Source organism: Bos indicus x Bos taurus, chromosome 5, assembly GCF_003369695.1.
Source record: "Bos indicus x Bos taurus breed Angus x Brahman F1 hybrid chromosome 5, Bos_hybrid_MaternalHap_v2.0, whole genome shotgun sequence".
Lineage (NCBI taxonomy): Eukaryota > Metazoa > Chordata > Mammalia > Artiodactyla > Bovidae > Bos > Bos indicus x Bos taurus.
In genome coordinates this window covers 76,931,522-77,152,408 of record NC_040080.1, presented here as the reverse complement: position 1 = coordinate 77,152,408, position 220,887 = coordinate 76,931,522, and the positions used below count along the sequence as shown (strand labels likewise).

The 220,887-nt window shown below is 36.9% G+C and overlaps 1 protein-coding gene and 1 pseudogene across 7 annotated transcripts; both read right to left on the bottom strand.

The window, feature by feature from the left end:
- Positions 1-11,607: 11,607 nt before the first annotated feature.
- Positions 11,608-143,688, bottom strand: CNOT2 (CCR4-NOT transcription complex subunit 2). Of its 7 annotated transcripts, XM_027542545.1 has the most exons (17): positions 143,580-143,661; positions 95,817-95,959; positions 69,369-69,426; positions 53,606-53,728; positions 42,608-42,674; positions 33,057-33,204; positions 32,124-32,306; positions 29,803-29,882; positions 26,942-27,067; positions 25,032-25,156; positions 23,945-24,065; positions 23,692-23,848; positions 22,486-22,547; positions 22,347-22,396; positions 20,452-20,552; positions 18,592-18,736; positions 11,608-12,756 (listed from the first exon to the last, which is right to left on the bottom strand). In XM_027542545.1, the coding sequence occupies exons 3-17, from the start codon at positions 69,387-69,389 to the stop codon at positions 12,670-12,672; spliced, it is 1,596 nt and encodes a 531-aa protein (XP_027398346.1). In that variant the 5' UTR covers positions 69,390-69,426; positions 95,817-95,959; positions 143,580-143,661; the 3' UTR covers positions 11,608-12,669. The 7 variants fall into 7 exon arrangements, with proteins under 7 accessions (XP_027398346.1, XP_027398345.1, XP_027398343.1 ...); XM_027542544.1 differs by lacking the exon at positions 69,369-69,426; XM_027542542.1 differs by lacking the exon at positions 69,369-69,426 and having other exon boundaries at positions 95,817-95,889; positions 143,580-143,656.
- Positions 143,689-219,282: 75,594 nt separating this feature from the next.
- Positions 219,283-220,629, bottom strand: LOC113893750 (annotated as a pseudogene).
- Between the last annotated feature and the right edge of the window lie 258 nt (positions 220,630-220,887).

The following is a 220,887-nucleotide window of genomic DNA, read 5'->3' as shown; positions in this document are numbered from 1 at the left end:
AACCTAAATTCGTAAAGGCTTTTAAATTCATTTTTTTCAAGTTTTGCATTTAGTCACTTTCCTTCTTTATGATTATTCTAAAAGTATTTGAAGAAGCTGTTGCCATCTAGCCTTCTGCTCTTTACTCTTTTTTCATGCTTTTTTGCCTTTTCATACTGTTCATGGGATTCTCAAGGCAAGAATACTGAAGGGGGTTGGCATTCCTTTCTCCAGTGAACCACTTGTCAGAACTTTTGGCCATGACCCGTCCATCTTGGGTGGCCCCACACGGCATCTACATTTCATGCAGAGATGAGCACAATAAAGGACAGAAACGGTATGGACCTAACAGAAGCAGAAGATATTAAGAAGAGGTGGCAAGAATACACAGAACTATACAGAAAAGATCTTCATGACCCAAATAACCACAATGGTGTGATCAAGCACCTAGAGCCAGACATCCTGGAATGCAAAGTCAAGTGGGCCTTAGGAAGCATCACTATGAACAAAGCTAGTAGAAGTGATGGAATGCCAGCTGAGCTATTTCAAATCCAAAAAGATGATGCTGTGAAAGTGCTGCACTCAATATGCCAGCAAATCTGGAAAACTCAGCAGTGGCCACAGGACTGGAAAAGGTCAGTTTTCAATCCCAAAAGTTCCAATCCCAAAGAAAGGCAATGCCAAAGAATGCTCAAAATACCACACAATTGCAGTCATCTCATACGCTAGTAAAGTAATGCTCAAAATTCTCCAAGCCAGGCTTCAACAGTGAATGAACTGTGACCTTCCAGATGTTCAAGCTAAGTTTCAAAAAGGCAGAGGAACCAGAGATCAAATTGCCAACATCTGCTGGATCATCGAAAAAGCAAGAGAGTTCCAGAAAAACATCTACTTTTGCTTTATTGACCATGCCAAAGCCTTTGACTGTGTGGATCACAACAAATGGTGGAAAATTTTTCAAGAGATAGAAATACCAGACCACCTGACCTGCCTCATGAGAAACCTATATGCAGGTCAGGAAGCAACAGTTAGAACTGGACATGGAACAACAGACTGATTCCAAATTGGGAAAGGAGTACGTCAAGGCTGTATATTGTCACACTGCTTATTTAACTTACATGCAGAGTACATCATGTGAAATGCCAGGCTAGATGAAGCACAAGCTGGAATCAAGATTTTCCAGAGAAATATCAATAACCTCAGATATTCAGATGACACGACCCTTATGGCAGAAAGCGAAGAACTGAAGAGCCTCTTGATGACAGTGAAAGAGGAGAGTGAAAAAGCTGGCTTAAAACTCAACATTGAAAAAACTAAAATCATGGTATCTGGTCCCATCACTTCATGGCAAATAAATGGGGAAATAATGGAAACAGTGAGAGATTTTATTTTCTAGGGCTCCAAAATCACTGGAGATGGTGACTGCAGCCATGAAAAAGACTCTTGCTCCTTGGAAGAAAAGCTATGACCAAACTAGCTGCGGCTACTAAGTTGCTTCAGTCGTGTCCGACTCTGTACGACCCCATAGATGGCAGCCCACCAGGCTCCCCCATTCCTGGGATTCTCTAGGCAAGAATACTGAAGTGGGTTGCCATTTCCTTCTCCAATGCATGAAAGTGAAAAGTGAAAGGGAAGTCGCTCAGTCGTGTCCGACTCTTAGCAAACCCATGGACTGCAGCCTACCAGGCTCCTCCGTACATGGGATTTTCCAGGCAAGAGTACTGGAGTGACCAAACTAGACAGCATATTAAAAAGCAGAGACATTACTTTACCAACAAAGGTCCATCTAGTCAAAGCTATGGTTTTTCCAGTAGTCATTATGGATGTGAGAGTTGGACTCTAATGAAAGCTGAGCGCTGAAGAATTGATGCTTTTTAACTGTGGTGTTTGAGAAGACTCTTGAGAGTCCCTTGGACTGCAAGGAGATCCAACCAGTCCATCCTAAAGGAAATCAGTCCTGAATATTCATTAGAAGGACTGATGCTGAAGCTGAAACTTCAAAACTTTGGCCACCTGATGTGAAGAACTGACTCACTGGAAAAGACCCTGATGCTGGGAAAGATTAAAGGCAGGAGGAGAAGGGGATGACAGAAGATGAGATGGTCGGATGGCATCACGGATGCAATGGACATGAGTTTGAGTAAGCTCCAGGAGTTGGTAATGGACAGGGAAGCCTGGGGTGCTGCAGTCCATGGGGTCGCAAAGAGTTGGACACGACTGAGCGACTGAGCTGAACTTACTCCTCTTAATTCTTATTTAAATTAGCTTGCTTCTCTTCTGAACCTTTCATTATTTCATGTGTTTCTTACTAAAAGTCAAACATATCAAAAAGACTTTCCATACTTCTATTTTATCCTTAATGGAATGCTGTGTGTTACCAGTTTCATTTATTTGAACTGGGGCTGCCTTTTCACATTTCCAAGAAAGGTTGGATATGTCAGCCCCTCAGTTTCTGAAAACAGGTCACCATCAACTCTCTTAAGTTAGGATAGTAGTAAGAACACTTAGGACGTCAGAGATTCTGAGCTCTGAGGCCACTGAGCATCTTGTTTCCTGTGGAGGGCAGAGGCAACACAGGAAAAGGAAAAACTAGTCTTTTCTTTGCATAGTTGTCCACCAATTAAAATTGAGATTAAGACTGTAGTACTCAAGACCAGACTAACTTACTTGATGTACTTCTTTGTTTACAGCAATGTTTTCAGGAGAATCATGGTCAAGCCTTGATGAAGTTCTTTTTAAAAGAAAAAATAAAACATATCTAAACAAGGACATTAAAACCATTGTTATTTATAGTTTGTTCTCAAGATCAATATTCCTCAAGAAGTCCTGTGACTGATGTTAAAGTTGCAATATACAATTTCATATGTATATATACCTTTATTAAAATGTAAAAAGAATGATCATAAGTAGGGCTAGGAATAGTGAATTTGGAATATGTTGGGAAAATGTTTATATGTGATTTTCAAAATTTGCACATTGTGAAGTTTTTCACACTGAAACTACACACTTGGATAGCTAAAATATAGGGGAGAAAATTAATATTGTGTCATCACCTTTTCTCATTAAAATTCACATGCTGCATAGGTTTTAGACATTTGCAATTCGAGAAGAGTAAATATGAATGAAAGCACAAGTGATCCAAAAACAAAAAATATATAGAAAAAATTTATCAAACTTTTTCCTTTAGTTATGTAAATTTAGATTTTGTTATTGTCACAGAAAATTAAGTTTTCTTTCTGTTTGGTCCTAACTTTAAAAATGCTTAAAGCTGTAATAAATCGTTTCCAGCTTGCTAATATTAACTTTCTTGCTGTGCTTCATTGTGAAAGTAAAATATTTGCTATTAGCGTCAGAATTTTACATTCTAAATAAATTTCCTGTGGCCACTGTCTTTTCTAATTGCTTTTATTTTTTCCTGTCTATAAACTTTACCTATGATATTGCACATAATTATTATTGAGAACATGACTTACTATTTTTAGATAGTTATAATCATGCTAGAACAGGAAGGGATCTTAAATATTACCTAGTTAAATATTAAGTAGGAAAAAAAGCTCCCAAAGACTTTGCATTTTGTTTTAAATAGTAAATAATTATTAAAAATATTTTTTCAAAGTTCAAATTTATTTGTATACAGCCTCTATCTTTGCAACTGAAAAAGAAAAGCAAAAAGCACAGATAATCACTTCATATTAGTAAATTCATAATACTGTACTGGAAGTGCTGGTTGGATTTCCTAAATTCTTGCCACCTGTCAGTCTTTCATGTTAATGGAAGTGAACATCTATGTATATAAATACAAATGTAGTAAAAGGGAAATCAGCTTTGAAATTAGAAAGCAAGAAGCTAAGAAGTTTTGGTCTTAACATTAAGAATAAATAGTTTGACGTAACTGATGTTTCAGACTGGAGCATTTCATGACTTTTATTCCAAGTTGATTTTGTTATTCCCATGTTCTTCGAAAACTTAGGTATTACTCTCTTAACAGTTCCCAGTTCTGTTAAAAAGTCATTTAATAATTCCAAAATATGGAAAGTGCCTCCTAGTACCATGACTAACAGGGGGAGTGTCTGTCTTTGGAGAAATGGACCAACATCTACTGAACACCAACTATAAGCAAATGCTCTAATTTAATCTTACCATGAGATGAAGAGGAACAAAATTAAATACCTTTTCCAAAATTGTGCATGTGTTTATTATGGCATATTACATGGCCCATTCTTTTTTTCCTCTACTGGTGGTGGTTTAGTCAGTAAGTCACATGCAACTCTTGTGACCCTATGGACTGTAGCCCGCCAGGCTCCTCTGTCTGTGGGATTATCCAGGCAAGAATACTGGAGTGGGTTGCCATTTCTTTCTCCAGGGGATCTTTCCCACCCAGGGATCGAACGTGGGTCTCCTGTGTAGCAGGCAGATTCTTTACCAGCTGAGCTACAAGGGAAATCCCTTCTACTGTACTACACCATTGCTAAGGAATTATTGTATTCAATACAAAAGAAGTGTAGGTGATACAAGTGGATTTAAAATGTGCTTATATACTTATATTCAAGTATGGTTAGCCTTGATCAAAACCCATATTGTGAAACCTGACTATGAAGCGGTGGTGGCGGGAAGGCAGTGGGTAGAGAATGCAGGAGTTGATGACTTAATCTGGTCCTCCTGTTTAATTTTACTCTGAAACACTTGTGTTGGAAACAGCTCATTTTTAGATGCATAGCAAATATCAGTAGTACTGTGTTATGCAGGAGAGGGAGATTAAGTGTAGTATTCAGGTTTCAGAGAGACTTGTCAGAACTAAATTCAAGCTATTCAAAGCTTCTATTACTGTAGAAGTAAACACAGGGAACGAGATGTTAACACAAATCATTAAATCATTTTAGGGTAGAAGAAAAGCCCGAGTGAATGAAAGGTCCTCAGTCGTGTCCGACTCTTTGCCATCCCACGGACTATACAGTCTGTGGAATTCTCCAGGCCAGAATACTGGAGTGGGTAGCTGTTCCCTTCTCCAGTGGATCTTCCCAGCCCAGGGTTCGAACCCAGGTTTCCTGTATTGTAGGCGGATTCTTTACCAGCTGAGCCATCAGGGAAGCCCAAGAATACTGGAGTGGGTAGCCTATCCCTCCTGCAGAGGATCTTCCTGACCCAGGAATCAAATTTTGGTCACCTGCATAGCAGGCAGATTCTTTACCAACTGAGCTATCAGAGAAGCCCCAGAAGAAAAGTCTATCTTCCTCTTAATGCAGGGAATCACCCAATACTTCTAATAGCAGCTTCCTTGCTTTTGCTTGGACACTTCCAGTGATGAAAAAGTCATTAACTCCTAGTGCTATTCATTTGATTTTTGGACATTTAAAACATTTATGGTGTAGTATTTTCTTCTAAGTTGAAATCTGCCTTGCCATAACATCCATGTAAATATCCTTATTCTGCCCTCTGGTGTTACACAGGTTAGACAGTCTGTCTCACCAATGATAATCTGCCTTACAAATTTAAGATATGGGAAGACAACTGTCATGTCCTTAGGCCCTTTTTTCTTAGGCTATTCTTAAATTTCTTCAGTATTCTCTTTTGATATGGTTTAGAAAACTAAACCATAATGCTAAGAAAAATAGATAACTGGAGGTTGGAAACAAAAGTCTAAACCTTTCTTTTCCCTGTTTTCCTGCTGACAAACACTTCTGGGACAGAGGACATTGCTGTTCATTAATGAACACTATCACTGCAAAAAGATTTTGGCTCTATTCATTAGACAGAATTAGGATTCCAAAAAGTGATATGCAAGTCAACTCATTTAACATTCAAATATTAAATTGTTTAGAGTGAGCTGAAAAAAATTATTTTAAAAAACAGGTATGATTTTCCACTCAATAAAGGGACATAACTTGTTTTATATTTGAAGACTATTAACCATTTGAAGATTATAACCTAAAACATTAAAAATAAAAATGTCTGACTCCTAAGAGGAAAAATATTTAACAGCTCAAATTTTCTTTTAAAACAGACCATTTCTTCATGCAACTGTTACATATGGTAATTATATCTTAAAATAAATGTTCAGTATGTAACAGATTTAAAGGTAGCTTCAAAACATTCTGGCTGCCCTAAATCTTTATTTTTATACAAAGGATAAAACTATTTATATCATTCCTGCATGTAATTTTTTCTCATTGAGCTGTATATTTTTGAATAATCATCAATTTCGAAGTTCAACTTAGAAGTCTTTTCATTATAAATGAGTAACCATAGAGCTGGTCCTAAAAATAATTCCGTACACCCGGCCATTTGTTGACATCATAACACTCTTTGAAATTTGATGCATTTCTCCCAAAATGTTTAAAGAACCCTCAAGTGTTATTTCTAAAATTTTCTTCAGTATATACTAGAGAATAGATTGATCTGGAAGAAAAACATCACCTGTTAAAAGTTTTAAAAATTAAATTATGTGATCAAAATGTTACTTAGGCTAAATACAAATGCATGTTAGCAGAACATTATGTTTCAGGGTATGCTTATGAAAATCGAGACTAGCTCTGATTCATAATAAAAATTTGTTTTCCTCAGCTAGTATCCTCAGTTGTTGCTTAAAGGAACTACCATGTGGGGCACAGGCTATTTTATCTCACCTTCTGTAACAAAAATGTCAAAATATATTTGTGGTGTGGTGGATGCCTTCTTGGAGAAGACAATGGCACCCCACTCCAGTACTCTTGCCTGGAATTTCCCATGGACGGAGGAGCCTGGTAGGCTGCAGTCCATGGGGTCGCTGAGAGTTGGACACAACTGAGCGATTTCACTTTGACTTTTCACTTTCATGCATTGGAGAAGGAAATGGCAACCCACTCCAGTGTTCTTGCCTGGAGAATCCCAGGGATGGGGAAGCCTGGTGGGCTGCTGTCTATGGGGTCACACAGAGTCGGACACGACTGAAGTGACTTAGCAGCAGCAGATGCCTTCTCAGGCCTTAGAAATGAAAACTTAGTTTTGCTATAGAGAAGATAAGTAGTTTATTAGCTAAAGTATTAAATATTTTGGCAAATGCCAAGTGGTGGCCATAAGCTGTTAAGACTATGCAATAATTTGGGTTTTCGACAGATAGGAAATTACGACAGTGAAAACTACCATTGACTTCTTGGCATTTTCAAGTTATTTAAATGACTGGATTAAAAAAAACTTTTCAGCTGATGGACATAGAGTTGATAGTGCACCCAACTGCCCTTAGCAGTTTTTACACATGTAAGTTGAAGTGGCAATCTAATGTCTAGCAAAAATATCCCAAGGAAATTGCTAAGGTTAAAAAAAAAGAGAAAAAGCATCTTTGCTGTGTTGTACTTGGAAATGGATTTAACTCCCTTCGTATTCTGCTCTAGTAAATACTATTGTTAACAATGCAGTGTCTGTACTAGAACACTGGTTGATGCCCTCGATACACAGTAATGCATTATCCCAAGATCAACTTGGTTTGAGTTTCATCAGGATCTGAGGATTTTATTCTAGTTAATACTTATACAGTAGGCATAGAATAGTATAAGTGGTAGTTCACTAACTTCAGAAATGACTTGTGGTACTTAACTAAATTTTGTATTCTTGGCCTCTCCATAGATCCTCAGAGTATGTAAACATGAGACCTAAAATATATTTTTAGTATGTTCCCCAGTTGATTCTTGTGCACAGCCAGTTTGAGAATTACCTAACTAGAGGATAACTGGTGAGTTCCTGCAGCTGTCTCAATCCAAATTAAGCTTTCTATAATCAAATTTAATGATCAGTTTTCTTTATGAATAAAAAATAGGATTATTGCTTCATCAAATTTTTATGATCACCAATGTGACAGAAAACAGATTGTACACTAATACAGTGTATGATTACAGGCTGAAATTCACCTCAAAATTTTAAAACTCTTTTCTCCTTTGAATGTAGAACTAAATACAAACATAAATAAGTCTGGGGAATATACACATACACATGATTTACTAGTGCTTTACCGTTTGATGTTCCTACTCCAAAATTAAAAATGCAAGTTGCCTTTTTTGATTAAACCTTTCCAAAGATATTGCAGTAATTTAAAGTAAACCTTACTTATGACTAAGAGAAGAGCACATTTTAGACTAATCAGTGTTTTCAGTATGTAATTTTTAGCCCTGATGACATCATGTTCTTTGACTTCAGATCAGGAAGAGTATCAACATATGAAAAGAGCTGAAGTTACCAAATCCAACGTTTTACTCAAAAAGATAGTTGCCTCAACATCAATTCTGACAAGTCATCTAGTTTCAACGTTTCTGTTGATGGAAATCTCACTTCATGAAGCATTTAATACTGTGGGATAGGCACCTTAATATAGAGAACAAAAATTTGTCTCAACTTCCACCCGCTGGTTTGAGACTTGCCCTCTTCATTTAAATCCTTCTTGTATTTGAAGACAGCTACTATGTCTCCCCATAGTTGTCTGCTGTCTCTCTTCCGAGGGCTGCATCTGATCAACTCAATTCTTCCCATATGTGACACCTTTGAAACTGCTAGGCATTTTGAAATTTGTGATTTCTCTAACTGAACTACTTTTGTCCCTTTGTGAATACAAAATAATGGTACCTTAAAATTGTTGGCAATTAGGTTTGCTTAAATACAGTAATTATCCCACTTAAACATGTTTTCAATCAATGACAGAAACTCAGTCATCCAGTTCAATTCCTTACCTTGTACACAGAACACTGTCCAGCCAGTCTCTCCTTGGTTACATCATGTGAAGTTGAATTTAATGCCTTACAAATCAACTCTTTTCAAAATCTTATCTCAGTTACATTTTAATAGTGCCGAAATCTTATGGGTTGTAGTTCTGCCCTTCAGTTACACAAATGAAATTTGCCTTTCACTGACAGCTCAAGTTTGATACCTGAAGACAGATTATTGGTTCCTAAATTTATTCTCTAATGCTACACATTCCTTCTTCCTGGTGGGTTTTTTTTTTAATACTTTAACATATAATGAGGATATTCAAAAACCTTACCTCTGATGCTATGCTTAAGACAACATATTAATCCATGTGAAACACTTAGTGTGTTGCTTGGTAGCTAGAATGCACGTCACACTTTCTCCTGCCTTCCCTAGTCATGGTAGCTCTAAAAATACATCAAACTTTCCTATCTTGTTCTGAGCACTGTACTTGTGTTAACGTAGTTGAAGATTACATTAATTGTTTTTGGCAATAAAATAACAATTTGACCTACATATGAACAACTTTTAAGCCATGGTATATCCCACCAGCCTTTATTCTTTTAATAGCAACCAAAGTGCAAAACTAAGTAATTTTTCTGGTGCAATGTATCCTATTTGATGTAATTTTAAAAGATTACTGGGTTAGATTGAGATTTCCAATTTTGACTTTTAATGTGTTTATTTGCTCATCTCCTAGATTTGTCATTTATTCATGGTATGATCTAATTCATTAGTGATGCTGTAAAACTAGCAGCAAAGAGAGAAACTTGACATGCCATTATGATCTATGTTTTAAAGACACTGAGATATATCTGGCTTATGTCATTTTCCAGAGACTGTTTTAGAACCAGTTACCAGGTATTCCTGTATCTTCTTTGTTAACTCACAGACAAACCGTGGTTAAGAGAACATTAAACATGGACATCCCCTTTCTTTACACATATACACATTTAATTTCTCAGCAATTTTTTTGCAAGATTGATGCTATTAAGCAAATTTAAGTTAAAATAAGTGAGTCCTCCTTTGCAGCCATGCTCAGATGCAAAAGAATGGAAGATCTATGGTTTTGGAATGAAGGAAGATTCAAAAGGATTAGCCAGAGTGGGAAAAATTTTAAAGTTTTGAGAACTGAAAATACCTAAAAAGATTCTTTTAAAAATGGAACTACGGCAGAAAAGTTATTTCAAAGCCCACTGCTTTATTTTCAAATTGGAATTATCCATTTATACCAATCAACATGTATTTATCAAGCACCTACTGTGTCCCAGGTTCAGTGGCAAAAAGGAAAAGACCAATGAAACTGGAAAAATTTATATACTGTGAGAATTTAAAATTTCATTTCTTAATTAAAATGTTGTATCCAGTGAAACTATCTGTGCAGTGAAAAATTCCTAAAGGTGAAATTTATCATATTACAGTATCACAAGCAGCACAGAATATATCTGAAACTAAACAGCTGAAAGGACTTTCTTTCGCAACTAAGTAGCTTTTGTTTCAGAAAGCCAATTACAGTATAATCACAAAACTTATTTAGCAAATGTATGTGTCACTAGTTATAGAGGGAAAAGTTAACAGAATTAAATCTAAGGCAACTGGAAATATTAGTTTAGGTCAACTTCTGTCCATATGTAACCACAAATTATAAAACCAAGGAATATAACAGTGTGCTAAACAGTTTAGTATTTTAAAGATTTCAGATAGAATTTTTAAACTTGGATTTGAAGTCAAGAACATGGCAATTTCTGCTATCAACAAATTATAAAAAGTTTGTTTACATGTAAGAATTTTCTCATTTTGATGATTCAGAGTAAAAAGGAACTCAGAAAACTGGAAAAATATGCACTTAAAACTTTGCATATAGCAGTTAAAACAAACAAGTAGAAAGCCAAACCACTTGATGAGCTATCTTGTTTTTGTGAGTTATTCACACAGTCCCAATCGTGATAGTGGTATGTTTATACTTGTAAGAATAAAGAGCCCCTTCCATTTTTTTCTTTCTGTTTCTTTTGATTATGTAGGAAAAGTTACATTTTACATAGTATATTATTATGAAAAAATGTGATCTGCTTTTAAGAAATTTATTTCTGGATTAAATTCTTATTTATGCCAAGTTAGGTATGTGTTCTGTGAAGTTTTTATCTGCACAAAAGTTAAATTACGTAAGTACCATCTTCCTACAGAAGAGATGCTTTGGTTTAAATGTAAAGATTATAAAATCTTGATATTTTGATGTCAGTTTCTCATATCTCAAAATACATAGAAAAAGGTAAGTCTTGAGTCATTTTATATTCGATATACAAATAAGTTTATGTTTCATTTTCAAACATGATTTAGTAAATGTCAATTAACTTTCATTCTTCATAGAAAAAAATAGCTTAAAATGAAAATTTTAAAGAATAAAAACTCATTGCTTTAAAAAAAATTCCCATCTCTAGTTCTACTTTCATAACTTCAATATTTATCTTTAAATGGAAAAGAATCCATCAGCGTGTATGTGAAATAACCAGGCAAGCAAACTGAAGGGAAAGATGATTCCACTCCTCTTTGGCTTAATTTGTACATTATTTCTTTAAGATATATCTCAAAGGTCTATTAAATTTCTTATACACTTCTCACAAAAGCAAAGTGTTTTGATTGGGTGTCTGGAGTGTTCAGAAGTTTTATTTCTAATGCTGTTATTATTCACTTAAAAAATAGTTTTCTTTGTTTAGACTTGGTTAACACTAAGAATGTCTACATTTTTAACCTGCAAATGAAATGGTATATGGTTCCATTAAATGAGCTGTCAAAAGCAAAAAAAAAAAGACTGCATTTTAAATTGTTCAGTCATACCATTCAGTTGTAAAAGTTTTTCTTCTCTGTTTTTTCATGTTGAAGAAATAAGTTCACAATTTCAAATCAAAGTCAACACTGCAGTGAGGAGAGCTTTTCTACTTTATTACAAAGAGAAGAAGCCTTTATGTGGTCAGAAAATACAAGATTGATCTTTTTTTCTCTTCCTATGAAACGCTGCTGTTCAAACAGCCAGAGTGAATTGTCTCAGTTCACGTCTTTAAGTCCCATCACATTCACTTGGGTATGGATGTCCTTGGCTGCTGAATATCTGGCCCTTTAGTGCACAGGGCGACAAAGTCCCCTGACCAGCAGTTCCAGAATGTCCCATTTTCATATATTGCATCCATGCACACCTCCTAAAAATGAGGTACAGCAGGGCAAACATTTTCCAAAATAGATGTCATATATATAATATATACACATTCGTACATACATACCTTTATTCATGTGATGTCCAAAAATTTAAAAAAAATGTACACATTTATTACAAAATCGTAACAAAGACTGGACAGTGTTTTGCTCATTCTGGAAAGATGAAGCTCAGTAATAACACAACCCTGGAAACCATCCAGAGATTGTGGCAATATCTTTCTTCTAAACAGTCAGATATTCTTGCGTTAAGCTTGGCGAAACTGCCTTTCAGAAACAGAAGGGGAAGTAAAATGAAGGAAGCAGACCTTGCTCATCTTTCCAAATGAAATACGAGAAGGATCTTCACATAAAAATGCACAAACATTTGTTATTTTATTACCAATAGTGCTACAATGAACAATGCAAATTTTGTGGTCTAATTCTGTTGAGTCTCTTGTGGGTTTTCTTTTTTTACATTTTAGAAACTAAATGGTAAACTTCTGTCAGTGTACTTGCTTGTCTTTACAGACCCAAGTCTGTCTGCTGGCAAAAAAAAAAAAATAAATGAAAAAAAATTCAGACCCTGCTCGAACTAGAGAAAAACAAATTACAAATTTAGTTGTTGGGCAGCACATAATTAGTAAGGCAGGACCTCAAATGGTGACCCTTTGCGTAAGCCAATTGCCAGATCCTCAAGGAATTAAAACCAGGGTGCCTGAGCCACATCAGTTCTGCAGTTATGTTGAGTATTGTGCTGAGACAGCCATACCCCAAGAAAAGGGAAGTCTTTTTTTAGAAGGCTTGCTGAGCAGGGTTGTAGTTGAAGGTGGATGGCAGGTGAGGCCGTTCTTCTAATTTGTCATATTCCAGATGGAACTCCTATAAAACCAAATTTAAAAATTTAGATGATTTCCTCTCTCTCTGATCTCAGATTTTTGTCAAAATATATTTACTATATGAACAAATAAAATACCTACAAGAAATACGAATGAAGAGATATACCAACTCTTTTTTTCCCCAGTAAGTAAAATATAGCTTGAAGAAAAATAATGTGCTGTAGTTTCTATCTGATAAATACAAAAATGTAGACTTTCTGCATAAAAGTCAGAGACTAGTCATGAGCATCTATTTTATGACACAGAAATTTTATGCATTTTTTTTTTGCTCAAAAATAAAAGTTTGAAGGGAGCAATTACTGTATTGCTAATAAAAAGTATTAAAAATTATAATTTAAAGTAAAGCTACCTTCAATGAAGTATAAAACTTAAAAATCTTTTTTCCATGAAAAAAGTTTGGAAATAAAGGATTTCTCTATTTGTCTTATCACATGTTTTTTAAAAAACAAACATTAAAGTTATTTTAAGGTCATTATCTGGGGAAAACTCACACCTCTCCAGACTTTTCATTTCACAATCCTCAAATCCTGAAAAGATGTAACTGCCACCCCAAAACTGACAGTGCTTTTGCTACAGGCACATCTGAAGATGAACTATATATAGCTCATTTTAATTAAACTTTCAAAACACTACATGAGCTTTAAAATTTAAGAATGATAAAGCAAATTCTTCATACTTCACCAAGATCAAGAAGAGAGATGAAGAATATAACTTTGTATATTTAAAAAAAAAAACCACCTTTTTAAACCAAAAGGCCAGAGGTTCTAAAATTATTAATTCTACAACCTGTATTCAGGTAGCACAAACCATCTCAGTTAATCCCATTTAAAACATTATGAACCATTATATGCACTGCATACTAAAGAAAGCCAAGTAATGTCAGTACCATGGCTTAATATATTTTACCTGTTTTATTTCAAATTAATTCATGATAGATATTTTCATTATTAAATTAAGTGAAAATTTCATTATTACAATGAAAACCTAGGTTATGAGTTATAAAACCAAATATTTAAAATTTTAGGATATTACAATAAGAATTATAGAAATAGCAGGTATCAGAAGCCTAGTATGTGTCAAAACTAGAGACAGAACTAGTTTTGTTCTCATCTTCATAACTGAAAAGTAGACATCATTATCTTCATATTTGCATTGGAGGAAAATGAAGCTCACAAGTAACCTGCCCAAGTCATACAATAACTGGCAGATCAAGGAGTAGGATCTAGACCTGTAGGACACCAAAGCCCATGATTTTTCCAGTATAACACACTATTTTTAGCCCGAGATCCAAAACTACTTAATTACACTTCTATCCAGAAATAATGTTGAAAAAATTCAGTCCAGTGATTGTAAGGCAGGCACACTGTGATGACTTTTAAGAAGTTCACTTTAGCGTTAACTAAGGCACAGAGCTTATTTGCTTATCAGTAAAACTTTAGCAAACACCAGCATCATCATCGTACTCAAAATAGCCTTCCTAAAGCTTTGTGTAGGCACCTCTCCCTCTCTAGATACCCTGTCTAGGTTTTAAAAGAATTTATTGCCTGGCTAAAGATAAGTATCTAAATTAGTGGAGAAAGTATCTTCCTGTTGTATCATTCTTTAGAAATTAAAATTGGCTAACTTTAGATTCAAAATATGTGTAGTTATTGGGTATAAAGTGTGTTTGTAGCTGACAAATCATATATTCCACTATCTGAGATATAGAAATTAAAATTTTGTTCCATTGTCCTGTCCTCATCATTGTACACTGGTGAATTACACTGTATATTATCAGAATTTAAACTAGAGTAACTTCATCATATTAGAAGATCAATCTAAACCTAGGGAGTAAATATGATAATTAAAATCTCAAAGACTTTATATATCAGAGATTCAGAAATTAAAGAGATCAAATTTGGTCTCATTTTAAAAATCTTTTTGTCTTCTATGTCTTTTTATTTTTCTCAAAAGACATAAAGACTTAAAAGACTTTTTCTTTGTTCCCTAACTTTACTGATATCTTTTTTACATATTTATCTTACATGTACACACGTACCACACATCACATACACACTTTTGTATAATCTGTAGGGGCAAGAAGTGTGTCTGTTTTGTGTATCACTATCTACTGCCCAGAATACTGAGAATACTACTGAGTTGCCAGACTCCCAGCAGGGGTATAATTAATGGCTAATGAATAAATAAACATAAATTTTCATTTGTTTTAGGAACAGAACACTTAAAATTTTTAAATATTCTAAGATTAGGTATTCGAAGGTCTATGCATATAATTGCTTTAATGGAAAAAAAGATTTGTAGATGACAGTTAAATGGTTTAAAGACTAGAAAGAGTTCTAGGCACTAAAAATCACATTTATAGTAGGTTATGATATGATAAAGGATCCTAAACATTAAAAATCCTACTCAGTGTTGGACCCATAAGGTAAACTCAGCCTGAAAGAATTCTGACACTTTAAGTCTTTATAGTTTGAGAAAGCTATTTTCACCTAAAAATTCTCTGTGGATAAAATTATTTTAAAAATCTTACTCACTGAGACTATGTATAACAAATTTTTAAATTAATAGGATATTTAATAATTCCAACTTAATTACATAGGACAGATCACACAGTGTGACAACAAAATAGATTATCTAAAAAAGAATAAGCAAATATGATGTAAAATTTTTTTTGCATGTGTTTTTTTGGTTACAGTATCAAAATTTTTATGAAAATACATTATTGAGATATAGGAAATTCTTTATATAAATAATGGGGCTGTATCCTAGAAATCAACAGAAAATTTTAGGGGAGAAAGTATACTTCTGATTTAAATAATCTAATCCCTTACTTAAAGTATTAAGTAATTTGCAGAAGTGAAATACAAGTATGACTGAAAACATGATTACGGTCTCGATCAGGTCAATATTTTTCAATAATACCATGATAACATCAAGCTATTAACTTATAATACTAATTCATACAGAAGGCTTCTTATCAGTTGATGCTGTTAAATTCATGTTCTTTACCTGTGAATAATAAACCACAATCACTTTACAGATGGGGACTTTGACTTGGGACATGGCACATCAATGGAAGACAGTTTGCTGAAGTCTGTTAATAAATATACTATGGGATTCTTAATTCCTAATCCAATTTCTAGAAAAACAGTGAAAACATCCTTTAAAAAAACAAACCCCAGAAGCCTTTGTGAAAAGTTTATTCTGTGAATAAAACATAAAAGTTTTAAGTCCATGAATTTTTAAAATAGAATCAAAAGAAGAAAGCTGCATATTAATACTTGATAGAAACCAGTATTTCTGCTTATTTTCATTACTATGAAGATAATTTTGTTGAAGAATATCAGTGCAAGTGGCCAACAAATTACTTTAATAAAGATTTCTCAAAAATAGTTTAATAATGATATTTCTCAAATTTTATTTTTCACTTCACAGCTAAACATTTTAAAGGTAAAAGTTAGGCAAATGCTCAACTTAGGAGAGATCAGACAAAACTGGGTAAAATTATTACTTTACATACACACACAAACATATATAATTTTCTTTAACATGACATTTACCTGAGAAATTGCTTTCATGGGAAATTAGGGAACTTATTAATGTTCAAGTTGTTTCTGAATATTTCTCTTTCTGGAAAACTGGTTTTTTTTTTTCATGTAAGTTGATTTCCTCACAGATTTCAAACTAAAATTCAACTAAAATTACACATCTACTGATGCAAATATCTATTTCTTTTTGCATGTATTTGGAATAATTTATGATCTTGAGCAAAAAGCTTCAAATGAGTAGAACAAACTTCAGTTATTTACTATTAGAATTTTTCCCTTCCAAAGATACTCCTCCTATAGAATGAGGTTCCCTAACTATGGTGTCAAGGACCAGCACAATCACTGGCATCACTTGGGAATTGGTTAGCAAAGCAACTTCTCATGTCCCACCCACAGACCTACTTGAACCAGAAACAAAGCAGGTTGGCCCAGCAACCTGCCAGATGATAAAACAAGGCCTCCAGATAATTCTGAAGCAAGCTAGAACCGCTGACCTAACAACAATCAGAATTTCTCCATCTTGGAATTATAGTAATCTATAATAATAACACTGATAAAAACAACAACAAACTACCACAACTACTCTCCCATATCAAATACCTAACGTATGCCAAGCAGTGCACTCAGTGTCTATGTGTGTCTGTGTAATCTCAATTAATCTATATGATAATCAGAGGCAAAAATCATTCTGATTTAAAAGATAAGGAAGAGAGAGAGAGAGAGAAGTTGCTCAGTCATGTCTGACTCTTTGTGACCCCCATGGACTGTAGCCTACCAGGCTCCTCCGTCCATGGGGTTTTTCAGGCAAGAGTACTGAAGTGGGTTGCCATTTCCTTCTCCAGGGGATCTTCCTGACCCAGGCATCGAATCCAGGTCTCCCACACTGCAGGCAGACGCTTTACCGTCTGAGCCACCAGGGAGAGGAAGCAGGTATGGAAAGGAAACTAGTACAAGGTCAAAGTATAAACAGCGGAAACAGGAGTTAAATTCAAATCCTGATACGACAGTTATGGTTTTACTTCATTATATTTATTAAAGAACAGGTAATATACACAATGTCCTGTATACTATTGGTAAGTAATTATTTGTATTTAACTAAAGGTTAGGTCATGAATCTACCTTTTAAAGTCAAGAGGTGCATATTAGAATTGTTAAAATAACTCAAGTACAGTGTAGAGTGGTATCTAGACTTGGACTGAGAAACAATGACACTTACCATTAGAGAAATACCCCAAAATAATAATAATGAGAAAAGGTTTAACCTTTTGTATGTGTCGTCATCTTTTTTTTTTTAGCTCACCTTTTCAGTTTTTTTTTTCATGTTTTATATGAAGTCTTTTAGGGATGTAAAATTTTGTAATAATTATCTGGTAAGCATCTTATCTTTTAAAAATATTTTACTCTTCAGTTTAGTAAAGCTGATTAAAAAAAAACACTAAAAAATTATTCAATGAAAAGAAGTAGTTTTTTCTGTTTAAATTTAATAAAACCAACAAAACTAACTCTTTAGTTTTTAATTCTTAAGATCTGTCAGTGGAAAGAACATTCAGAGAAATCCTGAAGTTATGAAATCAGACACTGTGAACTATATTTTCTACTAGGCAGAGTTAAGTACCTACAAAAGGAACTAAACACAAATGTGTAATATGCCACAGCACTGATGAAAACTGCATGTGGGACAGTTAGAAAGGTGTTTTTGTGAGGAAAAGTTGCAAACCAAAACAATTTTCCATTGGCCTCTTCCCCCCAGTTATTTCACATACTAGTCAAAGGAACAATCATGATTAATGCTTACAATTTTCTTTCTTTATATTTACTTGCAAATAAAAACTCAACCAAATTTCCTACAATGAGTGCAAGTGTTTAAAAAGTCTATGTCTATTTATATACTGGTTTTAAGAAAAAATCTCATATTTGCTTACTTTAAAGTAATAATAATATAAGAATACATGACCGGGATTGAAAGAGGGTATCTTTATTTTACAACTGAGCAGACACAAAAATATTTCAAATGTCACCAAGGCTTGTGAAAAATTACAAAATTTCTTACCAAGTTCAATCATTTTCCTAAACTACAGGTAAAATGAACTACTTCCAGATACTCTCCCAGAATTTAAAACAAGCCAAGGAGGTGGAGACAAAGGACTCAGCAAATATCTGGCACATTATTAGAATGGATGTACTGGTACATATAAACAGATAAAAGAAGACACTTCTTATTAAAATCTAGATTTATACATTTACACAGTTGCACACGGAAAAAAATATACCTTAGCTACTTTCCTCCAGTTAAGACAGTCAAAGAAGTAATATGTTCCCCTCTCATATGTATTGGTTTTCATTGTTGGCTCCATGCCTGGTGCCCTGGTAATCCATACTCGTTCTTCTTTGTGGTATCTCCAATCACGGTTAAAACTTCAATTTTTAAGAGAAAAAGACAATTAATTTTTTCCTGTGGCTCATATCAAACATTTTCTACATCTTGTAAAACACTTTTCAGAAAATAATCAACACAATAACTATATGAATATTGATGCTTCTTTACCCTGATTTTTATTGTTATTAAATACAAACCTAGTAAAATAAATATAGGAAAAGACTTTTTAAATTTCTCCCAAAACCACACTCTTTAATTAATACACACATCTTTATTTTTATGCAAACAAAATGAGATCTTAAAAGCTCTACGAGCAATGTGATAAAAAATTTGGCAGACCAAATAAAGATCCAGTGTTCCAGAAACTTCACTCCTTTTTCATTCTTAATATTCAACAGAAATTGAGATATCTATTAAAACAAACAAAAATCTCAACTATTTGTGTTATTTTGTAAGAAACTAAATGCAAAGCCTATTTGAATTAACTAAATTCACATAAAATTTGTAACTAATTTCAAATTTTAAAATATTTAGAAAATTCTTAATGAGTGTATTACTTTTATTTTTTATTCAGATCTCATTGATCCTAAATTCTCAATAGCCCAAAGGATATCCATTAATATTCACATAAGAATTAATGACAGTTTACACCACCTGTAAACCAGGGAAGTAACATCCAAAGGAGGTAAATGTACCACAAAAAAATGTCTCTGGTAGAACAAACCTCCATGCAAACAAATTCCCTCCTATCAATACAATGAGGAGTTATTTTAGACATATATTTTATATATGTTTATATATTTTTAGACATAAATAAGATATGAGACAGAACTGCCAGTGATGGATGAATGAATGACTGATGAATTTATTTATGTATGGAGTAAATCAAAAGGAACAAGTAACAAATGCTCTTACAAAAAATGAGGGAAAACATGGAAAAAAACAAATTCTCAACTGAGAAATTAAAAACAATTTATTACCAACACAGTGAATTTTACATTTTAAAAGTATCTGATCCAATGCCATTTATAGGAATGTTAATAATGTTAAATAATATGTTAATAATATAAAATACTTAACTCTATAAAAAGGTCTCCCAATCATTACGTCTTAAGTTTTTGCTAACAATTCACTTTATAGTAAACACGATTAATAGAATGTCTATTGCTAACAAAATGCTACCAACTGGACATATAAAAAATGACACAGAATTTTTATTCTTAGAGCATCAGGTAAAAACAGAAATGCTCAGAAAAACAATATATTTAATGGACCCATTTCTTAATACTAGTTTATTTAAGTTGGCCAACAGGCTTCTGATAATAACTATGGAGTTCATTTTATCAATACTTCAAAATATACAAGAAATATGCATAGTGCCTTGCCCTTGTAATGCTCAATATATATAATAAATGATGAAATTCACTGTCATTAGCATTAAGTGGTTCCACAAGGAGAAAGATGACCCACAGTTATGGACCGTATCTTATACTTCATTTATTTATAAAAATCAGATTTACCAAATGCACAAATCAAGCTGATCCTGACCTCTTACAAATTTAGGGTTATTTAAGTTTGAAAATGCTTTTTATGTATACAGCTAAAAGCAAAACAACTTTAATTTCTTGATGAATATTTCCATTCTAAAAACAAAGACAAAGACAAAAACTACAGCCATTGTCATTAAAAAGAAAATATTTTAGAACAAGCTCTACCATAATAACAAAAGTTTTTAAAAATACTTTGAACATACAGCTCTACTGCAGCTAAAAGTTGTAATACGTCTCCTCCGTTCATGTAATAGAGATAGAAAAGAAGGTCTTCTCCGTATCGGCCAAGTTTTATTGCAGCCAGCTGGAAAAGATACATTATTCTGAAATGTAAAATGAGTTTGAAAATCCTAACATATAACTGATTCCAGTAAAGTAAAAATGTAAAGATAAAACAGAAACTCCTCTCTGCAGCAGATAACTGCCATTACATGATTACAGAGGTAAGTTATATAATTTTAAAGGGGAGTTTCATCATTTGAATGACTAAAGTCACTGAACAATTATTTCTGATATATCTATTTTATGTATTAACAGGAGGAAAAAGCTAAATAAAACTTCTGAGCAAGCTCTAATGCTGTCTTACTTGAGGGTCTATTAATAATCAACGTGGCAATAATAGTGGAACACTGTGTTCAGCAAAAAAGGACTTACATTCAAGTCCTAGTTTCATTACTTACTAATATGACCATATCCAAGTTCTGTAATGTGTCTGACCTTTCAATTATAAAACGTAGTCAACAATACCAACAAGAATTACTAAAAATGTAACTGAAATTAAGTGATAATGTGAATGCACTTTGTAGAGTGCTTGATACATACAAGCCTTAAATATTAACTGAATTTACAACTGAAAGTGATTCACAAAATGGTTATGTACTTTTAGCAAAACACAGATAAGTATAAAAATCATAAAGGGATACATTCTTTATTTTGTTTAAATGGATGACTAAAAGATGGCTACTCTATATGTCATTCCACAGAGGAGAAACAACCGCCTAACAAACTATCAAACACAAGTTCAATAGTCTCAAATTCTGACATTAAAAATAAATATTTTTTTATCTCTTTATTTACACTTGTATTTAAATGTTTATTTAGTTATTGTTACACATTCTTGGAATGTCATTTTTCTCTCCTCTCATATTATCCCCATTCAAGCAACAGTCTTCAATGTGACAAATTATCCTAAGGCATTATTTCTTAAATTATTACAAGAAAAGGTTCTGGAACGCTCAGGTAATTGGAGCAATAAATGAGTGCTATCATGGAAGTGGCAGCAAATCACATAATCCATAAACAGAAAAAACTAGCTCTACCTCATACTTCTTGTCTTCCATCTACTCAAGACATACTGACAAATACATGTTTCTCTTTACTTGCCTATGTGCAACGTCAATATCCATTTGACTGCACAAACTGCGTGGTACAGATGCAGGACACTATTTATATATATTTATATTATACATATTTATACACGTAACACAAATATATAATTTTTAACAAATTATACGTATCCTTTCACATGACCAAAATCTAGTCCCCTAAAGCAGAAGTGTTTTCTTTCTTAGAATAATAATAAAAAGATTAAAGCTGTAAACTCTTAATAGTTATCTATTACTAGAAATTTAGGTAATTAAAAATAGAAAATGAGCCAAAAAAGTCAAAGATAATAGCTTTAAAATGTAATGTATTTTTTTCATTAAAAACATTGTAGTATTCATAAAGAAAAATCTTTCTTATTGATAGATACATAAAATGAAAATGTCAGGAGGAAATTTTCAAATTTTCCATGTTACTTTGTTCCCATCAACTGTGGTTATGGTTACACCCTGTTATTAACAACGATAAAAAAGATTTTACTGGTCCTAACATTCTTTTTAAAATATTTAAAAAATATAACCCAGACCTCATCAAAACACAAGATTATAAACAAAAACAGAAATTAAATTGTTACATATAACAAAATGGACATACAAAAACATACCCCTGAGACCACTGCTAATTATTTCAAAAAACTATGCTGTCAGAATTGAAAAACAGTACCTAAAAACAGATAAATTCATGCTGACTGAGTAGAATAATAAACTACACTCACCTTATCCCTAATGTGAATGTTCGTTAAGTACTCAGATGGAACATGGAAGTCTGGATAATAAAATGAAAAAAGCCTTATTAACTGATTCTCAGTTACAAACACATTTTTTAAAAGTCTAAACAAAAATAGATTATCCTACCTATGTCTTGAGGTCGACAAGGTGAAGATGCCCAGGGTGATGCAAATTTGGGGTAGAGATTTCTGAATAAGGGGAAAAAAAACCATTCTGAAGTCCAAAGCAGAAAAAGAGATTTCTAATTTTATTTTAGGAAATCAGGAAAAACAATGACTTAATACATTAAGATGAGCATCCTCAAACTTTCAATTTCTTTTCTTGATTTTACTATGACTTACACAGCAGGAAACTGAAACAAGGTTAAAAAATATACTTCCATATGTGCACATTTGTATATATAAAAACTACTTCAACTCAGAATGCTTTAAATTCATTAATACTATGTCTTCAAGTAAAATTACTTTCCCATTTTTATAGCCAGAAAAAAAGTAATTATTACAAACAAAAGTTCAAATTCAGTAAACATTTACAAAGTATCTATTATTATATACCTGGCACTAGGTGCTTATACATTAGCAAGCCTAACAAAGATCATCAACAACATGAAACTTACTTTCTGATTGAGGATGGTGGTTTGGGAGGGAGACAGACAAAAACAACTGAGAAATGAAAAACATGAAGCAGCATGGCAGCACAGACAATCTTACAGACAAACTGAGGTTACCAAAAACGACAAAGTCAAAGGGATGACTAGAGGTGAGCAGCTGAGGTATCGTGAAGAGTAAAATTTCTGGAGGAGAGAAATTCAAAAAGCTGCGATTTCAGGGTTTAGGAAAGACTGCTGCTGCTGCTGCTGCTGCTAAGTCGCTTCAGTCATGTCCGACTCTGTGCGACCCCATAGACGGCAGCCCACCAGGCTCCCCCGTCCCTGGGATTCTCCAGGCAAGAACACTGGAGTGGGTTGCCATTTCCTTCTGTAATGCATGAAAGTGAAAAGTGAAAGGGAAGTCGCTCTGTCCTGCCCGACTCTCAGCGACCCCATGGACTGCAGCCTACCAGGCTCCTCCGTCCATGGGATTTTCCAGGCAAGAGTACTGCAGTGGGGTGCCATTGCCTTCTACTATATATGTGTATATAGAAACTGCCAAATTATAAGAGGAATATTACTATAAAGTGAGAGTGATACAGCAACTAACATAAGAGGGGATGACCCAGAGTCAGCAGATATCAGCAACTATGAGTGGTAGAAGATGATACAATTCGAACACGTACATTAAAAACTGTAGGGAGGTATTATACACAAATATAGAAGAAAAGAAAAAAACTTACTCGGGAGAGTTCAGATTGAGGCCTAATGTTGTTAAGTCACTTCCTAATGCAAGATGTACCATTCCTGGGTCTGTCTCTGCTGCCCTGATAAATGTTAACAGGCCAATCATTCCAAATTGGTCCGTCACCATCCCTTGGGGAATGTTAGTAACCCGACCTGGATAAGAAAAACATAGTCGTTTCTATCTTTTAGGAAAAAGGAAATAAATAAATAAATTCTATAGTATCTTTGATATATTCTATAGAGTCTCACCATCAGGTAACACCTGGATCCCTTTTTTCTGCTGGTTATTATTTTGTGTCGTTGAACTTTTATCTCCAGGGAATTTGGGTCCATCTGTACTTGAAGTTGTCTTGCCAGATGTATTCAAATTCTAACAGGATAAAAAAAATTAAATGTGACGTTAAAATCTGTTAAGTGTAAAAATTTCAAGTTCATATAGTAATACTTTTTTACTCATTTTTATTATATTTAAGTTGGCCGTAAATTATTGTCTATTCTTCAAGTTCTACATGAAATTTTTTGTCTCCACAATTGTTCCATGGTATACAAATAAACCCTGTATTATACACCTTTGAGCATTTAAAGGACAAGAAATATATGGAAAATATTATTTATCTCGGATCTTCAGTCACAGACCAAAAAATCCATCTCTCTATCTTAGAACTATTTGCTATAGGATATACTTGAAGTTATATTTCTCAATACCTTTATTTAGAAGACAAACTAAACATAGTATATTACCTAAAATAGCACCAAAAAAACCTCCAAGGTAAATCAGAATATATGAATCTTTAAAATTCATATCTATTTTAATTCTTACCCAATAATCTTCTTTATCAATTATTTTAACAATATACACCTTCCATCACACACACACACACAAAAGCACTATTTTTATTGAAATGTGGAAGAAATAAACACAATCGTTAAGTCAGAAACAGGAAGCTGAGTTGGTTGAATCAACACAGGAATAAAAATGTGTATAAAGATTCTTCAAGGAGAAAACTTACTCAAGAAAAACACAGCTCCTTAGAAGGCTATAATATCAAACTTCATGGGATCCAGCTGACAGGGACTATAATAAAAGTCTACATTAACTCTGAGAAGTTCAACAGAAATTTGCAAACCTATATGAAATAGGAGAAAAATAGGCTATCTTCTAAGTTACAAAGGTTTTCCACAGTTTTCAGAAGTTATATTACTACAGATATTCAAAATAAATAATTTTCTAATAGTATTTAATGTGTCCTTAATACAGACTATAAAACTATTAATATAAGAGAAATCTGAAGGGAAAAAACTATGTAACTCACATAGATAATTCTCAGTTACTTACAGATTTACTGTCATCGTTACTTGATGTTGGATCTTTATAACTGGAACCAGGTAATGCTGGAAAATCTTCATTGTGTATTGAGAAGTCTTGGGATTGCTCATTTGCTGGTTTTGTTACCATTCCAACTATATAATGAAAATAATCCAGAGAATTGCAATTGATATTTATGAAATTTTGCTACAAATTATAAAAAGTTAACTTCCCTCATGATAATATACCAAAAGGAATTTTTTTTATTATGCTATGAAAACACACTTCAAAAAATTAGTATTCTGGATAACAATGAATAACTAAATTTTATATAATTGATTAATAACTAAAATATACAAAATAATACAAGGGAAATAAGTGCTAATCCCATAATTCTAATCTAATGTCACACATAGATGCTGAAAAAACATAATCTGATATTGGTAACAATTATTAAAACTTTTTGTTTAAAAGCTTGCTTTAAATATTTGACTAGTTACTATAAATACCAGTTAATTGTCAAATAGCAAATGAACAGAATAAATTTTAAAGAAAATGTCAGTATTCTACTTGAAAGTGACTTACAGAGTGAGCAAATTGCAATCAATTATAAAACAACTCCATATTATTTCAGATTTTCTTGGACTCCATGTAATAGATGTAAAACATGCAAGAACTGGGAAGTAATCCTCCCACTATACTTGGCATTAGTCAGGCCCTTATTGGAGAACAATATCCAGTTTGGGGCTCCACAATTCAAGAACGATATGGAGAAACTAGAGATGGTCCAAGGAGAGCAACGGGAATGATTAAAGGGATGAAAAAATGGACCTATGAGGAAAGGTTAAAAACATTAGAGTCTGAACTGAGAATCAAGTAGCTAGGTACTCAACTTCCAGGGCAGATCATTTTTGCTTTTTTGGTGGGGAGGAAGGCTAATTAGGAAACATTTGAAAGTGAATAATAAAGTTTTCCCTTCTTCACATATTATTATTTGTATTCATATTCCGAAAGTAACATAAAACCATGTTGGTTGAAAATGGGAAAAGCAAGTATCTTAGAACTGATGAAATGATCCCTTTAAGTTCATTGTTTTTGCTATTAGTCTTTATCACATTCTACCAAAAGGAAACAATTATGTGCAAAGGATACAAAAAAATATGGTTACATTGCTGTTACATAATTTCCATGTCTAGCCAAATCTCTTTTATTAAAGATAGTGAAAAAGGGTATTAGTGGTGACCAAGAGTCTACACAAACTATATATACATGACCCATAAGCAGTTCTCAACAGGAGGCGATTTTTTGTTTGCATGAGACATGTGTCAACATCTGTGGTTGTCACAATGGCTGGGGAGGAGGGGGGCGGGGAGGGGGGCGTACACAAAGGGTGGGAGTAGGGGTTGGGGTGCTACTGGGCATTGAGTAGGCGAGGGCAGGAATGCTGATAAACATTCTGTATTGCACAGGACAGCCTCTCATTTACAAGGAACTATTCATATGTCAGTAGTGTGGAGGTTGAGAAACTGCCTTAGAAAAAATCATCAGTGTATGGTTAGTCATTATTAATTACTAGGAATGTGAGAATGTATTCTTAAAAAAAAAAAGTGTGATGAACTGAACAAAGGCAAACCATAGATTATTAAGGTGTACTAAGGCAGAAATGCCAGAAGAAAATAACTTCTGAATACCAATGAAGACTTCCTTTTGGGGTTTCTATACAAATTAAGTTTTCCCATTTAATTCTGCTATCATGGTATTCTGGGAAGAAAAAGCACTTTGCATTTATCGACTCTGACAAAACTACATTGCTCTGATTAGAAAACACATAAATCCATGCGTGTACACACACATGCATGCAAATATACACATATGTGTGTGTGTGTGTGTGTGTAACAGAAAATTTTCACTAGCCATCCATAAAAAGCTTAATTAATTACCATAAGGAGCTCTTCCAGCCAAGGGGTTTATTAATGGAGTTGGGTTACCACTTCCTTCCCTTCTGTTTCGGTCTGCTAATGCTGGAAAATCTGAAAGGTCCAATCCTGTCACATTTTCACTTCCATCTAAATAAGAAGAAACAAACTAGTTACTGCTCTACAAACATTTTAAAGAGATTATTACTAACTATAATAAAATTTGAAATGACAGTGTCTTCTTCCTAAACAATGTACAGCACTGTACTTGGTATATGTAAATGTACAATAAATATTTGTGGATTGACTTCACGTGAAAGAATTTATGAACAACTCAGCAAAGCAGTATGTATCTACTACATAATAACAATCCCAAATCCTAGAGACTTAAGATAGATAATAAGGAGTAAGGTGGTACATTATTTCCCCTGTGAAAGATGGTACTCAAGTTATATAAGTACTCAACCTATAACTTGATTAGTAAGAGGGGAGACTGTTGTGATAAAATTGCTCTTTTCACTATATTCAAAAACAGAGGTTGTATCTGGAATGCTTGGAGCTTCATTTCTAACACTGGTGAAATGTTATGACATTTGTAATGACAGTGCCTCCTGCAAATGGTCTGAATCATATTTGAGGCACAAGCAATGGGAACAGAATCCCTAAGGATATTTTTGGTCTCTTTGGCCTATTCCATATACAAATGTGTATACATGTGAGTATGTGAGTGTGTGTGTTTTGCAGTTGAGAGTGTAAGTAGGGTGGAGAACATAGGATACATGGAGAGCTCCCATGTCTGGTGAGTGAATTGTATGAGAATATGACACAAAGCCCAGAAGTTTATATTACCTATTACACAGTAGGCGCTCAATAAATTGAATAAATAAAATATCTTTTCATTCTGAATTTTAAAATATCAGTTTCTTTCCTTTAAAAACTAAAATTTAATCCAACATTTCTATTTTGCCTATTTTAATCATTACTTTGATCTCTTCTCAATGTGTTAATTATTCTAATATTCTAACAATATTATATTCTTAATTTTTGAAGAATTTATTTTCTATCTTACTGTTAGTATGCACTATAGTTTTTCTTTGATTTGTCTCATCTAGTGTATTATAACCATTTTCAATTTATTTGCCCCCTCTTTAAGTTTATTTTAATTTTTCTCTAATTTTCATAACTAGAAGGATCTCAGAAAGAAACAACTAAGATTACTCTGTTCATAGAAAACAGTTACATAGAAAACAGTTCATAGAAAACAGTTCCAAGTCAGGTGACAATTTAAAATTATGAAGGGTAAAAGATAAAATAATTCAAACCCACTGCTTTTAAAGAAACTGCAGCTTATGAATTCTGAATTCTAAACAGGCATTATATAAAAAGGCAACAATACATATCAATAGCTTATCTAGTACTTTAAAAAGTAATCTCTCTTGAATTACTTGATTATGAATTCTAACTATAAACTTACAGTAAGCATTAACTTTTAAGATGGAGTTTAAATTTGGCATATATTATTTAAAAATAACTAAAAACTATTAACTCACAAATTTTTATTTTTAGGGTAAGACTTGGAAACAACTTTCCTAGTGTAAAATATACTTAGTTAAAAATGACTTAAAAAAATAAACGTAAAAAAAAAATTACGTAAAATTTACGTAAGTGTATAAACCATATTTCAGAATATAAGATGGCACTGTGAGACACACTGTCACTTTACGGTTCATTTATGAGGGAAAAAACCTAGCTAATTAAATTATGATATGCATCCTAATTTCAGAGATACTTAAATAACCCACTCCAGTATTCTTGCCTGGAGAATCCCATGGATGGAGGAGCCTGGTAGGCTACAGTCCATGGGGTCGCAAAGAGTCGGAAACGACTGAGCGACTTCACTTTCACTTTAAACATGAAAAAAAGTGCTTCTGAGAAACAATGGAATATGGTACTTCATATCAAAACACAAAACTTTAAATGCAAAAAACTGAAATTCTGAAGTGTCACTTGGTCAATCCAGGTTGCTACTAAACATACAATAATGTTGAAAAATTAAAAGCCGATAGCCAGAACTATCATTTCAGATGCTAATCTTCTCATGCTTCCACACACACCCCGTTTCACTGATCGTTCTTTCACCTTCCACTTCCTTTACTGTATTCCTCTCTCAACAATCATACTCATTTTTGCTCCTATGACAACATCCTTTATTTGCTTTCTCAGGAAAGGGTCTGGAGGCAAGTGTGGAAGAAGATAAAACCTGAAGCAGAATAGTAACAAAGCCTCCTGTTCTCTTCTGTCTGAAGCCAGCTGATAAAAGAAACCAATAGACTGCAAAAATTCGTTACTGTCAAAATCAGAATTGGCTTTCTATGTACTTAAATTTTGAATTTTACACATAAAACCGGATTAAAAATTTATGAGTTAAATGTAAAAATTAGTATTATTAAAACTATTAGAAAAAACTGTAAGTGCTCCATATAGTTTTAAAGGTTTCTTCAACCTGAGTCTCTATAGCCAGAATGCCACAACGCTCAACCTAGTTTAGACTACAGTAAAAGGAATGAGGATAAGAAAAGCTCTTGAAGCAAAGATTCTGAGGCACAAATATAGACTAAGTTAACATTCATGCTTTCTCCAGGTGTTAAGGAAACAAATCTGAGGTTTTAACACTGCTATACCATGCCAAGTGAAAAAATATATTTAACTATCTTTTAACTACTGACTGAATTAAATCCTATTTCCTGTCAAATTCTCCCCTAAATTAAGTTCTATCATTTAAACACAAAAATTCCTTTAATTATTTTAAGACTAGTATGTTGAACTGCTTTATATTTCAAGATCTATCATATTTTTATAGGGTACTAGCTCCAGAATAAGCTTACCTGTTCCATTAAAAATGTTACTTGATAAGGAGTTATTCATTCCAAATGCCTGATTCCTGTTCATTCCAAATCCAGACATACTGGGTACATAGAAAATAATTTTAGATATACAGTAAGAACACTAACTTTCAGATGAAGAAAAACAAGTGTTTACTTTTGATCTCCTCATATAAAACAACATGTCTAAAAACAAACACTAATTTTATTTTTGAGTTGAATATTTTTATTTAAAGGTTCCCTAAAATCCTTCCATGAACAACTGAGAACCAAAACGATCAGTTAAAAAACAAAAAGCAAAGAATTTATATAAGGCTTGAGGAAAATAGATTAAGGGTATCATTCTGTGTACTTGGCGAGTCAACTTACTGAATATACTGAAAGAAGTAACTAAACTCAAAAACAGGTGATTTAGTTTAAGACTATTCTTGAATATTTGTTTTTCTTTCACTACTGGTAAAATGTGCTATTATTACTTTTCATAAAAGGTTTTCATTCATATAGTCTGTCTTTTCCCAACTAGAATGGATAGAGTTCATGTCAGACACACGTTTGCATCTCTTTGCCCTTAGTATTCAGGAGGATACAAAAGGCACTCAATAAATGTTTAGTTGACCTGAATTAAATGGTGCTTTTCTTTAACTGAATTCAGTGTTCTAAAACACATCATTCTTATCAAGTGTATCTTTTAGTTATTTTTAAAAAAAATCTCTCCATAGTACCCTTAATTCTAAATTAAGGTACTTGGTAATAAATAGTTAATCAAAGCCTCCCTTTTCTACACAAGCCTAAAGATGGGAAAACAAACAAAAAATAAGGTTGAATTTAAAGTGAGGTCAGAGTAATTAAACACATCAAAAAGAACTGTTAATGCAAGTTCTACAATGAAAGAATGCATTTTTAACATCAAACAGTCTGATAAAAAGACAGTTGTATTAGTGTTATGAGTAAGGTTAAATCAAAGATGACAGGGTTTGTTTTTTTTTTTTGCCTAGATTTGGAAAACTAACTATAGCCAAAGCTAAACAATATTTTCATAAAATAATGCAGCTGGTGAAACAATACTCTAGGAGAAGAGCAGAAAAGTCAACAGAAAGTTTTGTTTAATAGCATATTAGAACTGCTGACGATAGAGCTACCCTCAAACATTGAATAAGCAGTAAGAGATGAAAACATTCCATAATAATACATCTTATCAATAGTACTAAGCAGGGCTTCAGAGACCCACACTTCATTGACAATTTATAAGAAAATTTACAAGCAAAGTATTTACAACTAGAATGTGAAAAAACATGGGAAAGCAAAAATTTAAATATACATTCAATGACATACTACAAGAATGCAGAAAGATGTGTTAAAGCCCAAGAAGTATTACATGATTAGGAAACTGTCAAGAAGATGAGTCTTGAGAACCCTTTACAGAAATAACTTTGGTAAAAATTAAAAGAGCAGCCAAAATTATAAAAGAAATGCTCATATAAGTCTTAAAGTAAGAACTGGAGGTTATGGGATGAACATTAAATTGGAAATGTGCTAATAACCTATTTTTATTCAGAATTTACAAGTACTAAATAAGAGAAAGTGAATTAAATGAGTATCATGATAGCACCTACATCCTTTACCCACTATGCTGCCCATTAAAAAAAGATCAAACTAAAATATCACTTTCACAGTAAAGAAAGCCCTGTATTACAAGACATAATGCTCATAGAACTTATCTGAACAGCTTTAAAATCCTAACAAAATATGTAACTTTTTCATATTGTTAACTTTTATGCATAGCAGTATAACAGTGCAAAAAAAGGAGTGAAAAGCACAAATTCTTCTTTTTGTTTTAAATCCCAGGACATGACACTATTTCAAATACTACAGATGTAGTCTTCAAAAAGTCTTTGGTCAGTAAGTCTCCAAAGAACAAAACAGAAATTCGGTCGAAAAGGAACTTAACCAAAGGATAAATGAAGCAAGGCAATAATGATATTTCCAGTGCTATTCATAAATATGGAGCTCTTACCACACAGGTGACCAGCCTCATTTAATAGAGGAAGGACATTTCAACAAAAATTTTGCTGGTAGGCAACCTAACAACAATCCTTTTCTAACAACAGCAACAAAAAGCAAACTGATTCTCAGAAGAGTATGTCTTTAAGTTTGGGAGTTTAAGTTGCTATGTGTAACAAAAAGAGAAGCTTTGGTCAAAATATATGATGAAACATACTTATGAAACAGAAGCCAAGACTCAAGAACAGAACGCTGAATATGAAAAGGCAAATTTGAAAATACCCAGAAATAACAATTATACACAGTATCAATAAATATCTTACCTGTTCACAGTAAAAGGTTGTCGAGAAGGCTGCTGCTTTGGCATACATATTATGCTCGGCGAGCTTCTGTTGGGGCTACCTAACCCTGAACTGCTCATGCTATTTGTCCTGCTAGGAATTCCAATGCCCTGACCAACCTGGGAGTGGTTCATCATATTCCTAGGATTCATAGGCAAAATACCCCTGAAAAAGAAGTCCAGTATACTAAATAAGCTCTCTATAATCACTCATTAAAATTCTCTGTAAATAATCAGTTGACCTAACCCTAGAATTTCAGATATACGTTCAAATTGCATTGTAAATTTTTATTCATTTAATTCTTTTATCTGGTCATTTGAAAAGAAAAAAAGCTTTTTGAAAAGTCAAAGTAAACAAACCAATAAGAAAGGGCAAATTATAGAAGAATATATGGTGATAGCAAAGATGAGAGAACTATTGGTGTGACTATCACATAAAATACAAACATATTTCACATATATATTTTGAATAATTTCATTTCAAATGTATGTCATTCTATCTTAATACTAATATGCATCATTTTTGTGATCTGCTTTATTTTATTCTCACTAGAACAATGGATGTGTGGTGAGGGAGCAATAAATAGAATCATCTGAGGAGTGATTTGAAATTGCACATTCTCCTTTGAGAAAGAGAGTTGGCTTTTTTGAAAAAAACCTCCCCAGGTGGTGATTAATCCTTGATACCCATCCCAGCTGATAACCAGTATGCTAGCTGCAAGATAAAAGCATCCTACACTATACTTATCAATTTGCAATGAAATTAAATGAGCATAGGGTATCAACTTTCTTTTCCTCAGTGAAAGGCACTGAACCAGAAAATCAAATAAAGAGTTACTTTATTAAAAAATTAAAAAGCTCGCTTACTCTACAAAGATACATTTTGAGAAATATTCTGGTCCATCAATATAAATACCTGCTTGGAGATGGAGGCGTGTGAAGTGACATTGTTGGTACCCCTGTTGTTGGCGTGACGTGGCTCGGTAACTGAGTGCCTTGTGATAAGCTGCGATTTAACTGAGGGGTATTGTTGCTCATCCCCCTCATTGGAAGGCCTAGTGCACCTATTAAAAAAATTCAGAAGAAGGAAATTCATTGCCATCAGGAATGAAATTGCTATCCATCTTCTGGAGTTGGTAATATAAAACATTTAAAAATGACCTAACGTAAAATAATATGCAAATTTTAAATGGAAATATTCAATTCACTCCAAATGGACTCTAATCTGATTTTAACAAAAATGTTTGTCTGAAATTTAATATTATGAATTTTCATATTGCTTTCATTTTTCTATTTTTCCTTCTTTGCTTTCATCTATCTTCTTTTCATATTTCTATTTTACAATACACTATGTCTGCCAATAACAAATTAGATGACTTGTTTCAATAAAAACATTTTGTACAAATATGCCTTTAAGAAATTTGCAATCTTGTGTTTTTATGTTTTAAATCATAACTGAGTTACACAGACATTAATCCCCACTTTGCTGAAGTAGTTTAAATTTTTATTTGATCCTTTCTAAATGCATTTAAGAAATAGTTTATTTACTACTATTTACACATACATATTTTTCAACATTACAATTTTTATAAACACAATATGTCAGCAACTGTTAAAAACTCAACCTGATATAGCTATGAGAAAGGAATGCATAATATTTCAAAAGATTTCAAAGTACAGTGACCTTCTATTTATCTACCATTGATGGGGCCAGATGTGAGGTTAGATGTGTTCAAATATGTGTACTTTTAAAAAACTATTGAGTTTACCACTCAGAAACAAAACATTAAAATAAAAATCAACCAACTGGGATAAATCGTTTCCTGCCTTGTGTTAATATAAAATGATATCAATTATTATTTTCTGAATAATTCAGAGTAATTATCATAGATATTTAATGTCCTAGATGCTTTCCTCCCCTTTTATCCCTCAAAAGTAAGGATGTTCAGCTATCACTTATGTTGTCATCACACCTGCCTGTGAATGCCAATATGCCTCCTTTCTTCTATCCTCATACTTTTTGATGCCTTCTGTTTCTAGTCTGCTGTGGAATGGCCTATCAGTCAACCACACTTATTCTGAACTGGAGATTAAATAAAAATGGCAAGATAGAATGAAAGTTAATGAATAAGAGGATTTTAGCACAAAGCATCGGACTCCCTCCCCCTCTTTCTGGTCGAACCTGAATATTTTGAAACTATGACTTCCAAAAATTGGAATATATTGTATATGTTCTGAATATTTTCCTTCAAATATCTTTGCAAATTTATCTTCTGGCATAACAGTGTACCACTTTGTAATTTGGGGTACCAGTGAATCCCGAAGATTTAGCTGGAATCTGTCAGCTTCAGTACTCAGCTTGTAGCCTAACTGCTTCTCAGCTGAATGAAGCCAACAAATCCAATTTAATATAACTACTACATTCTATATATACTTATATTCCATGAAGACCTGAGCTTGATTCTGTTATTCTTTAAGTCACATACATAAAGGGAACTGAACTAGATTATTTGTTGGTTTAGTCATTATATGTATGTCTGGTCACTACAAGTTTTGTGACCTTGAGTATACCACTAGCTACAGCCACTTCCTCTGAATTTAGGATAAAATAAGGAGGAACAAGAGGTTAAAAACCAGCCTACACAAGATTTCTTCAGAAGTCATAAGTCTTTGCCTTTTCTCAAGCACATTAGCTTTCCTCTAAGCCCTCTAGATGCTTCTCCCATAATGAACCACCAACGTGACACTTTTCACATCACTTACTAAGCAACCATCTATTGAGGGCCTAACGTGTCAAGCACTACGTGAGCTGTTGGGGATACTGCAGTGAACAAGACAGAAAAAGTTCACATCCTTCTCCCTAAATATGCTGTCCTAAAGTCAGCTATAGCTGTAAATTTCCCACAGGAATGTGTTTCTCACAGTTACTGACCACCAAGAAACATGCAATTTTAGAACTTGAAGGGACCTTAGAGATCACCTAATCCAATGTTCACATTTTACAGATGAGGAACCTGAGCCTCTGGTAAGTTAACTGACTTCTCCAAGGTGACTCAAAGAACCAAGATTAGAATTTAGATTTCTTAGCTCCTGGTGTTCTTAATTGGAACCCTATGGGAAACCAATTAAACAGTAAATGAGCACCCTTGTGAGTACTTACTGACTTGTAACACCCTTTATCTAGTCTTTTTCTCTTGCTTTCTTTTCCTGAACATGTTTACTTCTCTTCAAACGTTTTCTAAACCAATGTATCTTATCTCTCCCCTCCATTTACTTTCTCATCTTCTCTATATCTGTCAAGTTTCTTTTTCCTCTAGATTCACTTTCCCTTCCCATTTCATTCTCTCTATACCTTCATCATTATAAATATACATACATGTTCAAAAGAACTGCACCCTTTTGGCTCTTCAGTAGGCTCTTCTAAAGACTCAAGAGATTTGTTTACTTCAACCCTTCATATACTATGCTGTACTATGAAAATATATAACTTGAGAAATATTGTCGAGACTGCAGATTATCTGACCATTATCAAAATAACTTCTGGAGAAGGAAACAAGAATGGGAAAGATAATTTATTTAATTAATTTTAGATAGGCACACTTGAATTAACCTACAGTGAGGAGAGCAGAGGAAGACAGTATGAAATCAAAGATTAGCATTTTATTTTTTCCTTTAACATTTTGATTTCATGAAAACAGCTAATAAATTCAAATGGTCTGAGCTGCATTTTATTGAGCCAGGTGGGTAGGGGAAGAAAATCAAAAGAAAAGAGAGAGGAATGCATCAATTTCAAACTGGATCAATAACCCCTGAATACTTAATAACCGAGTTACTTTAAATTCAACTGAATTCCTTTAAAACACATAGAATTAATACCACTGACTAGAAACAGAGATTTATTTTTAGGAACAAAACACATAGGCATTAAATTTGAGTTGCTTGAATCAAACTATTAATATTACAATGGGGTAGGGTCAAGGGAGGGAAAATTTTACTTTTACTAGTAAAATTAGAAACATCACGAAACATCATCTCTGCCCATGAATCTCCAGGCAAGAATACTGGAGTGGGTAGCCATTCCCTTCTCCAGGGGATCTTCCCAACCAGGGATAGAACCTGGGTCTCCAACATTGCAGGCAGATTCTTTATGAACTGAGCCACCAGGGAAGCCCAAAATATTATACCGGAAGACATATAAGCTGAAAGGGGAATAAAATATCCAGCTCATTAAAAAAAAACTTTATCTGACATGAAATAACTACAAGTAGAAAAGCTTAAATATGTACACTGAAACTTGTGTACTGGAAGGACAGCAGAATTAAATAAAATATATCAAGCACCTAAGAACTATGTGAAGCACTATGCTACTTCATCTCCTTATAAAGTATTATAGAGAAGGTATTTATCCCTTTTTTACAGACAAGAAATAAAAGAATGAACTCTCACCCCCTCCAAAAAAATACCAGTTAAAAAGCAGTTTAAAAGGTTATAGATTTGAAGCAAATTTTTCTTTAATCTGACAGAGATAATAAAGTATAATACTGTATTAGAAGAAATACATGAACATATTCTACTAAGTAGATTCCTGTTATTTGGCAGGGTGCTAAACAAAAAATGGATTGAATTCTTTATTGATCATTTTTCAGAAATCCAAGATATCACCTAAGAAATGTTTCCATGAACTACTTCCATTGCACAAACTGGTTAACAGCATATTCCTTAAACAGTTATGGCATGATATGTCACACTTTATTCAATATTTTGCTAAAAATTAACAACATTAATGACATAAGTAATAAGAAAAGAGGTAACAGCAACCAAATTCTTGAATACTCATACTTAAATAGAGTCTCCTGAATCTTTAAAGAGAAGGGAGAAAACTTAATCGATTCAAGAGTTCTTCAAGTATCCCCTTTCGATTCCCAAAGCAACTGGCTTCCTTAACTTACTGTCCTGCCCGCACAAAAAGGGCAACCATCTTCTTTCCTCCTACCTGTCCCCATATCCTCTTACCTCCAATTTGTCCTGCACTTACCTAGTTAATCTTCTCTGTATACTATTTCACTATGCCATTTCCTTCATTAAAATAAAAGAATTTTAGAGATAGAAAAGTCTCCAGAGATTATCCAATTAAGTTACAGATGAAGGTCATTCAACTTAATTTATAGATGAACTAACATTAGGTATTAAGTGACTTGCCCAAGATCACAATGAAGAATAAATACACTGATTCAATTTCTTGTCTCTAATTTCAACCAATCACACTTTCTGCTTCCTATAGTAGGCGCTAACCTTTGCATCATATGGAAAACTTTAACATCTGGGTCCCTGCCCAGAAACTGTAACTTAGTCTGGGTCCAGCAATTCATAGGCGGGGGGATTTTTTTAACTCTGTGGGTGTTTTTTTTTTTTTTTTGGCGGGGGGAGGGGGGTAAGGGTTGAGAAACACTGTTGTATAGTTAAATCCAATCTCAGTTTGCTTACTCTTTAAAGTGCTCTGTCAAGACCAAAAAACATTCTTCTAGTCTTTATTTTTCCCAGCTTTACTGAGATATAACTGACATAATACTTTTCCAATCAACTTAATATTTTACTCATCCAATACAAACTCTAGTTTCTAGACACCACATACTCAACTTACACTCTTCTTCATAATTTCCCTAGTCTTCTTCCCAAAATATACCCTCATATTTTTACTCATATTCTTCTCCCCACCTAGAATTCTTTCCTTCCTATTGTTCTACAGAGATAAAAGACTACTTAAATCAAAAAACCAAAACCCAAACTGCTATGATCAAGGTGTTTACATGCAATATACGTACAGTGTACTTGGGTGTATATGGAAGGTGCCTCTAACTCAAGACATGAAAGCAGAATGAATTTGGTATCAGAAAATGTTTGGTAGAGAATATTGTACATTAGCTGAATAAAGAAAGAGCCCTAGTCAGGCATTTGGTAGTGGTGCTAGGAGTTGGGGTTGGGTGAGGGGAAATTCCAGCACTTTGGCCACCTCATGCAAAGAGTTGACTCATTGGAAAAGACTCTGATGCTGGGAGGGATTGGGGGCAGGAGAAGGGGACGGCAGAGGATGAGATGGCTGGATGGCATCACTGACTCGATGGACGTGAGTCTCAGTGAACTCCAGGAGTTGGTGATGGACAGGGAGGCCTGGCGTGCTGCGATTCATGGGGTCGCAAAGAGTCGGACATGACTGAGCGACTGAACTGAACTGTACTGAATTGAGGGGTGATGTAAAAATGTCACAGCAGTTCAATCAGAGAAAACTGCAAGATGTGTCAAAGTGTGGACAAGAGATATATGCCTGGTGGAAGAGTGGGATTGCTTCTGAGCACTAAAGATATATGAGAGAAGCATGGATGAAGTTAACCTGGCTTCAACATCCTCAACTATGAGAAGCTGCTATGTTAGAACCCAGCCACAGTTCCCAAACAATATTTGTCTGGATCTCCACAGCAGGTGGCACTCTATCTGTGGAATAAACTGTGTCAATCTCCTACAGATACCTTACACTCCTCCTCAACCCAAATTTGCAAAACAGATTAGTGGCACATTTTCACAAAGTAATGCAGGTCTTAAACCTTAGAGATCACCCTTGATCCTTCTCTTCTGTTCATATTCCACATCCCCAAATCATATTAGCTGTATGTCCAAAATATCCCAAATCTAACCACCTCTCAACATCTCCATCGCTAATCCAAGCCACCCTATTTTCTTGCCTGGACTGCTGCAGTAATTGCCCTTTCTTTTTTCCTTATCACTTGGCCCACTTCCACTCAGTTCATTTTCTACATAAAAAGGTGATCTTTTAAAAAGGAAACTGTATCTTAAATTCCCTCCCACTAAACTTAGAATAAAATCCAAATCCTTTATCAAACCTTCACAAGACTCTATGATGTGCTACCCATTAACCTTCCACTTTCTTTGTTCATTATACTGGCCCTCTCATTCATCTTTTAACACATGAGGTTCATTCTTACATTGTCATGAATTAAGAATGTTTGCATTCACTGTTATCTGTACCTGAAAAATCTCTTACCCAGATCTTTCCAAGGACTTCCACTTCTCAACAGTCTGGTTTGCATTCAACTATTACCTTGTCAGAGATACTCTTTGCCTACTTGAAAACTGTTAATCCCATCCACTCATCCATTAATATGGTAATTTTTATAGTACTTATTACCAGAATATTATTTGTTTACTAAATGTCTGTATACTTATTCTATGTCTTCCTTCATTAAAATAAAAGCTCCATGAAAGCAGGAACTTTGTTATTTGCCACACTCTTCAATGCTGGAATAATTCTTCACTCATGGTATAACACAATAAATAAATAACTGCTATCATAATTCCTTAGTCAGTGGACTCTTGGAGTCTGTGGATTTAACATTTATAGTTTCTACTATGTGTAAATTGCCCTCCAGGGTCATGACATTCAGTAGTAATATATGGCACCCAGGTTTCAAAGAAACTCATGTTCGAAAAGTTAAACTTGTAAAGTACGGCAATCTTGGCTCTACTACTTACTATCTTAGGCAAGTCCCTTAACCTTTAATAGGGTTACTGAATATCTTAAAATAAGGAAATTAATTTCTGGTTCCCTGTTCATTCCAATCCAGTACACAGCTTCAGGGAGCCCAGGGGTCTTTAAACCTAGACAATGTACCTAAAATATTACACACCAGTAGAGAACATCATGTAACTTTAATACAAGATTCCATTCACCAGCTTGTGCAGTTACCACTTGATGCACAACAGTCACACAAACCCTTGGATGAAAAGTTAATTACATATTTTATACAATTATACTATACTAGAACCCATGATCTCACTAGCCCCAAGTCCAGCGTTTGCTGGGTACCGTTATGTACTACACAATCACTTCCACCCAAATCTAGAAAAATCCACCTTTAAGCAGCTCTGTATCCATTCCAGGAAACACTCCTTCCCTTGTTTAAACTCAGTGAGTCTAAGGTTTGGAGAGGGCACTCTACCTTCTGCACCTTTTCTACCTCTAATCTCTCTAATCACCAAGAACAAAAACAGACAACAGACCTTCATTTTAATGGCTCAAATTCCTACTGAACTTTGCCCATCTGAATAAAGAGTTAATAGTGGTACACAGTCCACTTGGGAGGCAAAAGAACTTTGTTGTATCAAGTCCAATGCACAATTAAAATTAGCTGCCATAAGAATAGCATCATCAATCAATTCCTACCTACTTATTCTATCTCCCCATCCTTTATTAAGGTCAGCCCCTTAAGTTTTCTCTTTCTGACTTGTACTACTGAAGCTGTGATCCTCAAGTCCTAAATGGTAGCTGGTGTTCTCTCTGACAAGGTGTATGTTCAAACTACTTTGGCCCTGCTAGGTCTATCTTAACAGAGCCCAGGAATTCAGGCTCTGCTTTATTTTACTTTACTAGATGTAGCTTCCCGGCCTGTGCAATAGAAAGAACTGTTTCCTGACTCAAGACATTTCAGTTCCAGGTAACCTATGGTTCACTTTTTTATAAGCTAATACCTACAATGTCAAATTGAAAACGCTGGTTCTTCATTGCTACAGTAATATAGCCATTTATTATTTTAAACTCCAACAGGAAATATTTGTCCTATACGACTTCTTTTTAAATTAATAAGTACCTTAAAATACTTTCCTAATGAAAATAACTTTCCACATTTATTAATCTTTGTAAAACTATCAGCACAATCATGTACACAAATTAAGAAGTCAATAAATGTTTATCATACCAATGAAATAACTATATTCCAAACCTAGTCCAGGCTCTAACTTAGCTCAATTACAATTTCACATTTGCTGGTAGGTCAGATTTTCAAAGTCCATACAGCTGATAATGCTGTAAAATAACTGATGCTCTCCTTCATTAAATAATCTTGGCTTCTCAAATTTAACTTGTTCCTTTCCCTTATTTACTTTCTGCTGTGATAAACTGTGGGCTTGAAAAGGAAAGCAACTTAAGAACTTTGTAGTGATTCTATAGAAATAAAAGTGAAAGTGAAGTCACTCAGTCATTTCCGACTCTTTGTGACCCGGTGGACTGTAGCCCACCAGGCTCCTCCGTCCATGGGATTCTCCAGGCAAGAATACTGGAGTGGGCTGCCATTTCCTTCTCCAGATAGAAATAAAGGGCAGCTTTAAAATAACTACGTATTTCCAATGTAAGGGTTACCAGAAAAGTGAAAGTAGTTGATTTCAAACAAAAACAGTCTAAACAAAACAAAACAGCTAGCTAATAATATTCCCATAATAATGAGAATGAATATTTGCTGATAAATAAGCAACATCTTTTTTGTGTAATAAAAGGCTTAAAAAAAATGTTTTCTACTTAACTAGAGGAAAACTGTTAATACCAGTAAGTGATTAATAATTTTCCTTACTAATTCTGCATTAACAAAAATAGGGCTATGAAACAAAAAGATGGAGAGAAAAAAATAAGATGGAAATTATGATGTATTTTTCTAACAAAATATGCTATTTCCCCCTAGTGAATTTCAATATAAAATTGAAGGGTAAAGTGGTATGACAAACTACTCTGATATCTATCAAAAATTTGCCTTTTATTGGGAAAGAGTTCAAAATGAAATATCTGAGTTTTATTTGAAGTTGGTTAAATTACTTGGTCATCATATTATCTGCTTCAGTTACTCTATTATTCTATAATTTTTCATGGGAATTTATATCCCTTTTAACACTCCCCTCCCACTAAAGACATGAGAAATCAGTAGTCTCTGACATTAAGAGAGATGATATACCTTATTAATAGATAAGTTTGGAAAATTAATTTGAAAAATTGGTGAAAATTTTTAATTTAGTTTTATAAAAATTTTATGTCATAATAATAGTTAACATTTATTGAGCGCTTACTATGCGCTAGGCACTGTGCTAAGCGCTATAAAAGTTATTACAACACAAAATAAGAAATAAAATCTTGTATATGGAAAAAGCATTGAACTATGAGTCAAAACATAGATTATATATACCCAGACTGAGCTACAGTAAAGAAGTATTTGCTAAACAAAGAGAGCATTTCACAAACTGCTAGGTATGGGCTTACATTAATAATTAGGCCAAAAAACGTAAGCAAAACAACTCACTTAACTGACCAATCAAAAATCCTTTAACTTCCTCTAATTGAAAACACAGAGGATGTCTACTTTTAATTTGTTTAGCAAATCTTCTCCAAAACTACTGCAAAGGAACATACAGATATGAAAGAGGCAGAAGTAAATTTTGATCTATCCTATATCCAAATAATTTTGAATTAGCAAGGTCTGAAATAATGAGGTTTTGCTGAGTAAAATAAGGAAAACTGAAAATTAAATATCCTTCCTTTTAAATCCTAGGATAAACCCACAAGGGCAGCATTATTTTTTGATAGTTACTTTTTTCTTTAAATAAAGTATCCCATAATAAATACAAAATTCTTACTTTGTTGCCCGTATAAACTTGCCCCAAACTGAGACAGCTGACCTGATGTAGATGGTGATGCCAGCATCTAGAAACAAATTAATTATATTAGAGCATAAAGAAAGTACACAGAACATTGCATTGACACTTTACATACAACATATCATAGTATGTGAGTCAAATCCACATTTCTTCTCAATCTTCAGAAAAACATAAACATTGCATAGTGAATTCCACATTAATTAAGAGCCTATCACACTGGATGACATCCAACTATGCAAATAAAATCAATTTTTGATCACTATAAAGTGTTTTTTCTCCAAATTACTCTAAATAAAACTATGACAGCATCACTACTTTACTTAAAAAAACAAAAGCAAACTAGGTTAATAAATACATGAAGGCAGTACCTCAAGTCAGTCTCTATAAATTTAACTAAAATTACTTGATTCTTAAATAATATATTAAGCTAAGTTCTAAATTCAGTTTATTATTTTATTTATTGAAAATGAAATTATCTAAATAGAAAGTTTTGTATTTTACAATAGCTACTGATTTTTATATAGAAATAATTGATGTGTATTAAGTGGGCAGAAAAATCTAACAGACATACACACACAACCATATACATGGAGACATGGTACAACACCAAAGGACAAACCCAAAATACTTACAAAAATATTTATATGTGGTATATAATGTACACTGTATGTACATGCATGGCATTTGTACACAATGCCCTTCAATCTACTGCATTATCTCCCCCTCCCCTGAATAAAATTCTTTGAAGGCATGTTATATTCATGGAACATGTCATTTTTATTTCCTCATAGAGACTAGCACTGCATGTAGCAGTGCTATAAAAAAGCTAGATGCTTAAACTGAGTAAATGAAAATGTGTATGCATAAGTGTATGTTTGTGTATTCCATGTCTTATATTAAGCAACCATCAAAACACCTTAATTAAATAACATATGAGTCATGTCATCAAAAGGGTTATAATCTAGTGGAAGAACAGAATGAATTATATTAATACAACTAATTATGTTCCAAGGCACAGTGCGGTAAATGCTCTAAAGGAAGTATAAAGCATCACTGGAGGCAAGTTATTTCTAAAAAAGGGTCGAATACTTTGTAGAGTGTTAACATCTGATGCGGGTACAGATGAGGGGTCTTCCAGGGAAAGAATATGAAGCAAGTGTGATAAAAGCTAGTGACATGATTAGAAAACAAAATACAAGAAACAACAGTGACTGAACAATAGAGTAATTAGGGAAAGGAGATAAGGCCCACCCTATGCACACTGGGGCACGGAAGAATGGGAAATAAAGAGTATGATGGGGCCAGATGTAAATGGTCTTCTTAAATGCTATGCAAAGATGGCTACCTACTATGGCAATAAAGAGAAAAAATAATTTTTAACACTTTCTTTGGGAGCCACATTGCGTGGCATGTAGGATCCTACTTCCTCGAGCAAGGATCAAACGCAGGCTCCTTGCTCTGGAAGCCCAGAGTCTTAACTACTGGCCTACCAGAGATATCCCAGAAAAAATAATTTTAAGCCAGGAAGTGACATAATCAAACTGTGTGCTTTGGAAAGATAATTCCAAGAGCATAACTGGGTGGAAATGGTAAGATACTAAGTTAGAACAGAAGTGGGACTAAAAAGGGGTCCTACTGAAATGGTTGAGGTAAAGGGGAAAGGAGGTGGATGGAGACTCATCAGACAGGGAACTATCAGGCCACTCTGGTTTCCAGTGAAGAACTGGGTCCACATGGACCACATTAAGAAAGCCAGGAGGAGAAATACTTTAACAGTAGAGTCTAATCCAATATACATTTCCTGCTATCTTCATGCTGAAATTCTAAATTGTTTTAATTATTCTGAAATTCAGGAAAGTTTTTATACACAGTAGTTTTACTAATGACACACAGCAGACTCTTTTGGGATATAGCTAAGTTCACACTAAACACCGTATTTAAATACAGCAACACATTTTCTAAAGAAGATCAAACCTTATAAATATTCCTTCTGAAATCTGAAGGATAAACAATATAAACAATTAAACTAAAAGAATATGCATTTTATGCCTGACCAAGTTCTTTTGTTAGGTACAATTATTGTTACTATTACCCACATAACGGCAAATATTTTAAGCACATTAAAACTTCGTTTCCAACTTGCAAGAAACAGATCAAAGAAAATGTATAATGAAGCTTTAGTTGGTGACAGAAGGCCTTAATAATCACGATTTTCTGTATCTTTATAATCTATGAACAAAAGTAAAAGAGAATAGTTTCTTCAGGTTTCACATATAAGATGCTGGCCAACATGAACCCATGACTTAGAATGATAAATAATGTAAATATCCTAAAATGGACCACTGAAATTTTACTTTTCCCAGAAATGTACATGCTTACTGTGTACATAACTCCAAAGAACAGACATTTTATCTACTTTCTCACAAAGGTTATACATTCACAAGTGAGTATCACTCCTCTCAGCACTGAGAGATAACACAGAGGAGGAGACACACCATTAAGGTAAAGGAAGAATGGGTCCCTGGGCCAAAAATACTTGAGTCAAAGAGCAGTACGGTGACCCAAATACCAGTGTGACACATAAAATATTATGATTTTCTCTATGTATGAGTATATGAGGAAGGTTAGTAAATGCTGTTTTACAGAAATATGAAAGTTTAATAGTTTATAACCTTACAACCATCCAAGTAAAATAAGCATTGATCAGCTAAACATATATTCAAATGACTTCAAAATGTGTCCAAAATGCAAATATGTAATTTCTTATGAAATCAATCCTATTGATCTGTGTTAGTTGCTTGGTTGTGTCTGACTCTTTGTGATCACATGGGCTGTGGCCCACCAGGCTCCTCTGTCCATGGAATTCTCTAGGCAAGAATACTGGAGAGGGCAGCCATTCCCTTCTCCAGGGGATCTTCCCAATCCAGGGATCAAACCCAGATCTCCTTCATTGCAGGCAGGTTCCTTACTGTCTGAGACACCAGGGAAGCCCAAGTGGTATGTATTTTTAAACTCTGAAAGCATGCTTCATGAAATATATTAGTGGTAAAAATAAATTTAAAAATAAATTAAAAAAAATAGATTTAACACACAATGAAGGAATATGGGGGAGAAATGGTATTTGTAAGAACAAAAAAATGTTCAAGAAATGTACACTGGCACAGAACTAACTATAACTAGCAGACAACAGAAAATTTACATAATTTTTTTAAATGGTGAAAGTTAACTATACATAGATAAATGTCTTAGAAAAATATAGAACTTTAGATCAAGAGACATACTTTGTTGTTGTTTAGTTGCTAAGTTGAGTCCGACTCTTGTGACCTCATAGACTGAAGCCTGCCAGGCCCTCTGTCCGATTTCCCAGGCAAGAATACTGGAGTGGGTTGCCATTTCCTTCTCCAGGGGATCCTTCTGACCCAGGAATTGAACCTGTGCCTCCTGCATTAGCAGGCAGATTTTTTCCCACTGAGCAATCACTAGTACCCTAGTTTTATATTCATTTTTGCCTAAGAAGAAAAGTTTATCAAACTAATTCTAGGTAAAATGTCACACAATCAACCAGTAAGTAGGTTACTGTGTTCCCAGTCTAAAACCATCATAACAATTATATTTTTCTTCATTTCTCAGTCTACAACACACATTTCAGTCAAAAAACAACACTAAAAGCCAGGAACAACCAGAGGAAATAGTAATGTAATTCAAGTAATTTCCCTCACTCAACAAAGAGCTCCTTTATCCTTTTGCTTAATATACAGAAAGCCAAGGAAATCAACAAGTAAGAAACTGTGTTTTTTAAGTCATTTCCACTGTTACTAGCTATAATTCTGAAAATCATGAACAAGTCTAAAATTATTTTGTTTTACAAAATGTGTACTTATAATAGGCAAATCTGGCTCCTTTGCCTAATAATAGGCAAAACTGCTCCAGCAATCCATAACAGCAAAGAAGTGTTAATTATTCTGTCCCCCTCATGCTTCCCAACAGTGACCACCTCTCACAAATATGCCCTCCAATAAATGTACCTTCAGTCACAAAACCTATTTTAAGAAACATTAAAATCAATTTGGTCAAGAAATAATTTTCTCCATAACAAATGACTTCAAAATACAACAAAGTTTTATTAAATAAAAACTCCATGACCATTAAATTTTTAAGTGTTCCTTAAAAATCCATTGTACAATAAACTTAAAGGTATGGTAACAATATAATTCTGAGCACTGTCATTTTTTTCTAGGACAAAAACAGCAAAGATATATGACTCTGACTATATAATATATACAAACAGAAAAAGAAACAAAGGTAAAGAAAGTTTTAAATCTACATAGAATCTGAAAAATATTTTAAAATTAAAAACAGTATGGTTAAAAAATAAGAAACCACTGAAGTCAGAATGAAATCTAGCAAATAAGAAAGAAGAAAGAAAACAAGTCTTTCTTTCAAAAAGAAAGACTATGAGAAAATAATACATTAAAAAGACAAACAGAAGAACGGGACAAAGGAGGGTGCAGGCAGAAAAACAAAACAGTCATTAAGTCATAGGGCCTCAGTAGTTTATAAATCACAAACCAATAACAAATTATGAGTTTACCAGGCATTTCAAGCAATTTTGATTAAAACATCAAGTTTTCAAGAATAACATTTTTTAGAAGTATAATATATGCTAAAATAGTCAATGTAATACATTCCAATTGAACATTTAACACTCAAAATCTTTACTAAAAAGAGTATGGCAATGAACATCTTTATATTGTCTAAATTTTAGGTCAGAGTCAAAGCACAAATTTATAGAGAGGCATGATAAAGGCTCTTAATATGCACTGCTAAACTGTTTTCTACAAAGTTTGTATTAATTACGCTCCCACAGCAAGTTACTTCAATGTTCCCTTTCAGACAATGACTACTCTTCCACTTAAAAGCAAACAAAGAAAAAAATCAAAAAACAACAAAAGACCCTCTTTACCACTATGATAGAATAAAACTGTATTTTCTGACTATGGATTTTTATGATTGTTATTAATGAATAAACATATTACAATTACTTTTGTAGATATATCAAAATTTGTTACACCTTTTAAGTGTATCATTTTAACTCCCTTTTATAAATAGAACTTTATCTTTAAAATACAGTCTGAAGATTATTTAAATGCCAATGAAATTGAGATTTTAGAACATTCCCTTCAAATGATTTGATATTTAATTCTAATTTCTTTAGAGTCTGATTTATTTACATTTAACTCTATTAGATTACTGCTGTCATATAAAATTTTGACATATTTATACACATTCAAATTTTCTATTAAAAGTTTTAAAGGTTATTTTGAAAGATTTTTAGGTAAACAATCATATCCATCTGCAAATAATGTTAGCTTTGTTATTTTCAGTATCAACTCATTTCCTTCCCTGTCTCTAACAAAGACTCAGTAAGAGCCTACTATCTCCTACACCTTATTGTAAGTTCTAAGAACACAGCAGTGAACTAGAGGCAAGGTCCTTGCCTTTGTTAAACGAATTCTACCGCAGTAGACAGGATAACAATTAATAAATATATACATCAGGTAAAGATTGGTGTTATAACTGTTAAAATGCAAGAAAGAAGTTAGAAGGTATAGCAAGAGTAGTACTGATATATACAAGACTACTTAGGAAAAGAGTGATCAGAGAGGCTTCTCTCTGAAATATTTCACGTGAGGCTTCTCACGTGAAATATTTCAGCAGGTACATGGATGGAGTGAGAAAAAAAACTATGTGAAAACTGCAAGCTCCTGTGACAGAAACAAACTCAAAGAGCTGGAGAGTCAGCCAGCATGACTCCATATGTAATGAAATACTAATTATGAATATGACAACAGTAATGGTGATAGACAGTATCCTTATTTTAGACTAGATTTTTATAAACTATCGATTATTAATTGGCCTGAGAGAAATCCTAGTTGCCATAATTGCTATAGGCTAACACAAGTATGAAAGGTAGAAGTTCAAAATGGTTGCTATTTGTCAAAATGGGAAGTAACTTACTCTAATAGGTTTTAAGAGTTACCTTTTTAAAAGTAAGGACAAATAGGCGCTACATTTTGTATGTCTTTACAGCACATATTAAAACAAGGAAAAAGGGGTTCCCACAAGTTTGTGCTTCCAAAATGCTTATGCTTAAATAAGTTATCAAATGAGTGCAACAAAGACTTAGATTAGAAAATGTGAGCAATTTTATTACATTAGATGTATTTTTAAAGAAAACCCTAAATTGCTTAGATTATATTGTCCCCAAAGAGTTGTCTATTATGTTATATGAATATTTTTTCATTTTCTGTAAGTTCCCCCCGCCAGAACTGCCCAAAGTCTCAGAGCTAATAAATGGCAGCACTAAGATTCAAAAAAGGGAAAGGGAAAAATCAAGCTCATATCTGCCTATGATTTACTTAATCTTGTGAAAACATTTAAGTAATGTGTCTCCAATATTTATAAAATTACTTTTATACCTTAAAACCAGGAAACTCAGCATTCTATAAAAGGACACATACACGTACAGGCATCTCTTGAAATAAAAGATCTTGGAAAATATGAAGTAGTTCTAAAGAAATATTTAGCAATTTAATCAGCACACAATCTTACAAAGAACACTTTCCCAAATACTTCTACAATCATGCATATGATGAAGAAACAAGTTTCATGCTCTACAGTTAGGGCAGATAGGAATTAGTTAGGTTTTGGGGATCTTTTTGCTTCTGAGATTTTTTTGGATAGTTGGATTAAAGAATCATTCAACTACTGGCCAGTTTTCCTTTATCATAAATTACATTTAAAAATTATTTCCTCACCAGGGAGGAAAAAAAAATTACAAAAATGTCCCAGTTATTCATTATGTTAAAATTTTTTCTTTTCAAAAGCCTTAAAAGCACAAAATAATCATTATCTGCAGATGATATATGCAACTACTGAAAAAAAACAAAAAGAATTAAATGGAATGTCATAATTATTCATATCAGCATCCACATTTAATATTTACTATTTGGTCTTTAAGTTTTGCATATAGCTATTCATTCAGTCCTTAAAACCACCCATGAGTCATGTATTATAGATGAGAAAACTCAGATACACAGACTGAGTAAACTGCCTAAGGACACAGCTAATAAACCATGTGACTGAGATATAAATTCATAATAAAGTAGAATTTCAAGAGTCCATAGTCTCAATCAAAAAATAATAAAAGAGTTTTGTCAGGTAGCTGGTTATAAAATATATATACATAACAACTATTCCATACATCAGTAAAAAGCAATTAGAAAATGAAAATGGCTACCATAAAACCCTACTTACTAAAGGGCATAAAGAACAGAAATAAAAGAAACACACATTTCTGAAACAAGGTAAATACCAGTATAAATGTGTAACAGTCAAAAACATTTTTGTGAAGGATGTGAAAGATCTTACCTAAAGATGTGAAAATTGCCTATAAAGCTACAGCAATTCAACTATATTGCAGTTCTTCCACAGAATCAGTATGATAAACAGAACAAGAGTTTAGGAACAGGCCAAACACATCAGATCTTAGTATATATTAAGGGAGAATTCCAATTAGCCTAAATGAATAGTCTAACTCAGGGGTGGCAATTTACTGAATGCAGGCCAAATCCAGTACAGTGCTTATATTTGTAGGATGCATAAATTAAGAACGGTTTTCCATGTTTTAAGTGGTTATATAAATACCTACATATTATCCTTTATTTAGCCTCTTGGAGAAGGAACTGGCAATCCACCCCAGTATTCTTGCCTGGAGAATCCCATGGACAGAGGAGCCTGGTGGGGTGCTGTCCATGGGATCGCAGAGTCGGGACAAGTGAAGTGACTTAGCATGCATGCATGCATGCATTGGAGAAGGAAACGGTAACCCACTCCAGTATTCTTGCTTGGAGAATTCCAGGGACATAGGAGGAGTCTGGTGGGCTGCCGTCTATGGGGTTGCACAAAGTCGGACACGACTGAAGCAACTTAGCAGCAGCAGCAGCAGCAGGCCCACAAAGCCTAAAATATTTACTATCTGGCTCTTTATGGAAAAGTCTTCTAATCTGTGACCTAAACTATAAAAAAATGTTTTGGGACAAATGAATACCAGATAGCCTTAGTGGGTATGGGCAGCAAGAAGGGTAATCCGGCACCACAAATTCATACCTCTATCCAAAATACATTTCTAATGAAGTTATATATGAAGAATTAAGCATAAAAGTGCTAAAAGAAAGTAGTTGGGAAAAGTCTTCCAGAGGTATGACCTCAAATACAGAAATCATTAAAACCATAAAGTCACACAAAATGTATGAGTCAAATGCAATAAAAATGATAAATATTCTTATATTAAAAAAAAAAACAGCCTGAAAGCAAAAAACTGAAAAAACAAAATTTGTAACAAATAACAGAAGGTTATAATCTTAATATATGGGAAACACTAACAAATAAATAAGACCTATCATTTCAATAGAGGAATAGAAAATGGCATAAAAGCAGTAATCCACAAAGGAAGAAATGAAAATGGCCAATTACACAGAAAAAGAATATCACTGGTGTGTAAGTGTGTGTGTGTGTGTGTGTAAATTCAGCAATATTTTAATGCACATTATATTAAAACAATGTTTCTTTTGTCTACTGGCAAAAATTTAAAGGTAATAGGTGGTATTCTTAGGGCGCTGATGACGGTAAAAATTGGCACAAATTTTCTAGTGAAAAATATGTCAATATGGCTCAGAGATTCAACTAAATATATTTTTAAATAAAAATATTTGAATTATAAAATCAAAAAGTTTAGCAGTAAATTACTCCCAACTTGCACCATTACAGGTAATTTTTCTTTTCCCTGCTCCATGCATATTTTCTAAAATTTGTGCAGTATCTCTGCACTGTTTTCTAATGAAAAAAGATTCAGCAATAGCAGAAATTCATAAGTAGCCTACAGTATTACTATTTCCATTTTCAGATGAGAAAACTGAGGCCTTGAAAAAGTTTTTGCTAATAGGCAAAGCCAAGATCCAAACCCATATCTGTACTGTGTTAGAGCCCCAATTCTTAATCTCTATGTCTTACTTTCTTCTTAATTAATTTTTAAAAGAAGTTTTTTTTGAAGCAAATCATTCTGTTATTTCTGCGACAAACAAGTAACCTGGAGTAGTAACAAGCATATGTATATGCATGTATATAATAATTCTGACTATAAAATTTTAACATACAGTATTTCTGTTCCTTAGAAGACAGACATCTCTGTCATTCATTCTCTGCAAATGCTTTAAGAATTTCAGTTAGACACCTTCTTATCTTCCTGATCAAAATGAATGCTTTTCATCAATAAGCAATAGTGCACCACCATTTTTGCATCAATCTTAACTTGTACTGTACAATCACAGTAACACACCACACAAATCAGTTTCTGCAATGATGCTACCAGAAAGACAGCCTAAAGTATTAACTGTAATATCAAAACTTAACCTTAGAAATTTATGTAAAAAAAATTCAATTATAATTTACATCAAATAGCAAATAGCTAGAAAGGCAGTAAAATAACAGAAAATTAATCAGATGACACTATTCTGTGAGCTACTCAATTGCACAAAGAAAACCACCATTATTAGGACTTTGAAGAGTCCTAATAATGCGTTTAATAGTTAGTTGCCAAAATGACACAACTGTCAACTAAAAAGGAATAACATTAAAATAGAAAAACAAAACCAAACCCCATCAAAATTCTAGCTTAAACCTTGAATAACCTATTTGTAAAATTCTAAAAGATAAAGGAAGTAATTTACTAATGATTAACTTTAATGAAAAATGAGGGCATTTGTTACATATCTTGCTGCTGCTACTGCTGCTGCTAAGTCGCTTCAGTCGTGTCCGACTCTGTGCGACCCCATGGACTGCAGCCTACCAGGCTTCTCCGTCCATGGGATTCTCCAGGCAAGAACACTGGAGTGGGTTGCCATTTCCTCCTCCAGTGCATGAAAGTGGAAAGTGAAAGTGAAGTCGCTCAGTCGTGTCTGACTCTTAGTGACCCCATGGACTGCAGCCTACCAGGCTCCTCCATCCATGGGATTTTCCGGACAACAGTACTGGAGTGGGGTGCCACTGCCTTCTCCCATCTTAAAATTTTATAAGTGTTTTAAAACATCAGTAAGAATCTCATTAGGTTGATACCTAGAGTAAATTGCTATACAGATAGAGAAATTAGGAATAACAAGTTTATAAAAGTTTGAAAGGGGAGGAAACAGTCTGGCAAGTACAAAACAAGAATGCAACTGGTTTGACTACAGTATACAGTGTATAATTTAAAGTAGCTTACCAGAATTTGAAAATAACAATGGAATTTATTTTAAAATACTTTATCAACTTGCTAATTATGGCTTGGCTGTGTTCTAAATCCTTTCATTTCAAATGAGATTACTGAACTGATAACCTTCCAAAGCATTTAATTCATATTTCTTTAATATACTATCTTCCATGTTGTGAATACAGTTCTTCAATATTTTCCTACTGCAGCATCCCTACAGCTAACAGAGAAGAGATGTCTTCCTATCTGAGGTCTAGGATTATAACCAGAATATTACAAAGCAAAGGAAGTTTCACTGAAGCCTGCCATTAAAGCTTTAAATCTGTACAAATCAGCTTTCTGCTCTTTATAAAAGTATTATTTTAATAGGAAAACTTATTTCGCAAATTTTTAAAATCAATGATCCAGAAGTAAATATCATGTTTACCTCATGTCTTGAATACTTCCTAGCACAGTATTACCATATCCCAATGGTATGAGAATCATATGACATTTTGTCTCCAATTAGAATGTTAGAAAGTTCATCATTTTGGTATCCCAAGGGCCTATCACTGTGCCTAAAACAGAGTCACTCAACCAAAGATGATATTCTGCAGTTCATATACTGCTTTCCAGGAATCAGAAAGAAACAGACATACACTATGTAAATACAGCTTAACCGGTTAACTTACATCTTTTTCTGACCGATGTGGAAACATAGAAGACTGGCTGTAGTACATGTTTTCGTCATGGTAGTCACTGTCGACCCCCTCTACAAACTTCTTTCTTGAAGCACCAAACATGCTGTTTGTCACCTAAACAAAAATATTACTTTTATCAAGAATGATGTTTTGGAAAACGTCAAGCTTTACCTTACTCCTATGTAAAAAACATAAAATGAAGGGAATGTTGCTAAGATAAAGAAACAGGTCAACTAAGGATTAAGGGGACAGGTGAGAAACTTGCAACAATATAGTATTAAATGTTTATTTGCAGGTCCTGAAAGTAAGAGGAGAAACTTAAAGCTCTGTTGTATGCAAAGATTCCAATTCCTTTAAAAGAAAAAACATCACTATTCTTGAAAAATGGCAAACCAAAATATTTTCCATACAAAGATTTTAAAAAACATGTTTGGGTTTAACTATTCAAAATCTTCACATGCATCCTCACTATTATTCAGTATGAATAATTATTATTCAGTATGAATAATCCTCAAGTATCTGAGGACTCATATCCAGGAGTGTCTCTGACATCACTATATCTACTTTCTAAACTAGCTGTTTTCCAAAGTATATCATCTTCACTGATAAGCTAAGTTTATTGAGGTAAAGCACTTTTGAGCCCATGAATAGCATACTGGGAATTTTATCTCAAGTCACAAGCTCTCATTCATGTTAACAGTAGGATAAACTTTTCATGCATCATCCTGGTGTAAATTTATGATCTTCACTAAATAATCTGCTTACTCTTGTGTTTTAAGTCTTTATCACATCCAACACTAGTCATTTTGAGCACTCATCATGGTAACTGCTAAATCTCTGCTAATTTTTTCCCCCAACATGACCTCTATGAAACTTCCAAAACTCACAGGTTATTTACTTAAGGTCAATGTGTCTATCCCTAATAGAACACTTTGTAATTCAAAGTCAACTGAAATGGCATGACAGGAGAGATCTGTAAAGACTTGAGAACATACAGTAACTACATGCTTTCACAAAAAAATTTGGGGAAAAATTCATCAAATTTGACATCCATCTGGTACACTATGAATAAGTATATTCTTTTGCCACTCTAAGTAAGAATAAACAATTTCTTCTCATTGCAAAATAAAGACTGTAGTTACTACCATTTACCAGTAGATATGATAAACTGATAAGACTGCAGGCTTCAAAAGCCAAATGTGATGTGCAAGTCTGTTGAAATCACCCAAACTATTTAATAATCACTTAATATCTCAAGTTCCTTGTTAAACTTGTAGGAAACTGAAATGCTACATATTTGTGTTTTCTCTCCCTCTGGCAAACACCCAGGGAGTTTGGGTAAATTTGGTATTGATGGAAGAGAAACATTTTAGTCTTCCTCTGTCTAGGCATTTTACATGTTTAGTTTTGCTTTCAAAAAAGTAAAACCTCTTTGCACAATATTCAGGTTAGGTTCAGTTCAGTCGCTCAGTCATGTCCGACTCTGTAACCCCATGGACTGCAGCAAGCCATCACCAACTCCCGGATCTTGCTCAAAATTATGTTCATCAACTCGGTGATGCCATCCAACCATCAACCATCTCATCCTCTGTCATACCCTTCTCCTCCCGCCTTCAATCTTTCCCAGCATCAGGGTCTTTTCCACTGAGTCAGATCTTCGTATAGGTGGCCAAAGTAGCAGAGCTTCACCTTCAGCATCAGTCCTTCCAATAAATATTCAGGACTGATTTCCTTTAGGATTGACTGGTCTGATCTCTTTGCACTCCAAGGGACTCTCAAGAGTCTTCTCCAACACCACAGTTCAAAAGCATCAATTCTTTAGCGCTCAGCCATGTTTATGGTCCAACTCTCACATCCATACATGACTACTGGAAAAACCATAGCCTTGACTGGACGGATCTCCGTTGGTAAAGTAACATCTCTGCTTTTTAATATGCTACCTATGTTGGTCAGAGCTTTTCTTTCAAGAAGCAAGCAACTTTTAATTTCTTGGCTGCAGTCACCATCTGCAGTGATTTTGGAACCCAAGAAAATTAAGTTGTTCGCTATTTCCATTGTTTCCCCATCTAGTTGCCATGAAGTGGTGGGACTTGATGCCATGATCTTTGTTTTCTGAATGCTGAGTTTTAAACCAGCTTTTTCATTCTCCTCTTTCACTTTCATCAAGAGGCTTTTTAGTTCCTCTTCACTTTCTGCCATAAGGGTGGTGTCATCTGCATATCTGAGGTTATTGATATTTCTCCCAGCAATCTTGATTGCAGCTTGTGCTTCATCCAGCCTGGCATTTCACATGATGTACTCTACATATAAGTTAAATAAGCAGGGTGACAATATACAGCCTTGACACACTCCTTTTACAATTTGGAACCAGTCTATTGTAGAATGAAGTTTTTTATTCTGTACAATTAATTTCAGAATTCTAAGAGTCTATTAGTTAGTTAAATGTTATATCAGAATCATCAAAAGAAGAGTTCACTTTGCTCCATTTGAATTAACTTATGTATGTAAAATTGATGAAAGATATCCTGGTACTCTCCTGAAATTTTTTTGAATTCTGTAAGTTCCATGCCATTTTCCTGTGTTTTTCCTTTTTTAGAATTAGAACTCAGCAGTAATTATGATTTAAAGGGAAATAAATGTATCCTTAAGTTTTTTAAAACAAACCTTTTAAATTTCATGTGTAAAGAGTCTTAATTTGCAGACTATAAAGTGTTTTTTTCCACTGTCACTTTGCTGAAACAAAACTCATTAAAAAAAAAAAATCTTTTTTCCTTTTAGGGACTACTTAGGCGGTTGGTGGATAGGTGTATGGGATTCTAGACCCTAAAATTACAGTCAGAGTTACAGAACAGCTTCAGGGAGTCTGCTGCCCAAAGAAGATTAAGTATGTTCTAACAAATTAGTCAGGCACTCTGTCTATCACGTCTAGTCCCTTAAATCCATTTCTCACGTCCACTGTATAATCATAAGGGATTTGATTTAGGTCATACCTGAATGGTCTAGTGGTTTTCCCTACTTTCTTGAATTTAAGTCTAAATTTGGCAATAAGGAGTTCATGAGCTAAGCCACAGTCAGCTCCCGGTCTTGTTTTTGCTGACTGTATAGAGCTTCTCCATCTTTGGCTGGAATAGAAGAAAATAATCAATATGATTTCGGTGTTGGACATCTGGTGATGTCCATGTGTAGAGTCTTCCCTTGTGTTGTTGGAAGAGGGTGTTTGCTATGACCAGTGCATTCTCTTGGCAAAACTCTATTAACCTTTGCCCTACTTCATTCCGTACTCCAAGGCCAAATTTGCCTGTTACTCCAGGTGTTTCTTGACTTCCTACTTTTGCATTCCAGTGCCCTATAATGAAAAGGACATCTTTTTTGGGTGTTAGTTCTAAAAGGTCTTGTAGGTCTTCATAGAACCGTTCAACTTCAGCTTCTTCAGCGTTACTGGTTGGGGCATAGTACTGGATAACCGTGATATTGAATAGTTTGCCTTGGAAACAAACAGAGATCATTCTATTGTTTTTGAGATCGCATCCAAGTACTGCATTTCGACTCTTTTGTTGACCATGATGGCTACTCTATTTCTTCTAAGGGATTCCTGCCCACAGTAGTAGATATAATGGTCATGTGAGTTAAATTCACCCATTCCAGTCCATTTTAGTTCACTGATTCCTAGAATGTCGACATTCACTCTTGCCATCTCCTGTTTGACCACTTCCAATTTGCCTTGATTCATGAACCAAACATTTCCGGTTCCTATGCAATACTGCTCTTTACAGCATCAGACCTTGCTTCTATTACCAGTGACATCCACAACCGGGTATTGTTTTTGCTTTGGCTCCATCCCTTCATTCTTTCTGGAGTTATTTCTCCACTGACCTCCAATAGCATATTGGGCACTTACCAACCTGGGGAGTTCCTCTTCCAGTGTCCTATCATTTTGGCTTTTTATACTGTTCATGGGGTTCTCAAGGCAAGAGTACTGAAGTGGTTTGCCATTCCCTTCTCCAATGGACCACATTCTGTCAGACCTCTCCACCCTGACCCATCCGTCTTGGGTGGCCCCACATGGCCTAGCTTAGTTTCATTGAGTTAGACAAGGCTGTGGTCCATGTGGTCAGATTATCTAGTTTTCTGTGATTATGGTTTCAGTGTGTCTGCCTTCTGACGCCCTCATGATCAGATCATGAACTCCTTATTGGCAAATTTAGACTTAAATTGAAGAAAGTGGGGAAAACCACTAGACCATTCAGGTATGACCTAAATCAAATCCCTTATGATTATACAGTGGAAGTGAGAAATAGATTTAAGGGTCTAGATCTCATAGACAGAGTGCCTGATGAACTATGGATGGAGGTTCATGACATTGTACAGGAGACAGGGATCAAGACCATCCCCAAGAAAAAGAAATGCAAAAAAGCAAAATGGCTGTCTGAGGAGGCCTTACAAATAGCTGTGAAAAGAAGACAAGCGAAAAGCAAAGGAGAAAAGGAAAGATATAAACATCTGAATGCAGAGTTCCAAAGAATAGCAAGAAGAGATAAGAAAGCCTTCTTCAGCGATCAATGCAAAGAAATAGAGGAAAACAACAGAATGGGAAAGACTAGAGATCTCTTCAAGAAAATTAGACATACCAAGGGAACATTTCATGCAAAGATGGGCTTGATAAAGGACAGAAATGGTATGGACCTAACAGAAGCAGAAGATATCAAGAAGAGGTGGCAAGAATATACAGAAGAACTATACAAAAAAGTTCTTCACGACCCAGATAATCACGATGGTGTGATCACTGACCTAGAGCCAGACATTCTGGAATGTGAAGTCAAGTGGGCCTTAGAAAGCATCACTACGAACAAAGCTAGTGGAGGTGATGGAATTCCAGTTGAGCTACTTCAAATCCTGAAAGATGATGCTGTGAAAGTGCTGCACTCTATATGCCAGCAAATTTGGAAAACTCAGAAGTGGCCGCAGGACTGGAAAAGGTCAGTTTTCATTCCAATCCCAAAGAAAGGCAATGCCAAAGAATGCTCAAACTACCACACAATTGCACTCATCTCACATGCTAGTAACGTAATGCTCAAAATTCTCCAAACTAGGCTTCAGCAATACGTGAACTGTGAACTTCCAGATGTTCAAGCTGGTTTTAGAAAAGGCAGAGGAACCAGAGATCAAATTGCCAATATCCACTGGATTATCAAAAAAGCAAGAGAGTTCCAGAAAACCATCTATTTCTGCTTTCTTGACTATGCCAAAGCCTTTGACTGTGTGGATCACAATAAAATGTGGAAAATTCTTCAAGAGATGGGAATACCAGACCACCTGACCTGCCTCTTGAGAAACCTGTATGCAGGTCAGGAAGCAACAGTTCGAACTGGACATGGGACAACACACTGGTTCCAAATAGGAAAAGGAGTACGTCAAGGCTGTATATTGTCACCCTGCTTATTTAACTTCTAAGCAGAGTACATCATGAGAAACGCTGGGCTGCAAGAAGCACAAGCTGGAATCAAGATTGCCGGGAGAAATATCAATAACCTCAGGTATGTAGATGACACCACCCTTATGGCGGAAAGTGAAGAGGAACTAGAGCCTCTTGATAAAAGTGAAAGAGGAGAGTGAAAAAGTTGGCTTAAAGCTCAACATTCAGAAAACTAAGATCATGGCATCTGGTCCCATCACTTCATGGCAAATAGATGGGGAAACAGTTGAAACAGTGGCTGATTTTATTTTTTTGGGCTCCAAAATCACTGCAGACGGTGACTGAATTTAAAAGATGCTTACTCCTTGGAAGCAAAGTTATGACCAACCTAGATAGCATATTCAAAAGCAGAGACATTACTTTGCCAACAAAGGTCCTTCTAGTCAAGGCTACATGGTTTTTCCAATGGTCATGTATGGATGTGAGAGTTGGACTGTGAAGAAAGCTGAACGCCGAAGAATTGATGCTTTTGAACTATGGTGTTGGAGAAGACTCTTGAGAGTCCCTTGCACTGCAAGGAGATCCAACCAGTCCATCCTAAAGGAGATCAGTCCTGGGTGTTCATTGCAAGGACTGATGCAGAAGCTGAAACTCCAATACTTTGGCCACCTCATGAGAATAGTTGACTCACTGGAAAAGACTCTGATGCTGGGAGGGACTAGGGGCAGGAGGAGAAGGGGACGACAGAGGATGAGATGGCTGGATGGCATCACCAACTCAATGGACATGAGTTTGAGTAAACTCTGGGAGTTGGTGATGGACAGGGAGGCCTGGTGTGCTGCGATTCATGGGGTCGCAAAGAGTCGGACCCGACTGAGCGACTGAACTGAACAAATCAATACTTTCTTTAAAAATATCTTTCTATATTTATACCTGAAGAGATTTATAGCCTAAAAATATACAACAAAGCAGAAGTTATCTTCAGACTGTAGTTCATATTCAGCTGAGTAGCTTTTGCTCAGACTTTAGCAGGAAGTAGTAAGGTCAGCTAACTAAGCTATCAGGCCTGTACCTCGAAAATGTCGGTTCATGTCCTTCCCGTAATAATAAACCCAATCATCTTTATCATTATTTTATCAACTATAATACTAGGAACTATCATTGTTATAATTAGCTCCTGTTGACTACTTATGTGAATTGGATTTGAAACCCAGGTTCAGTCCCTGGTCGGGGAACTAAAATCCTACAAGCTGCACAGTATGGCTTTAAAAAAAAAAAAAAAAAAAAAAGAAGAGGATTTGGGTGGCAGTTTAAGAGTGACATAATTTGGGATATTTTCTTTAAGTATACATTTAATATGACTGCAGCTAAGTTGTAAGGAATGGACAAAAGGGGATAAGAGTGGAAGCAGGGAAATAGGTCAGTGAGAGACGATGGTGGCTCAGAATACAGTGGTACGGTAGAAGTGATGAAGAAGTGTATAAATGGTATATTTTGAGAGAGTTCTGACATTAATGAGTATAAGAATGGATGGATATGAAAGGGTAAGATATTCACATTACCCCTGGAAGAGAATAGGTAAGAATCAAAGGAACCTAGAAATCTACTTTTTATCAAAGGGGATATGTCAACACTAGGCCAAAATATGTTAAAATTACTGGTTATATCATATATATTGAAGTCAACTCAGTAAACAGAAATTTTAAAAACTAATTTAAAAACAAAATCATGCTTCACTCTACATTACATATAAAATTTGTTCAAATATTTGGTACATGTAATTTTCAGCTTTTTTCAAGGAAACATACAGAGGGTTTACATCCATTTTAACTGACCACCTTCTTTCTCTACTCTCATACCAGATATTTTAACAAAGGAGAAGCTAAAGGTGAGATTTCACCGAGAAAAATACACAAAATACGTATCTACCAAAAACAATGTTTCTTAAGCCTTTTTGAACACAGATCTAAAACAGGTAACTAAGACATTTTTTATTTGCTTTGAATCCATAAGCACTAATCAGAATATATATATATATATATACCGGAGAAGGCAATGGCACCCCACTCCAGTACTCTTGCCTGGAAAATCCTATGCACGGAGGAGCCTGGTAGGCTGCAGTCCATGGGGTTGCTAAGAGTTGGATACGACTGACAGTCTGCACTTTCACTTTTCACTTTCATGCATTGGAGAAGGAAATGGCAACCCACTCCAGTGCTCTTGCCTGAAGAATCCCAGGAACGGGGGAGCCTGGTGGGCTGCCGTCCATGGGGTCACACAGAGTCGGACACGACTGAAGTGACTTAGCAGCAGCAGCACATATATACACACACACACATCAGTTCAGTTCAGTCGGACACATACATACATATATATATTACGTAGGTTAGCATACACTAGTTCTATCAGCCTGACACTCCCACTGCAAAAAAAAAAAAAAAGAGAGAGAGAGAGAGTTGCCCTCAAAATGTAGTAGAGAGGAATTAAACTGAGAAGCAGAATAGAAGCACTAAGTTGGCTGGATCTTCCCAGTAAACATCTTCATTACTTAATTAGGGCTAGCCATGAATTCCTAAGGTCTAACATTCCTAACATCTAAATATAATATTTCAAAGCCAAACTCAGTAAGTCAAAATAATCACAGAAGAATTCACAAAACCTCAAACGTGAGATAATCTTAACCAACAAACAACTTCAAAGACTGGTAAAGTGGCCCCTGATCCAGGTGCGATGAATGGTAATTACAAAAGGGAAGGAATAAGAGAAAAGGCCTGGAGCTTTTTAAACGGTCACAGAAACAACACTAGGACAAATACAAATGAAACTTTAAAAATAAAACTTAGATAGATACGAAACAGTAAAAACAGACCATATCCAAGGCAGGACAGATGATATTTAATCTTGCACAGTTTTCTTTCACCAAGACCTCTGGAAGGAACTTACTCTAAAATCATTTACTGTCTATGATGCTGGAAATGTTGGCTCAGGCATGTAATCCTATTCCCAGGGAATAGAAACATAATCCATGGCAGAGTAGTCCTTTTCCTGATAGCAAACAAATGTAGCTTGATTTTGAAATCTTGGAAATCTATTTCCCAAGGTTCCAGCAGCATATTTTAAAGTTGTGCTAGGACATTTCTATCTGAGGAGAAGCACATTTTAATCAACTTAATCAGTAATATTTAAAACTGACTTTCCAAGTTGTTCTCTCCTCCTTTGTTCTGCATATCATCACGTTCTATCCATTCTTCACATGGTTTTCATGTTTTTTGCCATTCTTCCTATCACCTTCTTAGTTTAAGATCTGGACTAGTTTTTTTAAGACCCCTGACTGATCTCTCTTTACATTTCAATGAACATGCTAACATATGAATTATGCCAAAAATTGTGCTAATGAACACAAAAACTGAGTAACAGCTCCAAGTCTTGAACAAGCTTACAGTCTAGCTAGGAAAAACACCTGTAAACAAAAAATTGTTCTATGAAAACCTGTATAGGTGCTCTGGGAACACAAATAAGGAAATATCTAACTTTAACTGAGGGAAAGAGACTTAAGATCTTATTATAAAGTAATATGTGAACATATATTTAAATTTGTTAATTTTTATTACAAAAAACACAAAGTGTGTGGGGTGAGTGATGCAGGAAACTGGCATCAGAGACAGCATGGATAAGTGCTCAGAAATGAGAGAAAGCCCAAGAAACAAAAAACTTTAAATACAGTCAACAAGGAAGATGCCTGGAAGGACAATGATAGGTGGTAAAGAAAAGTAGGTTAAATTTCATTGCCAGGTTAAGAGGGCATGTATACAGACAGGAAAATCAGGTATAAAAATCTAGGTGAAGACTTCCCTCAACCAATATGATGTCACATTCATAACCACTACACTGAATTTGTTACTTTCTTACTCTCATATCTCTTTTTCAGTTCAGTTCAGTCGCTCAGTCGTGTCTGACTCTTTGCGACCCCATGAATCGCAGCACGCCAGGCCTCCCTGTCCATCACCAACTCCCGGAGTTCACTCATATCTCTTTTTAATTTTACCTAAAGGATACAAACCAAGATTCCATAGATCATGACAGTAACACATAATTTTGCTGTAGTAATTATCTCAAAATTCAACACAAACCTTATGCCTCAGCTTAATTTGGTTCCTATTTGCTTTCTGCCATTAGAGTGGTATCATCCGCGTATCTGAGGTTGTTGATGTTTCTCCCACCTATCTTGATTTCAGCTTGTAATTCATCCAGCCCAGCATTTCTCATGATGCGCTCAGCATATAGGTTAAACAAACAGGGTGACAGCAGACAGCCCCGTTGTATTCCTTTCTCAATCTTAAACCAATCAGTTGTTCCATACAGGGTTCTAACTGTTGCTTCTTGACCTGCACACAGGTTTCTCAGGAGATAGGTAAGATGGTCTGGTATTCCCATCTCTCTAAGAGCTTCCCACAGTTTGTCAGGATCCACACAAGGGCTCTAGCATAATCAATGAAACAGAGATAGATGTTTTTCTGAAATTCCCTTGCTTTCTCCATAATCCAGTGAGTGTTGGCAAATCAATCTCTGGTTCCTCTTCCTTTTCTAAACCCAGCTTGGACATCTGAAGTTCTTGGTTCGCATAATGCTGAAGCTTACCATGAAAGATTTTAAGCATGGTTTTACTAGCATGGGAGACGAGTGCAACTGTCCAATGGTTAGCACATTCTTTGGTACTACTTTTCTAGGGGATTGGGATGAGGACTGACCTTTTCCAATCCTGTGGTCACTGCTGGGTCTTCCAGATTTGCTGACATAATGAAAGAAAAAACCTTGATGGCATCATCCTTTAGGGATCTGAACAGTTCTGCTGGAATTTCGTCATACCCACTAGTTTTACTAGTAGCAATGCTTCTTAAGGCCCTCCAGAAGGTCTGATTCTGGGTGACTAATCACTAAGATCTTTTATATACAGGTCTTCTGTGTATTCTTTCCATCTCTTCTTGATCACTTCAGGGTCTATTAGTTCTCTACCATTTTTATCCTTTACTGTGCCCATCTTTGGGCAGAATGATCCCTTATGTTTCTAATTTTCCTTAAGAGCTCTCCAGTCTTTCCTCTTTTGTTGCTTTCTTCTATTATTAAGCACTGTTCATCGACGAAGGCCTTCTTGTCTCTTCTGGCTATTTTTTGGAACTCTGCGTTTAATTGGATGTACCTTTTCCACTCTCACTTGCTTTTTGCTTCTCTTTGTTCTGCTATTTGTAAAGCCTCCTCAGATAACCACTTTGCCTTCTTGCTTTTCTTTTTCTTGGGGATGGTTCCACCTCTGTACCTCTGCATAAGATGATACCTCTGCTTAGAATGCTCTTTCTCCCATTCTTTGAAACTCTCACACCAAATCAGAACTCTTGGATTAGACAGTCACTGAAAATACTGTATCATAACTATAATTACATAACTTTTATTGACCACCTACTATATGCCAGGAAATATATTCTAAATGCTTTTAAATGTATTTATATAATCTTCATAGTTAAAACTAAGATCATGGCATCTGGTCCCATCACTTCATGGCAAATAGATGGGGAAACAGTGGAAACAGTGTCAGACTTTATTTTTGGGGGTTCCAAAATCACTGCAGATGGTGATTGTAACCATGAAATTAAAAGATGCTTACTCCTTGGAAGGAAAGTTATGACCAACCTAGACAGCATATTAAAAAGCAGAGATATTACTTTGCCAACAAAGGTCCATCTAGTCAAGGCTATGGTTTTTCCAGTGGTCATGTATGGACGTGAGAGTTGGACTGTGAAGAAAGCTGAGCGCCAAAGAATTGATGCTTTTGAACTGTGGTGTTGGAGAAGACTCTTTAGAGTCCCTTGGACTGCAAGGAGATCCAACCAGTTCATCCTAAAGGAGATCAGTCCTGGGTGTTCATTGGAAGGACTGATGCAGAAGTTGAAACTCTAATACTTTGGCCACCTCATGCGAAGAGTTGACTCACTGGAAAAAACCTTGATGCTGGGAGGGATTAGGGGCAGGAGGAGAAGGGGACGACAGAGGATGAGATGGTTGGATGGCATCACTGACTCGATGGACGTGAGTATGAGTGAACTCCAGGAGTTGGTGATGGACAAGGAGGCCTGGCGTGCTGTGATTCAAGAGTCGGACACGACTGAGCAACTGAACTGAGCTGAGCTATGTAACATGTATGTAATCCTCATGTGTTCACTTATTTAGTCTTTATTTTTAGATGAGAAAACTGAGAACTGCATCAGATATATGGTCATATATGACCCAAGGTCATATATCTGATGCGCCCAAGGTTTTATATCTGATAAGTGCCAAAGAAGGGCCATGAACCCATACAATTTGCTAGAGTTCCCGATTTTAACCATGATAGTACACTGACTCTCAGACATTCAGCTAATAATTTAATGTGTGTATTCTCCCAAAACAATAAGCTTCATTATGGGAGAAGCAGTAATGGGCAAAAGAGCTAAGTAGAGGGTGCCACATCAAATATGTGTGCAAGTCAAAAAGATCCTGTTAGCAGAAGAATGAGAATGAACTGACTAGAGGTATGCGAAACTAAAGCTAGTCTCTATCAGACTGATCTTATCTCTTTTAGAGAAAGAGACAATTTTAGAATAAAATTATGCTTAAGAGAACATTACTACACCAATTAAAAAGTAATTACTGTTTCATATTCCAAATTAATATTTTTACTAACTTTCAAAATATAATGAACCTAATTGAATCATTCAAGGAATTAAAATGGTTATTATAAAACTATATTTTTATTATAAGCTACTGAAATAGACACTGTAGCATTAAACAAGTAGAATACATTTATCAACTAGGTTAAAATAAGAACAAATACCTAATGGCAACATTTTCTTGGGGATTCCATTTCTAAAGTAGCTAGGAGTTTTTACTGTTAACATGCTGATACCTGTGACACATCACAAAATTAACTATTTAACAATATTAAAGTATGAAGACTTTTCTATAGCCAACAAATTTTCACCTTTAGCAACAGAGTCTGTAATCACCTTATATTATAAAGGATAAAGAGAGCCAAGTATAGGTAGTGGGTGTGAGTAACAAGACTGTTTTTTACTCCTGCTTCCCTAATGGAGACTTTACTAATTCATTCTGATTGCTGAACACAGAAATTGACTTCTAGCCTATTTTGCCCTCCCAATTTCATATTCACTATCAGAAAACATTTCATACACATGCATATACACGGAAGTTTTCTGTTATCTATAAAGTAGGCAGAAAATTAATTTAAAAAAACAAAGTCAATTGCAATTAACATTTATCTGCCTTTACCAAGATGTAGTAAACCAAACTGAAACCAATCACAAGAAGCTAAGATATCTGAAATCTACTTATCTTCAATACTGGCCTTTAGGAAAAGTTGATAGGTCAAATCCATTAAGACACTGCCCAGATTCTATGAAACAAGAATACTGTGCACCTATATCAAATATATACTACCACCTAGAAATATTTACAACCCAAGGAACTTCTGTTCTAGTGGTATTTTTTGGTAACAGGATTCTGAACTACCAATCCTACTTCACAACTGTAATAAATAATACTAATTTTCATTCCTAGAAAAAACTTAAAAAAAAAAATTGAAATGGGATTAAATAAAAGGAGAGAGAGGTACTAACATTGGGAAAAAAAATTAGCTTCTCAAAGAACAAAGAATTTAATATCTGGAAGTCTTTAGGGAAAAACAGGAGAAGGCAATGGCACCCCACTCCAGTACTCTTGCCTGGAAAATCCCATGGACGGAGGAGCCTGGTAGGCTGCAGTCCATGGGGTCGCTAACAGTTGGACACGACTGAGCGACTTCACTTTCACTTTTCACTTTCATGCATTGGAGAAGGAAATGGCAACCCACTCCAGTGTTCTTGCCTGGAGAATCCCAGGGACGGGGGAGCCTGATGGGCTTCCATCTACGGGGTCGCACAGAGTTGGACACGACTGAAGTGACTTAGCAGCAGCAGCAGCAGGGAAAAACAAATGATCTTTCCTTCTATTAAAAAAATAAACTACTCTCAAAGTCCGACTAGCTCTAGAATACTGTGGCTTGATACTAATAAATAAATGTATAATGAATAGTTTAATAATCTGCTTAGGATGGATCCAAGAAAAGTGAAGATTTAGATACATTTTAAATTGATCATTTCTAAAATCGTCAACTTAAATTGATAAGGAAATAAATAAAAGCAATTCACTTCACAGTTTTAGTAAATGCAAAAGGCCTGATAAATGAGCAATAAAAGCCTTAATGAATTCTGAAAAGGCAGCACAGGAAACTCTGGATGGAAACGTGATTCAGCAGAAAACCAGAGACTTATATGAACATACCCACAATTATCTTGGAGAGTAGTTAAATATTCTGGAACAAGATTTTTTACAGGAGTTACAGGAATACTTTGTAAGAGGTGCCACCCCCACAAAACAGGGTAGCTCACATTTCACAGAAAGACAGAGAGGGCATCAAGGGGAGATGAAAACACATCACTCTTTCTAATCCAACACCTGTTACTGCAATCTGGTATCTGAAGCTGCCTTACTAGATGATGTTCCCATGTCTGGTATGTACACCATACCTTAAGATGTGCCCCTCCCCAAAACCTACAAATTCTGTAGAGTATTACCAAAAAGTCTACAAATGCTCCTATCAGTCTGACTTTGATCTAGGGAGGATATGTTGTGCATGCTTCAATTTGAAGTAAAATAGATTTTGTGGTTTTCCCAAAATCTCAGTCGCTTGTATCAATATGCCTCATACAGATTCAAACTTTAACCATCAATATATAAGCTTTAAAAGATAACTGTATCATCCTAAAATCAAAATTCTTCAATTACTCAAAAAGTGCTAACAATCACATATTAACTAAAGAACCAACTATAACTGGTATGCCTTACCAGCAATAAGATTTGAGAACTTACACAATATGGACTAAAATTAAAATAAGCATTATTTTATCCTTGAATACAACTGGAAGAACATATAACAGTAAGCCTGTTAAGTTCAGAATATAAAACAAATATGAAAGAAAATTTTCAAATTAAGGTGGATATCTTAAACCAATGTTAAACATGGGGTCAGAGGTAGGGAGCTCTAAAAAAGGGGAGAGGAAGGGAATTCAAGATATTGGACATATGGTCTGCTTTGCTGGGAGATATGGATGTCTCTAAGCCTCCTAGTAGATTTAAGAAACCCTGGAACCTGAGATAAACTGTTGAGGATTCTGTATTTCAAGACCCTGCTCTGAGATGCGAAATGCCAAATACCTGGTGCCCCAACCTTTTTAAACCTGACATACTTTCTTTGAAGAAATGTTAGCAATCACAGGCCAAATTAATTTTTCCTGGGTATAATTTTGCACATCTTAGTATGTGCAAAAGAATTTAGAAATCAAGTGAATAAAAATCACGTGGTATAGATATGAGGGAACTAAAGAAAAATTTTTGAAGGCTTTCTGAGAAGCAAAAGCCTAAAATAATAATAAAGTGTAGACCCAGGTCTATACTGCCACAGAACTATTTCTAAAAAGTATGCATTAAGAAAAAAAGCTGCATTGTTAGATCATGATTTAAGATACAAGAAAGACAAGTAGAAAATGTCAAGTGTTGGCATTTTACACACACACACACACACACACACACAATTTGGTGAACTTGCTCACTCAAGTGTTGGCTAAACTTTGTACTAAGTATTGTGCTGCTTCTATACTTATTTTTACTAACCTCAAACCTAGAGAGGGGTAGAAAAGTTTCAGTCTTCCTGTCTAGATTTCGAGGAAAAAGATGTTTCAAGTTTCTATTCCTGCAAATTTTAAAAATATATAGCTACCTGACTAAAACTTTGAAAAAGGGAAGGACAGCATGTCTACAGCTACCAGAAGGAAACTAAAATTTGCCTCCTTCTGATACCAAGCTAAACATGGCAAAATTTTAACTCTATGGATGTATGCTTTCCCTGACTTCTCTTAGCTTCTGTTCTGAAAATCAGTTTTTTCGGTCCTTCAATACTTTGTGGAGAATATGAAGTTTAAAACAATCTAACACCCTTCCTTTGCATTATAATATTTATGATTTATTCAGTTTAAGGTTGTCCCTCTTTCACATCCAATAAGAAAAAATTATTTCTTAGAACACATTAGGATTTTATTTAATAATTTATGAGGTAATTTTATGAAAAATAATTCTAAGAAGCATTGTATTTTTAAACTAACAAAATGACTCACTGGTAAAATGGCCCAACATCCACCCTTAAAATACTGATGACAGTACCATCTTTTCCCCCAGCCTTTCCCACCACATACTTACCTGTGCAACTTCTTTCAACATTTGCTACTCTGGGGATTGGAAAGCTCAGAGCAGGAGGCTGAAGTGAAGAAGGAAAGGTTGGAGGGTGAGCCATGACACCAGCCCCACACTAGGAGCTTCCCTGAGATACTACAGCAGGGTTGACACCATAGCTCTGAAGTTCAAACTCCAGCAAACGATAAGAAAGGAGTCCAACCAGAACATGATAAACGATGGGATTCTTCTGCTCTTTGAAAAATAAGGAAATCATGCTATAAAGATCTGAATGTCCAGTTTCAACATTATGACTCCCTGTTCACATCTTCATTATCCCCAACCCCAGATTCACCTCTCACACCGATTCAAAGTGCTCTTCAAAACAGAGGGTGGGAGGCGAAGTCCTACAAACTTGTACACAGAAAATGAGGATAGGGCTTACCTGGCCAGCATAAAAACGTCCAGAACAATATGTTAAAATACTCTGCCTACCTGCCCCTTGAATATATTCTTGCTCTCCTAAGCGTTTAATATTTAAGGCTCTCAAACACATTAATATTAACACCATCAACCAGGAAAAATTTTTAAATGACAGCGGGGCTACTTAGATGTATTTAAATTCCTAAAAGTAGACTAGTGACCTTTTTAAAATCCAGGGATAACTTTTGGTATAAGGATATTCCTTGGAGGAATTTCCTGGCAGGCCAGTGTTTAAGGAGTTTGACCTCCACTGCTGGGGCCCCAGTTCTATCTCTAGTTGTTGAACTAAGATTTTACAAGTTGTACAGAATGGCAAAAAAAAATTTCTGGGAGGAAACTAAGTTCTTAAAAGTGTTCCATTCTGATAAAAGCAAATAAGGACCCCCCTTAACTAATATAACTCTAATCAAATTAGATGATAAAAAATTAGACTTTTAGAGAAATAAATCTAAATATAGGACTTAAATGTGACTTTTATGAGAATAAGAATCCTCATTTTATAATATAGAAAGTAAACTATCAATTCAAAGGAAACTAGATTCTGATTATTATGACTAATAAAGCTAATAAAAGAAAATGTTCATTTCGGTTATTTAAAGATAACATCTATTTAGTAACATAAATATTACTGAAGGTGGCAAATACTATAAAACCGTAAACTAGGAGAAGGAAATGGCAACACACTCCAGTATTTTTGCCTACAAAACCCCATGGACAAAAGAACCTGGGGGGTAAAAACAAAACAAAACAAAACAAAAAAACACCAAAATTGTAAACTAAATTCACTGAAGATAAAGAATACCAAATTATTTTATACGAAGCAATTAAAAAGGAAAAGTATCCCTCTAGCAAGGGAACACAAGACCTTTAAAATACTTTTAAACAGCTTGCCATATAAATTAATTCAGTAAACACCTACTATGTGCTAAATATTTACATTTATACCCTTAAATACTTTATCCATTAGATGCTCAGAACAGAGAACATCATAAATCAAAGCGAGTAAAGAAGAAAAACACATTTATAGTGCTCCTGTACTACTCTGGCCTCCAGGCCTTAGTGAATTTACCCTTCATTACCTCTAATCTCCCACCATTCCTGCAACACTGCCCTGCTCCCCTTGATATTTCCTAAACTCAAAGGTCATACTTCTGACTTCAGGCTTTTGTATTTGTATACTTCAGGAAAGCTTTCTTCTTAGGTAGCTACATGGCTTCGGCTCACTTTACTTCGGATACTGAGCCATCCTAGTGAGGACTTCATTGTCTATTCTATTTTAGATTATACTATCCTTTGTCCTAATCCCTTGGCACCCTTTACCCCTTTTCCTATATGTGTCAACATATAACACACAATGCATTTTATCTATTTTGTTTAATGTCTTCCTATGCTCTAAAACATCAGCTCCCTGAGAACAGAATTTATTTTTGTCTCTTTGTTCACTTATGTCTCTGCAGAATCTGGAACGGTGCCTGGCAATGAATAGGCCCATAACATGCATGTGTCCTCCTCTTACTCCACACATGCTATTACCTGTGGTATGTGACAGGAACCCATCAATGCAGTGCTTACAGCACATGTGAAAGTTTTATGAGGACAACAATTATTTTAAAAAGTAATGGAATTATTCAAAAATTAATTTTTAGATTTCTGAAACATATGAATAAAACTGTTTTAGGCCTTTTCCCACTGAAATTGACAACCACTTCCAAAATACCTAATAGACACCTTCAGTGGTTAGAATGCCATACCATGAGAAGTAAATAAAAACTTCAGGATTTAAAATTACTTTTCTATTTCTTAAACTTTTTCTCAAGTTAGATTGTCTTCTTAAAAAAAGTTGCTTCACAAGTATTTCAGATTTATCAGTTTAATACGATGAGACAATACATGTTTCTTTCCTAGCAAAAAAAAAAAAAAATCCCCCTAGAAGAATTATACTACTCAGAGCCACTGGGTTGCACTGTAGTCCATGGGAATATATACTCCTTAAAGTTAGCTGAACCATTTACTGCTAGAACAGGGTAACACAGTGTGGGCCTGGTACAAATACGCACTAACATGTACTGAGTGTTTACTAAATGGTAAGCACGGCTCAAAGCACTTTATACATATTACCTCACTTAATCATAACAAAATCTCTGTAAGATGTACTTTTACTTCAAATTGAGGCACAGAAGGGTAGGGTCTACATACTCTCATCAGACTGAAAATATTTCTCTTTCACAGTTATTATGAATACCCAGTTCTTACAATTCCAATAAGATATGAAAGGCTTATTTTCCAGAAAAACCCAAGTGGATAGACTTCAAATTTTAGAAGCTGGCCAAAGTATAGGTAAGGGTGAGGCACTGGCTTGAAAATTGAGAGATGAAGTAAAGATCCACATTCTGAACTGTGGGATCCTCAGCTTTCTTTCCTTAACTTGCTTACAAACACCGTCAGATGTAAGCATCACCCCGTCCATTGCACCTTGATACTACCTGTGGAAAAACTGAATTGCTGCAGAGAAATAAATGTCACACACTAACAAAGTGAGGTCCGTCCCAATGAAAAGGCTAACTCAACTACATGTTAACACACTGTCCACAAACCCAGTAATCACTTTACTTTTTTAAAAATAATTTGAGTCACAAAAGAGCTGTTTAAAAATAGGACAGCATTCCCATATACCCCATTTTCCTCCAGTGGTAATATCTTCTTAGACAAGTATCAAAACTAAGAAATTAGCTATTAACTAACAACTTCACCAGTTTCCCACTAACTTCCTTTTTCTGTACCAGGGTAGACATTATATTTAGTTTTATGCTTCCTTAGTCTTCTGCAACCATGGACTTTACGTCAGTCTTTCACAACACTGATGTCTTCAGTCATACCAGTGTGGCTAACACTACAGAATGTCCTGCAACTTGGGTAGGTCTGATGTTTTGTCATGACTAGATTGACGTCAAACATTTTTAAAGACACATTACCACAAATGTGACATGTCCTCAAGTGCACCATATGTGATGGATATATTCCAATATATGCATGCATGTGATGATAAAATGTCTTATTACAAGTGATACTAACCTTGATCTTGGTTAAAATGTGTATCTGCCAGTTTTCTCCATTGTAACTCACTATTTCCCTTTTGAAAACAGTAAACATTCTGAAAAAAATACTTTTAGAGCATGCAAATATCTGTCCTTAATTTTTGGCTCACTAATTTAGAGCATTCATCCATGGATACTGCCTACAGCACCTTTTACTGTGATGGTTTAAGGATGATTTTCTATTTTCTTCATTTCTTTTACATTGTATTTGTTCATCAAAATGTTTCTGTAACTAGACAAATCATCTTTTAAAGATCTTATTCTCAAACATGAATACAAGTGTCAAAGATGTAACCTAACTGACCCAAAGTGATATAGACAGAAAGTGAAAAATAGTGTCTTAAAACCAAGAGTCTTTTAATCTATAACAATACATTCTTTCAGTTTCATTACACTACTCTTATCCCAGTAGAAAAGAGCACTTATAAATTCATATGCCCCAAGCGGTCTTTTTCACTTTCATCAAGAGGCTTTTGAGTTCCTCTTCACTTTCTGCCATAAGGGTGGTGTCATCTGCCTATCTGAGGTTATTGATATTTCTCCCAGCAATCTTGATTTCAGCTTGTGTTTCTTCCAGTCCAGCATTTCTCCTGATGTACTCTGCATATAAGTTAAATAAGCAGGGTGACAATATACGGCCTTGACGAACTCCTTTTCCTATTTGGAACCAGTCTGTTGTTCCATGTCCAGTTCTAACTGTTGCTTCCTGACCTGCATACAGATTTCTCAAGAGGCAGATCAGGTGGTCTGGTATTCCCATCTCTTGAAGAACTGTCCACCGTTTCTTGTGATCCACACAGGCAAAGGCTTTGGCATAGTCAATAAAGCAGAAATAGATGTTTTTCTGGAACTCTCTTGCTTTTTCCATGATCCAGCAGATGTTGGCAATTTGATCTCTGGTTCCTCTGCCTTTTCTAAAACCAGCTTGAACATCAGGAAGTTCACGGTTCACGTATTGCTGAAGCCTGGCTTGGAGAATTTTGAACATTACTAGCGTGTGAGATGAGTGCAATTGTGCGGTAGTTTGAGCATTCATTGGCATTGCCTTTCTTTGGGACTGGAATGAAAACTGACCTTTTCCAGTACTGTGGCCACAGCTGAGTTTTCCAAATTTGCTGGCATATTGAGTACAGCACTTTCACAGCATCATCTTTCAGGATTTGGAATAGCTCAACCGGAATTCCATCACCTCCACTAGCTTTGTTCGTAGTGATGCCTTCTAAGGCCCACTTGACTTCACATTCCAGGATGTCTGGCTCTAGGTCAGTGATCACACCATCGTGATTATATGGGTCGTGAAGCTCTTTTTTGTACAGTTCTTCTGTGTATTCTTGCCATCTTTTAATATCTTCTGCTTCTGTTAGCCTCTTGATAAAAGTGAAAGTGGAGAGTGAAAAAGTTGGCTTAAAGCTCAACATTCAGAAAACAAAGATCATGGCATCCAGTCCCACCACTTCATGGGTAATAGATGGGCAAACAGTGGAAACAGTGTCAGACTTTATTTTTCTGAGCTCCAAAATCACTGCAGATGGTGATTGCACCCATGAAATTCAAAGATGCTTACTCCTTGGAAGCAAAGTTATGACCAACCTAGATAGCATATTCAAAAGCATAGACATTACTTTGCCAACAAAGGTCCGTCTAGTCAAGGCTATGGGTTTTCCTGTGGTCATGTATGGATGTGAAAGTTGGACTGTGAAGAAGGCTGAGCGCCAAAGAACTGACACTTTTGAACTGTGGTGTTGGAGAAGACTCTTGAGAGTCCCTTGGACTGCAGGGAGATCCAACCAGTCCATTCTGAAGGAGATCAGCCCTGGGATTTCTTTGGAAGGAATGATGCTAAAGCTGAAACTCCAGTACTCTGGCCACCTCATGCGAAGAGTTGATTCATCGGAAAAGACCCTGATGCTGGGAGGGATTGGGGGCAGGAGGAGAAGGGGACGACAGAGGATGAGATGGCTGGATGGCATCACTGACTCAATGGACGTGAGTCTCAGTGAACTCCAGGAGTTGGTAATGGACAGGGAGGCTTGGCGTGCTGCGATTCATGGGGTCGCAAAGAGTCGGACACGACTGAGCGACTGATCTGATCTGAAGCAGTCTCTATCAGTACTTCCAGCCCTAAATAAGAAAGATCTTTTCTTTTTCCTAAGAAAAAAAAATCTTCCTATTTTCATTACTATACATCATTATACACATTTACTATAATACCTTTAGTCTACTGAGGCAGGTTAAACAATGAAGATATAATATTCTACGTGACAGAATAAGGAATTCTAATTAGTAAAATTATGACCTCAGTTAAGAAGATAAATGGTCATTATATTTACAAGTCTACTGTGATTCCCTGGTGGTTCAGTGGTAAAGAATTCGCCTGCCAATGCAGGAAATGCAAGAGACTTGAGTTTGACTCCTGGGTCAGGAAGATCTCCTGGAATAGAAAATGGCAACCACTCCAGTATTCTTGCCTGGAAAATTCCATGGACAGAAGAGCCTGACGGGCTATGGTCCATGGGATTGCAAACAGTTGAACAAGACTTTGAGACTAAGCACAACAACAATATTTACAAGTCTACTAGATTCCAGGGAATCTTAAGGGAGGGAACTGACAGGGAAATTTCAATTTTTAGATTTAGGTAAAATAGAATCGCAGCTCTGATGACTCCATATATGAATTGGAATTTACTGACTTGTACTGTTTGATGTTTCTTCACAAATGATGCTAAGTGCTGAGAACAAGTCTGATATTTCATTGGATTGCATTTCACATAGTGTCTTACACAATAAAAACTATTCAAGCCTTGACTGAACACTAACTTAAAAGCTTATTTTCTCAGTCTCAAGAATGATTTTTCATCCATCTTCTCAACCAAAATAAAAATTTGTTTAAAGATGAAACCTTTTAAGATTTAGTAAGACTTCTACTTCCAACCAAGATGGAGGAGTAGGGCTCCCCTTTTTCCCATGTCATCTGAAACAACTTTTAAAATGGATTTTAAAAAATGGGTAAAATACATTTATCAATGGTTTTCAGACATAGGACATAAAGCAGTATAAAACAAGAACCCCTAAGAGAAGAGAAAGAACTGATATGAGCCTTACAACTGCCCCTGCTTATTGAATGGGGGAGTTTCCAAGTTATAATACCAAGTTGCAATACAAGGAGAGGGAGTCGTGGTGAAGGCCAGAAATTTCTGTGAATTGAGAAAGTGTAGCTGAGAAGGCAGCTAGAGCACCAAGTAAGAGAGAGCTGCAAAGAGAAAGCATTAGAGAAATCTGGAAAGGGTTCCTCTTTGGTCATCTGTGCATATGCATGTATGCAGAGGATGGGAACAGAGACAGCACAAATAATCTCTAGGCTCACACAACTGTTCCCTAAGCCAAAATAGAAAAACACAGTTCGCAGGGCATCAGATAGAGTACTCCGAAGAATACAGTCTCAGTATGTGGGAACAATTAGCCTAGACTAAAAGCTACTGTGGTCCTTTGTAACAAAACTTACCATTAAAAGGGGGAGTGGGGGGGAGGGAAGAAAGGAAGAATGTCTCAAAGGGCTCAAAAAGCTTCTACGTAACTAAAAAAGCTCAAGAACACTAACAAATACAAAAAAATAAAAATGTATAGCACTGAACAGATTAAAAATTCTAAGAACTGGCATCCAAGCAGAACAGAAGTTTCCTGGCCAGGCAAAACAATAATAAAATACATAATGGGGAACCAACAAGAGAACAGACCCAGAAATGGTACAGGTGACAGAATTAACAATGACATTATAGAGCTGTTATGGTTTGTATGTAAAGGGAAGAATAACTGGCATGATGAAGAAAAGACTGGTGAACTTTTAAAAACACAGATATAAAAAAACCATCCTAAATACATGGAAAAAAAAATATTTTAAAAACTGAACAGAGCAACAGTAAGCTGTGGGGCTTCATGTGATTTAATATATGTATAATTGGAGTCCCCAAGGTTGAATAGGTACAGAGTAAATATTCACAAAAATAGTAGAATAAAAATCTCAACTGATTCACTTTGCTATACATTGAAACTAACACAACACTGAAAGTCAATTATGCTCCATTAAAAATTCTTAATAAAAATCCCAAATTTGATTCAAGAGTAAATATTCACAAAAATAGTAGAATAAAAATCTCAACTGATTCACTTTGCTGTACACTTGAAACTAACACAACACTGAAAGTTAATTATACTCCATTAAAAATTCTTAATAAAAATCCCAAATTTGATTCAAAGACTAATAAATTCACAAATTTAAAAGGCTCAATGAATCTCAAGCATGAGACATGAAAACTATACCAAGATATATCATAGATAAATGTGCAAAACCAAGGCAAAGGAACCAGAGATTAAATTGCCAACATCCGCTGGATCATCAAAAAAGTGAGAGAGTTCCAGAAAAACATCTATTTCTGCTCTATTGACTATGCCAAAGCCTTTGACTGTGTGGATCATAATCAACTGTGGAAAATTCTGAAAGAGATGTGAATACCAGACCACCTGACCTGTCTCTTGAGAAGCTTGTATGCAGGTCAGGAAGCAACAGATAGAACTGGACATGGAACAACAGACTGGTTCCAAATAGGAAAAGGAGTACGTCAAGGCTGTATATTGTCACCCTGCTTATTTAACTTCTATGCAGAGTACATCATAAGAAACGCTGGGCTGGAAGAAGCACAAGCTGGAATCAAGATTGCCGGGAGAAATATCAATAACCTAAGATATGGAGATGACACCACCCTTATGGCAGAAAGTGAAGAGGAACTCAAAAGCCTCTTGATGAAAGTGAAAGAGGAGAGTGAAAAAGTTGGCTTAAAGCTCAACATTCAGAAAACTAAGATCATGGCATCTGGTCCCATCACTTCATGGCAAATGAAACCGTGTCAGACTTTATTTTTTTTGGCTCCATATCACTGCAGATGGTGACTGCAGCTATGAAACGAAAAGACGCTTACTCCTTGGAAGGAAAGTTATAACCAACCTAGACAGCATATTCAAAAGCAGAGACATTACTTTGCCAACAAAGGTCCGTCTAGTCAAGGCTATGGGTTTTCAGTGGTCATGTATGGGTGTGAGAGTTGGACATAGGATGACATGGCTGGATGGCATCACCGATTTGATGGACATTAGTCTGGGTAAACTCCAGGAGTTGGTGATGGACAGGGAGGCCTGGCATGCTGCGATTCATGGGGTTGCAGAATAGTAACACACGACTGAGAGACTGATGAGCAACTGAACTGAACTGAATAACCAAAAAAATGTTAATAGTAGCCAGAGAAAAAGTTACAGTATTCAAAGAGGGCCAAAGATAAAACAGCAGGTCTTTTGCATAAATGGTCTAAATTAGAAAACAGTGGAGCAAAATCTTCAAAGCATTTAAACAAAAATCTGTCAACTTTGAATTCCAGATCCAGCAATAACTTTATCAAAAATACAAGTGAAATAAAAACTTTTTCAGATAAACGAAACCTAAATGAATTCATCACCATCAGAAATGTATCACAGTCTATCCATCGGGATAGACTGACTTTTTTAGGTCAAAGTCTATCCCAATGGAGCTTTTTCTATAGATTAACATTGCTGGAAAATCCTCATGGTATAAATATGTGTTTTGTTTTACTGTTTGTAGGAAAGAATTATATGACGAGATGCTACTAAAAGTATGAAAGATCTAATAGTCAAATTTTCTTATCTTAAGATACTGGAATATCCCAAAGGTCTACCCTATGATAGGATGTGATTAGGGTGAATATGACTTGCATTAATACTTAGAGGGCATGTGAAATTAAGAACCAGGTAGATCCATTAATTCTGACCCTAAAAGTTGCCCTAACGTAAACTGCTTCAGAGTCCCCTGAACAGCAAGGAGATCAAATCAGTCAATCCTAAAGGAAATCAATCCTGAATATTCGCTGGAAGGACTGAAGCTGAAGCTCCAATACTTTGGCCACTTGATGCAAAGAGCTGGCTCACTGGAAAAGACCCTGATTCTGAGAAAGACTGAGGGCAGGAGGAGATGGGGGCAACAGAGGATGAGATGGTTGGATGGTCATCACTGACTCAATGGACATAAGTGTGAGCAAACTGTAGGAGACAGTGAAGGACAGGAAAGCCTGGCATGTTCATGGGGTCACAAACAGGACACAAGCAGGACACAACTTAGCCACCGAACAATAACAAACTGTTTGAAGAAACTGGATCCTAAAGATTATAGGTAGGGAATTTTTGAAGTCATCAGTATGTTAATATTCAAGTGGAGATCAAAGAAGGTCAACTGAAAGAACTGTGAACTGACATGACAACTGTGGGTTAGGTGAGCGTTCTTTTAAAACTTTCAAGGAACTAAGGTAAGGTGAAAGGCAGTAGAAGGAATCACAACGTGCAAAATTCTTAAAAGCAAAAATTTAATGACTTTAATTTTGCCTGTGTTACACGTAACTTAAAAAGCTTTAAAATTTTTTAAAGTCCTTCAATTAGAAGGAAAATGGTAATATTATAAAGAAGTGAAGGAAGGAAAAAGAAAAGAAAGGGAGTGAGGAAGGAGGCAAGCAAGGGAAGAAACTGGAAGGAAAAGCAGAGGGAAGTTAAAAAAAGAAGAGAAGCAACGGAAAGAGAAAGAATACGATGAAAATGGATCACCAAACATTTTCAATTATTGTAATAATAAAAAGCAGAAGTAACGCTAACCCCTCCCCACCAAATTACAGTAAACAATGAGAATATGTCACAGAAATTGAAACAACTGTTTCTCTTAAGGAGTGAAATTCCCACTGAGACCTAGAGAATGGTAAAGAAATATGGTTCTAGCAGTCTAGCAGACTATAAAAAAAAAAAAAAATGCACCACTCATAACCAACTAAAAATGCTCCACAAAATACTCAGCCAACAACAAACATTAATTAAGCAGATACTAAGCATTATTCCCAATATTGCCAGGAGAAATATTAATAACCTCAGATACGCAGATGACACCACAAAGCCTCTTGATGAAAGTGAAAGTGGAGAGTGAAAAAGTTGGCTTAAAGCTCAACATTCAGAAAACTAAGATCATGGCATCTGGTCCCATCACTTCATGGGAAATAGATGGGGAAACAGTGGAAACAGTGTCAGACTTTATTTTTTGGGGCTCCAAAGTTACTGCAGATGGTGACTGCACCCATGAAATTAAAAGATGCTTACTCCTTGGAAGCAAAGTTATGACCAACCTAGATAGCATATTCAAAAGCAGAGACATTACTTTGCCAACAAAGGTCCGTCTAGTCAAGGCTATGGTTTTTCCTGTGGTCATGTATGGATGTGAGAGTTGGACTGTGAAGAAGGCTGAGCACCGAAGAATTGATGCTTCTGAACTGTGGTGTTGGAGAAGACTCTTGAGAGTCCCTTGGACTGCAAGGAGATCTAACCAGTCCATTCTAAAGGAAATAAGTCCTGGGTGTTCTTTGGAAGGAATGATGCTAAAACTGAAACTCCAGTACTTTGGCTACCTCATGTGAAGAGTTGACTCACTGGAAAAGACTCTGATGCTGGGAGGAATTGGAGGCAGGAGGAAAAGGGGACGACAGAGGATGAGATGGCTGGATGGCATCACTGACTCAATGGATGTGAGTTTGAGTGAACTCTGGGAGTTGGTGATGGACATGGAGGCCTGGTGTGCTGCAATTCACAGGGTCGCAAAGAGTCGGACACGACTGAGCGACTCAACTGAACTGAACTGAACTGAAGCATTATTCTCAGGTAGGGATACAGTGTGAAGAAAATATTAGTAAAATCTAAAACAGAGATTACATTCTGATTTTTAAATGAACTTTGAACGTGGAAGATGGGGAAGAGGGAAATTCAGCACCCCAAAACGAAATGTTTACATTTCCAAACAGAAATTTGCTCAAGGTAGAAAGCTATTAAAGACATCTCATAAAGCAGGTAACTTAAAACCCCTTAGTGAAGAATGCATCAAAAATTCTTGATGGCCCTAACTAAATTTGATGCTGGCAGAAGCAGGTAAAGCAATCTCTTCTGAGAATCTATAGCCAAAGCAGCCCAAATTCACATTACCTGTATGGACTACAACTTCAAATCAACATTTTATTTTGAATTGGGCCTGGATTTGGTAGTACCTTAGGCACTGGCAGAAGCATAGGCAAATCCCCTTGGGAAAAATGTCTTTTCACCCATTCCTCAAAGAAATACCACAGATTTTTAAGAAACATAAAATGGTAACTAACTTACACACAAATACAAAGAATCAAGGTACCATAAGTGAGAACCAGCAGAAACAAGAAACATTAGAGTGATCTGCATCAACTTTCAACTGCTGGAGTCAAAATCTAAACAAAAAAATAAATAATGTTAAAAATGTGAATAATGATAAATATGCAGGCACAAAAGATATGGACAAGATTAACAAAGCTGGTCTCATGGAAACAAAGCAATATACCTGCCACCTGGTCAATATGCATTTTGTTCAAGTATATAAATAATTGATATCATACTGACCACATTCTCTAGCTACAGTGGAATACATGAGAAATCAGCAATAGGAAGATAATAAGAAAAATCTCGTACGTTTGGAAAATTAAAAACACTTAAAATTAAAGAACAGTAAAACAAGCCCTAAAAGAATAAAAAGAAATAACTTAGTAAAGAGCATAAACTGATGAATATAAAACAAAAATAAATTTAAAAAACAGGTAAATGAAGCTAGAAGTTGATTACAAAGTGACAAATCCCTAGCAAGGGTGACAAATTAAGAGGAAAAGGCACACAATAAAAAAATCTTAAGGATAAAAAAGGTGTTAAAGAGAAAAAATATAAATAAGAAAGTAGCATTATGAGTAATTTCTTAATCCTAATAAAGCGTATCTACAAAAAAAAAATCCTGCACCAAATATCTTATTTACTGACAACTTAAAGCTTGTAGGACAAGTAAAACAAGAGAAAAGAGTTCTACTATTTACACTTCTATTCAATATTGTATCAGAAATACAAGTGAGTTCTGAAAAGATATCTAAGTCATAAAAAATATAAAGTACCAAAATTGTAACCTACAGATGATATATTTATTTACACAAAAGCCACTCAAAGAACCTACAGATAAATTATAAGAATAAAATTTCAGTAACATTAACTAATGGATACAATAATCAAGTTTAAAAGTCAAATGTATGTCAATATAACAGTGACATCTATAAAACATAATTTAAAAAATATAATTTACCAAAAAAAAACAACAAAAAGTACAACAAAAAGTACTTATGTATAACCCTGACTAAAGATTTATAAGTCCATTGCTTAAAAAAATCTTTTGAAGTAAAAATTTACTGAGAGAAAATATAGAAGACCTCAGTGTATGAATTCAGAGAGGAAGAATATCATAAATGTGTCAATTTTTCCCCAAATAAAAATGAAGGTAATAAAATTCCACTTGTAAACACAATACTTTTCTTTTCAATTCTAAATCTGTCATTGAACAAAGGCCAAGAAAGTTAAGACAATAATCAAAACCAAAGTGGAGAGACAGACATGAACATCTGATGCAAAGCTATAGTAAAAGAAAATGGGCTACTGGTGCAGGCAGAGACAAACACATCAAAGGAACCAAACAAAGACATAAGAAACAGATCCATGAATATAATCAAACTGATTTATAGCAAAGTAATGCTGATTAGGAGGAAGGGAGAACAAGATCAATACATGATGTTAATACAACTGATTATCTTTATGCTAACAAAAGGAATTTGTCTCCTCACACCATATAAAAAAAATAAATCAATCTCAGAAGAATATGGAAGACAAAACTAAAAATTTTTTAAAAGATATGACAATATCTTCATTTACTTAATTTCAATAAGGAAATATGTCTCCAGCACAATCTCAATAAATTTGAAAATTTTTAAATTTGACATTATTAAACGTCAGATCAATATAAACACTGTTGATGGGACTCAAAGTTGGTATAAGGACATCTAAACATATTCCCAGAAGATTGATTGTGAATCTAATTTTCATAAAATTTAAGACTATGACATGGTTCAGAAAACTTCTCTAACTTCATAAAGCTCCTTCTATTTTTATGCAGTCTGTAAAAGTACAATGGCATGTCTTGTAAGGTTTTCTTTTATCTCCCTCTCCCACTCTGTTCCCCTCTCCCACTTTTATCTCCTTTTCTTTCCTCTGTCTCTGTTGCCCCTATGCTCCTCAATTTTGGTTCCACTCCCAGAAACTTCTCAATGGGTCCTACAAGTGAGCATTAGCGGGTAAGTCTTGAGAGCTCAGAGCTGGGCGACTCAATCACTGCAGGCCTCAGCATAGGTCCTTTCCACTGATCCAGCCAGGCAGGCAAAAACTCCCCAATTTCAAAAGGCCTCATTACACTTTCAAACGGGTTGTTCACCACTTTGAGGTGCTTCTATGCTCAGGTCCAGACACCCCAATGCTTCTCTCTACTTAAATTTAAGTCTTTTGTTAATCTTTCATCTGCTTGTATCTTGAGGTTCATGGAAATACTTCATCTCTAGCTTTTGTTACAAATGTTTTCATGGGTTTTTATTTTCTATCTAGTTGTTCTATTTTTACGTGGAAATTCAGAAAGATAAAAAGCAAAAAACTAAGTTTCACCCTCAGTGCAATCACTCCAGACCTAAGTAAGGTCTGAGACTATATTTTATTTATTTATCTTTTATTTTAATTGGAGGCTAATTACTTTACAGTATTGTGGTGGGTTTTGCCATACATTCACATGAATCAGCCATGGGTGTACATGTGTTCCCCATCCTGACTCTCCCTCCCCATTCCATCCCTCAGGGTCATCCCAGTGCACCAGCCCTGAGCACCCTGTTTCATGCATCGAACTTGGACTGGCAATCTATTTCACGTATGATAATATACATGTTTCAATGATATTCTATCAGATCATCTCACCCTCACATTCTCCCACAGAGTCCAACAATCTGTTCTTCACATCTGTGTCTCTTTTACTATCTCACATATAGGGTCATCGTTACCACCTTTCTAAATTCCATATATATGCGTTAATATATTGTATTGGTGTTTTTCTTTCTGACTTACTTCACTCTGTATAATAGGCTCCAGTTTCATCCACTTCATTAGAACTGATTCAAATGCATTCTTTTTAATAGCTGAGTAATATTCCATTGTGTATATGTACCACAGCCTTCTTATCCATTCATCTGTCAGTGGACATCTAGGTTGCTTACATGTCCTGGCTATTATAAACAGTGCTGTGATAAACACTGGGGTACATGTGTCTCTTTCAATTCTGGTTTCCTCGGTGTGTATGCTCAGCAGTGGGATTGCTGGGTCATATGGCAGTTCTATTTCCACTTTTTTAAGGAATCTCCACACTGTTCTCCATAGCAGCTATACTACTTTGCATTCCCACCAACAGTGTAAGAGGGTTCTCTTTCTCCACACCCTCTCCAGCATTTATTGCTTGTAGACTTTTGGATAGCAGCCATTGACCAGCGTGAGATGGTACCTCATTGTGGTTTTGATTTGCATTTCTCTGATAATGAGTGATGTTGAGCATCTTTTCATGTGTCTGTTAGCCATCTGTATGTCTTCTTTGGAGAAATGTCTGTTTAGTTCTTTGGCCCATTTTTTGATTGGGTCATTTATTTTTCAGGAATTGAGCTGCAGGAGTTACTTGTATATTTTTGAGATTAATTCTTTGTCAATTGCTTCATTTGCTATTATTTTCTCCCATTCTGAAGGCTGTCTTTCACCTTGCTTATAGTTTCCTTCATTGTGCAAAAGCTTTTAAGTTTAATTAGGTCCCATTTGTTTATTTTTGCTTTTATTTCCATTACTCTGAGAGATGGGTCATAGAGAATCCTGCTATAATTTATGTCAGAGAGTGGTTTGCTTATGTTTTCCTCTAGGAGTTCTATGGTTTCTGGTCTTACATTTAGATCTTTAATCCATTTTGAGTTTATTTTTGTGTATGGTGTTAGAAAGTGTTCTAGTTTCAGTCTTTTACAAATGGTTGACAAGTTTTCCCAGCACCACCTGTTAAATAGATTGTCTTTTCTCTATTGTATATTCTTGCCTCCTTTGTCAAAGATAAGGTGTCCATGGGTGTGTGGATTTATCTCTGGGCTTTCTATTGTGTTCCACTGATCTATGTTTCTGTCTTTGTGCCAGTACCATACTGTCTTGATGACTGTTGTTTTGTAGTATAGCGTGAAGTCAGGCAGGTTGATTCCTCCAGTTCCACTCTTCTTTCTCAAGATTGCTTTGGCTATTCGAGGTTTTTTGTAATTCCATACAAACTGTGGAATTGTTTGTTCTAATTCTCTGAAAAAAACCGTTGGTAGCTTGATAGGGATTGCATTGAATCTATAGATTGCTTTGGGCAGTATACTCATTTTCACTACATTGATTCTTCCGATCCATGAACATGGTATATTTCTCCATCTATTTGTGTCATCTTTGATTTCTTTCACCAGTGTTTTATAGTTTTCTATATATAGGTCTTTTGTTTCTTTAGGTAGGTCTACTCCTAAGTACTTTATTCTTTTCGTTGCAATGGTGAATGGAATTGTTTCCTTAATTTCTCTGTTTTCTCATTGTTAGTGTATAGGAATGCAAAGGATTTCTGTGTGTTAATTTTATATCCTGGAACTTTACTGTATTCACTGATTAGCTCCAGTAATTTTCTGATGGAGTCTTCAGGGCTTTCTATGTACAGGATCATGTCATCTGCAAACAGTGGGAGTTTTACTTCTTCTTTTCCAATCTGGATTCCTTTTATTTATGTTTTTGCTCTGATTGCTGTGGCCAAAACTTCCAAAACTATGTTGAACAGCAGTAGTGAGAGTGGGCATCCTTGTCTTGTTCCTGACTTTAGGGGAAATGCTTTAAGTTTTTCAACATTGAGGATAATGTTTGCTGTGGGTTTATCATATATGGCTTTTATTATGTTGAGGTGTGTTTCTTCTATGCCTGCTTTCTGGAGGGTTTTTGTCATAAATGGATGTTGAATTTTGTCAAAGGCTTTCTCTGCATCTATTGAGACAATCATGTGGTTTTTATCTTTTAATTTGTTAATGTGGTGTATCACATTGACTGATTTGCGAATATTGAAGAATCTTTGCATCCCTGGGATAAAGCCCACTTGGTCATGATATATGATCTTTTTAACATGTTGGATTCTGTCTGCTAGAATTTTGTTAAGGATTTTTGCATCTATGTTCATCAGTGATATTGGCCTGTAGTTTTTTTGTGGCATCTTTGTCTGGTTTTGGTGTTAGGATGATGGTGGCATCATAGAATGAGATTGGAAGTTTACCTTCCTCTGCAATTTTCTGGAAGAGTTTGAGTAGGATAGGTGTTAGCTCTTCTCTAAATTGTTGGTAGAATTCAGCTGTGAAGCCGTCTGGTCCTGGGCTTTTGTTTGTTGGAAGATTTTTGATTATGGTTTCAATTTCTGTGCTTGTGATGGGTCTATTAAGATTTTCTATTTCTTCATGGTTCAGTTTTGGAAAGTTATACTTTTCTAAGAATTTGTCCATTTATTCCAAGTTATCCATTTTATTGGCATATAATTGCTGACAGTAGTCTCTTATGACCCTTTGTATTTCTGTGTTGTCTGTTGTGATTTCTCCATTTTCATTTCTAATTTTGTTGATTTGATTTTTCTCCCTTTGTTTCTTAACGAGTCTGGCTAATGGTATGTCTATTTTATTTATCTTCTTGAAGAACCAGCTTTTAGCTTTGTTGATTTTTGCTATGGTCTCTTGTTTCTTTTGCATTTATTTCTGCCCTAATTTTTGTGATTTCTTTCCTTCCACTCACCCTGGGGTTCTTCATTTCTTCCTTTTCTAGGTGCTTTAGGTGTAGAGTTAGGTTATTTATTTGATTTCTCTCCTGTTTCTTGATATAGGCTTGTATTGCTATGAACCTTCCCCTTAGCACTGTTTTTTCTGAATCCCATAGGTTTGGGGTTGTTGTGTTTTCATTTTCATTCATTTCGATGCATATTTTTATTTCTTTTTTGATTTCTTCTGTGACTTGTTGGTTATTCAGAAGTGTGTTGTTTAGCCTCCATATGTTTGTATTTTTAATACTTTTTTTTCCTGCAGCTGATATACTGCATTGTGATCAGAAAAGATGCTTGAGATTATTTCAATTTTTTTGAATTTACCAAGGTTTGATTTATGGCCCAAGATGTGATCTATCCTGGTAGAAGGTTCCGTGTGCGCTTGAGAAAAAGGTGAAATTCACTGTTTTAGGGTGAAATGTCCCAAAGATATCAATTAGGTCTAACTGGTCCATTGTATCATTTAAAGTTTGTGTTTCCTTGCTAATTTTCTGTTTAGTTGATCTATCCATAGGGGTAAGTGGGGTATTAAAGTCTCCCACTATTATTGTGTTGCTGTTAATTTCCCCTTTCATATTTGTTAGCATTTGCCTTACACATTGTGGTGCTCCTATGTTGGGTACATATATAATTGTTATATCTTCTTCTTGGATTGATCCTTTGATCATTATGTAGTGTCCTTCTTTGTCTCTTTTCAGGGCTTTTATTTCAAAGTCTATTTTATCTGATATGAGTATTGCTACTTTTGCTTTCTTTTGGTCTCCGTTTGTATGAAATATCTTTTTCCAGCCCTTCACTTTCAATCTGTATGTGTCCCTAGGTTTGAGGTGGGTCTCTTGTAGACAGCATATATAGGGGTCTTGTTTTTGTATCCATTCAGCCAGTCTTTGTCTTTTGGTTGGGGCATTCAACCCATTTACATTTAAGGTAATTACTGATAAGTATGATCCCATTACCATTTACTTTGTTGTTTTGGGTTTGAGTTTATACACCCTTTCTGTGTTTCCTGTCTAGAGAAGATCCTTTAGCATTTGTTGGAGAGCTGGTTTGGTGGTGCTGAATTCTCTCAGCTTTTGCTTGTCTGTAAAGCTTTTGATTTCTCCTTCATATTTGAATGAGATCCTTGTTGGGTACAGTAATCTGGGTTGTAGGTTTTTCTCTCATCATTCTAAGTATGCCCTGCCATTTCTTTCTGGCCTGAAGAATTTCTACTGAAAGATCAACTGTTATCCTTATGGGGATCCCCTTGTGGGTTATTTGTTGTTTTTCCCTTCCTGCTTTTAATATTTGTTCTTTGTGTTTGATCTTCATTAATTTGATTAATATGCATCTTGGGGTGTTTTGCCTTGGGTTTATCCTGTTTGGGACTCTCTGGGATTCTTGGACTTGGGTGGCTATTTCCTTCCCTACTTTAGGGAAGTTTTCAACTATTATCTCCTAAAGTATTTTCTCATGGCCTTCCTTTTTGTCCTCTTCTTCTGGGACACCTACGATTCGAATGTTGGGGTGTTTAACATTGTCCCAGAGGTCTCTGAGGTTGTCCTCATTTCTTTTAATTTTTTTCTTTTTCCTCTCTGCTTCATTTATTTCCACCATTCTATCTTGCACCCCAGTTATCCTATCTTCTGCATCAGTTATTCTACTGTTGGTTCCCTCCAGAGTGCCTTTGATCTCAGTTACTGCATTATTCATTATTGATTGACTCTTTTTTATTTCTTCTAGGTCCTTGTTAAAAGTTTCTTGCATCTTCTCAATCCTTGCTGAGACTGTATTTTAAAAAGTAACTTTGCACCAATGTTTTCTTAGGTTAGTCTCCCAAAGCAAAATGAGACCTAATCAAGCTTGTAAGCTTTTACACACCAAAGGAAACCCTAAAATAAACAAAACAAAAAGACAACCTAGAGGCTGGGAGAAAATATTTGCAAATGATGCAACTGACAAGGGCTTAATTTCCAAAATATTCAAACAGCTCATACAATTCAACAACAAAACAATCCAATCAAAAAATGAGCAAAAGAACTAGACAGACATTTCTCCAAAGAAGACATACAGATGGGCAACAAGCACAGGAAAGGATGCTCAACATCACTAATTATTACAATAAGGTACTGTCTCACTCCAGTCAGAATGGCAATCATTAGAAAGCCTACAAATAAATGATAGGGATTCCCTGGTGGTTCAGTGGTAAAGAATCTGCCTGACAATGCAGGAGACATAGGTTCAATCCTTGATTTGGAAAGATCCCACATGTGGCGGAACAACTAAGCCCATGAGCCACAACTATTGAGCCGACATGTTGCAACTACTGAAGCCTATGGGCCCTAGAACCTGTGCTCCACAACAAGAGAAGCCACCACAGTGAGAAGCCCACAACTGCAACTAGAGAGTAGCCCCCGTTCACCGCAGCCTAGCATAAGACCTAAGAAAAACCGTGCAGCAGCAAAGACCTAGCACACCCATAAATGAATAAAATTATATATATATGCATGTGTGTATATATGTATTTATATACATGTAAGAGTCTGCAAACTCTAAAAACAAAAATAATAAATACTGAATAGAATGCAGAGAAAAGGGAACCAACCCTCTCACACTGTTGGTGAAAATATAAATTGGTATACTCATATGGAAAACACTATAGAGGTTCCTCAAAAAACCAAAACTAGAGTTGCCATATGATCCAGGAATCCTACTCCTGGGCATATACCCAGACAAAACTGCAATTCAAAAAGATACACGCACCCCCATGTTCACAGTAGCACTATTTACAATGGCCAAGACATGGAAACATCTGTCCATCAACAGATAAATGGATAAAGATGGGGTACATATACATAAAGGAAAACTAATCAGCCATAAAAAAAAAAGGATGAAATAACACCATTTGCAGCAACACAGATACAACTAGAGATTATCATACTAAATAAATCAGAAAGAGCAAGACAAACACTACAAGGTATTACCTATACGTGGAATCTAAAGTATGACACAAATGAACCTATCCATGAAACAGAATCACAGTACAGAGAACAGCTGGTGGTTGCCAAGGGGAGGGGGTTAGGCGAGGGATGGAAAGGGAGGTTGGAATTGGTAGATGTAAGCTTTTATATACAGAATGGATAAAGATTAAGATCCTACTGTATAGCACAGAGAACTATATTCAATATCCTATGATAAACCATAATTAAAAAGAATATTTTAAAAAAGAATGTATATATGTATAGCTGAATCACTTTGTTGTTCAGCAATAATTAACACAACATTGTAAATCAACTGTATTTATACTTCAGTTTTAAAAAGGTAACTGCTTCTATATTTTCTCTGATTGACAGAAATATCTACATTAATGTTTTACTTTGCTATTTAATCATGAATACATTCCAAATTCATGATTGGGGCAAATCACTTCAACATAAAATGTATTTCTGAAAGAGAACACAATTATTTCATATGCAAAAACCGAGAACTAAGTTCCCAAAGAAGCACCACATTGAACACATGGGGATGCTGCCAGGTATTTTAAATCTTCTTGGGAAACAAGGCAGTATCTGTCAGATACCATATGAACTATGTAAGTGTTTAGATCTAGTTATTTAATTGAACGAAACTTTTAACATTTCTGTTGGCCGAGGGGCACTGTGAAAAAATTACTAAGATACCATGGGTGCCATAAAACCACATATCTTAATGAAACTTGCCTTTTGGAAAGCAAATTTCACCTCATTTGATGATTTCATAAGATGAGTAAAAGAGTATCAGAATACACACATTCAAAGAAAGAGCAACACTGTTATTATCATGTAATAAGCCAACCAATGAGGAACCTGGGAATTCATTGGATGTCTTTGGTTGGCCAGAGGAAGAAAAAGACCCATAAATGATAAATGAATGTCAAAAATGTATTTTAAACCAATATTTAGGTTGTGGAGTCAAAATAACTTTTGTAGCTATTAATATGATCATGAAATGAACAGAAGCACTGCATTTTAAATGCAACTTCGAAAGCAATCTCATTTTAGCAGGAATTATATAACTGCAAATTAAGAGAACTTAATAGTCATGCAATTTGAGGTTTTTTACTCCCCGTCCTTCATCTGTAGCTACAGCCCTTCGTCTCCAAGATTTTCAAGAGCAATGAACTGTGAACCAGTTCACTGGCTTCAGGTATTTTATTTATTTTTGAATGAATTCCTTCCTCAGCTCACTCTTGCTCACCTCAATCCAATGCCAAAGAGCAACAATGACTGAAACCTTCATCCTTCTGCTCTATGCACTATATCTGACAATTCTTCGCTAAGTATATTCATTTTTCAAAAATTCTTTTTTAAGTGTTCTTTATATTATGTATCTGTAGCATTAATATATCAGATTCTAAAATGCTTTGATGCTAGTGCTGTTTTCAATCATATAAGAAGTTATCAAGAAAAGGTTATAAGCTACTAGATGGCTCTAAGACACCATCCATTGTAAGATGCATCCTGATAGCAGAAAGACAAAAATTTCCAATACTGTGTTATAACTTACAATAAAGAAATGGAGTACACCACTGCTTACTTACATTTTCACTGCAGTAAATAAAAAAAAAAAATTAATTTGTATTCAGTATCGTACAGTACTCTTGTATACTGAATGGAAGCTCACCTACTAGATGCATTTGTATGTGCACCATCAACTGTTAAATGATTAGGTAACTTGTGTTTTAAATGCTTTCCTTAAGCAGAATTGTCAGATATCTGAAATGCTGATCTGAACTGTCAGATACGTGTTGAGTGTTTTCTATTATAATATCTGGGAACTTGTTTATGGTTTGATGTGGGCTGGAAATTTTTTTTTTTCTATTAAAAATAACAGAATATAGGGTACCACTTCTTAAAAAACGGACACACACTAAAGATGCACCTGTATACTGAATAGGTATGTAACAAAAATATAAAAACTAGTAAGTACTTACTGGGAAGGAGGCAAGTTGAAGGGTGGGGCATGGAAATATCTATATTAGGTACAATATGCAAACTGCTGAAATATGTATATTTGTTAAAAACGATAACAAATCATATTTGTACCTATAGAATTACTAGAAAAAACAGACACACTAAATTGTTAACAGTAAAATTACAAACTTTTACGTTCTATAGCTCTGTAATTATAAAATAATAAAATGGAAATAAAATATTTAATGGAAGGGGGAGAGAGGAGGAACCAGTAATACAACCACTGCCATCGTTTGTTCTCTGACATGACATATTTCACAAAGTTAATGTGGTACTTTAGATTATGAGCTATTCTTAAGGGACATACAGACTGGGATGCATTAGATCTAGTTTATAGATAATATACATTGAACTAGCCAACATATGGTATGATCAGCAAGCTCAAATTAAAAAAAAGTAATATCCTAAAAATACTGGATATATATAGGTAGCATTTCCCTTGGCACACTGTGCAATTTCTGTTAACTTCTTTGTTTAATTTTATTACAACAATATGCCTTTGAACACCTATTATGTAACTTAAACCATTTGGTACTGCCAGTAGTACCAAAATATCAATAAATACGGCTCCAGTTTTCAAGAAGCTTAATATATAGAAACACTGTCCAATACAACTTTCTACAATAATGGAAAAAGTTCTATATCTGCACTGTTCAATATGGTGGCCATTAATAGCATGCAACTATTGAGCATTTGCAACATGGCTGACATGACTAAGAATTTAAATTATTTTATTTTATTTACATGAATTTAAATACCACTTATGGGGCTAGTACCTATGGTATTGGACAGCATGAGGCTACAGCAAGACAAGGAAAAAATAAACATAACTTCAGTTTGTCATGGTACACACTAAACTAGAAATAGATACAAAGGTTATGAAAGCAAGGGAAAGGAATGCTAAAGGCCATCACTTTGAATGGCTTCTGAAAGTACTGATGGAAGAAAAGGCATCACACAAAGAGGAACCCAAACAACTAAAGGCATACATGTAAAAGTGCACTGCAGAGAGATTTAAAAGTAGTTTTATATTACTCATGGAAAAACTCACTATAAACAGAGAAGACAATGGAAATAAAGGCATGTGGGGCCACAATGTACTAATATTATATGTAAGGTTTAGGAGCTCATCTTTATTGTATTAGAAAGCGGAATAGGCACTGGTAAGTAAACCTGGTAATTAGTATGATTAGATCTGTGCTCACAGTTGGAATAAATTAGTGTAAATTAGAGGAAGATAAGAAATTCTAGCCAAAAACTGGAGTTACATTTCCTTAGAAGAAGCTTGGAGAAGGCAATGGCACCCCACTCCAGTACTCTTGCCTGGCAAATCCCATGGACAGAGGAGCCTGGTAAGCTGCAGTCCATGGGGTTGCTAAGAGTCGGACACAACTGAGCGACTTCACTTTCACTTTTCACTTTCATGCATTGGAGAAGGGAATGGCAACCCATTCCAGTATTCTTGCCTGGAGAATCCCAGGGACGGGGGAGCCTGGTGGGCTGCCGTCTATGGGGTCGCACAGAGTCGGACAAGACTGAAGCGACTTAGCAGCGGTAGCAAGAGCAGAAGAAGCTTGACAATTCTTCTAAGAAGAAACTGTAAACCATTTATATAATTAAATTGTCCTGTCTGTATAGCAGTCTGTTCATCTAAATAAACTTCAAAGACTCTATTCAAACTTTAGTAAGAAACAAAACACAAGAAGTAGATAGCAGTGGAAAAATCAATACTTCAACCAACGCCCATTTGAAAGTCACTAAGTTTTAGCACAAAGCTGAGGAAATGCACCTTCCCAAATGAGTTCCTAAGTCTTTAATCAAGTCCACAATGAAATAAGAATTGGCAAAGTATTATCCTTTTTATTAAATTCTGGAACATTAGCTTATTATTATCAGAATGCTTAAATATCACTATAAGACATCAACTGCATTCCAAAAATAAAAGGCCTCAAAGATAAATTAAAACAAGATAAATTAAAATAGATATAAACATGAATACAAAGAAATCCTACTTTATCCATGAAAAACAACAAATAAAATTCCAAAAACATGGAATTTAAAAAAATCCAAATCATTTCATCTCAGCATACATATACAGACTCTAAGTGCTACCAATACAGTAGTAATTTATCTACTGTTCCTTTGAATTTCCCATATGCAATTAGTATATCATCATAATTATCATACCAGAAATTATATTTCTATACATGTACTTTTCAGAAAAGTCTTTTAAAAATAAAATAATTTTACAATAGAAATTTAAACAACTGTTTCCAAGAATATTCCAACATGCATTGACTGTTACTAAGTAAAAAGAAAAGTGAAAATATTTTTAGGCAGAAAAACCCTAACTAAAAATGAATTTTCTGGTAAGCTAAAAAGCCTGGATTAGTTATAATAATGTGACTGAAACAGTGTGACTCAAAACAATTTTTTTTAGAGCAGAATAAACAGAAACTAGGAAATCTCTTCATGTATAAAATATAATCTGATTTTATTCCTAAGTGTAAAATTTGGAATTCTCTATTAATATGATCTCATAAAGTAAATTAATCACACTGTGTGATGATACAAAACTTCTATACTTACATTTTACAAACTGGATTATGAAAAGCCACACAATCTAGAATTACGATATTCTTTAAAAAAAACAACCAGCATAATCTATCAAAATACAGAACCAAGTAGTGTAACCAATGAAATCTTACATGAGTCAAGGTAGTTGGAAGTGGTTGTGAGGTAGGAGGAGTCACAGCTAGTGTAATTAATGAACAAAAGCCATGCTGATCAAGTCTATAAGAGCAATTCAGAGCAGGAAAGGTTACAGGGAGAACTGCTTCTGCATAGCCACCACTTACTCTGGCTTATTAAATTATAAAAATCTGGCAAGAAACTTCAGACATAAAATTGAGTCAAATTCTAGAAAGGTTAAATATGACTCTATTTTTCATTATGTATAGGACCTAAGTCTTGTGTTCAAAGGCTCTTTGTTACTTCACCATGAATTTCCTCCACTGTTCACTTTTTCAATCTGAGGGAAGAAAAGACTAACCAGACTAAAACTAATGATTAGAAAGATAAATGGTTAGTTAACAAAGCTGCTACTATCACACTAGTTGCCTTCACAGACTGCAGAGAGTAACACCTGGTGGTAAGGGGCAGAGGGAGGTTGGATATCTATTTGTGAAAGAAGCCTAAAGCTTATTCCTACTTGAGTTATGAACTATTGCTTATTCTAAATCACTACATAATTTGACATTAAATTATTAGCAAATTAATAAAACATTTTCTTTGAGAAAATTAAATTCAAATGTTATATGGGTTTTTTAAAAAAATCACTATTTAATAGTACTATCTTTAAAATTCACCTTCTTTTAAAAGCTCAGAAAGAAACAGGAATATTACATTTCAACTATCCTTTCAGCATCCTTACATATTTAGTAGAGGATGGATATTATTAACTACCTAAATAGAGAGCAAGAATCCAGTATTGTAAGGAAAGCAAACTAATGATAATAGATAAGCTAATTTAATACAATATGAGTGTCTGAGTACCCTGATCTCTACTTCTTTTATACTCTAACCAATTGTGTCTACATCTCTGTGATGCTATAGTACCCTGAATATAGTCCAAGACTTCAGGCTTAGTCTTCAGGAAGAATATGTGTAAAGGCAATCAACATTTTATGGAATACTAACTCTGAATCCAGCCATGAAGTCATAAATTGTGTATTAGATAATCTAACTTTTGACATATATATACACACCAGGAAATTTATGCTCTGACACTAAAAGAACATATGCATATTTATTATATAAATACATGTACATCATTTGTAATAATATACATTTATTATAAGCATGGTTTAGTCTGAAAAACGTTCCCAACTATTTCAACTGTATAAACCAACATGCATGTTTTTAAAATTATAACCCCAATTTTTCAAACTCAGGTGTATCCAACCTGCTGATTCCAATTAAATACAACATATTAAGCAGTTCATGTAACTATATAACCAATAGAAAATAAGAAAAAAAAAATGGATCTTACCTGGTAGTTTCTTTTCTCAGATAATGTATGTCCATCAGTCCTCACCATAGAGTCGTGTCCTTTCCTCACAGTACTGGAGGCAATCAAATAGAACTGTCACTCAAGGGTCGTGTCACAGGAAGGACCGCCCACCAGTTCTCCCTCTAGAGTGGAATTATCCAAAAGCCGTCATAATTACTAACATGTAAACATATGAACAGCAGCAAAAATATCCAATATGATACATAGAAAACAAAACCAAAAGTACTTTTAATATTCTAATTGATCTTCCTCTTAACCATCTAGGAAGGGCTGGACTGGCAGACATACGTTATTTGAGATAGAAGTTATTAAATATGAAAACCTTTTCCTTTGCAATTAAAACTGTCCGCCAGACTGCACACATAGGAAGAAAGTTATAATGAATAAAAATGGAGTGAACAAATAAATGCAGCCCTGAATTGACATATTTTTTCTTTTAAGTAAACATTGTCCTGTTAATTTCAGAAATGTTCAGTTAATTCAGATCCTGTTATTTAATTTCAAATTCCTCTCCTCCAAATGCTTACTTATATAGCTGCTATTTATTCAGTTTATGAGGTTTATTCCTATGCCATAGGATGTGAATACATCATATAATCTTAGAATTGTAAACAGATGCAATAGTCCATTAAAATTTATCCCAATGAAGGGTAGCAACAAATGTCAACTTTCTAGATGCCTTGGTCGTTCAGTCCTCCAATTTCATGCATGCTCTAACAATTTGCTTTTTTACATCAGGGCAAAAAAATTAACATAGCTTATTTCTTAACCTGGCTAGAGATAAACAAGTCCATAAATGACTAAGCACTGTAAACCTCAGACACATTAAAAGGAAAAAAAACAAACAAATCACTGAGGCAGAGCTACTAATTGCCAGAGATGTTAACTCAAAACTGTAAATTGAATATGAAAGACCAAAAATTCAAAAGCGGTATCTACAAAGAATTTGTAAACAGATGTTTTCAAAACACAAGTTTTACTTTTACCTAACTTTTAGTAAAATGTTTACTGCTTGCAATGTGGGGCACCTGGCTTCGAGCCCTGGATTGGGAAGATCCCCTGGAAAAGGAAATAGCAACCCACTCCAGTACTCTTGCCTGGGAAATTCCATGGATGGAGGAGCCTCGTAGGCTACTGTCCATGGGATTGCAAAGAGTAGGACACAACTGAGCGACTTCTTTCACTTTCACTTTTCCCCTAGGAAAGCAGTAAGTAGCATACATACAAAAGTCACAACAGTTGCTAACCACTAAAAATTATAATCAAATTTAGAGCAATCATTTAACATCAGACAAAATTCACTTTGGAAGAGGATGACATCTAATTTAAATTCACAAGAAGTATGAATCAATTTTATTAAAACCAATAAACATGCATATACACGTACAGATGGATTACCCCTAAAAAGCAATCTAGTAAGAAGAGCAGAATATTTTTCAAGGAAAACATTAAAATTAGTATTGTTAGGTTTACGTTTTAAAAAGAATTCAAGTAGTAAAAACCTATTCGCCACCTCCCATTTTATGTTTGGTAACAAGTTACTGGGTACTTAATTGTGACCATCTTACATTGTAAATGTTTCGCTAAAATACTTCAAAGATGCCTGGCTCTATGGCAAAAATGTAACTGCACTACCAAATTTATATGTACTACTGGAATTAAACATCTCTTTTAAAAGTAACAAAGGAGAAAAGTTTTTTAAAGAATAAGTGTATTTATCACTATAAATATAATCCTAGCAACTGGATTATTCATAAAGAAAAAATGATCTAGTGAATTGGGGGGGTCAAGAACAGTTTAAGTGACATATTCAACTTCAATTTAAATGTTCATGACAACCACAAAATGAGAAGAAAAGTATATATTATGCATCCCACATCCCCGAAACAACATTAACCTTGTTTCAATGTATTTTATAATAAAATAGATTAAAACAGCACTTGTCTCATTAACATATTAATGACAACGTTGAATTCAGTGAACAGTAAGTGTGAAATTTCAGTTTTTTCTTAGGAAATTAAGCATGTTTTCCTTCTTAAGTTTAAAAATAAGTTGATGCACTATCCTCCATTTGTACTAGTTTAATAAAAGATATGTCAGAAATCTAAAGTCAGGCAAGGCCATCCCATTTTCAACAGCCTAACATTATACATATAAGAGATGATTAGGACTTTTTCTACTAAATAATACTATAATTAAAAATAAAAGTTAATATTTAACCTGTACATTCACCAGATAACAGAAAAATACTAATTTTAGAGTACTATGGATTAGTACAAAAGTAAAACTTGTTTCTTTTGTCTCCCCAGTGTGGGTAACATTAAGTATTTCACAGCTTAGGGTTTCAAACAACAGCCACTATAGGCACACCTCCAAGAACTGCAGGTCCGGTTCCAGATCACAGCAATAAAGCAAATATCACAGTGAAGCAAGTCATGCAAATTTTTCAGTTCCCCAATGCACATAACTATTTGTTTACACTATACTGTAGCCTATTAAGTGTACAACAGCATTATGTCTTAAAAAAAAAACAATGTACATCCCTTAACTTAAAAAAAAATTACTGCTAAAAAATATTAGCCATCTCTGGAACCTCCAGTGAATCACCATCTTTTTGAAATACTAACATCAAAGATCACTGATCACAGATCACCAAAACAAATAAAACCATGACAAAGTCTGAAATAATCTGAGAATTCCAAAATGGGATAAAGATATAAAGTGAGCAACTATTGGAAAACCACCACCAACACTTGTTTGATGCAGGATTACCACAAACCTTCAATTTGTAAAAACATCACAGAATTAAGCACAATAAAACGAAGTGCAGTTGTTAGGGGAACCAATGACTGAAACTACTCACCCTGGCCAGACATGCGAGTAACCGCTTAACAACAGGAGGTTTTGGTAAGGAGCACAGAACTAACAAGCTACCACCAACTGGAACAATTTGGGAGAGAAGACACCAGTCCACATGTCCCATCAAGCTTTCAGAATCCTTCTCCCTGGCTGAGTGACACACGTGCCACCAGGAAAGACCCTGAGTCAGAATGATAGGCCAGAGACAACCCTGAAACTAATCCCATGTCCATAAAAGCCAAGACTGCAAGCCACGTGGCAGAGCAGTCCTCCTGGGTTCCCTAACTACGCTGCTCTTACCTGGACGCCCCTTCCCAGTAAAGTCTCTTGCTTTGTCAGCACATATGTTTCCTTGGACAATTCACTTCTGAGTGTTAGACAAGAGCCCATCTTGGGCCCTAGAAGGGCCCCTCCTGCAACACAATGAGACAATAAGTGTGCCTGAATATGTCCTAACCAGTATAGCAATCAATATTCTATACGGAACAATAACTAAGAAGCATTATCTTCTTTTAGTAAACAAAGGAAAAAAGAAATGAAGATACTCCATTTTCTTCTAGGTAAACAGATAACATCTGTCAAAATTATCTTATATTAAACTAACATTTGTCACCAATATCTTATAGTAAATGAAAATGCTCAATAATAGACTGTGTTGATGCTCATATTAGGAATGGAAGGACAGTGAATAGATAAAAGAAAGTGTGAATAGATATGTAAGACAGAGAATGTGAAAGGAAGTAAACGTGAGAAAGAACATGTACCGTAGGTGCCTAAATTTACTAAAGTTTATAAGGAAAGATATAAGCATCTGAATGCAGAGTTCCAAAGAATAGCAAGAAGAGATAAGAAAGCCTTCTTCAGCGATCAATGCAAAGAAATAGAGGAAAACAACAGAATGGGAAAGACTAGAGATCTCTTCAAGAAAATGAGAGATACCAAGGGAACATTTCATGCAAAGATGGGCTCGATAAAGGACAGAAATGATATGGACCTAACAGAAGCAGAAGATATTAAGAAGAGATGGCAAGAATACACAGAAGAACTATACAAAAAAGATCTTCACGACCCAGATAATCACGATGGTGTGATCACTGACCTAGAGCCAGACATTCTGGAATGTGAAGTCAAGTGGGCCTTAGAAAACATCACTACGCACAAACCTAGTGGAGGTGATGGAATTCCAGTGGAGCTATTTCAAATCCTGAAAGATGATGCTGTGAAAGTGCTGCACTCAATATGCCAGCAAATTTGGAAAACTCAGCAGTGGCCACAGGACTGGAAAAGGTCAGTTTTCATTCCAATCCCAAAGAAAGGCTGCACAATTGCACTCATCTCACATGCTAGTGAAGTAATGCTCAAAATTCTCCTGCCAGGCTTCAGCAATATGTGAACCATGAACTTCCTGATGTTCAAGCTGGTTTTAGAAAAGGCAGAGGAACCAGAGATCAAATTGCCAACATCCGCTGAATCATGGAAAAGGCAAGAGAGTTCCAGAAAAACATCTATTTCTGCTCTATTGACTATGCCAAAGCCTTTGACTGTGTGGATCATAATCAACTGTGGAAAATTCTTCAAGAGATGGGAGTACCAGACCACCTGACCTGCCTCTTGAGAAATCTGTATGCAGGTCAAGAAGCAACAGTTAGAACTGGACATGGAACAACAGACTGGTTCCAAATAGGAAAAGGAGTATGTCAAGGTTGTATATTGTCACCCTGCTTATTTAACTTATATGCAGAGTACATCATGAGAAACGCTGGACTGGAAGAAGCACAAGCTGGAATCAAGATTGCCGGGAGAAATATCAATAACCTCCGATATGCAGATGACACCACTCTTACGGCAGAAAGTGAAGAGGAACTCAAAAGCCTCTTGATCAAGGTGAAAGAGGAGAGTGAAAAAGTTGGCTTAAAGCTCAACATTCAGAAAACGAAGATCATGGCATCCAGTCCCATCACTTCATGGGAAATAGATGGGGAAACAGTGAAAACAGTGTCAGACTTTATTTTGGGGGGCTCCAAAATCACTGTAGATGGTGACTGCAGCCATGAAATTAAAAGACGCTTACTCCTGGGAAGGAAAGATATGACCAACCTAGATAGCATATTCAAAAGCAGACACATTACCCTGCCAACAAAGGTTCGTCTAGTCAAGGCTATGGGTTTTCCTGTGGTCATGTACGGATGTGAGAGTTGGGCTGTGAAGAAGGCTGAGTGCTGAAGAATCGATGCTTTTGAACTGTGGTGTTGGAGAAGACTCTTGAGAGTCCCTTGGACTGCAAGGAGATCCAATCAGTCCATTCTGAAGGAGATCAGCCCTGGGATATCTTTGGAAGGAATGATGCTGAAGCTGAAACTCCAGTACTTCGGCCACCTCATGCGAAGAGTTGACTCATTGGAAAAGACTCTGATGCTGGGAGGGATTGGGGGCAGGAGGAGAAGGGGACGACAGAGGATGAGATGGTTGGATGGCATCACTGACTCGATGGACGTGAGTGTGGGTGAACTCTGGGAGTTGGTGATGGACAGGGAGGCCTGGCGTGCTGCGATTCATGGGGTCGGGAAGAGTCGGACACAACTGAGCGACTGAACTGAACTGATGCACTGTTTCCCCAGTAAATTTTAGAAAGTTATAAAAGACAAACATTTATAAAACTAAAATGAAGTTTTCTATAAGGCAGTGATGCCAAGACAGAAAAAAATAAACTGTAGTTACCTTTCTACCTTAAAAAACTAAAAAATTAGGAAAAAATATATCAAACAATGATTTTCAGAAACTTAATATCATCTCAGGCCAGAGATCAAGAGAAAAAACCAAGTGAAGTAAGGCTTTATTGCCTATAGAGTTATGAGGCTGAAACACAGGGAGGGGGTTAGGGGCTGGAACCCAATCTGAGCCCCAAGAGTCTCTACGAGTTAAGGGAAAAAAGAATTGAGTTAGGGGAACCACCAAAACAGTTAAATTTCCAGGGCAAATGGAGAGAAGGAAGCTGCAGACAAAGGGCTCCAAAGGTCTAGAGAGAGATTCTCCTCAATGTCTTCGCTAAATCTGTGCATGCATGTGAAAAAAGTTGTTAAGTCCGAAGAAAAAGTCTCTGAAAAGGAGTAGTTAGAATAATCCCCTCAAAGGCATGTTCCCATCAACCAGTTAAAGGCGCTCAGTCATGTCCGACTTTTTGCAGCCCCATGGCCTGAAGCCTGCCAGCCTCCTCTGTCCATGGAATTCTCCAGGCAGGAAAACTGGAGTGGGTAGCTTATCCCTTCTCCAGGAGATCTTTACACCCAGGAATCAAACCCGCGTCTCCCGCATTGCAGGCGGATTCTTTACCTTCTGTGCTACCAGGGAAGCCCCTCCCATCAACCAGAGTAGATATTTTAACACAGGGGCTACTGAATACAGTTCAAAAAATAATGAAACCAAAAGAGCTTTAAACCAAAGAATGTTCTTGACCAGCACTAACACAGCTTAAAATCAAGCCTCAAAAAGATCAAACAATTGTAAATAACATTATACCCCAAAATAAAGCTGAAAAATATTTAAAATAATACAACATCAGCATTAAATAATGTAAAATTAAATGTCTGGCTTCCCATCAGAAACACTAGCCATGCAAAGAACCAGGAAATACAATCCACAACAAGGTGAAATATAAAAATGGAAAAAAAAAACCAACAGTGATACAGATGATAGAATCAGTGGACAAGGAGGTTAAAAGGTAGTATAGATGTATTCTATGCTGCTGCTGCTAAGTCACTTCAGTCGTGTCTGACTCTGTGGGACCCCATAGACAGCAGCCCACCAGGCTTCCCCGTCCCAGGGATTCTCCAGGCAAGAACACTGGAGTGGGTGGCCATTTCCTTCTCCAGTGCATGAAAGTGAAAAGTGAAAGTGAAGTAACTCAGTTGTGTCTGACTCTTAGCAACTCCATGGACTATAGCCCACCAGGCTCCTCCGTCCATGGGATTCTCCAGGCAAGAGTACTAGAGTGGGGTGCCATTTCTTTCTCCGAGATGTATTCTATACATTCAAGCAAATAAAGAAAACTATGAACATAATAACAGAAATGCTAAGTATCAAACTGTATCATGCTCTTGGTGGTGGCGGTTATATGACTCTATACATGTGAAAAATACCACAGAATGATAAAAACATGAAAAGGTGAACGCATGAAGAAAATGATGAAGTGAGTTAATTTGCGTATCTAGTCAGTTATATTGACTTCTGGTTTTGAGACACCCCACTCCAGTACTCTTGCCTGGAAAATCCCGTGGAGGGAGGAGCCTGGTGGGCTGCAGTCCATGGGGTCACTAAGAGTCGGACACGACTGAGCGACTTCACTTTCACTTTTCACTTCATGCACTGGAGAAGGAAATGGCAACCCACTCCAGTGTCCTTGCCTGGAGAATCCCAGGGACGGGGCAGCCTGGTGGGCTGCCGTCTATGGGGTCGCACAGAGTCAGACATGACTGAAGCGACTTAGCAGCAGCAGCACTATAGTTATATAAGATGATATCACTGGAAGAAGACAAGTAATGGGCATCTGTACTATTTTTGCATCTTATGAATTTATAATTATTTGAAAGTCCAAAGATTCTTTAAAGGCCCAAACTGATCATTTTAGAGATAAAAATTTAATATCTATAACTAAACATGCATTGGAATTCTTCTGGAGTAAAAAACATCTTAATGAATTTGAAAAGAAAGGCTTAATGAACTTGAAGATACAGCAGGGGAAAAAAATCCAAAATTAAACACAGTGAGAAAAGAAGGTGGCGGGGTGGGGGGAAAGGAACCACAGGACAATGAACTGTGAGTTAATATCAAGTGCGGCAGTGAACTGCTGAGCAACATCACAGAGTCTAAAATTAATCTAACAGTATCCCAGAAAGAGTACAAGAGCAAGAAGGACATTAAAAAAAAGAAAAAAAAAAAACACGCCGAATTCTTCCTAATTTCATGAGAACTATAAACTCAAAGATCCAGTAACTTCAACACCCTCTAAGGAGAACCAAAAAACAAGATTATTATTTGAGAGTCAAACTACTGAAAAATAGTAATAAGGAAATCATAAAGCAGTCAGCAGGAGAAAAAAAGAATATACACAGAGAAACAGAGACATAAATGATGGCCAACATGTCATCAGAAACAAGAGAAAAATTAACTTTTTTTTTGGATGGGGTGGGGTGAGGCTTGTGAGATCTCAGTTCCCAGATCAGGAGGGACTGAACCCAAGCCACGGTAGTAAAAGCCCAGAATCCTAACCTCTAGGTCATCAGGGAATTCCTCTCAACATTTTTAAACTATAGAAAGAAAGAGGAAAATAAAACATTCAACCAAGAACTCTAAATCTATCTAAAATATCTTTCAAAAATGAAAACAAATACAGTCACTGTGGAAGCGTTTGGCAGTTTCTGTTTTGTTTTTTTTTTATGAAGTTAAACATACACTTAACATATATATAATAGCCCAGCAATTGTGCCCCTGGGTATTTATCAAAGTGTACTGAAAATTAATGCTCATACCAACCTACATGTGAATGTCTGTACCAAGAAAGGTGTCCTCCAGTGTGTGTGTGCTTAGTTGCTCAGTCTTGTCCGACTCTGCAACCCCATGGACTGTAGGCCGCCAGGCTCCTCTGTCCGTGGGGATTCTCCAGGCAAGAATACTGGAGTGGGTTGTCATGCCCTCCTCCAGGGGATCTTCCCAATCCAGGGATAGAACCCAGGTCTCCTGCACTGCAGGCAGATTTTTTACCATCTGAACCACAAGGGAAGGGATAAATAAAATGGTATATCTATACAACAGAATTCTATTTAACAATTTTTAAAAAGCTATTAATTCATGCAACATGGATGAATATTAAAAGTACTTCCTAAGGGAAAGAATTCAGACCAAAAAGGGCATATAGTGTTTCCATTCATATGACATTCTGGAAAGGCAAAGCTATAGAGACAGACAATAGATCAAAGGTTGCCAGGGAACTGGAGAAGGGTGGAGGAGTGACTGAGTACAGAGGAGACAAAGAGGGAACTTGCCTGTCCTGAAATCCATAGAACTTAACCACATGAAGAGTAAAAGCTCAATGTATGCAAATTAAATCAACCAGGAGTCTAGAAATACAAATACAGTTACTGGCAAAGAGTAACTGTATTACAAATGTTTGGCATATCCACACTGAAGAGGGTATGGAAAATGGTGCTGACCTTAATAACTTTGGTAGACAGTATTCTGACTGGTAACTGTAGCAGAAAAAAAAGAACTGTATATGAACACTGTGTTCTGGTTGGTAAAGTGATTCCTTACAAGGCTACAGATTAATGTAATGCTGAAACAACTATACATGTCTACTGAAGACAAGCAATCAGTAAAACAGATGCTGGCTGGTGGGAGCCAGATTTTCCACTTCAGGGAAGTTACAGGTAAGCAAGGAGGAAGAGCTGGAACAAACTATGCAGTACTGGAATAGAGTCAGAGATACCTCTACTGGTACCAGTTTGTTCTCAACCATGAAACACTTTAAATAAGGTAATCATTCAGATTATTAGAGATGGATCATTTTACTGGTATGTTGTATGTTGCTTGAAAATAAGTCTGTAAAATGCTACATATATCAAGCTTGATAAAGTAATATTTAAAAGATCTGTAAGCAATGTAAACAAAGCTGATTTTCTAAAGCCTCCATATTGTACTAAATATTTCCAAATAACTAGTTGAATAAGGATCTCCAATCATTTTAACAGACTGATATCAGAATTAAATTTCAAAAATGCAAAGCATGTAATACATATATCACTAGGGTCTACTCATGCAATAACTTTTATCATATTCAAGATACTTTTAGAATAAAGTTACTGAATATACCAGTAGAAATGATAAACATTTTATGCCTTAACTCCGTTAAAAACCCTTAAAATAGATTTAGTCATGTTATCTGCTTAAATTTGACAAGAAACCAGTAAAAGGGAAACTATAAACCAAATCTTACATAAGAAAAAAAAAAGCAGGCTTATTCATCCTACGCCTTTCCCTAATATGAGGCTAACAAAAATTAAGCACCTAATATTCTCTAAATAAACGCAAACTGAACCCTGATTTTTATTTCAAAAAAAGATTTCTCAAAACAAGAAATTGGTTAATCAGTGGTAAAATTTCTAGAAAATTTACTTTATTAGTGAGGAGAAATAATCATTAACTTTAGTCTCCATATTCTATTAAGTTCTATATATCATTACCATACAAAAATATTATACCTTGAACAGAACAAGAACCAGACAATCTGAATTCTAGTGAGTATTAGCCTGACCAATCTCTTCTATGTCTTCAGTTTCCTAGTCTGTAAAATAAAGTCATCAATTTACATTAATTTTTTTTAATGTGTGCAGCTCCAATGTTCTGTGTCAAAGCAATCCATTTAGGAAAGTGGGTAATTACAGTTGATTTTTTCCCGTATTTTTTTCCTCTCACTTTATTTCTCAGTAGTACATCATAACACTGCCCAAACATTTTGGAGGTTGGGAATGATATCTAAAAGATTTTAATTTGGTAGTTATTACCACACTCAACTAAGCTACAATGTGAATTTGGTCAGGTTAAAAGAGTTGAACTTGTTAGGCAGGTTTTATTTTCTGATATAGAGGATATTTATATTCCAGATAAGGTATTAATTAGAACACATTACCAGATGTAACCAATTTCACTGAAGCTCAACAAAAGCTGAAGCAAACGCACACAGCTGTTATATTTTAAATCTTAGGCTTCTCAAATTCCAGAACTGTTTCAAAGAAACGTTTTCTTGTTAGTAGGTAGGCTGTAGTTACAAAGATTTTATAAACTATTTCTGACCTAATTTTTGGTTTGATCACATAGATAAATGTTTTCAAAATTCTGAATTGATGACTTATGTTATACACAAGAAATGTGGGCAGACAAAATAAAAATAAATAAAACTCAGGAATTTCTGTTTCATACCAAACTTAGTCTGGGAAAATGTCACATTAACTAAAAATAGTTTTTCCTGAATGTTTCAATAATACAGGTTTCATGGGTCTATGCTTAACATGCAAAGTGAAAAGTCACCAACAAAGAAAAACAAAATAAATCATTATTTATAAATAATAACCATTCTTTTAGAGATTCCCTGGTGGCTCAGAGGTTAAAGCGTCTGCCTCCAATGCAGGAGACCTGGTTTCAATCCCTGGGTCGAGAAGATCCCCTGGAGAAGGAAATGGCAACCCACTCCAGTATTCTTGCCTGGAGAATCCCAGGGACAGAGGTGCCTGGTGGGCTACAGTCCACGGGGTCGCAAAGAGTCGGACACGAAAATCCACTTATTACTGGTTGTTGTAATTTAATGCTTTATAACTTAATTTTGCGTGTCTTCCATTTTCTCCACTGGTACCATTCCTGACACACTACTTCTAACGTATCTGTGTAGTTATGTCACATATATTTCAAGGAGGCTATAGGTACCTGACACGTGCTGTGTCTGCTTAGTCACTCAGTCATGTCCGACTCTTGCAACCCATGGACTGTAGCCCGCCACGCTCCTCTGTCCATGGTGATTCTCCAGGCAAGAATACTGAAGTGGGTTGCCATACCCTCCTCCAGGGGATCTTTGCAAGCCAGGGATGGATAAGTTAAAAAATCAACAGTCTAAAGGCCCAGCATCTCAAGCCAGAAAATATCTACTACCAAGTCTTAAAAGTTCCAAATAAAATGAAATACTACTGAACGTAAATGACAAAAGTGCAATAATTTCTGAACCACAGGCTTTCAAATTAAACGCTCCTCATTTGTTTTAGTCTTAAATGAAATTGGGGCCCAAAATTAAAACAATCAGGGGGTCTTCCTCTGCCTGAAACTTACTTATATGTTTAGGTAAGGTGCTTAACCTCTGTATGATTCAATTACTTCATATAAAGGAAGTAATATCTACAAAGTCTAGCTCACGAGTAAGATCAAAAGTTTGAAATAAATTTACAATACAAAAACCTCATTTCAGTAAATAGCTGTTTAATTAGATCAGACTACCAGATGCATTTAACAATCTGAATGTGTAAATGGCCAAACTATTAGTACTTACTAATTTTCTGTGAAGAACTGAAGCATTGGAAAAGACACTGATGCCAGGAAAGACTGAAGGCAGAAGAAGGGGATGACAGAGGATAGGTAGTTGGATGGTATCACTGACTCACTAGACATGAGTTTGAGCAAACTCCGAGAAATAGTGAAGGACAGGGAAGCCAGGCCTGCTGCAGTCCATGGGGTCACAGAGTTGGACACAACTCAGCAACTGAACAGCAACAATTTTCTGCAAGTTTATAGCTAAATAAAGTTATCAGAATTAATGAAATGTTTTTGTACCATTCACTGCAGTTAGTTACAAATCCACAAAGGTTTCCAAGGAAGAAGCAGCTACCACCAAAGCAGTTCCTCTAAAATAAGACCAAGTAGTATTAGTCTCAGGACCTCTCTGGTGGTCCAGTAGTTAAGATTCCACACTTCTAATGCAGGGGGCACAGGCTCAATTCCTGGTGGGGGAACTAAAATCCCACATGCCACATGGTACAGCCAAAAAATTAGGAAAAAAAAAAAAAAAAACTTACTCTCACAATTTACTAGAAGGGACTTACTGGTTCTATTGATTCAACAAGGAAATTTGTGTAAGTTATCATCTGTAAGTCAAATTCTTTAGAATATATAAGAGCTCCTTTCTTAATATTCTCCCTGGCAAAATGGCTGTACAGTTAACAAATAATTTTATTTTATACCAGCAACTGAATATAGCATATGGGACAGAAATCTGAAAACTACAACTTTAATACTAACAATTCTTATAAGTAATACATACATATTTTTCTCATAATTTATATAAGCTGTTCATTCTGATAGGGTGATATTAAAAACTAATTAGTTCATATCAACTATTTAGACTTAATTACCAAATTTGTAACAATTAAGCTCACCAAATTACCTCATTAAGATGCTGCTCTTAACATAAATATAGAAAGCCAGTTGTATTTTAAAGCATGTATTTGAAACCTCAAAACTAATTTTTTCCAGGTTTCATAAGAATATTAAAACAAAGCTTAAGTAGAAGGCAGAGAAGAATAATCACAGCTCTCCATTTAAAGATAACATAGTCAGTGAACATTAACTAAGATATTCTGCCAACTCCTCAAAGTTAATTTTTTGTAGAACACAAAGCTGCAGCTACTGGTCCTCTACTTTTTGCATGAAATACAAGGGAATAGCCACAGATGCTCTTCAAAGCACGGGTACATGATTGTCCAGGGCACTAACACAGACAGGAAGAGACAACAGGCCTATTTATACAGGACAGAAACAGGCTGAAGGATTTACACTGTTTTTAATCACAGAATGCATATCAGAATCACTGAGGGTTTTGGGGGGTTTTTGCGCTGCTGTTGTTTTTAAGAAATATTGATATACCCTTGCCCCTATCTTTGGAACCTGGTCATCAGTTTTTTGTTTTTTTCAAGTGCTCCAGATGATTGTCATGTATAGCCAGGGTTAAGACTTTATAGCAGAGTGAAATTAAAAAATGTTTTCACCTCAGTGTAAGTACTAGGCAAAAAAGAAACACTATATATATCGAGAGTAATGTATAAGAGCACTTTACATTTCCTATGCATGCCAATGCACCATTTCCTTGCCTCTTACTCTACCTCCTCTGAAAAATAATGGTGGGCCTAAAAGATTAATTTTTAAACTGCTTCTTAAAAGCACAGATTTCTTTTGTTAAAATACATACAATGCAAGTAAAGAAGAAAATAATCAGAAGTAGATGAAAAATTCCAGTAAAACTTCATTACGAGAAATTTCTAATAAAAAATTCTTCCAATATATTCAATCAGTTCAGTTCACTTCAGCCACTCAGTCATGTCCAACTCTTTGCGACCCCATGAACCAGAGCACGCCAGGCCTCCCTGTCCATCACCAACTCCCGGATTTCACTCAGACTCACGTCCATCGAGTCAGTGATGCCATCCAGCCATCTCATCCTCTGTCGTCCCCTTCTCCTCCAGCCCTCAATCTTTCCCAGCATCAGGGTCTTTTCAAGTGAGTCAGCTCTTCATATAGAGTGGCCAAAGTATTGGAGTTTCAATACTTTAGGTTTAAAAATATGTCTACTATCTTAACATTTCTTCCTAGAAATGCAATATTAAGTATCATTTGTGAGGCATGAGGTACTGTGCACTTCAACTCTAAAAATAAATCTATAAGGCAGATATTACTGTCTACCTTTTTTTACAGATGAGAAAAAAAACCTCTGACAATAAGAAAATTACACAAGGTCAAGAGGTAGGTAAGTAAGCTGGATAAGTGCCATAATTTGAGCTCATATTCACTTGACGTGAATCTTGAAAGTGCTGCACTCAATATGCCAGCAAATTTGGAAAACCCAGCAGTGGCCACAGGACTGGAAAAGGTCAGTTTTCATTCCAATCCCAAAGAAAGGCAATGCCAAAGAATGCTCAAACTACCGCACAATTGCACTCATCTCACATGCTAGTAAAGTAATGCTCAAAATTCTCCTGCCAGGCTTCAGCAATACGTGAACAGTGAACTTCCTGATGTTCAAGCTGGTTTTAGAAAAGGCAGAAGAACCAGAGATCAAATTGCCAACATCCGCTGAATCATGGAAAAAGCAAGAGAGTTCCAGAAAAACATCTATTTCTGCTTTATTGACTACACCAAAGCCTTTGACTGTGTGTATCACAATAAACTGTGGAAAATTCTTCAAGAGATGGGAGTACCAGACCACCTGACCTGCCTCTTGAGAAATCTGTATGCAGGTCAGGAAGCAACAGTTAGAACTGGACATGGAACAACAGACTGGTTCCAAATAGGAAAAGGAGTACGTCAAGGTTGTATATTGTCACCTTGCTTATTTAACTTACATGCAGAGTACATCATGAGAAACACTGGACTGGAAGAAACAGAAGCTGGAATCAAGACTGATGGGAGAAATATCAATAACCTCCGATATGCAGATGACACCACCCTTATGGCAGAAAGTGAAGAGGAACTAAAAAGCCTCTTGATGAAGGTAAAAGTGGAGAGTGAAAAAGTTGGCTTAAATCAACATTCAGAAAACGAGGATCATGGCATCCGGTCCCATCACTTCATGGGAAATAGATGGGGAAACAGTGGAAACAGTGTCAGACTTTATTTTTGGGGGCTCCAAAATCACTGCAGATGGTGACTGCACCCATGAAATTAAAAGATGCTTACTCCTTGGAAGCAAAGTTATGACCAACCTAGATAGCATATTCAATAGCAGAGACATTACTTTGCCAACAAAGGTCCATCTAGTCAAGGCTATGGTTTTTCCTGTGGTCATGTATGGATGTGAGAGTTGGACTGTGAAGAAGGCTCTGTGCTGAAGAATTGATGCTTTTGAACTGTGGTGTTGGAGAAGACTCTTGAGAGTCCCTTGGACTGCAAGGAGATCCAACCAGTCCATCCTGAAGGAGATCAGCCCTGGGATTTCTTGGGAGGGAATGATGCTGAAGCTGAAACTCCAGTACTTTAGCCACCTCATGCGAAGAGTTGACTCATTGGAAAAGACTCTGATGCTGGGAGGGATTGGGGGCAGGAGGAGAAGGGGACGACAGAGGATGAGATGGTTGGATGGCATCACTGACTCGATGGACGTGAGTCTGAGTGAACTCCAGGAGTTGGTGATGGACAGGGGGGCCTGGCGTGCTGCGATTCATGGGGTTGCAAGGAGTCGGACATGACTGAGCGACTGAACTGAACTGAACTGATAAGTATATACACACACAAAGATGTAAGTGAAAGTGAAAGCTGCTCAGCTGTGTCCAACTGTTTGCAATCCCATGGGGTATACAGTGCATGGAATTCTCCAGACCAGAACACTGGAATGTGTAGCCTTTCCCTTCTCCAGGGGATCTTCCCAACCCAGGGTTCGAACCATTTCAGAGGGATTCTTTACCAGCTGAGCCACTAGGGAAGCCACAAGGAAGACCCAAAGACATAAACGTGGAAGCCACAAGGAAGCCCCAAAGACATAAACGTACACGTATATACCTCATATCAATTACAGTTTCATGAAGAAAAGGTGCTGTTTCTTCAAGAAATGTAACTGGTATGATGGATATCATATAAATATCATAGATATAACATATATCTAGCATACCAATTATGGTCAAGAAAAATGAAATCATTTTGGGAAATTCCAGCTGGCAAAAGTTTTACTCAAGTCTCACTATGATTCTAAAAGAAGGAAATCAGCAACAGGGTGACAAGTGACAGACATTTATCAGCTGGAGTTTCAAAGTTCTAGAATCAGGAAATAAAGTACCCACAATATCCTTTCAGACACAGGTTCAGACAACTAAGAGAAAAAACAGGCACTACGTCACAAGGCAAACTGCTAAACTGTTTTGTTAAGTTTTAAAGCTAGATTACTGTTGTCAATCTATGCTTTTGTGTCAACCTGTTTACACAGAAATTAGTAAATTCAATGTACCTTGCTGCTGCTAAGTCGCTTCAGTCGTGTCCAACTCTGTGCAACCCCATAGACAGCAGCCCACCAGGCTCCCCCGTTCCTGAGATTCTCCAGGCAAGAACACTGGAGTGGGTTGACATTTTTGCGTGAAAGTGAACTCACTCAGTCGTGTCCGACCCTTAGCATGGACTGCAGCCTACCAGGCTCCTCCGTCCATGGGATTTTCCAGGCCAGAGTACTGGAGTGGAGTGCCATTTCCTTCTCCAATGTACCTTATCTTCATACAATTCTCTAAGGAAGCATCCAAATTCCTTAAGAAGTCCATTTTCTATGCCTTTCTGAATTTCTGCAAATGCTTTCTACCTTTTAAATTGTCTCTCTATAGCAGACACTCCTGGGTGACTCCTTAACAGTCCTCCCTGTGATTGCCAAGGTTGTTCAGTGGTTCAACCTTATCCACATGACTTAAGAGGAAATTCTGATTGGTCTAAGTTAATATGATAATACAATGCTCCCTCCCAGTCCCATTCAGTAAATGATTTATGTAAGGGCATTAGAACCAACTCTGGCCAGTGAAATACAAGGAGAAATCTGATTGTAGGGTTTTAGGAAAGGAGAGGGGGACAGCCCCCTTTGTTCCCCTAAAAGTTATTATCAGGCTATCACATTTAGAACTACTTACCGTACCATCTTTCAACCATAATGAGAGCTAGCTTGGGGAATTTTCTGGCAGTCCAGTTAGGACTCTGCCATCACTGCCAAGGGACTGGGTTCAATCCCTTATCAGGGAACTAAGGTCCCACAAGTTGTGGGTAGTGTGGTCAGAACCAACCAACCAACCCTATAGAGAGCTAGCTTAAACAGAATCTCACATTTTAATAATGGCAGAACTTGCTCAGGAATTAACCCCAACTTGCAAACGGCCATTATTTCAAATATGGGAGAAAATACACTTTATGCAGTTGAACCCAAATCTTCCTAAACCTTGAGGCTTATCCACACTTAATCCTTCAGTAATCTTTAAATCATTTTATGTCAAGTCTTTCCAATGCATCCACCCTATTTTTCCAGAGCATATACACAAACAGCTTAAACAGCAGTTCTTTCTACCTCATTATTTCAGTAGCTTATAACTTAAGTTAGAAGTTGCATTAACACTGGCATAAAAACAGCTGATTCTTAGCATATACCTAGCCCAGTAGGGCAAACGGTACATAAGTAAGCTAGAATGGTTCTTTAGCTGTAAGTGTTCAGAACACTCTAGACTACAGGAATTGAAAGCAATGGTTTAAGAGCATGTCAGTTAAGTGGAATTTTGTTAAGGACACGTGTCACAAACACATTTCTGTATATGACTGATTATGTATTTAACAAAAAATATATTCTTTTTTTATGTGAAGTGGGGGATGGGGTGGGGAGGCAACTAAGAAATCCTACCAAAAAAAAAAAACCTTAGACAAATGTTTCCAGGAGAGAAAATGGAAGTAAACCTAGAGTCAAGGAAGTATGAGTATGAATCTATTTAGTCTCAACTCCAGCCAAGTAGCACTGCAGTAAGAGAACAGAAACTATAAAGAACCTTTACAACCTTTAGTTGTTCTACTGTTAATGAATTAAAAATGACAAAATCCCACAATTCAAAAAGTTCAGGCAATACACACAAAATGTATTATTTGCTTAATCTGCATAACAGCCAAATTCATTTTATCACGTTATATCAAGGCTAACTATAGTAGTTCCATTGACAGAAAATATTGTTTTCCCTTTTAAGAAATATTAGCTGGACAAATTATTTCAAGTAGAAATTTATCAGAGATTCTGGAACAACTATTCAGTATTAAAATAGCCAAATACTCTTGATATTAATAATCATGTTATTTTCTACTTCCTAGCAAAATATTTAACAAGCCTTACTATATCCCAAGACTTCCCTGGGAGCTCAGCTGGTAAAGAATCCACCTGCAATGCAGGAGACCTGGGTTCAACCCCTGGGTTGGGAAGATCTCCTGGAGAAGGGAATGGGTACCCACTCCGGTATTCTGGCCTAGAGAATTCCATGGACAGAGGAGCCTGGCAGGGTGCAGTTTCATGGGGTCTCAAAGAGTCAGACATGACTAAGTGACTTTCACTCACTATACCCCAGGTAGTAAATGGAGGTTTCAATTAGAAATCCCCATATGAAGGACTTCACGGTGGTCTAGTAGTTAAGAATCTGCCTGCCAAAGCAGGGGGCACAAGTCCAGTTCTTGGTTCGGGAAGATCCCACACACTGCAGGGCAACTAGGTGCACATGCTCTAGAGTCTGCACCTCTAAATAAATAAATCTTTAAAAACAAAAAAAGAAAGAAAAGAAGGACCCATAAGAAGCACAGAACTAGAGATTTTATTTCTGGAATTAAAACTCCAATTTGTACAGATCTTGGGGTCAGAAACTATGTTTCCAAATTATTCTCCATAGAATTATAAAGCAATGAACACCACAAAGTTACAAATGGCAATAACATCCACATCTTTAACAGTAATATTCATTCATTAAGAAAAGCACTTAATGTTTATTAAACTCAGTTTATGTTCACCTAACACACTAAATTAAATGTCCTGGCAGACTAATAAGAGCAGGAGTTTTTAATCTGGATTTTAAAAATATTTAGTTTGTTCGAAATTCCCTGGCAGTCCAGTGGTTAGGACTCAGTGCTTTCACTGCTGTGGCCCAGGTTCAACTCCTGTAACTAAGAGCCTACAAGCTGTGCACTACAGCAAAAGTAATAATAATAATTAAAAAAAATTAATGCAGAATTTGTTGATCAAACACAAGTGGGTATGAAACTGGATGGGAAAAAGTTACATCTTTATTCTACTAATCTGTAATTGATATTTAGCATATCTTTAATTAAAAACATAAGCAATAATCATGAAAAAGACCACAAATAACAAGTGCTGGCAAGAATGTGGAGAAAAGAGAATCCTTGTACTCTGTTGATGGGAATGTAAATTTGACAGCCACTGTGAAAAAACAGTATGGAATTTCCTCAAAAAAAACTAAAAAGAGAACTACCAATGATCTACCAATTCCATTCTTCGGTATTTATCTGAAGAAAATGGAAACACTAATTTGCACTGATACCTGCACTTCCATATTTATAGCAGCATTACTTACAAGAGCCAAAATAAGCAAGCAACAAAAGCATCCATCAACAGATGACTGGATAAAGATGAAGTGGTGTGTGTATATACAACAGAGTACTATTCAGCCATAAAAAAGGATGAAATTTTGCCACTGGAAATAACATGAATGATGAACCTGGAGGGTATTATGCTTACTAAAGTAAGTCAAAGGAAGACAAATGCTGTATCTTATCACTTATTGTGGAACCTAAAAATAAAGCAATGAATACAGCAATACAGAAAAAGACACAGAGAAGAAACTAGTGGTTACCATGCAACTCTATGACAAGAGAGAAGGGAGGAACAAGAAAAGGACAGGGAATTAGAAGGTACAAACTACTACATATAAAAAACTACAAGGATATACTCTATAGCACAGGAAATATAACCATTATTTCAAATTCAAATGAAGTATAATCTATAAACATTTAGAATCACCATGCTATATAACTGAAACTAATAAATCAATTACACCCCAATTTTTAAAAAGTGTCAAAAAAAACACAAACAAACCAGTAAGCAGCAAGCCATAGTGGGATTATCTACAGCTGTGATTTTTTTACCATTAGAAAATACAGATATTTTCAAAACACTTCAGCTGCTTCAAGTCTCAAATTCTCCTTTATGTGCATTACTAGCCTAAAAATTACTCTACACCATTGGACACTGTTGAGATGCACATCACTGAATTTACTTTTTAAAAGTAAATTAAAATTTTGTTTTAAAGTTTTACTTAAAAATCATATTCTAACTGTGTCCTCACCAGCATGTATATTTAATTTTGCACAATTAAAATATTACTTTAAGAAAGGGTCCACATGTGTCAACAGAGAATCAAAGGCATTCATGGCCCAAAAAAGGATAAGAACGCCTGGGAGAGACTTGCAGAGCAAGAATAAGACTTTCCAGAGGATAATGAAGCATAGCAATTTAAGAACAAGAAAAAGCCTCAGAGCACATTTAGTTGAAACTCCTTGTTTCAGAGATAAAGAAATTGTGGTCTGGTGACAGCATCCCTGTGCAAGGTCACACACACAACTAATTACTGACAGAACCAGAGAATACAGAATCTGCTGTTTTCTGGCTCAGGATTCAAGGCTAAATTAACCTTGAGGCGACTTGGCTGTAACAAAGCAAGACAGGGCAAAGACGACTCTGCAAATACATGCCAAAATATTATTAAAGAGAGAAATTATATAGAAAGATGAGCTAGTTTGCAAAAGAAAAGGATAGGCTGAGGTGTGAAAGCATATTGAAGATAAATTCTACTACAGGGCATGCCAACACAAACCTTGAAAAAGACAAGAAAGAAAACAAAAAGGTGACACCTTCTTTGCACAGAATGCATAGGCATAGTTTAAATACCTAAATATTCCAAACGTTATTAAAATATATTGTCTCTCCCACTTTTCCTGAAACATATACTTCTTGGTCGTTTTTCCCACTTTATACAGGGACACGGGCAAAGTGAAATTTTTACTTTCCTCCTTATCTATGATAGTAAGTAAAACAGCATAAGCACAACAGCAAAAATCAAACAACAGTTAGTATCCATACCAAGGAAACAACAGAAAGAGGGTAGTTGCTACTACTCAACTCTAGCTAAATGCTACCAAGCAAAGAACAGTCACCTTAAGAATTCTAGATGGAACAAAAGTATCCCTCAAAAAATGACGGTGAAATTCATCTTCAAAGGAAAAAAAAAGACAAGATCATGAGACAACTTGTTCTAAAAACAGGAAGTTTCTTTGTGCAAACGTAAATAATTAAGCTTATAATTTCTTGAATGAAAAACAACAAAAATAGCAAATACGTGGCAATGTATAATCGACCAGGAGATGGCAAACTTTTCTGTAAAGGGCCAGCCTGATGATAACAGCAGGTTAAGAAGCAACAGTTAGAACCTGACACAGAACAACATGCTGGTTCAAAATTAGGAAAAGAGCACATCAAGGCTGCGTATAGTCACTCTGCTTATCTAACTTATATGCAGAGTACATCATGCAAAATGCCAAGCTGGATGAAGCACAAGCTGGAATCAAGATTGCCGGGAGAGATATCAATAAGGTCAGATATGCAGATTATACCACCCTTATGGCAGAAAGATTTCCCTGGTGGCACAGATGGTAAAGCATCTGCCTACAATGCAGGAGACCTAGGTTCGATCCCTGGGTTGGGAAGATCCCCTGGAGAAGGAAATGGCAACTCACTCCAGTACTCTTGCCAGGAAAATCTCATGGACGTAGGAGCATGGTAGGCTACAGTCCAGGGGGTCAGTCAGACAGGACTGAGCAACTTCACTTTCTTTCACTTAAAACGGCAGAAAGGAAAGAGGAACTAAAGGGCCTCTGGATGAAGGTGAAAGAGGAGTGAAAAAGGTGGCTTAAAACTCAATATTCAGAAAACAAAGATCACAGCATCCAGTCCCATCACTTCATAGCAAATAGATGGGAAACAATGGAAACAGTGACAGACTTTATTTTTAGGGGGCTCCAAAATCACTGCAGATGGTGACTGCAGCCATGAAATTAAAAGGTGCTTGCTCCTTGGAAGAAAAGCTATGACAAACCTAGACAGCATTTTTAAAAGCAGAGACACTACTTTGCCAACAAAGGTCTGTCTAGTCAAAGCTATGGTTTTGCCAGTAATCATGTACAGATGTGAGAGTTGGACCATAAACATGGCTGAGGGCTGAAGAATTGATGCTTTTGAACTGTGGGGTTGGAGAAGACTCTTGAGAGCTCCCTGGACTGCAAGGAGATCAAACCAGTCAATCCTAAAAAAAAAATTAGTCCTGAATATTCACTGGAAGGATTGATGCTGATGCTGAAGCTCCAATATTCTGGCCACCTGATGCGAAGAACTGACTCATTAGAAAAGACCGTGATGCTGGGAAATATTGAAGGTGGGAGGAGAAGGGGATGACAGAGGACGAGATGGTTGGATGGCATCACCAACTCAATGGACATGAGTTTGAGCAAATTCTGAGAGATGGTGAAGGACAGGGAAGCCTGGCATGCTGCAGTCCTTGGGGTTGCAAAGAGCTGGACAAAACTGAGCGACTGAACAACACACCAGGAGACGGCAAACTCTTCTATAAAGGACCACTGTGATGATAAATGTTTTTTAGGCTTTGCAGGCCAAAAAAATCTGTTGTAAATAACCAATTCTGCACTTGCAACACAAGAGAACCAACAGACAATAAACTAACAGGTGTGGCTGTATCTCAGCAAAATTTCCTTTACAAAAGCAGGTGGCAGGTGTATTTGGCCTGTAGTCATAGTTTAACAGGCTTCCCAGCTGGCATAAGTGGTAAGGAACCTGCCTGCAGTGCAGGAGACTTAAAAGACAGGGTTCAATACCCTGGAGGGGAAAATGGCTACCCACTCCAGTATTCTTGGCTGGAGAATCCCATGGACAGAGGAGCCTTGAGGGCTACAATCCACAGGGGCACAGAGTCAGACACAGCTGAAGCAACTTAGCACGCACAGTCTAACAATCCCTAGTCTTTTCTTTTCAACCTCTTTAAAACACGTGTGATAACTTAAAGCAAAATTTGCATCACTGTCTGAAGGGGTATGTGAGCCATGCAGATAGACAACTACAGCATAGATGAGTGTAAGGAAAGGGCGGTATGTGGGGACAAGATTATAAACTGTAGTAAGTGTAGCATGTTGAGTTGTGTACCAATAAAGATATATTCAGGTTCTAACCCCTGGTATCTCTGAATGTAATTATATTTGGAAATAAAGTCTTCACCAAGGCAGTCAAATTAAAAGAAGATAATTCTCGATTTGTGGGGGCCCCAAATCCGATGACTAGTATCTTTTTAAGAAAAAGGAGAGAGAAACATAGAGATATACAGAAAAGAAAGATAACCAAATGAAAATGGAGGCAAAAATATGAGTGACATAGCTGTAAGTCAAAGAACATCAAGGATTTCTGACAACCAGAAGGCAGAAAAGGCAATAAAGGTTCTCTCCTAGAGCCTTGAGAAGAAGCATGGACCCGCTGCTACCTTGACTTCAGACTTCTAATCTCTAAAACTAAGACACAACATGAAAAGTCTTAAATCTATTGAAAAAATTGAATTCACACTTAAATTCCTCCAGGTTCAGACAGTTTCACCAGTAAATCTTCCAAAGATTTCTAAAGAAAGAATGCCAACCTGACACAATGTCTTCCAGAAAAATAGAACAAAATTGACAGGAAATAATAATCCCTATCATTTTTATGACACTACCTTCACATGGATACCAAAACCAAAGACAATGTAAGGAGAAAAAAAAAAAAAAAAACCTGTAAGACCAATATCCCTCAAAAAAAAATAGAGTAAAAATCCTCAACAAAATATTAGCAAATCAAATTCAAGAAAATAAAAGACAAGCCTTATTTTGGGACTATATTTGCTCACCCTTCTCTCAGTTTCTTGAATAAGATAAAAACATATGAAATAATAACAACATACTGTTGAGTTTGTAAAATATTTAGCTGTCATATGTATAACAGCACAAAAAGGGAGAAGAGAGAGCTGTATAGGAATAAAATTTCTGTATCTCACTAGAATTAAAACTAGTGTGTCTAGAGTAAATTCTAGTAAGAATACAGTAAGCCTGAGCGCAACTCCTAAGAAAATAATACAAAAGAATATGGTGAAAATAACATTAGAGGATCTAAAATGTTATAGTAGAAAAACACCATTTGATGTAAAATTAGAAAGCAGTAGAGGCGGAACAAAACATCAGACAAGATATGAAAACATACAGAAAACAGCAAAATGGCAGATTTTATATCTTACTACATTAGTAGTAAGATATTACTACTACATTACTACTACATTACTATTACTACATTAGTAGTAAGATATTACTACTACATTACTACTACATTACTATTACTACATTAGTAACATGTATATCTTACTACATTAGTAACATTTAACTACATTAAATGTAAACAATTAAAGAATCCAGTCAAAAGGCAGTGTCAGACTGCAAAAATATAAATAACACAATCTAAATGTTCATCAACAGAAGAATGGATAAAGATGTGGTGTACATACATATATATGTTTGTGTGTGTGTGTATATATACATATACATACATATATATATACACACATACACACACAAAAACCCTTCAAGATGTACAAGCTGGATTTAGAAAAGGCAGAAGAACCAGAGATCAAATTGCCAACATTCACTGGATCAGAGAGAAAGCAAGGAATTCCAGAAAAACATCTACTTCTGCTTTATTGATTATGCTAAAACTTTAGACTATGTGGATCACAACAAACTGTGGGAAATTCTTAAAGAGATGGGAATAGCAGACCACCTTTTCTGCCTTCTGAGAAACCTGTATGCAGGTCAAGAAGTAACAGTTAGAACAGCTGGACATGAAACAATGGACTGGTTCAAAATTGGGAAAGGAGTACGTCAAGGCTGTACACCATCACTCTCTTATTTAACTTATATGCAGAGTATATCATGTGAAATGCCAGGCTGAATGAAGCACAAGCTGGAATCAAGATTGCTGGGAGAAACAGCAACAGCCTCAGATATGCAGATGACACCACCTTATGTAAGAAAGCAAAGAGGAACTAAGGAGCCTCCTGATGAAGGTGAAGGAGGAGAGTGAAAAAGCTGGCTTAAAACTCAACGCTCAAAAACTAAGATTATGGCATCCTATTCCATCACTTCATGGCAAACAGATGGGAAAATAGTGGAAATGGTGGCAGATTTTATTTTCTTGGGCTCCAAAATTACTGTGGATGGTGACTGCGGCCACAAAATTAAAAGATGCTTGCTCCTTGCAAAAAAAGCCATGACAAACATAGACAGCGTATTAAAAGGCAGAGATGTCACTTTGCCAACAAAGGTCCATCTAGTCAAAGCTAGACTACTGGTTTTTCCAGTAGTCATGTACGGATGTGAGAGATGGACCATAAAGAAGGCTGAGCACCCAAGAATTAATGCCTTTGAATTGTGGTACTGGAGAACTGTTGAAAGTCCCTTGCACTGCAAGATCAAACTAGTCAATCCTAAAGGAAATCAACCCTGAATAGTTACTGGAAGGACTAACACTGAAGCTGAAGCTCCAGTACTCTCACCACCTGATGCGAAGAGCCAACTCACTGGAAACGACCAAAAGACCGTGATGCTGCAAAAGGCTGAGGGTGAGACAAGGGGGTGATAAAGGATGAGACGGTTGGATGGCATCACTGACTCAATGGAAATGTAGTTGTTGTTCAGTCACTCAGTCATATCTGACTCTTTGCAACCCCAGGGACTGCAGCACACCAGGCTTTCCTGTCCTTCGCTATCTCCTGGAGTTTGCTCAAATTCATGTCCATTGAGTGCTCAAATTTGCTCAAATTCATATCCACACACACACACATATCTGAGTCACTTTACTGTACACCTGAAATTAATTCAACACTGTAAATCAATTTTATTTCAATTAATACTTTATTGCTAAAAAATGCTAACCATCAGAGGCTTCAGTAAGTCATAATCTTTTGGCAATAGTATCATAAAAGATCACGGATAACAGATCACATAAGAAATACAATAACAATAAAAAAGTTTAAAATATTAAGATTTATTGAAGTCTGACACAGAGACACAAAGTGAACAAATGTTGGAAAAATTGGCACCAACAGATTTACTTAACACAGAGTTGCAACAAACTTTCAATTTGTAAAACACAAAATATCTTCAAAGCACAATAAAAAGGTATTGGTTGCTTCCCCTCAAGACCAAGTGGCTGACAGGGAGTTGCTGGTTTGCTGTTGCTGCTGCCCAGCATCACTAGTTTCCTACTAAATATCGCTAGCCTGGGAAAAGATCAAAATTCAAAACTGTAAATACAGTTTCTACTTGATTGCTTTTGTACCACTGCAAAGTTGAAAACTCAAATTGAACAATCATAAGTTGGAAACTTTCTGTAATAGATTTTATAACAGTTAGTAAATGAGTTCAGCAAGTTTGCAGAGTACAAAATAAATATGCAAAAATCAACTGCATTTCTAATCTGAAAATGAAATTAAGAAAACAATGCCATTTATGAAGCATCAAAGAGAATGAATTACTTAGTAATGAGTTTAACAAAAGAATTACAAGACTTATCTTCTGAAAACTACAAAACATTGTTGAAAAACCTAAAGATCAACTGTGTAAATGGAAATGACAGCACACAGATCAGAGCAAGTAAGATGCAATACTCCCCAACTGATCTGCTAACTCAAAACAATCTGGCTTCTCTGAAGAAAATGACAAACTACTTCAAAAATTCACATGGAAATTCAATGGACTCAGACTAATAAAAACTATCTTGAAAAAAGAACAAAGTTGAAGGATTCATTCTTCCAAACTTGAAGATTTCACAATGCAACAGACATATTGGCATGATGATAGATATGGCAATAAAGAAGAATTTAGTCTAGAAAAACCCTCACATTTTATAGTCATTTTGTTTTAGATGGGATGCCAAGATAATTCAATGGGGAAAAGTATAGTCTTTTCAACAAATAGTGCTGGGACAACTTAATACCCACACGGAGAAGAAAAAGTTGGACCCATTTTCTTAAATCACATACAAAATGTACTCATATGGCCCATAAATATAAATACATAAGGTGAAACTCTGAGAAAACATAGGAATAAATCTTCAAGACCTTAAGTTCTCAACATGAATGAACAACAAAATAATATGCTGTATTTCATCAAAATATAAAACTTTTCTGATGAAAATTATACCATTTAACAAGCAAAAATAAAACCCAGAGAATGGGAGAAATATTAGAAAAATTACATACCTAGTAAGGAATTTGTACCTAAAATAAAGAACTGCTACAACTGGTTAATAAAAAGACAAACTGGCTTAAAACTAATTTAAAAATAGACAAAGGATCTGGATCTGAATAGACATTTTTTCCCAAAGAACACACACATATTTGTGGCCAAATATGTACACACACACACAAAATTTGATGTCATTAACCACCAGGATAATTTTTAAGTGAACTATCTACATCATACATAGGAGGATGAGAACAATAAAAACACAAACAATAACAAGCATTTGCCAGAATCTGTAGAAACTAAAACCCTCACATATTGCTGGTGGAAATATATAATGGTACAGCAGCTTTGGATAACAGCCTGACAATTCAAGAAATTAAACAAAGAATCATCATTTGACCAAACAATTCTACTATGTATGTAGCCAAGAGAAATACATATACGTACACAAAAACTTGCACATGTTGTTCACAGCACCATTATTCATAATAGTCAAAAAGGAGAAACAATCAAAATGTCCATCAACTGATAAACACATAAATAAAACGGGATACACCCATTCTGTGACATATTCTACAGAAATAAAAGGATTAAGATGCTAATAAATATTTCCTCATGTATGAGCTTTGAAAACATTATGCCAAGTGAAAGAAGCCAGTTACAAACGATCATATATTCCATTTATGTGCAATGTACAGGACAGGAAAATGTACAGAGACAGGAAGGAGATCTGTGGCTGCTTAAGTTGGTGGAGGTGGGGGTTGGAAAGAAACGGGGAGAGCCAGCTAAAGGGTATGAGTTCTTCTGAGGTGAGAAAAATGTTCTAAAATTAACTGTGGCGGTGGTTACAAAGCTGTAAGAAAATACTAAAAACCACTGAACTGTACAATCTTACATGGGTGAGTTAAAACATGGTAGATGAATTGTAACTCTATGAAACTGTTTACACTTTAAGACTGCAAATCAGGCAAGGATGTTCCAGGCAGTGCGATAATTCCAAAAAAAAAAGAAAGAAAAGAAAAGAACAGACAAACAACAAAGATGGGAAAAACAGAAAAAACAAATCTTCCCTGTCTGCAGATGACATGGACTGCCTGAGCAAAATATGCTAAACCACCTATAAAAAAGCTCCTAGAATTACTATGTAAGTTTTGCAAGGTCAAAAGCATGATCAAAGTATGAACAAAATCCTATTTCTATATGGAAGTGAAAGTGAAGTGAAAGTGTTAGTTGCCCAGTTGTGTCCAACTCTTCGGGACTGTAGCCCACCAGGCTCCTTTGTCCATGGGATTCTCCAGGCAAGAATACTGGAATGGGTAGCCATTTCCTTCTCCAGGGGGTCGTCCCAGTAGGTAATATATTATAGCTCCAAATAGTGTCCCCCAAATTAGACATTCAGGTATAAATATAAAATGCATAGTTATAAATTTATCAAAAGGTGAAAATTCTATATGCTTAAAGCAACAAAACTTTTAAAGACATACTATGTCTAAGGGTTGGAAAGCAGTATAATTAAGATGTCAACTCTCTCCTAATTGATCAACAGATCAATTAAATACAATGCCAAGCAAAATTCCCAAAGGATTTTTTTAATAAAGAGAAACAGATTTCCATCAGTCATTAGGAAAATCCAAGTAAGAACCACAATGAGCTCAAACACACAAGAATGGCTATATTCACACAAATAGACAAGTATTGGCAAGGAAATGGAAAAACTGGATCCCTTACACATTGCTGGCAAAATGTAACACTGCTCTAGGTGCTAGAAATAGTCAAGATACTAAGTAGAAATGAGGCAGGGAGATACCTGCTCTCATGGAATTTTCTTCTAGCTAACAAATAATGAACAGAAATGACTTTTTAAAAAAATATTTATTAAATTATTTGGCTGCACCTGGACTTATAGCTGAGGCACTGCACGATCTTCAGTCTTTGTTGCAGCATTCAGGTTCTTCAGTTGCGACAGGTGAACTCTTAGTTGCAGCATATGGGATCTAGTTACCAGATCAGGGATGGAACCCAGGCCCCTGGTATTGGTAGCGCAGAGTCTTAGCCACTGGACCATCAGAGAAGTCCCCAGAAATGATTTTTGATACTGATAAATGTTAAGCCAAACAGAGAGTATTATAATATTGCAAAAGGTAAACTGGATAAAAGTAATCAGGAATTACCTTTTGAGATTACAACTGAGAAGTCATTCAAAGGATGAGGGTGTATGTGTATGTGTGTACGTATAAAAAAGCTCACCGATTCAATAAGGACTCAAAATTATTTTCTATTTATCATCCGATTAAATAAAATAGCTTTTCTCTCTTTAATAAATACATGTAACTAACCAAGGTATTTTAATCTACAGAAAATGATCACTATTATCATAAACTGATATGCTGTTTATGAGAACCCAAGAAGACTGATTTTAATTGGGCTTGATTTTTTAAACAGTGAAGTAAAAAACACACTCCTATCTTCATTGACCCCATAGGGTATAAAGCACTCAGCATTAAGAACCACAAGCCTAAATGAAAATGTTTCTAGTCTACCTTAATGCCTAAAAACTAATACTAGTTTTTAAGGATCTTGACTCATTTTTTTTCTGTCTTCAAAGGCACAACTTAGTATCTGTCCCACTTTCATCATCATGTGTATCCCCACTTATTTCCACTTTGTACCTGTTCTATTAACTTCTTTCTTCTACATGACATGTTTCCAGAATGAACATCCTGCTTTGTTTTCATGTAATATCTTTTCTCCTATTGATTGTACAGTTAAAAAGTTATCAATATCTGGTTTAAACAATTACCAACAAGACAATAAATCAACTAGACTTACTTTGTAAAAATTGTTTTTAAAAAATGTAACATATTGGCAAACTAAAATTTTGTAGTGAAAAAAAAAAAAAAACCCACCAAAAGATATCCTCCAAAATTTGGCATCTTAATTCCGAAGTTTCTATATACTATATACAATTAGCAAAATTTACTATTATTCCTCTACCATTTTAATTTTTTCTTTCCAAAGATCAAGCCTAATTTGATACAAGCATAATCATTGTTTATGGTCAAAATATAAGTTTTATTAGCCTTTTAATTATTTAGGTAAATTTAAAATTATCTTTGGCCACAAATACACACTGATTTAATTTGCTAAAAGCCACATTAACTCCTCAATTTCAAGACCAAATAAAAATATTATTGCATTCAACAAACATACAGGGGAATTAAAAATTAATAATCCACAAAGTGAATTATGTCTTAGAAAAGTATCTGGTACCTGCTCCTGCTGCTGCTGCTAAGTCGCTTCAGTCGTGTCCGACTCTGTGCGACCCCACAGATGGCAGCCCAACAGGCTCCCCCGTCCCTGGGATTCTCCAGGCAAGAACACTGGAGTGGGTTGCCATTTCCTTCTCCAATGCATGAGAGTGAAAAGTGAAAGTGAAGTTGCTCAGTCGTGTCCGACTCTTAGCGACCCCACGGACTGCAGCCTACCAGGCTCCTCCGTCCATGGGATTTTCCATCTGGTACCTAGTAGGCATTAATTAAAATTTGCTGAATGAATAAACTGTGTGTGAAAAGCACTTACTACAGAACATACTAAAAAAATACTAGTTTCCTGACTGCTTACTCCCCAAGAGCATATTACTCTTTGAAAAAATTATCCACAATAAGGAAGAGTTGATCTTATTGGTTTTTCCCCCTTCCTTATATTTTACTAAGCTTTCCAAGCTGTTAAAAAAAGTTTTACGAATTGTCATTTTTATTACAACTTTAATTAGCAGAAACCTACAGTTTTGTAACCTAAAGTAAACTAATCAAGACTTTAATCACTTTCACTATATGAAACTTTTTGCAAGCATAAACATGTGCTTCTTCAAGCCACTAATGAAGACTAATAAAAAATACAAAATTGCAACTCTGTGGGTTGGCACAATTGTTAGTAGATAAAAAGCAGATGTTAGACATCACCACCCAAGAATCATCACTTGAGTCACATTACCATTGTTACAAGAAGTCTACATACAGTGTTTACATATAACACCCTAAATACTACAGCAATATTCAAGTATAATTACATCCACTTTAGAAAAAAAAGGCAACTGAACTCCAGAAAGGTAAAGTAACTTGCCTATACTTATAGGGTGGGAGAACACGGACAAGGTTCCATGTCAGAGTCATTTAGCTCTAAACTCTGTGCATTTTTCACTATTAAATCACACCTTCACATAATCTATACATAAATTTAAGTCTAGCAATACACACAATCTGGAAGAGATTTTAGCATTCTCAAGATACAAGATGGAGAATGAAATGGCAACCCACTCCAGTCTTGCCTGGAGAATCCCAGGGACGGAGGAGCCTGGTGGGCTGCCATCTATGGGGTCGCATAGAGTTGGACACGACTGAAGCAACTTAGCAGCAGCAGCAGCATGACAGAAGAAATGCAGCAAAATTGTGGAGGAAGGGATACTCACTATACTAAATATCCATTCATTCAATCAATAAATTCAATCAATGTTTTTAGGCCCAGTTAGCACAACAGAAAACTATCCAAAAGAAATGAGTGATTGATACATGAAACAACACCAAAAAAATCAAAATGTTATGCTGAGCAAAAGATGTCAGACACAGAAAGAATGCATATTGTACAATTCCATTTGTTCAAATCTCTAAAAACAATTCTAATCTATAGGGACAAAAAGCAGATTAGTGGTTTGTCTATGGCTACAAATAAGGACTGCCTGGAATAATGAACTCTGGGTATGATGGGCATGTTTGTATCTGGACTGTGGTGACGCTTACACAGGTATATATAAGTTTCTTAAAACTCTTTGTGGAAAAAAAAAAAAAAACTTAAATGGATGTGCCTTGTATTACATGTAAACTTCCTTGACAAAGTTGATTTAAAAATACAAATGCCAAGAAAAAACCTGAAATTAAAAAATGGCAGTAGTTCCTACAGATATCAAAATGAATATCTTGCCCTGAGAAGGAGCAAAATCTTAATAGGAGATACATGTATACACATTTTAAATCTTTCTAAAATGTTCAGGCAGCGAATTAACATGCTTTAAAAAAAAATCTTAGTACAATAAACATTTGACAGAAATTAGTTGTGGTAGAACTTGCATCATTAGCTGCCTGGTTGTAACTGTCCTGTCCTCTTACTACAAGATTTATTTTCATCCAACTAAAGTTTCCTTACTAAGTTATAGTTTTTCTACAAGGAATTTAAATCACACATGAACCTTCAAATGTTACATATATATTTTTATACTCTACTAACTGCATTACATCTTGCTTCCCAATTTAACAGCTAGTTCTATAGATACAAGGGCTTGTTTCCCTGGTGGCTCAGACTTTAAAGAATCTACCTGCAATGCAGGGGACCTAGGTTTGATTCCTGAGTCGGGAAGATCTCTTGGACAATCTCCAGTATTCCTGCCTGGAGAATCCCAAGGACCAATAAGCCTGATGGGCTACAGTCCATGGGGTCTCAAAGAGTTGGACACAACTGAGCAACTAATACTTTTACTTATTCACTTTCTATAGGTATAACAAATGCTTCTTAAACAAACAAAGCAGCTACTCTTAGCATAATTCCAAGCCAGAGAAATATGAACTTCTGGCATTCCAAAAAGACATGGTGCTATGATTTTAAACTATGTACTCTAACAGTGGGCCATGAAATCAATTCAGTGAGTCAAAACTAGCATGTTTAAAGACATGATATGTAACAGAAAACACCTGAATGCACCTTGCAGTAAGGAAAATATTTTCTGAGATTTGTTGTTCTTTTTTTCTCTCAGTCATATACAGATGCATAAACACTCAACTTAAATCCACACTACGGATACTGGTTTGAGGCAGCAAAAAAGTGAACGTCTCTAGAAACATGGCAGAGCAAGAATAATAGTGTGATGAAAAAGTAGTAAGCTCTGAAGTAAAAAAAAAAAAAAAAACCCAAAGTTTTTAATCTTAGTTCTGCTACCCATTAGCTGTATGAACTTGGAGAAGTGAATTATAGGTTGTCCTATAGAACCTTTACTTAATCAACTATAAAATGAGAGGTATTCAACTAATTTTGTATATATAATAATTGTGAAGAGTACAGATAAGATCACTGTACGGAAAGTAAAAGCCAAAGAACTTTTGATGGTTTTATAAAATCTTCCCTGGCTTACCTTTAAATAAGTCATCCATCTACCTTTTCTCCATCTGTCTACCTTTCTCCTTTCTCACCACACCCCAGTCACATACACCTCTTGCAATTTTTCAATCGTAAGACATCAAATCATAAAACAACCTTTCCCAGGGCATTTGCTCCTGTTTTTGTCCCTTCCTGGAATCCCTTTCTCTTGAACATGCAGAAGATTGCTCCCCGACTCGCATCACCTTCTAGGGGAGGACTTCCGTGAACAGGCAATTTAAATATGCATCCCATAGATATAGTCCAAAGCTCCAATACTTTGGCCACCTGATGAGAAGAGCTGACTCATCAGAAAAGACTCTGACACTGGGAAAGATTGAGGGCAGGAGGAGAAGGGAGCAACAGAAGATAAGATAGTTGGATGGTATCACCAACTCAACGGACATGATTCTGAGCAAACTCTGGGAGATGGTGAAGGACGGGGAAGCCTGCTGCAGTCCATGGGGTCATAAAGAGTCAGACATGACTGAGCGACTGAACAACATATGTTATAGGCTTTGATTTGATATCCATGGATGAATTGGAAAATAATAGGTGGTTTGCTAGTGGAGGGTATGCAAAGTACCATCATATGTTTGCTAACTTTATTTCTGTGAGAAATACCAACAACTTTTATTTGCCAGAAGAAATATCAACAACCTCAAATATGTAGATGACACCACTTTAATGACAGAAAATGAAGAGCAACTAAAGAGCCTCTTGATGAAGGTGGAAGAAGAAAGTGAAAAAGCTGGCTTAATACTCAACATTCAGAAAATTAAGATCATGGCATCCGATCCCATCACTTCACAGCAAATAGATGAGGAAAAAGTGGAAACAGTGGCAGAATTTACTTTCTTAGGTTTCAAAATCACTGTGGATGGTGACTGCAGCCACAAAATTAAAAGACACTTGTTCCTTGGAAGGAAAGCTATGACAAACCCAGACAACATATTGAAAAGCAAAGGCATCACTTTGCCAACAAGTCTGTCTAGTCAAAGATACAGTTTTTCCAGTAGTCATGTACAGATATGAGAGTTGGACCACAAAGAAGGCTGAGAGCCCAAGAACTGATGCTTTTGAACTGTGGTGCTGCAGAAGATTCTTGAGAGTCCCTTGGACAGCAAAGAGATCAAACCAGTCAACCCTAAAGGAACTAAACCCCAAGTATTCATCAAAAGGACTGATGAAGCTCAAATATTCTGGCCATCTGATGGGAAGAGCTGACTCACTGGAAAAGACACTGATGCTGAGAAAGACTGAAGGCAGGAGGAGAAAAGGGTGACAGAGGATGAGATGGTTGGATGGCATCATCAACTCAATGGACATGAATTTGGGCCAACTCCAGGAGATAGTAAACAGGGGAGCCCAGCATGCTGTGGTCTATGGGGCTGCAAAGAGTCAGACAAAACACAGTGACTGAACACACAACTTTGTCTCATATTTGTGTAATAATTATTTACTGAAACTATCTCTTAATCACATTTTGAATAAATATTAGACAGTGGAAAATGTTTATTACATAAATGTTTTAAAAAAATCAGTAGGAATAGCCCAATTTCCCTGTAACAAAATGGGAAGAGTGATTGTCTCTGGATGGTTTTTCTCTTTTTATATACTTCTCCAGATTGTCTAAAATTTTCACACTAACTTGTGTTACTTAAATAATAGGGAGTAAACACACACACAAAATGGAGTGCTTTTTAACACACATACAAACACGGTGAGTGGAAACAACAAACAACGTTCCTCTTCAATACACAATCATTTTCCAAATTCATTACTCTGTGATTCACTTTCCTGCTACTGCAGCTACTTAGTACTATTCACTTTCCTTATATGGTATTTATTTTAATGCTCCCAAACGCTAAGTATCCAACAGATCTTTAAAGTTACTCATACACATTACATAACGCAGAGAATATACAACAATTTCAAACTACTGTACTGACTTCTCAATGCTCTTAATCATAACTTACAAATGAATTTCATTTATAGGGAAAAAAACAGCATGATGTTCACAAAAATATGTTTGGCTAACAATGATAAGGAGAAAACATACAGGTTACAGAACCTAGGGGGAAAATATTCTAATTCGAAATCTTTCATCCTTAATGAAGAGCGAATGATGAGAAAAGTAGACTTCCTGTCATATATACGTACACACAGAAAGTATCAGGAATTCAGCATGCAAAAAATATCCAAATATTAACTGGCCTACTCTGAAACACAGCAGAATCATTTTTTCCCCACTCTTCCAACTCCCCAGTACAATAGCCAAATATTTAATTAAATAAAAATAAAGGACAAATCACATGAATACTGAAGTACCACAAGGTACAAGAAGTGAATGAATGAGTAACTGAACCACACAACTTAAGAAACTAGTTTCATTACAACCACTATTAATCAGGACTTTATACTTTCATATGCTTTATAATTAGTCAAACATTTTTGCTTTTAACATCTCAGTTCTCATCAGCAACATTAGGAGGTAAGTGACTAAAAGGTTGAAGTTATCCAATACCAACCTGCACAGGCAAAGAGCTAACAAATTCATGGAATCCAGCTAGAACCCATCTTCTGAATCCAAGTGTTGTAGTCTCTTGAAAATAACATATTATCCCTCCATTAAAGATGAGCACATACTCAAACCCTGCTCAACTTCTAGAAAGTAAATGATAGGTGCCATGTTAAGTATTTCTTCTGAACTTCCTCCTCAGATTTCTGAGATAGGAACCAACACTGCTAAGAACCTATTGTCAGGTGTTTTGCACTATATTTAACCTTCTGCTGCTAAGTCACATCAGTCGTGTCTGACTCTGTGCGACTCCATAGACAGCAGCCCACCAGGCTCCTCTGTCCCTGGGATTCTCCAGGCAAGAACACAGGAGTGGGTTGCCGTTACCTTCTCCGATGCATGCACGCATGCTAAGTCACTGTAGTTGTATCCGACTCGGTGCGACCCTACGGACAGAAGCCCACCAGGTTCCTCTGTCCCTGGGATTCTCTAGGCAAGAATACTGGAGTGGCGTATTTCTGCTTTATTGACTATGCCAAAGTCTTTGACTCTGTGGATCACAATAAACTGTGGAAAATTCTGAAAGAGATGGGAATGCCAGACCACCTGACCTGCCTCTTTGAGAAACCTCTATGCAGGTCAGGAAGCAACAGTTAGAACTGGACATGGAACAACAGACTGGTTCCAAATAGGAAAAGGAGTACGTCAAGGCTGTATATTGTAACCCTGCTTATTTAACTTCTATGCAGAGTACATCATGAGAAACACTGGGCTGGAAGAAGCACAAGCTGGAATCAAGAGTGCCGGGAGAAATATCAATCACCTCAGATATGCAGATGACACCACCCTTATGGCAGAAAGTGAAGAGGAACTAAAAAGCCTCTTGATGAAAGTGAAAGTGGAGAGTGAAAAAGTTGGCTTAAAGCTCAACATTCAGAAAACAAAGATCATGGCATCTGGTCCCATCACTTCACGGCAAATAGATGGGGAAACAGTGGAAACAGTATCAGACTTTATTTTGGGGGGCTCCAAAATCACTACAGATGGTGATCGCAGCCATGAAATTAAAAGAGTGCTTACTCTTTGGAAGGAAAGTTATGACCAACCTAGATAGCATATTCAAAAGCAGAGACATTACTTTGCCAACAAAGGTCCATCTAGTCAAGGCTATAGTTTTTCCAGTGGGCATGTATGGATGTGAGAGATGGACTGTGAAGAAAGCTCAGCGCCAAAGAATTGATGCTTTTGAACTGTAGTGTTGGAGAAGACTCTTGAGAGTCCCTTGGACTGCAAGGAGATCCAACCAGTCCATCCTAAAGGAGATCAGTCCTGGGTGTTCATTGGAAGGACTGATGCTAAAGCTGAAACTCCAATACTTTGGCCACCTCATGCAAAGAGTTGACTCACTGGAAAAGACCCTGATGCTGGAAGGGATTGGGGGCAGGAGGAGAAGGGGACGACAGAGGATGAGATGGCTGGATGGCATCACCGACTCGATGGACATGAGTTTGAGTGAACTCCAGGAGTTGGTGATGGACAGGGAGGCCTGGCATACTGCGATTCATGGGATCACAAAGAGTCGGACATGACTGAGCGACTGAACTGAACTGTGCCATTTCCTCCTCCATTTAACCTTCTAAATAAGTCTAAAAGAAGATATTTTATTCATTTTAAGGAGATGAAAACTGAAGCACAGCGAAGAAACTTGTTGTGCTGCTGCTAAGTCACTTCAGTCGTGTCCGACTCTGTGCGTCCCCATAGACGGCAGCCCACCAGGCTCCCCACCCGTCCCTGGGATTCTCCAGGCAAGAACACTGGAGTGGGTTGCCATTTCCTTCTCCAATGCATGAAAGTGAAAAGTGAAAGTGAAGTCGCTCAGTCGTGTCCAACTCTTAGCGACCCATTAACTGCAGCCTACCAGGCTCCTCCGTCCATGGGATTTTCCAGGCAAGAGTACTGGAGTGGGGTGCCATCACCTTCTCTGTGTTATAGATACCCTGACATAATTCAAGTCCTAAGTGGTAGACACAGTATGAGTCCTAACTCAGTGCTCTCCCTGTTAAGACTTATCCCATTTGCTGCTGCTGCTGCTAAGTCGCTTCAGTCGTGTCCGACTCTGTGCGACCCCATGGACGGCAGCCTACCAGGCTCCTCTGCCCATGGGATTTTCCAGGCAAGAGTACTGGAGTGGGGTGCCACTGCCTTCTCCAGGCACGTAATAGGTATTTAATAATTTCTTTTGCTAAATGGGATTGGAGAAGGCAGTGGCACCCCACTCCAGTACTCTTGCCTGGAAAATCCCATGGGCAGAGGAGCCTGGTAGGCTGCCATCCATGGGGTCACAAAGAGTCGGACATGACTGAGCGACTTCACTTTCACTTTTCACTTTCCTGCACTGGAGAAGGAAATGGCAACCCACTCCAGTGTTCTTGCCTGGAGAATCCCAGGGACGGGGGAGCCTGGTGGGCTGCCGTCTATGGGGTCGCAGAGAGTCGGACACGACTGAAATGACTTAGCATAGCATAGCACAGCATAGCATATTATGTGCCATGCACCGTGCCAAATGTGTCAGACAGAGAAATGCTAAGATGGATCTATGTTACTCAAAGTATTACATATGACCCTTAACACAATGTCATCTAAACAAATTTCTTGGTAGGAAAAACATGTAAGAACAAAACTGCACTCTTCTAGTTTACATTTATGAATTCAATACAAAAAGAGCATAGAGCACTCTATGAAATAAATTGTGGCTAATTCTCATTTGCTTCAGAAGCATATCTTTAACTTGCAACCTCACTCCAAAAAAACAAACAAAAAACCCCACAAGAGCCTTTATGCATTATATCAACCTTTGAGGTAAATACAGTCTACCTATCCACATTTTCCCAATGAGAAACCTGAAGTTTAGACAGGATAAGTCACACAGCTAATTTAAAACATAACTGCTGATTCCAATTCAGGCTGGTGAGTACCAGAGACTTCAACAAAATCATGTAAAATTCCAGCACAATATAACTCTCTTTAATAGGAAATAGTTAAAATCAGTTCCATTTTATTCAGTCAAAAACTCAACAACAATTAGGCAACTTGGGCAGCTGCAGGTCATCATGCAGAATAACATACTTCTGCTATGGAAAAAAAATAAAAAGGTACACGGTGTATCCATCAAAGTAGTAATTTGCTCAAATTGCATTCTTAGGGAATCTTTTTTATTTAAAAACAGTTCATTTGGGCTCTTTTTTAAAATGTAAGAATTAATAATGTTAGCTACCTAAAATAAATTCATAATTTATGTACAGTATTTTGAAAAACACACACATTAGCATTGCAAAATAGGTACTGCTAGAAATACAATATAGGTATAAGTTCCTAAGAATGATTATATCACTAATTTAGACTTTTTTAGTATTTTAATTTACTGAAATAATGTTAAATGTCATGCCTGTAAACAGAATCAAATAATAACATTCAAATTCTGCCTGCCCTAGAACTTACATAACAAATCCTATTCCATTCATTAACATAAAATTTTTCATTATGGACACTGGTTTATATATTTATAACAAGTTGTCTGGAAAATAACAAACTACAGAATTTCAAAGTTGTTAATAATTAAAAAAATCCTGCCAATATAAATACAGAATACGTTGTATTTAACAGAGGAAAAAAAATCCTTCAAAAGCTTCAGAAATACACTGAAACATCAAGTCTGTAATTTAATTACAAATCACCTGTGGAATCTAAAATTTCTCCCTGAAGTACAAATCTGATTTTCACTCACATTGTTCAAAAAAACTGGTTAATTATTCCTCATCATGTAATAAAAAAAATCTCACACTATGGAAAATTCATTCCTTCAGTCAACTTCTCATGAGGTCCAAAGATCCAATCAAGTACTACAGATTACTTTGTCATTCTCTAAATCCAGTCTATCCTTCCAGACTTTTCGTATTTGCAGTGCTGATTCCGTATCCCCCTCCCCCACCTAACGGAACCACCAAATCACCCTTCAGAACCCAGTTCAAACATCACTGACCTGAAACCAACTCTTTCCTTTCCTCAGACAAGGTTGTTCTACTCTAGCATGTATCCACAGCATTCATCACAAAACTGAACTTCAAGAATTAATTTATTGCACCTGTAACAGTTCATGGCACATGGTATTATTTATTGCACTGAACAAGGAAATCTAAGTAAATGTTAAAATCATTACTGATTAGTTTCTAAGAAAAGTCTATCAAAATACTGCAAAGTCAGAATCTCTTAAATGTTTTGATTACCCTATGCAAACACAAAGTTTTAAGTTTGTTCTCCTTTATAATTTTCCACTAATACACAGAGATACCCCTCATTCCACCAGATCCAGAAAACATTATCATGACCTCTTACATGAACAGTAATTCCTCCTCTCTATAATTCTTCATAAAACATAAACTACTGGGTCTATCAAAACGTTTTCAGCAGTTGGAAGACAAAGATTTACGTCTGAATCATTTCTTTTTCCCTTTCGAGTTTGCCCCTATTTATGCAGAAAACACTAAGTAACTACTGATGAAATTCCTTGTTTTCATCAAACATGAAAAACTTGACTCCATTTCAGGGTCTTCTTTCTGCATGGAAAAATATTACCCAGATTTTTGCATGGCTGTCTCCTTTCTCACTTTCTGTTCAAAAGCTACCACCAGAGAGGTCTTCCCCTCATTACCCTACTTACTTAAAATAGTCTCCTCCTTCCATCCATAACCAATTGCTGTAACTGTACCCCCCTTTATCTTCTTCTTCATAATTGCCATCCTCTGAAGTTGTGTTTGTTTACTGTGTCTCCCCACCTAAGATGTTAGTTCCACGAAGGCAGAGACTTGTCCTGTTCACCATCATATATACCCAGCACTTACTGTAATATGTAGAAGAGAATAAACACTCAAATTATTAAAGGGTTTAGTTGAAAATGTCTACTCAAAAACAAGCAAATACTATGAAAGAAGACAAAGTCTTGATTTTTTAAAAATACATAATCGTAGGTTGGAAGTGACTCTACATCAAGTTCAGAGCTTTTCAAGCTATGTTTGAAACATCTTAATACAATCAGAGGTCAAATTTCCTGAAGCGCTGGACTATGTATAACTATTCTACACATATGTGTCTATTTTAGGATGTGTGACTCATAAACATACAAAACAGAACACAAAAGTGCATCAAGTATCAAATTTAAAATTTGGTGACTGTAATCTGCTCTGTCAGGTTAAATAGTTTTGCAACAGACCTCAAAGATTGGCCTGGCATGTCAGTAAATATATGTACAATTTCTCTTAAGTGTGCATAGATTAGAAAAGTTCTATGGCTCTGAAATTCTTCTAATGTAAGGCCAGACATGCTCAGTCATAAAATTATAAAAACAATACCCTTAAAGCACTATTTTGTGTACTACTAAATCAAGACAAAGTTCAACACATGATCTCCTCAAAAAATAACTGTGCAATAGTAAGTAAACTTGTAAAATATGGTGTCTGTGATACAGTATTATTACTTACTCTCATTATAACACAGGATTATCATTAAAAGTTTTGATGCCTCTTGAATTTGTTTATCATTTTTTAAAATGTGAGCAGCTACGGTGTTCTGCCAAAAAGTCACTTGAAACACAAATTTCCTAATACTTCTCTTTCAAATTTCCATATTAAATGATCCTGAATCTTAAGGATGATCAGTTAAAAACAAACCTTCTACTTACACCTACTTGATTTGATAAATCAGGATTTTCCCTATAGAGCAGCATTAAATTCAGAGAGACATTAGATGCTAGGTTCAATCTAAGGATAAAATGGCCTTCAAAATTCCCAATTACTAATTTTCATGCTAATCAAAACACATTGACTGTTCTATCTTTAAGTTAATGTTAAAATTTAACCTTTTATTAAAAAGTTTAAACTTATTTTAACTTAACATTAAAATGACACTATAAAATTATAGTGGTGTATTATGAAAGTGCTTTGCAGACTACCAAGTATTGTTTTTTTTACGTACATTATTAAGTAGTAAAACAAAGTCAAAAGGAATGAGGTCCTTTGAACAGCATGGTAAACTTAGTGATTATCATTATTTTACCAACCTATGAAGGACTCTTACAAACAGAAGATTAAGTACAAAATTTGTATGAATAGCATCATAATCTATAATGTAAAAAGTTAATATAAAAACACATTCTTGCCAGATATGACACAAAACCAAATGATCCTCTCCCAAACACACTGTATTATTAATACTTGATCAGTCATTACATTTTGTCCAGATGTTGATACAAAATGGTTATGTTTCAACACCCAAAAATATAAATGGAAAATGATATATCAATATGTTTGAAAACAGGCAAATCTATTCACTGTTACCTAAACTGCCAGAACACAAATTTTTCTCTTATTTTATCATTTCTTGGCAAAGTAAATATGTACTGTGTATGCATTCTCATCTACTTTCACATAAGGAAAGACATTTCAATTCAGTAAAAACACAGAAAAATTTGGTGTTCCAAGTACTAGAACAAATTCTCTCTGTATCTTTCATAGCTTTTTGTCATTAAAAAGTCAATGAAAAATATATAGGCAAATGAGGCATTTCTAAGATCGTAAGTCAAATGTTAACATCTCCAGTAAATGCAATTCTGGAAGTCATTTACTGTTTTTATTTCTATAGCTCAAAAAATGAACACAAAATTGGTGCACAATCTCTTATTCAAACCCTTAAAGGCCAGATATTTCTCAGAACTGGAATTTGTCAGATTTTAGAAAGTTAAGATAGCATATCATGACCTAAAACCTCACAGGGTGGTCTAGGCAGCACTTGCAATCAAATACATTAATATTTCTACATAAAAATGAAAAATCAGGTTAAGTCAGATAACACTATGATTAGGCTACTAATTTCAGTTGGAATTTGCCATCATGTTTGCTTTTAAAAAAAAGTCCTTTAGAGCTTTTTGAAATTTAGACAGCCAATAAAAACACATTAAATCATCTCACCCAATTTTCATAAGGAGAACGGTATTCAAAAACTACAGAACTCTTCCTTTTTACTAGGCACTGGGCCAGGCATTAGGAATAAAAAGGTGGAGAAAGGCAAGGACAAAGAATCTAACTTCAAAAAGCCCAAATCCAACAGTATCTCATGGTTAAGCAACTGTAAATATATATTATGGGGTAAATACAAAATATCTCCTTCATGCACTGACCTTAACCATACAATACAGCAAGAAATGTAGACCTAGATACTGCCAGAAACATTCTGCTACTTTTTTAAGTCCTGTTCTTACTCCACACGCATTTCTCTACGAAGCTTGTTATAGTTTCCCATAGGTTATTACGAAGCAAAACTGTAAGAAACAATTCAAGGAAGTAAAGGAATACAGGATGCCCTTCTTCTCCATCCCCTTTTCTAATCTTCTTCCAAGGTGTGGACTGGGAAACGGCACAATGACACCACTAAGTGTCAAGTGACAATCTGGCACCAGTTCAGTTTATTGCATATTTATTGATAACCAAGTATCAATCACTTAGAAGGTACTAGAAATGTAAATGTAAGTAAGACAAAGCCCTACCAGAAGGTACTAGAAATGTAAATGTAAGTAAGACAAAGCCCTACCTCTCAGGTGCTTCCAACCCAGCGGAGGTTATTATGGATGGTGGGGATGGACAGTAAATTACAATACAGTGTGATACACTCAATGATAGAAATCTGAGGAATAAAGGCAGTACAGCAGAAGGATTTGGGAAATCAGGAAAAGATTTCATTAAGAAAGTGACACTATAGGTTCATTAAGACAGTGGCACTATGTAGTTCTGAAAAATAAAGTTTGTCAAACAACTGAGAAGTGATGGTAAAAATATCACCACCACTACCCATTCAAGCCCCACATAAAAACATAAGCATGAAAGGAAAAAAAAAAAGCACGGGGGACTTGGGGGGGTGGGGGCGGTGTGTGAGGGTAGGGGGGATACCTTCAGGGTAACTGGCAAATATGTCCAAAATATCAAGCTTTATCTAAACAGACTTAGATTCCCCAGTCTAAATATATACAAACCATTAAAGTGTATCCAGGAAAAAAATTTTTTTTCTTAGATAATTTATTTTGCATCTCATGATTATATAAGCTATGAGGTCTTACCAAAAACAAAACACTATAAAACATTTTATTAATTCACAGTACAGCATACCCCCAAGCAATAATATCAAGAGATTATCATCTGTATTTCAGAGAACTATCAGAAAAAATAAACCACTAAGAATTCTTTTTTCCAGGTCATTTCTAATAATACAGACAAAGTAAATAAATAAACAAGCTATATCAGCACTAGCCGTTATCAGACTTGTCACAAGAGGAGTTTTAAGAGTTTTAAAAAAGGATGTCAAACAGAAAAGCTAAGGCAAAGAGGAAAAAAAAAAAAAAAATATATATATATATATATAAAAGTTAAAGAAAGCAAGGTAAAACCAAGAAATAAAAAAACCAAGGTAAAAATTAATTTTTACAACTCATTAGTCAGTTCTATTTGTTTTCAAAAGTAGACTTCCTAAACAGACACCAATTTTAGTATAGATATTTCAAAAAAAATCCAGTAAAATTCACAAGGAAATTCTACTCCTTTAAGTATCTGGGGTAGAAATCATCCATAGTTAAGGAAGAACAATCACACCTATCATCAACCAGAATGATTCCTTTGTTATCAATACTATGGTATCAGTAGTGTGTGTGATTCTATTCCAACATTACAGTGCGACTCAGTTTAACTCTGCCTCTAAAGCAGCCCTACCTGGTACCTTGGTTTCTTTTGCTTCTTTGTGTCACAACATCTAGTAGAAGTCTAAGTAACAAATAAAATCTTAGTAGTATCTTTTCCTAAGATTGTATCACTATTTGCGTAAGTTGTTCTCAAATGCCTAATAAGCAAGTATATGGAAAGTTTGCTTTTAAATATGTAATTTTAATAGAATGAACTTTCTACAGTTAAAAATGTTAAGACAAAAAATAGTTTAACACAGCTTTTAAAAGCAAAAAAAAAAAAAGTTGACTTATTTTTATCAATCTATTAATGTCTAGTATTATTTCATATGTAAATATGAAGCATACTTTTTCTTTTCCCAATTAGAAAATCTTATGAAGCATATTTGTGAATGAAAAGGTAAACATATAATTTCCCAGAGGTTGCAAAAGATTCTGCAAAGGTCTTTCAAAATACAAATACTTTTAATACCAGTATCTACTGAAGAGATTAAAAACCAAAACAACTGGGTTAGAAGCACTTCTAATAAAATCTACTCATAAATCTAAGTATTTAATTACTTCTGAACAAAGAATTTTCAGATTATAACTAACTGTGAAGTATCTCTGAGAAGTCAAAGAGTTAATTAAATATCTAAAGTTATTAACTAAAAACATAAGTAACTAGCTCTCTTGGGGAGGAATATCATTCTGAACTTTATCTTCAAGATCAAGTAATTCGAAATGGAAGGGAACATAAATCACTCATGCATTACGCCCTCATTTTTCTGCCACAAAAATTTACTTTAAAACTAAAGGATTCCAGAAACTAAAAATCTTTAAAAGGTTGTATCTGTTGGTTGGTTAAATATATAAGCAATTCTAATTCCCCAAGAGTATCAGATTAGGTTACAGATATCTTTATACCGTATACTTATAATAAAAAGAGTTCTGCCAAAAAACGATGCTCACATTATTTTTATTGATGCAGCATTAATCAAGATGCCAAAATGTGAGTTTCTCAATTTCTATCTAAAATACAAAGTAATCACAGAAGTCACTGCACTTCAAGCCCTCAAGCGGGGGAAAAAATGAGAGAAAAGAACCTTTGTAAAATTAAATAAGGATCTTACAAAGTCAAGAAACAAGTGGAGCACAAGTTCTTTTCTTTTTACATGTATCTTGTATTTTTCCTTTAGGTTTAATATTACACAAGAACTACAAACTGAAAAGATGTTCAACATGACAAAGTTAACTAAAGATCTTGATCCACTAAGGAGTATTTCAGAAAAAGAGATCTGAATGTACACATCAAACTGTCTGAATGCAGCCATTTAGTCATTTCAGGCCACTGCGATCTTAACCAACTCCTTACACCTAGGATAAAGTTATCTTCCAAAGTTGCAAGAAAGACGTGTTCACTAGTAACACGTTTGAGAACCTGTCAAATATACTAAGTATTTCCAAACAACATAAACCCGGTATGTAAACAAATATTTTCAAATTTCTATGCCCTGCCTCCATATTTATTACTTCCACTTAAGTTGTTTTAAGGGGCAAATAAAGCTGCACTTACGATTCCAGAAGTCTAGAAATTCCTAATATCAAGCATGACAGAAAATTTGTTCAGCTTTGAACTCTAAATTCAAGCAAGGCCTCCCTCGTGACAGATTCTAACTAGGTACTTCCTACCATTTCACCAAGAATCTAAGGGTTGCTATCAATGTATTTAATTATTAGAAAACGACTAGAAGATTAAGAAAGGAGTAGAATTCTCTGACCAAGAGTTTTATGAAACAAAATGTATTGCATTCGGTCTTCTGGATGTTAAAAACTGAAGGCATCTGCTCGGATTCTAAGGGAGTTGATGCTTAGCTTCCTTTCGAGAGGGTGGCACCCGTATGCAAGACTTTTATGGTTGTAATATCGTACCCACAGGGCCTGGAATAAATGCAAATTTTAAGACCTTGGAAATGTTCTCATTAAAAACAAAAACAAAAAAACTCATATTCGCTAAGGACCACAGTTAGCAGGAGTTAGAGGCTTTCTCTCCTAAACGGACCAGAGCCTCAACTAAGAACTAAGTTTTAACCCTACTCACTTCTTCCGTGAAACTTTTCAGACTCAAGACAGCAAAAGGTGGAGAGGCCCCGGCGGAAGTAGAAACCCAGGGCTAGCAACTTCACAGACCGAGGCGTTTCGGGTTCCTCCGCCGCCCCAGGACTCTCCGGACTCAGTCACTACCACACTACGGAAGCTTCACCCTCTGGGTGCGGAAGCAGAGGAAGCATCACAGTTGCACTCCTCCTTCCACCATACACAGCCTTCGGTACCCCAGGGCCTGGCAGCTCCTGAGACCCGTTAGCCAGTCCAGGGTCCCCCATCTTTCACATATACATACACAGAAACACAGACAAGTTGCAGATGATGTACGTGTATTGAGAGAATGTGAAATGCCAAAGACCGGGGCAACTGCTGGGAAGGCGGCAGCGCCGTCTAAAGCGGGCCCGGGGTCCTTGGCCACCGCCGCTGTCGCCTTCTCTTCTTCCCCAAGAAGCAGCGCGACGGAGGCTTCTCCGTGCTGGCGGGAGCCCGGGGGAGAGGAGTCTGGGGGAAGCCCCAGCGCCAGCCGAAGGGACCGGGCCTAGGATCCAGAACTGCCGCTGCAGCTACCCGACTACAGCGACGCTTTACGTCCCGTCCACCACCCTCCCCATACACACCCCCTCCCTCCCTCCACCGCCACCACCCCCCCTTCCCCGCCCGCTCCGCTCTCCCTCTCTCGATTGGAGCCGAGACAAAAGCAACGGGAAGCGGCGGGCCGGGACGCTGCCCGCGGACCCCGGGCGCGACCGGCCCGGCCCCGAGGCATTCCCCAGCCTTGCGAGGGCCCCGAATCCGCCGCTCCCGCCGCGCGCCCCGCTGCCAGACTTCCGAAATTTTGCCAAAAACTCACCGCATGAATTTTCTTGTCCCGCGGATCCAAGATGGCGACGTATCCACCGCGGAGGCTGCTGGGAGCAAGACCTTTACCCTCTGACCTCCGCCGTGACCCCCGCCGTTCCGACTTCCCTCCAGGCGGCGGCGGCGGAAGAGGGGAGCGGCGATTGCGGACCGGACAGAGTTGGCGGGTGGGTAGTCTGCTTCTCACGCGTTGGAGAGGGGACTCGGAGGGGCCCTTCACCCCCTCGCTTTCCTCCTCGCGGCCCCCACCTTCTCTCTCACCGACTCACCGGGAGGCTCGTAGCTACTCTGCAGCCGTTACAGCGAGTAGGAGCTCTGCTGCCACAGGCTCCCCTGGGTTGCTTCGCGCGGGCCACGGGCCCTAGGTCCGGGGAGGATCGCGGGGTCCAGGGGCGGGGAATGGTGAGGTGGCGTCGGTCCGCCCTTCCCGGGGACTCGGAACGTGTTTGTGTTTGTGTTCAGCCCTTCGTTCGCCCCTCCCCCACCCCCGTCGTCTGCCTCGTACCGGCCTTCCCTCCCTCTGCTCCCTGAAACGCATCTGATCGCTGTCCAGTTTTCTTCCTTCAGACCCCAAAACCTCCGGTGCTTGTGCACGCACTTCCAGGGACCAGCAGCACGTCACCATCGCTTTTTGAGAAGTGAGTGATCGTCAGCCGAAACCGTTGGTATTTTAACTCATCACGCTTCCTGTTTTTGTTTTTTTTAGCTTGTTGGGAGGGAGCATATTGGGGGAGGGGGCAGGTTTTTGAAACTCTGTTGGGTGAGCTTTCCTGAATCAGATTTATAGCATTTTCTCACTCTCACTCCCCAATGCCCACGTAAGCTGGAGTGACTGCCTGGGCTATCAGCAAGACCATCTGAAATTACGGTGGCTTTTTTGGAAACTTGAGCAGAGTCTCTGCCTCCCAGAAAAATAATTGTTACTCAAAGTAAAATTAGTTTTATTTTCTTTGAAATAATAACTCTCTCTCTATTCGTTTGTATATTGCTCAACTTTTCCCTTTTGCCTGATATTTTTGAACCTGAAAAAGAGCATTTGCATGTGTATTAGTAATCGTATGGTTGCATAAAGTGAAAATTGTTACTTCCTTTCTAGTTGAGTAATAGAATTTACTAATGTAAAGTACACTTCATTTGGGGTAAATAAAGTTTCTACTTCCCTTGTTTCTTTTATAAAATCATCCTTCCAAAAACTGGCTGTAATCCAATTTAAAATTTATAACTGAAGGGAAAGGGACATCTGTCAGTCAAAAATAGAAGGAAAATTAAGAGTACTGTGAAATTATAGATGACTTCTGTGTTCATAAGATACCAAGTATTTCGATGAATTAGTAGATGCTGTGTGAATTTATTTAAACTCTTAGATGATGCTGATGTAGCCAGTAGAAAATGTTTTGCCTGGTTGTTAGTTTTATTAAACATTCTGCTTCATTGTGTTCTTTTTTACTTTAGGAAAATTCAAGAAGGAGCAAATCTTCTTATGTCCTTCCCTCCCTTTTTCCTCCCTTTCCCCCAACAGTTCCTTCCTGCCTCTTCATCTTTCTCTTCAACTGTGTAAGATGGTGTGTTAAAAGATTAAATACCTTTAAGTATATGTGATACACATTAATACGTATATCTGTGTATTACTGAGCTTTTTAATTTAGCTATTAATAAATTGAAAGTCTAACTGATATTTGGAATTGTAAGATAAAATGAGAAAAGTTGTAGGATATGTGTATGGTAACATCAAGTATCAGTTTGATTTATATACCAAATGTTGTTTAGTTGCTAAGTCGTATCTGATTCTTTTGTGATCCCAGGGACTGTAGCCTGTCAGGCTTCTCTGTCCATGGGATTTCCCAGGCAGGAATACTGGAGTGGGTTCCCATTTCCTTCTCCAGGGGATCTTCCTGACTCAGGGATCAAATCCACATCTCCTAAATGGGCAGGCTGATTCTTTACCACTGAGCCACCAGGGAAGCCCAGTAAAGAGCATGCGTGTGCACATACACACATGCATAGGACTTTGTTAAAGCCAAAAAATGACGCTTATTTGTATCATCTCATGTTTACTCAAAGCACAAGTTTTAAATTGTATAAACTTTGGGTGAAATTGAAGAAATCACTTACAAAAGGAGACAGGTCTAATTTGAGGGTTTTATTACCTTGGATATTTTACTGGGAAAGATAGAACAGCAGACATTTCCATCTTAAATGTGTATGGTAGCAGTGTTAGGGGAGAATACCTTGATACTATTGTTTGCTTGAGAACATATTTGTTGATGATAAATCTGCTTTAATCCTTGCTGAAGAACAAGTTTAAAATTGTTCTATTAGTGCCGTCCAATCGTTTATATTGGTAAAGATGTAAAATTTATGTAATACCTACCTTAGGGGTCAGTTCTAGATATTAAACAAGCCAACATTTGCCAAGGGCTTGTATTTATGGCTTTCTAATAAGCACTCTAAGTGGTACATTTTTAACATTGTCCTCTTGCTTCCAAAAGTTTGTCTTTATTGCTAACGTTGATAAATTCTGCCCATTTGATAGGTTGTGAGGTGGTGTTTTTTTTTAAGCTATTCACTCTGATAGACTGTCTTACTTGAAAACTAGCCCATACTGAGTGTGTGTTTTGTGTGTTTTTGAAATGTAAGGTGCATCTTATAGAAAAATTGCCAATTTGGATTGAGAAGAAAATTCCTTAGGGAAGAATGCATGTATGCATGCTAAGTTGCTTCAGTCGTGTCCAACTCTTTGATCCCATAGACTGTAGCCTGTGAGTCGTCTTTGTCCATTGGATTCTCCAGGCAAGAATACTGGAGGGGCTGCCATGCCCTCCTCTAGGAGATCTTCCGACCCAGGAACTGAATCTATGATACCCAGGAACTAAATCTATGTCACCCAAGAACTGAATCCATGTATCCTGTCTTGCCTCCTGCATTGGCAAGTAGGTTTTTTAACCCCTCGTGCCATCTGGGAAACCCAAGGGAAGAATGACTTTATACATGACCATTAATAGTTGTCCCTCATAGCTCAGTTGGTAAAGAATCTGCCTGCAATGTAGGAGACCCTGGTTTGATTCCTGGATTGGGAAGATCCGCTGGAGAAGGAATAGGCTACCCACTCCAGTATTCTTGGGCTTACCTTGTGGCTCAGCTGATAAAGAATATGCCTGCAATGTGGGAGACCTGGGTTCAATCCCTGGGTTTGGGAGATCCCCTGGAGAAGGGAAAGGCTACCCACTTCAGTCTTCTGGCCTGGAGAATTCCATGGATTGTATAGTCCATGGGGTCGCAAAGAGTCGGACACAACTGAGCAACTTTTTCACTTTCACATTAATAGTTTTAGAAAAGGGAGACCTCCCATTGTTTAAAAGGTATAGACATTACTGAAAGTCTTACCATGGCAAAAAAATAAAGAAAAAAGACGTGTATCTCAAAATTAACATGTGCTGAAACAAAACATTTGAATCCAAACTTTTCCTGTAGTCTTAACCGATTTCCACAAACAATACTCCCAACAGTTCAGTCACTTGCTCAGGCGAAATAGTAGGAATCTTTGATTCCTCTCACTCTATTTATCAGTCAGTATCATCAGCTCTTCCTTGTATTTATTGGGCCTTCAACCACATCACATCTGATGCTACCACCCTGTCCAAGCCACCATCATCACTTAGACAGCAAAATCCAACTATTTCTGATTCCATTTTTCCTTGTACTTTTAAACCATTCTCTAGAAACCAGCCAGAGTGACCATTTTAAAAAACTTGATTTGATTATGTTACTCACTTGTTTAAAAGCCTCCAGTGATTTCCCTGAAATAGAATAAAGTCCAATTTCCTTACCATGGCCTTTAAAATTACATAATCTGACTAATTCTCCAAACTCATCTTATCCTCACCCTTCTCATTGCCTCCTTTCTGTTTCTGTCCCCTACCAAGCTTTTTCCAGTCTGTAGCAGACAAAGACTGTTGGCCCCTAAAATTTCTTTTTTTTTTTTTTCTATAGTAATAGACATGGACGTATGGGCGTCCAGAATAAAGACTATTTTCTAGCCTCGTGTAGCTGTGTGGTAGTTCTGGCCGATAGAGTATAAGCAGGTGTATGTGACTCCCTTCCAAAACCGTTCTTAAAAGATAGCTGCTGCACACCTTCAGTGCTTTCCTTTCTTTTTACATCTTGCATCCTGGAATATAGATGTGACAGCCATTTGACATACGCAAGCTCCCTTTTCCTGGAGGGGTGGCAGGACCTCAGCTGGGTGAAAATGTGGGTCCTTGAGATCTTTGTAGAGTAGTGTATCAGTCCTCCTTATGTACAGGTACTGATGTGAGGAAAATGTAAACTTTTATCTTGCTAGAGCCACTATTTCAGTTCAGTCACTCAGTCGTGTCCAACTCTTTGCGACCCCATGGACTGTAGCACTCCAGGCTTCCCTGTCCATCACCAATTCTCCAAGCTTGCTCAAACTCATATCCATCGAGTCAGTGAGGCCGTCCAACAATCTCATTTTCTGTGGTCCCTTTCTGTCTCCAATATTTCCCAGCATCAGGGTCTTTTCTAAAGAGTTAGTTCTTCACATCAGGTGGCCAAAGTATTGGAATTTCAGCTTCAGCATCAGTCCTTCCAATGAATATTCAGGACTCATTTCCTTTAGGATGCACTGGTTGGATCTCCTTGCAGTCCAAGGGACTCTCAAGAGTCTTCTCCAACACCGCAGTTCAGAAGCCACTGTTTAGGGCATCTTATTCTCAGTTGAACTGATACTCTATCTCAAAACCTGTGCACTTCCAATTTTTTTCTGCCTGAGGTGTGTTTTCTCTATGTCTGTATGGCTAACTCATCAGCTTTTAATTCAGGTTTCATTTCTGACCAGCATTCCCTGGCCTCGTATCTAAAGTAGCTCCTTTTCCCATTTTTCTCACACATTGCCCTCTGTTTTCATAACAGCATTTGTAATTGTATCATTATCTTCTTTATTACTGCTTATCTGTTTCCTTTCACCCTGTTAAAAATGTAAGTTCTGTGGGAGCAGAGGCTATTTCTGTATTGTTCACTGCTTTATTCTCTAAACAGTATGCATTACATAAGTACTGTTGAATGAATGAAACAGTGAATAAAAGTCATTGAATGAATGAAATAGGTCCCTATCCAAGATTAGGTAGATTTTTAAAAAATAGATGTCATAAATTTTCCTTCACAGGTAATGTATAAAATCCAAGATAGGAAGCAGCTAGGAGAAATAGTCTAAATTAATGGTATAGGCCCTTAATAATAAAGATATATGCCTTTTTTCTGGTATACATAATAAGGTTGGGCATCCCTGGTGGCTCAGATGGTAAATAGTGTGCCTGCAATGCGGGAGACCTGAGTTCAATCCCTGGGTCGGGAAGATCCCCTGGATAAGGAAATGGCAACCCACTCCAGCATTCTTGCCTGGAAAATCCTATGGACAGAGGAACCTGGCAGGCTCTATAGTCCATGGGGTTGCAAAGAGTCGGACACAACTGAGTGACTAACACTAATAAGGTTATTACAGAAAAAGCTTAGGTGGTGAACCAAACTGGCAAATCAAAAAGCACTGCAAAATAATAATCTGGGGCAGAAGCTCCCACTACATAGTGGTCTGATTTACTCTGTAACTTACTGGACCTTAGATTCTTCATCTAAAATATATGAAAGAATCTTAAGCTTTGAATCGTAATATTATAAAAGTTTAACTGTAAGTCCAACTTAAGAGTGACCTGACATGTTAAACATTAATTTGGTCTTCAGGTATTATTTTAACAGGTGATTGTGTCTTGATAATACTGGCAAGGGATCAGAGAAACAGGACTTGTTACACTGCTGAGAGTGTAAATTGGCATATCTCTAGTGTGCAGTTTGGTAATATGTATCAAAAGCCTTGAAGGTCTAGTATGCAGTTTGGCAGTATGTATCAAAAGCCTTGAAAGTATTCATTTGATCCTGCAGTTCCTCTTCTAGAAATGTATCATAGAAAATAAGGATATGTGTAATAATTGGATTGCAAGAATATTCATTATTGCAGTTTATTAGGATATTAGTTGAATTAAGCTCAGAAATAAAGTAAAACAACAGAATGGGAAAGACTAGAGATCTCTTCAAGAAAATTAGAGAGATACCAAGGGAACATTTCATGCAAAGATGGGCTTGATAAAGGACAGAAATGGTATGGACCTAACAGAAGCAGAAGATATTAAGAAGAGGTGGCAAGAATACACAGAAGAACTGTACAAAAAAGATCTTCACAACCAAAATAATCACAATGGTGTGATCACTCACCTAGAGCCAGACATACTGGAATGTGAAGTCAAGTGGGCCTTAGAAAAAGCATCACTACGAACAAAGGTAGCAGAGGTGATGGAATTCCAGTTGAGCTATTTCAAATCCTGAAAGATGATGCTGTGAAAGTGCTGCACTCAATAGGCCAGCACATTTGGAAAACTCAGCAGTGGCCACAGGACTGGAAAAGGTCAGTTTTCATTCCAATCCCAAAGAAAGGCAATGCCAAAGAATGCTCAAACTACCACACAGTTGCACTCATCTCACACACTAGTAAAGTAATGCTCAAAATTCTCCAAGCCAGGCTTCAGCAGTACGTGAACCGTGAACTTCCAGATGTTTAAATTGGTTTTAGAAAAGGCAGAGGAACCAGAGATCAAATTGCCAACATCCACTGGATTATGGAAAAAGGAAGAGAGTTCCAGAAAAACATCTATTTCTGCTTTATTGACTGTGCCAAAGCCTTTGACTGTACAATCAATTGTGGAAAATTCTTCAAGAGATGGGAATACCAGATCACCTGACCTGCCTCTTGAGAAACCTGTATGCATGTCAGGAAGCAACAGTTAGAACTGGACATGTAACAACAGACTGGTTGCAAATCAGGAAAGGAGTACATCAAGGCTGTATATTGTCACCCTGCTTATTTAACTTATATGCAGAGTACATCAGGAGAAACAGTGGGCTGGAAGAAGTACAAGCTGGAATCAAGAGTGCCAGGAGAAATATCAGTAACCTCAGATATGCAGATGACACCACCCTTATGGCAGAAAGTGAAGAGGAACTAAAAGGCCTCTTGATGAAAGAGGAGAGTGAAAAAGTTGGCTTAAAGCTCAACATTCAGAAAACTTAAGATCATGGCATTTGGTCCCATCACTTCATGGGAAGTAGATGGGGAAACAGTGGAAACAGTGTCAGACTTTATCTTTTTGGACTCCAAAATCACTGCAGATGGTGACTGCAGCCATGAAATTAAAAGACGCTTACTCCCAGTATTCTTGCCTCCCCAACTCCAAAAAGGGAGGTGGCGCTCAAAGCAGGAATAAGTACCTCATAAATTTGGGGGTGGGGACACAATTCAGGCCAACTCAGATGTTGAAATGAGCATGGACCAGAGGCAAGAACTGACCTAAGATAAACAGAGGGGTAGTGGAATTTATGTAAATTGGGGAGTATTTTAAATGCCAGGCAGAAGAGTTGATATGGATGGTTTTCAACAAGTCACCAATAATCAATCCATTCCCATGTTTTAGCACTAAAAAAAATTAAATAGAACCCTTTATAGTATTTGTTTTCATTTTATCTACTTTTATCACTGCTGTTATCTTACCAAGCTAAGATCTTATCTGTGAATCTTCCCAAAACTAATGAGATGTAAGTTTTTACCTACTCAAATCAGTCCTAAAGTAAAAGCTGATTCTTTTGCAGGATGTTTCCCCACACTTGCAAGAGAGTCAACAAAATACAGTTGACCCTTGAAATATAGTTCAACCCTGAAAAGGTTAAATATAAATTTTAATGTTTCTAACATTACCTCTCATTACTTTACACTGCTTGATAACATGTAAGTCTGGCATAAACTATTACACATTTGTTCAATGAATATTAGAAACAGTAGCTTTTGAAGAGGGAGCATTGGTTTCAAAAAGGAACCCTCTGTCAATTATCTGGTTAAACATGAATAGTTAATTTAGTTCACAAAGACTGCGTTGGTAATAATGTCTGAAAACAATACCAGTTTCATTTAAACAGAAGAGTTACCCCAAGTCTGTGCAGTAAGAGTGACAAATATTTCAGTAATACATATACCAAAATGGCATTAGGTTACCAAGATTTAATAAAAGAAACCCATTACATTCAGTTCAGTTCAGTCGCTCAGTTGTGTCCAATTCTGCGACCCCATGAATCGTAGCATGCCAGGCCTCCTTCTCCATTGCGAACTCCCGGAGTTCACTCAAACTCAACGTCCATCCAGTCGGTGATGCCATCCAGCCGTCTCGTCCTCTGTCATCCCCTTCTCCTGCCCCCAATCCCTCCCAGCATCAGGGTCTTTTCCAATGAGTCAAGTCTTTGCATGTGGTGGCCAAAGTATTGGAGTTTCAGCTTCAGCATCAGTCCTTCCAAACAACACCCAAAGGACTGATCTCCTTTAGAATGGACTGGTTGGATCTCCTTGCAGTTCAAGGGACTCTCAAGAGTCTTCTCCAACACCACAGTTCAAAAGCATCAATTCTTCAGCGCTCAGCTTTCTTCACAGTCCAACTCTCACATCCATACATGCCCACTGGAAAAACCATAGCCTTGACTAGATGGACCTTTGTTGGCAAAGTAGTGTCTCTGCTTTTCAATATGCTATCTAGGTTGATCATAACTTTGCTTCCAAGGAGTAAGCGTCTTTAATTTCGTGGCTGCAATCACCATCTGCAGTGATTTTAGAGCCCCCAAAACTAAAGTCTGACACTGTTTCCCCATCTATTTCCCATGAAGTAATGCAACCAGATGCCATGATCATCGTTTTCTGAATGTTGAGCTTTAAGCCAACTTTTTCACTCTCCTCTTTCACTTTCATCAAGAGGCTTTTGAGTTCCTCTTCACTTTCTGCCATAAGGGTAGTGTCATCTGCATATCTGAGGTTATTGATATTTCTCCTGGCAATCTTGATTCCAGCTTGTGCTTCTTCCAGCCCAGCGTTTCTCCTGATGTACTCTGCATAGAAGTTAAATAAGCAGGGTGACAATATACAGCCTTGACGTGTTCCTTTTCCTATTTGGAACCAGTCTGTTGTTCCATGTCCAGTTCTAACTGTTGCTTCCTGATCTGCATAGGGGTTTCTCAAGAAGCAGGTCAGGTGATCTGGTATTCCCATCTCTTGAAGAATTTTCCACCGTTCCTTGTGATCCACACAGTCAAAGGCTTTGGCATAGTCAATAAAGCAGAAATAGATGTTTTTCTGGAGCTTTCTTGCTTTTTTGATGATCCAACGGATGTTGGCAATTTGATCTCTGGTTCTTCTGCCTTTTCTAAAACCAGCTCGAACGTCTGGAAGTTCATGGTTCACATACTGCTGAAGCCTGGCTTGGAGAATTTTGAGCATTACTAGCGTGTGAGATGAATGCAATTGTGTGGTAGTTTGAGCATTCTTTGGCATTGCATTTCTTTATTCTTTGCAGCCAGAGATGGAGAAGCTCTATATAGTCAGCAAAAACAAGACCGGGAGCTGACTGTGGCTCACATCATGAACTTCTTATTGCCAAATTCAGACTTAAACTGAAGAAAGTGGGGAAAGCCACTAGACCATTCAGTTATGACCTAAATCAAATCCCTTATGATTATACAGTGGAAGTGAGAAATATATTTAAGGGACTAGATTTGGTACATAGAGTGCCTGATGAACTATGGGTGGAGGTGCATGACATTGTACAGGAGACAGGGATCATCTCCAAGAAAAAGAAATGCAAAGAAGCAAAATGGCTGTCCGAGGAGGCCTTACAAATAGCTGTGAAAAGAAGAAAAGTGAAAAGCAAAGGAGAAAAGGAAAAATAAGCATCTGAATGCAGAGTTCCAAAGAATAGCAGGGAGAGATAAGAAAGCCTTCTTCAGTGATCGATGCAAAGAAATGAAAACAACAGAATGGGAAAGACTAGAGATCTCTTCAAGAAAATTAGAGATACCAAGGGAACACTTCATGCAAAGATGGACTCAATAAAGGACAGAAATGATATGAACCTAACAGAAGCAGAAGATATTAAGAAGAGGTGGCAAGAATACACAGAAGAACTGTACAGAAAAGATCTTCACAACCAAGATAATCATGATGGTGTGATCACTCACCTAGAGCCAGACATCCTGGAATGTAAAGTCAAGTGGGCCTTAGAAAGCATCACTACGAATAAAGCTAGTGGAGGTGATGGAATTTGGGTTGAGCTATTTCAAATCCTGAAAGATGATGCTGTGAAAGTGTTGCACTCAATATGCCCATTACATTACTAGTGTTGAACTCTGAAATCTTTAAAATATGAAAGGAATAAAGCCATTAGCTTGCCTTCCCAGTCTGACAAATTCTGGATCACAGGTTCAGCTTTACATCTATGGGGTCGCACAGAGTCGGACACGACTGGGGCTACTTAGCAGCAGCGGCAGAAGCTACATAGAATCATAAATGCATAAAATCTAAAACAAAATTTGAAAAAAACCCAGCATACTGTACATTAAATGAAGCATTCACCATTCTAAAATGAGAGTCATTATGATAAATTTATCATAAGACTGCTATCTTTCTGGGGAGGGGGACATGTTTTATTGTACATATTATTAAGATCACTTTCTATGAACTTCCACACAGATTAGGGTTACTGTTTACTTATATAAGCATTTTTTAATGCTTGAGAATGTTTATTAAACTTCTTTTGTTTAATCTCATAATGATGAAAACAGTAACTCTTATCAACCACATAACCAAAATATTTTCATCTTCATCCTGTCACCTGTACATTTCATGAAATTTTCAATGCTGGAGAATACTATAATGACAATGCAAATAAAATAAAATTTGGACAGATGCTTAGAGTTTGTCATATAAAGGATTTCTATAATTGTGATTTTCTAAAGCTTTGCATTATTTTCATGGCATTTTTTCTGACTTCTGTAAATTTTCTATATCCTTTATGAGTTGTTTTCCAGATACGAGCATAAAAGTATGTTTTTAATATAACCAGTTTTGAAAATAATAGAACAAATGCTTCATCTTAATAGGATATCTGTTCTGACTTGGTATTCACTTATCATTCATTATTCAAATGTGACTGAATCTCAATTTTGTACCCCACATTGTGTTTTATTGTCATTTAGTTCTCAAGAAAGTACATGATGTAGGTATAATAGTGTAATTTCTCCCATATTCTTGTATGCCACATGTATGTGGGAGACACCCAGTGTAAACTGCAAAGCCAGTGTTATCTTTCAGGTATCCTGCTCTTATATTGAATTTCTTTCTTTTTTATTATTCATCACCTTTGGAATTGATAGCAGCAATATTAAAGCCACTTAATATTCTCAGCTGAACATTAAAGATGTTATTACTCTCACGTGTTTTTATGGGTCGTGCATGCATGCTCACCGCTTCAGTTATTTCTGACTCTTTGTGACCCACTGGACTGTAGCCTGCCAGGCTCCTCTGTCTATGGGATTCTCCAGGCAAGAGTACTGGAGTGGGTTGTTGTGCCTTCCTTTAGGGGATCTTCCCAACCCAGTGAGTGAACCCACATCTCTTGCATCTGCTGCATTTCAGGAGATTCTTTACCACTGAGCCACTGGGGAAGCCCTCATGGGTCATTATCATGTAAAAAATAGGTGGCCTGAAAATAAAAGCCAAGCAACCAATGAGAAGAATATGAGATCCTTGGAAACCATATAGTGGCTGTGACAAACCAATCAGCACAAGAAACCTCAAAGAAAAAACTAATTAGAGATAAAATAGAAGGTCAGTATTGGCCTGAGAATTATTACAGCTACAACTTGGCATAAATTGCAAGCACCATAATTACATAATTTGACTCAATCTGCATAAACTGAGATAGCTAGTGCTTTACAGATGGGAAATGGGGGCTTTAAGAAGCTTTAAAAGAGAGGCCTTAGATTACACAGATTGTTTCTAACTTTAGAGCCTGTCTCTTTTTTGATGTTAAGGTAATTTTAATATTGTATATAATATTTTTATATATCTTTTTCTAGAGTGGGGGCTTATGGGTATCATAAAATTCTCTAAGGGGTCCTAATGAAAGAAGTCTAAGAACCACTAAAACTCACTGTGAGTTCAGTGCCATTACTGTGAGGAAGAGAGTAATGCTGAGATAGTTTTGGCTGAGTCATTCAAACAAATAAAGGTGGAGAAGCTAAGTAGATTGTGAAAATTCTGATTCAACTAACATTTATTGAATTTCCATTTGCATCAGCTACACAGATTGTATTATACTTTCTCAACTTAAATATATAGAAACACCTTGTAAGAGTTGTGTATACCCAACGAGTTAAATTTGGAGAAGGAAATGGCAACCCACCCCAGTATTCTTGCCTGGAGAATCCAGTGGACAGAGGAGCCTGGCAGGCTACAGTCTATGGGGTTGCAAAAGTCAGACATGACTGAGTGATTAAGCACAATGTGAGAAATATTTTTATTATACAGTAGAAAGCTTGATTTAGGCCTGTGCTGATCAGTTGCTCAATCATGTCCGACTCTTTGCGACCCGATGAACCATTCACAACAGGCCTCCCTGTCCATCACCAACTCTCAGTGTCCACTCAAACCCATGTCCATTGAGTCAGTGATGCCATCAAACCATCTTATCCTCTGTCGTCCCCTTCTCCTCCTGCCCTCAATCTTTCCCAGCATCAGGGTCTTTTCAAATGAGTCAGCTCTTCACACCAGGTGGCCAAAGTATTGGAGTTTCAGCTTCAACATCAGTCCCACCAATGAACACCCAGGGCTGATCTCCTTTAGGATGGACTGGTTGGATCTCCTTGTAGTCCGAGGGACTCTCAAGAATCTTCTCCAACACCACAGTTCAAAAGCATCAATTCTTCAGCGCTCAGCTTTCTTTATAGTCCAACTCTCAAATCCATACATGACCACTGGAAAAACCATAGCCTTGACTAGACCGACCTTTGTTGACAGACTCTGCTTTTGAATATGCTATCTAGGTTGGTCATAACTTTCCTTCCAAGGAGTAAGCATCTTTTAATTTCATGGCTGCAGTCACCATCTGCAGTGATTTTGGAGCCCCCAAAAATAAAATCTGACACTTTCCACTGTTGCCCCGTCTATTTCCTATGAAGTAATGGGACCAGATGCCATGATCTTCGTTTTCTGAATGTTGAGCTTTAAGCCAACTTTTTCACTCTCCTCTTTCACTTTCATCAAGAGGCTTTTTAGTTCCTCTTCACTTTCTGCCATAAGGGTAGTGTCATCTTCATATCTGAGTTTTTGGATATTTCTCCCGGCAGTCTTGATTCCAGCTTATGCTTCTTCCAGCCCAGCATTTCTCATGATGTATTCTGCATATAGTTAAATAAGCAGTGTGACAATATACAGCCTTGACGTGTTCCTTTTCCTATTTGGAACCAGTCTGTTGTTCCATGTCTTGTTCTAACTATTGCTTCCTGACCTACATACAGGTTTCTCAAGAGGCAGGTCAGGTGGTCTGGTACTCCCATCTCTTGAAGAATTTTCCACAGTTTCTTGCGATTTGCACAGTCAAAGGCTTTGGCATGGTCAATAAAGCAGAAATAGATGTTTTTCTGGAACTCTCTTGCTTTTTCGATGATCTCTGGTTCCTCTGGCAATTTGATCTCTGGTTCCTCTGCCTTTCTAAAACCAGCTTGAACATCTGGAAGTTCACGGTTTACGTACTGCTGAAGCCTGGCTTGGAGAACTTTGAGCATTACTTTACTAGCATGTGAGATGAGTGCAATTGTGTGGTAGTTTGAGCATTCTTTGGCATTGCCTTTCTTTGGGATTGGAATGAAAACTGACCTTTTCCAGTCCTGTGGCCACTGCTGAGCTTTCCAAATTTGCTAGCATACTGAGTGCAGCACTTTCACAGCATCAGGATTTGAAATAGCTAAACTGTGCTGATAGCTGTTTTTAACTATTAATTTGGAAAAAATGGAAATTAAGCTAAAATATTTTAATTACATTGATTTTAATGTAACAGTATTGTTTTGTTGAGCCTAAAATCATTGGAAATTTATACAGCACATATTTGGTTTGGGGGTATACTTATATTGCTACATGGTAACTCAGTTTTCCCAGCCAGTTTTTAAGGCTTTGTTCCAGAAGCAAGCAGTCACAGCTTTGACCTTTTCCTGGCATGTATGCACCATTCATTTGTTCGTTTCTGCTTCTTACTGTATAGCTCAGGGCATTTTAAGTTTTATAAATTGGCTCCAACTTATAAACACAAATGAAAATATGGCATTCAAATCAGGCAAAAGTATTTTATAAATTAATCTTCCCTGTGATCCAAAGTATAGTTATTAATTTTTAAATCATTTTTCAAATGAAATTTCAAAACCAAGCATTTTTGATGAGAAATCAAAGATATTTAAGAACATGTTAGTGAATTGCCAAGGATTTGAAAAGCAAACGTTAAGAGCTTAGGGTTTTAGAATAGCTCAGAACTGGAATTATACCCAGCTAAGACATAGACAAGCCAAGTGGCCTTGGGCAAGGTGCTAACCTCACTAAGCCTCAGTTTTGTTACCTAAAAATTGTGTGTAGAAATATGCCTTTTCAGAATTAGAATTTAATTTTAAGAGATGATCTGTCTAAATGCTTAGCATAATATATGGAATTAACCAAACATTCAAAAGTAACCTAAGGATGTCAAAGAGAGAAGCATAATTATTAATATAACATCTGAAAGGAAAAATGAAAGAAAAGACTGTGAAAACAGACACTCACATTTGCAGCAACATGGATGTAACTATAGATGCTCATACTAAGTAAAGTAAGTCAGAAAGAGAAAGACAAATACCTTATGATATCACTTCTCTGTGGAATTAAAATATGTCACAAGACTTCACTAGCAGTGATTAAGAATCCACACTTCTGCTGCAGTCAGTCACTGGCCAGGGAAGTAAAATACCACATGCCTCACAGTGCAGCCAAATAAAATATGTCAGAAATGAACCTACCTACAAAACATCTGTGAGTAGACTCATGGTTGCTGAGGGGAAGTAGGGGAAGAGAGGAATGGACTGGGAGTTTGGATTTGGTAAATGCAAACTATGTCATTCAGAATGGATAAATAGCAGGGTCCTACTGTATGGCACAGGAAACGGTATCCAATCTCCTGAGATAAGCCATAAAAAAAAATATTTTTTAGAATGTATCTATTAGGTTGGCCAAAAGGTTCATTCAGTTTTTTCCATAAGAGAGCTGTAGTAGTGCTTAGTTGTCCTTCATTTGAAACAATTCTTATTGTGATAGCTGTCATAGCAGCATGCATTTTTGTAAAAAACTTAATCAAAATTTTGATGTTGTGTAGCCATTCTAATACGAAAGATGGAAGAAAAACTTTCTTCATATTATGCTTTATTATTTCAAGAAAGATAAAAACACAGCTGAAGTGGAAAAAGATTTGTACAGTGTTTGGAGAAGATGCTGTGACTGATCAAATGTCTTAGAAGTGGTTTGCAAAGTTTTGTGCTGGAGATTTCTTGTTGGAGGATGCTGCTGTATAGTCAGGTAGACCAGTTGAAGTTGATAGCACAATCAAATCAAGACATTAATTGAAAACAGTAAACATACCACAAGGTAGATATTTTGAGCTGACATCCTCAAAATATCCAAATAGGGTGCTGAAAATCATTTACACTAGCCTGCTTATGTTAATTGCTTTGATGTTTAGGTTCCACATAAATTAAGTGGAAAAAAAAACAAAAACGACTATTTCTGCATGTGATTCTCTACTGAAACATAATGATGACATTCTGTTTTTAAAACAAATTGAAGTGAATGATGAAAAGTGGATATTGCACAGTAATGGGGCAAGTGTAATGAACCACTGCCAACCACACCAAGGGCTGGTCTTCACACAAAGAGGGTGATGTGTATATGGTGGGATTGGAAGGAAGTCCTCTATTATGAGCTCCTTCTGGAAAACCAAACAGTTCCCAATTCAACCAACTGAAAGTAGCACCTGAAAATTCCAGAATTAGTCAAGAGAAAAAACATAATCTTCCATCAGGATAACACAAGACCACATGTTTCTTTGATGACCAGGCAAAAACTATTACAGCTTGATTGGAAAGTTTTGATTCATCTGCTGTGTTCACCAGACATTGCACCTTTGGATTTCCATTTATTTCAATCTTTACCAAATTCTCTTAATGGAAAAAAATTTTCAATTCCCTGGATAAGAAGCACCATTCTTTGCTTAAAAAGCAAAGTTATGGGATGATGAAATTATGAAGTTGCCTGAAAAATGGCGGAAGGTAGTGGAACAAAACAGTTAATACATTGTTCAATAAAGTTAGTGAAAATGAAAAGTTTGTCTTTTATGTTTGCTTAAAAAATTGAGGAACTTTTTGGCCCACCAGGTATTTGCATAACTGCGTCACTTTGCTGTACAGCAGAGGTTGCCACAACATTGTCAATCAAATACTATACTTCAATTAAAAAAAATTTTTTTAAGGCCACTTCAAAAAACAACAAACATAAATGTGCTAGCTGGCTGATAAATACTTTCTGTTAAGAAATAAAACTCAGGTAAAATGAGAAAGTGAAACATATTCTTAAATGATTGTATTTCATAGTAGCAACTTAGTTAATGTTTTGTTTTCATAATATTTTTTAATAGCGGGTTTTTAAAAATAAACCAGTAGCTAATCTTTTTCATTTCTTGTGATATTGGATTTATATTCCTTCCACGGTTATTAACAGAATTTTAAAAGAACCATCACTTTTAAAAAACATTGTTTACGATCTCCCTGGTGGCTCAATGGTAAAGAATTCTACCAGTTCAGGAGACATGGGTTCAATTCCTGGTCCAGAAAAATCCTACATGCCATGAAGTATGCCCATGGGCCATAACCACTGAACCTGTGCTTTGGAGCCCATGCTTCACAAGAGAAGCCACAGCAATGAAAAACCCTTCCACTGCAATGAAGACTAGTCCCTGCTCTTGTAACTCGAGAAAAGTCAGCACAGGAACAAAGACCCAACACAGCCATAAATAAATAAATTTTTTAAAAAGACATTGTTTACAAGATTACAGTTCTCAAATAATTTTACCTTTTTAATGTGGTTTTCAATTCTAAATGAAGTAGAACTTTTAGTCATAATTCAGGTATTTAAAAAACACTACCTAAAATATAGGTAAGCACAGTATTTCATAAAACACTTGTATTTTGATATGAGTGAAATTAGTTCCTTTTGGCTTCTGGATTTTAAAAGTTGCTACATCTGCTCCAGCTTTGACTGGTGAAGGTGGTCCTGAAGGTATATTATCCTAAAACCATCTCTTATCCTTTTAATGACGCAGCCTATATAATTAGGAACGAACTATGTTTTTCATAAACAACATATGTAAGTGGGCACAGGACAGTTAAGTGGCAGAACCCAGAAAAACAGTCAATTGATCACTTACAAATTCAGAAGCTACCCCAAGCAGATATTTTATAATGTAGTGCAAAAATAAATCATAAGATATAACACTTCTAATAATAAGAAAGACCTTTTCTGTTAGCCTCATCCCTAAAGCTAGTTTTTCCTGCTAAAAGCCAAGAGACTTTATTTTAAAAAACAAAAACCTCTTAACTACAGCAGCAGAAGGAAGAGAAAACCTCTTTTGAATGAAATGATACCAAATATATTATTATACTTTAAGCTGAAGAACTTGGTGTATCTTTGTTGTTCCTTATGGAAACAAAAATTACAAAAAGGGGAAAGAGGAGGGAGAAGGGATCCAAACCAGGTTCCTCAGACCAGTTCTGTGAGATATTGGTAAATATTTTGTGGGAAAAGATTGCATTGTAAAGTAGATGTAGGAGTTAGTTAAACCAAGTAAAAGAAGTTTTATGACTGCAGTGTTTGTTGAGATTTTTAATATGCAAATATATGTTCCTAAATGCCTTAGTCCTTACTTATTGATGACATCAGTTAATACCTCACAAAACCATGAACTATGTACATTTAAGGAAATACTGTGCTTGGAAGGTTGAATTTTGAGTTCCTGTAAACAGAGGATTCTCTCCTATCAACTTTCTTGGGATTTGAATGGGCTGTTACAGATGTTTGAACCAAACCAAACGAGATATTTTTGTATCCACTTTAGACTAAGTTTTACCAGTACTTTAAGCAAGGACTGGCAACATTTAAAACCAATGCTGTAGTTAGAGCTGAATATTTTTGTAGACACATAGCATATTGAATGGGAGTTTCCCTATAATTGTCCTATTAATTATGCCTCAAAACTGAAGATGAAATGCATGAATTCATCACATTGTAAGTTAAAATAACTTTAACCTCATGATATTAAATGAGTAGAGTCACAAGCAGTCCTGTCACCATTGTCACAGCCACTCCTGTCCACTCTTGGTCAAAAGAAAAGTAAGAGATATAGAGGAGACCTGTTAAGAGAAAGCAGTGTTTTTAGATAAGCTATTTCAAATGTGTAATTGGGGCGGAGGATGCTCAAAGAGATTCGTTTCTGAAGATGGGGTTTATAAAAGAAGTAGAGACATTTTCTTTGTTGGATGTTTGCTTGACCATAGAACTTGCTTGTCTCCTGAAGCTGAGGAAAGAGAATTTGAAGGATGATAGACAGGCCAGGACCAGGGGAATAGCCTGCATGGCCACCATTTAGTGTGGCAAGAATAATAGGGTCCCCAGGGATGGTGTGAATACTGGAGAGGGTAAGTGGGCTTGAGCCATTTTGTCAGTATGAGAGCTGACAACAAAAAGAAGGAAGCACTGAAGGTAGAGGAATGAAACATCTGGTAAGCTGGAACCCCGATAACCATCAGGAAAGTAAATAGTGGTAAACCCCTGAAGACTTACTGAAGATCTAGCTTTTTGGATACTGTCATAGGTCTCAGAAATCAGTCAATGAAGACTGTGTTTCCCACCAGTCAAGTAAGGAAGCATTTACCCTTTTTTCACTCCATTCCCTCTGCCACAGGCCACGAGCACTAAGCCTGGAAGTGAAGCAGGAGGAAAAGGAGTTGTCTGAGAGCCAGATTTTCTCCCACCTCCAAGTAGGAAATGGCAACCCACTCCAGTACTCTTGCCTGGAGAATCCCATGGAGGGAGGAGCTTGGTAGGCTACAGTCCATGGGGTTGCAGAGTCGGACACGACTGAGCGAGTTCACTTTCCAAGCACTAGAGCTTTACCTGTACTGGGGATGGCTAGATGGGAGGAGCAGACTGAAAGAGTTTTGAACTGAGTAGACATCAAAGCTTTCAAGTTGGTGGTTCCTTTTTTTTTTTAAGACTGATTCTTTAATTTTAGATTGTAACTGTTCTAATAAAATGACTAGAAATCAGCCATTAAAGGAGCCACCATTCTGGGAAATGGAAAGTTCTACCTTATATTATTGAGGATAGTTATTGAAAGAAAATAAGGATGTTTCTTGTCTCTCAACAGTCTGAAACATTTTAGTAAATAAATACTTTAAAACATTTTTATGCTTAAATTATCTAGTTCTTTTTTTTTTTTTGATTGAGCAGCATGACTTGAGGGATCTTAGTTCCTTGACCAGGGATTGACCGCAGCCATGGCAGTGAAAGTGCTGAATCCTAACCACTAGACCACCAGGGAACTCCCTATCTAGTTCTTTTCAAAGTATGGTTTCCATAATTCATCCATTTCTTTTGTGAACTTTACAAAGTTTTGAAATGTAAAACATCTTTGCAAGTATCTAAGTTTTGCTGAAGATTCTGGGGCCCAACACCTTTACAGGATAGTATTTTTATAACTCCTTTTTGCATTTGCTAAATCAGAAGACTTAGACACGACTTAATATGGTAAAGAGTCTGCCTGCAATGCAGGAGACCTGAGTTCAGTCCCTGGGTCAGGAAGATCCCCTGGAGAAGGAAATAGCAACCCACTCCAGTGTTCTCGCCTGGAAAGTCCTATAGACAGAGGAACCTGGCAGGCTATATAGTCCATTTAGTTATTTTGGGGGGCTCCAAAATCACTGCAGATGGTGACTGCAGCCATGAAATTAAAAGATGCTTACTCCTTGGAAGAAAAGTTACGACCAACCTAGATAGCATATTGAAAAGTAGAGACATTACTTTGCCAACAAAGGTCCGTCTAGTCAAGGCTATGGTTTTTCCAGTGGTCATGTATGGATGTGAAAGTTGGACTATGAAGAAAGCTGAGCACTGAAGAATTGATGCTTTTGAACTGTGGTGTTGGAGAAGACTCTTGAGAGTCCCTTGGATTGCAAGGAGATCCAACCAGCCCATTCTGAAGGAGATCAGCCCTGGGATTTCTTTGGAAGGAATGATGCTAAAGCTGAAACTCCATTACTTTGGCCACCTCATGCAAAGAGCTGACTCATTGGAAAAGACTCTGATGCTGAGAGGGATTGGGGGCAGGAGGAGAAGGGGACGACAGAGAATGAGATGGTTGGATGGTATCACCGACTCAATAGACGTGAGTTTGAATGGACACCGGGAGTTGGTGATTGACAGGGAAGCCTGGCATGCTGCGATTCATGGGGTCACAAAGAGTCGGACACCACTGAGCAACTGAACTGAACTAAACTGATATAGTCCATGGGGTCACAAAGAGTTGGACACGACTGAGTGACTAACACTAACACACTAGTGACTAAACAACAACGACAACCCATCACGATGAGCAGCTATGCCATTCAATCCTGATAGCCCCTCAGTCCAGATTTAAAAGAGAAAAGCAGAATTTAAAAGCAAAGCAGTATGAACTACTTCCACTTTCTTTTTTTTTTTTTTTCTACTTCCACTTTCATGTTGACCTTGCTCATGTTCTTAAATGAATTCCACAGAATTTTAGATATGTCTTTACTTCTAATTTTATCAAATTATAGTTCCACCCAGAAAAGGGCAAAGTAAACCTGAAACTTTAATATGATTTAAGATTTAATCTTCCAGATCAATATTAAATTTCATTGATATTTGGTGGAAAAGTATCTAGAATATATCTACTCAAACCTTTTAACCATCTTACTTGTTGTGCTTTAAAGCATGAAGAACAATTGCTGTTTGGTTGTTTGTTTATTAGTGAGCAAATGATTAACAAATGATACAAAACAAATGATTGCTGCGCAACTTTGAATCTGGAGACGAACAATTGGATCATTCTCATATGAAGAACAATATGAACGCATGCAAATTCCCAGTGTATTCAATGCTGACAAGTATTTACTGTGTGCCAGGCACTGATCCAAACACAGGGAAATTGAGCAGTAAGGAAAGTGTGTAATTCCCTGTTTTCCTGGAGAATATAGATAATAAATGAATATTCAAAATAATATTATGCAATTATAAGAATTATGAAGGAAATGAGGCAAGATAAGGGCTAGAGAATGACGAGGGGATGGCATGCTCTTTTAGATAAGGTGGTCAGTTGACTAAGGAGGTAACAGAGCAAGATATCTGCAGGAAATGAAGTTGCATCAAGTTTACTCGATAGACATGATTTAGATGTCAGGCTATTGAGTTTAGTATCCCTTGCATGTTCAGTCACATCCGACTCTTTGTGACCCCATGGACTGTAGCCCACCAGGCTCCTCTGTCCATGGGATTTCCCAGGCAGGAATATTGGAGTGGGTTGCCATTTCCTAGTCCAGGGGATCTTTCCAACAAAGGGATCAAACCCAAGTCTCACATCTGCGTTGTCAGATGGATTCTTTACCACTGTGTCACGTGGGAAGCATGCAGTATTCCTTAGAGACACACACACACACACATATATATATATATATAAACCAACAACCCTATCCAAGAAACACAACTTTTTACAATGAATAGCATTAGGGATTTCCCTGGCAGTCCAGTGGTTAAGACTCCCAGCTTCCACTTCAGGGGGCATGGGTTTGATCCTTCCTCAGGGAAATAAGATCCCACATGCCACACAGTTGAGTTCAATTCAGTCGCTCAGTCGTGTCCGACTCTTTGCAACCCCATGAGCTGCAGCACACCAGGCCTCCCTGTCCAACACCAACTCCCGGAGCCCACCCAAACTCATGTCCATTGAGTTGGTGATGCCATACAACCATCTCATCCTCTGTCGTCCCCTTCTCCTGCCCTCAATCTTACCCAGCATCAGGGTCTTTTCAAATAAGTCAGATCCTTGCATCATCCTCTGTCGTCCCCTTCTCCTCCTGCCTTCAATCTTACCCAGCATCAGGGTCTTTTCAAATAAGTCAGCTCCTCGCATCAGGTGGTCAAAGTATTGGAGTTTCAGCTTCAACATCAGACCTTCCAATGAACACCTGGGACTGATCTCCTTTAGGATGGACTGGTTGGATCTCCTTGCAGTCCAAGGGACTCTCAAGAGTCTTCTCCAACACCACAGTTCAAAAGCATCAATTCTTTAGTACTCAGCTTTCTTTATAGTCCAACTCTCATATCCATACATGACTACTGGAAAAACCATAGCCTTGACTAGACGAACCTTTGTCAGCAAAGTAATGTCTCTGCTTTTGAATATGCTATCTAGGTTGGTCATAACTTTCCTTCCAAGGAGTAAGTGTCTTTTAATTTCATGGCTGCAATCACCATCTGCAGTGATTTTGGAGCCCAGAAAAATAAAGTTTGACACTGTTTCCACTGTCTCCCCATCTACATGCCACACAGTGGGGCCAAAACAAAAAAATGCAAAAGGTAGTATATTGCTTTGTACAGTTATATCTTCATAGAAACTAATTTTTATTTTTGATGCTGTTGCTTCTGGTCTCATTTCATTATTAATTAATTTTTTTAAATTTATTTTTGGCTGTACTGGATCTTCCTTGCTGCACATAGGCTTTCTCTAGTTGTGGCAAGCAGGTTTCTCATTGCAATGGCTTCTCTTGTTGCAGAGCATGGGCTCTAAAGCTCGTGGGCTTCAGTAGTTGCGGCACACGGGCTAAATTGCCCTGCAGCATGTAGAATCTTCCTGGGTCAGGAATCAAACCAGTGTGCCCTGCATTGGCAGGCTGATTCTTAACCACTGGACCACCAGGAAAGTCCATTTCATTTCACTTTAATTCAGCAGATCTTTTTTGCCTGATTGCTATATTCCAGGCTTTATTCTAGGCTCTTGCAGTATGCCAGTGAATAAAACACAAAAAGATTCCTGACTATATGGATATTACATTCTAGCAGGGAAAGGCAGGCAATAAATATGTATTATATAAATATAATAAATTACATACTGTGATTGAAGGTGATTTGTAATATAGGAAAAAAGTAGACCAGAGACAGAGAGATGCATAAATACTGAGAGAGAGAGAGGTTTCATTAGTAAATAGGCTAGTCAGGGTGGGTCTTGAGATTAGACCAGAGGAAACACCTGAAGAGTTGAGGGAGTTAGCTAAGTGCCTATCAGGGGGAACAGCTCTCATTGACACATACATACATAACACACATGACACATACATATGCTTTTGCCTTCAAGGACGTTACTGTCTTCAACATGTAATTTTTAGCTTATAAAAATAGAGTAGTAGCTATATACAACCGCTTAAAAGTGTACATGTTATCTTTTATTTACTTAAAAAGATAGCCACTTTTATAGATAGATATGTTGATTTTTTTGTGATCAGATTATGAATCACTTTTAAAAGCACTGAAAAATAACATGATTAAAAATGTACGTGATTTTGGACTTCTCTGGCAGTCCAGTAGTTAAGACTCCTTGTTTCCAACGCAGGTGATGCGGGTTCAATCCCTGGTCAGAGAACTAAGATCCCACATGCTGAGTGGCATGGCAAAAAAAAAAAAGGTACATATTTTTATGTACTGGTATGTGTAGGTCACACAGCAATTATACTGTATCTTTTTTTTTTTTTTTGAAGTATCAAGTGTAAGTGTTAGTTGCTCAGTCATGTCTGACTCTTTGCAACCCCATGGAGTATAGACTGCCAGGCTCCCCTTTCCATGGAATTCTCCAGGCAAGAATAGTGGAGTGGGTTGCCATTCCCTTCTCCAGGGGATCTTCCTGACCCAGGGATCAAACCCAGGTCTCCTGCATTGCAGGCATATTCTTTACCATCTGAGCCACCAGGGAAGTCTAGTTGATGTACAATATTATGTTTGTTTTGGGTATACAACATAATAATTCAATTTTTAAATACATTACAAAATGGTCAATAAGGTTAGTAATCATCTGTCTTCATATAAAATTATTACAATACTCTTGACCATATTTCCTATGTTATATAATGTATCCCTGTGCCTTACTTATGTTATGACTAGAAATTTGTACTTCTTAATGCCCTTTGCATATTTTGTCCAACCTCCCATCTTCCTCTGCTCTGGCAACTACCTCTGTTCTCTATATCTATCAGTCTGTTTTCATTTTTTAGTTTGTCTATTCATCTGTTTTCTTTTCTGCTGCTGCTTCTGCTAAGTTGCTTCAGTCGTGTCCGACTCTGTGCAACCCCACAGACAGCAGCCCACCAGGCTCCCCCATCCCTGGGATTCTCCAGGCAAGAACACTGGAGTGGGTTGCCATTTCCTTCTCCGTTTCTTTTCTAGATTTCACATATAACTGAGATATACAGTATCTGTCTGTTAGACTTAACTTGATACTCTCTAGATCCATCCATGTTGTCACTAATGGCAAGATGTCACTCTTTTTTGCGGCTAATATTCCATTGTATATACATACCAAATATATTCACCTATATATGTATATGTATGTACATACATGTGTATGTATATACATATACATACATATATATGGCTTCCCCAGTGGCTCAGTGGTAGAGAATCCACTTGAAACGCAAGAGACACGAGTTCAATCCCTGGGTCAGAAAGATCCCCTGAAGGCAGGCATGGCAACCCACTCTGGTATTCTTGCCTAGAGAATCCTATGGACAGAGGAGCCTGGTGGGCTACAGTCCATGGAGTCACAAAGAGTCAGACACGACTGAAGTAACTGAGCACACACACACACGTGAATATGCATGCCACATCATCTTTAGCCATTTATCTATCAATGGACACTAAGATTGCTTCTGTATCTTAGCTATAATAAGTAATGTTGTAATGAACATAGGGGTGCAAATATCTTTTCAAATTACTGTTTTTGTTTTCTTTGGGTAAATACCCAGAAGTAGAATTTCTGGATGGTATGGTAGTTTTGTTTTTAATTTTTTGAAGAACTTCCATGCTGTTTTTACTAGTGGCTACACTACTGTATCCTTTCTCTTTTGTTCAAGGGTAATGATATTCTCAAAGATGTATTAGAAATCCAAAATAATTTAATAAATTTAATAAATAAATTTAATAAATTGGAAAACATGGTAGATTAATTACTTCATGCTATAAATTGAGTGCTTGTAAACTAGCAAGCAAAATGATTTGTCAATATGAGTAGAAAAATGTACCTTTATGAGTTCTTTCAATAAAATTAGAACAATTTATAGTCTTTTACTTTACTTCATTCCATCTGTTTTCCAGTTATCCCTTTATTATAAATCTGTTTAAAGTCAACCTTCATCAATTGCCTGTAATATCTGTTGTTCTGCAGAATTAAATAAAATCTTCTAATCTTTGTGTTTTTAATGCATAACTTTTTAAAAAAGTAACTAGACAATTACAACTAGCCATAAAGAAATAGTAACTAAATTTCTTTTCTATTTTAAGTTGCTTTCTGTTTTAATTCTGTAAGAACAAAATTACATTTTACCTCCTTGGTTTGTACTTTTGAATCAGTATTGAATAATAGATGATTTTTTATTTATATCATTTATTTATTTATTTATTTATTAGCCAAACTTTTCAGGTTGTGGGATCTTAGTTCCCTGATCAAGAATGGAATGCACACCCTTGTCAGTGAAAGTGCAGAGCCCTAACCACTGGACCGTCAAGGAATTCCCAGCAGTCAATTTTTTATAACTTTTGGTACAGTGTCTTACTGAAAAAGGGCACAAATGTTTTATGAGCTTAAACATTTTGTATACTTCTTTTACTAATATGAAATAATATGTTTGATTTGCTAAAATGTTTTAAACTATTTTTCATAAAATCCTTCCTTTCCAGTCCAGTCCACAGTGTTCCTCTCATTCTTCAGAACAGATTTTTCTTTTTTTTTTCTTGCCAGCATTTAAGTATTTTTTATTTTTTAACTTTACAATATTGTATTGGTTTTGCCATATATCAAAATGAATCCACCACAGGTATACATGTGTTCCCCATCCTGAACCCTCCTCCCTCCTCCCTCCCCATACCCTCCCTCTGGGTCGTCCCAGTGCACCAGCCCCAAGCATCCAGTATTGTGCATCGAACCTGGACTGGCGACTCGTTTCATATATGATATTATACATGTTTCAATGCCATTCTCCCAAATCATCCCACCCTCTCCCTCTCCCACAGAGTCCAAAAGACTGAGAACAGATTTTTCTATACCACTTATTTCATACTTTATACAAGCTGTCTTGTGTCTGTTTTAGCTTCTAGAAATAGACTATACATTTTCCAAGGACAAAGATTCAGTTCTTATCAGTTAGCATAATGATTTTTCAAAAAGTAACTGTTCCACTAAAAGTTTTTGTTCAATACAAGTATAGCTTACGTAACTCAGAGTTACTATTATGATACTGTGATTTTTAACCAGAAACATAATTTGGTTTTCATCCTCATTTTGGCATAGATTTTGTGAAACCCATGGACTTTCTTAAGTGATGAGAGATAAAAAGGTACAATTCATAACAAGCTCTAGTCAACCACACCTGAGTTGATGTTAACACTATGACTTTTAGACAGCCTCAAAGAATGGAGGCTTGTTGCCAAGGGTATCACCCACATTACTAAAGGACTGAAGTTTTCAGCTCACCACCCAACCTCTAGGGAGAGGAGAGGGGCTCGATGTTGAACCAATCACCAGTGACCAATGATTCAATCAGTCAATAGCGCCTGCTATAATGAAACTTCCATAAAACTTAAAAGACAGGATTTGAAGAGCTTTCTGGTTGGTAAACATATAGGAGTGCTGGGAGGGTGGTACACCAGGAGGGGCATGGAAACCCCGTGCTTCTTCCCCCTGTACCTTCCCTCAGTCATATATATTATTTTATGACAAACCAGTAATCTATTAAATAAACTGTTTTTCTGAGTACTGTGAATAATTTTAGCAAATTAATCATGAGGAAGCCTTGTGGGAACCCCTAATTTATAACCAGTAGGTAAAAAACTGGACTTCTGATTGGCCTCTGAAGTAAGGACAGTCTTCTGGGTCTGAGCCCTTACCCTGTGGGATCTGATGTTGTGTCCAGGTAGATAGTGGCAGAATTGAATTGAATTGCAGGATACCCAGCTTGTGTTTGCAGAGAATTGGAGAATTGCTTGGTGTGGGAAAGAATTCCACACATTTGGTGAGTAGAATTGGCAGAAATGGTATGTGAGTGAAAAATACATGACATACTGTAGTATACAAAGTTATACTCAAATTGGAGTCTCTGTGAGTTTCAAAGTGTTTTTGTAGTATGCCACCCTAAGCTAAGGAAGGAGTCGAGTTTTCCACTATTCCTCATTTCTCTGTGGCAGGTGGAATTCTATTGTCAAAAATAATCGTGTACCCAAATTTGTAATTGCAAGCTTTTAGATGTAAAAAGTTGGTCATGAGCAGTGTTAGGGAGAAATAGTTTAGCCCCCAAATGTTTTTGTTTTATATCGACACCAAAATGTTTTTCTTTTATAGCAACACAGCCTGAAGATATAGAAGTTAAGGAAATGGGAGGGCAGAGTTCCATGTTTTCCACCTCTAACCTTCACAGATGTTAAATATAGCAGTGGAAACATTCTTGCCATTAAAATATGAGCAGTATATTTTAAAACCAGCCATGAGAGTCCTACCATCTGATAAACTTAATCTTTGAATAACTAAGGTGACATGGTCCCTGGTTCTACCCAGATATACATGTCCTGAACTACTGATGCTAAACTGGATCATGTATAAGAATCAGTTTTGTCTAAGATGTCCTTGTGGTGGTGGTTCAGTTGGTAAAGAATCTGCCTGGAATGCAGAAGACTGCCTACAATGCAGGAGACCCTGGTTCGATCCCTGAGTTAGGAAGATCCCCTAAGAGAGGAGAAGGAAATGCCAACCTGCCCCGGTATTCTTGCCTGGGAAATTATGGGATTTTTTCTGTCCCATGGACAGAGGAGTCTGGCAGGCTTCTGTCTATGCAGTTACAGAGTCAGACATGACTGAGCACACACACAGCAGCAGCAAGATGTCCTTAGGAAAACAAGTTAATCTTTGATGCCTACCCCTTACTCACTTTAGATCCTTATCCCTCATGAGTACCTTTTTCCCTAAAGGAGTGCTCCAATTCCAGAGTAGATTGGGGAAAGGGAAAGATAGACTCCAATCTTAGAAAAATCGGGTACTGCACAAGTTATCAAGGCCTAGGAACCCAACCACTTTTACTAGAAAGTTGGAGAAAGATTAGCCAGTTAACCTAATGAAGAGAAAAGTGAGGTATGGACATTGTGCTTCCTAAGTTTTTCTTGACAAAGGACAACATTGACCTATTAGCTCTGGGAAAAGCTGAAGCTTCACATGAACTTCTAAGTTCAATCCGTAGGTTTAGTGAAGAGACTGAACAATCCACAGTGACTTCTAGTTTCCTAGAATTTTTTGATTCCCTATTTCTCCTCACCCTACCTTCTCTCTGCTTGTACACATTCTGCATGGAAATTTAATTGTTCTGTATATGATCTCCTCATACGCAAAAAGTAGATCCAAGGGATCTCTACTTTTAAGGGCTGTCTGATAAAAGAGCCAAGCACAGAACCCTGTGGCCCTGCACAGAATGCATGCCCGTGAAGCTGGCCCTCTACATCAGTGTGAGTCATATAGTGAAAATCCTTGAAGTCTGCTGTGACTAGCACAACTGCTGATCCTGTCTTCTGTAAGAGTCCTTAAGAGTACCTGTGCTTGGGACTTCCCTGGCAGTCCAGTGGTTAGATCTCCACACTTACATTGCAGGAGTTTCAATCCCTGGTCAGGAAACAGGTCACATGTGCCTGGTGGCGTGGCAAAAAAAAAAAAAATACTTGTGCTTTTTAAGATTTTATTTGGAAAATTATTTGATATCATAATTGTAAAGAGTTGTCATTAGCATATTTTCTCATAGTCCAAATTAAAATGTTTAGTTATGTTAAAAATTCAAAAATCAGTATTGGTTAAACCATAGTTTTTGTTATTTTTCTCTGGTTATAAATTCAGATTTTCTAAGGAGAAAAAAAAGTTATTTTTCAGTTCTGATAAAAGTGTGAAAAAATTTTAATAAGCAGTCTTAGGTCTTATTTTCTGTAAGTTGATAACATCAGCTTAAATTACCATAGTTTCAGTAGAATACTTTTTGGACTCATTAATCAAAAGTTATACTTAAGTGAAGGAACCCTAGTATTATGCCAAATAACTGCTTCATTAGCTTGATCATCAATAATCACTAGAAAAATAGCTAGAGGGTGGAAAAACACATTTGTCAGACAAGCTTATGACTTGAGAACTTAAAAAGTTCAGCAATTAAATTGCAATGTACTTAATCAAACTTGCTTAGTTTACATATTCCTATAATGTGGAAAGTGGAATTTGACCAAGAACCTGTCATTCTATTACAACAGATGTAATACCCTTTCTTTCTTTAAAAACTACAACAGTCAAGAAAGTCAAACTGACTTGATTTTTTTTTTTTAATTTTGGCTTGAAGTTTTAGGATGACTACCTGATTAGTGAATAAATTTGATAAATGCTGCTGCTGCTGCTAAGTCGCTTCAGTCGTGTCCGATTCTGTGCAACCCCATAGATGGCAGCCCACCAGGCTCCCCCGTCCCTGGGATTCTCCAGGCAAGAACACTGGAGTGGGTTAAATTGATAAATAGGCATTATTAATTCTCACTATGACAGTTCTTTTTAAAGAAAGTAGTGGCTATATAAATACAGAACTTACATTTCAACCCTTCTAACTTTGCTGTGTTGAATTTTACAGCTTATTCTTGGCTTTTAGAGATTGGATCCCTGAATGAGACCTCTTCTTACACTACCCTCTCTAGCAATCTTTGTGCCAAATGGAGATAAAGCAGACCAAAATCCCTGCCTCAGGGATTTTGGAACAGTAGAGGAACTGAAACAGTAGAGAGGGTGAGGCAGGCAATAGATGAAAATAACGTCAGTAATATTTGGTATGTTAGATGTGGTTAAGTAATAGGGAGAAAGAAAAAGCCAAGAAGGAATATAGGAAGTAAACACTAGAGTTACGGGAAGGAAAAGATTGTAATGCTAAACAGGTTGAAAGGAAGTCCTCTCTGAAAAGGTGACTACAGAGAAACCTAGAGAAAGAATGAGTATGAGCCTTTGAATTTTGAATATTGTGGCAAGAGCATTGCAGGCAAGTTCATGGGTACTCAGTCTCATCCGGCTCTTTGTGACCCCATGGACTGTAGCCTGCCAGGCCCTTCTGTTCATGGAATTTTCCAGGCAAGAATACTGGAGTTGGCATTTCCTACTCCAGAGGATCTTCCTGACCCAAGGATCGAACCCCCATCTCTTGTGTCTCCTGTAGCTCCTGCATTGGTAGGCAAATTCGTTACCACTGCACCACCTGGGAAGCCCCAGAAGGGAACTGCAAATGCAAAGTCCTGATGTGCTCAAGGTTCAGCAAGAAAACCTAGAAGACTAGAAAGGAGTGAGCAGGTGGGAGTACAATAGGAGACAAGGTAAGAGAATGAGGTGAGGGAGGACAGAGTCCTTGGAGAAGGGTACAGATTTCAATCACTTAGGTCACTGTAAGCTCTTTTGGCAACTTTTACTCTAGGTGAGCTAACAGTCCACTAGAGCAGAGGTGTGACACGATCCCTTTTATTAAGATCTGACAGAAGTGGGACAGGAAGCAGAAGAAAGAAGACCAGTTAGATGCAATAGCAATAGTCCAGATGAAAGAAAATGATGGGTTGGACAAGATTCTGAATACAGAATAAAGAGGTCCCAAATATACTTAGTTTGTCATTGATTGAAGTATTTTTTATAATCGTTTTTGTTATACATTTCTGTGGTAAAATACTGTGATCATTTCCCATTTCTTTAAATATTCTCCTACCACATAATACTAGTGGCTGCATAGTATTATTTGGAGATAGCATAATTTAGCCATTCTGCCTCTTGAGAAATTTGTATGCAGGTCAGGAAGCAACAGTTAGAACTGGACATGGAACAACAGACTGGTTCCAAATAGGAAAAGGAGTTCGTCAAGGCTGTATATTGTCACCCTGTTTATTTAACTTATATGCAGAGTACATCATGAGAAACGCTGGATTGGAAGAAACACAAGCTGGAATCAAGATTGCCGGGAGAAATATCAATAACCTAAGATATGGAGATGACACCACCCTTATGGCAGAAAGTGAAGAGGAACTCAAAAGCCTCTTGATGAAAGTGAAAGTGGAGAGTGAAAAAGTTGGCTTAAAGCTCAACATTCAGAAAACGAAGATCATGGCATCTGGTTGCATTACTTCATGGGAAATAGATGGGGAAACAGTGGGAACAGTGTCAGACTTTATTTTTGGGGGCTCCAAAATCACTACAGATGGTGACTGCAGCCATAAAATTAAAAGACGCTTACTCCTTGGAAGGAAAGTTATGACCAACCTAGATAGCATATTCAAAAGCAGGGACATTACTTTGCCAACAAAGGTTCGTCTAGTCAAGGCTATGGTTTTTCCTGTGGTCATGTATGGATGTGAGAGTTGGACTGTGAAGAAGGCTGAGCGCCGAAGAATTGATGCTTTTGAACTGTGGTGTTGGAGAAGACTCTTGAGAGTCCCTTGGACTGCAAGGAGATCCAACCAGCCCATTCTGAAGGAGATCAGCCCTGGGATTTCTTTGGAAGGAATGATGCTAAAGCTGAAACTCCAATACTTTGGCCACCTCATGTGAAGAATTGACTCATTGGAAAAGACTCTGATGCTGGGGGGTATTGGGGGCAAGAGGAGAAGGGGACGACAGAGGATGAGATGGCTGGATGGCATCACTGACTCGATGGACATGAGTCTCAGTGAACTCCCGAAGTTGGTGATGGACAGGGTGGCCTGGCATGCTTCAATTCATGGGGTCTCAAAGAGTCAGACACGACTGAGCAACTGATCTGATCTGATCTGATAGGTAGAATAATGTATTTAACTCTCCTCTGCCTAAGCACTTTGCAATATTTCTGTATTATAAAAACCACTAAAATGAACATCTACATCATTATATCTTTGCTAATATAATTACTACATAATTTAGGAATCTCTACTGATTTTAGGAATGGCTGCTTAAATTGTGCTAGAAAGACAGAAACTGGAAAAACAGACATATTACTATAAACCAGCAGCCTAGATTGGTATTTTTTCAGATATAATCATAGAAAGATTGTCTCTATCAGATGCAATTGATCTTAACATTGATAGAGTTTAAAGGACACCAAAAATATTTGAATATGAAATATTTATAAATTCTTACTCAAGATTGAATAAACAGTCTTGTATTTTAGAATTTATTTTCTATTTCTGATAACCTTAATTATAACTAGGAAGAAAGGACCAATTAAAAGAACTGTCACCATTTTAACATTCTACATGAATTGTGGTCACAAGGATTTCTGGCACCTGAGCATTCACATCCATCTGTTTTTAGGGCACTCTGCCCATTCATGAGGTTTATGCCAGTTTCCAAAAGTCAGGTATGAATCAAGATAGGCAATGTGTATTTTTAAGATATAAATCATCTATTATTTAATCTCTTTGAATTATGGTTTTAGAAAGAACTTTAGCTACTTACTGATTTGAGATAACTTTCAATTAGGCATGTATAGAAAGCAAAATATAAGTAAAAATTTAACTTTACTAAGTAATAAATAGAATACTAGACTTCTTTAGCATGAAAAAGTTGAAATCAGAAAAGTTGTTATAACAAATCTGTGAAAAGAGTTTTTTGAATATATTAATATTTGAGGCAAAGAAAATTTACATTTATTTGGTCATGCTGTGTGCAAGGTGCTCTTGCATAATTTGTTTATATAACTTGTAACCTGTGAAATAAGGATCATTATCCCTGTTTTGCAGATAAGAAACTGAAAGAAATGACTCACCTAAGATCACACATAGGAAATACCAAGATCATTTCAAGCCACTTCTATCTCACTCCTAAACTCATGTTTTCTCAGCTCTACCACACTATGTAAATGGTTGGAATCCAAATAGTAGGGCAAATTTACAAATCTGTGATGTTGATTGAAGATGGTTTTTAGACGTTAAAAAAAACCAACCAAACGAATTATTGCTTTACTCTTAAAGCTCAACTAAATATTCTAAAGTAAGTAATATAAATTAGCTCTCATTATCAGGAGGGCAAAACCAAAGAGCAATTATTTCTTACTGTAAGAGAATACTTACTTAGATACAATATTTAAGAAAAAAAATCTAATGATCTGTTTGCTCAACTGTAGGTCAGTGATTTTCAAACTTACAAAAAAAATTTTTTTTAACTATTTCTTTTCCCCAAACAAAACTGTATAAAACAAATGAAAAGGGTTGAAACAAGAGTGCAAGTGGGAGGTGGTAGCTGTTAGCTCCCTCCTCAGTTTCCTCCTGCCATTTCCTCTTATAACCTCTGATGGTTACTTATAAATCTGAGGATGTCCTTTAAAGCCAATGTTTGGCTGGAACACTTGGTTAATTGGCTTACTTTCCCAATATTTAACTGATTCATTTTGGTTATCCACTGATTACAATAAAAGTGTAACTCAGAAGTGATGGGAAATTTCCTGCAGCAGTGGCTAAAAACATTTTATTTTAAACAATTTTCTTTCTTTCAGTCAGAATCAACTAATTAATCTTTCAAATGTGTTTTGAACATCAACTGAGTGCTTGACACTAAAGCTGGTTTTTACCTTCAGGAAACTTAGATTCTAGTTGAGAGACACAGATAACAAAGAAGTTAAATTAATTTGTGCTGTAAAGGAAATATGTATTTTTAATAAAGAATTGTTATGGTCTATTAAACTACTTTATTTTTGTCTTATTGGTAAGAATTATTTGTATTGGCTTGAATGTGTTCCCCAAAAGTTCATGTGCACCCAGAACCTCAGATTGTGACTTTTGTGGAAATAGAGTCTTTGAAGATATAATTAGTTAAGATGAAATCATATTGATTTAAAGTAAGCCTAATTAGTGTCTTTCTATGAAAAGAGAATGTGGAGGAGACACAGATACACAGGAAATTCATATGAAGGAGGCAAAATTGAAGTGTTTTATTTACAAGCCCAAACCAATATTTGCCAGCAATCACCAGAAGCTAGAAAAAGCAAGGAAAGATTCTTCCTTAGAGTCTTGGGAGAGAGCAAGGCCCTGCCAATGCCTTGATTTTGGATTTCTAGATTCCAGAACTATGAGAAAGTAAATTTCTGTTGTTTTAAGGAGCCCAGTATATGTCAGTTTGTTATGGCAGCCCTAGGAAACTAAAATACTGTTTTAGATAGAGCAGGTAGGAAGGCTTCTGTTAGTAGTTGTAAAACATTCATTATTTTCTCCTTCACTCCAAATGCATTTTCTTTGCACAAAAAAAAAGATGTATGAAATAGATAGTATTATCCCTACTTTTCATATACAGCCCAAGGCAGGGTCACACACCTAGTGAGTGGTAGGTACCATCAAAACTCAGGTGATCCAACTTCAAGAGCCTAAACTTACCAGATCATACTGGCACTAACTTTCAAGTTTCAAGCACCATGCTTTCACTCTGTCCACAGGCTTCAGAGTTGCCCTTTTGTGATACTTCACTTTAATCAAGTCTTTTATGTGGAATGTAGCTTCTCTCTTTTGTCTCATACTTTTCATCTTCCTCTTTAAAGTAACAGTAACAGTGATGACAATCATGATTGCTAACTTCATTGAGCACTAAATATGCCAGCTCACTTAATCCAAGCAACAACCCCATGAGGTAGATACTATTGTCCCAAATTTTTTTAATATTTGTAAACCAAGGTATAACATATATAGTAAAATGCACAGTGCTTAAATAGAGAGTTCCATGAATTTTCTGGTGTCTTGTTTCTTTCTGGAGTCCTCAATTTTAGCCACCAGGTCCAACAAAATTGCCAGGTTCTCTGTCTGACTTCCCTAGGCTTTTATTAAGTAATCAATACTGATGATTTAATAAACTATTCTTTCTGAAATATTAGTGAGTGAATGTGGTTTGTTAGTTTTTTCCAGATAACGTGTTAGGATTATAACTGGCCTTAAGCCTAGAAGAATAACTATTACAGACATTCTAAGCAGAGTCAGAGAGACTTTTTGGAAGGAGAATAGAGAGAAGATTTTGTTTCTTTCTTAAATCAGAACACATAATTGTTTAATGAGTACACTAATTGTGTACCTGTCAGTCTTTCTTCTAAAATGTAAATGCTATGTCTATGATTGAAGTTGAAATACTACAGAAGAAATCTTAGATGCATAAAAAGAAAAGTTAATATGATATAGAAAAATAAGCATTGAAGTTGTCAAAAATTTAAGATTCTGTTCCCTGCTCTGCAATTTACTAGCTCACTTAAATCACTGAATTTTTCTGACTCATCATAAAAACATTTGCCATGCCTGACAAGATTGGTGTGAAGATCAAATATGAAATAAGCCAATGCTTATTAAAGTACTTTATAAAATCTCATATATGATACTTGCCATATATATAAGAAAACTTTACAATCACATTTCCATAAAGCATAATGGGTATACATAAAATTGAATATTTGGACCATCTGGTATGTAAGAGGTGATAGGGAAATTGTTTTTGAAGAACTTTTAATTTAATAACCCAAACTGCCAATTGCTTGGTTCAAGTTTGTCAGATCTCTAAATGAATTGATTTTGGAAAACACAGTGATGTATGGGGGCTTCCCAGGTGGCACTGGTGGTAAAGAACCCACCTGCCAATGCAGGAGACATAAGAGATGCAGGTTCGATCCTTGGGTTAGGAAGATCCCCTGGAGGAAGGCTTGACAATCCACTTCAGTATTTTTGCCTGGAGAATCCCATGGAGAGGGGTACCTGGAAGGCTACATTCCATAAGGTCACAAAGAGTCAGACATGGCTAAAGTGGCTTATTGTGCAATCACGCATGGATGTGAGAGTTGCACCATAAAAAAGGCTGAGTACCAAAGACTTGATGTTTTCAGATTGTAGTGCTAGAGAAGACTGTTGAGAGTCCCTTGGACTGCAAGGAGATTCAACCAGTCAATCCTAAAGGAAATCAGTTCTGAATATTCATTGAAAGGACTGATGCTGAAACTGAAGCTTCAGTACTTTGACTACCTGATGCGAAGAGCCAACTCTTAGGAAAAGACCCTGATGCTGGGAAAGATTGAAGGCAAAAGGAGAAGGAGGCAGCAGAGAATGAGATGGTTGGATAGCAACACTAACTCAGTGGACATGAATTTCTGGGAGATAATGAAAGACAGGGAAGCTTGACATGCTGTAGTTCACACAGTTGCACAGAATCGGAATTGACTTGGTAACTGAACAACAACAACTATTTGCTTTTTTATCTTCTTAGATCTTGTTTTTATATTTTACCTCTCCTTGATTCTAAATTTTGTTGAATAGCAACACTGTTACTTTTAACTCTTTCCTTAGAATTTCTTGCAGGTTATAAAGATTTGTCTAGGGATTCTCCTTTAGCAAGAATTATCTAAATGCCTTGTTAAAGCGACTTCACTTTCACTTTTTCACTTTCATGCATTGGAGAAGGAAATGACAACCCACTCCAGTGTTCTTGCCTGGAGAATCCCAGGGATGGGGGAGCCTGGTGGGCTGACGTCTATGGGGTCGCACAGAGTTGGACACAACTGAAGTGACTTAGCAGCAGCAACAGCATGTTAAAGTGTGAAGAATTTATTAGAAAAATGTGGAAGACTTTTCTCACTGAAAACCACTTACTAAGAATTCTATAACCAATGAAAGCAAGTTGTGGGGAGGGAGTTGAATAGGAGAGGGTGGGTAGTAATAGCCTGTTCAGCTTTATTTTGGAGTGCCACCTGCTGGTAAATGAAGTCCAGTAGGGTCTGACAAACAAAAATAAGAACTATATTGGAAGATTAGAACAATCAAATTGTTTTAAATAAAGTATATCTAATTATTTGAATCACTGTGGAAAATGGCTGATTTGATTTTGTAACTGAATAATGCAATTATTAAAGAGATTTTTCTCAAAGCTTTTTGTGGGGTAATTTCTTTATTTTAAATTCTGAACTCTAATCAGAAAACTGAAAATTTATTTTGAAGGTCCATTATATTAGCTAATTCATCAAATATTTAAGTGTTTAAGTGTCATATTTTTCTAGACATGAGCTGTGGTGGAGAAAGGAGCAGATAGAATCTCCCTGCCTTCATGGGACTTAGAGTTCAGAGTAAAGAGAAGTAAAATGACAGGTTGCTAAAACAGGATATGAATAAAACAAATAAGGAGCGGAGTGAGAGAGAGAGAGAATAGTGAGTGGCTGCGGGAAACAACTTAGGATGGGACGTTGAGGAAAGGTGTTTCTGATAAGACCTTTAAGGACTTGTTCTTTGCTATATTCCCAGCACTGAACACAATGCCCGGTGGGTACATAGTCAATGTTCCGTGAACATTTGTTGAATGAAAGGGTAGATGACTCTAGATGATAACAACCTTGAACAGATTTGAAACATCATTAGCTTTTCTTTTTGTTCTGGTCATATATTCATGGTTCAGGTTGGTCTAATAATATAAAAATGTGGTAGAAAGAGAGTGGAGGAAAACTGCTGAAAATGTATGTAGCATACTCGTTTCCCCTTTGAGCTGGGCCGGTTGATAAAATCCAATCCAGGTTCAAAGACTGATGAGAATGATGACTCAGTTCAAGGCTACTTTCACTTTAGTTTACTGCTGAACTACCAAACAAGCAGTGCTAGGGATACAAGAAGTATTATGTGATATTTTTGGAAATTCTTTAAAAAAGGAGTGTGTGTATATTTTTTCCCTTCTTCCATCTTGCTGCTTGGAATACAGTTGTGGTGACTGGTGCTCCAAAATTGATAAAGGGTCAAGAGTTCAAGGGCTACAGAAATAAACCCATGCACCTATGGTCAATTAATCTATAACAGAGGAGTCAAGATTACACAATGTAGGAAAGACAGCCTCTTCAACAAATGATGCTTGGAAAACTGGACAGCTACATGTAAAAAATGAAACTAGATCATTCTTTAACACTATACTCAAAAATAAGCTCAAAGTGTTTTAAAGGCCTGAATGTGAGACCGGACTCTATAAAACTCCTAGAGGAAAACATATGTTGAACACTCTCTGACATAAATCGTAGCAGTATCTTTTTTGACCCATTTTCCAGAAAAATGGAAATAAAAACAAAAATAAACAAATGGGATCTACTTAAACTCAAGTGCTTTTGCACAGCAAAGGAAACAACAAGCAAAATGAAAAGACAACCACAGACTAGGAGAAAATATTTGCAAATAATTTGACCAAAAAAAGATTAGTCTCCAAAATCTACAAACAGATCATGAAGTACAACATAATCAAAACAGTCCAATCAAAAAATGGGCAGAAGACCTAAATAGACATTTCTCAAAGAAAACATACAGATGGCCAAGGGGCATGTGAAAAGATGTTCAACATAACTGATTATTAGAGAAATGCAAATCAAAACTACAATGAGATGTCACTTCATATCAGTCAGAATGGCTATAATCAAAAAATCCACAAACAATAAATGCTGGAAAGGGCGTTTATTTAGTTTCTTGGGCTCCAAAATCACTGCACATGGTGACTGCAGCCATGAAATTAAAAAGCACTTGCTGCTTGGAAGGAAAGCTGTGACAAACCTCAGTTCACTTCAGTTCAGTCACTCAGTCATGTCCTACTCTTTGCAACCCCATGAACTGCAGCATGTCAGGTCTCCCTGTCTATCATCAACTCCCAGAGTTTACTCAAACTCATGTCCATAGAGTCGGTGATGCCATCCAACCGTCTCATCCTCTGTCATCCTCTTCTCCTCCTGCCTTCAATCTTTCCCAGCATCAGGGTCTTTTCTAATGAGTCAGTTCTTCACATCAGGTGGCCAAAGTATTGGAGTTTCAGCTTCAGCATCAGTCCTTCCAATGAATATTCAGGACTGATTTCCTTTAGGATGGACTGGTTGGATCTCCTTGCAGTCCAAGGGACTCTCAAGAGTCTTCTCCAACACCACAGTTCAAAAGCATCAATTCTTTAGTACTCAGCTTTCTTTATATTCCAACTCTCACACCCACACATGACTACTGGAAAACCCATAGCCTTGACTAGATGGACCTTTGTTGGCAAAGTAATAATGTCTCTGCTTTTTAATATGCTGTCTAAGTTGGTCATAACTTTTCTTCCAAGGAGTAAAGCATCTTTTAATTTCATGGCTGCATTCACCATCTGCAGTGATTTTGGAGCCCCCTAAAAGTAAAGTCTGTCACTGTTTCCACTGTTTCCCCATCTATTTGCCATGAAGTGATGGGACCAGATGCCATGATATTAGTTTTCTGAATGTTGAGCTTTAAGCCAACTTTTTCACTTTCCTCTTTGACTTTCACCAAGAGGCTCTTTAGTTCTTCTAATGACAAACCTAGACAGCTGTTAAAAAGCAGAGATATCACTTTGCTGACAAAGGTCCACATAGTCAAAGCTATGATTTTTCCAACAGTCATGTACGGATGTGAGAGATGGACCATAAAGAAAGCTGAGTGCCAAAGAATTGATGCTGTCGAATTGTGGTGCTGGAGAAGACTGAGAGTCCCTTGGACTGCAAGGAGATCAAACCAGTCAATCCTAAAGGGAATCAGTCCTGAATATTCATTGGAAGGACTTATGCTGAAGCTCAAATACCTTGGCCACCTGATGCAAAGAGCTAACTATTTGGAAAAGATCCTGATGCTGGATCATGCAAAATTCTGGGTTGGATGAAGCACAAGCTGGAATCAAGATTGCCAGGAGACAGACAGAGATGCCAAAAAAAAAGAGAAAACTATAGGCCAATATCACTGATGAACATAGATGCAAAAATCCTTAACAAAATTCTAGCAAACAGTCCAACAACATATTAAAAAGATCATACATCATGACCAAGTGGGCTTTATCCCAGGGATGCAAGGATTCTACAATATCCGCAAATCAATCAATGTGATACACCACATTAACAAATTAAAAGACAAAAACCACATGATTATCTCAATAGATGCAGAGAAAGCCTTTGACAAAATTCAACATCCATTTATGATAAAAACTCTCCAGAAAGCAGGCATAGAAGGAACATACCTCAACATAATAAAAGCCATGTATGTTAAACCCACAGCAAACATTATCCTCAATGGTGAAAAATTGAAAGCATTTTCCCTAAAGTCAGGAACAAGACAAGGATGCCCATTCTCACCACTACTATTCAACATAGTTTTGGAAGTTTTGGTCACAGCAATCAGAGAAGAAAAAGAAATAAAAGGAATCCAGATTGGAAAAGAAGAAGTAAAACTCTCACTGTTTGCAGATGACATGATCATCTACATAGAAAACCCTAAAGACTCCACCAGAAAGTTACTAGAGCTAATCAATGAATACAGTAAAGTTCCAGGATATAAAATTAACACACAGAAATCCCTTGCATTCCTATACACTAACAATGAGAAAACAGAAAGAGAAATTAAGGAACAATTCCCATTACCAATACAGTATATTAATGCATATATATGAAATTTAGAAAGATGGTAACGATTAACCCTATATGCAAGACAGCAAAAGAGACACAGATGTAAAGAACAGACTGTTGCACTCTGTAGGAGAAGGCGAGGGTGGGATGATCTGAGAGAATAGCATTGAAACATGTATATTATCATATGTGAAATAGATTGCCAGTCCAGGTTCGATGCATGAGGCAGGGTGCTCAGGGCTGGTGCATGGGGATGACCCTGAGGGACAGGATGGGGAAGGAGGTAGGAGGGAAGGTCAGGATGGGGAACACATGTACACCCATGGCTGATTCATGTGAATGTATGGCAAAACCCACCACAATATTGTAAAGTAATTAGCCTCCAATTAAAATTTTTAAAAAATTACAAAAAAGAATATCCCACACACCCCCACCTCCACCATCCTACAGCATGTCAGCTCATAACTAATAATGGATGCTTTTGAACTGTGGTTCTGGAGAAGACTCTTAAGAGTCCCTTGGACTGCAAGAGGATCAAACCAGTCCATCCTAAAGGAAGTCAACCCTGAATATTCATTGGAAGGACTGATGCTGAAGCTCCAATACTTTGGCCATCTGATGCACAGAGCTGACTCATTGGAAAAGACCCTGATGCTGGGAAAGATTGAAAGCAGGAGGAAAAGGGGGCAACAGAGGATGAGATGGTTGGATGGCATCACTGACTTAATGGACATGAGTCTGAGCAAACTCCAGGAGATACTGAAGGACAGGGAAGCCTGACATGCTGCTGTTCATGGGGTCACAAAGAGTCAGACACAACTGAGTGACTGAACAACAACAACAATAATGGACAGATGTGGGAGGATAAATACCTCTGCTCCCTCTTCCCTTGGCCAGGACAACTCAAAGGCATGACCTACACTCTTCCTGAACTCTTCTGTGGAACTGAGCCCAAGTTACTCTCTCTGTGACTGCCTAACATCACACCCTGGCACACCCTCCTCTTTATGTCCCAATCCCCTACTTCTCTACAAGTCTCCCTTATGGGAACATTTCCTAATAAAACTGGAATTTTTACCTAAGGAAAAAAAAAGATTGCCATGAGAAATATCAATAATCTCAGATACGCAGATGACACCATCCTTATGACAGAAAGCGAAGAAGAACTAAAGAGCCTCTTGATGAAAGTGAAAGAGGAAAGTTGGCTTAAAACTCAGCATTCAGAAAACTAAGATCTTGGCATCCGGTCCCATCACTTCATGGCAAATAGATGGGAAAACAATGGAAACAGTGACAGACTTTATTTTTGGGGGCTCCAAAATCATCACAGATGGTGACTGTAGTCATGAAATTAAAAGGCACTTGCTCCTTGGAAGAAAAGCTCTGACCAATCTAGACAGCATATTAAAAAGCAGAGACATTACTTTGCCAACTAAGGTCCAACTAGTCAAAGCTATGGTTTTTCCAGTAGTCATATATAGATGTGAGTTGGACTATAAAGAAAGCTGAGCACCAAAGAATTGATGCTTTTGAACTGTGGTGTTGGACAAGACTTTCTAGAGTCCCTTGGACTCCAAGGAGATCCATCCAGTCCATCCTAAAGGAAATCAGTCCTGAATATTCATTGGAAGGACTGATGCTGAAGCTGAAACTCCAATACTTTGGCCACCTGAAGCGAAGAACTGACTCATTGGAAAAGACCCTGATGCTGGAAAAGATTGAAAGTGGGAGAAGAAGGGGATGACAGAGGATGAGATGGTTGGATGGCATCACCGGCCCGATGGACATGAATTTGAGTAAACTCTGGAAGTTGGTAATGGACAGGGAAGCCTGGCATGCTGCAGTCTGTGGGGTCGCAAAGAGTCAGACATGACTGAGAGACTGAATTGAATTGAACTGAACTGAACTGATCCTGGGAAAGATTGAAGGTAAAAAGAGAAGGGAGTGGCAGAGTATGAGATGTTTGATAGCATCACTGACTCAATGGACGTGAATTTGAGCAAACTCCGGGAGTTAGTGGAGGATAGAGGAGCCTGGCTCGCTGCAGTCCATTGTGTCACAAAGAGTCGTACACAGCTTAGCGACTGGATAATAAGGGAGAGATAAAGGAGAGAGAATATAAAATGTTGGTAAAAGAATCGTTCAAAATGTATTTATTAAATGGGCTTGTGTTTGGTTATTAAGCTTGAACTTTCTTTTAAGTGGCATTTATCAGTGACCATTTACTCCCACGGTTCTGTCCTGCTTGCTCCTTCTTTGAGAGAGACATCAAAGACCTTTGTAAAATGTACAATCCTTAACTTAGGCAACATATGTGTGTTATTTTGCCTTCAAATTCCCAAGCGTTGCCTCAGTAATTAAAGAAATTAATACCCACCCAATAAAAGGACACAGTGAATGTACCAAACCCACAAAAAATATATATACTAGTTAACCACGGCCTTTTGGAAATTGTACCTCTTCTTCCTTGACTGTCACGCATGCTGACAACTATTTATGATGGGATCTAAAGCCAGATTGTTGTGGATGTTTGTGCTAGATGGACCTTTCAGGGACCTTTAAGTCAAGTTGTATTGGAAGCCTCTGTTCAGTCTTCCATAGGACCAGTCCAAAGAAAGGAAGTCTTAAACACACACACACATACACACACAAAGTCAGAGATTCAACATATGCAGAGATGTGATAAATTTAACTCTCTCATTGTACAGATTAAAAAACTCAAGTCTTGACAACTTGATTGTCTTACCCTGTAAGACAATTAATAGCAGAGCCAAGATTAGAACCAGGATTAGAGCCAGGATTAGAACCCAGGTCTCTTAGCTATAAAACTAGTGGACTTCCCACAATAACTAGTTGCCTCATGTCTAGGTGTTAGATACACACTTTCAGAACCCACAAAAACACCAAACAAAGCAAGGCAAAATGCCAAAAACCAGATCCTGCACGTCTAACATCAAACACTGGGAGAAAAGGTATAAGTATTAGGTGGAATAGAATCTTAAGCCATTGCTTTTTGAAGAAAGTAGGTTGCATCAACTGTACTAAATGATTTTTTTTTCCTACTAAAACTGCTAAACAAAAGAATAGAATATGGCTTGCTACTTATTTGGGACTTGAAACATTTTTTTAATATATAATATGATGTGTATCATTTGAAATTTGGCTTCAATAATTTGTGCAATAGTTATTAGCCATAGACAAAGAGTAAGAATGAGGCTATTGTGTGAAGATGCCTGACTGAGTGCAAAAGGAGTCAGAATAAGGTCATATTTATTCTACTGGACATTTTACTCCTTATCTAGACACTAGGAAGGCAAAAAGCATGATAATAAGGCATATTGGTAACCTAATTTGGGAGGCATTGTCAATGTGAATGAAGAAAGAAAAGTAAAATACATATATACAAGTTTAGACATATATGCCAGGGAAGATACAAGCAGGACTTCATTTCAAAGGAAACCTGACAACAGCTTGGAATGGAATTGTGTTCCAGAAACTCTAAGGATAGGAAAGACATAGAAGATGATAATGACTAAAAAAGAAATGGAATTTTAACAGTTTGCAAGATGATAGAACATTATAATACAGAGGAGAAAAGAATATACCCTAAACAAAGAAGTACAACTATGAATTTATGCACATTTACATAAATTTTCATCTCAAAACCTATGATTAAAAATATTTCTTTTATATTGGGGATAAAAACATTCTTGGTGTGGAAATGGACATGGTATCAAAATAACCAAGTAAAGGGATGAGTTGCTCAGAAACGGGACTGCGAATACAATGTGAAGGTGTTGGTACCATCCTCACTGCTGCTGCTGCTGCTGCTAAGTCGCTTCAGTCGTGTCCAACTCTGTGCAACCCCATAGACGGCAGCCCACCAGGCTCCCCCGTCCCTGGGATTCTCCAGGCAAGAACACTGGAGTGGGTTGCCATTTCCTTCTCCAATGCATGAAAGTGAAAAGTGAAAGTGAAGTCGCTCAGCCGTGTCCGACTCTTCGTGACCCCATGGACGGCAGCCTACCAGGCTCCTCTGTCCATGGGATTTTCCAGGCAAGAGTACTGGAGTGGGGTGCCATCACCTTCTCCGAACATCCTCACGATCCCATTTAAACTAAAGACAAGAGTAGAGAGCAAAAAGGAAGTTGCTGTGTGTACCTTATCTTGTGTATTATGCTTTTTTTTTCTCTGTTGCTTCATGGAGAAAAAATTAAACAAAATTTTTTTCTTGTCCTTGTCAATTTCTAGGTCTAGAAAAGAGTAGCCAGGCGACTATAACACATGGCAAGGTGGTGAAGCTGAGGCTCCTGCTATAATCCTAGGTGCACTCTTGATATCTCAGCCGATTCAAGCCAGTATTGCTCAATATTCATCATTCTCCCACATTTTTGGAATTTACAGGGTAAGAATCCTTTCAAAGGTCTTTATCAGAGCATACAACAGTCTGTTCCCCACTATATGAAAGTGTCCAACTCTTTGCAATCCCTTGGACTGTAGCCCTCCAGGCTCCTCTGTCCATGGGATTTCCCAAGCAAGAATACTGGAGTGGGTAGCCATTCTTTCTTCAGGGGATCTTCCCAACACAGTGTATAAGTAATGTGATTCAGCACATGTGATTACTATGTAGTGAGATTCTTTCAAAAATCGTATGCCATTGGACCAGAAATGGATACTCCTACTCAGCTGGATGAAGTACTGGGGTGTCCTTTTGGCAGATGCCTCTATTTCATGATAGAAGGTATCCATGAAAGACTGTAAGAGGTTTAAACTGAAGGCTGACTTACCCAGAAATATTAAATGATCCAAATACACAAATTCTCACCAATCTACAGGTATGCAGGGGTTTAATTGTTCTGCAAAAGTATAAGAGAAATGATAGATGACATATGATAAGTAAAAAGCAGACAGATTTATAAGAAAGAAAAGATACTTTAGCATGAATTTTAGTAAACATCCATCTAGCCTTCAGTTCTAAGAGGACAATCTGCCCGACAACAAAGTAGTCATTATTTACCAGTCAGGACTGCTGGGAGCCTAAAAACAACCTCAGATCATCTCCCAGAAGAGCTTTAGGAATGATCTGGATACCAGATTTTCCCTTTCTCTATTCTGAAATTCTGCCTGTTTAAAAATTTCAAAAGTAGCACAGCCATCAGAGATGCTCTACTCTTCCTCAGCCAGCACATAAGCTGCTTGGGGTCGTTTTCTTAGCCCGGCACACTATTTTGACAAAGAGCCCTGTGTCAGCATTACTTTACCTCACTATATCCTTTCATGAATCAATCCAGGGACTCCTAAACGACAGCCTCTTTCTTTTGCCAACTCAATTCTGTGTATCTGAAAGGTTTCGCTTTAAAAAAAACAAACTAAAAGAAAGGCCGCAACTCTTCAGATTTCTGGAACAATACCACATGCGCTGTCAGGGCAGTAAAAGAGGCTGCTCTACCTCTTTTTGTGCTCATCACCTCTGTCTGTGATGGCACAGTGATGATTATAAAGAATTTATTGAATGCATCAGATAAAAGTCATCATTGACAGAACTGATTTACATTCAAGGGCCTCAAAATAAGTGTTTCATGGCTGAGGGAAACCTGTTTCTGACACAACTAATATTTACAAGATGTATTTATGAATACCTGCTACATGGGTCAGGCACTTCATTTCAATCTTACTAAATGAAAAAGAAAAAGAAAATCTCACTGAATGCCAACTATTGTGTTTATGCTAGGAACACAGAGATTAATGAAATATAATTGTTTTCAAGAGATTCACAGTCTGGTAGGGAGAGAGATTCCAAATAAATATTAAATTAAATAGTCACATTCAGTAATGATACAGTAAGCATAAGAAAGAAGCAAGCACAGAGGGCTGCAGAAGCAAGTAGGAGGCCTTATGCAAGGTTTTCTGCAGAAGTGACTTGTGAAAAGTCTTGAAGAAGACTAGAAAGAAGAAGCAGCTTGAACTAGGGCCAAGGGCTGAGAACCAGTGCTTGAGGGGTACTAGAGAATAGAGTAGGATGTGAGGAATTGAGGGCCAAATGATGGCCAAAAAGTCAGGCAGAGTCCAGATCATTCAGGGCCTCATGTGATATGTTAAGGAGCTTTCCTAGCAGACACAGGATGGAATATTTTATTCCTAGAAGGAGGATTCTATAGGAGGAAAAAAAGAAACTTTGGGAAACATGGGATCACAAAGACTTCTTTAGAGTCTCAAATATGTTACTGTGTATTATGACTCTCCGAACCAAGGGTATGCTATACAGCTTTTTAAAATGAAACACTTATAAAAGATCATTATTGGGGGTTAGAGTTCTGATAAGCACACTTTGGGAAGAAATGTACACATTTTGGGGGGGGATGATTAAGAATTTTAAATAGATTGATGTTATGGATAGGTTTGCATTGTGGAACTCACTGGCAGCACTTCAGACCTCTCCAGCAGTTGTGTAGTCAACAATTGTAAGGGGACAAAATTGATGGCAGAGAGAGAATTTAGGAGATCATCGTTCCAGGGGAGCAAAAACAAGGGTCTGCAGTTAGGTAGTTGAAGGAAGATAAGGATTTTTTAAATGTTTAGGAGGTTGGAGTGACAAACTTGATCACGGATTGAATGAAAGAGAACGAGGGATAGGAAATACTCAAAATTTCTAATATGGGTGATTGAGTGAATGGGATGCCAAGAATTAAGTATTTTTTGGTCAAATTGATATCGAGGAAGTCTATCCTGTATCTGATGGCATTTTTAGGAGATAAACGGATATGAATATGAAGCTTCTGTTAAGTACACAGATTTGGTAGTCAACAGTATATAGGTATAGTTAAAATTATGACAATATTAAAAATCAAATAGAATTAGGGGAAATATGCACTAAGGTTGGGAGCCAGGGAGAATTCTAATAGTGTTCGCATACCTAACAATTTCAAAACTTTAAGTCAACTCAAATCATAAACTCACATTGCTATATAAAACACCAACACCACATATTAGGTCTATTTCAATGATGACTTTGTTGTTGTTCAGTTACTCAGATATGTCTGACTCTTTATGATGCCATGGACTGCAGCATGCCAGGCTTCCCTGTCCATCACCAACTCCCAAAGTCTACCCAAACTCATGTTTAGTCAGTGATGCCGTCCAACCATCTCATCCTCTGTCATCCCCTTCTCCTCCTGCCTTCAATCTTGCCCAGCATCAGGGTGGTTTCCAATGAGTCAGCTCTTCACATCAGGCAGCCAAAGGATTGGAATTTCAGCTTCAACATCAGTCCTTCCAATGGACACCCAGGACTGATCTCCTTTAGAATGGACTGGTTGAATCTCCTTGCAGTCCAAGGGATTCTCAAGAGTATCCTCCAGCACCATAGTTCAAAAGCATCAATTCTTCGGTACTCAGCTTTCTTTATAGTCCAACTCTCACATCCATACATGACTCCTGGAAAAACCATAGCTTTGACTAGATGGACCTTAGTTGGCAAAGTAATGTCTCTGCTTTTTAATATTCTGTCTAGGTTGGTCAGAGCTTTTCTTCCAAGACGCCAGTGCCTTTTAATTCTATGGCTGCAGTCACCATCTGCAGTGATTTTGGAGCCCCAAAAAATAAAGTCTGTCACTGTTTCCATGGTTTTCCCATATATTTGCCATGAAGTGATGAGACTGGATGCCATGATCTTAGTTTTCTGAATATTGAGTTTTAAGCTAACTTTTTCACTCTCCTCTTTCACTTTCATCAAGAGGCTCTTTAGTTCTTCTCTTTCGGCCATAAGGGTGGTGACATCTGCATATCTGAGGTTATTGATATTTCTCCTGGTAGTCTTGATTCCGGGCTTCCCTGGTTGGTTCCATGGTAAAGAATCTGCCTGTAATGCAGGAGCCACAAGAGATGTGGGTTTGATCCCTGGGTCAGGAAGATACCCTGGCGGTGGTCATGTCAACCCACTCCAGTATTCTTGTCTGGAGAATTCCATGGACAGAGGAGCCTGGTGGGATACGGTCCACGGGTCATAAAGAGTCGAACATGACTGAAGTGACAGCACGCTCGAAATCTTGATTCCAGCTTATGCTTTATCCAGCCCAGCATTTCGCATGATGTATTCTGCATATAAGTTAAGTAAGCAGGATGACAATATACAACCTTGCAAATTTAAGCAGAGATAATAAACTGAATCTCATAAAAGGTCAAAGCCGGTTCTTAAAAAAAAAAGTTATTTAGGAAGAAGAAAGACATGTAATAAGACTCAGTTTTGGAGAAAAGATATTTCATATTTTATTCTTTGTCATAAGAGATTAGAGTTTAGGAGTTTTCCTGTTGGCTCAGTGGTAAAGAATCTGCCTGCCAATGCAGGAGGCATGGTTTGATCCCTAGTCTGGGAAGAGTCCCACATGTCATGGAGCAACTAAGACCATGTGCTGAAGCTTATGTGCCTTAGAGCCTGTACTCTACAAGAGAAACCACCATAATGGGAAGCCTGTGCACTGCAACTAGAGAATAGCCCCTGCTCTCAGCAACTAGAGAAAAGCCTGTGCAGCAACATGGACCCTGCAGTCAAGACTAAATAAAATTTTTAAAAAAGATTAGAGTTTAGGCATTAAAGCTGAAATTTTAGTTAATAAGATAGATGATTATATTAACTGATATTTCTTAGGAAACTTGGCTAATATTTCTTGGGAAATTCTTATAAAACCTGCTGTTACTGATAAATAATAAAATGTTTATGAGAACCTATCTCCCTTCCAGAGAGATGTCAAGCCCCTCTTTGGTCTGAGTTTTCTGGCTTCAAATTGCAAAGGAACCTCACAAGGTGTGAATCTGGAGTTTAAGAATGATTAAAAGGGAAAATTCTGAGTAGAAAGGCTAAAAAGAATTTCATGATCTTGAGATATTTCCCTGCCTCATTTCCAGAATATAAACAATCCCCAAAAGACCAAGGAAAATATAGTTGAGAGTCAAAGAATAGCAAAATAGTGTCAGTAGAGGAAATAACTAAATATTTTTCAGTCAGATATATGTAATGATTTCCTTGAGCCTTTCTGTATCATATATTCAGGTTTTATTTTTGTCACCTTATAAAAACCAGACCACATAAATGATGAAGAAATTCAGGCAGATTTTTTGGTGTGTGTTTTTTTTTGACCCCACAACTGTGCTTGTGAGATCTTAGTTGTCCCACCAGGGATTGAACCTGGGCCACAATAGAGAAAGCTCCAAGTCCTACCCACTGGACCACCAGGAAATTTCCCCAGGCAGATGTTTGTGAAACAACCTTAATAGAGTTTCTGAGTTTAAATATGTGTTTTCACTTAATCCACATTTTAGTAATATAGAGGAAATTTATAGTAAATTATAGATTTGGTATTGGTATTTCTAGCCGTATTTTCAATTTCAAGCAATGGCAGTTTGGGGTCATAATGTGCTTTACTTTCTGTTTCCCACATCCTCAGTTCAGTTCAGTCGCTCAGTCGTGTCTTCTCTCTGTGACCCCATGAACTGCAGCACGCCAGGCCTCCCTGTCCATCACCAACTTCCGAAGTCTACCCAAACTCATGTCCATTGAGGCGGTGTGCCATCCAACCATCTCATCCTCTTTCATCCCTTTCTCCTCCTGCCCTCAATCTTTCCCAGCATCAGGGTCTTTTCAAATGAGTCAGCCCTTCGCATCAGATGGCCAAAGTATTGAGTTTCAGCTTCAACATCAGTAATTCCAATGAACACCCAGGACAGATCTCCTTTAGGATGTACTGGTTGGATTTCCTTTCAGTCCAAGGGACTCTCAAAAGTCTTCTTCAACATCACAATTCAAAAGCATCAATTCTTTGGGGCTCAGCTTCCTTTGTAGTCCAACTCTCACATCCATACATGACTACTCGAAAAACCATAGCCTTGACTAGACGGACCTCTGTTGACAAAGTAATTTCTCTGCTTTTTAATATGCTGTCTAAGTTGGTCATAACATTCTAGGCAGATTCTTAATCATCTGAGCCACTAGAGAAGTTCCATAATTATATATACTCATGTAATATTTGGCTTCCAAAGTGTTCAGTTCAGTTCAGTTGCTAAGTCATGTTCGATTCTTTGTGATCCAATGGACTGGAACACACCAGGCTCCTCTGTCCTCCACTCTCCTGGAGTTTGCTTAAATTCATGTCCATTGAGTCAGTGATGATATTGAACCATCTCATTCTCTGCCACTTCCTTCTCCTTTTACTGTCAATCTTTCCCAGCATCAGTTCAGTTCAGTTCAGTTGAGTCGCTCAGTCATGTCTGACTCTTTGCAACCCTAAGAACTGCAGCACGCCAGGCTTCCCTGTCTATCACCAACTTCCAGAGCTTATGCAAACTCATGCCCATTGAGTTGGTGATGCCATCCAACCATCTCATCCTCTGTCATCCCCTTCTCCTCCCGCCTTCAGTCTTTCCCAGCATCAGGGTCTTTTCCAATGAGTTAGTTCTTCACATCAGGTGGCCAAAGTATTGGAGTTTCAGCTTCAACATCAGTCCTTCCAATGAATATTTAGGACTGATTTCCTTTAGGATGGACTGATTGGATCTCCCTGCAGTCCAAGGGACTCCAAAGCATCTTCTCCAGCACCACAGTTCAAAAGCATCAATTCTTCAGTGCTCAGCTTTGTTTATAGTCCAACTCTCACATCCATACATGACTACTGGAAAAACCATAACTATGATTAGATGGACCTTTGTTGGCAAAATAATGTCTCTGCTTTTTAATATGCTGTCTAGGTTGGCCAGTACTCTTGCCTGGGAAATCCCATGGACAGAGGAGCCTGGTAGGCTATAGTCCATGGGGTCGAGAAGAGTCGGACATGACTGAGAGACTTCACTTTCACTTTTCACTTTCATTCACTGGAGAAGGTAATGGCAACCCACTCCAGTGTTCTTGCCTGGAGAATCCCAGGGACGGGGGAACTTGGTGGGCTGCCGTCTATGGGGTCGCCCAGAGTTGGGCACGACTGACGTGACTTAGCAGCAGCAGGTTGGCCATAGCTTTTCTTCCAAGGAGCAAGCGCCTTTTAATTTCATGGCTGCAGTCACCATCTGCAGTGACTTTGGAACCCCCCCAAATAAAGTCTGTCACTATTTCCATTGTTTCCCCATCTATTTCCCATGAAGTGAAGGGACCAGATGCCATGATCTTAATTTTCTAAATGCTGAGTTTTAAGCCAGATTTTCACTCTCTACTTTCATTTTCATGAAGAGGCTCTTTAGTTCTTCTTCGCTTTCTTACATAAGGTAGTGTTATCTGCATATCTGAGGTTATTGATATTTCTCCCGGCAATCTTGATTCCAGTTTGTGCTTCATCCAGCCTGGTATTTTGCATGATGTACTCTGCATATAAGTTAAATAAGCAGGGTGACAATATACAGCCTTGACATACTGCTTTCCTGATTTGGAACCAGTCTGTTGTTCCATGTCCAGTTCTTTTTTTTTTTTTAATTAATTAATTAATTTATTTATTTTTAATTTTATTATATTTTAAACTTTACAATATTGTATTAGTTTTGCCAAATATTGAAATGAATCCGCCACAGGTATACCTGTGTTCCCCATCCTGAACCCTCCTCCCTCCTCCCTCCCCATACCCTCCCTCTGGGTCGTCCCAGTGCACCAGCCCCAAGCATCCAGTATCGTGCATCAAACCTGGACTGGCGACTCGTTTCATACATGATATTATACATGTTTCAATGCCATTCTCCCAAATCTCCCCACCCTCTCCCTCTCCCACAGAGTCCATAAGACTGATCTATACATCAGTGTCTCTTTTGCTGTCTCGTACACAGGGTTATTGTTACCATCTTTTTAAATTCCATATATATGTGTTAGTATACTGTATTGGTGTTTTTCTTTCTGGCTTACTTCACTCTGTATAATAGATTCCAGTTTCATCCATCTCATTAGAACTGATTCAAATGTATTCTTTTTAATGGCTGAGTAATACTCCATTGTGTATATGTACCACAGCTTTCTTATCCATTCATCTGCTGATGGGCATCTAGGTTGCTTCCATGTCCTGGCTATTATAAACAGTGCTGTGATAAACATTGGGGTACACGTGTCTCTTTCCCTTCTGGTTTCCTCAGTGTGTATGCCCAGCAGTGGGATTGCTGGATCATAAGGCAGTTCTATTTCCAGTTTTTTAAGGAATCTCCACACTGTTCTCCATAGTGGCTGTACTAGGTTGCATTCACACCAACAGTGTAAGAGGGTTCCCTTTTCTCCACACCCTCTCCAGCATTTATTGCTTGTAGACTTTTGGATCGCAGCCATTCTGACTGGCGTGAAATGGTACCTCATAGTGGTTTTGATTTGCATTTCTCTGATAATGAGTGATGTTGAGCATCTTTTCATGTGTTTGTTAGCCATCTGTATGTCTTCTTTGGAGAAATGTCTATTTAGTTCTTTGGCCCATTTTTTGATTGGGTCATTTATTTTTCTGGAGTTGAGCTGTAGGAGTTGCTTGTATATTTTTGAGATTAGTTGTTTGTCAGTTGCTTCATTTGCTATTATTTTCTCCCATTCTGAAGGCTGCCTTTTCACCTTGCTAATAGTTTCCTTTGTTGTGCAGAAGCTTTTAAGTTTAATTAGGTCCCATTTGTTTATTTTTGCTTTTATTTCCAATATTCTGGGAGGTGGGTCATAGAGGATCCTGCTGTGATGTATGTTGGAGAGTGTTTTGCCTTTGTTCTCCTCTAGGAGTTTTATAGTTTCTGGTCTTACGTTGAGATCTTTAATCCATTTTGAGTTTATTTTTGTGTATGGTGTTAGAAAGTGTTCTAGTTTCATTCTTTTACAAATGGTTGACCGGTTTTCCCAGCACCGCTTGTTAAAGAGATTGTCTTTAATCCATTGTATATTATTGCCTCCTTTGTCAAAGATAAGGTATCCATATGTGCATGGATTTATCTCTGGGCTTTCTATTTTGTTCCATTGATCTATATTTCTGTCTTTGTGCCAGTACCATACTGTCTTGATAACTGTGGCTTTGTAATAGAGCCTGGAGTCAGGTAGGTTGATTCCTCCAGTTCCATTCTTCTTTCTCAAGATAGCTTTGGCTATTCAAGGTTTTTTGTATTTCCATACAAATTGTGAAATTATTTGTTCTAGCTCTGTGAAGAATACCTTTGGTAGCTTGATAGGGATTGCATTGAATCTATAAATTGCTTTGGGTAGTATACTCATTTTCACCATATTGATTCTTCCAATCCATGAACATGGTATATTTCTCCATCTATTGGTGTCCTCTTTCACCAGTGTTTTATAGTTTTCTATATATAGGTCTTTAGTTTCTTTAGGTAGATATATTCCTAAGTATTTTATTCTTTCTGTTGCAATGGTGAATGGAATTGTTTCCTTAATTTCTCTTTCTGTTTTCTCATTATTAGTGTATAGGAATGCAAGGGATTTCTGTGTGTTGATTTTATATCCTGCAACTTTACTATAATCATTGATTAGTTCTAGTAATTTTCTGGTGGAGCCTTTAGGGTTTTCTATGTAGAGGATCATGTCATCTGCAAATAGTGAGATTTTTACTTCTTCTTTTCCAATTTGGATTCCTTTTATTTCTTTTTCAGCTCTGATTTCTGTGGCCAAAACTTCCAAAACTATGTTGAATAGTAATGGTGAAAGTGGGCACCCTTGTCTTGTTCCTGACTTTAGAGGAAATGCTTTCAATTTTTCACCATTGAGGATAATGTTTGCTGTGGGTTTGTCATATATAGCTTTTATTATGTTGAGGTATGTTCCTTCTATTCCTGCTTTCTGGAGAGTTCTTATCATAAATGAATGTTGAATTTTGTCAAAGGCTTTCTCTGCATCTGTTGAGATAATCATATGGTTTTTATTTTTCAATTTGTTAATGTGGTGTATCACATTGATTGATTTGCGGATATTGAAGAATCCTTGCATCCCTGGGATAAAGCCCACTTGGTCATGGTGTATGATCTTTTTAATGTGTTGTTGGATTCTGATTGCTAGAATTTTGTTAAGGATTTTTGCATCTATGTTCATCAGTGATACTGGCCTGTAGTTTTCTTTTTTTGTGGGATCTTTGTCAGGTTTTGGGATTAGGGTGGCGGTGGCCTCATAGAATGAGTTTGGAAGTTTACCTTCCTCTGCAATTTTCTGGAAGAGTTTGAGCAGGATAGGTGTTAGCTCTTCTCTAAATTTTTGGTAGAATTCAGCTGTGAAGCCGTCTGGACCTGGGCTTTTGTTTGCTAGAAGATTTTTGATTACAGTTTCAATTTCCGTGCTTGTGATGGGTCTGTTAAGATTTTCTATTTCTTCCTGTTCCAGTTTTGGAAAGTTGTACTTTTCTAAGAATTTGCCCATTTCTTCCATGTTGTCCATTTTATTGGCATATAATTGTTGATAGTAGTCTCTTATGATCCTTTGTATTTCTGTGTTGTCTGTTGTGATCTCGCCATTTTCATTTCTAATTTTATTGATTTGATTTTTCTCCCTTTGTTTCTTGATGAGTCTAGCTAATGGTTTGTCAATTTTATTTATCCTTTCAAAGAACCAGCTTTTGGCTTTGTTGATTTTTGCTATGGTCTCTTTTGTTTCTTTTGCATTTATTTCTGCCCTAAGTTTTAAGATTTCTTTCCTTCTACTAACCCTGGGGTTCTTCATTTCTTCCTTTTCTAGTTGCTTTAGGTGTAGGGTTAGGTTATTTATTTGACTTTTTTCTTGTTTCTTGAGGTATGCCTGTATTGCTATGAACTTTCCCCTTAGGACTGCTTTTAAAGTGTCCCACAGGTTTGGGGTTGTTGTGTTTTCATTTTTATTCGTTTCTATGCAAATTTTGATTTATTTTTTGATTTCTTCTGTGATTTGTTGGTTATTCAGCAGCATGTTGTTCAGCCTCCACATGTTAGAATTTTTAATAGTTTTTCTCCTGTAACTGAGATCTAATCTTACTGCATTGTGGTCAGAAAAGATGCTTGGAATGATTTCTATTTTTTTTAATTTACCAAGGCTAGATTTATGGCCCAGGCTGTGATCTATCCTGGAGAAGGTTCCATGTGCACTTGAGAAAAAGGTGAAATTCATTGTTTTGGGATGAAATGTCCTATAGATATCAATTAGGTCTAACTGGTCTATTGTATCGTTTAACGTTTGTGTTTCCTTGTTAATTTTCTATTTAGTTGATCTATCCATAGGTGTGAGTGGGGTATTAAAGTCTCCCACTATTATTGTGTTATTGTTAATTTCTCCTTTCATACTTGTTAGCATTTGTCTTACATATTGTGGCGCTCCTGTGTTGGGTGCATATATATTTATAATTGTTATATCTTCTTCTTGGATTGATCCTTTGATCATTATGTAGTGACCATCTTTGTCTCTTTTCACAGCCTTTGTTTTAAAGTCTATTTTATCTGATATAAGTATTGCTACTCCTGCTTTCTTTTGGTCCCTATTTGCATGGAAAATCTTTTTCCAGCCCTTCACTTTCAGTCTGTATGTGTCCCCTGTTTTGAGGTGGGTCTCTTGTAAACAACATATGTAGGGGTCTTGTTTTTGTATCCATTCAGCCAGTCTTTGTCTTTTGGTTGGGGCATTCAACCCATTTACGTTTAAGGTAATTACTGATAAGTATGATCCCGTTGCCATTTACTTTATTGTTTTGGGTTCGAGTTTATACACCATTTTTGTGTTTCCTGTCTAGAGAATATCCTTTAGTATTTGTTGGAGAGCTGGTTTGGTGGTGCTGAATTCTCTCAGCTTTTGCTTGTCTGAGAAGCTTTTGATTTCTCCTTCATATTTGAATGAGATCCTTGCTGGGTACAATAATCTGGGCTGTAGGTTATTTTCTTTCATCACTTTAAGTATGTCTTGCCATTCCCTCCTGGCTTGAAGAGTTTCTATTGAAAGATCAGCTGTTATCCTTATGGGAATTCCCTTGTGTGTTATTTGTTGTTTTTCCCTTGCTGCTTTTAATATTTGTTCTTTGTGTTTGATCTTTGTTAATTTGATTAATATGTGTCTTGGGGTGTTTCGCCTTGGGTTTATCCTGTTTGGGACTCTCTGGGTTTCTTGGACTTGGGTGATTATTTCCTTCCCCATTTTAGGGAAGTTTTCAACTATTATCTCTTCAAGTATTTTCTCATGGTCTTTCTTTTTGTCTTCTTCTTCTGGGACCTCTATGATTCGAATGTTGTAGTGTTTAATATTGTCCTGGAGGTCTCTGAGATTGTCCTCATTTCTATTAATTCGTTTTTCTTTTATCCTCTCTGATTCATTTATTTCTGCCATTCTATCTTCTAATTCACTAATCCTATCTTCTGCCTCTGTTATTCTACTATTTGTTGCCTCCAGAGTGTTTTTAATTTCATTTATTGCATTATTCATTATACATTGACTCTCTTTTATGTCTTCTAGGTCCTTGTTAAACCTTTCTTGCATCTTCTCAATCTTTGTCTCCAGGCTATTTATCTGTGATTCCATTTTGATTTCAAGATTTTGGATCAATTTCACTATCATTATTTGGAATTCTTTATCAGGTAGATTCCCTATCTCTTCCTCTTTTGTTTGGTTTGGTGGGCATTTATCCTCTTCCTTTATCTGCTGGATATTCCTCTGTCTCTTCATCTTGTTTAAATTGCTGAGTTTGGGGTGTCCTTTCTGTATTCTGGCAGTTTGTGGAGTTCTCTTTATTGTGGCATTTCCTCACTCTGTGTGGGTTTGTACAGGTGGCTTGTGAAGGTTTCTTGGTTAGGGAGGCTTGTGTCGGTGTTCTGGTGGGTGGAGCTGTATTTCTTCTCTCTCCTTTCGAAAACTTGGGTTGCTTTTCTGGGCACCTGATGTCCTCTGCTGGCATTCAGAAGTTGTTTTGTGGAATTTACTCGGCGTTTAAATGTTCTTTTGATGAATTTGTGGGGGAGAAAGTGTTCTCCCCGTCCTACTCCTCCGCCATCTTAGCTCCTCCCATGTCCAGTTCTAACCATTGCTTTTTGACCTGCATATAGATTTCTCAGGAAGCAGGTCAGATGATCTGGTATTCCCATCTCTTTCAGAATTTTCCAGCTTGTTGTGATCCACACAGTCAAAGGCTTTTGTGTAGTCAATAAAACAGAAGTAGATGTTTTTCTGGAACTCTTTTGCTTTTTTGGTGATCCAGCAGATGTTGGCAATTTGATCTCTGGTTCCTCTGCCTTTTCTAAAACCAACTTGAACATCTGGAAGTTCATGGTTCGTGTACTGTTGAAGCTTGGCTTGGAATTTTGAGCATTACTTTGCTGGCGTGTTAGATGAGTGCAGTTGTGCAGTAGTTTGAACATTCTTTGGCATTGCCTTTCATGGGATTGGAATGAAAACTGACCTTTTCCAGTACTGTGGCCACTGCTGAGTTTTCCAAATTTGCTGGCATATTAAGTGCAGCACTTTCACAGGTTCATCATCATTTAGGATCTGAAATAGCTCAATTGAAATTCCGTCACCTCCACTAGCTCTGTTCATAGTGATTCTTCCTAAGGCCCACTTGACTTCACATTCCAGTATGTCTCGCTCTAGGTGGGTGACCACACCATCATGGTTACCTGGGTCATGAAGTTTTTTTGTATAGTTCTTCTGTGTATTCTTGCCACCTCTTCTTAATATCGTCTGCTTCTGTTAGGTCCATACCATTTGTCCTTTATTGTGCCCATCTTTGCATGAAATGTTCCCTTGGTATCTCTAATTTTCTTGAAGAAATCTCTAGTCTTTCCCATTCTGTTGTTCTCCTCTATTTCTTTGCATTGATTGCTGAGGAAGGCTTTTTTATCTATCCTTGCTGTTCTTTGGAACTCTGCCATTAAATGGGTATATCTTTCTTTTTCTCCTTTGTCTTTGCTTCTCTTCTCAGCTGTTTGTATGGCCTCCTCAGACAACCATTTTGCCTTATGCATTTCTTTTTCTTGGGGGTGGTCTTGCTCCCTGTCTCCTGTACAGTGTCATGAACCTCCATCTATAGTTCTTCAGACACTCTGTCTATCCGATCTAATCCCTTGAATCTGTCGCTTTCACTGTATAATCATAAGGGATTTGACTTAAGTCATACCTGAATGGTCTAGTAGTTTTCCCTACTTTCTTCAATTTAAGGCTTCCCAAGTGGCTTAGTGGAAAAGGCAATGGCACCCCACTCCAGTACTCTTGCCTGGAAAATCCCATGGGTGGAGGAGCCTGGTAGGCTGCAGTCCATGGGGTCGCTAAGAGTTGGACACGACTGAGCGACTTCACTTTCACTTTTCATTTTCATGAATTGGGGAAGGCAATGGCAATGGCAACTCCAGTGTTCTTGCCTGGAGAATCCCAGTGATGGGGGAGCCTGGTGGGCTGCCGTCTTTGGGGTCGCACAGAGTTGGACACGATTGAAGCCACTTAGCAGCAGCAGCAGCAGGTGGCTTAGTGGTAAAGAATCTGCCTACCAATGAAGGAGACACAAGAGATATGGGTTTGATCCTTGGATAAGGAAGATCCATTGAAGGAGGAAATGGCAACTCATTCCAGTATCCTATCCTTGCCTGGAGAAATCTCATGGACAGAGGAGCCTGGAGGGATATAGTCCATAAGGTCTCAAAGAGTTGGACATGACTGTGCAACTGAACCTATAATATTATGTAAGCAATGTTGAGAGTCCCTTGGACTGCAAGGAGATTGAACCAGTCAGAAATCAACCCTGAGTATTCTTTGGAAGAACTGATGCTGAAGTTGAAGCTCCAATACCTTGGCCACCTGATGTGATGAGCTGACTCATTGGAAGAGACCCTGATGCTGGAAAAGACCCTGACACTGGGAAAGATTGAAGGCAAAAAGAGAAGGGGGCGTCAGAGAATGAGATGGTTAGATAGCCTCATCGACTCAATGGACATGAGTTTCAGCAAACTACAGAAGACAGTGAAAGACAGAGAAGTGTGGCATGTTGTGGTCCATGGGGTTGCAAAGATTCGGACGCAACTTAATGACTGAGCAACAAAGCAATAATAAAGCTTTGTTTTTGTTTAAACAAAACAACAATAAAGCAATGTTTATATTCATAATTACTATTTGTTCTTATTATAGAAAGGACTCTAAGCTGTTAAATTTTAAATCTTAATTAGGCTGATATTTCTTACTGCCAGCAAATATTCTTACTTCTCTATCTTAACTGCTCCAACTCTCTCTGTAGCCATCTCTTCCAACTGCTATTCTCATTCTATATTTCCCTGGTCCTACTGAATCCTGTCGGAATGACTTTGCCTCCGAAAGCATGAGTTCAAACACATATATATCTAGACTTGACAAAAGCTGTCAATAATATTTTCGTTTAAGAAATCAAACACTCTCTAGAGAATCTAATTTAGGGTAGCATTCTCTAGAACGGACATTTAGCACATAGGGTTTGTGCAAGATGATCCATAGAGTGTGTGATAAAACTTTGGATGCTTCTGTTTCTATTTATGTTTTTTTGTTTGGTTTGGTTTTTTTTTTTTTTTTTTACTGCACTGCACAGCATGCGAGATCTTTGTTCCCAACCAGGATGGAACCTATGCCATCTGCAGGGAAAGCGTAGATTCTCAAACCACTGGACCACCAGGGAAGTCCCTCAATTTATGTCTGCTAAAGCTGAAACTCCAGTACTTTGGCCACCTTATGCGAAGAGTTGACTCATTGGAAAAGACTCTGATGCTGGGAGGGATTGGGGGCAGGAGGAAAAGGGGACGACAAAGGATGAGATGGCTGGATGGCATCACTGACTTGATGGATGTGAGTTTGAGTGAACTCCGGGAGATGGTGATGGACAGGGAGGCCTGGCGTGCTGCGATTCATAGGGTCGCAAAGAGTCGGACATGACTGAACGACTGAACTGAACTGAACTGAACTGATCCTCTTAAAATGTCAGTCTTCACATGTTTTACAATGTATATATATTCATATCTTAGGCTAGTAGAACATGTGTATAGAGCAGAATCCCGCCCCCCGCTCCCCTCCAAAGCTTTGATGATGATTGAAATTACATTTTAATGTTTTTTTTTTTTCTTTTTTTTCATTGGTCTGTGCTGACCCAAGGTTCAGTCACTTGATTCAGAGAACCTTCGTAGAACCTAAGTAGAAAGATGCCTGGATGACAGTCTTTTTATATGGTCACTATAAAAAAAAAGGTCAGTTTTAATTCCAATCCCAAAGAAAGACAATGCCAAAGAATGCTCAAACTACTGCACAATTGCACTCATCTCACATGCTAGTAAAGTAATGCTCAAAATTCTCCAAGCCAGCCTTCAGCAATACGTGAACCATGAACTTCCAGATGTTCAAGCTGGTTTTAGAAAAGGCAGAAGAACCAGAGATCAAATTGCCAACATCTGCTGGATCTTCGAAAAAGCAAGAGAGTTCCAGAAAAACATCTATTTCTGCTTTATTGACTATGCCAAAGCCACTGGCTGTGTGGATCACAATCAACTGTGGAAATTCTTCAAGAGATGGGAATACCAGACCACCTGACCTGCCTCTTGAGAAACCTATATGCAGGTCAGGAAGCAACAGTTAGAACTGGACATGGAACAACAGACTGGTTCCAAATAGGAAAAGGAGTTCGTCAAGGCTGTATATTGTCACCCTGCTTATTTAACTTCTATGCAGAGTACATCATGAGAATCGCTGGGCTGGAAGAAACACAAACTGGAATCAAGATTGCCGGGAGAAATATCAATAACCTCAGATATGCAGATGACACCACCCTTATGGCAGAAAGTGAAGAGGAACTAAAAAGCCTGATCAAAGTGAAAGTGGAGAGTGAAAAAGTTGTCTTAAAGCTCGACATTCAGAAAACTAAGATTATGGCATCTGGTCCCATCACTTCATGGCAAATAGATGGGCAAACAGTGGAAACAGTGTCAGACTTTATTTTCTGGGGCTCCAAAATCACTGCAGATGGTGATTGTAGCCATGAAAAAAAGATGCTTACTCCTTGGAGGGAAAGTTATGACCAACTTAGATAGCATATTCAAAAGCAGAGACGTTACTTTGCCAACAAAGGTCCGTCTAGTCAAGGCTATGGTTTTTCCAGTGGTCATGTATGGATGTGAGAGTTGGACTGTGAAGAAAGCTGAGTGGTGAAGCATTGATGCTTTTGAACTGTGGTGTTGGAGAAGACTCTTGAGAGTCCCTTGGACTGCAAGGAGATCCAACCAGTCCATTCTAAAGGAGATCAGTCCTGGATGTTCTTTGGAAGGAATGATGCTAAAGCTGAAACTCCAGTACTTTGGCCACCTCGTGTGAAGTGTTGACTTATTGGAAAAGACTCTGATGCTGAGAGGGATTGGGGGCAGGAAGAGAAGGGGATGACAGAGGATGAGATGGCTGGAAGGCATCACTGACTCGATGGACGTGAGTTTGAGTGAACTCCAGGACTTGGTGATGGACAGGGAGGCCTGGCGTGCTGACATTCATGGGGTTGCAAAGAGTTGAACATGACTGAGCAACTGAACTAAACTGAAATGATAAAGTTCTAAGAGGAAGGGATGAAAAGGGATGAAAATGGACTCTGAACACTTGTGACAACTGATATGACATCAGACTTTTATTTCAGTCAATATGTGACTTTAGCATAAATGCATTTTAGAGAAATAGATAATGAAAATCAGATTCAATTAAATATTCATAAAGGGCCTAACATGCTTAACAAAAATATATTAAGTACCTTCTATGTACAAGACTTTACAAAATTCTGGGAGTGAAGTAGAAGGAGATGAAAAATAGTAGGATATATAGATGAAAAAGATATGATCCTTCTCCCCAGGGAAATTCCAGTCTGGTAAGAGCGATATACAAATAAGCATGTAAAATATGAAAAAAGCTGTGAGATGGTAGAAAGAAGACTAGTAGAATTGTATCTTAGGTATGAAGAATTGTATTTTCTCTTACTGATTTAGACTAAACTGACACCCAGCTAAAGTTGAATTTTAAGTAAATAAGGAATAATTATTCATTTTAAATATACCCCATTACATGGAACATACTTACACTAAAATTTTACTTTTTAAAAAAACTATGAACTTCAAATTTATCAGGGCATCCTGTGTTATTACCCCCTAAGTTTGGCAACCCTATTTTAGGCAAGCATGTTGGTTATTTATAGTCTGCCAGACTCATCCACCCTCTTCTGCCCTACTCTGTATGCCTCCTTGAGACCGACTCCTGAGATCTCTGTTTCCTGTGTTTCCTTGCCAGTTGGCTTCTTGTTGAATTCAGCCAGTGGGAGGGGCTGGGAGCAGAGTAGACAGCAGGAACAAGGAGAGGTCAGGTCTTCTTCCCTGCCTCTTCCATGCCTCAGTGAAGCTTCTCCGGTGGTGTCAATATTCCTGTACAGCAACAACTCTTGCATGACAGTTCCGCCTACATGCCTTTAGCTCTCCTGCAACACTGGTCACACTTTTTCCCTCCCATGGATCTTTCAGGTTTGGAAGTAGCAACAACTTCCCTTTGTTGCTAAAATCTGGATGCCTCAGCATTCTTTTTGGTTTCCCTAACTTTGCGTATATCTCTGTAAGTAGTCTGTTATAATCTTCTATTGAACTGAGTTTCCTTCCTGGTCCCTGGTTGGTAAAGCCAGTCTCTTTTTCTTTGAGTCACATCTCTTTATTTATGAGATGAGGAAAATAATACCTCTTTTATAAATATATATATGTATTTTGTAAGGAGATTATGTATATGGATATCATGGAGTTAGGGAGGGATCTCACATTTGAATTCATACTTAGCACACATTTTACAGCTCTGGTATAGCTGAGTGTTGTTGTTCAGTTGCTAAGTCATGTCTGACTCTTTATGACCCCATGGGCTGCAGCCTGCCAGACTTCCCTTTCCTTCACCATCTCCCAGAGTTTGCTCAAACTCATGTCCATTGACTCAGTGATGACGTCCAACCATCTCATCCTGTCACCCCCTTCTGTTCCTGCCCTCAGAGTTCCAACATCAGGGTCTTTTCCAATGAGTTGGCTCTTTGCATCAGGTGGCCAAAGTATTGGAGCTTCAGCTTCAGCATCAGTCCTTCCAATGACTGTTCAGGGTTGATTTCCTTTAGGGTTGACTCATTTGATCTCCTTGCAGTCCAAGGGACTCTGGAGAGTCTTCTCCAGCACAATTCAAAAGCATCAATTCTTTGGGACTCAGCCTTCTTTATGGTCCAACTCTCACATCCATACAGGACTACTGGGAAAACCATAGCTTTGACTGTATGTTCTTTAGTCAGCAAAGTGACATCTCTGCTTTTTAATATGCTGTCTAGGTTTGTCACAGCTTTTCTTCTAAGGAGCAAGTGTTTTTTTTAATTTCGTGGCTGCAGTCACCATCCAAAGTGATTTTGGAAATCAAGAAAATAAAATCTGCCACTGCTTCCACTTTTTCCCCATCTACTTGCCATGAAATGATGTGACAGGATGCCTTGATCTTAGTTTTTTGAATGTTGTGTGTCAAGGCAGCTTTTTTACTCCTCTTTCACCTTCATCAAGGGGCTGTTTAGTTCCTTTTCACTTAGTGCCATTAAAAAATGGAGTTGTTATTATAGTCACTTGAATGCAAACCCTTTCACCTCCCTCTCTTCCCACCATGAGCTAATTATATACCATTGCTGGCATTCCATTTAATCTCTTTGAGTCTCAATTTCTTCATGTGTTAAATTGAGATTTTACTTATTTCACCTGCCTCACAAGATTTTTATGTTAAGATCATTTTTGTTGAAGCACTTGTAAAACACTACAAATATTAGTTAGCATTATTGTTTATTTTGCAAGTTACTTGTGTTATTTATAATTCTGTCTCAAATGACTTAGAATAACACTCAATGTTTTTCTGCAAGAAAACAGAGATGAAACTTCCACTCACATATGCACTACTTTCAGGTGTGCATTTTCTAGACATTATTCGTAGATTCTGTGATTGCAGGTATGGTGTAAGGTCCCACTAGCCCACTGATCTTTCTTCTCCTCTGTGCTGAGCTGCTCTCCTACTTTAACTGAAGTTTCTCAATATGGGTTTCTAGTAGGATAGACAAGAGGGTTCTAAATTCTGAAAACATGTTCATAGTTTACCTGGACAGGTAAGGCTAACTTAAGGGTTGAGAGAGGAGAGTATCTTCTGAACTTCAGTTAGCACAAATCAATTGATCAGATTAACCCAGAGTTAGCTAAAAATATCCAGATAGTAAAATGGGCACATTTCAGTGGAGGAGCAACACATGATCACAAACATCTAAGAATAAATAGCTCAACAAGCTTTCATTCTATTTATACCCAACAGAAGGTGGCTGCTTCCCTAAGATGCCTCCCACCAGATGGTGACTTCTCAGTTCATTTTTTTAACTACCTGTAAAATCATAACACATGGCTCTGACTTCTTTCCATTTTACAATTCACCTTTCAGTACTAGATTACTATAGCTTCTGATTTCCATCTGGGCAAAAAAATTCCTTAAAAGGCAGGAGGTCAAAGTCACAGGCAAACACACATGCACACAAACATATTTAGTTTTACAAAAAGAATCTTCATTCTCCATCTGTAATTATGGACAACTGATTTCTTGTTTCAGACCATGTTATCTTCTCTACCTACATAATAGCAGTTACCTCTGTTGACTCGAGAAATGAAAGCTGATTTTAAATTATCCTAGAGAAAATGTAATTACAAAGGATATTGAAAGTTTTCCATATATAGTGCATTCTAAACTCAATATAAAATTCCTTGAATTATCTGTATTAATCCTCATTCCCCAAATCTCCTTTTGTTAGTACTTATGATTGAGAATTGACAGCAGTTATACTAAGCCTCGGAGAAGGCAATGGCACCCCACTCCAGTACTCTTGCCTGGAAAATCCCATGGACGGAGGAGCCTGGAAGGCTGCAGTCCATGGGGTCGCTGAGGGTCGGGCACGACTGAGTGACTTCACTTTCACTTTTCACTTTCATGCACTGGAGAAGGAAATGGCAACCCACTCCAGTGTTCTTGCCTAGAGAATCCCAGGGATGGGAGAGCCTGGTGGGCTGCCGTCTATGGGGTCGCACAGAGTCATACACGACTGAAGTGACTTAGCAGCAGTAGCAGTATACTAAGCCTCTGGGATAATGAGGGTAAGACTTTCTAGTAATGAGGTGTCACTAGAGCTTAGCTACTACTCTAATCAATTACTTTGTTTTGCCTGAATTTATGACCACATATTGCTTTCTTAAATTTAGCTGAGAGCAGAAAAATAGGTACTGCTGGTAGAAAGAGGTATGGAGCCAGTAGAAGGATTAGGATCTGCTCATCATCACTACTGGGAAAATAATTCACAATAACTCAAGAGTGGGCTAGTTTATCATTCTCAAATGTTGCTTTGGAGAAATGAAATGATGTCCTGCTCTGCCATCAAGTATAAATTCATCTCAGCTGTTTTGATCTTTATTTTCAGGGTGAGCTGATTATTGTACTGGGTATGATAAATGTGCTGTGTGCTTAGTTGCTTAGTCATGTCCGACTCTTCATGACCCCATGGACAGTAGCCCACCAGGCTCCTCTGTCCATGGGGATTCTTCAGGCAAAAATACTGCAGTGGGTTGCTATGTGCTTCTCCAGGGGATCTTCCCAACCGAGGGATTGAACCCAGGTCTTCTGCACTGCAGGCAGATTCTTTACCATCTGAGCCACCAAGGAAGCCCAGATACAATAAATAGGTTATGGGAAAAAGTCATATGTGTGTACGAAAAATAATATTCATTTAAAAGACACAATTAAATTTAAATAATCTTTAAGAACAGTTAAATATTCACAGCAAATTTGAGGAGAAAGTACAGAGAATTCCTATATATCCCCAACAATGACACATGCATAACCTTCTTATTATCACCGTCCCCCTTCAGAGTGGTACATTTGTTACAACTGATGAACCTACATTGATATCATTATTACCCAAAGTCCATAGTTTACATTATGGTTCACTCTCAGTGTTATACATTCTTTGTCTATGTTTGGACAAATACACAATGACATATATCCATCATTGTGGTATCAAAAAAAAACACAATAAAAATATTTATAGTCACTAAATAAACAATGATAATCACTCTCAACATCACAGAGAATTTTCTGTTGTTGCATACTTTTTAAAATTTCAGATTTTATAGCATAGGATGTTATAGCTATTACCCTCCAAAAAACCATGAAGTTGGAACATTTGAGAATGACTAGTCCAGCATCCTAATTTTACATAGAAAACTAAAGCCCATATAGATTAGGTGAATTTCCCAAAGACACAAAGGTGGCTCATGGCAGAAGATTGTACCAGACATGATCCCACATCTTCTGACTTTTAGTTTTGCCTTCTTCCCACTTCTTTGCACACAGATATTTACTTCTATGTTAAAATTAAATTTATGCCTATAGTTAATAATTTTATTTTAAAAAGTGGTTCTCATCTTAGACACGATAAAATCACCTGGACTGACGTTTAAACTATCCATGCCAGACTACATCCCAGATCATTTCCAACATGTATTGATGTGTGTGTGTGCTCAGTCACTCAGTTGTGCCTATCCTATGTATTTACAGTTAAGTGTAAATAAAGAAGCTATGTGCTGTTTGGGAAATGTTTGTTGTTGTTATTGTTGTTTTTTCTATGTGTGTGGGTGGAATGGGTGGGGTGGACAAATTATGGGTGTGAGAATTTCATATATATTCTCAATGCTTTGTAATAGATCAAGTTATGGAAAATAAAAAATTAAACATTTATACAGTGAATACTTACTATGCACTGTGAGGATATAGAAATAGAATACGTGAATTTCCTGTCCTGTGAAAATTCACAAATTTCTATAGGAGATAAAACATGTACACTCATTACTTTGAAAGGAAAAACCAAGTTTGATTATATGTAGAAACTAGTATTATAAGCACCTTAGAAATTCAGAAAGAAAGGGAGAGAATGCACCATTCTCTAATCAGAAACACTCTATAGGGAAGTCAGGATTGGAGTTAGGATTTAGAATATGGGTGATGTTTTCTTGTGTGAAGACTAGATGGAGAATTTTTAGATTGAGCTAAGAGAACAGCAAAGTATGGAAGCAAAGAAGTATAATGTCAATTTAAAGAGAATACAGACTAAGACAATTTGATACGCCAAAATTGTGTCACAGAGTAGCAGAAAGTTATATGAAAAGGTAGCTGGGTTTTAACTGATGTTGAATTTCTATTGGATCTGTTGGTTTTTCTTATTGATTCAATTGACTCTTTGTATACTATGAGCAATAATAATAGTTCTCAGCTAACCCTATTATTATCTCCATTTTATAGATGAATAAATTTGAGGCTCAAAGGAGTTAAGTAACTTGCCTAAGACCAAAAGACTAGAATATGGTGTAACTAGTATCTGTATCAGAGAAGGCAATGGCACCCCACTCCAGTACTCTTGCCTGGAAAATCCCATGGATGGAGGAGCCTGGTGGGCTGCAGTCCATGGGGTCGCAAAGAGTCGGACACGACTAAGTGGCTTCACTTTCACTTTTCACTTCCTTGCATTGGAGAAGGAAATGGCAACCCACTCCAGTGTTCTTGCCTGGAGAATCCCAGGGATGGGGGAGCCTGGTGGGCTGCCATCTCTGGGGTCGCACAGAGGTGAACACGACTGAAGCAACTTAGCAGCAGCAGCAGCAGTATCTGTATATGGCAATCTCATTCCTGAGCTTGTGCTCTTAAACATCACCTATACTGGTTTTATGTATCTATCATATGTGTTGCAGATATTTTCTCCATTTTCATTTATCATCTTAACTTTTTATATGATGTCTTTCACTGTTTAGACATTTAAATTTTCATATAGTCAAATTTTTAATATTTTAAAAAATATACTCAGTTTTGTTTTATACTAAGACGATGTCGGAGAAGGCAATGGCACCCAACTCCAGTACTCTTGCCTGGAAAATCCCATGGACGGAGGATCCTGGTAGGCTGCAGTCCATAGGGTCGCTAAGAGTCGGAAACGACTGAGCGACTTCACTTTCACTTTTCACTTTCCACGTATCAGAGAAGGAAATGGCAACCCACTCCAGTGTTCTTGCCTGGAGAATCCCAGGGACGGGGGAGCCTGGTGGGCTGCCGTCCATGGGGTCACACAGAGTCGGACAGGACTAAAGCAACTTAGCAGTAGCAAGGCTTAATGTGAAGAATAATTAAAAATTTTACTGTATTTTAGTCTGAAGTTTTATGATTTTTACTTTCAACTTCATGATAATTAATCTTGAATCTCTTACTATGTGTGTCTATCATCTGAGGTAGGAGTCTAATTTCACTTTCCTCCAGATGGCTATCCATTTATCTCCAAAATATATCTTTTCTCTAATGAGTTGATATCCCACCTTGATACAGTAGATGTTCAGAAATTTGCTAAATTACTGGACATTCTATCAATTAGTGTTTCATTCTGGTTAAAAAAAATTCTCGTAAAAATTCAACCTTGGAAGGGTTAATAATTAGAAATACTACAGTGCAAGTTAGATAATATTGAGTTCTTAATACATAGCTGAGATAAATGTAGCAAAGAACAGTAATTTTGGCTCTGGAGGTCAAATCTTCATGAAGAAGAAAGATGATGAAAGAAAAAAATTTAATTTTAATTTAGGTTATGGTGAAATAAACTGTTGCCCTCTTCACAATTTTGCCTTTTATAGGCAAGATTCTCACATTTTTTGATGACAATAATTTAAGGACACCTGGCAATAACTGAAGTAATGAGGACTTATAACCTGACTTTTTTAGTAAGCAAGTGTTTCCAAAGTGTTCTATTATCTCCCAGCTTTCGACCAATGCAAAAGACATCAAACAAGATGACCATAATGATAAATAATCTAGTGAAGACCTTTACTCTGGAAATGTAAAACTAAGATGTGCTTTGGGTGGAAATGCCAAAACTTTTAATTTCTTCCAGGCAAACATCATACATGTGTATCAGTGATTCTTCTCTGTAGAGTATTGGGAAATTCACATGCAATATATTGAATAGTTTCCCCCCATTTCACTATGTGCAGGCTCTGAACAATTAATGTCCCTACTTGCCTTCACAATGGTTCAGAGTGATCTAACACAGATTCAACCATCTGTCCATGTTTTGTTCCATTTGCAACATTTGTTCTTCCTGCTGATCTGACTGCTTCTTTTCTCTGCTTCCTGATTCAGATAGAGCAAGCTGTTCCAAAAATGTGTTTGTTAGCCAAAAGCAAGTCCCTTTGACTATAGAAATATAAAATTCACCCCAGCTAGTAATGTTTAAGAAAGGCATTGAGTTTTTCTTTTTTCTTTTTAAAAAATATATTGCTTAGAAAGCATTCAAGGTCCTAATGACAGAGGCTTTAGAATCTGTTGGCAAAATCAGATACAGGTGAATCTAAAACCATGGTTGGAAGAAATAAACAGTGTTTTCTTCATACATGGCTCTGAAGATCACTGGTGTCCTGTTTGAGTAAAGTTTCCACTTTCCTGCTTGATAGGTGCATCTCAGGACATCTTACTGGAATCACTTACTTTCTTATTGAAGTACATTCTTGAGTTGTTCCCTCAGTGAGAATCATTTAGTGGTAAATCCTCTTGGTTTTATTTATTTATTTATTTTGAATAGTGTATTTCATTTTCAGAAGGTCATTCTGATTATATATTATTCCACTATGTTCTGGCTCCCATTATTATTAAGGCATTAGCTGCCAGTTTAACTATGTCTCCCTTGTGGGTAATCTATCTTTTCTTTCTAGTTGCTTTTAAGACCTTCTTCCTGTCTTTGTTGCTCTGCAGCTTTATTTTGTATGTAGGTATGGATTTCTTTTTATTTATACAGTTTGGCATTTGTTGGACTTCCTGAATGTGGTTATGTCTTGAATTGATTTTAGAAAATTCTTAGCCATTATTTTTTTTTTTTCCTTTCTTTTTGGCTGTGCTACACAGCTTGTGGGATCTTAGTTCTACAACCGGGGATTTAACCCAGGACCCTGGCAGTGGAAGCACAGAGTCCTAACCAATGGACCACCAGGGAATTCCCTTAGTCATTATTTCTTCTCATATTGTCTTTCCTTAACTCAACTGCCTTTTGAGGAATTCTAATTAGCCCTTCTCACTCTGTACTTTATGTCTCCAAAACCCACTTTGGTGTTTTACATCAATTTGTTCCCTCAATTTGCAATCTGAAAATTTTTTCAGTTCTAAAACTCATTCATTCTAGTCAGCTGTATCTAACCTGCTTTCTAATTCTTTGGTTGAGTTTTACATTTATTACATTTTCATTTTTATGAGTTCAGTGTACTAGCTTTCAAATCTTCCTGATCAGTTCCTATTACCTTTTTCTCATTCTCAGATATTTCAATCTCTGTTATATTCCTGGAAATACATCAGAGTAATTTTGTATGTTTATCTGATAATTTAAGTATCTGTAGTCTGTTTCTCTAGTATATTATTTATTCTATTTCTGATTTTTTCCTTTTGTGTTTGTAATTTTAAAATTATTATTAAATAGTTGGAACTCTATTTGTAGACATTAAGGCTAACATAAGAGTATACTCTTCCAGGGAGGGTTTGTTTTCTTCTTCCAGGGGCCTTCTAGGAAACACAACACACCAATGCCACTTAAATCTCAACCCTCAACTACAGAAGATTTAGACTCCAGACCCTTGTGAAGATAGTATAATGGCCAACATTTTGTGGAGAGACTTCTTTTTTAACTTCCGCCCAGAGCCAATTCTGAGACTGCATCTACTTTACTATTAACACAGTCAAGTTTCTTTTTTTATATTTTGCTCTTTTTCTGAGACTATAGGTCTTAAAGCATTTCACTTTCATAAAGTATGATTTCTGGTTTACTTAAGTAAAAAGGTGTTTTTCAGAAGGATATTGAGAATCAAAGCAGCTCTGGGCATCAATTAACAAGAATGATAGGAGAAGTTATATTAGCACTATTTTAGTTAGGACACCCCCACTGAGATGAATGTATTTCAACTATTTTCAGTATCTTTACTAAGTCTGCTCAAGATTCAAATTTCAGGAGTTCCGGGAAGAAGGTGGCAGAGTGGCAGCAGAATTTTCTTGAATCTTTACATGAAAGTAAAGCGAGAAACTAGATAACAAAACCATCTGGAGAGCATTTATAATAGAATTAAATGAATAAGCTGTCCCTCCCAGCCCCAAAACACTGGTATCCTCAGGCTTGTATGTTATCACTGTCTTGGTGGAAGAAACCTGGAAGAAGCACTGAGGCATCTGACAGACCTAAGAACAAAATGATACCCAGAAATTTCCACTGGGATTAAAATAATAGTTTTCATTTTTCTACTGATATTTCTCTACTGCTATCTATCCTTTAATCCATTATGACAAAATTTCTATAGCTGTTTTGAAATCCTTGTCTGCTAATTCCAACATTTAGGCCATCCAGGATTGCTTTCTCTTAATTGTTTTTTCTCTTGTCCATGGGTCTTATTTTTCTGTTTCTTTGCAAATTAATCATTTTTATTGTATGCATGTGTGCTCAGTCTTGTCTGACTCCTTGCGACCCCATGGACTATAGCCTGCCAGGCTTCTTTGTCCATGGGATTTTTCAAGCATTTTTGTTGTATACTGGACATTATAGGGACACTGGATTTTGCTGTTTTCCTCAGAAGAACATTAGTTGTTTTTCCAGCAGTAGTTAACTTGACTGGATACAAACTCAGTTCAGTCTCCCTTGTGATAGACAGTAATTGAAATGTGCTAAACTCCTTCCCTCTTTCCACTGTTGTTTTCTATGGGGTTCCATAGAGTTTCCCTACAAGGGTATAGTTCTGTGATCAGCCAAAGACTCGGATGGAATTTTTATGCAGATTTTCAGACTTCTTTATTCTCAAGGCTCCCCATTCCGGGTGTTCCAGCAGCTCTACACTCAGTCTTATGATTCCTCATGCCACTAAGATCTCAGTTTTCTACTTGAGTTCTAGCTACCATATGTCTCACAGACAAGGGATTTCCCTCAAGCAAAAAGACTTCGGAACACAAATATCACACAGTACATCCCTTATTTCAAGAGTCAACATTCCTTTAGTTTTTGCCTGTCTTTTTCATTCTCCAGAGCCTTCAACTGATTGGCTCAAACAAAAATTTTTTGAAACAAATGTTGTCCAGAATTTAAATGTATCATGTGCAGGAGAGTTAGCCTGATACCTGCTAAGTAGAACTCATTCTAGTAATCTTTGATTTCTCCTGAGTGGGTCTAAAAGCAATGAATGGTAGTAGCAGTGAGCATGTCCGAGCCTAGGTTTAATTGTAAATACCATTCTTTACATTTTTACCACTTCTGTGGTATTTCTGCCAAAAATATATAACCTGAATCTGATCATAAGAAAAGATCAGACACATAGATTGGTGAAAGTCTCTGAATTGACCTGGATTAATCAATCGACATAATTCCAGGAGTGCAGTTGAGTGAAATAGTATGAACTGTGTGAATGCTGCAGATTTCCTAACTCTGTCTCTTTGTTATGCTGTGGTTCTCACTGAATTATGACCATTAACATCTAATCACCGAAAATATGAGGTTTCCCCCTCGAGGAGTAGCTCAAAACAAAAACATATGCTAGATCATAAAATATACAACTTAAGTGCTGAAAATAAAATATCTTCTTTCTAGAAAAAAAATTGTGCCAATAGAATACAGGAATCAACTGGAGTAAGCTTCTATTGCTCAAACATGACAGTATTTGAGCTTCAATGAGGATAAGAGGGTTTCCCAGAAGGTGCTAGTGGTAAAAAAATTTGTCTGCCAATGCAGGAGACCTAAGAGACTCAAGTTCGATCTCTGGGTCAGGAAGATCCTCTATAGGAGGGCACAGCAACTCACTCCAATATTCTTACCTGGAGAATCCCACAGGCAGAGGAGCCTGGCAGGCTACAGTCCATAAGGTCGCAAACAGTTGGACACTACTGAAACGACTTAGCACAAGGATAATGATTACAATGGATCAAAGTCCGTTAGATAAGTTTAAATGTGTGATAATGAATAATCATAATGACATTGGGGAAAAAAACAATTGGCCACCTTTTGAGGGTAGTCAGTTCAGTTGCTCAGTGTGTCTGACTCTTTGTGACCCCATGGACTGCAGCATGCCAGGCTTCCCTATCCATCACCAATTCCTGGAGTTTACTCAAACTCATGTCCATCGAGTTGGTGATGACATCCAATCATCTCATCCTCTGTCGTCCCCTTCTCCTCCTGCCTTCAATCTTTACTAGCATCAAGGTCTTTTCCAATGACTCAGTTCTTTGCATTAGGTGGCTAAAGTATTGGAGCTTCAGCTTTAGCATCAGTCCCTGCCAATGAATATTCAGAACTGATTTCCTTTAGGATGGACTGGTTGGATCTCCTTGCAGTCCAAGGGACTCTCAAGAGTCTTCTCCAACACCACAGTTCAAAAGCATCAATTCTTTGGCACTCAGCTTTCTTTATAGTCCAACTCTCACATCCATACATGACTACTGGAAAGACCGTAACTTTGACTAGATGGACCTTTGTTGGCAAAGTAATGTCTCTGCTTTTTAATATGCTATCTAGGTTGGTCAGAGCTTTTCTTCCAAGGAGCAAGCGTCTTTTAGTTTCATGGCTGCAGTCACCATCTGCAGTGATTTTGGAGTGATTTTTGAGGGTAACAGGGAACCAATTCATTTTCTTGAAAAGTAGAGAAAGAAAAGAATCATATATTTAATCTGCCTTTCCTATATAGACTGTACCATGGGGTAGCCAAGTAACATAAAATTATATCAGCAAATAAATGAAAATAAAATGATAAAATTAAAATGTAAGCATTTTTGCAATCTTCAGTGAATTAATGGAGCTAAGCATTAAGCATCAATGGCTTCTAGTATCAAAAAAGTGAGAAAACTGGATGTAGTGTGCTTTCTAACACATTTGATTAGTTGGCTGGATTTCAACTGCTACTTCATAAGAAATAGGAAAGAGGAGAATTTTACCTGCACCATGAGTGTGTAATCAGCAAAATCCAGACTTTGGAATACTCTATAGGTCAAATGGTTTTAGATTCTTCAAAAAATGTATTTTAAGAAAGAGGAATAACGGAGAGTCTGCAGATTAAAAGATTCTTAAAAGACATATTAGGTTTTTTTTTTAATTGAATTTTCTGCAATATTGCTTCTGTATTCTATTTTGGTTTTTGGCCATGAGGCATGTGGGATCTTAGGTCCCCAACCAGGGATCAAACCACACCCTCTGCATTGGAAGGTGAAGTCTTAACCACTAGACTACCAGGGTAGTCCCCATAGACTTTTTAAAAATGGGGCAAGACTAAACTGCAATGCCTAGAGACACTTACATGATTAAATCACAAAGAAATGTAAAAAGCAAACATTGTAAGAGTCATGATGGTGATTATTTTGTAGAAAAGGAATAGCCTTTGGGATGCGCAACATGAAGGGACTTCTGGAGTAGTTGCAAGGTTTCTTTTTCATAATGGGGTGGTGGTTACAGGGGTGTTGGCTTTTAATAATTCACTTTTATACATTTATTTTGTGTCACTTTCTGTATCTGTGCTTTATTTAATAATAAAAAGGTTAAAAAAAAAACATTCTAGAAAAGAAGTTTCTAATTGGCCTAGTATGGTGAACAAGGATATCTGTTGGTTAGGGAAATTACAGTCCCACCATATTGTATTTATAGGATTAAAAGCTATTTCCTAAAAGATACTGGAGTTGCTATAAGGATTGGGCAAAAGCAGCTAGGCAGCCTAAGCCCACTACCTTTTATTACAGTACAGTCACCTCAGAAATAATTCCATATTGCATATTAGCATTTGAACAGGGAAATCAAGATAGATTAGAGTCAGGATAACTCCTGGCTCCTGGTCCCCCAAGTGGTGTAAGCCAGTCATCCCCTCTGACAATTGATTTTCTTATAGGCCCTTGACTTTTTCTTCTCTTTCTCTCTCTCTCTCTTTTTTTTTCTTTCCACGGGAAGGTTTTATTACGCACAGAAGGAAAAGGCTCAGTCCTTCTTCGCTACCACTTTCCTCATGGTGGCCAGGACATTGCTCAGCTCCTCATTCTTTCTCTTGGCAGGAACGTGTGTCCCCACCCTGTTCTTGATGAAATTGAGGGCCAACTTGTCCTTGGAGACTTTGAACAGTTCCATGAGCTGCCACTCATCAGGGGCGAAGCCGCACATGTCCTGCACAAACTTGGTGTGTTTGGTGAAGCGGTGGCAGCTATGTCTCAGTTTGCTCACTTCTTGTTCTTGGTCACCTGTGGCCCTTGTTGAGGCCTATGGCCATGGGATGGCACAGAGCCATGGCTGATGCTCTTCAGTGGCTGCCATGGGAAAAGCTACTTTTTCTTTTGTTATATTTGCTTGAAAGAATTTGAACTCAGAATAAGTAGTACTAATTGTCTTTGATAATATCAAAATCAGAAGTCAATACTGAACAAAACAAACCAGGTTTAGACATCAGCTATGTTGGCTAATTAAGGCAGTTGGATACGCAATCATTTGTTCATAAGGTACTCCCAACTTCTGCTGATCATTCATTGCTATTAGACAATGACTATCTGAATAACTATGGATGGTGTTCCTGAGAGCCTGCCTCAGAGTCTCTGACTGAACACATTCATTTATAAAATATTTATGGACTATAAATGGCCAATCAGAACCTGAGAAGGTGCTCAACATCATTAACTGTTAGATAAATGCAAATGAAAACAACAATTAGATACCATTTCACACCTACTAGGATGGTTAAAAAAAGACAGATAATAGCAAGCGTCAGTGAGGATGTGAAGAAATCGGAAATCTCATTAATTGTTGGTGAAACTGTAAAATGGTTCAGCCATTTCACAAAAACAGTATGGCAGTCCCTCGGAATGTTCAACACAGAATTTTCATGTGACCCAGCAGTTCCACTCCTTGACATATCCCCAAAAGAATGTATCATATGTGTCCACACTAAATCCTATATGTGACTGTTCATAGCAGCATCTTCATAATAGCTCAAAAAGTGGAAAGAACCCAAATGTGCAGCACCTGATGAATGGATAAACAGAATGTGATATATTCATACAATGGAATGTTTTTCAGCCACAGTAAAAGAACGAGACAAGAAAAGACCACACATTATATGATTCCATTTTTATAAGATGTCCAGAATAGGCAAATCCAGAGAAAAATAAATTAGTGGCTTCCAAGGGTTGCGGGGAGGAAAGAGGATGAAAAGTGTTAATGAGTGAAGGATTTCTTTTTGAGGTGATAAAAATGTTATAAAAATTATGAACTGGCGTGACTATACTAAAAGTGAATTGTGCACTTTAAAACAGTGAATTTTATGGTACATCAATTCTTTCTCAATAAAACTGTTACAAAAAATATTTATTGACTGCTCATTCTGTGCTGGAAAAATCTTCTAAGTTCTGGAAATAATGTAGTGAAGACATCAAAGACCCTGCTCTCAAAAAGCTTTGAATAAAGAGATGGATCTGCTGAGTCCAAACTTATGTCCCTGATAGGCTGTACGTAGATGAGGGTCCTATCACTTTTTGCCAAGGGAAAAATTTGTCAGGGTAGTTGACCTCAATAGTA

Excerpts from the sequence above, each read along its gene's own strand:
- CNOT2 (XM_027542542.1), bottom strand. Across the intron at positions 42,675-53,605 it reads CACATCGGTCAGAAAAAGAT|ATGCTGGCATCACCATCTAC; the intron begins GTAAGTTAACCG and ends ATTTGTTTCTAG. Across the intron at positions 22,548-23,691 it reads CTCAATCTGAACTCTCCCGA|AAATCTCTACCCCAAATTTG; the intron begins GTAAGTTTTTTT and ends CCCCTTATTCAG.